This window comes from Nuphar pumila, chromosome 11 (genome assembly GCF_984573655.1).
Source record: "Nuphar pumila chromosome 11, dmNupPumi1.hap1.1, whole genome shotgun sequence".
Taxonomy (NCBI): domain Eukaryota; kingdom Viridiplantae; phylum Streptophyta; class Magnoliopsida; order Nymphaeales; family Nymphaeaceae; genus Nuphar; species Nuphar pumila.
The window spans coordinates 118,376,022-118,661,703 of NC_143259.1; the positions used below are offsets into that span (position 1 = coordinate 118,376,022).

At 38.5% G+C, this 285,682-nt stretch overlaps 5 protein-coding genes and 1 pseudogene across 14 annotated transcripts; 3 read left to right on the plus strand and 3 right to left on the minus strand.

Annotated features, from left to right (window-relative positions):
* The first annotated feature begins 8,603 nt into the window (after positions 1-8,603).
* On the plus strand, positions 8,604-15,273 carry LOC149823111 (N6-mAMP deaminase-like). Its single transcript, XM_089981425.1, has 11 exons — positions 8,604-8,712; positions 10,289-10,359; positions 11,597-11,688; positions 11,761-11,820; positions 11,920-12,153; positions 12,683-12,759; positions 12,835-12,904; positions 12,993-13,106; positions 13,208-13,274; positions 13,492-13,596; positions 14,884-15,273. The coding sequence occupies exons 1-11, from the start codon at positions 8,609-8,611 to the stop codon at positions 15,000-15,002; spliced, it is 1,113 nt and encodes a 370-aa protein (XP_089837551.1). The 5' UTR covers positions 8,604-8,608; the 3' UTR covers positions 15,003-15,273.
* A 7,021-nt stretch (positions 15,274-22,294) lies between these two features.
* On the plus strand, positions 22,295-70,090 carry LOC149823112 (syntaxin-22-like). Of its 2 annotated transcripts, none has more exons than XM_089980557.1 (7): positions 22,295-22,705; positions 36,657-36,744; positions 67,018-67,157; positions 68,035-68,109; positions 69,250-69,407; positions 69,483-69,583; positions 69,674-70,090. In XM_089980557.1, exons 1-7 carry the CDS (start codon positions 22,518-22,520, stop codon positions 69,737-69,739), a joined length of 816 nt encoding a protein of 271 aa, XP_089836683.1. In that variant the 5' UTR covers positions 22,295-22,517; the 3' UTR covers positions 69,740-70,090. The 2 variants fall into 2 exon arrangements, with proteins under 2 accessions (XP_089836683.1, XP_089836682.1); XM_089980556.1 differs by having other exon boundaries at positions 22,296-22,705; positions 36,657-36,750.
* A 13,115-nt stretch (positions 70,091-83,205) lies between these two features.
* Positions 83,206-89,365, plus strand: LOC149823113 (TORTIFOLIA1-like protein 1). Its single transcript, XM_089981426.1, has 6 exons — positions 83,206-84,070; positions 84,776-84,967; positions 85,190-85,295; positions 85,386-86,077; positions 86,515-87,399; positions 89,010-89,365. Exons 1-6 carry the CDS (start codon positions 83,327-83,329, stop codon positions 89,202-89,204), a joined length of 2,814 nt encoding a protein of 937 aa, XP_089837552.1. The 5' UTR covers positions 83,206-83,326; the 3' UTR covers positions 89,205-89,365.
* A 518-nt stretch (positions 89,366-89,883) lies between these two features.
* LOC149823114 (DNA polymerase I A, chloroplastic-like) lies at positions 89,884-203,824 on the minus strand. 8 transcript variants are annotated; one of them, XR_016425884.1, is made up of 13 exons: positions 203,377-203,824; positions 200,769-202,230; positions 200,438-200,626; positions 196,242-196,918; positions 193,199-193,652; positions 173,761-173,856; positions 125,162-125,254; positions 124,864-125,058; positions 118,961-119,053; positions 96,946-97,158; positions 96,762-96,851; positions 90,250-90,717; positions 89,884-90,138 (listed from the first exon to the last, which is right to left on the minus strand). XR_016425884.1 is itself a non-coding variant. In XM_089980562.1 (13 exons), the coding sequence occupies exons 1-13, from the start codon at positions 203,526-203,528 to the stop codon at positions 90,556-90,558; spliced, it is 3,729 nt and encodes a 1,242-aa protein (XP_089836688.1). In that variant the 5' UTR covers positions 203,529-203,824; the 3' UTR covers positions 89,884-90,555. The 8 variants fall into 8 exon arrangements, 6 of the variants coding, with proteins under 6 accessions (XP_089836688.1, XP_089836686.1, XP_089836689.1 ...); XR_016425885.1 differs by having other exon boundaries at positions 89,884-90,164; XM_089980562.1 differs by having other exon boundaries at positions 89,884-90,717; positions 193,199-193,380; positions 193,528-193,652.
* A 38,216-nt stretch (positions 203,825-242,040) lies between these two features.
* LOC149823115 (tobamovirus multiplication protein 1-like) lies at positions 242,041-267,144 on the minus strand. Of its 2 annotated transcripts, XM_089980566.1 has the most exons (11): positions 266,748-267,144; positions 258,436-258,526; positions 258,298-258,350; positions 257,258-257,350; positions 256,607-256,678; positions 256,179-256,251; positions 255,615-255,660; positions 255,408-255,471; positions 242,902-242,955; positions 242,636-242,713; positions 242,041-242,551 (listed from the first exon to the last, which is right to left on the minus strand). In XM_089980566.1, the coding sequence occupies exons 1-11, from the start codon at positions 266,919-266,921 to the stop codon at positions 242,459-242,461; spliced, it is 891 nt and encodes a 296-aa protein (XP_089836692.1). In that variant the 5' UTR covers positions 266,922-267,144; the 3' UTR covers positions 242,041-242,458. The 2 variants fall into 2 exon arrangements, with proteins under 2 accessions (XP_089836692.1, XP_089836693.1); XM_089980567.1 differs by lacking the exon at positions 242,902-242,955 and having other exon boundaries at positions 266,748-267,062.
* A 16,858-nt stretch (positions 267,145-284,002) lies between these two features.
* Positions 284,003-285,205, minus strand: LOC149823116 (pentatricopeptide repeat-containing protein At1g11630, mitochondrial pseudogene; annotated as a pseudogene).
* Positions 285,206-285,682: the final 477 nt, after the last annotated feature.

Genomic DNA, 285,682 nt, shown 5'->3' on the forward strand with positions numbered 1-285,682 from the left:
TTGTCACAGCCTCATTATCCAAACATCGTAATACCAATAAGAGGTATTTGTCCAAAAGTATGGTCATACATCCTTAAAGGTACGACTAAGATGAGAAGGTAAACATTTAATATGTTCCAATTCATTTAGTTCAAACTTGACATGCATTACTCTTTGAGCATTTGGCCTATGGAGGTGAACAACATTATTTTCACTTATTTCAACAGTGTGCTCATTACACACTTTGAGGTGCTTAACGACCTCAAATATTTCTTATCGTAATGTATATACCGTACATGTCCAAAGGTCCGACCACGATAGTAGGCCATGAGTCTCTCGAAGGATAACCCAACACAATGTTTTGTATGACATAAAAGCAATAATATACTTGGCATACTCAATCACTATGAAATAGGAAATCTTAAACAAGACTTGTGATCATCGTGTATCCAATCATTCTTTTTGAGTATCCGACTCGGGGTATAAATAGTTGCATATAATAACTCATAGATGGAACACAAGCTTTATAAACAGGATTTGTGCTCGAGGAGTCGGGCCTTGCACAAAGAAGATCCTCTTCTCGAGCTTGTAGTGCCTGTATGCAATTTCGCACCTTTTTGAAAGTTATAAAATATGATACGCGTACCTACACGCCCTGTGAGGCTTGCCTGAGGGCGACAACTAGAACCGAAATATAATAGCAAATCTAATCACATGCAGTGCAACGACAACAAGAAGCAAGTGAAGAAAATTAATGATAAAAACTAACTGCAAAACTTAATAAGCATGCAAAATATGTCGACTATAGGAAACATGCAAAATATGTCGACTATAGGAAGCATATGATTTCAGGGATATAAAGAAAAACAAGGAACAGTAAATCACGAGTCATATAAGTATCATCTGTCATTATCTCAATTTTCTAAATCTTTATTTAATTCATCCAAAGTCCCTATGCGACTTTTTCCTACCTCGAAAGGTTGTGTGCGCTTACGAGTGTAGATGATGTAGGGCTCGAGTCGCAGGGCACGAGCGGGATCCATTGCGTAAATCTGCAAAAGTGTAAAAACTTAGAAAGCTATAGTCATTCTAAAGAACAGAAAGGGACATGGGTATAGCCTTTGCCAGTCTATCAATAATTAGCGAAGGAACAGAGGTGCAACCCCTGCCCACCACTCTGTTGGTAACCCTAAGAAGGGGGCAGTGGCAGGGCACATAAAGCGGTAGGGGGCGGTAAGCGGCAGGGGACCCAACCCTTGCCGATCCGCAAGGGAGACAGAAGGCTACAGTGGCTAAGTCCCCTGTTGACCTACTGTTATCGCAAACAGGGGCAGGGGCTTGGCCCCTGTCGACCTGCCGAAAAGGCAGAAAAATGGCAGAGCTCGACCCCTACCATCTCGTTGACGTATACAGGAGGCGGCAAGGACTGAGCTCCTATCGATCTACCTGAAAATGCACAGTGGCAGGGGCTTGGCTCCTGCTGACCTGAAAAGGCGGCAATGACTCACTCCCTGGCGACCTACCGCATGAAAGAAGGTGTCAGTGGTGGTAGGGGCATCGCCCCTGCCTGTCGACCGGTCAAGGGGAACCAAGGGGTCTCGACCCCCCCCCCCCCTCTTGTCCGTCAATAGGAAAAGAGCAAGGGGTGTTGGCCCCCTATCTGTCGATCGATGAAGGAGACAGGGGGCATCGACCCCCCTGTCTGGCAGAAAAAATCAAAGAACAAGGGATACCAACCCCTTGTTCGATGCCCAGAACAAAGGGACAGGGGCGTCGGTCCCCTGTCAGGGAATCAGAACAAGGGCAGGGGGAACAAAGAGAAAGGGAGGGCACGATAGGGCCACCTGCCGGCCCTACGACAAACAAAGGGAGCAGAGGAAGGCATGTCCGGGGGTCGCCAGCCTCCTATCAACCTCCTGACAAACGCAGAGAGACAGAGGAGGCGCGATAGGGGGTGTCAGCCTCTCGGCGTACGTAGAGAGAGAAGGGAAGAAGGGGGAGGGCGCGACAGGAGGCCGTTGGCCTCTGGTCGGCTCTCTGGCATCCAAAGATAGAGAGAAAGGGCGCGACAAGGGGTCGTCGACCTCCCAGTGAACCCAGAGAAAGAAGAAGAAGGAGAAACAAAACAAGAAGAAGATGAAGACATAAGAGATAGAGAGAAGGGGTGTTGGGATTTACCAGATAGGAGCGAGGTCGTCGACAATGGGCGGGCTCTGACGAGGTTGAGGGAGCAGCAGACGTTGGTCGGGGCTGCCTGCTGGTGTACGCAGAGGGAAGGAGAGGGAGGCAAAGTCGAGAGGGAGGAGGAGGGAGGTGCAGGTCATGAGGACCCTCCTTCTCCTCTGTGCTTAAAGGGAACGGGGATGTCGAATAGGGAAACCTTAAAGGGTTTCACATTTTATATTGGGGATGAGGGGAAACACAACTGTGAGGGGGGGGGGGGAATAGGGTTTTTTTTTAAAAAATCCTCTCCCCCAACGTGTTTTTGATCCTAACGGGCTCGGGTCAGGTCTGGATCCGACCCGGATCCGTTTTTTTTTTTTAAAAAATTATGCGTTTTACATCCTACCCCTCTTAAAAGAATTTTGTCCATGAAATTTCATTGAATGACTCAACGTAGAGATCATAGTCTAAGTTAATTAGTATTGATGAAGATGCACAACATGTGTGTGTGATCTCAAACACATGCTTTTAAAGAGATCAGGACAACTCATAATGAGTTCCTGAGAAAGGTTTCAGTTGAACAAAATATATGTGTGATTTTCTTAGTAAACTTTTGTTTCTTGAATGGGGTCTCTGTATTTTATCATAATTAGGTTATTGTTTGTTCTCCTTGCTATTTCTAATAGACTTTTCATCCGAAATAACCTTAACTTATTCTAATTTCTCAAGTCTTTATGCGGCCACCTGTCATGACTTCGCTTAATGTGTCATTCTCAGAATGACTCTATCTTTCCTAAAAAGACTCAAGCATAACCTCATATCAAGATCTAAGATCAATAAGTATCTGATTCTTTAATCGCGCTACAAAAGAAAGCTAAATATATAAATTCATAACTAGTTATCTCAATCAACCTTAGAAGATCATCACAACTCACCATAACATTTTAAGTAATCAAAATTCACAAGATCCACGCCGGATAACCTGGTCTGGGAAATGTACGACCTTAGAAGAAATTTATGTCATAGATGGTTTACCTGGTCTTGGACAATATACTTCCTGACAGAAATTTACCATCTTTGTGACTACCCGCTCTTGGACAGTGTAATTCCTTACAGAAATTTACCGCTCTAGCCGGATTACCTGATCTTGATCATACATACCCTCATAGAGAATCCTTTGGGGGCAGGTCCTCAATAAGTATCATATTCAGTGATACATACATCAATACAATTGATCACTCTCAGGGTCGGTAGCCATCAATATGGGCGCAAGCATGTATATCATTAATATGCATCACATCACTTCATATGGTTCTCAAATCATAAAAATTACACATTTCACCAATAAGGTTTCATGAATCATAGTTCACTATTAAACTTAAACATTTATCACATGCATTCAATATTTCACAGCATGTAGCATTTAAATCACATCATACAAAAGCGTAATATCATTCACATTATATCATTGCCACAAGGAATATTGCATGTCAAAAATTAAACCTCAAAGCAAGCATAACCAAAGTATGAGTTTTATGCATACGTGAACATACATATTTCATAATATGAAGCAACTAAACCTCAACATACGCAACTCCTAGGTATTTCTAGAGTTATGCACGTAGGATTAAAGTTTATATATCTCTAAGATATTCAGATCATTGAATCATCTTCATAAGCATTCATAATTTTTACATCAAATCACATTCGATTATATTCAGTGTGAAAACATACACACATACCTCTTAAGTAATTTAGTTAGACATTCATGATATTCATCAATCATTTTATACATGTATGATATACTTACTCAGACAATCATAATGTGATAATTTGCAATAAAACTATGTAGGTGTGATATATCATTCACCTGATAAGGAAAATCTAATTATTTGTAGGCGGGGGGTGCCATTCACCTAAATGCTAATATAAGCATCATAATCATAAGAATCTCGGGGGCATAAAATTCATTCGTGATTTCATTTATAAACTTTTGTTTGACAAAATCTGTACTGAAAAACAAAAAGTCTTAACCTAAGACTATCATAGTATCTATTCGCTAATTTTCTACCTAACCTGTCATGGTAAAATAAACACGGTCCACCACTTCTCGTTATGGCTATCATTCGGTCAATCATTCAGACAAAACAAAGATATTACTTTTAGTTTATGCATGCAAATCAAACACAAAAGACTTACAACGCGATGGGATGCTCGATGGTCAAGATTCACCTCTTTCTTAATTGCTCTGATACCAAGTTGTAACGCTCCAAAATTTTAACTTGTAAATTTTGAAATCATTTAGAAAAAACCTTTCAAATTTCAAGGTTTGGTTTTAAAGACTTCAACGAAAGCAATTTCTTTTTAGAAAGGAAAACAAGTTGACATTTCTGGGTATGTTAGCTTACAAACCAACCTTATCTATAAAGAATAGCCAGGATGCCAGCAGAAAGAGGGTGATCTCGAGTCATGTTGCATCGCGCCATTGGCCGTATATAAAGTCCTACTTGCCACCTGCCCATGAAATGAGTCAGTTTCATAACAAACTAGTAGGTGCACAAATAGACAATGTAGAATAAAATAAAGTAAGACATTCATGAGACAAGCAGTCTATTTCATTAAAAGCAGTAATTAAAATATATAATTAAAATGTGAGAAAGTACACCTATTTTAGCAGGTGCAACATATGCAAATATCCATTGTACTGAAAGAGATATTCTTTACAAGATATAAACAACATCGTAAGTAGTATGAATCTCAATAATCTACAATTATTGTGAATAAGATATTCTTTGAGTTCTGATATTAATTAGCCTATGGGTACGCACAAACGCGAAACGTAGAAATAGCTGAGACCGATCTATGAGTTTATTATGTCAAGTATTTTTCAATAACTCGAATGATTGACTGAGTCCGCTCCTAAGGGGACGATCAATGACCAAAAGAGTAAATCCCCAAAGGCATTCGTGGTCCATAGATGCATCCAACTTCTGCAGAACTACTTGGGAGTTACCACTTAGGATAATTTATGGTAATCCCAATTCTCCTAACTCTGACTGGAGAAGTCGAGTCTTTTGCTCGTGAGGTGATTGTTAACAACCTATCCATCAAAATTTTTCTACCATCCATCATCTCCCTTGATGAATCGTGAAGGTCGAATGGGCACAACGAAGGTTTCTTAACCGCCGCCCCATTCTATATGATTTGGTCTACTAGACCCACTCGAGCATGTTGCCTGTGAAGGCGAATTGTCACCATTTATATGATCTCAGCATTGTGTTATATGCACGCTTCGAGGTTGTCACAACCTCATTATCCAAACATCGTAACACCATTGTGAGGTACTTGTCCAGAAGTATGGTCATACCTACCTAAAGGTATGACTACGATGAGAGGGTAAACATTTAATATGTTGTAATTCATTTAGTTCAAACTTGACATGCATTGCTCTTTGAACATTTGGCCTATGGAGGCGAACATCATTATTTTCACTTATTTCAACAACGTGCTCATTATATACTTCGAGGTGCTCAACGACCTCACATACTTCTTATCGTAATGTATATACCGTACATGTCCAAAGGACCGACTATGATAGTAGGTCACAGGTCTCTCGAAGGATAACCCAACATAGTGTTTTATATGACATAAAAGCAATAATATACTTGGCATACTCAATCACTACGAAATAGGAAATCTTAAACAAGACTTAGGATCACCATGAATCCAATCATTCTTTTTGAGTAACCGACTCACGGTATAAATAGTTGCATCTAACAACACACAGATGAAACACAAGCTTTATAAACAGGATTTGTGCTCAAGGAGTTGGGCCTTGCACTAAGAGGATCCTCTCCTCGAGCTTGTAGTGCATGTATGTAATTGTGCACCTTTCTGAAAGTCACAAAATGTGGTACACGTACGTGCACGCCCCACGAGATTTGCCTGAGGGCGACAACTAGAACATAAATGTAATAGCAAATCTAATCACATGTGGTGCAACGATAACGAGAAGCAAGTGAAGGAAATTAACGACAGGAACTAACTGCAGAACTAAATAAGCATGCAAAATATGTCGGCTATAGGAAACATATGATTTCAGGGATATAAAGACAAGCAAAGAATAGTAAATCACAAGTCATATATGTATCATTTGTCATTATCTCAATTTCTTAAATCTTTATTTAATTCATCCAAAGTCCTCGTGTGACTTTCTCCTACCTCGAGAGGTTCATCACTGTGTGCGCCTACGAGTGTAGATGATGTAGGGCTTGAGTCGTCGGGCACGAGCGGGAGCCGTTGCATAAATCTGCAAAAGTGTGAAAACTTAGAAAGTTATGGTCATTCTAAAGAAGAGAAAGGGACAGGGGTACAACCCCTGTCAGCCTATCAATAATTAGCGAAGGGACAGGGGTGCAACCACTGCCCGCCACTCTGCTGGTAACCCTAACAAGGGGCCAGTCGTAGGGCACAGAAAGCTGCAGGGGGCGGTAAGTGACAGGGGACCCAACCCTTGCCAATCCATAAGGGAGACAGAAGGCTGCAAGGGCTAAGTCCTCTACCTGTCTTATGTTATCGTAAACAGGGGCAGGGGCTTGGCCCCTACCAACCTGTCGAAAAGGCAGAAAAATGGCAGGGCTCGGCCCATGCCATCTCGCTGATGTATACAGGAGGCGGCAGGGGCTGAGCCACTATCGATCCACCTGAAAATTCAAAGTGGCAGGGGCTCGGCCCCTGCCAACCTGAAAAGGCGACAAGGACTCGGCTCCTATCGACCTACTGCATGAAAGAAGGTGGCATAGGCATCACCCTTGCCTGCCGATCGGTCAAGGGGAACCAGTGGGAAAAATAAAAAAACAGGGGGTTCCAATCCCCTATCCGATGCTCAAAACAAAGGGACAAGGGCGTCAGTCCCCTGTTAGGGGATCAAAACAAGGGCAGGGAAAACAGAGAATAAGGGAGGGCACGACAGGGGCCGTCGGCCACCTGCCGACCCTTCGACAAACAGAGGGAGCAGGGGGAAGGCATGGCAGGGGCCCGTCGGCCTCCCGAAGAAACGCAGAGAGACAGACGAGGCACAATAGGGGGCCACCGGCCTTCTGCCGGCTCTCCGACATCCAAAGAGAGAGAGAGGGGGCGCAACAGGGGTTCATTGGTCTCCCAGCGAACCCAGAGAAAGAAGAAGTAGAAGAAGGAGAAACATAAAAAGAAGAAGATGAAGGCACAGGAGAAAGAGAGAGGGGGTGTCGGGATTTACCAAAGGGGAGCAAGGCCGCCGCCACTGGGCGGGCTCCGACGAGGTTGAGGGAGGAGTGGACGTCGACCGGGGCTGCATGCCGATGTACGCAGGGGGAAGGAGAGGGAGGTGGAGACGAGAGGGAGGAGGAGGGAGGTGCAGGTCGTGAGCCTCCCTCCCCTCTGCGCTTCTTAATGGGAACGGGGGTGTCGAACAGGAAGGGTTTCCCGTTTTGTAATGGGGACGAGGGGAAACACAACTTCGGGGGGGAGTGGTTTTTTAAAAAAAAAATGTGGCCCCCTGCATGTTTTAACCCTAATAGGCCCTGGTCGGGTTTGGATCCGATCCAGATTTGATTTTTTTTTTTTAAATTTAGTGGGTTTTATACCTTTAATCTATAAGGACGTGCACTGCTCATGGATGGATGGATGCTTTCTTATTGTGATCGAGAATACTTAGAATACATGTTTTCCAAAATGAATGACAAACAATTGAGATGCCTACAAACTGTTGGGCACAAATGTGCATGCAAAGGAGAACCGTCATATGGTCCTCTCTTAGCTCTCTCGCACGAAGTAGCTTCGTCATACTGGTTAATAAAGGTTTGCTGTTGACATTACCACAATGATGACAGGGAAAGTTTGGTTTTGTGGGATTCTAAATCAAATTTTGATTTGGAGTCGTATGAATCATGGTGAAGAAACTGCACCTGGCAGGAAGACCTGATCGTGCTGGCTCAGCCTGCTATATCTACGGTCGTCATGCCGGCAGCATAACCCCCCCCCCCCCCCCCCCCCCACACACACACACACACACACGCACGGGGCCTATGCCATGCGCTGGCTTGCGCATAGAGACAGCGTCCATGAGAATCAAACCTTGACTGCTCGTCTAGCAGCCAAGGCCCCACCCCACTACGCCAACCCCCCCTTGAGGCAATCATGTGGAGCTTGCTAATGAAATCAACCCGAGATTAGATTTGGACGCTAAGCTCGGACTCAAGCTTGACTTTGGTATTCCGTACCAAACCCACTACTGGCTCAGTTTGACTCTTTTTTGGAGAGGCATAAGGATTGACACGGGCATAAAATTACAAGGATTAACGTGATGAATAACAAATATTAATTAATAACAAATAATGATGGGGATAAGATAATGAAGAGGGGTGTCGGCTCCATAAATAGAAATGAGAGGCTTCAAATTTTCCCAAAGACCGCTCTCTGGTTGAAGATGGGGGAAGAAAGCGGGCTTGTCGATATGGAATGGTGCATTGCACAACCGAAGATCGAGCTCCACGCTCACCTTAACGGATCCGTTCGGGATTCTACCCTACTGTAAGACTCTCTCTCTCTCTCTCTCTTTTGTGGTCGTCTTATGATCTTATCTTGTATTGGCTAGTTGGTATTTCTTCTTGGGGCTTCGATTAGATATTCATTAAAAAATATTGGGTTTAAGAGTTTCCCATGGAGGTCTTTAAGTCATTCTCCGACACCACCACCACCACCATCATCAAGCCTTGTCCCATCTGCATGTCTTGCGTTTTCGGGTTGTGTTTCTCGCCGTTTTTTCTTTCTACATGAAAATGGCACTATGCCCCTATGCGCTTGTCGTCCCTTCGTGTCGTCTCTCTTGCTACCTCCTTCCAAGTCTCAGTTGGACTTCCTGGTTTTTTTGTTTTCTTCTTCTTCTTCTTTCTTCTTCTTCTAGCTCTCAACAACATCAAGATCGCCCCCTTCACACAGATTGCTGTTTCAAGCAAAATGGATAATTCCAGATTTTTAGTGCATGTCTTTTTCTACCGAAATGATGTTTGGTTGATACCCCATTTGCATCTACTTATCGCCTTCATCCTGGACGAAATTATCTCACATGCTGAGTGGGACATATCATGCGAGTAAAACCGCTCTTCTTTCAAGTGACAGAATTGCCTTATGTTCTGGATAAATCTTAAATTTTTAATTTTTGTAGAGCACTGGAGCTACCATACGCTGATTTCATGCTTAACTAGATATTGAGAAGGATTTTTTCCATGGAAAAGTTTGAATGGTAAAGTAGTTTGTTCATAAATCAATTTGGGGGAATTGCAAGTTGGTCGAAGTAAACTCAAAAAAGCTTTACAGAGTTTGGAACAAGCTCCAAAAGCTTGGATGAGTTTCGGACCATTCATCACATGTTGGACCAAACGTGTTTGTAGGACATAAGCATTACAAAAAAAAGATCAACAAATATGTGCTTCAGTACTAGCAATTAGCTTCTTGTTAAATCCATTTTATGAATTAATTAAGCAAAAACAGAAGATTTAGCATGAAGGGAAGAAAGATGTAGGAAAGTTCATTTATGGTCATTGATGAATAATGCTTCACAATTTCGTGTTACAGAGAAGCTATATTAGAAAAAACGTGGGTTTAGGATCAATAAACTCAGAATCAGTTATTCCCTTTCGCTACTTTGAGATTGGGTATCAGCATATGCTTTCATTCTTGTGCATCATATATGCAAGCATAATGGCACCATCTATATCTACTGGATGTCATTGCATGCTCTTGCACATGAGTTTCCTGAACTGTGACTAATTAATCCCTTGCCAATGTGTTTATGGTGCTCGTGTGATCTTGACAAGTTTATTTGAAAATTATGAACCATTTGCCATATTAAGCTTTCTTGTAATCAACTTGTAACGTTACAGCAGATCCCCTTGAAGGACTTATTTTTTCAGTTTTTATTTCTTCTTAAGGAAATATATGTTATGAGTTCTGATACTTTGACAGAGATATTGGTGGACGTTCAAACTGTTCATTTAAAAAAAACATTTTACTGGACTTTTTTTTCTCATTTGGATTCATAAATCTATTGTGCAACTCCTCTTGGTTTACATGTTTCACTATGGCTGACCATAGTTTTCCCTTTCAGGGAGCTTGCAAAAGACTTGGGGGAAAAAGGCGTTTTATTTTTTCCTGATGTGGAGCATGTAATCAAGAAATGTATGTTTTGTCATGTTCTTAGCCTTTCTATAGTCTTTATTGCAGATATCTCAAGAAAAGATTGTTCAAGGGATGTTCCTTAATCATTTCATTTTAAATCAAGAAGAATGAAAGAAATTGGGAAGACAAAATCCACTGATGGATGATAAACCATCTTAATAATCTATATGGTCTCACAAAATAAACTCATCAAGAAGAGAAAAGAAAGCAAAAAAAGTAGCTTATACTTTTTTGCTAACACTAAAAACTAGCACCATTGTGGCTATAGTTAATGACTTTTATGATATACTTGATTAAGGAGAAAGGGCCTTTGAAATAAAATTTCTAAACTATGCTGTAGCAAACTTGAATTCCCTTCAACCTGGTCTCCCACTTCCCCATGTTTACATGTTGGTTGTTGTTCTGGTCAATCTTGAAGATTATCTAATTAATGTTTTCTATATTCACTTTCACGTAGCATATTAAAAATTTACTAATAAGAGATCTGTTAGTTCACCATAAAAATTAAATCACGTGAAAACCTTAAGAACTTAGACAAATTAGTGAAATAAATAAAAAGTGGAGGATTCATGCTAAAAATGTGACACATGAATTCTGCAAGTCTTCAATATTACAAATCCTTTTGCTTGTTGTTTGGGTCTTCTGCCACAATGAGAATGATATGTTTGAAAATCAAAGAAAGTTGCTTGCTATGAAGGAAGTGAGATTTCCTTCAAAACCTTAAACATGAAAATGCATTTGCATGTACACACACACACATGCATCTGTGCTCATTTTTTCCCTTTCTTTTGGCATTGTGGACTTCAGGAATAGGTCCTAACTTTTTTTTATCTTTTTGATATGTTTAGAATAGCTTTTTATCTATAGCCGCTTTTATGATCTGATGCTGTATTTTGACAAATGTATGTCTGTAAATACCTCTAAAATGTGTACGCCTCTCCAATGGAGTATAAATCATGCCATGAGCACAAACCTCAAGATGGTTAGACAAAGGATTTTAGAACCATGAATGCCAATGTAGGATGTATCTGTATCATGGATCATTTACAATGTCGATCTTATGTAAAACTATACAAGGAAAATTTGTATGACGTTATGATGTAGGTTATGTAGTGGTCAGAGTGTTGGCAAGTACTTTGGTGACGGATCTAGATGAAAGTGTTCTTTATGGACAGGATCTCTTTCTCTTTGCGTGGAAATTTGATGATAATTTTGTCTTGGCACTCTCTTTTTGTAGGTGATCGCTCTCTTGCTGAGTGCTTCAAATTGTTTGATTTGATCCACAAAATTACAACCAATCATGCTACTGTCTCGAGAATCACCAAAGAGGTACAACTCGTCACTTGTAGAAGTAACAACTTAATTTGAATTGTCATCATCTGGCTTCATCTTTTAAAGCAGGTGGTTGAAGATTTTGCTGCTGATAATGTTGTTTACTTGGAATTACGTACAACTCCTAAGGTATTTAATATCAAGCAAAAAAACTCTCATTCCTTAGTGTAAATTCATTTGCGAACAGAAGCATGTAGTGAATGAAATATTTGTTCTCAACATTCTCAGAAGAATGAAATGCTAGGGATGAATAAAAGCTCTTATATGGAAGCAGTAATGGATGGTTTGAGGGCTGTTGAGACAGTAGAAGTTTTATCTCTTCCTTCATGTGGAAACCTAGAGATGTCTGAACTGTCAACCACCATGAATGATGCATTTGAAGGAAAAAAAAAGAGGGCAATATTTGTTCGCCTTCTTCTTAGCATCGACCGACGTGAGAGCACTGCTTCAGCCATGGAGACGGTATGTTTGAGGACTTAGCCTGTAGGATACTTTTGTAGGTTCTGTTAAGTTCTATGAGAATATGATTTATGTGGCTTCTGTCTAGAGCAAGTTTATGTTGGTTAGTAATGTTAAAAATGGATTTCATATGGCCCACAGGGCTCCACCTTCCTGGCTTAGGGGCCCCATGGTTTGTCACCTGACATAAGATGACTATGGTTTGAAACCAAGGTGTCCACTCTCTTGCCACAAGGTTGAATCTGGGTGTACTCCCTGGTGCACTGGGGGAACCTCAAGGGTTTTACCAACCAGAGGCCTGCCAAAATGCGGGGTTTTCCCCCTTGTCCTAGCCAAAAAAATAAAGGATTTAATATGTTAATGTACTTATTCTGAATCACTAGCTTCACTACATTGTTAGAAAAGAAGGCTACCACCTGTTTACTGCCTTCAGTTTTTTCCTTGTGAACTGAAGTAGATGGTCCTTGTGAAGGGTAGCAAAGATGGTTTTCTCTGACCTGCAATGCCTGCCGTATATTTTGACTATCAATAGGTCCAGCTGGCGTTGGAAATGAGAAATCAGGGTGTAGTTGGTATTGATCTTTCTGGCAATCCTGTGGTTGGAGACTGGTATTTAGCTCTTTTTGTGTCTTTTATTGAGATTTTTTCTTTTCAGTTGATGATTCTGATTATTTTTCTTTGCAGGTTAACCTTCTTGCCAACATTAAGTTGGGCTAAGGAACAAGGCCTTCCTATCACTCTCCACTGTGGAGAGGTGTGTTGTATTGTTGGATATCTGTTGTTTAGATTGCAGCATGTTGCTCATTACTAACATATTTACTTTTATAACCTAGTACATATAGGTACCTAATCCAAAGGAAATAAAATCAATGCTGGAGTTTTGCCCCCAAAGGATAGGCCATGCCTGTTGTTTGGAAGGTGAAGAATGGACAAAGTTGAAGTCACTAAACATTCCGGTGCACCATTCTTTCTTCCATGAACATACTAAATCTATGCTTCATTGAGTACTTCCCTTTCAATTTTTTATCAATTTGACCTCAATATTTATCTGGTGCAGGTTGAAATCTGCTTGACATCTAATGTTCGGACCAATTCTGTTTCTTCCATACATGATCACCATTTTGGTTTGTTCTTATCCTTCCGTCTCAAAGATGTTATTTGGTAGCAAACATTAGGGAGATGTCTTAAACATATCTCTTGATATAAAATTATTTTAACTTTTGTTACATAGTAATGAGAGATGTCCATGACTGTCGAAGTTAATTCTATGTAGTATTGACAAAAATGTTATTGAAGGAAAGATGCTGTTTATTTATGTTGTGCACATAACATGTTATGCAGATGATTTATTTCGTGCCAACCACCCTCTGGTTCTTTGCACTGATGATGCTGGGATTTTTTTGACCAGTCTCTCTCGCGAGTATTATCTTGCTGCATCAACATTTGGTATGTTGCCATAGATGATGCTACTCACTGTCAGAAACATATAGTAGCATGACATTTTTTAATAAATTTTTTATATGTATGGATATTTCTCAGAAACAGGAACAGTTTTTCTGAATTTCAGATATCAACATTTTCTTTCACTTTTTCTATTAAAATTTCGTAATCATTTTGCATTAAAGATCTTTCTCCAGATCGTTTTTAGCACAGATTGTTGAATGGAAATTAACACTGATTCGTTTTTAGCTGACATGGGTTTCAATGATACATGTGATTCAATCTGACTCATGGGAGATTGGATGAGTCCATGTGGTCAGGCCAGATTTTCCATCATTTAGATGAGTAGCAGAAGAAAAAAAAGAACAATTTACCTTCCAATTTCTCATATACTTCAAAATTTTGCAGCATTAACAATTTTAGTGGTATATTGAAATGGCCTGTTAGATTGCTAGGATTATATTTCTGTCTTACTGAAAGCTTTTTATTTTGAATTTGAATTTGTATTTTTGTAAACTTTTGTTCTTCAATTTCCTTTAGTCTCAATTTCTCTTATTTTTTCTTTATTTTTTCTTATTTCCTAATTTTGGTGAATTTCTGGGTTTCTTCAGGGAGTTTCCTCAACTATCTTCTGGAACTATTTTGTAATTGAATTATGTCTGCCCTTAAGAGACCTAATCTGATTCATGATGAATGGAAAGTAACCGTGCTTTTTTGGTCCGAGCTGAGCGGATTTGGTTTGCTCCCAAACCAAACAATCTTGTAACTATGGTTTGAGTCCATGATGACTCGGGTGGTTGGTCCAGATAAGTGACTACTTAGTTGTTGAGTCTGTGCATCTTGATGGTCTAGTTTGGTTAGGTTGCTAAACCAACAGGATGATGATGATTTTATTAGCAAATCAATCAACTGCTGATTTTGGTGGATTTTCTGGTTCTGGTAGCCCATGGCATTGACGCTTGGCTTGGCTAGAGGGAGCAAGTTTTTAGATTTTCCTGTTGTGGTTACCAGGTTTGGTTTGGAATCTTTGGACAGAAGCCACTAGGATGATTCTAGGACCAACCTTATATGGTTCTTCCCTGAGTTGCCCATATAGGATTTGTCCATGAATTGGGTGGAGGATCGTGAGCTCTGAGGGGCTTCTCCTGTACCAATACATGCAATCTATAAAACCAAGTATCTGGAGTGGACTTTCCACAAGTCGGGCACACTAGTCATAATAAATCTTAATTTTGAAAGTATTGCTTTGAACTTTTATGATTCATCAATAAACACTGCTCTTTCTTTGTGCAGGTCTTAGTAGAGCTCAGATGTTTGAACTATCGAGAAACGCTATCAAACATGTGTTTGCAGATGATGGCGTGAAGGCAATCTTAAGTGAGATCTTTGATTCTGCTCAAAGAAAAATCTAGGCGTAGAAGATGAAGCGCAACTGCAATTGAGGCCTGCAATGCATGAACAAATTTTCCATGCAAACAAATGCCCAAGCTGGCCTTTAAGTTCTTGGCAAAGATGGGGAAGGCCTTTATTTTTTAATCCCCTTATCCAGTCTGAAGAAAATGTTGTTTTCCATTCTTCTATTTCATTCAAGACAATTGAGAACCTTGAATCTTTGTGGCCATGATCTTATGTGAATTTTTGCAATTTAATCATTATCGCACAGACCTGTTCTTGTCCTGTCTATATAAGTTCTTGTATCGTGCTCAGACCAGGCCAATGTATTAATGAAGTCTCTTTTTTCAATTAGCATGGACAAACCACCATTGTGGTTTCTGGTTTGGACATCCCATTACGAGCTGAGAGGTGTCACGTTGACCGTGGATTGGAGTTGGTATGTAGTGTAAAACTCCATTAGTACTCCCCCTTGCCTATCGGAGATGGTTTTCCATTTGACTTGGGCCTTGCGGCTAAAGGATGCATCCCTCAGATATTGAATTCTCAACCTCTTTCAACTTAATGCTTTAAGCTGACCCACATAGCCAGGTGTGTGCAACCCTTGCGGGCGTATTAACAAAGTCCATTGACCAGTGCCTTTTATGGTTGGCCTTTGATTACTAGATACCTTATGCGACAAACAGCTCATTGCATTATCAAGGAGGGATTTTTACCTTGGAAGAAAATTCGGTTACCTGTGTAGATTTGGGTGACATTAAGGGCCATATTACGATCATGCAAACACGAGTATCTGATCTTCCTGCTTTTCCATTGGCATTTGAAGTAAATTTGGTTGCCTGTGTGTAGATTTGGATGACATGAAGGGCCATGTTGTGATCATGCAAACACGAATGTGTTGTGTGATCTTCCAAGTTTTCCGTTCACGTTGAAGTTCTCATTTTTACACTGATACGCAATCGAATGCAGATTGGTGCATGGAGAGACAGAATTATAATCTGCACAGGAAAGTATGGCCTCATCCCCAGCCTGGTGAAGGCTTTTCTGGACTCTGGTGCAAAAGCAGTAGTCTCGCCATCAGAAGAACCGACAGAGGCACAGTCAGCTGTATTTCTTGATGGTCGGGTTGGCTCAGGAGATATGAATGATTTAGAGAATGGGCGGTTTGTGATTGGCGAAGAAGACGCTGAAGAAGAAGCGGAGCCATCAAGCCCTGTGCGCGATTGGGAAGATAGCGATCTTGAGAAAGGTGAACAGCCCACGAATGATTGTGACGAGGAAGAAAACGATCTGTCGCAGTTTGTATTCACATTTTATGACGCTCTGTTCCGAGAAGGTGCGACTGTAGATGTAGCACTGCAACGAACTCTCAAGCTACTGCCCAAACTGCGGTAACTCCCAAGTATGTCCTAGTTGTAGAAATAATAATAATTACTAACAACAACTACAACTACGCCTTCATCCCAAAACAATTGGGGTCAGCGATATGAACCAAAAAAGAAATTCATTTTGGGTCTTCCACATAAATCCTTTTCCTCCAATCATTTCTATCCAATGCCATGTCCTCGGTGAGGTTCAAAGCATTCATATCATTTCCTATTATCTCCATCCAAGTCTTCCTAGGCCTACCCCGACCTCTTTTAACTAATATAGTTTCCCATTTCTCCAACCTTCTAACTGGAGCATCATTAGGCCTTCGCCGAATATGTCCAAACCACCGTAAACGATTCTCTCGCATCTTATTTTCAATGGGTGCAACACCTACCTTCTTACGTATCTCCTCGTTCCGAATCTTATCTTTTATTGTATTTCCACACATCCATCTAAGCATCAACATCTCAGCTACACTCATTTTTTGAATATGATGTCTCTTGGCAGCCCAACATTCCGTAGCATATAGTAAAGCGGGTCTAATAGTCGTCCTATAAAACTTTCCCTTCAACCGCAATGGTATTCTACGATCGCACAACACTCCAGTTGCACTTTTCCATTTCATCCACCCAACCTTTATCCTATGATTTACATCTCCATCAATTTCTCCATACTTATGAATGATGGATCCCAAATATTTGAAATAATCATTCACCGGTATTTCTTGCTCACCAAGCTTCACTACACTCCCATCACTACTTCGTTGCTTACTAAACCGACATTCCATATATTCAATCTTACTCTTACTCAACTTAAAACCTCTAGCTTCCAATGTCTGTCTCCATAATTCTAACTTAGCATTAACCCCAGCTCTAGACTCATCAATCAAAACAATATCATCAGCAAACAACATACACCACGGTACATTTTCTTGAATTGATCTCGTAAGCTCATCCATCACTATCGCAAATAGGAAAGGGCTTAAAGCAGATCCTTGATGTAACCCAACCGTTATCGGAAAATTGGTTGTCACTCCTCCACAAGTGCGGACATTGGTTACTACTCCATACATATCTTTAATTATACTAATGTACTTGAGAGAAACACCTTTCTTCATCATTGTCCACCAGAGAACGTCCCTAGGTACTCTATCGTATGCCTTCTCTAAATCAATAAAAACCATATGCAAATCTTTGTTCCTCTCTCTATAGCTTTCAATAAGTTGTCTAAGAAGATGTATAGCTTCCATAGTTGATCTTCCAGGCATAAAACCAAATTGATTCTCCGATATCATGACAACCTTCCTCAACCTAGACTCAATCACCCTCTCCCAAAGTTTCATAGTATGACTCATGAGTTTTATACCACGATAGTTTGTGCAATCTTGTATATCACCCTTATTCTTATATAAAGGCACCAAAGTACTCTTCCTTCACTCATTAGGCATCTTATTTGTTCACCAAATTAAGTTAAAAAGATTTGTCAATCATTCTAAACCTTTCTCTCCCAAGCATTTCCAAGCCTCGATAGGTATACCATCTGGGCCAATTGCCCTTCTTGATTTCATTTTCTTCAAAGCCTCTGCAATTTTTTTCTTTTGAATCTTGCGCATGAAGTCACGATTTATCTCATGAAAAGGAATGGAGAAGTCTCCAAGATCTTGAGCATAACTATCATTAAATAGCTTATCAAAATAATCTTTCCATCTCTCCTTAATCTCCTCATCTTTGACTAAAACCCTTTGTATTTCATCTTTGATACATCTAACCATACCCCAATCCTTCGATTTCCTATCTCTCATCTTTGCAAGCCTATAAATATCCTTCTCGCCTTCTTTGGTATCCAACTTGTCATAAACCTCCTTATATACCTTAGCCCTCGCGTTTCGAACAACTTTTTTAGTTTCCTTCTTTGCTAACATATACTTCTCCAAATTCTCATTATCACGACTCTTACTTAGATTTCTATAACACTCTCTTTTAACCTTAATAGCTAATTTGACATCCTCGTTCCACCATGATGTATCCTTACCTAGTGGTGCACCGCCTTTAGACTCACCCAATACCTCCTTAGCCACTTTTCTCATGCCACCTGCTATCTTATTCCACATTGATTCTGAATCCTCCTCGAGACACCAATCAACTTCTTTAACTACCTGCTCTACAAACATTCCTTGTTTAGCTCCTTTCAGTGCCCACCACTTAATTCTAGGATCTATCCTATGTCTATCCCTTTTGCGGCATTGTCTAATTCTAAGATCTAAAATTAAGACTCTATGTTGTGTAGCTACACTTTCTCCCGGTATAACCTTACAATCGATGCAACAACCCCTATCTCTCTTTCTAAGTAGGAAAAAATCTATCTGACTCGTATTAACCCCACTTTTAAATGTTACTAGGTGAGACTCCCTCTTCCTAAACCAAGTGTTAGCTAAGATCATATCATAGGACAAACAAAAATCTAAAATCCTTTCTCCGCTTTCATTTCTTTCTCCTATACCATAGCCTCCGTAGATACTCTCAAATCCATCCCTAGTAATGCCTACATGTCCATTAAGGTCACCGCCGATGAAAAGCTTTTCTCCATAAGATATCCCTTGTACTACTTCATCTAAATCTTCCCAAAATTGATGCTTAATGGAATAATCTAAACCTACTTAGGTGCATAAACACTAATAATATTAATAATATCTGTACCTAATACTAATTTAATAAGTAAAATTCTATCACCTTTCCTACGGACCTTAACTACATAATCTATAAACTGACGACTCATAACAATCCCTATTCCATTCCTATTCCTATTTATTCATATATACCAAATCTTATATCCCCAAGGTTCTATCACTTTTGCTTTCTCACCTACCCATTTGATCTCTTGAAGACATAAAATATCAATCTTTCTCCTACACATAACATCTACTAACTCTACCAACTTACCAGTTAAAGACCCTATGTTCCAAGTGGCTGACCTAATTTTATGGTCTTGGACTAACTTCTTTACCCCCACCCGTCCAACAAAGTGAGGGAACCCTTGCCTATTTGACACCACACTCGGGCACCGGTGTGACGCGTCGCTTCTGGGCGACGACCTAGCAACCCTTGCCCATTTATCACTGCCTCCGGGCCTAGAGAGTACAGCGCGTCGCTCAGTAGGGAACACCTCAACGAAATTCTCATATTGGTTCATTTTCATAGGGTATGACAAAGTTTTTATGCTAGCTGTCACAGACCTACCGCAACCCTCCTCCTTTATCCGGGCTTGGGACCGGCAGTGTATAGGCGGAGTTAAATAATAATAATTACTAAATTAAAGAAAAAAGAAAAAATAGTATGCGAAAGAAAAAGAAAGTAAAAAATAAATATGATTTATATATTTGTCAAAAAGCAATCAAAATTTTGGTTATACACACCTCGATCAGATTTGTATAAACACTCATAAATAAAATAAATTGTGGGGAAGTTTGATGGTGCCCCTTTCTCACGAGCAACATTGTTGGACATTGAATGCTTGCGGCGGCAGATCACATTGCACACGCCCCCACAGCTGCATACTCACTCAAAAAGTTTGCAATGTGATTGCACCTGATCCGCCCTTGACAAAATCGGTAGCTTGGAGCTATCCGGTCTGATTGGTCATGATTTATGCAAGGATCATGTTGTGTTGATTCTTTACCGGAGATGGTTCGTTGCACAATCTACCGACCCAAGAACAGCCTGGACAAGTTACATCATGGAATGAAACACGAATATCACTAGTGGCAGATCACCTGATGCGCTTCTGCTTTCCAAAAAGCGTCCCTGATAGACTTGGACCCAGCAAAACTCCAAGACAAATCACCATGTCTGCACTGGCATTGTGGGGCCCAGCTTAGCTGCACTTTCACATGTCGGAGTCGGTGGTGCCCATTGGTCCAGGAGTTTTCGATCCCCAGTTGCCCACAGACGTGCTGAATGATATAGTCGCCCTGTGCCATGTGGCTTCTCATCTGCGTTGCCCTGGTATTATTGGCTCATGGTTTAAGGGGGGTTGGTGCAGGATGACTAATCAGACAGACAGGACCGTTTACTGTTTTTAATCTTTTAACTTAACTACAACATAGTAGATGAAGAAAAAACAAGAAAAGTCACGAGATTTATGTGGTTGGGCACGGAAGAAGCCTATGTCTCTCGCTAAAAATAAAAAATAAAAATTCACTAGCAAAATATGAAGAAATACAAAAAAATTATGGTAACTAGAATATGTAAATCGTTACATTATATAAACTGGTATGCACAGAGAATTTTATAGGTTTTTTTTATTTTTAAATTTTATTATACGATTATAAGAAAGATCTTTTAATGTTTGAAAATCAATGGCTTATAATTTTTGTAAATATTCAAGCATATAAAACCACGTTTCATGATCTGATTTCGATGATCCAATAGTCAATTTCAAGCAAATGAATCATGTCAAAAGCATAGCATAGCATCTAAAGGGTTTCATTTGCAAAAACACTATAAAAATATCGCTTCATACTAATTTACATATTTTAGTTTCCCCAAAAACTAAATATAGATTTTAAAGAATACCTTTTTCAGTTTTTCTGAAAAAATTAAACTGATACTTACGAGAGAGAGAGAGGTGTTGGAACAAGAGTCTTTCTAGTCTGAACCTAAAACATTGTGCCACTGGAAAAGAAAGAAGATTTTTTTTTAGCAAAACGGGACCTTTTAGTAGTAAAACGTTTCATTATCATATCTCTCTCTCTGCCACGCAGACAACGAACAGAGATTTACAAAAAAATAGTAATGTACACGAAGCCGGTTGAGTTATTATTTACTTTATTAACATTTAGCAACTTGCTTATATGTTAAATTATTGATTTGTTTAATAAAAGACCGTAAGATATGTCGACTTAACCCAGTATTATTTAAAATGCCATTCACATAAAACAGGTGGTTAAATGTAGTGACTCGATTTTTTCGCAAATCTGCCTTTTGGGAATTGGGACCATAGTGACAAATATCGCGATAATATCCCAAGAAATTGCCTGAAAGGTTAAAACGGTAATTTCTCACGAGATTTTCAAAATCTCTCAAAATTTATGAAAAAACATAAATACCGTGATTTAAACATGATATTTACGTTTTAAACAGCTATTTATCGTGACAAAAACATGTATTTTTATTTTTAAATAATTTATATTAATATTTTCTTAAAAAAATACATTTTATATTTTTTAATTTATTTTTTTATTGCCAAGATTTTGCCAAAAAAATGCGAGATTTCTGAAAAAATTTCAATTTCTCACGAGTTTTTGAAAAACGAGAAATTGCCGTTTAAAACTTTTGTCACTATGATTGGGACAGTACAAAACGAGCAGATCAGTTCCGTAGGGGCGCTCAGCTACCAGCCAACCGGTTAGTCTACACTTGCCCAAAGCCACCGTTGGATCGTTGGCCATTTTATCCAAACCCATTCTCACAAGTACCAATTAACAATCGATGGTTCACATGGATTGGATTTGTTTGGCTTCTGACTCAGATCCTACACCTTATTTATGGATACAGATTCCTAAAATAAGATCCAAATGTGTAGTCGGGTCAGAGTTAATTTTCTTAATTGGATTATTTCACATTCAAATCGGATATAGATCTTCATTATTTTATGTCAGAACCATGCTCAGGTTTGGATCCGATCCATCTGCACCTTTTTACCAGTAGAGAAAAGCTTGTTTGCAGCCTTAATTGTTTTCAGTGATAATAGTTACAACATCACACATATTCCGGATCTGGATTCAAACTTCACTTTATTGGATGTCATTCAAATTCGGTCTCCGGCCCATAACCAATCCGTTTGCACCATAATTAACGTGGCGGGCAATGCATTACAAAAGGTTGTCCACCGGATATCGAATTTGAGAAGCAAAAGAGACTAAAACCGTCATTGCGCCTTCCCTTCCGATCCGCCTTCGAAACAGCCTGGAATTGCTTTTCCCCTCTGCCCTAAATTGCTAAATTCTTATCTCTCTCTCTCGATTGATTCGGTTGGGCAGGTGCAATTCCCGTGGGAATTCGAAGGCTTGGTAGGTTTTCCGCGGGAGAAAGAAGTAAGAAATTCCTTTCTCTCCTCTTCTGGGAGTTCCTGAGGGGGGGTGGGAAATTCGTTGAGTTTTGGCGACGATGAGCTTCCAGGATCTGGAATCTGGGCGGCCGTTGCCTTTCCGGCGTGATGTGGCGAACGGGAAGCAGGATCCTTCTCAGGCGGTGGTCGCCGGAGTATTTCAGATAAACACAGCCGTCTCCACCTTTCAGCGCCTCGTCAACACCCTCGGCACCCCAAAGGACACGCCTGAGCTCCGTGAGAAACTGTGAGTTTATTCTCGATTCAATCCCTTATATCCCTTATTCTTCTTCCTGCTTCTGGTTTCCTAATCCCTGGTAAAAGTTTCATCTTTTGGGCTCTTGCATGCCCAATTCCTTTTTTTTTTTACGGGATCAGGGATGGGGGTTTGCGTGCAGAATTGAGTGCAACTATGTTTTTTGGCCCCCTTTTTTGGTGGAATTAGGGAGGGCCGCTTTTTCTTGAACTCTCTGCATTTTTTCCTCATTGATTTATGATCTTTTTGGGGTTATTTTAAGAGGAGGTGTAATGACCCCCCCCCCCCCCCCCGGGGCCTCTCGAGCCCGGGTTGGTGGACGTTAGTTCCCTGAGAAAAAATAATCAATAATCTAAAAAAAAGCTCAAAACCATGTCAAAAAGTTTATTTATTTATTTTTCTATTTAATAATTGTATCGTAACTATCCAAAGACAAAAGCAGAATAAAAAGTTAAGGTGAACCATACTTTTGCAGAGTCGCACTTCTTGAACCAACAGTTGTAACAAAAAGAAAGGGTGAGTCTATAACCCACTAAGGTTTTATTTATAAATAGATACGATCGTTACAACTATAGTGATATCTAAGCTCCTAGTCTTAGTTTAGTTTGCTACTTATGTAAATATTTTATTTATTAGTTTTACTCATATTTTATCGTATCTCTATTATCATTCTCAAATACATCTTCTACTCTAATCGGTTATTCTAGACATAACCTTCTCGAATATAGCAACCTATATAGACAACGCAGAGTCTACGATGTTGGCCAGACATATGAATCACTCACAATAACGTAGTCCAAACCGACTTAAACTATGAACACTGGTACTGCAGCTGCTCACCGATTGCATGCTGAGATCTTAAGAGCTCAATCAGTAGCTAGCCGAAGAGTCAGTGTGGCTATACCTGCCCCCAAAGTATCTTAAGGAGCTATACCTGCTCCCAAGGTGATTCAAGGAGCTATACCTGCCCCCAAGGTTTTGTGGTTTATGCTACATCCTACATGTGTTTAGTGACAATGTTTTAACCTCTAAGGGTTACCTAGGAACGTTTGAGATATTCTCAAATTACTCACGAGGCACACACATCAACATTGCCCTAGACCATGCCTCCTAGTAGAGTTCTTCATCATATTCTGTGTGATCATCCTATACACCACTTTCTCTCACTATTCATATCTTGAAGTCAGCACGTTATACAATCATCAATGTATATCCACTAACTACTTTTTAACACGTGTTCACATGTCTGAACTGTTAAGGTTGACAACCCAACAACAACAACAACAACTACGCCTTCATCCTAAAACAATTGGGGTCGGCGATATGAACCAACAAAGAAAATCATTCTGGGTTTTTTTCTCCTCCAATCATTTCTATCCAATGCATTCATATCCTTTCCTATCATCTCCATCCAAGTCTTCCTAGGCCTACCCCGACCTCTTTTAACTAATATATTTTCCCATTTCTCCATCCTTCTAACTGGAGCATCATTAGGCCTTCGCCGAATATGACCAAACCACCGTAAACGATTCTCTCTCATCTTATTTTCAATGGGTGCAACGCCTACCTTCTTACGTATCTCCTCATTCGAATCTTATCTTTTATTGTATTTCCACACATCCATCTAAGCATACGCATCTCAGCTACACTCATTTTTTAAATATGATGTCTCTTGGCAGCCCAACATTCCGTACTATATAGTAAAGCGAGCCTAATAGTTGTCCTATAAAACTTTCCCTTCAACCGCAATGGCATTCTACAATCGCACAACACTCCAGTTGCACTCTTCCATTTCATCCACCCAACCTTTATCCTATGATTTACATCTCCATCAATTTCTCCATACTTTTGAATGATAGATCCCAAATATTTGAAAGAATCATCCACCGGTATTTCGTGTTCACCAAGCTTCACTACACTCCCATCACTACTTCGTTGCTTACTAAATCGACATTCTATGTATTTTGTCTTACTCTTACTCAACTTAAAACCTCTTGCTTCCAATGTCTGTCTCCATAATTCTAACTTAGCATTAACCCCAGCTCTAGACTCATCAATCAAAACAATATCATCAGCAAACAACATACACCACGGCACATTTTCTTGAATTGATCTCGTAAGCTCATCCATCACTATAGTAAATAGGAAAGGGCTTAAAGCAAATCCTTGATGTAACCCAACCATTATAGGAAAATTGGTTGTCACCCCTCCACAAGTGCGGACATTGGTTACTACTCCTTCATACATATCCTTAATTATACTAATGTACAACCCACTATAGATTAATTCATGACACTTACAATGCCCTTTCCAAGCCTTAAACGTGACATTCTTCAATGTAATACTCAGGGTTACCGGAAGCGCCAATATAGTAGGGGAAGCGCGCTTCCCTGATACGCGTTTCGGAAGTGCGAAACATGGTGCTTTTGAAATGCATGGGGAAGCACATCCCATTAAAGGGGTGCACATACCTTTTTAATGGGGTGCGTGTACCCCTTCAATGGGGTGCGCACACCCCATTAAAGGTGTACGAAGGGGCAATTTTACAGATTTATCTTTTTTTTTTAAACTTTTTTTCCAAAAAAATTAAAAGAATGAGTTTTTTTAAAAGGGCAAAAAAGAGATTTTGAAAAACCCGTGAAAACAAAACCCGTGAAAACAAAACCCGAAAGGGCTTTAGAGTTTTTTCATGCAGCTCAATCCGAGTCTCCTCCCTTCTTCTCTCCAGACACAGGACCAATGGGGCTTGTTGTACTTCTCCTTGCAGAATCCTCATTCATATGCTTCGCTAGAGAAGGGCCTACACGTCTCCTGCTTGTGAGCTTCTTGACTGATATGATGTTCCTTGACGAGTCCTCATACTGCAACATGAGTAGAGTGATTACTAAAAGACTGTTATAGGGACTCGACAAACCAGGTGTCGCACCCGCGTCGACACGATGCGGGTGCGCGTGCAGGTGCGACACCTGGTGCGGTTAACGCACCAAGGGTCATTTATGTCCAATTTTTAGATTTTTTTTTCGTCCGATGAAATATGCTGCAGAGGGGAGGATTAGGGCAAATTTTTTTGCCCTAATCCACCCTTCCTCTCCTCCTGAAGCCGACGCCGATCGGCCTTCGCCTAACCTCACCGCTGATGACGACCGCTTCGTCGGACCTCTCTTCCTCAAATACGCTCTCTCCTCTCTGACTCCCTCTGCTCTCCTCCTCTCCTCTATGACTCCTTCTACTCTCCTCTTCGAACCCTCCCCTGCACAAAGTGGGAGGATAGGGAGGGGCTCGGCCCCTCCCCTGCACACAGAGAGCGCAGGGAGGGGGCTCTGCCCTTCCCCTGCACAAAGAGGGAGGACAGGGAGGGGGCTCGACCCCTTTCCTGCACACAGAGAGCGCAGGGAGGGGCTCGGTGTTAATGTTGTTAACTGTTAAAACTTTAAACTTAAAATATATATTTTTGCCGCAACCCCGCACCCAAGTTTTTTGAAAGTGTCGCACCCTCTCACCCGCACCCGCACCCGCACCCACACCCGCACCCGCACCCATGTGATATAGCTAAAAGATTGCATTTCCTTATTCACATTCTCATAGGTTTGCACATTCGTCATAAGAAGCTTACTATTTATTAAGAAAAACAACGTTTTTATAACTTTTCACGGGTTCTTCCATAATACAACCCGTTACTACGAACACTAGGCCACCACATGCCTTTATTACAAGATTTAAACAAAAACATCATTAAAAAAAACACTATGGTGTAGGGGTACTAGGGGTGTAAATAGGGTCTTCTTCTTCCTCAGAGTTTGAACCCTAACTGATGTTGACACTGTCATGCTGTTAAAAGCACGTAGGTACGCGTTCCTATTCATATGCCCCCGCCTCTTCTCTATAAGGTCATTCCTCGAAGAGGTTGTGCAGATTCTCTTATTTGTTCCTTTTCTATGACATTAGTGCCCTTGTCTTGTTGCACCATCGACCTTTGAACACCCTCGTGACAAGATGCATCAGGTTGCTTTTGACTTCTCCCGCTACTAGTAGGTGTAGCATTGCTGGGCCTGAACCTATTTTGGCCGAAGCAAGGCCTGTCACAACCCGAACAACATGCTGCAGCTCCCTTACCACCTCGATTTACTAGTGAACCTCTCCTGACGTGCCTGAAAGGAGGACGTCCTCGTGACTCTATCGATTCTTTAACAGGTGGTTGGGGTGGTGCTACCCCTTCCTCTCATTCATTGTGCCCCCAGTTGTTGATTGTGTCTGAAATTGGGGTTATAGAAGGAACAAGAGGTATCATATTCTCCATTGCCCTAGTGATGTCTAGCATGACCGTCACGAAGAGCGAAAAGACAACAATCATTTGATATGTCTGGATCACTTCGGGATGCCTCTGCCTTCCTGAGCTCCTACTACCTTTATGGTCGCTCTCATTACCACTATCACTGTTAGCGTCCATTTCTGCTCACATGAGGCACTTATAAGTTTAGGACTTACATGGACCTTCCTATGACTCTTGCCACTTATTCATTTGGATGTTTGTAATTATCATTCTTTTAGGACCTTCAAATTATTTCAAATCCAAACAAAATTCTTCTTTCAAAATTCAACTTTTTCAAAAAGAACCCGATCCAGGGCCTCTCGAGCCCGGGTTCGTGGACGTTAGTTCTCATAGGAAAAATACTCAATAATCTCAAAAACAGCTCAAAACCAATCTAAAAAACAACTCAAAACCATGACAATTTTTTTTTTCATTTAATAATTGAAGGTCTATACATCCATTTACAATATCATAACCATCCAAAGACAAAAGCATAATAAAAAGTAAAGGTGAACCATACTTTTGATGTGGCAGAGTCGCAATCCGATACTAGGTCTTGTGAGTGAACAATTCCTGAACCTATAGTTGTAACCAAAAGAAGGGGTGAGTCTACAATCCAATAAGATTCTATTTACAAATAGACACGACCATTGCAACTGTAGTGAGCTTTAAGCTCCTAGTCTTAGTTTAGTTTGCTACTTATGCACACATGTTATTTATTAATTTTACTCCTATTTTATCGTATATCTATTATCATTCTCAAATACATCTTCTACTCTAATCGGTTATTCCGGACATAGCCTTCTCAAGCGTAGCAACCCATGTAGACAACGCAGAGCCTACAATGTTGGCCAGACATATGAACCACTCACAAAAACGTAGTCCGAACCGGTCCATACTATGGACACAGATGCTGCAGATGCTCGCCGATTACATGTCGAGATCTCAAGAGCTCAATTGGTACCTAGCCGAAGAGTCAGGGTGGCTATACCTGCCTCCAAAGTATTTCAAGGAGTTATAACCAGTGTTGTGAGAGGCGTACGCCTCAGTACCTGAAGCGTACGCCTCAGAGGCGAGGCGCATGCTCAAGGTACTGAGGCGTTGCTGTGATGCGCCCCTCATCAACCTCCGACCAGTTGTAACCACCGACCACCGGAGTTGCTGTGCTGCAGCTGCTGCTTAGTCTTCTCCGACCACCGGACGACCGGCATATCCCTCGCTTCCGTACCAGCTGGGCGCGTGGTCCTTCTCTTACTGCCTCCCCTCCCACCGCTTCACTTCCATACCAGTTGTGAGAGGCGTACGCCTCAGAGGCGAAGTGCAGGCTCAACGCCTCGCTTCGCCTCATCGCATTTAACAACCTTGGTTATAACTGCCCTTAAGGTGATTCAAGAAGTTATATCTACCCCCAAGGTTTTGCGGTTCATGCTACATCCTACATGTGTCTAGTAGGCAATGTTTTAACCTCTAAGGGTTAACTAGGAACATATGAGATATTCTCAAGTTACTCACGAGGCACACACGTCAACATTGTCCTAGACCATGCCTCCTAATAGAGTTCCCCATCATGTTCCGTGTGGTCATCCTATACACCACTTTCTCTCACTATTCACATCTTGAAGTCAGTACGTTATACAATCATCAATGTATAGCCACTAACTACTTTTTAACACGTGTTCACATGTTTGAACCGTTAAGGATGACAATCCTGTACAGATTAATTCACGACACTTACAATGTCCCTCACAAAGCATAAACGCGACATTCTTCAAGGTAATACCTAACCTGAGACTCTGAAACTCTATCCTCAATTCTCACATAATACATCAATCTCTTACGTGCAATCATGTTATGTCACATTTATGTCATAAATCAGGAAATATGCATGATCAAGTTTAAGCATCACACTTGAACTTTATAGATTTTTAAGCATGCAAAATAGTGTCTATTCACAATCAACAAAACTAGCATATTTAAAGCACTTAGAACCACATTGAAAGATGCCTAAACTTGCTAGCATATGTTTTAGTCAACTAAGGAGGAATTTGTGAATGTTCACTTACCTGGAACACTTAAATTTCAATTCTTAGTCTCACGCAACCTTTGATCTGAAATCAATAAATACCTCGTATCATTGTCAAAATTATCAAAATACCCTTAAACTTAACCATCAAACTCTGATTTCATTCTTTCAGAGTTTGTCCTCACATCCCCTACTAATGGATTCTATTCAAGCAGTAGAATCCAAGAATCACCTGAATCCGACTTTTCCAACTTATACCTTGTTTACTATGTATGCATACCAAAGGCAAATTGGTCTTTTTTTTTTGCTCTTTCGACCATTCTTAGCAACCTCTATGTCATCTTTACATTATGTTATTTTAAGATCCACCTCCATACTAAAAATGAGTCACTTAGGTCCTCAACTCAATTCCGATTTGGATCCTGGATTCAGTATTCTCATTCCAAACCCACTCGCAATAGTTTGTCTAGATCTAAATTGGGTCGTCTGATCGGATCCGACTTGGCATGACCGAGTTGGTCCGTGCATTTCATCGATCTGACTTGGTTGAGTCGCTTAATGAATTGTCACAGGCTCGACTCGGTCTGATCATAGACTGAGTCGGTTCGTCAAACATTGCAGACCCAACTTGGTCGTCCAGTCCGAACCGGTCTGCCGAAGGTGTACAGACCCCGACTTGGTCTGGACGGACCGAGTCAGTCTTCCACACGTCGCAGACATGACTCATCCCAGACGAGTCGGTATGCACACATTCGAATGCTTGACTTGGTCTGGGCACACCCAGACTGAGCCTACTTGGTCAGGCTGACCAGGCTCAGTATGGTTCGTCTGGACCGAGTCTGTTGGCCGATTCGGTCTGCAGAAGTGCAGACTGAGTTTGTTGGACAACTCGGTCTGCAGAATCGCAGACCGAGTCTGCCTCATACAAAACCCTTGACAGTTTCGGCAATGCCGGTTGCTGGACTGTCGTTAGGTCCATTGAAAAGGGCAACAGTTCTGGCAACCGCACTGTTGCAAAACTTCTGCAGTCCCCTACAAGCGGGATGGCACCACTGCCGATTGTTTTATAAGGAGTCAAGGTCTCTTAGGTCATCTGGATGGAACCGCTTCAGCCCCATTGGAATTCATTGCGCGAGAAGAGAAGGATGATAAAGGGGCAATCTCAATTGTGTATGTCAAAAATGCAGAATACCTTAACTGGGAAAAGAAAGATCAGTCAATGGTCGCGTATGTTACCTCTATACTCTCTCAAGAGGTACTTATTGCAATTCCTGACAATTGCACAACCATGCAACTTTGGGAGAGACTGGTTCAGATATATTCACAAGTTTCTCAAGTAAGAATGTTTTTTCTCAAGAGAAAATTTGAGCTACTGAGAAAAGACTCCATGACTATCATGGAATATCTAAACAAGATGAAGACCATTACAAATCAACTTGCGGTTATAGGATGTGTTGTGAGCGACAATGATATGGTGCAACAAACCTTGAGTGGATTGGGATCAGAATATAACATGATTGTTACTTTATTATTGTGTTTGCCTACTCTTCCCACCTTTGATAAGCTTCGGGCTAAATTAATTCTGTATGAAATGACCCTAAAGGCTTTTCTAAGGATAATCATACTCATACGAATACTTGGTCTTTGCTACAGGAATGACTTATGGTCGAGGACAAGGGCAAAATGGACACGGGGGACGTGGATTACTTCCTTCACCCACCGTTACTCAGGGATCAAGATCCATTCCCACATGCTTCTTTTGCAACAAAAGGGGGCATATCAAGGCGAATTGTTGGCATAATCCTAAAAATAAAGGAAAGTCCCATTAGGCAACATCCAAAAGGAAGACCAGCAGCACCACAAACAGTGGAGATTAAAGAGTTGTTAATATCTGCCTTGTCGGGATTGAATCTAAAGCAAAATGAACAAGGAACTTGGTTCGTTGACTATGGGTCCGCAACTCACGTGACAGGTGATGCAGGTAAACTTTTCAAACCTATTCCTTATTTTGAAAAAAATAAGATTGTCACTGGAGATGGATCTTCCCACCTTGTTACTCACATTGGAAAGTCTATCATCCCCCTGCCACATTCTACTCTTAAACTCTCCAATGTCCTTTATGCTCCCAATATCAAGAAAAATATTGTCTCTGTTTCTAAACTTGTTGATGATAATCATGTTTCAGTTGAATTTACTCCTTTCTCTGTATAGGTCAAGGACGAGGAAAACATTCGCTGAAGGAAAGAGACAAGTCAATATGTATGTCTTTCAAGAAGACCTATGTCATTCGGCCTGTCCTGCTCACCCGGATTTGAAGTCTTCATTAGAGTTATGTCTTTCTGAAAATGTTCTTAGTATTTCTGAACGTAATAAGCCTTCTCTATGGCACGGTCGTTTAGGACATTGTGGGAGTCATTTTATTGAGAAACTTGTTTCTAATAATCTCATTCCAAAAGAAAGTCTCAATGTGGAAGAGAGAAGCCAAAAGTGTTCCATATGTCTTTTATGCAAGAGTCATGTATTACCTTTTCGTTCCATTAATAAGAGAGCTTCAAAGCCTTTTGAGGTAATATGTTCTGATGTATGGGGGCATGCTTCGGTCATCTTTGGATCCGGAAGCAAGTACTATCTAATTTTTGTTGACAGTTACTCTCGATACACCTGGATATACTTCATGAAAAATAAGTCTAAAGTTTTCCTTTTGTTTCAGAACTTCCTCTATGTAGTAAAAAATCAATTCTTCGAGTCCATTCAATTTTTTCAATGTGATGGAGGAAGGGAGTTCACATCTAGTGACTCCATTTCTTTTCTTCAAAATAATGGGATATAAAGAAGAGTGTCATGCCCACACACCACAACAGAATGGGATTGTTGAGCGTAAACATAGGCATATTGTTGAAAGTGCGATGAGTATGCGTTATGACAATCATCTTCCCATCAATCTGTGGACAGAAGCTTTGCATTCTGCTGTATATGTGATAAATAGACTTCCCATGGTTGTTTTAGAAAACAAATCTCCTTATCACTGCCTTTTTGGAATTCATCCAAATTATCATGACTTATGTGTTTTTGGATGTGTTTGTTATGTGCATATTGATCAGTCTTTGAGAAACAAGTTTCAGGATAAGGCTCAGAAGTGTAGATTTGTGGGATATGTGGATGACTACAAAGGATACAGATGTTATGATCCTATTAGCAGACACATCAAAATCTCGAGAAATGTTGTTTTTGACGAGCTGAACTTCAATCATAAAATTGACACAGGTGACATGTCCTCTACCTCAGTTGAAGTTTATTACCCTTGGCTAAATTCAAAGCTCTTTGATAATTCAAATGAAGAATGTCATTCGGACTGTGTGCAACATGAAGAAGAGAGTCCAAAGATCGTTGGTATATCGGAATCACAGAGCTGTGAAGCAACACCACCATTGGAATCGGGAAGGTGTAAGGGCATTTCCTACACCAGACAAAAAACGGCTGCTTCAGGACTCCTAAATCGGGCTCAAGAGGCTGCACCTACCTCCTCACACACCCTTGACGTCAGGAGGTTCAGTCGCATGCGGCATCCTATTGATAGGTGGGTTAGCTACAACAATTTCTCCATGGATTTTCAACTTTTTTTGACTGCTCTCAACAAGGAGGATGAACCTATTATGTACTACCAGGCAATCACTTCTAAGAAATGGGTAGAAGCCATGAATGATGAAATGCAAGCCTTGCATGAATGTGGAACCTGGGAAATTGTTCCCAGACTGCCTGACAGAAATGTGGTAGGATGCAAATGGGTCTACAAAATAAAATATAAACCAGATGGGACCATTGGACGATACAAGGCAAGACTCGTAGCAAAGGGTTTCACACAAGAAGCAGGCCAAGACTATGATGATACTTTTAGTCCAATGGTGAGAATGGGAACGATTCGAATCATTCTTTCCTTAGCTGTTGAACATGGGTGGACACTGAGTCAGCTTAATGTTAATAATGCATTTTTGCATGGAGATTTGAAGGAGAAAGTTTATATGGAACAACCACCTGGATATTATGAGGAAGATTGTAAGACAAATGTATGCAAACTAAAAAGGGCTATCTATGGTCTAAAGCAAGCATCTCGCTCTTTGTTTGACAACTTCTCTCTTGAGATTCAAAAGCATGGCTTTGCTCACTCCCTACTAGATCACTTATTGTTCATCTTTAGAGGGCAAAATGTGATCACCTTATTGCTAATTTATGTTGATGACATTGTCATCACCGAGGATCATATCAAAGAAGTAAAGAAACTACTGAGTCAGATATTCAAAATGAAAGACCTTGGAGCCCTGCGTTATTTTCTTGGAGTTGAAGTTGATAGCCGAGCTGATAGGTTGACTCTCACCCAACACAAGTATACGATGAATGTTCTAACCAAAGCAGGTATGAAGGATTGTAAACGTCTAGAGACTCCAAGTATTCTTCACCAAAAACTGAGTGCCCATGATGGAGACTTGTGTGAGGATCTCACCAGGTACCGCAGCCTAATAGGGATGTTACAATATCTCACATTCACTCGACCTGATATTGTTTATTCAGTCAATCAGGTGTCCCAGTTCATGCATGAACCGCGTACTGGGCATATGGAAGATGCTAAAAGGATACTCAGATATATGAAACGAACAGTTGAGGATGGATTGATATATTCTCCAAAACCATCTGGCAAGGACATGCGCGAGATTACTGTATATTGTGATGCAGACTGGGCAGGGGATCCAGATGAACGAAGGTCTACATCAGGATATTGCATCTTCATTGGAAGAAACTTAGTATCCTGGAGCAGTAGAAAACAAAAGGTCATTGCTAGATCAAGTACTGAGGCTGAGTACAGATTCATGGTTGCCGCTACTGCTGAAGTCACATGGGTCAGGCATTTGCTAACTGAAGTGGGAGAAGTGATATCTCGGTCTGTCTTGCTATGCGACAATCAAAGTGCTCTCAACATGTCATTCAATCCGGTTCATCATAGTCGTGCCAAGTACATTGAGATAGATCAACATTTTGTGAGACAAAAGGTTGAAGAAAAGGAGATCGAGCTCGAATTTGTTAACACTGAAAGACAAGTTGAAGACATATTCACAAAAGGCTTGACCAAGGATCGTTTTTGGACACTTAAAGGCAAGTTGTTCATGGTTCAAAACTATGATCAACCTGAGGGAAGCTGAAAAAGTCTATTTGTCTATGTATTCTTTACTTGTATTTGTTATTTTGTATTCCGGGTCTGGATAATATATCAGACCCGATCCATACCGTAAACAAAGAATATATATACACGTTTTAGGTCACGATTTCATTATTGGAAATCGTGACAACCGCAACTCCTTTCTCTTTCATCTCTCTTTTCACGTATGATAGATCCTAGTGAATCCTAGTGAAATCTAACACCATGTTCATATCTGATGCTTAAGAATGGTTGCCATCATATTGCTTTTCCCAGAGCTACTCTATCTCGGAGAAAAGGTAGCTGATACCTATCCTGATGCTGGTTTTTTCCACCATTTTGATGGAAGGGTCTGCACCAGTGTTATTAAAAACGTGCCTCAAGGCGCAAAAAGCTCACCTCGCCTCAAGGCGAGGGCCTTTGTGCCTTGAGGCACAACATAAAAGTGCAAATGCCCTGAGGCGTACGCCTCATGTGCTTTGAGGCGTACGCCTCAAGGTGAGGCGTACACACCTAAAATTTTTAGTCAAATGGGGGTCAAAGCCCCCATTTGACCAAAAATTATGGTTAAATATTAGGGGCCCCGACCCTAATTAGGGTCGGGGGCTCTCATTTTGTCAGCCTCGTCTCTCACTCACTCTCTCCCACCTCTCGCTCGTCTTGGTCTCTCACTCACTCTCTCCAACTTCTCGCTCGTCTCCCACATCTCTACAAAGCCCCCATTTATTGCTCTTTCTCGACAAATACAAGAGAGAAAGGAAAAAAATAATTTATACAAGGCAAGGGCGACAACCCTAAACCTAAACAAATCGGTTTTGATCCATAAGAAACCGGGTCTCAAACATAAGCCCCCCCCCCCCCAAAAAAAATTCTTCTGAGGGGCGTTGCCCCTTTAAGACCCCTGCATCGGGGGGGAGCCCCCGGACCCCCATTACTGCAAGAGAAAAAACTCTGAATCAGGCTCCATAACTCATCAGGTACTGATACTTCAATCGTCATCGGCCAGACCAGTTTTGGATTTGACCAATCAAACCCAATCCATTACCTATTTTGATCCATTTTAAGGTGCATAAAGGGTTGTTTTTATTCATTATTGTATGGTGCTTGATACGCACGAACACACATGCATGTATACCTATTTTTTCTCAAACAAAAAAAATACACACATCCACACATACACACACATAGCTGTGTTGTACCCCTATACCCAATACTTTTGTAAATTCTGATGTTGTACCCTATGTGCTCACACCTGCATCCATACCCATAGCTGTACCTATGTGAGTTTATAGATTCAACGAGATTTCATTAGAAAAAAGTGAACAAGAAGCTCTTTGCAGCTTGAATCAACCTTTATCTATTATTTCATATTAATAGATGAATTTTAGCCCTTATGTTGACAAGCTACTTTTAGTGAATGCTAGTGGCAAAAAGTCAACACACTACATTTGAATAATAAAGTTACCCAATTTTTTAATTGTTTGATATTAAGTTTTTTTATTGAATATTCTTATATGTTAGCGTATATCTGTGCTTTACTCTCATTTTGAAGAGTTTTGGACAAATATATTAACGCTTGGTTGTTAATGCTAACATGCATTTTCTAATTATGACATGATGTTGTTAATGCTAATATGCATTTCGTTGTTAATTTTTTATTGAATGAATGCTCATATTTTATTTCTTAGATACTTACTTAGATCAACTTGTTGCATTAATGTTACTTTTACATGTTAATCTCATGTTCTGTCAATATTTATTTGAGATTTTTTATTTCTTGTTGGTTGTTGCTTCATCAATAAAGCATTATTTATTTATAATTTTAGATATTTTTTAGAGTTTTTTAAAGTTTTCATTTTTTTTTTGAGGCTTATGCTTTACGCCTTGAGGCTTACGCCTCGCCTCAGATTTTGGTGGAGCGCCTCGCTACGCCTACGCTTTTCACAACACTGGTCTGCACTGTCTCATCATACTTTCCCTACCACAAGAAAAAATTGGCATTTCAGGGAGATAATTAGATCTGGTCACTGTTTTGTCTTATTCATTACTGTTCTGAATTCACATAAGTCTATCATTCATTTTTGCTTCTTTATTAGTGGTTACTGATTTTGAATAAAAAGTTTGTTCTGGGGAATAACATTGCATGTCCATTGGATTTAAGATGGCTTCTTTCTTACTGATTTTGCATGTTCATTGGGTGTAGGTTGCTTGGTCTTTTGGTTTCTTAGGGTCAGTCTATAAGGGTCAAAAGTAGGATTTACAATTTATACATGTGCTACTTTGATAACGCTTTTATGACTATCTGGAATCTGATGATGTTACTTCAGTAAATGCCACTGTTTTTCGTACTGGATCTGGAAAGTGAGAATGTTATCTGGTTCTTGCTGATGATTATTCATATGAATTGTCCCTTCTTTTGCAGGCATAAAACTCGACAACACATTGGGCAGTTGGTTAAAGAAACATCTGCAAAGCTTAAAGCGGCTAGTGAAACTGATCAGCATGCTGAAGTTAGTGTGAGTATTAATGATATATATCTTCATGTTTACCGTGTTGCTTCAGAACCATCTAGGGCAGGATCCTACCTTTTCTTATTTCTTCAAACTAATTCTGGATACAAGCTATGAGTTACACTAACAGTACTAGTGCTGGCTTTCTTTCATCCATATATTGCACTTCTCTATTTGGCCCACATGTATTTGCTATGGGTCTATTGATTCTCCAAATAATCTTGTTCAATAAATAATACTGAAAGGTACAAGAAAATTAAAGGAGAAATAAGGACTCGAACTAACATGAGTTGTGTGTTTTCAAGTCGCCCAAGCTGCTAGGAGTCCCAAAATGAAGCCTTATGCTTTCTTAAAGTTGGATTTTTCTTTTTCCTCTCAAGTGGTCCTTGTTAGATGCATAGAAGACTTTGCAGAACACCTCTTATCATTTTGTAGGATTCAATGCATTACAAATTTTTTTCTACATTTTAAAATCTGTGATACCATATCATGACATGCAAATTGGACTTGTTTGGTGCGTGACAGAATACGAAGTTTACATTAGTAGGCCATACTATCTTGGATGACATTAATAGCATATACTGATGTCTGATGGTTTACATTCTCTGTCAAGCTTTGCTTGTTTCAAAGCTCAAGCTTGGTCTTAACAATATTAGCCAATTTCTAACAAGCTAGTCCAGTGTTGGGTCAAGCTTAGCTTTGTTCAACATAGCATGCTCGAATAATAGAGAAGTATTCACTCAGCTAAAACCTGACTTCTCTGCCCACATGCCTGATGACTTGGAGCAGTCTCACAAGATTTTATGAATGTTCAAATGTTCTCCCATGTCGTTTAGAGCTTATTGCATGTGTTCAAAATCTATAGTCCCCATGCTTGTTTGTTGATCAAGCTGCCAAGATCTGTCACCTGAGTGTGGGTGCGGGTATGGAGGGTACGACACGACAATTCAAAAAAATGTGGGTACAGGGACACGTCTATATATATATATCACATAAGTACAAAATAAATTCAAAGAATCAAATTCCATTATTCCAACAAGGCAATAACATAAATTAATTTAACAACCAACTAAACTACTAACATGCTAACAACTTTATTCAAAGAATCAAAATTCAAGTAAGAACTAAGAAACAACAAGCTACAACTAACAAATTAACAATTGAAGAAACAAGTTATAACAAGCTAATAACAATTTCAAATAATAGTATCGCCGGAATGTCACTGGAGGTGAGATCCTTTAAGTGTCCTTGCTGTTGCTGAGAGAGAGATAGAGAGAAGAGGGAAACGAGAGAGAGAGAGTATTGGATGGGGCAGGACCAAAATGGCTCACCCCTTTGACCTTGATTTGACCAAAGCTGATTTTAAGAAAAAAAATTGGGTCTGCGCTGGACTCAATCCGACCCGTGGCATACCCGCACTGCACCAGTATCCGCCCCCGTGTTGACATGGGTACGCCGACTGTTTTGGCGTGTCCCAATTATATATGCCAAGATATAAGTTTGCTAACCTATTGGTAACCCCTTTCTGTAATTCATTCTCCAAATCGTTCAATAAGTGGTAATGCATATTTTCCTATGTTACTGGATAACCACATGCTTGACCTGACAAGCATTCTAGGATGGCATTTGTAATAACTTTGTTTTGCGGTGCACTTTGTATGCATCTGTGTGTGTGTGGTTGTGGTTTTTCCTTCTCAAAGTAATAATCATTGCTTATCTTTGCCAAATTCCCCTCTTTGTGTTTTGTTCAGGTTTTTTCCTTCTTACATAATTCTTTGGTTATTTTTATTTCTGTATATCTTCTCTAGTATCTCTAGGTCTTCAATTCCTTTAATCAAACAATTAATTTGCAATTTTTTTAATCTAACATTTTTTGCATGCCACTGGAAATTTAGCATACCCTATGTCACATGGGTGCGGGTGTTAAAATATGTAATCCAAACTTGTTACTTCGTATATATATTTTACATATATAAGGTAATACATATACATATATATAATATATGTATATGTATCTACCTATTATATATGTAAAATATATATATAATTCTATCTTTAGTCTTAGGGGTAGTTTAGTCTTTTTTACACATATTCTTTTTCGAATATGTCTTGTAATTTCTTTTCCCATTTTTATTTTTTCTTTTTCTTTCAATAAATGCTTTGTACCTACCTTGGGAGGGGCCCAACACACTAGTCGTTGGACCCCTCCAACGGTCACATTTGTGACCGTTGGAGGGGCTCCAACGACTATGTGGAGCCCCTTCCAAGGTCTCCTTTAGCCCTATAAATATGGGCTCTCTCCATTGTATTTGTAAGAGAGTGTTGGGATTGATTGCCCAACCATTTTAGTGTTTATGAAACTTATGAGTGCATTTGCACATTTGTAATTTCGTATTTTGTGCTTTTGGTGCACAAGTGTTCCAAGTGTTCTTGGTGTGTGTATGTTCACACATTTATATCGTTCCTTTGACTTTAGTATCTTGTTGAAGATACTTTTACAGCGGGTGCGACACGAGTGCGGCGCAATTTCAAAAATTTTGGACACGGGGACTCGACTATATATATATATAACAATAATTCTAGTAAACAATTAAAATTAAGGTAAACACATCTATGGGTCATGGTTAAAGGAAAAAAAACTTGAAACTATGACCTTGTGAAATGGTCCATAATCTGTAGTGCTGGTCCAATTTTTGAAATGACCCCTTTACTATAGCATTCACATCTTTGTGATCTGTTTAGTTTTGACATTTAAATGTTTAAACTTTATACGTTAACAGTTGCACTGATTGTGCAATGCAGTCTGTGACTGTGCACAGTCACAGACCGTGCAGTTACAGTTGTACAGTCTGTGACTGTGCAACTGCATTGCACAATCTGGTTATATATTTAAAAAAAATATATATATATATATATAAAATGATTTTTTTGTTTTTTGTCCTAAAAATGGACATTTTTGGACTCAGTCAAAGTTGACCGAGTCCAAAATGTGGACAGACTTGGCCTCGACTCGTTGACCGAGTCCGACTCGGCGTTGACCGAGTTCGGGCTGAGTCCGAAGCCGCACCCATCTCGGGGCGTGTCGACTCGGGTGCGGCGCCTCCCTAGCCGAGCCCGTGTGACATAGAGCATACCATGTTTCCTTATTGTCATTCACATGTTCTTCTGGTGGTATGATAAGCTGAAGGTCATATTGTTAAGTTGTACATGTATATATATGTATTTTCATACATATATATTTGGTTTATACTTTATATTATACATATATATATTATTTTTAATAATGTAATAGGTAATACCCTTTAGGGGTATTTTTGTTATTTTACTCTTGTAATAGGGACTTTTCATTAGGAACAATTTTTCCTTTTTGTCTTTTGCTCTTTTGACCATAGAGTCATTGGGGGCTCTCCAACGGTGATAAATATGACTATTGGCAGCTCCCAACGACTCTATTGGGAGCTCCCATATAGTCTTTCTCTTGTAATGTGTATAAATAAGGAGATTTGTTCTCCCATACTCCTTAATGCTTCTCTTAAGCATTCATGCTCAATAATATTAATATTTTTTATATTTTATGTTCTCTTTAGTTCTTTAATGTCTTGAATGCACTTAGTGCTTGTGTTGTGCCTTTGTACTCTTGTATTGTCCCTTAGTTGGACTTATGTATGTTCATGTGCACTTTGTGTTTATGATCTTGTAAGCCCTTAGAGGCCCTCATTTTGTATTTTTGCATATTTCATTACATGGTATCAAAGCCAATAAATCTTTTTTGGCATTTTGCCTATTTTGGTTCTTGGGATTCTTTGGTTCTAGTTTGTGCTTCGTGAATGATTCGTGATCGTTGTGTGGCTTGGATTCAAAGAAAATCTTGACTCGATCTGTATCTTGTATCTTTAAGTGTTTCTTGTGTTATCTATCTCATGCATTATGCAAGAAAAAGCACACATTTTTCTTATCTTTGAAAATTATTTGTTATTTTTATTAAAAACTAAAATTTTTAAATGTTGCTTTTTAAAATTATCGTTGGATTTATTTTCATAAGGTTTATAATAGTTGTTTGATCTTATGAAATTTTATGTGTATGCTTTTATGAGATCTAGTTTGAATCTTAGTTTTTACTAAACTTGTTTTATTTGATATGTATTCATATGATCTAGTATTCTTGAGCATGTATTGTTGGCATTTAGATGCTTTATTTAAACAATTTGTGGTTATAAATATCAAATCATGTTTGTATTTATTATTGAACATTGTTTTGTTTCTTTTTGAAAATTTGTCTCATATTTTTAAAATAATTTGAAATGGTGTTGTGTGTTTTTCACAAGTATGATCTTATAAAATTGTGCTTAACTTGAGTTTAATTTTTCTCTCTTTACTCTTTGTGTTCTTATGTGAAACTTAAAATAACTTTTGAAGTATTAAAAATTATGATTTAGCTTATGAATAAATAATTTTTATTATTGGTATTTGATCATTGTTCACTTGTGATTGCCTTAAATGATGAATGAGATTGTCTATTCATGCATAAGGTATTGAGTATGATTTCTTATGGAAGTCATTCACTTTAATAAATGTCTCTTGTTGGTTCGTTTGTGGACCTTATGATTGTGTTATTTTCTTTAGTCTCATGGCTCTTTATTGAATATTATCTTACATGTTTTGTATGAAATTTAAATATTATGTTTTTATTACATACTTAATTTTTAATAAAATATTAAGTTGAGCATTATGAGAAACTTCTTTATGTTTGCCCTTTGCTATGTCACACGGACTCGGCTCCAAGGTCGCCGCACCCGCGTCGACACGCACCGACACGGGTGCGGACACGGGTGCGGACACGGGTGCGGCTCGGACTCGGTCAACCCGACCCTGGGTGCGGTCAACGCACCCAGGGTCATTTTGGTCCATTTTTTGGAAATTTTTTTTTTTGAATTTTTTTTTAAATTTTCTGGGCTACAGCTGTAAGGAAAAAAACCCATCACAACTAAAAAACCTGTACACTTTCAAGTTTTAAGTACAGAATGGGCACAACTCAAGTTTTTGTGGTTTTTTCCTGTTTGAAGAAAGTGAATTATTACAGTGTATGAAGAAAGTGCCCAAAAGTGAATTATTCCTGTATGAAGAAAGTGTACAGAATGCCTTCACAACTCATCACCTGTCCCCTAATGGGCACAACTTTGACCGAGTCTTATATATATATATATATATATTTTATTTTTTTTTAATATATATATAGCCGAGTCCCCGTGTCCAAAATTTTTGAAATTGCGCCGCACCCGTGTCGCACCCGCACCCGCACCCGCACCCGCACCCGCACCCACACCCATGTGACATAGCCTTTGTTGGTGTTATAGGCGTTTTCCTCATGATTCACTTTAATACTTGTCCATTATTAATGGACGTGCTTGTCCAATTAGATCTTTGGCGGACATGTGTATTCTTGATTAAAGACTCTTTATTCATTGCATACTTATTATTTAAAAATTATTAATTTTTATATTGTACCCTTTTTTGTATATACACTTGGTGCCTTAATCTATCACTTGCATACATGCTTAAATGTGTTTTTATGCATATCTTATGTGATTCTTCGTAGTTTTTGTATAAGATATGTGACTTTAAGTTATTAAGATTATTGCATATACATGAGTTTTTGATCCCTTTGTGAGTATCCATGATTGGTTGTTCTTGTGTATGCACTTGGTTTTCTATATGGTCTTTTAAGCATCTCTATATATATATGTTTTGGCCCTCTTTAATATTATATGCCATTGTTGTCTCATAGTAAACTTGTAATCTAGATTGAACTATCTCTCTACATAGCTTGCTTATATTGACTATACATATGATTGCATCAATTGTCATCTTGTTATGCACATGACTGCACTATATTCATTCTAAGTTTTCATATACTTTTATTGAATTTGATTTGAAAACTTTGTCTTTTTAGTTCGGTTCTTATATATGAACTCACTTATTTGAAAATTGATTTTAGTGAGTATTTATAGCCTTATGGCATTTTTTTTATCCATCACAGATTTTTTATATGTTGCATCTTTTGTTTTTTGCCTTATTGTTATTGGGTCAGAGTTAGCCGTTGAGGTGAGCTATTTGTGCACCTCAAGTCATCTTATTAATTTGTAATTATCAAAATTTATGGGTGTCATGTTGACACATGTTTTAAATCTAATTGATGGATGATTGGTCTCTAGATCCATGTTGCTTTTGTTGAACCGGAGTGGTTTGTTAGGGTGAGTAGTGTGCTCGATTTTGTCAGTTTAGATTGTTGGCTTATAGTTTGGTTCTAACTGACATTTGTTTGATCTCTGGTTTTGTAAGTATTGTATCACTCATTTGGATATTTTGTCATTTGTATTATAGATGCTTATAATTATGTTTATCTGTAATGACTATCTATTTTTTAAAGACATGGTGTTTCAAAAGGTTGTTATATTTAATATTTTTGCCTTGATTTGTAAATCTTTTCCTTATCTTCTTGATGACATTAGTTTATTTTCATTACAAACTCTCTTCATGTGTTTCCTTCTATTATGCCTCTGATTTAAGTGTCATTTTATGTAGACTAGAGATGTTTTTCATTATGGTGAGTTATATTCATCCATTGGTTATTTGCACTTTTTGTGTATTTGTTTTGCCTATATGTGGCATTATGATTGTGCTCTTGTTATTCACACTTTTTGTATGTTTTGTTGCCCATATGTGACATTGTGATTATGCTTTTGTTCTAGTAGTTGATACACTTGTTTAAGTGTCATTTTATGTAGACAATAGATATTGTTGGTTATTCACACTTTTTATGTGTGTTGTAGCCCATTAGTGATATTGTAATTATGTTTTTGTGCTAGTAGCTGATACATTTGATTTTTGAGGTTTGGGGGTTTAGTAAGGTGATTGATTGTGGTGGTCGAACTATTGTTGAGGTTTACAAAATATCACTCTTTGATATTTGTGAGATTTTTAAAATCTCTCCATTAACATTTTAAACTTTTTCTACTTGTTTTTCCTTGTATGAAAAATGTTCATTGATAAATTTTCATGCATTTCATTGATAACATATATATGTTTTAAAATTGTTATTTGGTCCTTTGTACTTAAACTCAGTGATTTATGAGATTGCTCTCATTCATTATTATTTGTATTAAATATATTGCATATATATATGTTTCAAATTGAGTATCTTGTTCACATTATTGCATGCATAAAATTAATTAACTCCTCTTTTCTTGAGGGTTCTTTCTTGAAGTGTTATACTTTATATGCATGTTGTTTTAGTAAAAATTGATAATTTGTTATATTTGGAGAGTTTTTCTAAAAATTTGGGATATTATTAATACATGATTGTTTATCTCTTCTTGATAATTGATATGTTCTTTGGTGATTAAATTCTCTTATGATCAATATTTATGTTTTCTTAAAAAATATGTTGATTTTGTATTTATGATGTTTGAATTTGATTTCATAAAAATTTCTCTTTTGAAGTATGCTTTTATCTTTCTTAATGATTGTCTAAATGTTTTCAAAATTTATTACTACTTTGTTTGAATTTTTTTTTACTTGAGTATTATTTTTGTTCAAAATATATATATTTGTTTTGAAACTTCATAACTATTTGGTTAAAATACCTTCTTTTGTGTAGTTGGGACCTTTGCTTTGTTTTCTCTATAGGTTCTTAAAGATGCGATGAATTGAAAAAATAATATTTTTGATCCATCATGAAGATGGAGATAGCTGATGAAGGAATTTGGGGATGATCATCAATGAAGACATTTAAAGACTTGTATTTGCACAATTTTGTGATATGTCATAAAGATAGAGATTTTTATTGAAGACACTTAAGACTTGGATCCTTTCCATTGATTTTTTTTGTATTTCTCAACTTCCGATGTATCACACCGTAAGTTTGAGGGAGGGTGTTAAGTTATATATATATTGTTTTTAATAATGTAATAGGTAATATCCTCTAGGGGTATTTCTCAGATTTTGAATCTCCAGGTCCTTCCATGCGTGAGAGCTGAAAACAGAGAGAGAGAGAAAGGGAGGGAGAGAGAAGTTGGGAGAAACCGATGCCCTATTGTCATAGGGTCGGCTGTTGTGTATATTCCTTTATATTAACATGTGATTACAAAATTAGGGTACTAAAATACCCTCATTACAATAACTTATATTACATAATGCCATTAATGAAGAAGTGGATGTCACGGGTCTGGATCTTCAGATCCATGACCCGTAACCAGAGAAAACACTTCTTTTCACCCTCCCTCAAGTTGTGCATGATCTTGAATCATGAACAACTTGCCTTTTAACGTCCAAAATCTATCTTTTGTCAATCATTTTGTAAATATATCCGCCACTTGATCTGTAGTTCGAACAAATTCAGGCTCAATCTCTTTCTCTTCTACCTTTTGTCTCACAAAATGCTGGTCTATTTCAATATGTTTGGCACGACTGTGATGGATTGGATTAAAGGACATACTAATGGCACTCTGGTTGTCACACAAAAGAAGTGATCGAGATATCGATTCTCCGACTTCTGTCAGTAGATGTCTAACCCAAGTAGCCTCAGCAGTGGCGGTTGCCATTGACCTGTATTCAGCCTCTGTACTGGATTTGGCAACAACCTTTTGTTTCTTACTATTCCAAGAAACCAAATTCATCCCAACAAATACACAATAGCCGGATACTGATCTACGTTCATCTGGATCTCCCGCCCAGTCCGCATCAGAATAAATAGTGATCTCATGTGCATTTTGCCCATTTGTCTTTCGCTTATATATGAGACCATCCCCAACCGTTCCCTTCAGATATCGTAGTATCCGTTTAACTGCTTCCATATGCCCTTCACATGGTGCATGCATAAACTGAGAAACCTGATTCACCGAGTAGACTATATCAGGGCGAGAAAAAGTGAGGTATTGTAACATACCCACTATGCTACGGTACTGTGTGAGATTATCAAATGGATCTCCGTCTTGAGAGCTAAGCCTTTGATGAAGAACGCTAGGAGTGCTCAAGGGTGTTAAAATGTAAAACTGTACATATATGTATATATAATAATATTATATTATATATATATATACATTTTTCATTTCTTTCTTTTCTGTAATTTTTTTCCTTTATTTTTTATTTTTTGTCTTTATGTCATCTAGTTCAGTTTGAACTAGAATGACTGTTGCTAGTCAAGTCCTGTCTAGACTTGACTAGCAATAGAGCTGTATTATAGAAACCTCAACAAAATGGACTGGCAGAACGAAAACATCGCCATATTATAGAAACCACTAGGACTTTATTAATAGCAAATCAAGTCCCGAAAGACTTTTGGGCAGAAGCTGCCTTAACTGCCACATATCTCATTAATAGGATGCCATCTTCGTTACAAAATATCACTCCCATTGAAAAACTTATGAATATTTCTCCAGACTACTCTAGACTAAGAATATTTGGGTGCAAATGTTTCATATTTACTGACAAAAATGATAAACTTTCCCCTCGTGCGATTCCCTGTGCCTTTTTAGGATATGCTGAAAACCAGAAAGGTTATAGATGTTTTGACTTCAAAAATAATAAACTATATGTGTCTAGAAATGTTTCCTTTCTTGAAAAGGAGAGCTTCTTTGATTTTAGAAAATTAAAAGACGTCACTGAGTACTCCTTTTTGCTAGATCTAACATCAACATCTAATGAATATGACCTTGACTGTAACTTTGATGATGATCAAAGAATTATTGATCTTAATGTTGAAAATGAAGAAGTTCATAGAGATACTAGTATTCAATATTCCAGGCGACAAGAGTCTAATCCTCCATGTGCACTTGAGAAATATTCTAACATTCCAACTAGACAATCAACCCGAATCTCGAGGCCTCCAGGAAAGTTTGTATCATACGAGTCTTTCTCACCCACATATAGGGCAGTTATTGCATTAATTCACTCATATGAAGAACCATCCACATATTTTCAAGCAAAAAATGATATCAAATGGATAGAAGCCATGAAAGCTGAATTAGATGCACTTGAAAAGGCTTCTACATGGAATATTCAAGATCTTCCTCCAGGGAAGAAAACTATAGGATGTCGATGGGTTTATAAAATTAAAACCAAGAGTGATGGTACTCTTGAAAGATATAAAGCCCGTTTAGTAGCCAAAGGTTATGCCCAAGAATATGGGATTGATTATGAAGAAACCTTTGCTCCGGTGGCTCGTATGACTACTGTCCGAACCTTAATTGCCTTAGCTTCTATCAAAAAATGGTCTATTTTTCAAATGGATGTCAAAAATGCTTTTTTAAATGGAAAGCTAGTTGAAGAAGTATATATGGAACCCCCTCCTGGTCTAAGTATTCCTAAGGGTAAAGTCCTCCGCTTAGAAAAAGCTCTTTATGGACTTAAACAAGCACCAAAAGCTTGGTATGATAGGTTTAGTCGTGTTATGATTGATATTGGTTTTCAATTCTGTTTAACTGACACTGCTTTGTTTATTAAGAATTCTGATGCAGGGATCATTGTGCTTCTTCTCTATGTGGATGATATGATCATCACCGGAAGCGATAAACAGGGAGTTGAAACAATCAAAACACTTCTTAAATCTCATTTTGAAATGACTGATTTGGGCTTGTTGAGATATTTTTTAGGCATTGAAGTTGCTTATTCTCCTAGAGGATATTTATTATCTCAGACTAAATTTGCTTTTGATATTGTTTTCAGGTCTGGTATTACTGATGATAAGAAAGTCGACACTCCAGAAGTTGTTAATGTTAAAATGAAGATTGATGATGGAGAACTTCTTGCAGACCCTACTCCTTACATACAGCTTGTCGGGGCACTTTCCTATCTATCCATTACCAGACCAGATATAGCACATGCTGTTCATACAGCAAGTCAATTTCAACATGCTCCTACTTCTGTTCATATGGGAGCAGTCATGCGTATTATCAGATACATCAAGTCCTCTCTTTCACGAGGACTTTTCTTATCTTCCTCCTCTTCTCTTGATTTAATTGCATATACTGATGCTGATTGGGGAGGTGATCCCAATAACAAACACTCAACCACTGGCTTTTGTGTCTTTTTAGGGGAATCATTAATCTCGTGGAGGTGTAAAAAGCAGCAGAAGGTATCTCTCTCATCCACCGAAGCTGAATACAGAGCCATGGCAACCACGACCATGGAAGTAGTTTGGCTCCGACGACTGCTTGCTGACATGGGAGTTGAAGCAACAAAGGCTTCACAAATGTGTTGTGACAACAAAAGTGCGATCTACATTGCCAGTAACAGAACATTCCACGAACGCACCAAACACATCGAAATGGATTGTCACTACGTCAGAGAGGAATATCTACACGGGATAATTGATCTGCCATATGTCACTTCAGAATATCAGTTAGCAGACTTCTTTACAAAGCCTCTCGCTGCTCCCCGATTTCACTTTCTCTTAGACAAACTTTTGCTCATTGTACCGTAAGTTTGAGGGGGAGTGTTAAAATGTAAAACTGTACATATATGTATATATAATAATATTATATTATATATATATATATACATTTTTCATTTCTTTCTTTTATGTAATTTTTTTCCTTTATTTTTTATTTTTTGTCTTTATGTCATCTAGTTCAGTTTGAACTAGAATGACTGTTGCTAGTCAAGTCCTGTCCAGACTTGACTAGCAATAGAGCTGTTGGACTGTGCCCAACAGCTCTATTGAGTCCTCTTTCAGCTGTGTATATAAAGGGGTGCAGCCCCTCTTGTATTTTACTCCAATGCTTCTTAAGCAATTGGTTTTTCATATCAATAAAAAATACATTTTTATTTTTATTTTGTTTCCAGTTATACCCTTTTTAAGGGTTATGCTTTAGTGTCATTCTTGACACTTGTTCTTGTTAATCTAAGCTCGTGTTTCGAAGATCCCCATTTCATTTCAAAGGGCTTGCGGTCTTTCGTACCCGCTTTATTGAGAACATCAATGGTATACTTATGTTGAGTGAGAGTCATTTCTTCAGAGGTACTGTCGACTTCAACTCCAAGAAAGTACCGTAGTTTGCCAAGGTCCTTCATTTTGAACCTTTGATTCAAGAGATGTTTGACTTCTTTAATGTGCTCATTGGAATTGCCAGTGATGATGATATCATCCACATATATCAACAACAGAGTAATTGTGTCTTGGTTCTTAAATATAAATAAGGAGTGGTCAAGAAGAGATTTCTTAAAACCATATTTTTGTATTTCAAGAGAAAAGCTGTCAAACCAAGATCGAGATGCCTGCTTCAATCCATATATCTCCCTTTTTAGTCTGCAGACATATTTTGTAGGATTACCTTCTGCGTAACCAGTGGGTTGTTCCATGTAAACTTCTTCTCTCAAATCTCCATGAAGAAAAGCATTCTTCACATCAAGTTGGCTAATAGTCCATTGGTGTTCAATAGCTAAAGAAAGTATGACTCTGATTGTCCCCATCCTCACCACTGGACTAAAACTTTCATCATAATCCTGTCCTTGCTCCTGTGTAAAACCTTTGGCTACAAGTCTCGCCTTATATCGCTCTATAGTCCCATCTGGTTTATACTTTATTTTGTACACCCATTTCGAACCAACAACGTTTCTGTTAGGTGGTCTTGATACGACATCCCACGTACCACATTCATGTAGAGCTTTCATCTCCTCATTCATTGCTTCAATCCATCTTCTGGAATTTGATGCTTGAGAGAACGTTGTGGGTTCATCTTCTTTATTCAAGGCTGTTAGAAAGAGTTGAAAATCTAATGAGAAATTTTCATAACTGACCCACCTTTCAATTGGATGGCGAGAACGTGTAGATCTTCTAGTATCAACGATGTTGGATGTGTCCATGTCTGAATCAACTATGGTGGGTGACTCTCTTTCTCGTCGAGTGTAGACAAGGCCTTTATACCTTCCTGGATTCAAAGTTGGGTCTGTATTTTCATGAGCAATCATCCTATCAGTAGACATAAGTTTCTTATCCTTTTGAGTGCAATTTAAGCAAGCATCACTAGCTCCTGAGAGAAGTTCATAATTCAACCAAGGATAATAAGCCTCAACTTTAGGTTTTGATTTTGAAGAACTAGTACATCGACAATCAAAATTCAATTCATCGAAGATGACATTTCTTGATATTTTGATGCGCTTGCTCACCGGATCATAGCACATGTACCCTTTATAGTCATCAGCATAACCCACAGACCTGCACTTCAAAGCCTTGTCCTGAAACTTATGTCTCCTTGAACTGTCAACATGAACATAGCATAAACAACCAAACACATGCAAATCATAGTAGTTGGGGTGTATACCAAAAAAAGACAAGTAAGAAGACTTGTTTTCCAAAATAGTCATGGGCAACGATTTATCACATGAACTGCAGAATGAAAAGCCTCTGTCCATAAAGTGATCGGAAGATTACTGTCATGCATCATGCTCATCGCACTCTCAACAATATGGCGATGCTTCCTTTCAGCAATCCCATTTTGCTGAGGTGTGTGTGGGCAAGACACATTTTTCCTTATCCCGTTACTTTGAAGAAAGTTAGTAAAGTCAATGGAAGAGAATTCACCTCCTCCGTCACATTGAAAACTTAGGATGTTTTCAGAAAATTGGTTTTTGACAAAGGAATGAAAGTTACGGAACAACTTGAAAGTCTCAGATTTATGTTTCATGAAAAATATCCAAGAATAGCGAGAATAACTGTCAACAAATAAAAGATAATATCTAGTTCAAGATATGGAAGCAACTGGAGCAGGCCCCCAAACATCAGAACAGAAAATCTCAAAAGGTCTTGAAGCTCTTTTATTGATAGAATGAAATGGTAAAACATGACTCCTACATAAGAGACAACTAGAACATTTGTTGTCATTGACATTTATTCCTAGACTTGACTTGGGAATGAGGTTGTTTGAAACAAGCTTTTCAATGAAACTACTACTGCAGTGACCTAGACGACCATGCCAAAGGTTTGACTTATTGATTTCAAAGACACTAAAAACGCAGGTAGGATTTTCAGAAGGCAACAATGATTGGAGCTTCAAGTTTGGGTCTACAGAGCTAATATGTGCTGAAGGATCTTCTTGAAAAACCTACATATTGCCTTGCCGTTTTCCTCTAGCGAACGTCTCCTTCGTGCAGAGATCCTTAACAAGAACAGAAGAGGGAGTAAATTCAACTGAGGCTTTGATATCATCAACAAGTTTAGAAACTGAAACAATGTTTTTCTTGATATTAGGAGCATAAAGAACCTTTGAAAGGTTGATGGAAGATTCGGGCAAGGGTATAATGGAGTTTCCAATATGCAAGACAGAGTGGTGTGATCCATCTCCAGTAACTATACTACTACCAATGTAAGGAACAAGTTTTAGGAGCTTACTTGCATCACCAGTAACGTGAGTCGTTGCGCCAGAGTCCACATACCAAGTACCTTGCTCATTTTGTTTCAGATTCAATTCTGCTAAGGCTGACAACAACAACTCTTTTACTTCTCCGTTGGTCCTTGTACTGTCTGTGCCTCTTTTTGCTTCAATTTGTGTTGATTTTCCTTTATTTAGGAGATTGAACCAACAGTTAGCTTTGATATGCCCCTTTTTATTACACAGAAAGCAGGTAGGAATTGGCCTCTGTCTTTGTGGATTGGTATATGAGTTGGGTGTAGGCAATAATCCACGACCTCCATGACCACTTCTCCCTTGTGCTCCCTTTCCCTTGATATCATAGCTTTCTCATCCTCGTGCATAAGTAACCCCTGTAGCAAGAACTTCTTGTGCCCCAGTATGCATAGATGATTCTTCAGAAAATCCCTTTAGATTCATCTCATATTGTAACAATTTTGCGCGCAGATCTTCAAAGTTGGGCAGCTCAGGTAAACATAACAGGGAAGTGACAATCATATGATAGTCGTGTCCCAATCCACTGAGGGTTTGCTGTACCAAATCTTTATCAGAAACTGTACTTCCAACAACTGCTAGCTGATATGTGATAACCTTTATTTTGTTCAAATATTCCATGATGGTCATGGAATCCTTTCTTAACATTTGAAATTCTTTTTTAAGAAACATAATCCTGGCCTGAGAAACCTGTGAGTATGTCTGAACAAGTCTGTTCCAAAGTTGCATGGCAGTGCAGTCATCTGGAATGGCTACAAGAACCTCTTGTGACAGTGTTGATGTAATATAAGCAACTAGCGCTTGGTCTCTTTTCATCCAAGCCACAAATTCAGGATTTCTAACATATACTGTAGTAGATTCCCCTTTGCTGTCCCTTTCTTCTCGTGATATGAATGTCAGAAATATCAGAAATACCAACCTGCAAGGGTTAGAGATGAGGTAAAGAAGGAGAAGAGAGAGAAGAGTAGTTGGCGGCAATAGGGTTTTCCCTTTTTACTTATTATTTATAAGTGATACAATACAGGGTATAACTTTACACATGTAATAAAAACTAATTACAATCATGCCACCGCTCACGCATCACAAGGTGGATCGGGTCAGATCCATGATCCAAACTAACATCCTCCCTCAAGTTGAGTATGGTCTTTGATCATGCTCAACTTGTCTTTGAGTGCCCAAAACTGATGAGTGGATAATCCCTTGGTAAAAATGTCAGCAACTTGCATATCTGACCTAACATATGCAGGTTCAATTTCTTTTTCTTCCACCTTTTGTCTAACAAAGTGTTGATCGATTTCGATATGCTTCGTGCGACAATGAAGAATGGGATTGAAGGCAATATTAATAGCACTCTGATTATCACAAAGAAGCAGAGGACGAGATCGGTTCTTGTAATTCTTGCAGTAGGTGTCTCACCCACGTAACATCGGCTGTTCCTGCTGCCATTGCACGATACTCGGCTTCAGTACTAGATCGCGCCATTGCCTTTTGCTTCTTGCTACTCCATGTTACAACATTATTGCTGATAAGGATGCAATACCCTGAAACTGATCTGCGCTCATCAGGATCACCAGCCCAGTCCGCGTCTGTGTAGGTGAATAGTTGATGTCCTGACGTATAAGCTGTGTCTTTGTTATACATCAAACCATCTCCAATCGTACCCTTTAAATACCAAAGGATTCTTTTTACTGCTTCCATATGTGCATCTGTAGAAGCATGCATAAACTGAGAGGCCTGATTGACAGAATATGCTATGTCAGGCTTAGTGAATGTTAAGTATTGTAACATCCCTACAACTCTGCGATACAAAGTAGGATCATGATAAGTAGTGCCTTCTTTAGCACTTAACTTATGATTTAGAAGGCAAGGTGTGCTAATTGGTTTACAATTCTCCATCCCTGTAGCGAGTAAAATATCAATAGTGTACTTATGTTGGCTCAATGTAATAGTCTCATGTCGACTATCAACTTCCACACCCAAAAAATATCGCAAGGGACCCAAGTCTTTCATCTTGAATTTAGCCATCAGCATAGACTTAACCCAAGATATGTGATCCTCATCACTCCCAGTAATAATGATATCATCAACATATATAAGCACCCAAACAATAGCTGAACCACTTTTGAAGATGAACAATGAATGGTCTAGAACACTTTTATTGAACCCATGATGCTGGATCTCTGTGGAAAAACTTTCAAACCATCCAGGTGGCTGCTCCATGTAAACTTCTTCCTTTAGTTCACCATGCAGAAAAGCATTTTTAACATCAAGTTGACTGAGTGACCATCCATGTTGTAACGCCAATGCAATGACAATCCTGACTGTGCCCAGTTTTACTACTGGGCTGAACGTTTCATCGTAGTCCTGCCCATATTGCTGTGTGAAGCCTCGTGCAACCAGACGAGCCTTATAGCGCTCAACACTGCCATCCGGTTTGTGCTTGATCTTGTACACCCATTTGGATCCTACAACATTCTTGTTATCTGGCCTTGGCACAATTTCCCATGTATTGCATTCATGCAATGCTTCCGAAAGACATCGCCATATTATAGAAACCACTAGGACTTTATTAATAGCAAATCAAGTCCTGAAAGACTTTTGGGCAGAAGCTGCCTTAACTGCCACATATCTCATTAATAGGATGCCATCTTCGTTACAAAATATCACTCCCATTGAAAAACTTATGAATATTTCTCCAGACTACTCTAGACTAAGAATATTTGGGTGCAAATGTTTCATATTTACTGACAAAAATGATAAACTTTCCTCTCGTGCGATTCCCTGTGCCTTTTTAGGATATGCTGAAAACCAGAAAGGTTATAGATGTTTTGACTTCAAAAATAATAAACTATATGTGTCTAGAAATGTTTCCTTTCTTGAAAAGGAGAGCTTCTTTGATTTTAGAAAATTAAAAGACGTCACTGAGTACTCCTTTTTGCTAGATCTAACATCAACATCTAATGAATATGACCTTGACTGTAACTTTGATGATGATCAAAGAATTATTGATCTTAATGTTGAAAATGAAGAAGTTCATAGAGATACTAGTATTCAATATTCCAGGCGACAAGAGTCTAATCCTCCATGTGCACTTGAGAAATATTCTAACATTCCAACTAGACAATCAACCCGAATCTCGAGGCCTCCAGGAAAGTTTGTATCATACGAGTCTTTCTCACCCACATATAGGGCAGTTATTGCATTAATTCACTCATATGAAGAACCATCCACATATTTTCAAGCAAAAAATGATATCAAATGGATAGAAGCCATGAAAGCTGAATTAGATGCACTTGAAAAGGCTTCTACATGGAATATTCAAGATCTTCCTCCAGGGAAGAAAACTATAGGATGTCGATGGGTTTATAAAATTAAAACCAAGAGTGATGGTACTCTTGAAAGATATAAAGCCCGTTTAGTAGCCAAAGGTTATGCCCAAGAATATGGGATTGATTATGAAGAAACCTTTGCTCCGGTGGCTCGTATGACTACTGTCCGAACCTTAATTGCCTTAGCTTCTATCAAAAAATGGTCTATTTTTCAAATGGATGTCAAAAATGCTTTTTTAAATGGAAAGCTAGTTGAAGAAGTATATATGGAACCCCCTCCTGGTCTAAGTATTCCTAAGGGTAAAGTCCTCCGCTTAGAAAAAGCTCTTTATGGACTTAAACAAGCACCAAAAGCTTGGTATGATAGGTTTAGTCGTGTTATGATTGATATTGGTTTTCAATTCTGTTTAACTGACACTGCTTTGTTTATTAAGAATTCTGATGCAGGGATCATTGTGCTTCTTCTCTATGTGGATGATATGATCATCACCGGAAGCGATAAACAGGGAGTTGAAACAATCAAAACACTTCTTAAATCTCATTTTGAAATGACTGATTTGGGCTTGTTGAGATATTTTTTAGGCATTGAAGTTGCTTATTCTCCTAGAGGATATTTATTATCTCAGACTAAATTTGCTTTTGATATTGTTTTCAGGTCTGGTATTACTGATGATAAGAAAGTCGACACTCCAGAAGTTGTTAATGTTAAAATGAAGATTGATGATGGAGAACTTCTTGCAGACCCTACTCCTTACATACAGCTTGTCGGGGCACTTTCCTATCTATCCATTACCAGACCAGATATAGCACATGCTGTTCATACAGCAAGTCAATTTCAACATGCTCCTACTTCTGTTCATATGGGAGCAGTCATGCGTATTATCAGATACATCAAGTCCTCTCTTTCACGAGGACTTTTCTTATCTTCCTCCTCTTCTCTTGATTTAATTGCATATACTGATGCTGATTGGGGAGGTGATCCCAATAACAAACACTCAACCACTGGCTTTTGTGTCTTTTTAGGGGAATCATTAATCTCGTGGAGGTGTAAAAAGCAGCAGAAGGTATCTCTCTCATCCACCGAAGCTGAATACAGAGCCATGGCAACCACGACCATGGAAGTAGTTTGGCTCCGACGACTGCTTGCTGACATGGGAGTTGAAGCAACAAAGGCTTCACAAATGTGTTGTGACAACAAAAGTGCAATCTACATTGCCAGTAACAGAACATTCCACGAACGCACCAAACACATCGAAATGGATTGTCACTACGTCAGAGAGGAATATCTACACGGGATAATTGATCTGCCATATGTCACTTCAGAATATCAGTTAGCAGACTTCTTTACAAAGCCTCTCGCTGCTCCCCGATTTCACTTTCTCTTAGACAAACTTTTGCTCATTGTACCGTAAGTTTGAGGGGGAGTGTTAAAATGTAAAACTGTACATATATGTATATATAATAATATTATATTATATATATATACATTTTTCATTTCTTTCTTTTATGTAATTTTTTTCCTTTATTTTTTATTTTTTGTCTTTATGTCATCTAGTTCAGTTTGAACTAGAATGACTGTTGCTAGTCAAGTCCTGTCCAGACTTGACTAGCAATAGAGCTGTTGGACTGTGCCCAACAGCTCTATTGAGTCCTCTTTCAGCTGTGTATATAAAGGGGTGCAGCCCCTCTTGTATTTTACTCCAATGCTTCTTAAGCAATTGGTTTTTCATATCAATAAAAAATACATTTTTATTTTTATTTTGTTTCCAGTTATACCCTTTTTAAGGGTTATGCTTTAGTGTCATTCTTGACACTTGCTCTTGTTAATCTAAGCTCGTGTTTCGAAGATCCCCATTTCATTTCAAAGGGCTTGCGGTCTTTCGTACCCGCTTTATTGAGAACATCAATGGTATACTTATGTTGAGTGAGAGTCATTTCTTCAGAGGTACTGTCGACTTCAACTCCAAGAAAGTACCGTAGTTTGCCAAGGTCCTTCATTTTGAACCTTTGATTCAAGAGATGTTTGACTTCTTTAATGTGCTCATTGGAATTGCCAGTGATGATGATATCATCCACATATATCAACAACAGAGTAATTGTGTCTTGGTTCTTAAATATAAATAAGGAGTGGTCAAGAAGAGATTTCTTAAAACCATATTTTTGTATTTCAAGAGAAAAGCTGTCAAACCAAGATCGAGATGCCTGCTTCAATCCATATATCTCCCTTTTTAGTCTGCAGACATATTTTGTAGGATTACCTTCTGCGTAACCAGTGGGTTGTTCCATGTAAACTTCTTCTCTCAAATCTCCATGAAGAAAAGCATTCTTCACATCAAGTTGGCTAATAGTCCATTGGTGTTCAATAGCTAAAGAAAGTATGACTCTGATTGTGCCCATCCTCACCACTGGACTAAAACTTTCATCATAATCCTGTCCTTGCTCCTGTGTAAAACCTTTGGCTACAAGTCTCGCCTTATATCGCTCTATAGTCCCATCTGGTTTATACTTTATTTTGTACACCCATTTCGAACCAACAACGTTTCTGTTAGGTGGTCTTGATACGACATCCCACGTACCACATTCATGTAGAGCTTTCATCTCCTCATTCATTGCTTCAATCCATCTTCTGGAATTTGATGCTTGAGAGAACGTTGTGGGTTCATCTTCTTTATTCAAGGCTGTTAGAAAGAGTTGAAAATCTAATGAGAAATTTTCATAACTGACCCACCTTTCAATTGGATGGCGAGAACGTGTAGATCTTCTAGTATCAACGATGTTGGATGTGTCCATGTCTGAATCAACTATGGTGGGTGACTCTCTTTCTCGTCGAGTGTAGACAAGGCCTTTATACCTTCCTGGATTCAAAGTTGGGTCTGTATTTTCATGAGCAATCATCCTATCAGTAGACATAAGTTTCTTATCCTTTTGAGTGCAATTTAAGCAAGCATCACTAGCTCCTGAGAGAAGTTCATAATTCAACCAAGGATAATAAGCCTCAACTTTAGGTTTTGATTTTGAAGAACTAGTACATCGACAATCAAAATTCAATTCATCGAAGATGACATTTCTTGATATTTTGATGCGCTTGCTCACCGGATCATAGCACATGTACCCTTTATAGTCATCAGCATAACCCACAGACCTGCACTTCAAAGCCTTGTCCTGAAACTTATGTCTCCTTGAACTGTCAACATGAACATAGCATAAACAACCAAACACATGCAAATCATAGTAGTTGGGGTGTATACCAAAAAAAGACAAGTAAGAAGACTTGTTTTCCAAAATAGTCATGGGCAACGATTTATCACATGAACTGCAGAATGAAAAGCCTCTGTCCATAAAGTGATCGGAAGATTACTGTCATGCATCATGCTCATCGCACTCTCAACAATATGGCGATGCTTCCTTTCAGCAATCCCATTCTGCTGAGGTGTGTGTGGGCAAGACACATTTTTCCTTATCCCGTTACTTTGAAGAAAGTTAGTAAAGTCAATGGAAGAGAATTCACCTCCTCCGTCACATTGAAAACTTAGGATGTTTTCAGAAAATTGGTTTTTGACAAAGGAATGAAAGTTACGGAACAACTTGAAAGTCTCAGATTTATGTTTCATGAAAAATATCCAAGAATAGCGAGAATAACTGTCAACAAATAAAAGATAATATCTAGTTCAAGATATGGAAGCAACTGGAGCAGGCCCCCAAACATCAGAACAGAAAATCTCAAAAGGTCTTGAAGCTCTTTTATTGATAGAATGAAATGGTAAAACATGACTCCTACATAAGAGACAACTAGAACATTTGTTGTCATTGACATTTATTCCTAGACTTGACTTGGGAATGAGGTTGTTTGAAACAAGCTTTTCAATGAAACTACTACTGCAGTGACCTAGACGACCATGCCAAAGGTTTGACTTATTGATTTCAAAGACACTAAAAACGCAGGTAGGATTTTCAGAAGGCAACAATGATTGGAGCTTCAAGTTTGGGTCTACAGAGCTAATATGTGCTGAAGGATCTTCTTGAAAAACCTACATATTGCCTTGCCGTTTTCCTCTAGCGAACGTCTCCTTCGTGCAGAGATCCTTAACAAGAACAGAAGAGGGAGTAAATTCAACTGAGGCTTTGATATCATCAACAAGTTTAGAAACTGAAACAATGTTTTTCTTGATATTAGGAGCATAAAGAACCTTTGAAAGGTTGATGGAAGATTCGGGCAAGGGTATAATGGAGTTTCCAATATGCAAGACAGAGTGGTGTGATCCATCTCCAGTAACTATACTACTACCAATGTAAGGAACAAGTTTTAGGAGCTTACTTGCATCACCAGTAACGTGAGTCGTTGCGCCAGAGTCCACATACCAAGTACCTTGCTCATTTTGTTTCAGATTCAATTCTGCTAAGGCTGACAACAACAACTCTTTTACTTCTCCGTTGGTCCTTGTACTGTCTGTGCCTCTTTTTGCTTCAATTTGTGTTGATTTTCCTTTATTTAGGAGATTGAACCAACAGTTAGCTTTGATATGCCCCTTTTTATTACACAGAAAGCAGGTAGGAATTGGCCTCTGTCTTTGTGGATTGGTATATGAGTTGGGTGTAGGCAATAATCCACGACCTCCATGACCACTTCTCCCTTGTGCTCCCTTTCCCTTGATATCATAGCTTTCTCATCCTCGTGCATAAGTAACCCCTGTAGCAAGAACTTCTTGTGCCCCAGTATGCATAGATGATTCTTCAGAAAATCCCTTTAGATTCATCTCATATTGTAACAATTTTGCGCGCAGATCTTCAAAGTTGGGCAGCTCAGGTAAACATAACAGGGAAGTGACAATCATATGATAGTCGTGTCCCAATCCACTGAGGGTTTGCTGTACCAAATCTTTATCAGAAACTGTACTTCCAACAACTGCTAGCTGATATGTGATAACCTTTATTTTGTTCAAATATTCCATGATGGTCATGGAATCCTTTCTTAACATTTGAAATTCTTTTTTAAGAAACATAATCCTGGCCTGAGAAACCTGTGAGTATGTCTGAACAAGTCTGTTCCAAAGTTGCATGGCAGTGCAGTCATCTGGAATGGCTACAAGAACCTCTTGTGACAGTGTTGATGTAATATAAGCAACTAGCGCTTGGTCTCTTTTCATCCAAGCCACAAATTCAGGATTTCTAACATATACTGTAGTAGATTCCCCTTTGCTGTCCCTTTCTTCTCGTGATATGAATGTCAGAAATATCAGAAATACCAACCTGCAAGGGTTAGAGATGAGGTAAAGAAGGAGAAGAGAGAGAAGAGTAGTTGGCGGCAATAGGGTTTTCCCTTTTTACTTATTATTTATAAGTGATACAATACAGGGTATAACTTTACACATGTAATAAAAACTAATTACAATCATGCCACCGCTCACGCATCACAAGGTGGATCGGGTCAGATCCATGATCCAAACTAACATCCTCCCTCAAGTTGAGTATGGTCTTTGATCATGCTCAACTTGTCTTTGAGTGCCCAAAACTGATGAGTGGATAATCCCTTGGTAAAAATGTCAGCAACTTGCATATCTGACCTAACATATGCAGGTTCAATTTCTTTTTCTTCCACCTTTTGTCTAACAAAGTGTTGATCGATTTCGATATGCTTCGTGCGACAATGAAGAATGGGATTGAAGGCAATATTAATAGCACTCTGATTATCACAAAGAAGCAGAGGACGAGATCGGTTCTTGTAATTCTTGCAGTAGGTGTCTCACCCACGTAACATCGGCTGTTCCTGCTGCCATTGCACGATACTCGGCTTCAGTACTAGATCGCGCCATTGCCTTTTGCTTCTTGCTACTCCATGTTACAACATTATTGCTGATAAGGATGCAATACCCTGAAACTGATCTGCGCTCATCAGGATCACCAGCCCAGTCCGCGTCTGTGTAGGTGAATAGTTGATGTCCTGACGTATAAGCTGTGTCTTTGTTATACATCAAACCATCTCCAATCGTACCCTTTAAATACCAAAGGATTCTTTTTACTGCTTCCATATGTGCATCTGTAGAAGCATGCATAAACTGAGAGGCCTGATTGACAGAATATGCTATGTCAGGCTTAGTGAATGTTAAGTATTGTAACATCCCTACAACTCTGCGATACAAAGTAGGATCATGATAAGTAGTGCCTTCTTTAGCACTTAACTTATGATTTAGAAGGCAAGGTGTGCTAATTGGTTTACAATTCTCCATCCCTGTAGCGAGTAAAATATCAATAGTGTACTTATGTTGGCTCAATGTAATAGTCTCATGTCGACTATCAACTTCCACACCCAAAAAATATCGCAAGGGACCCAAGTCTTTCATCTTGAATTTAGCCATCAGCATAGACTTAACCCAAGATATGTGATCCTCATCACTCCCAGTAATAATGATATCATCAACATATATAAGCACCCAAACAATAGCTGAACCACTTTTGAAGATGAACAATGAATGGTCTAGAACACTTTTATTGAACCCATGATGCTGGATCTCTGTGGAAAAACTTTCAAACCATCCAGGTGGCTGCTCCATGTAAACTTCTTCCTTTAGTTCACCATGCAGAAAAGCATTTTTAACATCAAGTTGACTGAGTGACCATCCATGTTGTAACGCCAATGCAATGACAATCCTGACTGTGCCCAGTTTTACTACTGGGCTGAACGTTTCATCGTAGTCCTGCCCATATTGCTGTGTGAAGCCTCGTGCAACCAGACGAGCCTTATAGCGCTCAACACTGCCATCCGGTTTGTGCTTGATCTTGTACACCCATTTGGATCCTACAACATTCTTGTTATCTGGCCTTGGCACAATTTCCCATGTATTGCATTCATGCAATGCTTCCATTTCTTCATCCATCGCCTCTACCCAGGCACGGGAATGGACAACCTCATGAAAAGAGAAAGGTTTTGTTTCTTTGGAAACTCTGGTTAGAAATGTTTGAAAATCCAAAGAGAAATTTTTATAACTTACCCAACGATCTATAGGATGTCTAACCCGAGTGGAACGTCGTAGAGGAGTCTCATCATTGACTGGGTGAGTTCTACGAGAATAAACAAGACCAGAAAAACGTGAGGATGTTGTTGTAGGAGGAATGTCTTCCATATGTGGTTCCACATCGAAAGTATAGGGTTCATTGTCTGTCAATGAAGATGAATCCTCATAAGGCAACGAGTCATATAAAAGTGAGTCACTGAGCCAAGGATCATAACTGTCCTGTGTATCTGTGGAAGATGAACCCAGAGTGTCAAAATTTTCATCATCAAAAACAACATTTCTAGATACCCGAATTTTGCCTGTATGAGGATCATAACACCTGTATCCTTTATAGTCATCTGCATACCCAAGAAACTTGCACTGTACAGCTCTGTCTTGAAACTTATTTCTCAATGAATGATCAATATGAACATAACATACACAACCAAAAGGATGTAGTTCTTCATATGATGGATGACAATTATAAAGAATAAAATACGGAGAATTATCTTCAAGGATGGTCATGGGCAACCTGTTGATAACGTAAACAGCTGTATGGAAAACCTCGGTCCAAAGGGAAAAAGGAATGCCCATAGTATGCATCATGCTCAAGGCTGTTTCAACAATATGCCTGTGCTTTCTCTCAGCAACTCCATTTTGCTGAGGGGTATGAGGGCAAGAAATGTTACGTGTAATGCCATGCTCCTTCAAATATTCACTAAAATCATGGGATATGTATTCTCCCCCCCCCCCCATCACACTGGAAATATACAACATTGGTATTGAATTGGTTTTGGACTAGTGCATGAAACTGTTTGAACAACTTGAAAACCTCATGTTTGTTTTTCATGAAGTAAATCCAACTAAAACGAGTGTAGGAGTCAAGAAAGAGTACATAGTATCGAGATCCAGAAAGAGAGGCAGTGGGTGCAGGACCCCAAACATCTGAGCATATAATCTCGAAAGGCTTTGTTGCTCTTTTATTGATACTATGAAAAGGAAGTACATGACTATTGCATAAGTGACAACTTGGACATTTTGACTCTAAACTGACTACGGGTATTAAACCTTTAACAGACAACTTGTCAAGAAAAACTTGACTACAATGACCCAAACGAAGATGCCATAAGTCTGGCTTATTAAGTTTCAAGACTCTAGTTGAAGAACTATGATCTGTAGATCGACTCAAAAATGTTGGAAAGGAAGAAGCTGAAGAAGCCACGGCTACGGAAGACGACGTCTTCAAAGGCACATATGATTCTTCAAAGACGTACATGTTCCCGCGCGTCTTCTTGGTGTGAAGGTCCTTAAGATAAACAAAAGAAGGAGTAAATTCAATGGAAGAATTTGTTTCATCAACTAATTTTGACACATATAGGATATTCTTTTGAATAGCAGGTGTGAGTAAGACATTTGACAAGGGTAATTGAGATTCAGGCAAAGAAAGGGAGATATTTCCAGTGTGAGAGATGGGGTGGTGAGATCCATCTCCTATGACTATAGTGCCATTTCCCGTGTAAGGAGTCAAGTGAGAAAATTTACCTGCATCAGAAGTAACGTGTGCTGCTGCCCCTGAATCAATATACCATATACCTTCCTCATTTTGGCGCAAGTTCATCTGATTGAAAGTAGTCATAAGGATATTTTGTACGTCCTGTGGAAGAACCTGTCCCTGAGGAGTACGGGCAAACTGATGAGTTGCCTTCTGCCCTGGCCTACTATCTGGCCTCCCTGATTTGTTCCGGTTCTGAGGATTGTACCAGCAGTTTGCTTTAACATGTCCCCGCTTGTTGCATAGAAAACAAGTAGGAACACGTCCTCCTCGTGGTACACTGCTTGAACCAATACCTCCTCCACCTGGTGTAGGCAGTAATCCTCCTTTGTTCATAGGTGTTCCATTGGAACGAGGGGGAGTAAATAAAACTCCTGTTTGAATAGGGGTATGTGTCATCATCACAGGATGAGCATCATCTGACGCGTGTTCCTGATTTAAACTGACCTCATATTGCAAAGGCTTAGATTGAAGATCATCAAAACATGGAAGGACTGAGACAACTTGGAGTGCCGTGCAAAACATGCGATATTCAGGTCCAAGACTACCTAATACCTGTTGTACCATATCCTTATCTGATACAGGACTTCCAATGGCAGCTAACTGATCTGTAATCACTCTGACATCCCCCATGAACTCTGTAATGGATTTGTTTTTTTTTTTTCGCATGGATTGGAATTTCCACTTGAGTTGCAAAGCCCGAGATTCGGAAACCTGAGAAAAAGAATGAGCTAGTCCATTCCACAACTCGGCAGCAGATTGGTCATCAGAAATAGTTTGTAAAACACGATCAGAAAGTGTGGAGGTTATGTAAGCAACTAATGTCTGATCCCGTTGTACCCATATGTCATAAGCCGGATTGGTAGTTCGGAGTTGACTCACCTTCCCATCTTCACCTGTTATTTCTTGCATGATATGTGTAGGTGGGGCGGGTGATCGCCCATCTAGATGCCCATAAAGACCATGACTGCGAATAAAAGGCACAATTTGACGTTTCCAAAGCAAATAGTTATCATGGGATAACTTGTGGGTCATGAGGTGAGTAAGAAAACTAGGGTTCAATTTGGAATCCATGGATTATATGAAGAATGAGAGGCCAAACTGTACTTAACAGTGTATTAAGGGGAAGAAAAACAGCAATACTGTGTGCTGAAAATGATGTCAGCACACACGTTGCACAAAAAAATAGTGACGTGCAAACCAGAAAATATTAAATGCTGACTGTACTTAACAGTGTATTGAGGAAAAAGAACAATGCTGTGCTGAAAAATAATCTCCACACACACGTTACTAAAAAAAAAAATAGCAATGCTGTGTGCACAGAGAAATAGCAATGCTGTGTAACGTGTGAACCAGGAAAATATTGGAAAAGAAAAGGAATCGAAAGAGAAATAAGGATGTGCAAAACTGGAATGCGTGAAATCAGATTAAGAAAAAGAGAAACTGGAGAAATCTGATTAAGGAAAAGAGACAGAGGAAAAAACAGAAATAGAGCCTACGTCCTTTCACGTGCTGGTCCTTATAGGCCTTCCATATGATCGATTTCCGTGCCTGTGCTCTGATACCATGTCAGAAATATCAGAAATACCAACTTGCAAGGGTTAGAGATGAGGTAAAGGAGAAGAGAGAGAAGAGTAGTCGGCGGCAATAGGGTTTTCCCTTTTTACTTATTATTTATAAGTGATACAATACAAGGTATAACTTTACACAGGTAATAAAAACTAATTACAATCATGCCACCGCTCACGCATCACGAGGTGGATCGGGTCGGATCCATGATCCAAACTAACAATGAACTCAGGAGGAACTTGGATAGATCCATCCAGATCTCCAGAAAGATCCCGACTCCTAATGAAAGGTATGATTTGCCTCTTCCAAGTCAAGAAGTTACCATTATTTAATTTTTCAGACACGAGTTGGCTGAGGAAACTTGAAGAAAGAACTGACTGGCTAGGAAGTGAATCCATGTTTCACAGAATTAAGAATGTGTTCAGATCAATGGCTATCAGATTGCAGAAACTAATTCAGATTACTGATATGAAACAAAAATTGAATGTCAATCGGATTTCTGATTTGTATATGAAAAGGAATATCGGATATGAAAATCCAAAAAAAATGTGAATATGAATTTCTGTATCGGCTTGATCAGATCTGATCAAGGATGCAGCTGAATCAAAATAGGGCCCTGCGTGATTAGATCATGTTGCTATCAAGAGCGATAAACTGGGTATGCTATCAATGAAAATGTAGGGATGAAGAAAAGGTATTTTCAACAAGGGATTTGGGTTGAAAATCTGGGCTGGGTCGAAAATCTGGGCTAAGTCACTCAGTCCTCTCTGAGTTGACTTAGATTAGGTAAAGAGATGGTTTGATCAGATCTGATTAACGTCAGATCTGATCAAGTTCAAGAGACAGAAAGAAAACTGTGGGGAAACCAAGGTTCGGCCACCACCGAAGGAAAAGAAAAATAAAAAGGAACGGAAAGAAAACTATGGGGAGAAGAAGTCAGATCTGATTATCGTCAGATCTGATTGAGAAGCAAAGAATGGGATGGGTCAGTCGTGTCCCAAAAAAAAATATCAGATGAAATAAGAGGACTGAAGAAGAATGTTTTCTTGACTTAGAAGAGGAAATCGAGAAGGGATAGATCTATCAGACGTACCTTTGAGATCGATTCCAGTTTCAACTGAAGCGTGGCTCTGATACCATGTCAGATTTTGAATCTCCAGGTCCTTCCACGCGTGAGAGATGAAAACAGAGAGAGAGAGAGAAAGGGAGAGAGAAGTTGGGAGAAACCGATGCCCTATTGTCATAGGGTCGGCTGCTGTGTATATTCCTTTATATTAACATGTGATTACAAAATTAGGGTACTAAAATACCCTCATTACAATAACTTATATTACATAATGTCATTAATGAAGAAGTGGATGTCACGGGTCTGGATCTTCAGATCCATGACCCGTAACCAGAGAAAACACTTCTTTTCAGTATTTTCATCATTTTACTCTTGTAATATGAACTGTTCATTAGGAATATTTTTTCTCTTTTTTTATTAATTTTCTTTTTTGTCTGTTGCCCTTTTAAACAACAACTCTATGGTCTTTTGACCATAGAGTCATTTGGGGGCTCTCCAACGGTCATAAATATAACCGTCGGGAGCTCCCAACGACTCTATTGGGAGCTCCCATATGGTCTCTCTCTTATAATGTGTATAAACTATGTCACAGGGATTCGGCTAGCAGCGTTGACCGCACCCAGGGTCATTTCGGTCCATTTTTTGGATTTTTTTTTAATTTGCCCTATGAAATGTGCTGCAGAATTTAAAAAAAAATCTTGGGGGGGGGGGGCGCTGCCCCCCTATAACCCTCCACCATGGGCGCCCCCCCTGGACCCCCGCCCGCTGACCGCACAGCAGGACCCGCGCCGGGGGGAACTCCCGGACCCCCCTTCTCTCTCTCTCTCTATATATATATATATTTACATTTTTGCCCCTGCCGCACCCAAGTTTTTTGAAAGTGCCGCACCCGCACCCATGTGACATAGTGTATAAATTAGAGGATTTGTTCTCCCACATTCCTTGATGCTTCTCTTAAGCATTCATGCCCAATAATATTAATATTTTTTATATTTTGTGTTCTTATCTTTAGTTCTTTAATGTCTTGAATGTACCTAGTGCTTGTCTTGTGCTTTTGTGCTCTTGCATCGTCCCTTAGTTGCACTTTGTGTTTATGATCTTGTAATCCCTTAGAGGTCCTTATTTTGTATTTTCGCATATTTCCTTACACATATCAACATCATATTTATTTTTCTATGGTTATGTGGTTTTCTTCATTTGCTCATGACCTCCTATGTTATAGATTAAGGTTATTAATTTAAGGAACCCACTAGCTAGTCAATATTTTTCACAGCATAAGCTTCTTATTTAATTTGAAAAACATCTTTATTCAAGTGCATTTTGTATGGATCATATGGTAAGGAGATCACTTTCCACACGCTAAATGCAGGCTAACAAAAAGATCGCTGATGCAAAGCTTGCAAAAGATTTCCAAACAATTTTGAAGGAATTTCAGAAGGCTCAAAGGCTTGCGGCTGAGAGAGAAACTGCATATACCCCCTTTGTTCCCCAAGCTGTTCTACCTTCAAGGTAATCACAGTGCATTTTCCTCGGAGTATGCTGGAAACTGGTGGCCACTGGTCTGTGGTTAGCTGCAATTCTGCAATTTGGTCATTGAGGGTCAAAAAGGCTACTAGGCCTGCTTTAGTTAGCTTTTCAGGATGGCCTATGTGTCTGGATACCCTTTTTTTTTTCTTTTGGGGGTGGGAGGTTGTGAATATCTGAACATGACTCTTGCTGTGGTTCCCATTTCGCTAAAAATATATATATATATATATATATATATATATATATATATATATATATATATGTAGATATCACATAATTCAGATGCCACTGAGATTTATGAACTTAGGAGGATGGTCATAGTTTCCAGGCTGCCAAAGTAATTGGTTTTTACTTGGGGGCATGTTTGTGTGGCCCCAAATAAGAATCCTTCTCTCACGTTTGGGGTTACACTTATGTGATTCCAAATCAGTGTCCACCCTGTGATTTGGAATCACATGATTTCAATTCACATGAGATGGAATCACATGATTTTGAATCACATGAAGCCCTTTGTATTTGGGGTCACATGAGGTTGAAAGGGACTTGAAAGTCTTGCACTGTATTAACTTCATTTTCAATCAGCATGTGTTTCTTTTCCTTTTGTATATAAACATATGGACCCTTTGTTTTCAATTGGCAACCATGCAAGTGGAGTTCAAAATTAGCCATCAGACATTCTTCCTCACCAGGAAAGGGTCCATGCAACAGAAGATAATGATATGATCATACAAATTGTTTGTGCTTGTATATGTCATCTAGATGCCTTCCTCTGCTCTGTCGCTCACTAGGCTTTGATTATTCATGTCCATTTATTAGTTAAAAATATGCTGATACTCTGCCATTTTTCAAATTTCTGCAGTTTTATAGCCAGTGAGCTAGATATAAGTCCAGATAAATCTCCTGAACAACGTGCTCTTCTTGTTGAGTCCAGAAGGTGAAATTTACTGGTTCCCCTGTTATTACTAGATATTGTTCTTCATAGTTATCATTCTTGTATTAATATTGTTGCAGTTTAAAGAGTTGCAACAATTTAGTTATTGATAAAATGTTTTCAACCTTACAAATGAGGGTTCTTGTATCATTATTACTGTTGTTTCTGCTTTCCTTGATCATATTCTATTTAGTCTTTTTTTTTTCATGAGGAATAGGGAAACCACCCCCGGGATGCGCTGGCTATGCCTGCCGTACTTATGGTCACTGCCTCGACTGTGTAAACCTGTGGTGCACCCCTTGCCCCCAGGGAGTTTGCCTTGCTTCGGCATAAGCAAGGGGCATGATACCCTTACTCTTTATAATGCAAGGGGCTGACTTCTGTGAGAATGGAACCTTGACCACCCACCTAGTAGCCAAGGCCCCCTCCCACTATGCCACCCAGCATAACTTTTTACCATTTTAACTCACTGACCAGGCTTATTAGTAGATGCCAGCTGTGATACAAGTATGAAAGTTTAATCACATATTGCCATATGTTCCCTCTGCCAAAATTACATTGGCTAATTTAATGAGCAAATAATTTGTTAAGTCAGTACATTTTTTTCCTTTTCTCGAGTGTCTTCTGCTGCTTCCCCCGGTAAATGGTGATCTGTACATTGTTTCTTATTTTTTCTCCATTGCTGACAAGGTATTGTTGATTACTTGGGAATTCATCAATGAGACTTCAGTCAAATTTTATTATCTAGTTAAATCCATGACTTGCTTCAAATTCTTGATTAGCTGATATAAACTAAACGATTCACCAATTTTGTATAATTGAGTAAGGGAAAATGTATATGACGCAAATTAGTAGATTTGAGGGCTGTGAATTTTGACCCTTTTGTTAACATAATTTGCGGGAGTGGCTAAATCATGATTTTTTACTTCTGAAAATGAGTTGGAATTTCCAGATGTTGAGTCGATCAATCAGGAATTTATGTTGATGGTGACATTTGTCGGGAAATCTTTTAAGCAAGAAATGTTCATTTTTGCCATATAGTAGAAGCTAAATCAGTTTGCTTTTATTTAGTCTGGTATTGGAAGGGCCATAGAATTTCTTTCCCAAATGTTCTTATTCGCTATTGCTCGTTTTCCTTCCTAGATACGAGGTCCTGTTACTTGACAATGAGGTTGCATTTAATGAGGCAATCATTGAGGAACGGGAGCAGGGGATTCAAGAGATCCAGCAGCAAATTGGTGAAGTTAATGAAATTTTTAAAGACCTAGCTGTGCTTGTTCATGAACAAGGAGCTATGATCGGTTTGTTTTTCCAACTGCAGATTGTTCTGTAAATCACCTCGTGAAATAACACTAATAATTTTTTCCTACTTGCAGATGATATTGATTCCAACATCGAGAGTTCCTATGCAGCTACCGCACAAGGGAAAACTCAATTAGCAAAAGCAGCAAAAACTCAAAGATCAAATTCATCACTGGTAAATGACGTGTTAAATATATTTTGACATTCTTTAATTAGGGAAACACAATTAAATATCCTGATGACGGTGATGTTTTCTCCCCTGCAGACATGCTTGCTACTAGTGATTTTCGGTGTTATCCTTCTTATTGTGATCATAATCATAGCGGCATAGCTGGCAATCTAGTTTCCTTCTGGTTCTCGAGTAAAAAAAAAAATTCTTGAGAGGGAATGCTTGAGCTCCTATCCAAACGGGTGTGGGATGTCGGGATCTCAACTCGGGTTTTTTATGTATCAAGTTGTTGCTAGTGATATATGAATACTTTGGTCATTTGGCATGTATAATCTCATCCTCCGTTGCATGTTCTGGGGACCTGCTTCTGTTTTTTTCTCCTCTCCTTTCCGTTGGTGTGAATTCTGGGGGAAAGTGGATGGTTTTGGTTTGGTGGGGCCTCCGAATCAGCATGTATCTAATGACTGTTAATGGTTATCTTTTAGCAATAAAATCAAATTCTAATTCTTTCGATCTCCTGCTTTGTGGTCGAATTGTGAACTAGTCCATGTCTTCAGAAATTGAAATTTCATGCATTCAACTTGGCACGTCTTTTGTGTTGGGCGTTCCCTTAATTTTACTGCATTGTCTTTGGTGTTTACTGGATTTCCCAAGTAAGGCCACCTGGGGAAGGCTTTAACCAAGAAAGGAGGAGGAACACGTTTAGCAAGTCATTCAGGAAAAGTGAGGGCCAAATTGAGTTATGGTGTGCATTTTTCACCTTAGAGCATGGCCTCATTTTGTTAGCCGATTTCGGACAAAATCTACCTGCAACAACTTGTTAAATTCAAACTAATGTTTAGTTCAAATATTATTATTATTGTTATTTTTTATCGCCATGCTGGGGTCAGGCAGATCGCTACCTGCAGACAGGAAATGGAATACTGTTGCGGAATAGCTTGATTTGACTCGGACAAATCATCTCTGCTGAATCCATGAAGTTCGCTACATACAGTTTGAGAACCTCTCTTTGGAGCACAAGGATGAACGGGGGGCTTAATTGCTGGATTTGAGCAAAGATGTCTGCTAGGGGCATGATTATCATTGTTTGAATTTTGATTGGTGGCCTTAATGGCGGCCCTTTACCAACCTTGAATCCAAAAAAAAGTAAAAAAGGTTCCCACAATTGACAGACATTGTTGGGAACAAAACTATCAGGACTGAGGATTCTTGCCATGTGGTGTAAGGAACTGGTAGGTCCTCATTACGACAAACACTCGCCTGCAAGGAAGACGTCAAATCATCGACAGGGACGCTCCACCAAAGCACCGCGAAGCCTTGCAACCAAGGCAAGCTTCCATGTGTCCGTGTGATGCCGGTTCTGTGGTAGATCACAGATCAAGAAAAGAATGATTATTATTCCGGTGTTGAATCAACAACAAGATCTCCTTGGTCAAGTTCACCCACCCATGTTTCTCCTAGTTTCTAATTTCACCATGACAGGAGCAGTTAGTGCACCTCACCTTGTGTTGAGACGTTGCAAGTTGGAATCCCTATAGTATAGTTGTATAATTGATAAGGATCTGCCTAACCCCAGATTTCTCTGTCGAGAAAAAAAAAAAACGTGAACCACAACCTGGACCCACCATAACCTGGGCTTACTTTACTGCCTGAGTGCGACATGAACCAAGTTTTGGCTTCCTTTTGTCTTAGGAGCACGCCTTTCATAATAAATTGCTCCACCCACAAGATGTAATACCATGCCCCAAAGAAACACGAGGAGTTGGTAACAGCAATGACTTATGTTACAAACTTTTTTTTTTTGACAAAGAAAGCTATGGTTAGGCAGACCCCACCAGTTATACAACTCATACTATTGGGTTTTGAACTTGCAACGTCCCAACACAAGGTTACGTGCACTAACTTATCCTACCAAGCAAGTGGAGCCCCGTTGGTAAAAACTTACGAGGACATGGAGTGCACCATTCTTGTGTAATTTTTCTTTAGGAATGGTATATAAGAGGAAACTACATGGAGTATCCCTGTGCCGTAGGCCATGACTTATCATGCCTTGGGCAAAGAATGCCCCATTCAATAAAAAATTGTGAAGCAAATTTCTCTTTTTGGTTAGTTATAGCATCGATACTCCATATAATTGCAAGTGAACCCTCCGAATATTGATTAAACCCGTCCGAACGATTCTTCGGTGGGCCATCTGGTGGCTGAAAATGCTTCGTCGGTGACAAGTCTATATATTAAGAAACATATGAATGCTTGGAGTATACTAAAATTAATATAGAAGGCATGGCCACGCATTACATTGCCTTTATCCAATTTCCCATTATTTTTTGGTCAATATATTATCATCAACACATTTTAAAATTTCATAGCATCGGTTTAGTTGGAAAACACTATGGAGGGCATTGTCTACAAAACATATTTAATTTAGCGGTACTTTTGAAAAACCAATTGATCTTTTTTCAAACAATTCGCTTGGTAAACATTGGTGATACTATGCCCAAGTTGAACGAATTACAATGGAACTTTACAATTTATAAGTAGTGAGAAAAGTTGAACAACTTTGAGCATGTTTGCAATGCCCTGTGATACCTGGATCATGTGATTATAAATCACAATCACCGTACTTTGTCAAGGTTAGTGGAACACGAAAAAATAGAAATTGTGATTGCCAACTGTGACCATATGATCTACTTTCTCAGATTCTACTCTCTCGGCTTCTACTTTCTCACCTATGACCAAAACAAACATGTCTTTCATGTTCACACACACATAACCATCCAGAAAGTTTTAAATGAATGCAAACACCAAAAATACTATGAGAACATCATCACCACCATTCAACGAATCTCATCACTTTGCAAAATCTAATTCTACCCACTTACACTCCAAAGGTGACATGTCCATGTTTTTCTTTATGAAGAATAATATAAAATAAATAAATATCTTTCATGAAATTTTCCGATAGTTTCTAGTATACATCACCAGAGTTAGCCAATCACCATTGCTCACCAAACAATTCTCCTCTCTTGCATATTGTTACCCCCAACAAAACTTAGAACTATAAAAAGCTTGCGTGAAGGCTTTACAAGGCAATCTGCAAGGATGGCAGCAGATAATCCTGTAGCAATAGGCACCAGGGGCGCCACAGCCTCCCTGATCTTGCAGGAAATTGAGTACTTGAAGAACCTACAACTCGGTTGCAGTGAGAATTTGCCAAGGACTCTGCCTCAGTCTGCAGAACCCACATCAGAGAGTACTTCGAGATTTGTGCCAAAAAAATCCTAAGAAAAAGAAGATCCAAGATGTGCTCTTCGGTTGAAGTTGCTCATAATAATACTCAGCTAGAAGGCCTACCCATATTTGATTATAGAAATGTAACAACCCTGATCTGGGACCTTTCAAGTCTGGGTCCGTAGGTATTACTTCTCAGACAAAAGAATTCAAAGTGAACACAAAAGAACGAAGACATCAATTTTTTGGAGACTTTTAGTCCCATTATGAAACCCACCACCATCCACATTGTTCTTGCTCTTGCAGTCTCGTCAGATTGGTTGATACACCAATTGGACTTTAATAATGCCTTTTTAAATGGTCTCCTTTCTGAAGATGTTTATATGGCACAACCTCCAGATTTTGAAGACTTTTTTTCTTCATCATGTATGCAAGTTGGATCGAGCCTTGTACGGTCTCAAGCAGGCTCCACGTACCTGGTACTAGCGTCTTAGCTCTTATCTTCAACCTCGCGGGTTTTGCATCCCTTTTTCTGATGCTTTGTTATTTATCTTTCAAGACAGTGGTTAGGTTAGGTGATTTATTTACTGGTTTATGTTGATGATATCATAATCATCGACAGTTCCACCGTTGCCATTAAGCAATTGATTCAGTGCCTTAGTTTTGCTTTTTTCATCAAAGATCTTGGTCGCTTAAATTATTTTTGGGGCATTGAAGTCCACTATGCTTCATCAAGGTTTTTTCTCTGCCAACACAGCTATGCACTTACTCTACTTTGTCATGCATCTATGGCTGATGTGAATCTGATATCTACTCCTCTGAGTGCCTCTACTTGGCTATCTAAAGATGATACCCCTCTTTTTCATGACTCCACTCTATATCGGAGCACATCGTGGGTGGTCTTCAATACCTCACTATCACATGACCTGGCATTGCCTTTGTATGGTCTTCAATACCTCACTATCACATGACCTGACATTGCCTTTGTGTTCAACAAAGTTTGTCAATTTATGCAACTACAGTTACCCATTAGTCTACCGTCAAACGCATCCTTCGTTATATCAAGGATACCATTCACCATGGCTTGTTCTTCTCTCTAGCTCAACGCCTTCTCTGATGCTGACTGGGTTGGTAGCCTTAAAGATCGTAAGTCTACAAGTGGTTTTGTTGTCTTTTTGGGCTTTAATTTGGTTTCATGGTCTTCTTGCAAGCAACAGACCGTAGCCCGATCCAGTACTGAAGCCGAATACAAGTTTCTCGCTTGTGTTGCGTCTGATCTTCTTTGGCTCAAGTCTCTTCTCACTGAGCTTGGCTTTGCTCCTTCTTCTCCACCCATTCTTTGGTGTGATAATATTAGAGCTTTATATCTCGAAGCGAATCTAATTTTCCAAGATCGTACAAAACATGTTGAAATTGATTTTCATTTTGTTCATGTGCAAAAGGGTCATCTTCAAGTTCAGTTTATCACCTTCCCTGATAAGTTGGGTGACAGTCTCATTAAACTTTTTTTTTTTTTTAGGTTTGTTTTTATTCATGACAAGCTCAATGTCGTTGACCCCACGTTGAGCTCACAGATAACGCTTACATGACTTTCTCTATAACGCCCCAAAAATTTTAACTTATAAATTTTGAAAACATTTAGAGAAAATCTTTCAAATTTTAGGGTTTGGTTTTAAAGACTTCAGTGGAAGCAAATTTTTTTTATAAAAGGAAAACAAGTTGATAATTCTGGGCACGTTAGCTTACAAACCAACCTTATTCACAAAAAATAGCTTGAACGCCAATAGAAAGAGGGTGATCTCGAGTCATGTTTCATCGCGCCATCGACCGTTTGTAAAGTTCTACTTCCCACATGCCCATGAAATGACTCAGTTTCATAACAAACAGGTAGGTACACAAATAGATAATATAGAATAAATAAAATAAGACATCACAAGATAAGTAGTTTATTTTATTGAAAACAGTAGTAGCATTTGTAATTGCAAGAAATTAAATCTGACTAACATATGCAAAGAACATCTAAACTGAAGAAAAGAGACAACACAAGATGTAAGTAACATTATGTGTAGTTAACTAGCACGGTTAGCTAATTAATACAAGTAAAGAACTACATAAGTAGTTTAACTAACAAGTGTAATGCCACAATAGGCATGAATAATTGAACTAGCAATGAGAACGGGTTAATTTATGTTTCGCTATTAGCTAGCCTTGCGGGTACACAAAAGGCAGGAATCATAGAAACAAATGAGACTAGTTCGGGGGTCTATTATGTCATATATTTTCAATACCCTGAATAGCTAGTTGAGTCCACTCCTAAGGGGACGGTCAGTGACCGAAAGAGAATTTCCTAAAGGCCACTTGTTCCAATGGATGCATCCAACTTCTCCAGAAGTGTTAAGCTAACTTTTGTAGCCCATTTTCTCTAACTCCGATGACAGGGAAAACTGAGTCTCTTGCCCGTAACTATCATTAATGGCCTGTTCATCAGAGTTTTATACCTTTTTGCCCTCTCTTTTGACGAGAGTCAACAGTTCGAATGGGTGCATCAGGTGTTAGTTAACTAAAGACTCATTCTGTATGCTTTTTCCTCTCAACCAACTCAAGCATCTTGCCTGTGAAGGCGAATCATCACCATTTATGTAATATCAAGATTGTGTTATTTGCATATTTCGAGGTTGCCACAACCCCATCATCCAATCATCGTAACACAAACCAGATGTACCTATCCAAATGTACGATCATACATATCTAAAGGTATGACTATGATGAAAGGGTAACATCCAATATATTGTAATTCATTTAGTTCAAACTTAACATGCATTGCTCTTTGAGCATTTGGCTTGTAGAGGTGAACAACATCATCTTTATTTATTTCAACATAGTGCTTATTGCACAACTCGAGGTGCTCAACGACCTCTCATACTACTCATTGTAGTAAACATACCATACATGTCCAAAAAAAAGGTCCAACGATGACAATAAGTCATGGGTTTCTCAAAGGATAACCCCACACAGTGTTTCGTATGACTTAAAAGCAATAATATACTTGGCATGCTCAAACAAGTCTTGTGATCGCCGTGAATCCAATCATTCTTTCCGAGTAACGGACTCAGGGTACAAATAGTTGCATCTAGCAACACACAAGCATTATAGACAGGATTTGTGCTCGAGGAGTCAGGCCTTGCACAAAAAAGATCCTCTTCTCGAGCTTGTAGTGCCTATATGCAATTTCGTACCTTTTCGAAAGGCACAAAATATGGTACGCACACTTGCATGCCCTGCGAAACTTTGCCTGAGGGTGGCAACAGAAATATAATAGCAAATCTAATCACATGCGGTGTAACGGCAATAAGAAGCAAGTGAAGAAAAATAATGACAGGAACTAACTGCAGAACTAACTTAACATGCACAATATGTCAGTTACAGGAAGTATATGATTTCAGAGATATAAAGACAAACAAGAAACAGTAAATCATGAGTCATATAAGTATCATATGTTATTATCTCAATTTCCTAAATCTTTATTTAATTCATCCAAAATCCTCATGCGACTGTCCCCTACCTCGAGAGGTTGTGTTGCTATGAGCGCCTAGGAGTGTAGGTGATGCGAGGCTCGGGCCACAGAGCACAAATGGAATCCATCATGAGAACTGCAAAAGTGTGAACGCTAAGTATGCTATAATCATAATAAAGAACAAAAATGGGCAATGGTACGGTCTGCCCTGTCGACGAAGCGTATGAGCGGCAGGGGCCGAGGTCCCTGTCATACAAAATCTAACGAGTGGTAGGGGCCAAGCCCCCTCCTTATCGGAAAATATCATACGGTAGGGGCCCAAGGCCCCTGCCTAACAAACCTCGAATGGCAGGGGTTGAGGCTCCTACCTGACGAAACTAGATGAACGGCAGGGGCCAAGGCCCCTGCCTGACAGACTTCAAATGGCAAAGGCCTCGACCCCTTCCAAACCGGCTTCAAATGGCAGGGGCCTTGGCCCCTGCCTAACAAATAGCAAATGGCAGGTGCCTCAACCCCTGCTTGGAAATATCACGATCGGCAGGGGTCGAGGCCCCTGCCTGGACAAAATGAATAGTAGGGGCCAAGGCTTCTGCTGATGGACATCGAATGGCAGGGGGGGGGGGGGTTACCCAACAAAAACAATGAAAAAGAGGGAGGGAGAGCATGGCAGGGGTCATCGGCCTCCTGCCAGCCTTTCGACGACGTAGAGAAAAAGAGGGAAAAGGAGCAGCAAGGGTCGTCGACCTCCTGCCATCCTTTCGACAACGCAGATAAAAAGAGGGGGAAGGAGCAGCAGGGGGCTGCCAACCTCCTATCGGCCTTTTGGCAAAGCCATGACGAGGGAGAATATGCGGCAGGGGGTCGTCGGTCCCATGCCAACCTTTCGGTAGGCACAGAGGGAGTGGGAGGGAACGATAGGGGTTGTCGGCCTTCTGCTGTGCCTCCGACAATAGAGGAGATCGAAGAAGGAGGGGGGGAAGAAGACAGGGAGAGGGGGAAAGCACGACAGGGAGCCACTGGCCTCCTATTAGCCCTCCAACAGCTAGAAAAAGAAGAAAAAGAAGAAAAAGAAAAGAAGAGGAAGACAGAAGAAGAGCATACCTGGAAGAGGGGCCCGACATCGTCGATCGACGCTATCAACCAACGTCGTCGGTGTTGTCGCAGAGAGAGAGAGAGAGAGAGAGAGAGAGAGAGAGAGAGAGAGAGAGAGAGAGAGAGAGAGAGCACAATTGGGACAGGGACAAAAGGTGAGGGTGAGGATGAGCAAGGGAGAGGGGGCTGCGAGGTAAAGGCCTCCCCTCCCCTTGCGTGTTTTTAAAGAATGGGGGAGGTGAGAAAAATGGGAAACCCTCAAAGGGTTTCCCTTTTTTGTAAGGGAGGAGGTATGCAGCGATGTGGGGGAGAGAGTTTTAAAAGAAACCCTTAGCCCTGCGAGTTTTAACCCTAACGGGTTACCGAATTCATATTCATCCTGGGTCTAAATGGTTTTTTTAAGTGGGTTTTACATCTTACCCCCTCTTAAAAGAATTTTGTATGCAAAATTTCATTGAATGACTCTTCAGAGAGATCGTAGTCTGAGTTAATCGGTATTGAGGAAGATGCACAACATGTGTGTGTGTGTGATCCCAAACATGTATGATTTTAAAGTGATCAGGATAACTCATAATGAGTTCCTGAGAAAGGTTTCAGTTGAACAAAATATGCGTGATTTTTTTAATAAATTGTTTTTTCTTGAATGGGGTCTCTGTATTTTATCATAATCAAGTTATTGTTTATTGTCCTTGATATTTTTAACAGACTCTTTGTTCGTAATAACCTTAACTTATTCTCATTTCTTAAGGCCTTGTGCGACCAACTGTCATGATTTCGCTTAAGGTGTCATTCTCAGAATGACCCCATCTTTCCTTAGAAAACCCAAGCATAACCTCATATCAAGATCTAAGATAAATAAGGATTTGATTCTCTATAAACCTTAGAAGATCAAATCTATAAATTCATAACTAGCTATCTCAATCAACCTTAGAAGATCATCACAACTCACCATAAATTTTTATATAATCAAAATTCACAAGATCCACGTTGGATCACCTGGTCTGGGAAATGTACGACCTCACAAGAAATTTTTGCCCTAGATGGTTTACCTAATCTTAGACAATACACTTCCTCACAGAAATTTACCGTCTTTGCGGCTACCCGCTCTTGGACAGTGTACTTCTTTACAGAGATTTATTGTTGTAGCTGGATTACCTGATCTTGATCATACATACCCTCACAGAGAATCCTTTGGGGACAGGTCTTCAAAAGGTACCAGATTTAGTGATGCATGCATTAATACAATTGATCATTATTGGGTCAGTAGCCACCAATATGGGCACAAGCATGTATACCATCAATATGCATCACATCACTTTATATGGTCCTCAAATCATAAAAATCACATATTTCACCAATAAGGTTCCATGAATCATAATTCACTATTAAACTTAAACATTTATTGCATGCATTCAATATTTCATATCACATGGCATTTAAATTACATCATACAAAAGCATAATATCCTACACATTATATCATTGCCACAAGAAATATTACATGTCGAAAATTAAACCTTGAAGCATGCATAACCAAAGTATGAGTTCTATGCATACGTGAACATACATATTTCATAATATGAAGCAACTAAACCTCAACATATGCAACTCCTACGTAGTTTGAGTTATGCATGTAAGATTCAAGTTTATATACCTCTAAGACATTCAGATCATTGCATCATCTTCATAAGCATTCACAATTCTTGCATCAAATCATATTCGATTATATTCAACATGAAAACACATGCACATACCTCCTAAGTAATTTAGTTAGACATTCATGATACGCATCAATCATGCTATACAGGTACTCAGACAATCATAATGTGACCATTTGCAATAAAACTATATAGGTGTGATATATCATCCACCTAATAAGTCAAAATTAATCATTTGTAGGTGTGAGATGTCATTCACCTTAATGCTAATATAAGCATCACAATCATAAGAATCTCGGAGACACAAAATTCATACATGATTTCATTGATAAACTTTTGCATGACAAAATCTGTATTGAAAAACAAAAAGTCTTAACCCAAGACTATAAGATTGTTAATTTTCTACCTAATCTGTCATGGTGAAAATAGACACGGTCTGCCACTTCTCGTTATGGCTACCATTTGGTCAAGCAGACAGACAAAACAAGGATATTACTTTTAGTTTAAGCATGCAAATCAAACACAAAAGACTTACAACGTAATGCGATACTCGACGGTCCAGATTCATCTCTTTCTTAACTGCTCTGATACCAAGTTGTAACGCCCTAAAAATTTTAACTTGTAAATTTAAAAAAAAAAATAGAAAAAACTTTTCAAATTTCAGGGTTTAGTTTTAAAGACTTCAGCGGAAACAATTTCTTTTTAGAAAGAAAAACAAGTTGACAACTTTAGGCACGTTAGCTTACAAACCAACCTTATTCACAAAGAATAGTCAGGACGCCAGCAGAAAGAGGGTGATCTCGAGCCATGTTGCATCGCACCATCGGCCGTCTGTAAAGTCTTACTTGCCACCTGCTCATGAAATGGGTCAGTTTCATAACAAATTGGTATGCGCACAAATAGACAATATAGAATAAATAAAGTAGGACATCACATGAAAAATAATTTATTTTATTGAAAGCAGTACTAGTATTTGTAATTACGAGAAATTAAATCTGAGCAACATATACAAAGAACACCTAAACTGAAGGAAAGAGACAACACAAGATGTAAGCAACATTATGTGCAGTTAACTAGCACAGTCAGCTAATTAATACAAGTAAACAACTACATAAATAGTTTAACTAACAAGTGTAATGTCACAACAGGCATGAACAATTAAACTCGCAATGAGAACGGGTTAATTTATGTTTCGATATTAGCTGGTCTTGCGGGTACACAAAAGGCACAAATCATAGAAACAAATGAGACTAGTTCGGGGGTCTATTATGTCATGTATTTTCAATACCCTGAATAGCTAGTTGAGTCCGCTCTTAAGGGGATGGTCGGTGATCGAAAGAGAATTTCCTAAAGGCCACTTGTTTCAATGGATGCATCCAACTTCTGCAGAAATGTTAAGCTAACTTTTGTAGCCCATTTTCCCTAACTCTGATGATAGGAAAAGCAGAGTCTTTTGCCCGTAACTATCATTAATGGCCTGTTCATCAGAGTTTTATACTTTTTCGTCCTCTCTTTTGACGGGAGTCAGCAGTTCAAATGAGTGCATCAGGTGTTAGTTAACTAAAGACCCATTTTGCATGCTCTGGTCTCTCAACCAACTCAAGCATCTTGTCTGTGAAGGTGAATCATCACCATTTATGTGATCTCAACATTGTGTTATTTACACATTTCGAGATTGCCACAACCCCATCATCCAATCATCGTAACACAAACCAGACATACTTGTCCAAAGGTACGATCGTACATGTCCAAATGTACGACTACAATGAAAAGGTAACATTTAATATGTTGTAATTCATTTAGTTCAAACTTGACATGAATTACTCTTTGAGCATCTGGCTTGTAGATGCGAACATCATTATCTTTATTTATTTCAACAGAGTGTTTATTTCACAGCTCAAGGTGCTCAACAACCTCTCATACTACTCATTATAGTAAACATATTATATCTGTTAAAAAAAAGGTCCAATAATGACAGTAAGTCATGGGTTTCTCGAAGAATAACCCCACACAGTGTTTCATATGACTTAAAAACAGTAATATACTTGGCATGCTCAAACACTACGAAATAGAAAATCTCAAACAAGTCTTGGGATTGCCATGGATCCGATCATTCTTTTCGGGTAACCGACTCAGGGTACAAATAGTTGCATCTAGCAATGCACAAGCATTATAGATAGGATTTGTGCTCGAGGAGTCGGGCCTTGCATAAAGAAAATCCTCTTCTCGAGCTTGTAGTGTTTGTACGCAATTTCACACCTTTCCAAAAGACATAAAATATGGTATGCGCATCTGCACGCCCCACGAGGCTTGCCTGAGGGCGGCAACAGAAATGTAATAGCAAATCTAATCGCATGCGGTGCAGCGACAACAAGAAACAAGTGAAGAAAAATAATGACAAGAACTAACTGCAGAACTAATTAAGCATGCACAATATGTCGGTTACATGAAGCATATGATTTCAGGGATATAAGGACAAGCAAGGAACAATAAATCATGAGTCATATAAGTATCATCTGTCATTATCTCAATTTTCTAAATCTTTATTTAATTCATCCAAAATCCTCGTGCGACTATCTCCTACCTCAGGAAGTTACGTCGCTGTGAGCGCTTACGAGTGTAGGTGATGCGGGGCTCAAGACGCGGAGCACGAATGGGATCAGTCGTGAGATCTGCAAAAGTGTGAACGCTAAGTATGTTATAATCATAATAAAGAACAAAATGGGGCAGTGGTAGGGCTTGCCCTGTCGACGAAGCCCATGAGCGGTAGGGGCCCTGCTTATCGGAAAATATCGAACGACAGGGGCCCAAGGCCACTGCATGACAAACCTAGAATGGTAGGGGCTGAGGCTTCTGCCTGACGAAACTAGATGAACGATAGAGGCCAAGGCCCCTACCTGGCAGACTTCAATTGGCAAGGGCCTCGGCCCCTGCCAGACCGACTTCAAATGGCAGGGGCCTCAGCCCCTGCCTAACAAACAGCAAATGGCAGGGGCCCTGGCCCCTGCCTAACCGACTACAAATTGCAGGGGCCTTGGCCCCTGCTTGACAATATCACAATCGATAGGGGCCGAGGCTCATGCCTGCCTGCATGAACAAAACGAACGGCAGAGGCCAAGGCCCCTACTGATGGACATTGAATGGCAGTGGGGGCCCTGCCTAACAAAAACAGTGAAGAAGGGAGAGGGAGAGCATGGCAAGGGCCGTCGACCTCCTGCCAACCTTCCAACAGCGCAACAAAAAAGAGGAGAAGGAGCAGCAGGGGCGCCAGTCTTCCGACAAAGCCAAGACAAGGGGGAATGTGCGGCAAGGGACCATCAGTCCCCTACCGACCTTCTGGTTGGCACAGAGGGAGCGGGAGGGGTTGTCGACTTCCTGTTGTGCCTCCGACAATAGAGGAGATCGAAGGAGGGGGGAAAAGAAGACAAAGAGAGGGGGAGGGCACGACAGGGAGCCACCGGCCTTCCGTCGGCCTCTGGCAGCCAGAAAAAGAAGAAAAGAAGAGGAAGACAGAAGAACATACCTAGAAGAGGGGGTCAGCGTCGTCGATCGGCGATGTCGACCGGCGTCATCGGTGCTTCCGCACCCCGGGAGCGAGAGAGAGAGAGAGAGAGAGAGAGAGAGAGAGAGAGCACGATCCAGAGGGGGGTGGGAGGTGAGGGTGAGGGTGAGGATGAGCAGGGGAGAGGGGGCTGCAAAGTAAAGGTCTCCTCTCCCCTTGCGTGTTTTTAAAGCACGGGGGAGGTGATCCAAACACCCCTTTTTTGTAAGGGAGGAGGTATGCAGCGGCGCCGGTCGAATTCAGATCGACCATGGGTCCAAATGTTTTTTTTAAGTGGGTTTTACATTCTCATGAAACAAAAAAATGATAAAGGTGTTCATAGAATCCGGCTCAATCATGATCCAACTGCTCATTTGTTAATTTGATAAAATCTGATTATCAAAAACTATAATTGATAAACCGATGTTACCGTTTTTTATAGAATTATCAACAACAATAATTCATGTGTGTTATAGAAGTGTATTCTAAACGTTGTAAATCTCAAACTTTGTTATTCCATATATTATAAAACTCTCTTATGATTATAAATAAAGTGCTCGACCTCTCGGTGAATGAGAGAGTCAAAAATCGAGCTTTCCATCCTCAAAAATCTCTCCTTCTGTCCTCAAATCCATCCTTTCCTCTTCAACATATCAACCATTTCCCCCTCAAACTTCCTGCAAACTCCGTACCCAACAAAAAGAGAGCTGTAAAATGCCTGCTCCAACCATCAACACCACTCCTCCTCCTCCTCCCAACAACACCATCAAGCCCTCTTCTAAGCCCAAACCCTCCAACCCCTCTTCCTCCTCATCCTCGGCATCTTCGCGAGCCTCCCCTCTCTCCTCCCACCTCCAAATGGTCGAACTCAAGAACCGGATCCTCACCTCCCTCAGCAAGCTCTCCGATCGCGACACCTACCAGATCGCCGCCGACGACCTAGACAAGATCTCCCAAACACTCTCCCTCGACTCCATTCCCATGTTCCTCAATTGCCTCTACGACGCTGCCGACTCCCAACAGAAGCCCATCGTCCACAAGCAATCCATCAAGCTCCTCGCCAGCCTCTCCCTCTCCCACCCGGATTCCCTCTCATCCCACCTCCCCAAGATCATCGCCCACATTGTCAAGAGGCTAAAAGACCACGAATCGGGCGTCCATGAGGCCTGTCAATCCGCGGTTGGGGTCTTGGCTGAGCAGTACCTCAAGGAAGGTGAGAAGCACAATGGTGGGTTGGTGGTGGGGCTGATGGTCAAGCCGTTCCTTGAGGCATTGAGTGAGCAGAACAAGACTGTGCAAGCCGGATCTGCAATGTGCCTGGGGAGATTGGTCGAGTGTGCGAGCGATCCGCCTGTTGCTGCGTTCCAAAAGCTATGCCCCAGGGTGTGCAAGTTCCTGGGCAATCCGAATTTCTTGGCCAAAGCGGCCTTGCTGTCTCTCGTCTCGAGCCTTGCCCAAGTATGGCCGCCCCAACCGTTTCTTCTTCTTCTTTGATCTCATTTGATTTGGTTTTGTTTGAATCGTTTGGATTCACATTTTTCTCATTGTTGGTGTCGATGTTGGTGCCAGCATTTTTTGTGATCATTGATTGCCCAACAAGAAAACTTGGAGAAATCAAGATGTTGGTTAATGAACGTAGATTAATGTCATGATGGTTTTATTTTTTCGATAGGGTAAGCTGGGGGTTACCCCCCTAGGAAGCATTACTAATGCCATGATGGTTGCTGAAGTATTTCTCTTTTTTTTTCTTCGTTAAAAAATTTTATCGGTTTTGGATATTTCTCTTATGTGTTTGTGCATTCCCTTGATCAATTGGGAGAAGAACAAAAACATGACAAACCAAACCCAAACCAAACCAAACCAAACCCTGTAGTGAGCCCATGTATGCATTCACTTGTTAGAATAGAACAAGCACCTTTGGTGCTACACTGGACAAGCTGTCTAACATGTTTATTCAAACCATTTATCGACTTAAATCTTATACTAGATTCAGGTCCCTTTTCTGTGAGTTGGATCTCGCAATGTCAATTTGTTCTCAGCTTCTTCTAACAGTATGTGAACTGATGGAAACACATGCTTTTAATAAGTCTGAGAGATTTTATAGATGTATAGTAGAAAGAGTGGGGGGAACTGATAAACTAGTTAATAAGCAATCTTTTGTAGGTGGGGGCAATAGCACCACAAAGTATGCCAGTACTCATGCAATGTATTCATGAATGTCTTGAGAGTAGCGATTGGGCCACACGCAAGGCAGCGGCTGATGTTCTGTCTCATCTGGCATCTCATTCAAGCCATTTGATTAGCGATGGAGGGGCCTCAACCATCACTGCATTGGAAGCTTATCGTTTTGATAAGGTACTTTTGTGGTTTCGTGCTTCACATTTCATATCTCTGGCCTTTTTTTTGTATGAAACTGAAACTGCTCAAGTTCAGTTTATCCAAAGAATAAGCTAATAAACACCAATTCAAACGCTTTGTATGTACAAACTTGAAATTTGTTTTCTAATCACTTTTGGACTGCAAAATGTGCCAAATGGCTGAACTTCTGAAATATCAATCTGCGCCATATTGTGGCAGGTGAAACCTGTTCGAGATAGCATGACAGAGGCATTACAACTATGGAAAAATGTTACAGGAAAAGAAGCAGATGGAAACCCAGAAGAAACGAAAACAGTGCCTCAGGGTGAGTGCATTTCATGTTGTTGACTACGTTTGATTTACTTCATGTCATTTCTTTGACCTTTGCAATTTTAAATTTTTAATGGGATTTCAGAAGGCAAGAAGCGAGAGTCAAATGCACTTTTAGAAAAGCCGGATCTTCAAACATCAAGTCCCACTGGTGTGAAGTCAGAGTCCTATGTAAAAGATCCATCCAAGGCTTCTGCTTCTGTTGCTGATTCTCTTTCCAAACCTCAAATGAACACCATGTCCGATAAAAAAGTTGGACCATTTAAGAAGAAGCCACCAATATTGAATGATAAAGAACTGAATCCAGAATTCTTCCAAAAACTGGAATCAAGGGGCCCAGGTGATTTTCCTGTGGAGGTGGTGGTACCTCGGAAATGTCTTCAGTCATCTCAGTCACAAATCGAAGAAGGATCACAGGACAATACTGCTAATAATTTGGTTAGTGAGGGAAATACTATGATGCAATGCAGCAACCTGAGTGACTGTAGTAATGGTGATAGCACAAGGGCATATAATAAGGGACAAGTAGCTGAGGATGTACCCCGTGATAGGTGGTCAGAGCAAAGAACTTTTAGGGGAAAGGATTTGAGGTTGAAAGATTTGGATTACAATGATAAGATCGAAAACAATCAGAAAGAGTTGTTTGGCTCTCGAATTGGTTTATCTAGAAGTGATGGTCTCTCGGACAATCCCATGGGTAAAGGAAACTGGTTGGGAATACAGAGGCAGTTGGCACAACTGGAACGGCAACAGGCACATATCATGAATATGTTGCAGGTATATAAACACTTCGAAGTTCATTCTCATTCATGGGAAGATTTTTTGACAACTATTGGGGGCATATGTTTATAAAGAAGAGTTCACAATTTGTTGTCAACTAGATTTGGGCATTGTCCATGGCTTGAAGTTAGATCATAGAGAACCTTATTATGCCTTCTTATTTAAGAAATTTCTTTGAATATAATTGCATTTTTTCAACTGTGTTTAGGTTGTTTTGTTTATCTCAACCTTTTGCCATTTGGTAAATGTTGGCATCACGTATTTTCTTTTATCTTCAACTCATGTTTTTGATAAAATTTTCTTCGGTTCAGTTAAAAAAAAATCATCCTTCTGATGATATTATTGTATGTGTCTTCTGTTTTGTACCAAATAATACAGTTCTATAGATAAAGCTTGAATAAAATTTGGTGTTTCTTGTTATTATTTAATTGCAGGATTTCATGGGCTGTTCCCATGATAGTATGGTGACTCTGGAAAAAAGGGTGCATGGCCTTGAGAGAGTTGTTGAAGAGATGGTTCGTGATCTGGCACTTGCACCTGGTAGGAGGGGAAATAACTTGATTCTGGGGCTTGAAGGATCCTCCATTAGGCCTTTAGGTAATTACAATGGACATTCTGATTATGCTGGTTCCAAAATGGGTAGGAATGGTGACGGGCGGATGTTTTCAGATAGGTTTCCTTCTGATTGTAATGTGCTTGGAGCATGGGGAAGAGATCCATCATGGCGATCAGATGCAACTGACGCATGGGATTCTTTTGCTTATGGAAGTCCAAGAAGTGGACACCTTACATCTAAAAGAGCTATAAATAGTGCTACAAGTGATGGGAGATTGTCCAGAACTGAAGACAATGTTGATCAGATTGGTGGCAGGAGAGGGTGGGACAAGGGTCCTGAAACCATCAGGCTTGGTGAGGGGCCTTCAGCACGGAGTGTATGGCAGGCTTCAAAGGATGAGGCTACACTGGAGGCAATCCGCATAGCTGGGGAAGATGGTGGGATCTCTCAAACATCGTCACGGGTGGCCATCCCTGAATTAACTGCTGAAGCCCTAACAAATGATAACTCGGAGCAGGAAAGGAGGCCAATTTGGGGAACGTGGAGCCAGGCTGTGGATTCACTTCATGCAGGTGATGTGGATTCTGCATATGCAGATGTCCTGTCTACAGGTGATGACCTGCTTCTTGTGAAGCTGATGGACATATCTGGTCCAGTTATGGACCAGCTTTCTAGTGAAATTGCAAGCGAGGTTTTGCATGCACTTGCACAGTTTCTTCAAGAACAAAGCTTACTTGATATTGGTTTGTCATGGATCCGGCAGGTAATTGTTTCCTTATGCCCCATTGCTGTTTTGATGCAGAAGCAACTGAACTATGGAAATTTGCAATATTTCACAGTTCTCATAAGTTAAATTTATGTCTGCACTACTAGTGTGCAATGTTAACTGATTTTGTTTGTGTATTTTATGCTAGTTCATGTGTTTCTCAGCATGGTAATCATTCCTATTGGGATATAGGCTATCTTGTTTTGGCTATCATTCATTATCATGATCATTCAATTTTGTATCAATATGTCCATGTTTTATCTAATTATACAATTTGTATTGCATAATGTTATGAATCTTAATTTCATATGCACACTTCACCAACTAAAATTGCATTATACTATTTTTCTTTTTATTAAATAGATCCAGTCCACCAATCATGATTGAATGCAGGGCTGCTAAGTTTGCTTGGTCTCAATTGGGGATTAATCCAACTCTCTTCTATCCCCAATCGATGACTGACCTAGCCTTTAAAGGAAACCTCTGATGGTTTTCCGCAAGGAAACCCCATGTTACCGGGCCCAGCCATTTCCATGAGCATAGAGAAAAAAGACTCAAGTGTTCAACTGGACCCCTGGCAGGAGAGGTGAGGAAGAACCCTGGGATGTTCTCAGTATTCACATGCAATGAAATCACCTCTGAGTTGTCAATCTTGTCAGCAAGCGATCCAATATGCCAACCAATACTTAAAATGCGGTGGTGCTAAGTTTGCTTTGGTCTCAATAGCACTGATGTTCTCAGTTTTTCCACTGCATTGAAATCGTCTCAGTTGTCTTGTGTCATCCAGTGGTCCAAGCATATATTACTTCCTGACAGTTTTTATTCTTAGGCCTGCCTGTGTTAGCAGTTGAGATGCGGTGGCCCATGGTTCTGCAGGAAAGGTAGACTTGCATCAGCTCTTTTATGGCAGAAATATGCTCAACCTTGCACTTCCACATCTTGGAAATTTTGTCCAACTAACTTTTCTTCGTTATAGTTCTTTTTCTTTTTTGTGGTGAATACTTCCAATGACATGAGGAAATGCAGAGAACTTATTGCTTCTCTAAAACATTAAAAGGCGGATGGTATGGATATTGGGAGGTACATTGTATGCCTGCATGTTGTCATTGTGATAGCTGTTCTAAACTTCTAATATATATTTCCTTGTTCCTTTCTTTGTCTGTGTTTGAGGTCTCCACAGGCAAAACCAATAGTGACTCATGTCTTTCTGAGGGCACGCGGAATGGAGCAATTAAGTCGGCCCTGCTTGTGGGTCTAAAATGCTTTTGGCTCTCGTTAATATCTGGGTGTATCAGAGGCCTGGCAAAAGGGTGGGGTAGAAAGGGCCTCCAGATTAGTTAATCAAGCATCCTTATTGCCATTTTCAATAAAATGTTTGAATATTTTCCTTTTTATGTTATCCATGACAAACATTTTGGTTACAAGTGCGTACTTTCATGACCATGTTTTTTTTCTGCTGCACATACTTGATCTAACTTGAGAATTCATGTGAATACCTACTCGAACAGTGGTAGTCAGCTGGGGATTTGGGTCTTTAATAGCAAGTGTACAACTTCTCAGATCTAAATGGTACTGTTTGATTAATATAGCATGACTTTTCTATGCAGTTGGTGGATTTAGTGGTGGAAAATGGAGGAGATTTCTTGGGCATATCTTTTGAGTGCAAGAAAGCAATATTGTTGAGTTTACATGAAGCATCAACGTTGGACCTACCCGATGATTGGGAGGGAGCCTCAGCAGATGAATTGATTCTGCAGCTAGCATCAGCCTGGCGGATCAACGTACAGCCGCTTAAGAAATAGCAGATCAGTTCTTTGCCAATGGGTCTAATGTAAATCTTTTGGTGCTTTTGTGCTTCTCCTTTTGGGGACGGAGAGTGGGTTTCCTCTTAGAGGCAAATTGTATTTTATATGTAATTTTGCATAAAAAGTATGAAATAAATGCAATTCACCCGTTAATGAGATTTATGAATTATATGGTTTTATTAGTTAACTTAAAGAACTTTTGATAAAGTTCAATGAGTTCAAATTTGGATTTCTGAGCAGCAGCATAGAGTAGCTGGTCCTAGAGATGGATGCATTGAGCATAATTGATTATGTATATACAAGTTCTCACGAGCTTTATTCTAAGAAATTCTTCTTTTGGATAAGCAAAAGCACCAGCAAATGCTAACCTTGAAATGTTGTAAATGGAAGAAAATTGGGTAGACATGGTAAGGCTTTCTAAGATTAATGCTTTGATTCAATCGATGTTACTGAGCAATTCCATGCTTAACTTCGTTCAATACTGCAGTCTCTTCAACATTCAACTTTGTCCAAAACTGCACTCATATGCCAAAAAGGACTGTAAGAGTGCAGTCAGACGCACCAGACTTGCTCACTTGGTCACAAGTTATGCTGCCTCGTTGGCTTGAACTTTGAGCAATCGATACCAAGAGATGATTCAAGACTCCATGGATCGCAACTTAAAATGCAAGAATTGTTTTAAAGAGTAAATGCAGGCTTACTTTTAACGTAGCATTAAGGAAACTAGTTAGTAAAACAGTTACGCACTGAGTGCAAATGATCATTTTAATTTAAACAAACATCCACCTGCTGACACGTATGGAATGTCCGGCTATGTAGGAATTGAACAAAAAAAAAGAGAGATGATAGTCACGACTTTACACGGGAGACAGCTTCAAAATCGTTTGTCCTCTTTTTTTCCAACATGGCTCTGCAATCATCAATCACTTTCCTAGTTTATGCCAAGCAGAGCATAATCTGCAAGGATGACAATCAATTTCTTGGAAACTAAAAGAAAGATAATTTACATGAAAGACAAATGGGAGAACAAAAACTGTTTTACCGAGGCTTAAGGTTCTAGAGTATCTCCAAATGCCGCTCTTTGCACACACTATATGATATGCGTGCTCCCATGCCTTGAGCTACATGGCAAAATACTTTACGCTTCTGTTAGCAGTCCTCTCCAAAGCTCTTCACTCTGACCTCAATGCACTGCCCCAAAGGCATCAGCGTAAAAAATCTTTCCCAACACAATCAAATTAACACAAAGGGCGCAAGTCTCATCAATGGCGGCTTTCCACAGAATCTTCGGCACAAGGATATGGTCTTCATAGACCCACATGGAGTAACCAAAACAGTTCAATACAGCTTACTTGGCGGCATACCAGTTCAGTGCACACTTAGCATCAACCACCAGGTCAACCCTCAGAAAATTGGTGCCATAGAAAGGTTTGGACATGCACTCGACCACTATTCCTTTGGCAAGCTCTGCTGTTCCGCTAGGCCCTTCCAGTATCACTTCATCATGTATCTACACCGAAATGAACTTTTATAACTCATTTTTGGTTTTCTCGCTTTCAAGTGGTCATAACTGATAAAAAAAAACATTAAAAAAATGAACGTCATAGAAGAATGATATCATTCACTCAGTGGGACGGATCGGTCCAACAATCAGTCCTATACCAAGTGAGAGATCAGCCTAGAATCTCTCTCTCTCTCTCTGACCACTTTCAGCCTTGTGTGGAAGAAAGCGGTACGAGTGGAACTGCTCTTGTTGCAATTTGAAAGTTGCAAGTGTAGTGCAATGTTTAAAAACTCACCAAGTCAACTCGGTGACTCAGTTGACACGGCTCAACTCGCCCATTCACCTGGTCAAAAAACTTGTTTGACCAGGTTTCCCACAAGACTCGGCCGAGTCAGCTGAGTTCTCATATGACTCAGCCTAAGTCATGTATTCGTACATTACTTATGTATTTATTTATATTGTATGGGTTACAATGTAAATATTTTGCATAATGTATATGTAAATATACTGATGTAACTATATATATATATACATAAAAGTCTTGGGTATGCAAACAGTATCAATTAGTTGAAACGAGCAAATATAGTATTGCTCATGTTTTTCTAAGTGAATCTAACCTTATAGTTATGGTCTACATGGTCTGTCTGGTGGGTAACGACTTTTAAATCACTGGAATCTGATGTGTATGGGATTTATTGGTGATTCAAAAATCATCGACCAGAGATGCACCAATAACTTAAAGAAAAATATTTTTATGTCGAAAATACATGATCCAAGGGTCAATTTCTAACAATACTATGTTGAATACGTGTAAAACAACTTGCATATGAGTTTTCACCTATGTCACATGGGTGCAGGTGCGGGTGCAACATGGGTGCGGCGCAATTTCAAAAATTTTGGACACGGGGACTCGGCTATATATATATATATATATATATATATATATATATATATATATATATATATATATATATATATATATATATATATATATATAACAATAATTCTATTAAACAATTAAAATTAAGGTAAACACATCTATGGGCCATGGTTAAAGGAAAAAAAACAAACTATGACCTTGTGAAATGGTCCATAATCTGTACTGGTCCAATTTTTTAAATGACCCCTTTACTATAGCATTCACATCTTTGTGATTTGTTCAGTTTTGACATTCAAATGTTTAAACTTTATACGTTAACAGTTGCACAGACTGCATAATGCAGTCTGTGACTGCATAGTCACAGACTGTGCAATGCAGTGACTGTGTAGTTGCAATTGCACAGTCACAGACTGTGCAACTGCATTGCAGAGTCTGGTTATATATATATATTTTTAAAAAGATATATAAAAAATATTTTTTTTTGTTTTTTATCCTAAAAATGGACATTTTTGGACTCGGTCAAAGTTGACCGAGTCCAAAATGTGGACGGACTCGGCCTCGACTCGTTGACCGAGTCTGACTCGGTGTTGACCGAGTCTGACTCAGCGTTGACCGAGTCTGACTCGGCGTTGACCGAGTCCGGGTCGAGTCTGAAGCCGCACTCGTGTCGGGGGGTGTCGACTCGGGTGCGGCGCCTCCCTAGCCGAGTCCATGTGACATAGGTTTTCACTCATTGATATTGTAAGCACATCCCCACCACATATATATATATATATATATATATAGGGTAATACATCCATAATAAATAAAATATGCTAAATGGGTTTTTCGGCTTTTCCGTTATTTTTTTCACCGTTTTGACCCCATAAATGTGTTGGGCATGGTCAATTTACTAAGAATCCACACCTGGATCATGTGTTTTAGATGAAAAAAATGATACTTGGAGCCTCGAAAATTTACAAAGACTTTGGACAGTTGATTTTTCGAACCTTATAAAAACTCACCCATGCATCAGAATCGAACACTTCAAGAGTTGATCCTTATAAAATCAAGTACTTAGATCACATCTATACGGTCAATTAAAAAAACAAAAAATGAAAAAACCATTTAGCACGGATATATATATATATGAGAAGGGTTGATTCAATACATTAAAAAGTTAACATCACTTGGCTGAGTCATCGAGTTGACTTGCTGAGTCATGAGTCAGGTCCCGAGTCATTGGCTTTTAAAACATTGGTGTAGTACAGCCCTTGCCCCTTGCCAGGTAGCACCACCAAAAAATAATTCGCCTCCATGCCATTACTTGAAAAAGGAAAAAAAAAGTAAAACTTTTTGTTGGTCTCTTGGGTTTTTTTTCGCATTTTCTATGACAACAATGAAAAGCTTAAGCAATACAAGCCATTCTGGCAATGGTAGTGGACAGGCCAGCCTTGCTGGAGGCAAGTCTCATCCATTCCCTTGAACTTTTGGATGAAAATGGCAAAAAGAACCATCTTGGTTTTTATTACAAATGAGCACACCAATTGTTAAGACGTGTGGAATGGATCGGATCATTAGGATCCAAGATCCACACACGGGGTGTTATGTTTTAACTTGTAAAATTCCTTGACATATTTACCCTTTATTATAATATTGTTGTAACCCCTAATGAGGGGCATATATGTCCAATGTCAAAGTATAAGATGCTATAAAACAAGAGGGCACGACTTTCAAGGAGTGCAGCCTCTATTCTTAGAAGAAAAGTTTCCCTCTTCTCTCAAGTCCTCTTTCTCTCTTGGATGATTGAGTAGGGTTTTGATACACATTGATGCTCTAATTTTTACATGATTCACTAGATTAGGATACTACATGAGTGACAAGAATGCAGTGGATCAAAATGGGTAATATAAAGTCAAATTTAAATAGGACTGGTTGCAAAAGGCTTCAGGCAGGAATATGAGTTGGACCATGACGAAACTTTCAATCCGGTGGTCAAAATGGGAAGCATCAAAGTAGTGTTATCTCTTGCCTTGCAACATGAATGAGTTTTAAATCAACTAGATGTTAAAAACAAGGTTGTAAGTATTATATTGTTACTCGTATCGTATCATAAATTTTTAATAAAAATTCATTTTTTTTAGCAAAGTTCTAAAAAAATCATATAACATGAAACAATGATGAATTGCACAAAATACAATCATAAAATCACATATGAAGCATTTGTCTCTGTGAGCCGCATAAGACATCATCAAACATCAACTAATATAGAATCTTAGATAATATTGCATGCATATCTCACAAGAATAATGCAAATTATTAAATATCTTGCAATTAAGAACATGCCACAAGACTCATACTTTCATATTACATTAAACAAAAATATTATGACAATAGTTGCACTCGATTTTTAATCGGTTTTCACTCATTACTTGAGTGCGCCATTGTCATGCCGAATCATTTCATGTCATCTTTGTTGGAGTGTGCATCCTGATTTCTACCTTGATATAAATCTTTAATTTTCGAGAATTCAACTTTGTAATTTTATTCATAATAAAGATTTTTTTACCTTAATCCATTTTCTTGAGTGAAAAAATGGTAGAAATGCACTTTTTTTTACCTTAACCCACTTCTTTGGATGAAAAAACGGTGGAAATGCACTTTTTTTACCTTAACACACTTCTTTGTGTGAAAAAACGATGAAAATGCACTTCTAATGGCCTCTAGACAAATGGAGAAGTCGGCCCTCAAAAGGTATTTAAAACTCAAAATTTTTTTTTTTTTACTTTTGGCCTTTTTAAAATGTGTCGAAGGTCTATCATACAGTAAACCCTGTATCCTATGTCACAGGGACTCTCCAACTAGGTGTCGCACCCGCGTCACACCCGCACCCGATGCGATCAACCTGATCCTGGGTGCAGTCAACGCACCTAGGGTCATTTATGTCCAACTTTTGGACTTTATATATATAATTTTTTATATTTTTGCCGCACCCCCGCACCCGCACCCATATGGCATAGCCTGTATCATACGATATGACATGATACATGAGTGTATCACACGATGCACCTGATACGGGTACAATACACACTCGTATCGCAATACAAGTGTATGATATCGCAAAACCCAAAAGTAATTATATGTATCGTACGGTATCGTACGACAACACTGGTTAAAAATGTGTTCTTACATAGGGATTTGAAAGAAGAGGTATATATGGAGCAACCTCAAGGATATTGTAAATAAGATACTCAAAAATATATTTGCATATTGAAAAGGTTGATATATGGACTGAAACAAACATCAAGGTTGTGATTCAAAAGATTCTCAATTGAGGTCCAAAAGTGTGGAATCAAACGATCAGCCCTAGATCATTATCTCTTCTTATTCAGAGACAAAGAATGTATCACCATCATCCTCATATATGTAGATGGCATTTTTTTCGATAGAGAAAGTTGGGGTTAGGCAGACCCCTACCAGTTATACAACCATACCATGGGGTTTGAACTTGCAATGTCCCAACACAAAGTGACATGCACTAACTGCTCTTGCCATACAAGCGAAGGCCCCGTTGGTAGACAGCCAAACAAAAAACTGGAAGTTCAGAAATTCATATTACTCGCTCATAAAAAACACAATAATGGTCAAGGCATGCACCTCATTAGCCTTAAGGCACGCCTCATTCAGTGTGGTCAAATGGAAGTCAAAACCCCCAATTGACTAGTTTCTTTGATTAAAATAAAAAAAAAGGTAAGATGTAAGAGGGTGGTCGGTTCCCTATTTCCCCTTTTCCTCTTCTTTCTTCCTTCTGTAGGTGACCATTGGATATGGTGATTCCTAAAATCATCGGCGGCACAAAAAATCTTCCTCTCTCTCTCCTTTTCTTTTTTGTTTTTTTCCCCTTCTACTTATCCTTCTTTTTTCATTCATAGTTTCTTCTTCTTCTCCTCCTCCTCCTCCTCTTCTTCTTCTTCTTCTTTTCCTTCTTTTTCTTTTCTTTTCTTTTTTCTCTTCTTCTTTTTCTTTATTTTTCTTTGTTTGTTTCTTCTTCTTCTTCCTTTCTGCCCATTCTTTTTTCTCTTGTTTTCTGTTTTTTTCTTTCTTGTTCCTTTCCGCCCCTTCTTTTTTTCTTCCCTTTCTTCTTTTCTTTTGTTTTCTTCCCTTTTCTTTTTTTCTTCCCTTCTTATTTTCCTTCCTTTTTGTTTCTTTCTTCATCTTCTTTTATGTTTGTTTTTTTTGTTTTGTTTTTTCTTCTTCCTCTTTTTCTTTTCTGCTCTTCATGGTAGCATGTTTTCTCATATCTTTTTCAATATTTTTTTCATTTTTTCGTTCGTCAATAAAGGCAGTCCAGATGTTTATTTTCTTTTCTTATAGCATGTTGTCCTCTATACAGAGCTATTTAGCTCTGTTTTTTGTATGTATGAAAATTGTATGTGAATTGCTGAAATGTTTTGATTTTTAGTTAGTTACAGCTAGAATAATTGTTTAATGATGTAAACTAAAGCCCTTAAAAATTTGATCATGTTGTCTGATTCTTTGTTGTTTCCCTCTAGTAAATTTGTAATTTAAGTTTTGTTAATTCCCTTGTCAATCTAAGGTTTGAAATTCATTTAGTGTCTTTTTTTGGGGGTAAAAATTTAGTGCCTTTTTCCATTGCTAATTTCCTATGGTATACGTATCTGAATTTGCTGCTCCTGTACAATGGTTTTCCAACATAGTACATTAAGGATATAAAAATTATAAAGAAAAATGCACCTTTTTGTTGGCCCATATGTAGAATGTTGACAGTTGAAATTCATTTTGTGATTTATTTTAAATCCTCCAATCAATGTTCAATTATTCATTATTGGTTCACAAATAATTTATTGCTTATTGTTTATTGTTTATTTTTTGTTTTTTGTTTTTTATTTTAGATTTTTTTTAATACTTTTTGTGAAGCTTACGCTATACGCCTCGCTTCATGAGCAGATCCTACACCTTGCTACGCTTTAATGCTATTAACAACATTGGAGCAAACCCATACAGCTCCCATCTAATTGAGTGCCAAATGACATGGGAAAGCATTATATTTTATGGCCTCCATGATATAGCCAAGTCACACACACACACACACAAATATGAAATAAAGCAACTAGGAATTGGAATAGAAAACCAACCAAAAAAGGGTGTGAAAGAACATCTAAGACTTTACCTGCAGTATTAACTTCCATCCCAGCTCTTTCAAGGTTGAATTCTTGGATATTTCAAGCATTGCACACATAGCAACATCTGCTGCACTTCCCTAATTAAGTTACAAGACAAGATAGTAAAGAATGAATACTTGATGAAATTAAACATTTATGAACATATTGGAAGTAAAGTGCAGAAGAAACAACCTGCACTGGAGTATTGATAGCAGCACGTTCAATGTGCGATCGAAGAGCACTACTAGCATGAGCCAAAGAAGGGAAATGACGGGCCCTCCCAAGCAACGTATGAACGCAGTGCTTTTCGTGAGCTTCTGCTTTGCGCTCTTCTTGCCAATGAAGTACCTCCTGTCTTTCATTGTACCAAAGCTTTACGGTTTCTTTTGCCTCCTTAAGCGAAACCTGATTAAACAAAAATTGAGTTGGAAGACAAAATGGTTTGTCAATTGCATTTCGAGAATTATACACATTGAAAATTCACTCACAAGACAATATTCACAATTCACAATAAAAAATCAATGGTCTGCATGAGCTCACATTTATTTTTTCTTTCTACATAGGAATGGGAAGAATGAAGTTTACGCTCGCATGACCACACACATGGGGGGGTGTTAATGGTATGGTGCTATGGTTCCACCCAGAGTTACCGGAAGCGCCTAGGCAAAAGGGGAAGCGCGCTTCCCCGAAGCGCGCTTCGGAAGCGCGAAACGTCGCGCTTCCGAAGCGTGAGGGGAAGCGTCCCCCTTTTTTGGGAAGCGCGCTTCCCTTTTATGGGAAGCGCGTCCCCCTTTTATGGGAAACACGCTTCCCATAAATGGGAAGCGCGCTTACCCCACGCTTCCCCCACGTTTCCCCCACGCTTCCCCCACGCTTCCCCCTCGCTTCCCCCTCGCTTCCCCATTTTTTCATTTTTCGCTTCCCCTCGCTTCCGGTTCGCTTCCTAGGTCGCTTCCGGTTCGCTTCCTAGGTCGTTTCCGAGACGGTTCGGAATTTTCTTCTAAGTGGTCCCACGCTTCCCCGCTTCCTAAATTTTTTAAAGTGCCTCGCTTCCCGCTCCCGCTTCCCGTATCGCTTCCCGCTCCCGCTTCCTCGACTGGTAACTCTGGTTCCACCTGCACCCATCTAACATGCCTTCTTGATTGAAGAGCCAAGCCAATGCAAAAAGCAAAAAAAAAAAAATGTGCGAAGAACATTTTCTTCTCTGCCCTTTCCTCTCCAGAGATCAACAGTCCACAATGTACTTAAATCTCATGACTTGAAAAATCATATTTTTATGTCCAAAAAAACATTATCCAAGGTGTGATTCCCATCAAACATACTTTATTGCATGCATCCATGGTATCTGATTGAGAAGATACAGCCTGCACCCAACAGTTTTAGCTAGGTGGGTGTAAAGAAAATAAATAAAAAATAAAATACACAAAACAGTCACGGAGTGGCATGGAATCCAAGACAAAATAAAGAAAAATAACAATCTCATAAAAAATAGATGAAATCCAAATGCCTTATCACAATGCATTTGGCTAAACACAATGAGCATAGCCAAAAGAAGAAATAAAAAAATACACAACACACTATTTACATCCATCATCTCTCAACCGTACAACAAAAGAATGATCAATATAAAGTGAAAAACATGACTAGTGTTGCGGAAGAAATGAAAGCACCGAACCCTAGGTAGAGAGAGATAGAGGGTAAGAGAGAGAGAGACGAGAGACGAGAGACGAGAGAGAGAGACGGCTGCAAGTAATAGAACATCTTAATTGTTATTAGGGCTTCTCTCTATATTAAATAGAGAGAGGCTGAAAAGAGTAGTTACATTTAAGCCTACTATAAAATAAAAAATTCAAATAACCTCTAATATATAAAACGACTTAACTTAAAACCACCTATTTACTTAAAACCACCTATTCTCAACACTCCCCCTCAAGCTGGAGCATAGATATCAATCATGCTCAGCTTGTCACAACATTTTGAGAAATTTGATCTAGCAAGAGGTTTTGTAAACATATCTGCAACTTGGTCTTCAGACTTTAGGTATTTGGTAGTGATATGACCAGCTTGAACCATATCTCTTACATAGTGGCAATCAACCTCAATGTGCTTTGTTCTCTCATGAAATACAAGATTGTTCGCTATATATGTTGCCGCTTTATTATCACACATCATGGTCATGGGAGAAGAAACTTTCACCTGAAGATCATTAAGAATAGTACGAACCCATATCAATTCAGCAGCTGTTTGGGCCATAGCCCGATATTCAGATTCTGCATTTGACCTAGAAACAACATTTTGTTTCTTACTTTTCCAAGAGATCAAGTTGTCTCCCAGAAACACACAGAAACCTGTGGTAGATTTTCTATCCACTACAGATCCTGCATAGTCAGCATCAGAACAGGCCACTATCTCCAGATTTCCATTTTTTCTGAACAATAACCCCTTTCCAGGAGAAGATTTTAGGTATCTGAGAATCATAATAGCTGCATTCCAGTGTACCTCAGTTGGTTTGTCCATAATCTGACTAACTTTGCTTACAGCTAAAGCAATATCCGGCCTAGTCACAGTTACATACAGTAGATTCCCTACTAGGGAACGATAGCTCTTGCTATCAACCAGTTTTGACCCTTCTTCAAACAACTGAACTTTATGGTCCATGGGAATATTTGCTGGTTTAGCTCCCAACATTCTTGTTTCCTTTAATAAGTCAAGAACATACTTCCGTTGAGACAAAACCATCCCTTCACGGCTCCTGGCAACTTCTATACCCAGAAAATACCTGAGTGAACCAAGGTCTTTTTTAACAAAGTGTTTTTGAAGATGAGCCTTTGTGGCTTCAATAGCTTTCACATCATTTCCTGTAAGAATGATGTCATCCACATATACCACCATAACAACTATGTCAGAGCTAGTTTTCTTTATAAAAAGTGTATGATCTGCTGCTGATCTATTAAAGCCAAAACATGACATCACTTCAAACAATTTTTGAAATCATGCACGAGGACTTTGTTTCAGGCCATAAATCGCCTTTCTCAATCTACACACCTTATGACACTCCCCCTCAACCTCGAATCCTGGAGGTTGTTGCATGTAAACGGTCTCAGATAGATCCCCATATAGAAATGCATTTTCACATCTAATTGGTACAAGCTCCAACCATGCTGAACAGCTACTGAGAGAACAAGACGGATGGTACCCATCCGTGCAACAGGAGAAAAAGTTTCAAAGAAGTCAATTCCATATGTCTGAGTATACCCTTTCGCGACTAATCTAGCCTTGTACCTTTCAATAGAACCATCAGCTTTGTACTTTATTGTATATACCCATTTACATCCAACAATGTCAGCACCTGCTGGGGAATCGACTAGATCCCAGGTATGCTGAGATACTAAAGCTGTCATTTCTTCTTGCATAGCCTGCTTCCAGCGAGTATCAAGTTCGGCCTGTTGATAGTTCAGAGGAATAGTTTCAACAGATAAGGCTGAAATAAAAGACTTCATCTGATGTTCAATTCTGGCATGGGAGACAAAATGAGATATGGGATATAAGGTACATTGTCTTGTCCCCTTTCGTAGAGCAATAGGCATGTTATCACCATCCTGAAGATCACGATTGTCAGTAGAACTTACCTCAGGAGAAGAAGAAGATGAAGGCTCTTGCGGAAGTGGAGCTCTACGCACATATACCAATGGAGGATTATTAAATCTGGAGGAGGATAAAGTTTGGTTCGGTAATGAGGGCACAAATTCCAAAGGAAAATGAGGTATAGGTAATGGAAAAGACTCAGCTGGATCAACCTGCAGCGGGGAACCAGAAATAGAGTAATATGGAGAGGATTCCAGGAAAGATACATCCGCACTGACATACTCTCGGCGAGAAATGGGATCATAACATCGATAGCCCTTTTGATTTTTTGGATAACCGATAAATATACATTTTGTAGCTTGAGCGGCTAATTTATCATGGTCAGGGCCAAGTTTGTGTACAAAACAAACACATCCAAATATTTTTGGTGATAAGGAAAAAAGTGGAGCATTAGGTTTTAGGATATGTAATGGAATGTGATCACCCACAGAAGACGAAGGCATGCGGTTGATCAGATAGCAAGCAGTGGTAATCGCATCACCCCAATATAATGCAGGAACATTGGATTGAATCATAATGGTCCTGGCAACATCAAGTAGGTGCCGATGTTTTCGCTCAGCCACCCCATTTTGTTGATATGAATAGGCACAGGAAGTTTGGGGTTGGATGCCATGATCTTGGTAAAATTGTAACAGACCTTTTGATTTAAACTCGAGAGCATTATCAGTGCGAATAATCTTGACAATAGAGTCAAACTGAGTTCTTATTTCAAGAATTAGGGATTTAATAATACTTGGAACTTCAGATCATTCTTTTATTAAAAATACCCATAACAACTTAGAGAAATCATCAACAATAACAAAATAATAACGACACTGAGTCCTAGTAAGAATCTTACTAGGACCCCATACATCTGCATGAAGAAGTTCAAAAACTTTATTACTAGACCGACTCTGACTCGAAGGAAACGAACTTCGATGATGCTTGCCCAATTGACATGCTTCACACTGAAGCGATGTGGTGGAAGGAATCTGAGGAAAGACCGACCGAAGCTTTGACAATGAGGGATGACCAAGACGACGATGCCACTGAATAGGACTAAATGAATGTTCCACTGCAGCATGAACAATAACCATTGGATGATGTAGGTAGTAAATTCCATTTTCTTCATAGCCTCCACCAATCTTCTTCCCCGTCAGCAAATCCTGAAAATGACAACCCATTGGATCAAATATTACTCTACAGTTTTGTTCTTTTATAAGGCAACTAGCAGAGAGTAAACTTTGAGGAAATTTTGGAGCATGAAGAGCATTTTTCAACTGTAATGAGGAGGATATAGAAATATTTCCCTGACCGACAACCGGAGAGGAGCTCCCATCGGCTAAGGAGACTCCAATCTGAGCCTTGATATCCTTTAGATCTGAAAAAACACGTGAATTTCCACACAAATGTCTGGATGCACCAGAGTCAATAACCCACTTACTATTAGTCGGATGAAGATGATTTCCGGTTGAATATGCAACACCGGCTACAGGAGGAATGAAACTCAAAGGTCGAAGAGCTATCAGCTCATCATATTCCGCACGACTAAGGGTGATACTACTTTCATTGTCAGCGATATTCTTTTGTACATTTGTTGTCTCGGTAGTAGTCACATTTGCTTTAGGAGAATATAACTTTGATGAAGAAGAGGTTGGCCGACCATGCTTATCCCAGCAGTGATCTTCTAAATGTCCAGATTTTCCACAGAATGTGCATTAAAGCTTTCCTCTGCCTCCCATACCACGTCCACGACCTCGTCCTCTGATATTCTGAATATTTCCATGCCCATAACCGGATGAGACAACAAGGGCAGATGATTGAGTCACAGGCTGAGATTGTGGAAGAGAGATCGCTAGTCTACTCAGACGATTGTATGCATCAGCAAGAGTAGGAACATCTGATCCAGTCAACATTTGAACTTTTGCAACAGAAAAATCTGAAGAGAGACCGGTAAGAAAACGAGCAACCATGGTTTGTTCTTGATGATCCTTCTGCTTCGAGCAACACAGAGGCCTGTGAGCATTAAGTCTTTCAAACGCAGCTTTGACAGAGGCATAGTACTGGGCTAAGGTCTGATCTCCCTGCTGCAAATTATATATCGCCTGTTCGACTTGTAGGACACGACTTACATTCGTTTCTTGTGAGTATGTATCACGAAGATTGTCCCACATTAGTTTGGCTGTATTATAGTAAATCAATCAATCTGCAATATGGGGTTCGACACTATTCATGATCCATGACATAACTATGTCATTATCTTCATCCCAAGTAACATATTTTCCCAATTTTTCAGTGGATCCATCTTCCAACAAAATATGTTTTCGACGATGGCCAGATACCGACATCATAAACGTTCTGGACCATCTGGCATAGTTGGTTTCATTCAATCTTACAGAAGACCCGTACGAAAAAGGATTGGCAAATGCTTTATATTCTCCAATATGTTCCAATTTGGAATCACATTTTGAAGTTTCAGCCATACTAAAAAAATATACTTTTGTTTCAGCAGGGACAAATTTCAATAACTTGTGTTCCACTCACACAACAACCCAACAGCTGTTAAAAAAAACAAGCCAACGACAACAAGGTACAGTAGGCCACAAGAAGAGTATTTTCCCGGTACAGCAGGGAGTCAAGCCTGCAATTTCTACTACAGTAGTGGACAACAGCCCACACACATGAATATTGAACAACTGCACACACATATGAGTCAATCACGCATCAACCAGAACCGACGACCAGCATCTATCCTCCACACAGACTCCCTCGACAACAACAAAACTGATAATTTTCATCACAGTAGATAAAACAAACTTGTTGTTTCCACTGATCACGACAGCAAAAAAAATAAAGATAGATGTTATAGTCACGCCAGCAGTGCAATTACGACAGTAAATAGATTAACGATAGCCTGAAGAATCACAACAATCACGACAACCATGACAATCACGACAGCATGTTGTAAATCACGACTGCTAACAAACAGGAAGTTCATTTCTTCAAAGGACAAACAACCATACGAAGGTAATCAAATCACGACAGGGGCACGATAGCCATACGAAGGTAAACAATGTTATCAGCTGCTAAATCCAAAAAAAATCAGCAGATCTCGATCAAGAGAAGGGGGTTACGGCTGCCAGACCTGAAGATCACTCCCACGTTGGTCATTAGATCTGGGCCAGATCTGTCATCAGATCTAAAAATAAATAAATCCACACTTGGTTTTGTTATTAGGGCTTCTCTCTATATTAAATAGAGAGAGACTGAAAAGAGTAGTTACATTTAAGCCTACTATAAAATAAAAAATTCAAATAACCTCTAATATATAAAACGACTTAACTTAAAACCACCTATTTACTTAAAACCACCTATTCTCAACAACTAGTTTGACTCAATGTTATTAAAAATGTGCCTCAAGGCGCAAAATGTGTGCCTTGCCTCAAGGCGAGGGCCTTTGTGCCTTGAGGCGCAGTCATGAAGGGTAAAAGCATCAAGGCGTACGCCTCATACGCCTTGAGGCGAGGTGCGCCTCATCGTGAGGCACACACTCCTCATGTTGTTGGTCAAATGAGGGTCAAAGCCCTCATTTGACCAACATTAAAATGTTACCCCCAACCCTAATGAGGGTCGGGGGCCCTAATTTGTCTCTCGCAGCCCCTCTCTCTCGTCTCTCACAGTTTCTCCCTCTCTCTCTCTCGTCTCTCGCAGCCCCTCTCTCTCTCATCTCTCACAGTCTCTCACCTCACGTCTCGGTCTCTCCCACCTCTCTCTCTCGTCTTTCGCAGTCCCTCTCTCTGTCGTCTCTCGCAGTCCCTCTCTCTCGTCTCTCACAGTTTCGCCCTTCTCAGCCTCCTCCTTTACGCTGGAAGCAGCCGTGATGCCGACAGCCCTTGCCAAACTCCAGGTAACCCCGACCCCCTTCATTGTCTTCATTTTCCTTCGTGTCTGCCTCCCTCTCTTCAATCTCTTCATCGAGCAAGGGCACGACCCTTGCCGTGCGATTTATTCCGGCAGGCAGGGCCCTTGGCCCCTGCCGATTGTGGTCTCTATCAGGCAGTGGCCAAGGCCCCTGCCATTTATTGTTTTAAGCAGGGACCCGCGCTGGGGGGGAGCCCCCGGACCCCCCTTCCTGCAAGGGCAAAAACTATGAATCAGGCTCAACAACTCATCATGTTGGTCCTACATTTGGTGTCCCTGTCAACTGCAAGCGAGGATCTTTAGCAGTCTGTCATGTGTTATGCTCCTTTTGATCTTGTAATTGTAAATGTTAACACTCTCATTTTGAAGAGTTTTGGACAAATATATTAACATTTGGTTGTTAATGCTAACATTCATTTTTTAATTATGACATGATGTTAATGGTAATATGCATTTCGTTGTTAATGTTATTTTTTATTGAATGAATGCTCTTATTTTATTTCTTAGATACTTACAGAGATCAAGTTGTTGCATTAATGTTACTTTTACATGTTAATCTCGTATTTTTTCAGTATTTATTTGAGATTTTTTATTTCTTGTTGGTTGTTGCTTCATCAATAAAACATTTTTTATTTATTTATAATTTTAGATATTTTTATATTTTTTTAAGTTAATTTTTCTTGTTGGTGTGATTTCAGTCCATGTTGGCATTTGTGTCCTTATCCTAGTCGCTGCAATGTATGCCCATGATTGGCTTCTTCCACTCATTTCAAGTGTCATTTTATGTAGACAAGAGATGTATTGTGTTTTAGCCCATGGTTGGCTTGATACTCTTGTTCTAGTAGCTAAACATACTTGTTTTTTAGTGTCTTTTTACGTAGACAAGAGATTTTTTGGTCCATGATGGCATGCATTCTCTTGTTCTTGTCGTTGATACACTCATTTCAAGTATTATTACATGTAGACAAGATGTATTTTTACACACCTTTGTGTGTCTTTTGGCCTTTAATGGCATTATGGTTATGTTCTTGTTCTAAATAGCTTATACACTTGATTTGTAGGTTTTTGAGGACTAATGAGGTATTTGCTTGTAGTGGATGAACTACTATTGAAAATTACAAAATTTCATTCATAACTTGTGTTTTTAGATACAAGTGAATCATATCTATGATATGTTTTTAAATCAAATTGATATTTTAGCATTTAATCTATATATTAAGTGCTTACAGTTTTTCGGCCACTTTTGTATTTGATATGCAAAATGAGTCTTTTGTCTCAAATGATATTCATTCTTGAATCTTGGGTGGATGTTTTAATATACTTAGTCAAATTATGCTTCTTATATATGACATTTGATTGACATATATCTTCTCCCTAAAGATGTGAAAAACTCTATTGTTGATCTATGTGTGTTAAATATACATTTATAAAGCCCCTCTTATTGAAGCTCATATTCGTCAAACCTTTTGAACATTTGTATCCGTGTTCATTTTGACTAAAGTATGTTTGGAGCATGTTCATTAATGATTTCTTTAAGTGTTAATTCATTTTATGATAATATATGCATATGCTCATTATGGCCTTTTAGGCCCTCATTCAATAAAGCATATGTAGCTTATGCCTCTTCGTAGGCTTATTGTGGTGTCCCTTAGTGGACCATTTTGTTATTCCCCATTATGGGGTTGTGTTTGTCCAATGTTGGACCCCCCCACCTACTTGGTGGCGCCTCAGCTCCTGCTTCCCCAGGGGTACAACAGGTGTTTCGGCTCCGCAGTCGCCCTTTCGATCCTGTCTCTAGGGATACAGGATCTTGGGCTCCGGGGAAGCTGCGGAGCGGAGGGATTAATTTATTAATTCCGAAGTGGAAGCAACGAGCAATCGCTGACTCGGGGGCTCGAACCCCTTCGTCAGCTTGCTTTGCTTTTAATTTTAAACCTAAAAGAAAAGAAAAGCAAGCTTGCTGTCTGTATCGCTTATCTGCGGATAAGCTTGTTGTTGCCCGCAGATCTAACGATCTGCTCGTTTAACTCCTGTAGCTGCTCCCTCCTTTAGAACCTAATCGAAGGCTACGCGCCTTGCGCTCAAAAGGCCCTTATGCGCCTATTTGAGCTCCAGTCGCTTCACCTTCTCTTATGGGAAAAAAGGACATGAAATGAACAACCAAAGTCTCCTCCATACAGAGGAGGTGAGATGGAGGGAGCAGTGCCCTCGTCCTAACGGGTACTTGCATAGTTGTTGATTGAGTTAGTGTTACTTAACCTCCCGGTTATATAACATCTAGAACTTCAAGTGAGCTACTATTGTTGTTGGAGCGGGAGTCACTTAGTACCATCTTTGTTTAGCTTACATTCTCATTCATAACCTAAGTGACTCCCTTACACATGTATTGTATTGCTTTTGGTGAGATAGTATGGGTGACGTCCCATACTCTCTCACTTAGGTAAGGGTTAGCTTCCCTTAAGGAAGCGATTTCTACTACTAAGCGTTCGGGAGTCTGGACCCAGCCTCCCTCTCTTAGCACAGAAGCTACATAGATTAAAGCTTTACCGCTCGTTCGCTTTGCTCACTCACTCTATCGGTCGCTTTGCTCCCTCAATTGTTACCTTCTTTATCGGTCGCTTCGCTCCCTTACTCTTGTAGTTACAAAAAGAATAAGACAACAACTCTTGTAAACAACAACGGTCGCTTCGCTCCCTTACTTTGTTAGTTGTTTTCTTGCTAACAAAAACAACAAGCAGCGGAGGCGTTGATTTATTAACCCCGAAGCAGCGAGCTAGCAGCGGAGGGATTGATTTCTTAATCCCGAAGCGGAAGATAAGCCTTCTTAATCGCTGACTCAGGGATGGCACCTTCGTCAGCTTGCATTGTTGCTCGGTCGCTTCGCTCCCTAACTTCTTTTCTTTTTTATCCCAGGGACGAAAACCAAAGACATCGGTCGCTTCGCTCCCTAACAACTTTTATTTTTAGTCAAGGGTAAAAACAAAAGAAAAGATTGGTCGCTTCGCTCCCTAACAACTTGAGTTTTTTAGTCAAGGGTTAAAACCCAAGAAAAGATTGGTCGCTTCGCTCCCGAACTGATTGAGTTTTTTATCAAGGGAAAAACTAAAGAGATTAAATCCGTCGCTTTGCTCCCTAACTCGAAGGTAGCTTTTTTAGGCAATGGTTTTTATCATGGATAAGCACTGAAATCCGCATGCTTAAAATGGTAAATCCTGGAATTAGGATGTGCGGACTGCAACTAGGTTTCACCCCTAGCAAATAATTTGAGCTGAAAAAGGGTGCATCTATGTCCAGGCAGAACCATTGATAACTGCGGAACGAGAAGGCAGTGCCTGACTCAAGAAAATCTTAGGGATGCCTAGCCCTAGAGAAGTATAGTCGGCCGTGTACGGTGAGAAGTTTAGTTCTTTTGTAAGGCAACAAACAGAGAGTAAACTCTGAGGAAAGTTGGGAGCATGAAGAACATTTTTCAATTGTAAGGTAGAAGATATAGAAATATTTCCTTGACCAACAACTGGTGAGGAACTCCCATCGGCTAATGAGACTCCTCGATGAACAATAATATCCTTTAGATCTGAAAAGACAAGTGAATTTTCACACAAATGTTTGGATGCACCAGAGTCAATAATCCACTTACTATCATTCAGATGAAGATGATTCCCTGTTGAGTAGACAACACCGGCTACAGGAGAGGAGGAGCTCGAAGGGCGAAGAGCTATCAGCTTATCATATTCTGCTCGACTAAGGGTAATACTGTCACTTGCAGAGGTATTATCATTTGCTTTTGGAGCATTTGACTTTGATGAAGAAGAGGTTGGCCGACCATGCTTATCCCAACAATGATCTTTTAAATGTCCAGATTTTCCACAAAATGTATATTGAAGTTTTCATCTGCCTCCCATACCTCTGCCACGATCTCGTCCTCTGATATTCTGAATATTTTCACGCCCATAACCAGATGAGACAGCTAGAGCAGATGACTGGGACACAGGCTGAGATTGTGGAAGAGAGATCGCAAGTCTACTCCGACGATTGTATGCAATCCAGTCAACATTTGGACTTTTGCCAAAGAGAATTCTGAAGATAAACCTGTGAGAAACCGAGCAATCATAGTCTGTTATTGATGATCCTTTTGCTTCGAACAACAAAGAGGCATGTGAGCATTGAGTCTTTAAAACGCAGCTTTGACGGAGGCATAGTACTGGGCCAAGGTCTGATCTCCCTGCTGCAAATTATATATCTCCTGTTCGACTTGCAGGATAAGACTCACATTAGTCTCTTGTGAGTACGTATCTCGAATATTGTCCCACATCTGTTTGGCTGTATTATAGTAAATTAGATCGTCTGCAATATGGGGTTCGACACTATTCATGATCCATGACATAACGATGTCATTATCTTCGTCCCAAGTAACGTATTTTCCCACTTTTTCATTGGGTTCATTTTCCAACAAAATATGTTTTCTACGATATCCAAATACCGACATCATAAAAGTTCTGCACCACCTGGCATAGTTAGTTTCATTCAATCTCACAGAAGAACCATACGAGAAGGGATTTGCAAAAGCCTTATACTCCCCAGTATATTCATTTTTGGAATCACATTTCGAAGTTTCACCCATACTGAATATTTGATGTTATTTCAGCTGCCAAAACAAAATCCAGATTCACTCACTTGAACTGCGTGTTTTATAATCACACGTCAACCAAGTCCACGACTACACAAAGGTTGCCACACCAGAAATAAATTCACGACAAGCTACAATCGACAAAAAAAGCAGCGTGTTTCACAATCATGCATCAGCCAATACCACGACCGCACCTGACTATTCAACCCACGTCAGACACAATGGGAAAAACAGCTAAGAAATATAGATCAGCGTCCAACATGACAACTTGTTCATGGTCTGATTTTAGCACCTGCACTCAACAAATGAATCCCACGACACGAAAAAAAAATTCCACAAAACAGGGAATCACGCATGTTGCTTCCACGGCACACAGATTACCCCTACTGAAAAAAACTTCCACGAAAACAGGAATCACAACTGTTGTTTCCCCGACACAGAAATTAACAAAACAGGGAATCATGCATGCTGCTTCCACGGCACACAGGTTACGCCTGCTAAAAAAAACTTCCACGAAAACAAGGAATCACGCCTGCTCTTTTGTAACTCCCAGCTGCAATCGATCTGCAGATCTGATTACAGATCTGTGTCATGACGTTAGTCAGACATCAAATTTGTGATCAGATCTATGCAATTAGATAAAAAAAATAACCACACCTGTTTACGATTTGGTGTAGAACGATCACGTTTTCAGGCTCCCGAGATCCACTGCTCTGATACCATGTGGCGACTTGAATAAGGAGCACCAAAGCTAAGGCAAACGAGAGGAGAGGAGAGAAAAAGAGAGAGAGAGAGAGGTCGGCTGAGAGAGAACTCGTTAATATTGATTAGGGCTAATCTCTATGTTAAATAGAGAGAGGCCAATGTAAAAATTTACATACAAGTCCCTCATTAAACAAGAAATATCAAAAAACCTATAGTTTAAAGAAAACTTAAAACCACTTAATCTCAACAACTGCCAGCTATGATCGCTGCAAAAAATTTCCTCTTTTCCTTTATTTTTTTAGGGAAAAGAAGAAAAAACCTAACAAGGTCTCACTCGACCTTTTGAAAAAGATTTTGAAAATTTACTCGCCTCTATTTTAAAAAATTTGCGAGAAATTGAGAGACAGGACTCGCTTGTCGGTACGAGGTTCAGCCGTTCCTAGCACCTTTACCAGTGGTAATTGAACCAAGGATCGAATGTATGCCTTTGCTTTGCCTAAATTTATCTAAGTGATTATTCTACGTCCTAAATGCACATGGAATCATACTTGTGCTATGAGAATGAAGAAATATATGCTTTGAGGAATTGCTTGGTTTGAAAGTGTTGAAATTATTTCAGAGTTTAAATTTCCAAGTGAATTTCGAAACTAATTTCAGAAAATATTCAGAAATCGTTGTGAATATGTTTTAGAAATTTTGAAATCTCTTTGAAGTGAACCTGCAAATGAACCGAAAGGAACTTGGATAGAATGATTGGATGATTTAGAGAACTGAATAATTATCCAGAATAAACTTTAAAAATAACTTGAATTGTTTTGGAAAAATGTTTTGAATTGGAAATTTGAATTCGGGGATTGAAGCTAAAGTTTGCTTTGGAATTTCGAATTTGAAAGATTAAACTTAAAATAAAAAATTAAAGTAGAGATTGAAAAATCAATTCTGCTTTGAAGTTTAAGATTTGAATTTGAAAGTGGAAATGAAAATTTATTTTGAAACTTGGATTTGAGAGTTTGAAATTGAGATTTAGAATGGAAGTTGAACTTTGAATTTGAAATCAGAATTGAAATCGAAGCTTGGAATTTAACTTGAATTTTAAACTTGAAATCAGAATTACAGCTTGAACTTTGAATTAGAATTGGAATTTAAAATTGAACTTTGAAATAAGAGTTGAAATTGAAGTTTGAATTGAAAATTGAAATCGAAATCGAATTTTGAGTATAAAATTGAAATTAGAATAAAAACTTAATGTTGAATTGAAAATCAAAATTGAATCTGAAATTGATCTTAAACTTTGAATTTGTTTTGAAAATTGGAAATTCAAAATTGAATTTGGAATCGAAATTGAAAATTTGAAATGTAATTTGAAGTTAATTTTGAAATCTGAAATAAAAAATTTAGAATTGAAAATGGAATTAAATTTGAAAATGAAATTAAAAATTGATAATCAGAATTGAAATGGAATTTAGAATTCAAAATTCAAATTCAAGGTTGAATTTAAAATTTGGAAATTTAATTTTAAATGAAAAGGAATTTGAAATTGAAATAGAATTTGAATTAGAAATTGGAATTTAGAATTTTCAAAAATCAATTTTGAAAATAAATTCAAATAAATTTCGATAATTACTTGGAAATTTGAAAATAATTTGAATAATTTAAACGAAAAATATAAAACAATGAGGTAATTTTATCTTAAATGACGAATGCAAAAAGAATTTATTTGACATTAGAATTAAAATCAAAATTCATTCTTTAATAGAATTAAAAATAAGATTAAATTTTAATATATTCATGACTATGGTCACAAAGATATTCTAATTTAATCTTTATTTAAATTTCAATAAAGAATAAAATGATTTTTTGTGCCTTTATAGAATTAAAACAAGATTAAATTTTCATATATTCATGACTATGGCCACAAATATATTTTGATTTAATCTTTATTTTGAATTCTAATAAAGGAAGAAAATGTTTTTTTGAAAATATGATAATTTTGAAATTGACTTAAGAGTGTAAGTCGATTTTTGTATTTTAACAAAGAATAATAATTCTAAGTATTATTCATATTCCGACTACGGCGGTAAATAGAAACTTTACTTAGTTTTATTTACCCTTTATTAAATGGTGCAGGTGCTTATTCGGGGTGTTCATAGTGAATTAAAAAAAAATAAAAGAAAAATGCAACAATCAATTATGAGAATTTAAAATTAATCTATATGCTCATTCATTCTAAACTAAGCATAAAAATAAAAATTCTTATTAATCTCAGTATTACAACCTTTGAATCAACACAACAATTGAAAAAAGAAATAATAAAGAAAATAAAATACCTGCAAAATTGAACAAACATATTAGTAATAAATGTAGGCTTAATTAGTTTTTCCTTCAATATTGGAAAATTGAAGGAAATTAACCAAAATAAGCCTTTTAAGCTCCAAAATAATGAAAGAATTAAACAAAATAAGGTAAATGACATGTAAAAATGCTCAAAATCATTATGAAGACTCTGGACTTACCTTAAAAACCATTTAAGATTGAAGATTTTTTAGAAATCATGGAAGAAAAAATTGAATTTAAGGCCTTTTGTCAAATAAAACAGGAATTTGCAGAAGTAAAATTCCACAAAAAACCAGCCAGAGTGTTTTGGCTGAAATGAAGACAAAAAGAGCTCAAATTGATCCCAAGGATTCATGGCACAACAGAGAAAATATTTCTTTTTTACAGATTGTGCAAACTCTCTTTGGATCTCTAGATATTAATCAAGCATTAAGGCTTAAGTTTCAGAAAACAAAAATTTGAGAAAAGTGAGCAGGCTTCTGTAATTTGGATGTTTCAGAGGCCATACGAATTCAAATTGTACCGAATTTGTGGAAGAAGTTTCCTAACATGATTAGGAAACTTTCCCAAGTTACAGAATGGGAAAATCAGTTTTGGTTTAGAAATGGTGACTTCAAAAAGTCACTACTCTATTTCAGAAAATAAACTTGTTACAGAACCTGAAGTTCTGTAACCAGTTCCGGTTTTTAAAAGAATCGAAATAGCAAAATGAGTATAAAAATTTATAAAAAATTGACAGGAATAAACTAGACACGAAAAGGAAGAAAACCCTTTTTACAGATCTAAAAAATGATCTCCCGTTGGGGAGATACGACTAGCAAAATGGGCTAAAACCTGAGTAACCCAAATGATACAGAATGACAGGGTTCTGTTTTTCGACCAAAACCAGACATGAAATGGTCATAAAAATCGCTGAAAATTGGCAGAAATAAACTAGATTCAATCACAAAGACATTGCTTTTTACAGATCGAAAATACGATCTCCGGTTAGGGAGATACGCCTCAGGCAAGTTGGTCCTGATTCGAGTAGCGATTTACGCAAATCGCATAATGATTTGCTGAGGACACTGTAAATCGCAATAGCGATTTACTGAAGGCACTGTAAATCGCAATAGCAATTTACTGGAAAAAAAACTATAAACCGCACAGCGATTTCCTGAAAGACACTGTAAATCGCAATAGCGATTTGCTGAAGGAGACTACAAATCGCAATGGTGAATGGCCGAAGGACACCGCAAATCGAATGGCGATTGGTCGAAGGACACCGCAAATCGAACGGCGATTTGCTGAAGGACACTACAAATCGAACAACGATTTGCTGAAGGATGTTGCAAATCGAATGACGATTTGCTGAAGAATTCGATTTGCTGAATGACACTATAAATCGAACAACGATTTGCTGAAGGATGTTGCAAATCGAATGACGATTTGCTGAAGAAGACTAATAGTTATAATATGGGGCCAGAATCAAAATACATACAGAATCAGAATACAAGGTTCCGGTATTTAATCAAAATAAAATAGAAATTGACTATAGAAATTTCTAAAAATTGACAGAGATAAACTAGACATATAAATGAAGAGAATCCTTTTTACATATTTAAAAAATGACCTCCCGTTGAGGAGATATGATTCTGACAAAACGGATCAAAATCTGAACTGTTAAAACAACACAGAGTGATAAGATTGTAGTTTCCGACCAAAAACAGGTATGAAAACACCATAAAATTTGTTGAAATTTGGCATGAACATACTAGATTTAATCCTAGACACTCCACTTTTTACGAATCGGAGAGATCATCTCCGATTAGGAAGATATCATTCCGGCAAGTCGGTCCTGATTCTGCTAAAATCCTGACGGTGCAGAATAACAGGCTCCGAATTCTGATTTTTAAAGTGAGTCCAACGAACTCAGAATGATCTGATTTTTTGTGGAGATCCCGAAAACATATGCATAAAGTTACAGTAAAAAATTCAGATCAAAATGAGCTCTAATTACTGGTGAATTAACAGGTCTAAAACGCACCAGGATTGAAAATGCAATCTAAAGGCAACTGAACATGATAAAAGCAAATTATGCATGCGTGGATGCTCAAACGTGAGATCTAATGTTTTAGATCATGAATGAATGCATGGATGATGAAAATTTAAGATAAAATGCATTCGTAAACATAATCAAAGTACTGGAGCATAAATTGAGATTCATTTGGCCGATCGAATATGAGATTTGATCTATAGAAGATCAAATCTCATAATCCTAATGGCTAAAACAAAATTGCATGAATCAAATCGCGAATTGAATGGATCAAAAAGCATAGAATTAAAACTAATACAGAAATGAAGTAAATCTACATTGCTACTTATGAAATTAGAAAGAAATTGAAAGAAGAGAGGAGGGGAGCGATACTTAGAAATTTTAAAAAAATGGAAAAACTAATTGAAAGAAGGGAAGAGAGCTCACCTTGGTTGAGCTTCCTCCTACCTCACTTCAGCCACCACCAGGAAATTACAGTAAAGATGAGAAGGAGAGGAGAATTCAAGATGATCGACCCCTCCCTTTTGGCTTCTATTTATAGCCTAAGGTGGGGGTAGTTTAGGCATTAAAAGTTTGAAAATTGGCTAGCGCAAAACTGATTTGGCAAGGCCTCTAGAAGGCTCTTGCCACATGGCATTCAAAGGGGGGGTCGACCTCCCCATATGGGCATTTTAAAAATTCTGAGATGGGTAAAGTGGGTATTTTGCTAAAATACTGACACATGGCACCATCTCCAAGTGTGTGAACATGTGGGGTTTTAAAAACAAAAGGGGAACTTAAAATCAAGTGAAAATGAGGTTTTAAAAGCTACAACAAATTTTAAAATGAAAATCCACTTTAAATTTTGAAAAATGACAAGTGGCGCCTTTACAAAAGAGAATTTTTTTCCTTTTTTATACCAAATACTAAAATGAAAGGTTTTGAAAATAAAAAATGAAAACAAAGGGAAATTTAGAAATAATGGATCTCATTTGGATATGAGAACCATTTTTATTTTTTTTGAAATTTAAAATTGAATTGACACTGAATCCATATTGAATTTTGAAAGACTTTGCCAAAAACATTGGATTTGGATTTTGAAATTCAAAGATTGTTTTGAAATAAAGATTGGATTTTGAATTTAAAATTCAAGAATTGATTTATGATAAAAAATGGATTTTATATTTGGATCTGGATCCATTTTGATATTTTAAAATCCAACTTGAATTATAAACTGGATCCAGGGTATTTTTCAAAAGATTTTCACCAAATGCTGGATTTTGAAAATCCAAGAATTGATTTTGAAATTAGGATAAAAATTGGATTTTAAATTTGGATCTGGATCCAGTTTGAAAAAAAATCTAAATCAAGGTTTTAAAATGGATCCAGTTTTGAAATATCGATTTTGAAATGAGGAAAATACTGGATTTATTTTTGGAATAAGAGGATTAGTTTTGAATCTTAAAAAAGATCTGGATTCGAGGTTTTTGAATAGAAATTGAATCTGGATCTCAATTGACGGTAAAAATGAAGAAAATTGACCCAAAATTGCCATCGAACCCTGAATATGGATTTCTAAAAATTAAAATGAAAAACCCAAATTCATGATAAAAAATGGGATTTGGATTTGGATTAGGCTTAGAGAATGGACTTGGAAAATTTGGGGTGTTTACACTGCCCATGGAAATTTTAAAGGACAAGTCTTCATACTTTACTCTATTTGGAAAACATCCTTATTATAATGAATTGCGCACTTTTGGTTGTGTTTGTATGTACATATTGACAAGTCTAAGGAATAAATTTTAAGATAAAGCAATGAAATGCAGGTTTGTTGGATATGTGAATGATTATAAAGGATACAAATGTTATGATCCGGCGTATCAAGATTTCCAAAAATGTTGTTTTTGATAAACAAAATTTTGAGAGCACGGCATTGTCTCAAGAGTAGAACTCATCTCGAAATGTTGAAGTTTATGATCCCTGGATGAGTGCAAAATTGTTTGAAAGTGAAAGGGAGTCTTGTCAACCATTTTTGTGAAGAATTAAGCTCAAGTAGACAAAATCTCGAACCTCCACATTCTTCAGAAAATGAAATGCCTAGAAAATTTCAAAGATTCTCTCGTCAAATTTATGTTAAAAGAGAAAGAGATCATGTCACGGACAATGTCGAGCAAAGTATGAGTCAGCCTTCATTAAGAAGATCAAAAAGGATACATCATCGTATTCAAAGGTGGGTTAGCTTTGATAACTTTTTCATGGATTTTCAGTTGTTTGTCTCAAGTCGAGAAACATGATGAACCAGTCAACTTCTATCAAGCCATTAAATCCCATAAATGGATAGATACTATGAATGAAGAGATGGAAGCTCTACATGAATGCCAAACCTAGGAAATTGGTCCTAGGCCCAAGAAGAAAAACGTTGCTGGGAGCAAGTGGGTTTATAAGATTAAATATAAGCTTGATGGATGTATTGAGAGATATAAAGTGAGACTTGTGGCACGAGGTTTTACAAAAGAGTATGGGCAAGATTATTATGAGACTTTCAGTCCTGTGGTTAAAATGAGAACAATACGGATTGTTATATCTTTGGCAATTGATTATGGATGGCAGCTGAGTCAATTAGATGTAAAAAATGTTTTTACATGGAGATATGAAGGAAAAAGTTTTGATGAAACAACGCCCTAGATATGTTAAAGGAGATCCCAAGGATTATGTGTGCAAACTGAAAAGAGCACTTTATGGGTTAAAGCAAGCTTCTTGCTCTTGGTTTGAGATTTTTTCTCTCAAAATTCAAAATTATAGTTTTCACAGATGCTCTCTAGACCATTTCCTGTTCATTTTCAAGAATAAAGATGTTACTACCTTATTACTTATATATGTTGATGACATAATTCTTAAAGGCAATTCAGACAGTCATATACAGACATTAAAGAAATTGTTGGACAGAAGAGAAGATGTTTTAACTCTTACTCAACATAAATACACTCTTGAACTTTTGAGCAAGGTAGGAATGACAAATTGTAAACACTTAAACACACCTAGTGTTTTGCATCAAAGGCTAAGCTCTAACAATGGAGACTTATATAATGATCTAACTAAATATCGCAGCATTGTTGGGATGCTTCAGTATCTTACCTTCACCAGACCAGACATTGTCTATTATGTTAATCAGGTATCTCAATTTATGCACGAGCTAAAAACTGGTCATGTTGATTCTGTAGAGAGAATTTTAATATTTTTAAAAGGAACCGTTGGAGATAATTTTATTTATCAAAGAAACTGGCTTGACAATAAGGGTCACAAAATCAGCACTTATACAGATGCAGATTGGGCAGGAGATCTAGATGAGAGAAGATCTATTTCTGGATATTGTATATTCATTGAAAGAAATTTGGTGTCATGAAGTAGCAGAAAGCAAAGAGCTATTGCTAGGTTCAGTACTGAAGCAGAATACAGGTTTATGGCAGCTGGGACTGTTGAAGCTACATGGATCAGACATCTTCTAGCTGATCTAAGAAAAGAAGTTTCTCAATCATTTTTGTTGTGTGATAATCAGAGTACCATTAACATTGCTTATAATTCAATAGAGCATGGTCGCACAAAACATATTGAGATAGATCAACACTTCATCAAACAAAGGTTGAAGACAAGGAGATTGAGCCTCACAAGTTGTTGATATATTCACTAAAGGCCTAACAAAGCAACAATTTTGGTTCTTAAAGAACAAGTTGTCCATGGTTCAAGACCATGCACAACTTGAGGGAGGGTGATAAAACGTGATTAGATGTCCTGGATCTGGATTGGATCCAGATTTAGGACGTCAGATCACGCATTCTGTTTTATTTCATGTAATGGCATCTTTTGTAATTTGTTTGTATTTTAAACCTAATTTATATTAAGGTGCATATAATACAATTAGGGTGTGCCTATTGTTTGTGGCTGTCGTTTTTTAGCATCTCCCTCTCTCCCTCTCTCTCTCCTCCTGCAGAAAGGTAGCTGTGATGTTTTCTATACATCTGATTTTTGTTTTTCTTACACCAATGACTAGCTAGCCAAAAGATTGAAATAACCTTAAAGGGCATATAAATTACAAAAAATGAAAAATAAGAAAACAAAAAATCCTAATATACAGTCTAAAATATATAAAAAAAAATACATACATATATATATCATAGTCATAAATATCGGTATTGGCTATATCTCAGCAAGGCTATTTCTCACGAAATTATAGGTTTGGTGATAAGTTTCAAGAAAATTTCAGAGGATTAAAAAAATAAAATATATAAAAAAGTAAGATAATTGATAGTATCCCGCTATTATCACAAGAATATTGTGATATTCTCATGATAATATTGCAATATTTTAAAAATATTGTGCTGTTTTACCTATAATATCATTTGCTGAAAATACAGTGATAATATCAGGAAATTTTGAAAATATCGTTGATAGTTTTGACTGATATATATATAGATATATATATACCCAAAAGAGCATATAATTATATGTATATACATAAACAATATATATATACAAAAACATAAAAAATGGAACATATAATTTAACAGTACTATCCTTATTATTGATGTGAACTGAGATAGAGACCGAGGTAACAGGTGTTGAAGATGGGGTTTAAAACAATCAAGGCACATTTACCTTCAATAATCTTCAATCCTGGTCGCGTAGAAAAGATTTTCAATATAAGCTAGGTATGACCAAGCAAGGTGAAGAACCTTACTAGCCTCATGAGAAAAGAAGAAGAAAAAAAGTATAATTAAGCCTGATTTGAGGTGTCAATTTACACCGGGTCCAATTTATATCTTAAGAAAAAAGAGGAGAAAAGTAAAGATCATCTTGTCTAGCTTGCATATATTGACCATCTCATGGATCCAGAATATTCAAGATCAAAATCAGTTGCAACCTTATAAAGAGACATTTTTATGCCATGCAGTTGATAACAGTGAAAATAACAAATGTATGTATACCTTCCAATCCCGAGCAAGCCCCACTGGAGTCTTTCCATAGGCAATAGAAAAGTTGAGCATCTTCGCTTTCCTTCTTTCTGAGGCAAAGGCATCCTTAATATGAAATATTCAGAATTAGTTGCTGCATAGTCAAGCCAGATAATTAACATATCTCACCCATTCATTTTTTAAGCTCAAAATCTTTTTATATTCTTGCAAGATTGATGTTCTGTCATCAAAATAAAATCCAAGCAAGGAAATATCCATCAAATTTTCAGGGTGCCAAACTAAAAGCTAGACAACTCAGAAGAATCAAGTAGATCAATTATGCATCCAAAGCAGTGACACTACCACGAGTTTTTGGGTCCTAATTCTGTTAAAATGTAAAACTGTACATATATGTATATATAATAATATTATATTATTATATATATATAAATACATTTTTAATTTCTTTCTTTTCTGTATTTTTTTTTTCCTTTATTTTTATTTTTTGTCTTTATGTCATCTAGTTCAGTTTGAACTAGAATGACTGTTGCTAGTCAAGTCCTGTCCAGACTTGACTAGCAATAGAGCTGTTGGACTGACACAGTCCAACAGCTCTTAATAGAGCTGTTGGACTGTGCCCAACAGCTCTATTGAGTCCTCTTTCAGCTGTGTATATAAAGGGGTGCAGCCCCTCTCGTATTTTACTCCAATGCTTCTTAAGCAATTGGTTTTTCATATCAATAAAGAATACATTTTTATTTTTATTTTGTTTCCAGTTATACCCTTTTTAAGGGTTATGCTTTAGTGTCATTCTTGACACTTGCTCTTGTTAATCAAAGCTCGTGTTTCGAAGATCCCCATTTCATTTCATGGTATCAGAGCCGCGGAAGTACTAAATCTTGAGGAAAAGCTGCCTCGGTTTCCGTGCCCATTTGCAAAAGTGTTCGCCACTTGAAGAGAAGTGTTTTATCACTTCATTGGAGAAGATTTCACATCTTGTTGTATTTTTTTTCTTTCTTTCTCATTTTCCTTCTTGTTTCTCTTCTATCCCTATTCTTTCTCTCCTTGTAATCGATGGATGACAATGATAAAGTCACCATCATGCCTATGAAACTAAGCGATACGAACTATGTAACATGGGCTTCAATCATGAAGCACCATATATGGGGAAAAGGCTTATGGGGGATTGTGGATGGTTCCGATTCGGAACCTAAGCTATCTCTTACTAAAAAGGAGGGAGATAAAGACGTCCCTCTATCGGAAGAAGAGAAAATCAAGGCTATTGCCTCATACTAGAAGAAATGGAAAGAATGGAGAATATCTCATGCGAAGATAATGTCATGGCTTATCAATAGCGTTGACATTAAAAAATGCTCAAGTCTTGCCAAATTTGATCATGCCGATAAGGCATGGGAATACCTTAAGAATATGTATTCCCTTAAAGATATTGCACACGTGTGCAACCTCCAAGAAAAAGTTCGAATGATGACACAAGGAGACAAAACTATTCGTGAATATTACAATGGGTTGTCCGAACTTTGGGAAGAACTTTCCCTTTTAGAACCAAAGTGGCATTGTGCCGAAGACATCGAGCTTCGTCAGAAACAAGTCGATGCCGAACATTTTTACCAGTTTATCACTGGATTAAGGCCGGAATTTGAAACCACTAAATCGGCCCTACTTCACCGGGGAAAAATTCCTTCTATTGTTGAAACTATTGAAGAGTTAACAATGGAAGAAAATCGTCTCCGGAAAGGTTCTTTAAAAATTGAAGATGATTCCGTTTTAGCCGTGTCTAGACCAGGGAATCATGTTCGATCATATAGGCCTCCTCACTTTAACCGACAAAATGGTGACTATGATAAGAAGAAAGTTATTTGTCATCACTGTCATGAACCGGGACACTACAGGCCACAATGTCCCAAACTTAAGGAGCTGAGAGAAAAAAGAGCTGCAATTGCTGGATCGGAGCCTAAAGATCAGGATGCACCAGTTTCCCTGGCCCAACTAATGGAGATCCTTCAGCCTCTCATCAAAGGTGCCTCTTCCTCATCTGAAGCTTCAACCGGCGCAGCAGCCTCATCTTTTTCTGATTTAGGTAAAATTTCTTGGCTTCTTAACTCTGGTGCATCTTTTCATATGACCCCAAATAATCAAAGTCTATCCAAATGTGTTAAAAATAAAACAAGTGTGTCAAAGGTCTTTACTGCTGATGGGACTTCTCTTGAAATAGAAGGAATAGGAGATTTTGAAAAAATTTATAAAACAAAAAATTTTTTTATTCCAGAAATTAGACATGTTCCCAAATTAAATTTAAATCTTTTATCTGTATCTCAAATTTCTGATTATGGGTGTAATATTTCTTTTTCTTCTCATGGTTGTTGGGTACAGGATCGCCAGTCAGGCAAGCTGATTGGGGAAGGCCATAGAGAAGGAGGACTCTATTACATGGATTTTTTGGAAATGCCGAAGAAAGCTTTTTGTTATAATATTCAAAAAATAGAGTTGGAACTGTGGCATAAGAGACTTGGTCACCCACATATAGCCAAAATCCAACATTTTCCAAATCTAGGGAAATTTTGTAACTCTGAATCATTTGATTGTAAAGATTGTATTCTCGGCAAAATGAAAAGATTACCATTTCAGAACAGAACCTTTTTCTCTTCAAGACCACTTGAATTAATACACTCGGATGTTTGGGGTCCTGCACCAGTAATTTCTAAAGGAGGATTTGTTTACTATGTTATTTTTGTCGATGATTTCTCCCGACATACGTGGATGTACTTTCTCAAACATAAGTCTGAAGTATTTTCATACTTTCAAACTTTTCATAATATGGTTAAAAACAAATTTCAAAATGATATTACTATTTTTCGCACAGATTCAGGGGGAGAGTTTTTATCCACAGATTTTCAAAATTATCTTAAATTGCATGGCATCACACATCAAAGATCTTGTCCTTATACACCTCAACAAAATGGACTGGCAGAACGAAAACATCGCCATATTATAGAAACCACTAGAACTTTATTAATAGCAAATCAAGTCCCTAAAGACTTTTGGGCAGAAGCTGCCTTAACTGCCACCTATCTCATTAATAGGATGCCATCTTCTTCGTTACAAAATATCACTCCCATTGAAAAACTTATGAACATTTCTCCAGACTACTCTAGATTAAGAATATTTGGGTGCAAATGTTTCATATTTACTGACAAAAATGATAAACTTTCCCCTCGTGCGATTCCCTGTGCCTTTTTAGGATATGCTGAAAACCAGAAAGGTTATAGATGTTTTGACTTCAAAAATAATAAACTATATGTGTCTAAAAATGTTTCCTTTCTTGAAAAGGAGAGCTTCTTTGATTTTAGAAAATTAAAAGACGTCACTGAGTACTCCTTTTTGCTAGATCTAACATCAACATCTGATGAATATGACCTTGATTGTAACTTTGATGATGATCCAAGAATTATTGATCTTAATGTTGAAAATGAAGAAGTTCATAGAGATACTAGTATTCAATATTCCAGGCGACAAGAGTCTAATACTCCATGTGCACTTGAGAAATATTCTAACATTCCAACTAGACAATCATCCCGAATCTCGAGGCCTCCAGAAAAGTTTGTATCATACGAGTCTTTCTCACCCACATATAGGGCAGTTATTGCATTAATTCACTCATATGAAGAACCATCCACATATTTTCAAGCAAAAAATGATATCAAATGGATAGAAGCCATGAAAGCTGAATTAGATGCACTTGAAAAGGCTTCTACATGGAATATTCAAGATCTTCCTCCAGGGAAGAAAACTATAGGATGTCGATGGGTTTATAAAATTAAAACCAAGAGTGATGGTACTCTTGAAAGATATAAAGCCCGTTTAGTAGCCAAAGGTTATGCCCAAGAATATGGGATTGATTATGAAGAAACCTTTGCTCTGGTGGCTCGTATGACTATTGTCCGAACCTTAATTGCCTTAGCTTCTATCAAAAAATGGTCTATTTTTCAAATGGATGTCAAAAATGCTTTTTTAAATGGAAAGCTAGTTGAAGAAGTATATATGGAACCCCCTCCTGGTCTAAGTATTCCTAAGGGTAAAATCCTTCGCTTAGAAAAAGCTCTTTATGGACTTAAACAAGCACCAAAAGCTTGGTATGATAGGTTTAGTCGTGTTATGATTGATATTGGTTTTCAATTCTGTTTAACTGACACTGCTTTGTTTATTAAGAATTCTGATGCAGGGATCATTGTGCTTCTTCTCTATGTGGATGATATGATCATCACCGGAAGCGATAAACAGGGAGTTGAAACAATCAAAACACTTCTTAAATCTCATTTTGAAATGACTGATTTGGGCTTGTTGAAATATTTTTTAGGCATTGAAGTTGCTTATTCTCCTAGAGGATATTTATTATCTCAGACTAAATTTGCTTTTGATATTGTTTTCAGGTCTGGTATTACTGATGATAAGAAAGTTGACACTCCAGAAATTGTTAATGTTAAAATGAAGATTGATGATGGAGAACTTCTTGCAGACCCTACTCCTTACATACAGCTTGTCGGGGCACTTTCCTATCTATCCATTACCAGACCAGATATAGCACATGCTGTTCATACAGCAAGTCAATTTCAACATGCTCCTACTTCTGTTCATATGGGAGCAGTCATGCGTATTATCAGATACATCAAGTCCTCTCTTTCACGAGGACTTTTCTTATCTTCCTCCTCTTCTCTTGATTTAATTGCATATACTGATGCTGATTGGGGAGGTGATCCCAATAACAGACACTCAACCACTGGCTTTTGTGTCTTTTTAGGGGAATCATTAATCTCGTGGAGGTGTAAAAAGCAGCATAAGGTATCTCTCTCATCCACCGAAGCTGAATACAGAGCCATGGCAACCACGACCATGGAAGTAGTTTGGCTCCGACGACTGCTTGCGGACATGGGAGTTGAAGCAACAAAGGCTTCACAAATGTGTTGTGACAACAAAAGTGCGATCTACATTGCCAGTAACAGAACATTCCACGAACGCACCAAACACATCGAAATGGATTGTCACTACGTCAGAGAGGAATATCTACACGGGATAATTGATCTGCCATATGTCACTTCAGAATATCAGTTAGCAGACCTCTTTACAAAGCCTCTCGCTGCTCCCCGATTTCACTTTCTCTTAGACAAACTTTCGCTCATTGTACCGTAAGTTTGAGGGGGAGTGTTAAAATGTAAAACTGTACATATATGTATATATAATAATATTATATTATTATATATATATAAATACATTTTTAATTTCTTTCTTTTCTGTATTTTTTTTCCTTTATTTTTATTTTTTGTCTTTATGTCATCTAGTTCAGTTTGAACTAGAATGACTGTTGCTAGTCAAGTCCTGTCCAGACTTGACTAGCAATAGAGCTGTTGGACTGACACAGTCCAACAGCTCTTAATAGAGCTGTTGGACTGTGCCCAACAGCTCTATTGAGTCCTCTTTCAGCTGTGTATATAAAGGGGTGCAGCCCCTCTTGTATTTTACTCCAATGCTTCTTAAGCAATTGGTTTTTCATATCAATAAAGAATACATTTTTATTTTTATTTTGTTTCCAGTTATACCCTTTTTAAGGGTTATGCTTTAGTGTCATTCTTGACACTTGCTCTTGTTAATCAAAGCTCGTGTTTCAAAGATCCCCATTTCATTTCAAATTCATGTGTCCTTACTGAATTAGCATTAAAAAACAGAATTGAGCCAACACATTTCCTCTGTCATTTGGATGTGAGGTTTGAAGGAAAAAAAGGAAATATAGTTTGAAGAGGGCCTTCCACAAAGAAAATAAGCATAGGAATTACAATGTTGTTCAAGTTGCAGAATCAAGTTTAGAAACTTTTAACATACATATTAGAATGAGGAATTATCAATTTTATAAAGGGAGAATTTACCTTCAAAAGAGGAACAGGAGGTTTATCTTCACCAGGTTTTGGAGACCATTCAAGCAGAACTCTCTTTTTTTCAACAGCTTCTCGTATATGAGGATACATATTCATTGCTGTCCTAGAATGGAAATCTCCACCAGCTTTGAAGGCATCTAGCATACTCTTGCAGTTTGAAAGATGGGCTAAAATCCTCAACTCCAGCTACACAAAAAAATGTAATTCATGTAACTGTCAGAATAGAAATGTGAAAATACAAACAGCTAGCAAACGAACACCACTATCACGGAAACTTGAGTCACAACACCTGCCCATAATCAGCAACGATAAGAGAGTTTCCAGATTCCGCTATAAATGCTTGTCGAATTTTATACCGATCCTTCTCCAAAGCAGGCTGGTTCTGATGTATGATGGGAGTAGTTGTCAGACGCATGAGAAATCATCTATATGTGTACATAATGCACTAAGTAAAAGACGTGCATCAGACAGAGATACAAAAATCAAGATGCAGCAATCAGTGTTAACATTTGACACGATTTTTTAATTGTGAGCATGCAAGTATAGCTCAGCAACAAACTGTTTGAATTTGGAAGGAGCAACATCTCTTGAAATATTGCAATTTAGGCACATCAGCCTATTCCATTCATGGGACTTTCACTACACAGTAGCTCAAAAAACCTTGTGTCCATATACAAGATCAAGCATGCATAGACTGATAATTAAATTGATTTTTTGCTAAGGCACCAAAAAGTCATGGAACTTTCAGTGGTGGAAGGGTTTTAAAAGTAGCTAGCTATGACATGTTTGCGTCTCAGGGGAGAAAACGACATTTGGCAAGATTCCCATGTCTGCAACAATGGTTAGAACTGCAAACCGAACATGCCCATCTGTAATGGAAAGTCAAACACTCAAACCAAGCCAAAAGAGTTGCATGGATGGTCTCCTGTAGGAATGTGTTATGGCTGAAAAACCATCAAGCTCAAGGATTCCAGAGGCTTTAGGTCACTGAATGAATATTTGAGACCACCTCTTATTAGTTATCCTCTTTTCAAGTTGTTTTTCAACCTTGAATTGACAAAATGGCGTAATAAGCTTAGAAATAGAGATATCAGATGCCCACAATTGTGCTTATGTAATTGACCCATAAGTGGTCATTGTGATTGTGTATGTCCATAAGTGACATTTTTGTATTTCGTTACATGGTATCAGAGCCTAGATGCTCTTTTGATGTTATTGAGACATTCAAGAGACTCATGGAAGATCGAGAAGATCGGATAGAGCCTCAGGAAGCGTGCCCATAGCCTTACTTGAAGATTGATGCTCGTGGGGCTGATTTTTAAGGAGTAGAGTTCATCCTAACAAATTTGTGGAGAATTGACCTACAAATCTTCTTGATTCTATATCTTTTTATTTTTTGTTTCTAATGAAAGTCATGCTCAGGATCTTGGAGACTTTTTCATTCCTTTTCATGAGATGAATCGTGACTTCATGCGCAAGATTCAAAAGAAAGAAATTGTAGGGGCTTTGAAGAAAATGAAATCAAGAAGGGCAGTTGGCCCAGATGGTATACCTATCGAGGCTTGGAAATGCTTGGGAGAGAAAGGTTTAGAATGGTTGACAAATCTTTCAACAAGATTTGGCGGACAAATAAGATGCCTAATGAGGGGAGGAAGAGTACTTTGATACCTCTATATAAGAATAAGGGTGATATACAAGATTGCACAAACTATCGTGGTATAAAACTCATGAGTCATGCTATGAAACTTTGGGAGAGGGTGATTGAGTCTAGGTTGAGGAAGATTGTCATGATATCGGAGAATCAATTTGGTTTTATGCCTGGAAGATCAACTATGGAAGCTATACATCTTCTTAGACAACTTATTGAGAGAAATAGAGAGAGGAACAAAGATTTGCATATGGTTTTTATTGATTTGGAGAAGGCTTACGATAGAGTACCTAGGGACGTTCTCTGGTGGACAATGATGAAAAAAGGTGTTTCTCTCAAGTATATTAGTATAATTAAAGATATGTATGAAGGAGTAGTAACCAATGTCCGCACTTGTGGAGGGGTGACAACCAATTTTCCTATAATGGTTGGGTTACATCAAGGATTTGCTTTAAGCCCTTTCCTATTTACTATAGTGATGGATGAGCTTACGAGATCAATTCAAGAAAATGTGTCGTGGTGTATGTTGTTTGCTGATGATATTGTTTTGATTGATGAGTCTAGAGCTGGGGTTAATGCTAAGTTAGAATTATGGAGACAGACATTGGAAGCAAGAGGTTTGAAGTTGAGTAAGAGTAAGACAAAATACATGGAATGTCGATTTAGTAAGCAACGAAGTAGTGATGGGAGTGTAGTGAAGCTTGGTGAGCAAGAAATACCGGTGGATGATTCTTTCAGATATTTGGGATCTATCATTCAAAAGTATGGAGAAATTGATGGAGATGTAAATCATAGGATAAAGGTTCGGTGGATGAAATGGAAGAGTGCAACTGGAGTGTTGTGCGATCATAGAATGTCATTGCGGTTGAAGGGAAAGTTATATAGGACGACTATTAGACCCGCTTTACTATATAGTACGGAATGTTGGGCTGCCAAGAGACATCATATTCAAAAACTGAGTGTAGCTGAGATGCGTATGCTGAGATGGATGTGTGGAAATACAATAAAAGATAAGATTCGGAACGAGGAGATACGTAAGAAGGTAGGCGTTGCACCCATTGAAAATAAGATGAGAGAGAATCATTTACGGTGGTTTGGACATATTCGACGAAGGTCTAATGATGCTCCAGTTAGAAGGATGGAGAAATGGGAAAATATATTAGTTAAAAGAGGTCGGGGTAGGCCTAGGAAGACATGGATGGAGGTGATAGGAAAGGATATGAATGCTTTGAACCTCACCGAGGACATGGCATTGGATAGAAATGAATGGAGGAGAAGGATTCATGTGGAAGACCCAGAATGATTTTCTTTGTTGGTTCATATCGCTGACCCCAATTGTTTTGGGATGAAGGCGTAGTTGTTGTTTTGTTTGTTTGTTGTATCCTCTCTAAAGATGGCCGATAAGGAATTGGTGACGGTGGTCCCTATTAAGTTTGATGGAAATAACTATAATGTATGGGTCACCGCCATCAAAAGAATCCTAATCGAAAAAGGCTTGTGGGAATATGTTGTTGATTCCTCGATGGAACCACAAGATATTCTCACAAAGTCTATTAGCGAAAAGGATGGAACTACTAAAGAAGAGATCCTTAAAGGAGAAGAGAAAGAAAAACTTTCTTAAATTATAAGAAATCTATGAAAGAATGGGAGATTGGACATGCAAAAGGTCCTCTCATTTATGGGAAGCATGAGTGAGAACACATGTGAGACCATATTAGAATTTGAAACAGTCGATGAAGCTTGGCTCTTCATTAAACAAACTTATACTTAAACTGATGTTGCATATAGATGGGAGTTGCAAGACAAAATTCACACTTGCAAACAAGAAGAAAAGAATATAAGAGAGTATTATGAGACTCAAAAAGTTGTGGGATCAAATGGCAAAAATGAAACTCATTTGGGAAACCCCAAAAGATGCCCAATAAACAAAGAAAGAAATTGTGAATGAACAATTTTTGCAATTTATGAGAGGTCTATGACCTGAATTTGAACAAATGAGGAGTAACATCCTCCATAGAAAGCAAGAAGAACTTTCATCTATTCATGAAGTTTTTGCTAAGTTTGCATGGAAGAAACGACGTTAAAATCTCAAACCAAATCAAAGGAATCCAAGGACAATGTTCGAGCTGTTTCAACACCAGGTGTTAATTCTCATACATATAAGCCTCCCCACTTCTACAAAAATATCAATTTTGGAAAACCTTGGTCTTATGAAGGAAAAGGAGATGGAAAGAAGAAACTTATTTGTTACAATTGTGGAGAAACAGAACATATCAAACCATATTGTCAAGAATTTAAAGCTAAAGAACAAAATAAAATCGCTTTGGTTGGTGCTTCCCAAGTTGACAAAGAGAGTTCAAGTAAATCCATAGGGAATATGTCGCTACCTCAATTGATGGAAGCCTTGCAACCTCTTCTTAAAAGTTCCTCCACAACTAGTGTTGTCGTCTATACCACCTGGTATGACTCATTGGCTCTTAGATTTTGGTGCTTCATTTCATGACTTATAATAGTTCCAAGCTTACTGACCATAGTATTGATTCAAGTAAGAAGAATATTTTTACTGCGAGTGGCACCTCTTGTGAAGTTAAAGGAATTGAAATTTTTGAAAAATCTTTAAATTTTTGTATTCCAAAAATAAGAATTATTTTAAAAATTAATTTAAACTTACTTTCAGTTTCTCAAATCACTTATCAAGGTTGTAGTGTCTCCCTCACATCTAACCAATGCTTAATACAGGATCTCCAGTTAAAGAAGCCGATTAGGAAAGGCCATAGACAAAGCGATCTCTGCTACATGGATCAGTTAATTATTCAAAAGAAATCAATTTGTCTCAATCTACAAAAATTAGATTTGATTTTGTGGCATCAAAGACTAGGACATCCTAGTATTGCTAAACTATCAAATGTAACTCATTTGAGAAATTTTTATAATGAGAAAATTCAATGTATGGATTGTATACTTGCAAAGATGAAATTCATTCCTTATCAAGAGGGGACCTTTTTTGCTTCCTAACCACTTGAATTAATACACTTTGATGTTTGGGGTCTGGCTCCAGTAAAATCTAAAGGTGGATACGTATATTATGTTATCTTTGTGGATGACTATTCTCATTATACAGGGATTTACTTTCTTAGGCACAAAAATGAAGTATTTGAAAACTTCAAAAAAAATCACAAATTAGTTACAAATCTGTTCAAAACAAATATATCTATTTTTTTATTCTGATTCAGGGAGAGAATACATGTCAAACGATTTCAAAAGTTATTTAGAATCCAATGGAATCTTACACCAAAGGTCTTATGCAAACACATCCCAATAAAATGGATTAGCCGAACGAAAACATAGGCATATAGTACAAACTACGAGGACCTTACTCATCTCCAAAGGTGTTCCAAAACATTTTTGGGTTGAGGCAGCTCTTACCGCAGTGTATTGTCAAAACTTCAAAATATAACTCCATATGAAAATGTTATCTTTTTAGAAAAAGAAAAGTTTTTTTGATAAAAATGTGCCTAAGAGAGAAGATGAATATATATTCTTAGAATTGAATTCTAAGAAGGGAATCAAATTGATGATAATCAAATACATACTCATTGTGGTGGACATCAGCCCAAGAAACTAGAAATATTAGGCAATCTGAAAGACAACATAGAGAACCTGATTGATTCGTGACATGAATCCTTTGCCCCCTCAATACAGAGTCTGTCTAGCAAAAATTTTCTCTTACTCTGAACCAATCTCATACAATCAAGCTAAAAACTATTCAGAATGGCAGAATCCAATGTGTGAAGAAATAAGAGCATTAGAAAAATCTAAAACGTGGCAATTGACTGTTGGGAAGAAATCACTAGGATATAGATGGGCCTTTAAGGTAAAAACTAAGAATGATGAAACATTGGAAAAACATAAAGCCAGACTAGTAGCCAAAGGGTACGCACTGATAAAATATAAAATATATATAATAATAATGATATTCATATTATTATATATATATATATATTTTATGTAATTTTATTTTTTATGTATTTTTCTATTTTTTCTTTTTATTTTTTTAGTGTCTAGTTAATAGAACTAGACAACTCTATCTAGTTAAGTTTCACTTGGAACTTAACTAGTAAGATAACTGTTGGACTAGTTCAACGGTTACATTTATAACCGTTGAACTAGTCCAACGATTACAAGGAGAGCTCCTTAAGAACTCTCCTTTTCTCACTTGTATATAAAGGGGTGCATCCCCTATTGTAAAATGCACTTAATGCTTCTTAAGCATTTTATCATTTTTCAATAAAGATTATTTTCTATTTCTTTTTATTATACCCTTTTTAAGGGTTATGTTCAAGTGTCTCTCTAGACACTCTCTCTTGCAAATCTAAGTACTTTTGTGGAAGATCATCACTTCATTTCATGGTATCAGAGCAAGGTTAATCCTATATCGTGAAGATTTTTTGCCTTGTTTTCTGTGCCAAGATTGCAAAGGTGTTTCATCACCTTGGTTGAGGCTCTTAAAGTTCTTTTTGAAGAAAGGAAGATTCGTTGCAACAAAATATTAAGTTTGCTTTCTCTTACTCTCCCTTTTCTTCTCTCTTTGTCTTATTTTTTATCTTTCTCAATCTCTTTATCACCCTTGTATGAGATGGATGATCATGATAAAATCACCATCATACCCATGAAACTAAATGACACAAATTATGTAATGTGGGCTTCGATAATGAAGCACCACATATGGGGAAAGGGGCTTTGGGGAATAATAGATGGTTCCGATTCGGAACCTAAACTAGTCCTCACCAAAATGGAAGGTGATAAAAAGGTTCTCCTAACCGAATGAGAGAAAAGCAAAGCTTTGGCCAACTATGAAAAGAGTTGGAAGGAATGGCGGATAGGGCATGCAAAAATCATGTCATGGCTAATCAATAGCGTTGACATCAAAAAATGCTCTAGTCTTGCTAAGTTTGAGCATACCGACAAGGCTTGGGAATACCTCAAAAATATGTATTCCCTCAAAGATAATGCACATGTGTGCAATCTTCAAGAAAAAGTTAGGACTGTGACCCAAAGTGACAAAACCATACAAGAGTATTACAATGAATTGTCTGAACTTTGGGAAGAATTGGCCTTTTTGGAGCCAAAATGGCATTGTCCCGAGGACATTGAGCTCCGTCAAAGGCAACTTGATATGGAGCATTTTTACTAATTTGTAAATGGTTTAAGACCGAAATTCGAGTCGACTAAATCGACTCTTCTTCATCGGGGAAAAGTTTCCTCTATTGTCGATACTATAGAAGAACTGACTATGGAGGAAAACAGAATCAAGAAGTGTAATATTGTGTATTTTCACACTTAGCCATTTTTAGATTTTCAAAATTTTCGCTAACTATAGAAAGAAAATCGTTTGATTCTCGATTTTAGGCCAATGCTTTGGAATCTGGGCTTGGCCCAGGTCTCATTGTCAAAGCCTAAACGAGCCAATCAAAATGTGAGAAAAAGTTTTATTGTTTACATTTAAATTCAAGTGAAATTTAGGTTATTTTCAGGCAAATTTCAGAAGCGAAATTCGAGTTGTACATCGTTAAATGCGTCTCAAAATTCTGAGTGTAACAATATTTTATTTTCCTTGGTTCGGACTACGGTTGACCCGAAAATCTCATTTTTTTTAAAATTTAGCAGTTTTTCGGTTCAGATTTAGATCGGACCGGATCTGATGGATTTGATCCAAATTAATATGGATTTGGACTCTATCCAAGACCCATATTAATCTGGATTTGATCCAACTCAAGACCCATTTGGATTCTTTAGATGGATTTGGATCTTGAATCCGAATCCAGATCTGAATCCATGCCCAACGATTTTTCCAACTTTAAATGCATTAGAAACCTTTAAATTGGAGTTAATTAATGTTAAAAAGCCTCTGAAGTTAATTTGATAATTTTTTGAAGCTTCTGGAAATTTATTTATTATTTAATATTAAATAATTAATTAATTAATGTAATTCCGAAAATTTAATTTGACAATTGTTTAGGACTCTAAGTAGAGCCCTTAAACCCATATAAAATCACTTTAGAAGTGTTCTAGTTCAATAATATGATTTTTGCAAGTTTTTAGGTATTTATTTATTATTAATTAATTAATTAATTAATTTTAATTAATTCTGAGATTTATTTTTAGAGAGTTTAGGACTCTTTATAGAGCCCTTGTTCATGCCTTAGAAACTTTAAGAAAGATTTTTTTTTTAAATACTCAAATTTGAAAAGTCAATACTTGGAGAGTTTCAAAATTTTCGGAACTCTAAGAGAGAAGAGAGTTTCAGCTGGGGCTGCACCCTCTTCTCCAGTCCATCTAGAGCTCTATAAATACATCAAAAAGAAAGAAAGGAAGAAAGAGAAGGAAAAAGAGAAGAAGAGAGAGAAAAAGAGAGAAAGAGAGAGGAGAGGAAGAGGAAGAGGGAGGTTCCCTCTTCGATCATCCATCGTTTTCTACCATTGTTTTTGTTTCTTTTTCGATCTACAACAAATGTACAGGTCTTTCTTTTGTCTCGGATGAGAAAGAGCCTAAATAAGCTTTAGGCAATGTTTTTATAGGGAACCATGGATCTTGATTTTTCATAGTTTAATCCAAGAGGATCGATGTAGGAAGGCTTAGAATATATGATATTTGTTTTTCTGTGATTTTCTGCATGTTTTTACGTTTTCCCCTATACATACATATATAAATATACATATAGAAGCATGTATATTTATGTATGTATATATTTTTGCCTTGTATGAACACTTTAGACAGAACTGGACAGTTTTGTCCCATGCTTTTAGCGGGCAGATCTGGCTAGATTTGAGCCCATGTCCGTTCTGGACAGATTTGTCCCCCGAATAGGTCTATATTGATGGACAGATGGACATGGTGTTGTGGTTTTTTAAACTGAACCAGATCTATGAAAATAAAATTGTGCATATTCAGTTAAAATAAAAAAATTGGATTTTTGGATGATTTTTGTTCGGAACAGGACGGACAGTTGTCCAGTCTCAGCCTAGACAGTCAGCTGGGACAGGACAGTCTGTTGTCCAGTACCAGACAGCTGTCCAGATTGGTGTTGGACCGCTGTTCAAGTGAAAAAAAGGAAAAAATTATTATTATTTTTATTACACATACATGTATAAATATATAAAATATATATTTATATATACGTGTAAATATATGTGATGAGAGTGTGTCCCAGCTGATTCAGTCGGTTGGGGCTGACACGCAGTTAATATATATATATATATATATATATATATATATATATATATATATATATATATATATATATATATATATATATATATATATATATATAATGGGCTTTTTTTTAGTTGTGTGCTTTCAATTTTTCCTGTCATAACTACTTTCAAAGGCTACATCACCACATATTTTTGTATTCATATATTTCTGTGTGTGCTTACTTCCATGTTAATAAGGAAATTGTGTTTTGATTTTGGTTTATATTAAAATAGTGTATCAGGTTGCATGTTTCATGGCAAAGCATGTTATGCGAAAACTGAATGTAAAGACCTGCACAAGCACGTATACTTGGTTTTAAATTTGTCAATACTTGCCAATTTGACTGTGAAACCTGTGGATGCATACTTGCTCGACTAAGAATCTGTATATGTAGATAAATCTGCATGTGAAACTGCCTGTGCATGCATACTTAAATGTTTACTATGCATATGCATGCATACCGATAAAATGTTGTTCACTATTTATGATTTCTTTTCTCTGTTTTTTGAGTCTTGACTGGCTCGGTCGAGCAGGCCACGATCCTGCCAGGCCAGCTATTCTACTGGTTGGTGCAGGCCTGATAGACCCTGCCAGGCCAGCCATTTTGGCTGGACTGAAGTCTGGTGTAGTCCAGACCTAGCCGACTCACCAGCTGGGCTGGTACTTTGAAAAAAAAAATATGTTTTAGAGAGGGGGCTGGCTGTCAGCCCAGCCGAACCCGGTTCAGCTGGCTTCACCTGCCAGGCCCTGTCAGGCCACCTAGCCCAGCCAAGCAGTCGGTTGGGCAGGCACTCAATTTTTATTTTATTTTATGTATATAAATGCAAGGTCCTAATATATATATATATATATATATATATATATATATATATATATGATGCTTGCATAACACATGATACACATTGTCATGTGTTTGAAAATGTATTCTTCTTTTGAAAAGATTGTGAAGCTTGTCTGAAAAATATTCAAATTTCAGCCCATGCACCGGAAGTTGTTTTCATAACCAATATATGCTCAATTGAATTGCGAATTTGACACTTGACCAATTTTCCGGTTTAGGCCTATTGTTTGGCACCTAACTGAGCTGGAATAAATTCAATTATGCATGTGAATTTCCAAATTTACTATCCGCATTATGTTTAGCCCTATGCATGCCAAAGAACGATACTGTATACATGCCTAGACTTGTTATGTCATGCATGTTCGTGATATTAATGCATAGTTGTTCCCTATGCATGAACATACCTGAAATGAATATGGTTTGTGTGCACATAACTGCAGGAGTGTTCACATATTTTAAATTGAACTGGTTCATAAATGAAAGTACGTATTTGGCATGGTGATGTGAATACATGCATTGGAATGATGAACTAGTGCATTTGAATATTGTTGTTTCATGCACATCTCTGAATTGACATACATGATTGTGCATTGAAAAGCATGTGATATGAAATGAATGTATTGGTATATTCCTAATGATTTTTGCATATGAATGCATGAGTGATCAAAGTGGATCATCAAGGGCTGGGAGATGCCTTGAACCGGTGTGTTCATTGCTTTACTGCTTATGCATTGCAAAGAACATATTTGATATTGTGGTTTTAATTGCACTGTTCTATTATTGTCACGGGTGATAGACCATGAAGAGTTGGACATGCTGATTTGCGAGTTTATGTTTGCACGTTGATTTGCAAGTTTATGAAATTGGTACTAACAACAAGATAAGAAAGATAACAGTGTAATTAACGTTCCCTTGATGTTCCTTCTGCAAAAAAGTAATTTTGGGATTAGCGGTTCGGGGACCGTGAAGATATTAAAACTCTGTGTGCGTTGTTGTTACCCCTGAACCGATATTGAGGTTCTTCTCCTGACCACGGTTTTAAAGAGAGACCGTCACTTTGTCAGGGGTGGTGTGTAGACACAGCTGTTGTTTTGGTAAACCAAGAAAGTAGCACTTGTGGATGTTGATGTCCCTGGTGTCCCGACATTAGATGTTGATTTCTAATGTTCCGATCAGTGTTATTAAAACTATGTCGTGCCTCAAGGTGAGGGTTTTTATGCCTTGAGGCGCAGGTATAAAGCATAAAAGCCTCGAGAAGTACGCCTTGAGGCATACGCCTTATATGCCTTGAGGCGTACGCCTTATATGCCTTGAGGCGTACGTCTTATACGCCTTTTGAGGCATACGCCTCGGGGCAAAATGTGCCCCAATGTGAGGCGTATATGCCTTATTTGTTTGGTCAAATAAGGGTCAAAGCCCTCATTTGACCAAAACTTAGATGTGATAAAATCAGGGCCCCGACCCTAATTAGGTGATAAAATCAGGGGCCCCACCCTAATTTTTTATTTTGTCACTCATCTCTCTCTCGTCTTTCGCAGTCTCTCTCTCGGTCCCTCACTCGTCTCTCGCGGTCTCTCTCTCACAGTCCCTCACTCGTCTCTCTCTCGTCTCCCACCTCTCGTCTCAGTCTCTCCCACCTCTCTTCGTCTCGTCTATCAACCTAACCCGAGCTTGGGTTTCAAAAGAAGAAGAAGAAGAGGTACATGTTTTATATATTTTTATATATATTTTTATATATATTTTTTTCTGTTATTTTTTTGTGCAAAATTTCAGTTTGCAGTTCGGTTGAGTTCTAATCTCCTTTAGCGTTAAATTTTGGGCTGGTATACAATGTGAAATTACTTGTTTTGTCTTGAATAACTCTGTCATCTTCCTGCCCCAAATCGAGGAAATATATAATGCCTCAGAATAAAAACACATTTATAAGGCTTTAAAAAGAGCCAAATCTTCAGCTATCTATTGTCATCAACCAATAATAATCGCTAAGAATTATGGGTGATCAACTATAGAGCATCAAATGACAAATAAAGATAAATGAATACGAACTAAATGTAACAATTCCTTTACTGTTCAATTGTTAGAGTTTCTTTTAGAAAAAGTTTCCAATGAAATATCAAGTTTAATTTTTAATTGTAAATCATTAGTATTAAGACGCAGCTTGTAGAAGAATTACAAAGACTTCCATCAAAGATTTCTAGAGAAATTTACTTTTCATACAAGTGCACTTTTTTAAATACCATGACAATATTTTCTTTCAAGATAATCTTAGTGGCAGAGGTAGTATGATGTGTTCTTTTTATGGTTTCAATAGCTCAGGCATTTTTTCCGAGAACATGAATTCAGCAGCATTAGTAATAAAGTTGGTGGGTCGAAGCACCCTATTAGAAATCTTTAATTTTGCATTCACTGCTCACATATTATAGGTTCACATCGTGTGATGATCAGATAGTTACACAATTACAGGATTTCAAGTTCACTCGAAAACAGAGCTATTCAAGACTAACTTTTTTGTTCATTTAAAAGTTTAAGCACCATGCTTTTTGAATTGTTTCGCAAGTACAATATCGAGATTGTATAAATCTTGTATGGCTTGAAAATTTTTATTATTTTTGTAGTAGAGATTAGGAGAAAAGAAGTTGTATACTCTTAGTTTTCAAGTTATATGTGTTAAATCTTATTGAATATGAACATGAATTCATTGGATTACATAAAGCATTGTCTTAGTTTTTTTTAACTCTGAGTTTTTGTAAATTTTTGTGTTAATATATATTTTCTTATATGCACTTTTGCAATTGAACAATGGGAAAAGGTGTAGGATCGGTTCCTAGAGCTAAAGTTTCAAATCTCACTAAAGATCCCAAACTCGTAGGAGATGTAATTTGCAGTTAATGTCATAAAGAGACTACAAGAGGCATTTATAGGTTAAAGCATCACTTAGCTGACACAAAACATAGTGTAAGTATGTGTGAAGCAGTTCCACCTGACGTGAAAAGGTTTTTTCAGAATCATCTAAGGGATCAGAAGCAAAAGAAACAAGAAGAGAAACAAAACAAGTTCGAAATCGGGAAAAGTGTATTTTGGATAATCAAGAGTCGATAATGTGAATAAAGAAACCAGTGGATCATGTAGTGATGCAAAAACAAGCACATGTGGTCCCATAGACCTCTTTGTGAATAAAAAAGCACGACAAGCCACAATAAACACTGCTTTCAAAAGGGATGAAAGAAAAAACGTATGACGTGCCACTGGTAGGTTTTTCTATTCAAATGCCCTATCATTTAATCTTTGCAATAGTTTATATTTTGGTGCAATAGTAGAAGCTATTGCAAATTATGGGCGAGGGTTCAAACTGTCTTATCACGAGATGAGAACGTGGATTTTGAAGAACGAGGTAGATTGTACTCATGAAATTTTAAAAAAGTTCAAAAAAGAATGGCTAAAAGTTGGTTTCACCATTATGAGAGATGGTTGGACAAATAGAAAATGAAGAAACTTAATTAATTTTCTTGTGAACAGCTCATCTGGGACAGTATTTTTGAAGTCCATTGACATCAGTGACATGGAAAAAACTAGTGCAAATTTGTGTAAGTTGTTTGAAGAAGTTGTTAAAGAAGTTGGTGAAAGCAATGTAGTGCAATTCATTACAGATAATGCATCAAATTATGTGGTAGCTGGGAATATGTTAACAGTAGAAAAAACATGTTTTGAACATCATGTGCGGCGCATTGCTTGGATCTGATGTTAAAAGATATTAAGAAGATATCAAGTTTTAAAGATACAGTGAAAAAAGCAAAAAAAAATACAAGATATATTTATAGTCATACATGGGTATTAAATTTGATGAGAAAGTTTACAAAAAAGAAAGAACTTCTACGTCAAGTTGTCACTTGTTTTGCCAGAGCATATCTCATGCTTCATACTATTGGATGTTATAACAAAAGAGTTGAAGTCGATGTTCTTGTCTTCAAATTTTAGATCACCTAATTATTATAAAAAATCTGATGCTAAGAACATTTCTTATATTATTCTTAATTATCATAAGTTTTGAGCTGCTATATCATATGCAATTAAAGCTACATTGTCTCTCGTGAAAGTATTGCGATTAGTGGATGCAGCTATGGGATTTTTGTACGAGATAATGGATAGAGCAAAAGAGAAAATTGCTTCAAACCTTGATAAGGTTGAAAAAAAATATAAAGCTATTTGGGATATCATTGATAGATGATGAGACTTGCAACTTCATAAGCCTTTGCATGCAGCTGCCTATTATTTAAATCATCATTTTCATTATGCTGACAACTTCAACCCGGATGGAGAAGTTACGAGTGGCTTTTATGATTGTATTGAAAAATTGGTTACTAATGCAAATGTTTGGTTGAAAATTACAACACAAATCGATGCATTTAAAAATGCAAAGGGGTTGTTTCATAGAGAGACCAGTTACAACAAGAAAATTAAAAAGTCCTGGTAAGTTTGTAATTATGTTGTTATTTGTTAATATTTTCTTTATGTTTTTATTAATTATGACATTCTTAATGTTTTTATCAATTCTTTAATGTTTTATTTGAATACAGTTTATTGGTGGAGTTCATTTAGAAAAGAAAATCCTGAATTGATGAATTTTGCAATTCAAATTTTAAGTTTGATGTGCAGTGCATCGGGCTGTGAGAGGAATTTGAGTACTTTCTCATTGGTTTGTGACTTTGTATTTTATTTTTGAAACATATTTTTATAATTGATTACAAATGATTTGTAATTATAGGTGCATTCAAAACGAAGGAATAGCCTAGAACAAGAGAAGATAAATGCATTAGTTTTTGTAATGTACAATATGAAATTAAGAGAGAAATATGAGGACTACCAAAGACCCTATATGTCTAGATCATATAGGTTCAAACGAAGAGTGGATTATGGAGAAGGAAGATCCAATGTTGCCTAGTGATCCCAATTGGTTGGATGATTCATGGTTGAATCCGAACTTCGACATAAATGCCATTGAGCATGTGTCTATTGAAAAAATCACTTCACCTCATGATTCACAAAGTGGTTCTAGGCAAAATAGGTCTTCAAGAGATCGAGGTAAAGCTATATTGCTTTTACCTTGCTATAAATGTAAATGTATTTTTTTAATTATATAAATAAGTATTTAATACATGATTTTTTATTGAAGAAAAAAGAAAAGCAAAAAAAGTGACCGAGGATGTGGAGAAAAAAAGTGCAGAAAATGAAGATTAAGGAGAACCTATTTATGTGGATTCCTCAAATAATGACATTGAAGACTTAGATATTGATGATGACGAGACACAAGAAGAGCCTAGGCCCTGATTCATATCATAGGGCTATGACCATTTATATGTTTTTTTAGATCTTTCATTTGCAATTGTGAATATTAACACTCTCATTTTGAAGAGTTTTGGACAAATATATTAACATTTGGTTGTTAATGCTAACATGCATTTTCTAATTATGACATGATGTTGTTAATGCTAATATGCATTTTGTTGTTAATGTTAATTTTTTAGTGAATGAATGCTCATATTTTATTTCTTAGATACTTACGTAGATCAAGTTGTTGCATTAATGTTACTTTATATGTTAATCTCATATTTTTTCAATATTTATTTGAGATTTTTATTTCTTGTTGGTTGTTACTTCATTAATAAAGCATTTTTTATTTATTTATAATTTTATATATTTTTTATAGTTTTTTAAAGTTTTAAAAAAAATGAGGCTTACGCTTTACGCCTCGCTACGCCTCAACACTTTTCACAACACTGGTTCTGATGGATGGTGTTGTTTCATGATATCAATCGAGGGCCAAGTTTGGAACTCAGTAATAAAATACAATTTGTGTGCTAAGTTACTCTAGGAACCCTACTTGACCTCGAGAATTCAGACTCGTTTGGAGTATCCGCGGGCAACGGTAATTAAAAAGAGAAACTTAAATTGTGTACATTTAATAGGGACATACATATGAAAAGAAAACTCTAATAAAAGATAAAAATTTATTCATACATTGCACTGAAATCATGCGTATTTCTGTTATGCATTAGATCATACATATTTATTTGTTCCCTTAATTATGATATATTGGTGATGCATGATGTTTGTTCCTTAATGCAAGTTAAATGTCTTTATTGCTTAATTTGTGGTCTCTGTTATTTACTAAATTGTTTCATCATGCTTAATAATTGTTCTCTATTTCATGAATAGTTAATTGAGTTATAAATTTGTCATAATGGCATCCCTCTAAAATATTGCATGAATCTTATTTATGTTCTTTTTACTTATTTGTTTCATTAGAGGGATTCATACACAAAATTCTTTGTATTCTGACACCCTACTTTTGTGTTTTTTTTCAGCCTCAGATGCCTACTGAGGTGACTTGCTTTTAAAAAGAGCTACGAGAGAACTACACGACTGTCTGGCAGATTCTTTTGGACAACGTGGCTCTTCTTTTTTTTTATTTACGTTTTATTTGCTTATGTCCCAGACTCTATCATTTTAATAAATAAAGTTTGGTTTGGTTTGGTTTGGTTTGGTATGAAAGATGAGTATAAGATCCCTTGTGGTGATGGTTGTATTTAAGTGTAAGGCCTTGGGTTTCTGGGAAAACTTCCACAATTGATAAAAAAATTTGTCACTTTTTCATAGGTACGAGTTGGGGTCGTTACAAGAAGAATACCCCAAAATCCGAAGATGATTCCGTTCTAGCGGTATCTAGACCGGGTAATCATGTACGTTCGTATAGATCACCTCACTTTAACCGACAAAGTGGTGACTATGACAAGAAAATGGTTATTTGCCCTCATTGTCATGAACCAAGACACTATAGGCCTCACTGTCCTAAGCTTAAAGAACTAAGAGAAAAAAGAATTGTGAATGCTGGATCGGAGCCCAAAGATCAAGATGCATCAGTTTCTATGGCCCAGCTAATGAAAATTCTCCAACCTCTCGTCAAAGGAGCCTCCTCTTCATCTGAAGCTTCGACTGGGGCAGTTGCTTATCTTTTTCCGATCTAGGTAACTTTTCTTGGTTGTTTGACTCTGATGTTTCATTCCCTATAACTCCAAATGATAAAAGTTTATCTAATTGTGTTAAAAATAAAACAAGTGTGTCAAAAGTATTTAAAGCTGAAGGAACTTTTCTACAAATAGAAGGAATAGGAAATTTTAAAAATATTCATAAAACTGAGAAATTTTTTATCCCAGAAGTTAGATATATTCCCAAATTAAATTTAAATCTCTTATCCGTTTCTCAAATATCTGACCATGGTTGTAATATTTCCTTTTCTTTTCATGGTTGTTGAATACAGGATCGCCCGTCAGGAAAGCTGATTGAGGAAGGCTCAGGAGGTGATGCAGAGCCGGTTGAATCGCGTAACCCTGGCACGGCCAGGGAACCCGACCCATCACAAGGAATAGACGATCGGATCCAGCAGCAGAAACCGATCACAGATGAGGGGACCCGATGCAGGGATGTAATATGCACCTATTCCAGAAGAGGGAAGACTCGGTTCCAAATGGAAACGGTCTCGGGTCCAGATCCGGACCCAAGACCCGGATTCGGTGATCAGCTTTAAAAACCCTGTCTAGGGTTACGTGAGGCAGTTTTTGGAATTGAAGAATAACCGCAGTTTCTTTTAAGCAGCATTCTCTTTTTTTCAGTCATTTCTCTTTGCTTCCCTGTTATTGTCAGTATTTGTCTTTACCTTTCATTTTATTCAGTACTTTGTTCATTGTTATTGAGATTGAAATAAAAAGGAATCCAGCCTCGTCGTCGTGGTTGGGCATTGTTACTCCAGCCTGTTCGGTGCACAATCGTGTGGGTACTATGTCACATGGGTGCGGGTGCGGGTGCGCGTGCGACACGGGTGCGGCGCAATTCCAAAAAATTTGGACACGGGGACTCGGCTATATATATATATATATATATATATTAAAAAATATATATTATAAATATATATATTTTAAATATTATAATTATATATATAACAATAAATTAACACATAAAGATTGTAAATTTTAAAGCCAAAAAAAAGCAATTCTTAACAACACAAACTTACCAAAATATAACACATAAAGAAGCTTGTGAGTGTGATAAACAACAAAACTTATCATAAATCTGCCTCATCGTCTGAATTAGAAGGAAGAACAGGATCGTGGTAGTCCATGTTGAGAGTATGTAAATTATGTTCTCCCTCCAAGTCAAAATCTTCTGGATTTACATCTCAATTCTTGGATGGTCCACAACTGCATCAAAAAATCACTATATTAGTATCTAACTTAAAACTTTGAATACAAATATGAAATATTTAAATACAAACTTTGAATACAAAGAAAAAAAAGTACCTATACTCTTCTTTGGTGCGGCGAGAAATTAATCGTAGATTTGAGTGAACATATACCAAATCATCTGCTCTTTTACTAGTGAGTTTGTTTCTTTTAATGTTGTGAATTTGAGCATATGTACTCCAATTTCTTTCACAACAAGATGATGTAGTAGGTTGAGATAACAACTTCATTGCAAGACGTTGCAGATTTGGTGTCTCTGATCCATATGTTGCCCACCAATTAAGGGGATCTTCCTCGTCCCTTACCACAAGTGCTGCTAAAAAATCAAATCTTCCAGTAGAAAACTTGCCAAACTCACTATTTACAACCTTAAACATGTGAGGATCATTAAAAACTCTTCCCAAATATATCATTCTATTTCTTGATATCTCAGGATCTTCATTTGGAGAAACACGACCAACACCTGCTGTCAACCATTTTTTTGCATAGTATTTTGGATTGAGAGAGTGTGTCATGCAATGCAAAGGTGTATTGCTTTTATCCCATCTTCTCACTAAAACTGAATGTACATGATTGTAAAATTCTGAATCATCAAGTGCAATATCTTTCTTCTCATGTTTAAAAATGATACTTTGAACTTTTTCAATCATATTGTCCCACATTTCATAAATTCTATGAAGCATGGGTACATCTCTGTCAACTTCTCTCAGCATTTCCCAAATAGGCTCTGTAAATTCAACAAAATATGTAATTTTATCCCACCAAAAATCATCACAGATGCATTTTTTGATAGCTTGAGCCTTGACATCATCTTCAGTACGGTAAAAATCCCAATCTTGATCAGCCACCATCATCATCAATGCATTCTTGAGTTGCTTAATTCTTTTTATCATAACAATTAGAGAAGCAAAACGAGTTTCAGCAACTTTCAGTAACTTGAGATCAGAATGCCTATTAAATATAGAAAGGGCATGATGATGGTTTACAACAAAATTTCTAATATTTCGAACATCATGCTCTATTTCCTCAATCCATAAGCACATTTCATGTGCATGTGCATCATCTTTTGATGGATTGCATATACTCTTAAGTGCCAAATTTAAACTGTGTGCTGCACAAGGAGTCCAAAAAATATGTGAATATGTATCTTCACTTGCCAAATTCATTTCTGCACGACTGCAAACTGGAGCATTGTCAGTAATGATTTACACCACACTTTCTTCACCCACTTCTTTTATCACTTCAACAAATAATCTCTTTAAATATTCAGCATCTTTATACTCTCCAGATGCATCAACAGTCTTCAAAAAGATTGGCCCATTTAGTGAGTAAGCAATGAAGTTTATCAGTGGTCGCCTTTGTATATCAGTCCACCCATCAGAAACAATCGACACTCCATGTCGTTTCCATGCAAATTTTTGGGTCTCTAGCAAGTCTTCAATTCTATTTTTTTCCTCTGCAAGAATGACTGTTCTTAGTTTTTCTAAACTAGGAGGCACATAACCACTCAAATTGCAATTAGCCAAAGATGTAATCATATCTTTCCAGTATGGACTTCTAGCTACATTAAAAGGAATTGAGCTTGAGTAAAAGAATCGACCAATCTTTTTATCAATTTCTGCTCTTGCCATGTTTTTGAATGACGCTTGTATTGTTTTATTGCTTTCCATCTTTCTTTTCTTTAAAAGCAGTAGGAAAAGACAAATTAATCGAATCGCTTTTCATCTCTGCAATTTTCTTCTTTTCAGCTTCCTCTTGTTCTTTTTTTAATTGCTTTAACATGTCTTTGTCAACCCCAGAACATGCCCTAATTCCTTGACCACGAATATGCAAAAGATGTGCTTTCACACGCGTATAAGAACCTGTGAAAACAGTCTTACATAGATTACAATGAAACTGCACATTCCCACCACCACCACTACTAGCTTTTATCCCTTTTGTCACAAGCCTCCAAAGTGGTTGAGAAACATCTAATTCAGGGTTAGAACTTGAACCAAATGTATTGACACTACCGCTAGAACTCGCCATTATATCTGAAAAGTGAAAACTGAAAAGAAAATAATTAAATAAGTAAATAAAATAAAGTTAATAAAATAGGGAATATTGGAGGGGCCGAGCCCCTCTTCTGCGAGCAGAGGGTGCAGGGAGGGGAGCCGAGCCCCTCCTCTGTGAGCAGAGGGTGCAGGGAGGGGCCGAGCCCCTCCCCTGCGAGCAGAGGGTGCAGGGAGGGGGGTCGAGCCCCTCTTCTGCGTGCAAAGGGTGCAGGGAGAGGGGCCGAGCCCCTCCTCTGCCAGCAGAGGGTGCAGGGAGGGGCCGAGCCCCTCCCCTGCGAGCAGAGGGTGCAGGGAGGGGCCGAGCCCCTCCCCTGCGAGCAGAGGGTGCAGGGAGGGGGGCCGAGCCCCTCCTCTGCGAGCAGAGGGTGCAGGGAGGGGCCGAGCCCCTCCCCTGCGAGCAGAGGGTGCAGGAAGGGGGGCCGAGCCCCTCTTCTGCGTGCAAAGGGTGCAGGGAGGGGGGTCGAGCCCCTCTTCTGCGTGCAAATGGTGCAGGGAGAGGGGCCGAGCCCCTCCTCTGCCAGCAGAGGGTGCAGGGAGGGGCCGAGCCCCTCCCCTGCGAGCAGAGGGTGCAGGAAGGGGGGCCGAGACCCTCTTCTGCGTGCAAAGGGTGCAGGGAGGGGGGCCGAGCCCCTCCTCTGCCAGCAGAGGGTGCAGGGAGGGGCCGAGCCCCTCCTCTGCGAGCAGAGGGTGCAGGGAGGGGCCGAGCCCCTCCCCTGCGAGCAGAGGGTGCAGGGAGGGGGGCCGAGCCCCTCCTCTGCGAGCAGAGGGTGCAGGGAGGGAGGCTACGAGCAGGGTCGACATACCTGACGGAGGGGGAGACGGTGGCTGCCTGTCGCCGGAGTTCGGATCGCCGGCGTGGTTGCAGAAGAAAGCTGCAGGGGCTGAGGGGGAGAGGCAAAATCGAGAGGGTAATCCCCTCTCCCTGTTGATAAACCCCTTTTAGGGTTCGGCTGCCAAAAAAATTTGGATCTGGGTCGGGTTTGGACCCGACCCGACCCGCATCCAAAACAAAATTTAAAACTCGAACTGGACAATTTTGGACTCGGTCAAAGTTGACCGAGTCCAAAATGTGGTCGGACTCGTCCCGGACTCGTTGACCGAGTCCGACTCGGAGTTGACCGAGTCCGGGCCGAGTCCAAAGCCGCACCCGAGTCCGCACCCGAGTCCGTGCGTGTCGACGTGGGTGCGGCAACCCTTTAGCCGAGTCTGTGTGACATAGCCTAAAACCCCAAATCGGTGATTTGGGGGTTTCGGATCTTTCCAGGTGGGGTGTTTTCCTTTGTTTTTGGCTGGATTGTATATATGTTATCTCCTAAACTTAGTTCAGATTTAATATAGCTATTTTATTTGGGTGGATGTCAATATCTGAACCTACGATTCCTTCTCTAAAATTTTTGTCAGACTTACAGTACAACTTGCGTTTTTCTTTTCTAAATCAAATCAGTCTTGTTCGATCTGAAAAGAAAAAAAAAGTAAATAATATTCACACAAGTTCTGTTATGTACCAAGCCTAGGTAATTTTTGGGTTTCTACTTGAAGCTGATATGTTGGGTCTCCACTTATTCAAGATTTACATGAATCTAATGTTCATGTGAATCAAATAGTTAATGAGAATCTGATATGTAACAAAGGCGAAATATTTTTGCTAGCATAAACGTGATTTTAAATTACTGATTTGATTAAGCATTGATTAAATGTGTTGTTGAGAGTTGGAACACGCATATGCTTTCCTGTGTGTGTCGACATATACCACACTCAAACCTGTCATCTTTTTCTGTGTGAACAGGAACCACACATAAATCTGTATTTTTCTGTGCGCGAGATTGTCAAAAGAAAATTAGGTTTAGCGTGTTGTTTTGAGAAATATATAGACGCACAAGTTCAGATGCATGTGATTAGTTAAAATATATATATATATATATGGTTTTGATTCTTTGACCTAGAGTTTGATAAGTTTTAACAGTAATACTGACCGATTTTGGGGCTGACAGATTCAAGGTAGATTCTTGAGTCAGCCAATATATATATATATATATATATATATATATATATATATATATATATATATATATCAGTATATAAACATATGAGTATAAACACTGGATCAGATTTCGAAGGAGGTTTGAACATATTGAAATTTATTTATGATGTCCCAAATGTTAACTTCTTTTGGAACCACAAAATTTACCAGTCTTGAATAATCAACTAACACTAAATTGAATGATTGTTGCAATTTGTTTTGTTGTAGATATTTAATTCAATCTGATTCTAAAAGGAAATTAAATTTCTGGCATGTACAAGAAATCTGTTTGGAAACCCAATTGGAATCTGAATTTTTGTTGCCTCTAACTTTGTTTAGAAAGTGGTAAAACCGATCTGTCTTGGACAGTCAACTAAATCTAAGGATAGTAGATGTTGAATTTGAATGATTATAAAAGTTTTGTGTTTTCAGTTGTCATGGTAAAATTGATATGCTTAGTTCAATGTGCATTCCTTTATTTGCTATGAAATGTGGCATGGTGAACACAAAACTTGAATATCTATGTGTGCCTTATGTTGACTGAAATTTTGCAATATCTTATTAAATTGTATAGTGATTGTGTGTGCGGACCACTCATAGGAAGCATGTGTTGCTCATGAAATAGCAAATTGTAAATGCATGTGCATATATGGGATCGAAGTCTATTGGCCTGTATAATCATGCATAAATATTCTCATATACTTATGAAACTATGGATGAATGCATGCGTGTTAAGTGATTACATGAAAGCAAGTACACATGAATGGTTACACATGCATATGACTGCGAAAGCTCATGCACATTGTTAAAATGGTATGAATGAATGTGCATGTGGAATTATGTTGGTATGATTGCATACATTGCAAGTTGTTATGATTTTTGCATACGATGCATCGATGGCCTAAATGGACCATCATCGGCCTGGAGAGCCGTGGGTTTGGTTTGTTTTCACATATGTTTTTAACTGCATCACTTGAACCACATAAGAGGGTTTGGCACATTACTACATTGTTCTAGTGGTTTATACGGGCTGGAGTCCCGAATGGGTCCCCGCAAGGGAGGATGCGGGTTTTCACTTTACTTTTGCATATGGTGTTGGAAACTTAAAGAATTAACTTTAATAAAAATATAATGAATAAGAACAGTGTAATATACATTCTGGGATATCTCATCTGGAGTATGAGAATATTAGATATCTGGTCTTGGGGAGACTTTGAGGATACAAAAACTCTGTGTGCTGTAAGTTTGGTCCCCTGAACCCGATATTGAGGTTCTTTCTCCTGGCCACGGTTTTAGGAAGAGTCCGTCACTTTACCCGGGAGTGGTGTGTTTGACACAGCTGTTGTTATGGTACCAAGGAAGTGGCACTTGTGGGCGTGGGGTGTCCCTTGTGTCCCCGACATTAGATGTGGAGGTCTAATGTTCCGATGGATGGTGCTGTTTCCTGATATCGGTCGAGGGCTAAGTTGAAACCCAGTAATAAAATACAAATTGTGTGTTAAGCTACCCTGGGAACCTACTTGACCTCGGGGTTTGTACTTGTTTGGTGTATCCGCGGGCAACGGTAATTAAAAAGAGGAACTTAAAGTTGCGTGCATCTAATAGGGCATGCATATGGAAAGATGGAACTTAAATGAAAGATAACAGAAGAAATCATGCATTGCACATAATCATGCATGTTTGAATCATTATCTATATCATGACATGAGTTGGTGGTAGCATAGGATTTACTTATTGAAATCATGCTGCAAGATTTGGAAATTTAGTTCTTGATATATGATACTGATTTATTGTTCTTGATTTGTGAGCATATGTAATTGTTGGTAGGTATGGATATTTGAATGTTGCAAATTTTATATCTGCACTCACAGAAATCACTGCATGAAATCTTATCCATGTTTTTTCTCTCACCTGTTTCTTTAGAAGTAGTTGTGCTCAGAATTTCGGTTCTGACACCCTACTTTGTTGGTTTTTCATAGGATATAGTGAACAGTGAAGTTGGACATGCATCAGGGGATGGATGAGAGTCATACTTGAGCCTGACAGCTTCAACAGAGGACAGAGTGGCTCTTTCTTAAATTTTTCTTGCTTCTTTCTAGTTGTCGCTTTATTTTCAGTTGAATAAAACCTTGTCTTTGAAATTTTCTTACTCATTAATAAAAGAGTTTTAGTTGGTTGATATGGATGATGATTGCAACTTCGTTTGTGGTGGTTGGGCTATCCAATGGAAAGTGGAACTGTGAGGACCCTAGATCTCTCGGAAGGTTTCCGCAACTCTTAGAAAAAAAAAATATTCCGCATTTTTAAAGGGTATGGATTGGGGTCGTTACACCATCAGATACAAGATTTTCAACGAAACCCCAACTACAATGTCCCAAACGACTATGCCAAATATCTGGCTTATTACAATGAGATGAATTAAAAACTTTCAATGAAGGGGAAAACAAAGACTCTGAAGACGAAAACACTGAAGATTGCTTGGACGACTTCAACTGGAGGACTGGGACTGAAGGCGAAGACACTGAAGGAATCTCCTTGAAGACGTACATGTTTCCTTGTCTCTCCCCCTTAGCGAACGTCTCCTTCGTTCGTAGATCCTTAACATAAACAGAAGAGGGAGTAAATTCGACGGAAGAATTCATATCGTCAACAAGTTTAGCTACAAAAACAATGTTCTTTTTAATATTAGGAGCAATAAGGACATTGGACAAGTGAAGGGAGGACTTTGACATAGGGATATGTGCATTGCCAGTATGACTAATAGAGTGATAAGTTTCATCTCCCGTAACTATACTACCTTTTTCAAAATAAGGCAATAAGTGAGATAACTTACCTGCATTACCCGTAACATGTGTGGCGGCACCTGAATCAACATACCATTCGCCTTGTTCATTTTGCTTGATCGTCATCTGTGACAATGCTGACAACAAAAGTTGTTGCACATCTGTGGAAGAGGATGGCACTTTTGTGTCCACAGTAGTAGCTGATTTATTCTCAATTTTGTTCATTTTACCTCTATTCTGTAGATTGAACCAACAATCAGCTTTTACATGTCCTCTTTTGTTACATAAGAAACAAGTGGGCACTCTTCTCTGATTCCCTGTATTAAAACCCCTGAAATATTAGGTGTAGGCAAGATACCACGTCCTCCCTGCCCAAAACGTCTGCGACCTCTGCCTCCTTGATGCCCTCCATTCCCTCGTCCAAAACCAATAAAAGTGTCCATGGCCAAAACTGAATGAGGACGAGCTGATTCATTTCCTTCTGCCCGTTTCATAATCATCTCATGCTGGAGAAGTTTCGCTTGAAGGTCGTCAAAAGTGGGCAAGTGAGGAAGGCATGATAAAGTTGTGGTAAACATGTCAAAATCAGGACCCCATCCATTGAGAAGTTGTTGAACTTTATCTTTATCTGCAATAGCACTTCCAATAACCGCCAATTGATCAGTAATACTCTTCAAGCGGCCTATGTATTCCATGACTGTCATGGAGCCTTTCTTCAAACTTTGAAATTCATTTTTTAAGTACATGACTCGGGCTTCTGATATCTGAGAGTATGTCTGAGACAACTTACTCCACAGATCCGCCGCAGTGCAATCATCTGAAAGAGTAACCAACACTTCTTGAGAGAGTGTTGACGTAATATAAGCAACCAAAGACTGATCCCGCTTTCTCCAAGCTGTATACTCTGGATTCTTAATAGAAATGGTAATTGTGTCACCCTTCTCATCCTTGGTTTCCTGCAAAATAAGCCGTGGTGGTATAGGAACTAAACCATCCAGATGTTCATCGAGATCCTGACTCCATATAAAAGGGAGGATTTGCCTCTTCCAAGTCAAAAAATTAGAATGAGTAAGTTTTTCTGTAACGAGCTGACTCAAGAAATTTGCAAAGGGACCAGATGACGATGAGTAATCCATATCAATGGGACAACGAATAAGCAAACAAAACGAATGGATAGAAACAAAGAGGTTTGAGATCACTTAATTAATCAGGAGAACTTCAACAAGACATGTACCTGTGCTACGAATATCTGGAAATAACTTTTTTTTTTGCAGATTCAGAATCGAGATTGTAAATTGTTACAATCGGACTATAAGCGTTGCACATGGGACACCAAAAAAAAAATTTTTTTAGAACCAAAGAATGAATAAACATTGACAGACGTTAAGAGTGGAAATCAAAGACTGATGACTGACAGTCGTCGATGGCTGCAGTCGTTGATGGCTGCAGTCGTTGATGACTGACAGTCATTGAACAAGAATAATAAAAAAATTGCAGACAAACCTGCTTATGAGTAGCAAACGATGGGATATCACGTTAAGAATCGAGAATAAGAGACGAGTTGCAGAGAAAGATTGGATTACTCAAAGAGGAGAATAAGAGACGAGTTAAGAGACGAACCTCTTACCGGAGAGGAGAATAGAAAAGGAAGGAAGAGGAGCCAAATAAACTTGTTTCTTTAGATCTCGCTGAACACGGCTGTTTCTTCAGATCTCGCTGAACACTGCCTCTAATAGGATTCTGCAACCCTTGAGCTCTGATACCATATCAGTTTTCGTATGAAGGGTTCAGCTTATGCACAGGAAAGTAGAGAGAGAAAGAGAGAGAGAGATGCATAATTGGCTGGGGCGGCACACACATTAGGGCTCGACCTCCAAACCCTAGGATATATAAAATAAACAGGTATACAATGATCCTTGTAATATCAGAGATATTACAAAGATGCCATTAATGAAGCCAATTTGACATGTGTTTCATTTAACATGCCATGCGTATGGATCTGGATCCAGATCCATACGCAGTGTATATTTTAACACACGCTCCCAGCCCATTCTCAGGCCAAGGGGATTGATCCCCTGTGGAGCAATCCGGACCCCTTAGGGTCTGATCAAGAACCTTTATTAAATGGGTCCGAACCCGATTACCGAGGACCACCCTTTGGGTTTTCGGGAACGGGTCTGGGTCCAACAACCCCATACCCAGCCTACCCGGTTGGATTCGGTTCGCAGTTCACTACGAATCCGGCCCAACCCGTTATCTTTGAACCCCAAAATTGATCCTATCGCGACCCAGACTTGTATCGGACCTGGACGGAGCTCCAGCTAGATTTTGAGTCGGGTCAAAACCAAACCCATCATCATATGGATCGTGGATCGAGTTCAAACCAAGCCTTTTACCCTCACAACTCGATCCACGATCCAACCTATCCAAATCTAGGTCTGATAAATAGTCTAGGATTAGGCCTAACCCATATCCAGTCGGGCGAATCATCTCAGTCTTATCCCAACTCGATACCCGAACTCCAACCAACCCATTAACCCCTTACCAATCGAAAACCTGATACCTCACCCTATCGGACAACACTGTCATAACCCAAACCCGTATTACACTGCTCCTACCCATTTAGAACCCGACAGCCACCAGACCCACCCACCTTACCCTGGACCTCCTGTCATCTCGGTGCCCCAACGCCGGCCGCAGATGGCTCCCGTCCACGGGCAAGCCAGACCGAGGCAGAATCAACAGGGAGTGGCGAGACCTGAGCGCCAACCACCCATCAGTGGAGTTCGTCAGCACCAGCATCCAGGCAAGCAGTATCGCACAAAGGGGCGATGAAGCAGTATGGCACGACGACGCTTTCTGGAACGAGTATCCTGCAGGAATGGTGGAGCCTCGACAGCAGAGGGCACCAGAGCACCCCTCCACTTACGGAGTGAAGTTGGATCTTCCGAAGTTTGCGGGGCGATTCGACGCGGAGCAGTTCTTCGACTGGTCTTATGTCGTGCAGTTCTTCTTCGATTACCACACTGTCGTGTCTCTCTAGCGTCTACTCGGTTGAGAGGCCTAGCACAGACATGGTGAATAGAGCTGCAGCGGTCGAGAGAGCGACAAGGACTAGAGCGCGTACAGTCGTGGGATTAGATGCAGAGATTAATGCAGTCAAAATTCGTGCCTTCAGATCACGCCGAGAGGGCCTATAAAAAGTATCGGACCCTGCGTCAAGGCACCCGAACTGTGACGGAATACACTGCTGAGTTCCATCGTCTTTCCCTATGTGTGCAGGTTGCGAAAACTGCCCGCCAGCAAGTCACGAGGTACATTTCTGGTCTTTGTCATGCTATTTCTGATGATTTTAATTGTATCACAGTTGAGACATTGGATCGGACAAGCGGTTATGCCATGAATGTCGAGGAAAAGTTGCAAAGGAGGCAGGAATATAGGACCTCCCGTAGTGAACCATCCAGTCGACTTAAGTCGAGTTTCCCAACCAGGGGAGCAAGCTCCCCTAGTGACTCAAAGACTAGAGCAGACTTTGGCAAACCTGACCAGTCAAGACCAGCCTTCCATACCCGGTCGAAAGCCAAACCTAGTGAGTCGACCATTCGTTATTTTAGGTGTCAAGAGTTAGGACATGTCGCGTCTAAGTGTCCAACTGTGAGCAAGAACGCCCATCTTGTTAAAGGTAGTGTGGAGTCAGCATCTGAGACTGAGAGTGAGTCATTGGTTGATGACGAGGATGAGAGGGAAGTCATAGAGTTCGACGGTAACGTCGAAAATTTGTTGTCCATCCGTCACGTGTTAACCGCACCTCGAGAATCGGCCCCATCGAAATGGTTAAGAAATAACATTTTTAGGACCTGGTGCAACTGTGAGGGTCACGCGTGTGATGTTATCATTGATACCGGGGCCTGCGAGAACATGGTGTCTGAGCGTCGTGTCTACCTTGAAACTCAACACCGAGAAACGGTCTCAACCCTATAAGATGGCGTGGTTCAAGAAGGGGAACGAGGTCCCCATCACCCAGCGGTGTTTAGTCCGATTTTCCATGGGGGAACACTACCACGATGAGGTGTGGTGTGATGTAGCCCCTATGCACGAGTGCCACATCCTTTTGGGACGTCCCTGGCAGTTTGATCGCAAGACAACTCACGATGGCCGCAAGAACACCCACTCTTTTATCTTTAACGGCCATAAGACAGTCCTTCTCCCTATCAAGGAGACCGGTTTTCCCACTGTGGATAAACATGAGCGATTCCCCAAGCTCGCGGGCCTCTCTTACCGATCTTTCATGAACCAATGTCAGGAAGATGGCTATTGTTATGCCCTAGTGGCTAAACCGTCAATGAGTACGTCTCTATCCGTTCCCGCGGACGTTGCCCCTCTGATTGAGGAGTTTATCGACATTATGCCAGATGACCTGCCTAATGGGTTGCCTTCGATGAGAGTGGTCCAGCACGCCATTGATTTTGTGTTGGGATCGAGTCTTCCCAACCTCCCCGCATATCGCATGAACCCCTCTGAGCATGCCGAGTTGCTTAGGCAGGTTCAGGAGTTACTGCAAAAGGGTTTTATTCGTGAGAGTGTGAGCCCTTGCGCAGTACCCGCCTTACTCACCCCTAAGAAAGATGGGTCCATACGCATGTGCGTTGACAGTCATGCGATCAATCGCATCACGGTTAAATATCATTTTCCCATCCCTCGCTTGGACGATATGTTTGATATGTTGTCTGGTGCCTCCATTTTCTCCAAAATAGATTTAAAAAGTGGGTATCACCAGATTCGTATCCGGGAAGGGGATGAGTGGAAGACGGCATTCAAGACACGTGATGGGTTGTATGAGTGGTTATTCATGCCCTTTGGGTTATCTAATGTCCCAAGTACTTTCATGAATATGATGACCCAAGTGTTGCGTCCGTGTATCGAAAAGTTTGTTGTTGTTTATTTTGATGATATTTTGATTTATAGTTCGTTTTTGTCAGATCATTTGAGCCACCTGCGTCAGGTTTTAGAAATTTTAAGAGAAAAATTGTATGTCAAATGCAAAAAAGTGTGAGTTCATGACGTCAAGTGTCGTGTTCCTAGGTTTTATAGTATCTTCTGATGGAGTTAAAGCAGATCCTGCGAAAGTTCGTGCGATCGTACACTGGCCTACCCCAACGACTATCAGAGAGGTCCGTAGTTTCCACGGGTTAGCCACTTTCTACCGTCGTTTTGTGCGAAATTTCAGTACCCTCATGGCCCCTATCATAGAATGCCTAAAAGGTACTAGTTTTCATTGGACGCCTGCCGTGGAAAAAGCCTTTACGATCATCAAAGAGAGAATGACTAGTGCTCAGTCTTGGCTCTCCCTGATTTCAATGCAGTCTTTGAGGTAGAGTGTGATGCGTCTAAAATGGGAATTGGCGCTGTCTTGAGTCAGAACCGCCAACCTGTGGCCTTCTTTAGCGAGAAGCTGACTCAAGCCAGGTGTCAGTATTCCACTTATGATGTTGAGTTTTATGCCGTCGTACAAGCCCTTCGTTATTGGAGGCATTATCTCATTTATAAGGAGTTTGTCTTGTACACGGATCATGAGGCATTGAAATACCTGAACAGTCAGAAGAAGCTTAGTGCTCGTCATGCCAAGTGGGTCGGCTTCTTGCAAGAGTACACATTCACAATTCGTCATCAGTCGGGTACTCTGAACAAGGTGGTTGATGCCCTTAGTAGAAAAAACAGTCTTTTGATGACTATGTCAGTGCAGGTCATTGGGTACGAGGAGTACAAGGAGTTATACCCGACGGATCCTAATTTCCAGCAAGTTTGGGAAGGGTGCCTCTCCTCAGAACGCACCATAGACCACCGTTTTAGTATTCATAATGGTTACCTCTTTCGTGGGAACAAGTTATGTGTGTCTGATTTCTCTCTTAGACTTCAGTTGATTTCCGAATTACATGAGGGAGGGTTAGTTGGGCATTTTGGACATGATAAGACGTTCGCTCTATTAGATAAACGATACTTTTAGCCCAAAATGCGCAAAGATGTTGTCAAGTTCGTTCAAGGTTGTCATGTGTGTCAAGTGTCTAAGGGTCGTCGTCAGAATAGTGGATTGTATACCCCGTTACCCATCCCTGAGAGACCATGGGAACATGTGTCCATGGATTTTATCGTGGGTCTTCCCAGAACCCCACGTCGTTTTGATTCAATTTTAGTCGTTGTTGACCGATTCTCCAAAATGGCTATTTTTGTACCGTGTAAGCAAACCACCGACACTTCATTAGTAGTTTTCTATTACTTCAAGGACGTCGCCCGCTGCCATGGTTTACCCCACACGATCACCTCCGATCGTGACACGCATTTTATGAGCCATTTTTGAAAATCCTTGTGGACCTTATTGAAGACCAAGCTTCAGTTCAGTAGTGCGTACCACCCACAAACCGATGGTCAAACCGAAGTTGTGAACCGCACCTTAAGAAACTTGTTATGGAGTTTAGTAGGGGAAAATGTCAAAACATGGGACCTAGTCTTGCCTCAAGCCGAGTTTGCATATAACAACTCCATCAATGGATCCACGGGCAAATCTCATTTCCAAGTTGTTTATGGTCGGTCGCCCACTCATGTCGTAGATCTAGCTCCAGTGTCCAGTCTCCCAGCCGCCGACGCCTTTGATGTCGTTGAATACATGTGTGATATATATAGGCAAGTCAAAGCCAAACTCGTTGAGAGTTATGAAGCGTACAAAGCTTTCGCCGACCAAGGTCGTCGCGACATCCAGTTTCAAGTCGGTCAATTAGTTTGGGTTTATCTACGTCCAGAGTGTTTCTTAGTTGGTACTTATAGTAAACTGAGCCCTAAGAAATATGACCCCTTCAAGGTCCTCCGGCGATTGGGTTTGAATGCCTACCTCCTTGAACTGCCCGACGCTTGGAACATTTCTCTGGTTTTCAATGTGTCTGATCTATATGCTTATTGTGGGGACAACAAGTCATCAAAGTCGACTTCTTCCCAACCAGGGGAGAATGATGCAGAGCAGGTTGAACCGCGTGACCCTTGCACGGCCAGGGAACCCGACCCATCACAAGGAATAGACGATCGGATCCAACAGCATGATCCGATCACAGGTGAGGGGACCCGATGCAGGGATGTAATACGCACCTATTCCAGAAGAGGGAAGACTCGGTTCCAAATAGAAACGACCTTGGGTCCTGATCCAAACCCAAGACCCAGATCTGGTGATCAGCTTTAAAAACCCTGTCTAGGGTTGCATGAGGCAGTTTTTGGAATTGAAGAATAACCGCAGTTTCTTTTGAGCAGCATTCTCTTTTTTTAGTCATTTTTCTTTGTTTCCCTGTTACTGTCATACCTTTCATTGTATTCAGTACTTTGTTCATTGTTATTGAGATTGAAATAAAAAGGAATCCAGCCTCGCCGTCGTGGTTGGGCATTGTTACTCCAGCCTGTTCGGTGCACAATGGTGTGGGTATTACCTTTCACAGCCACCATCTGCAAACGTGAGGGTTGAAGACTGCATCACATGATTGTGCCTTCACTACCTCCGGCAAAACGCGTGAAGGCTGCATCAGGAGAACTCTATTACATGGATTTTTTGGAAATGTCGAAGAATGCTTTTTGTTATAACATTCAAAAAATCGAGTTGGAGTTGTGGCACAAAAGACTTGGTCATCTACATATAGCCAAAATCCAAGATTTTCCAAATCTAGAGAAATTTTGTAATTCTGAAAAATTTACTTGTAAAGATTGTATTCTTGGCAAAATGAAAAGATTACCATTTCAGAACAGAACTTTTGTTTCTTCAAGACTACTTGAATTAGTACACTCGGATGTTTGGGGTCCTGCACCAATAATTTCTAAAGGTGGATTTGCCTAATATGTTATCTTTGTCAATGATTTTTTCAGACATACTTGGATTTATTTTCTTAAACATAAGTCTGAAGTATTTTCATACTTTCAGACATTTCATAATATAGTTAAAAATAAGTTTCAAAATGTTATTTTCATTTTTCACACAGATTCAGGAGAAGAATTTTTGGACATCAAAGATCTTGCTCATACACACCTCAACAAAATGGGCTGGCAAAACATAAACATCGTCATATTATGGAAACCACTAGGACTTTATTAATAGCAAATAAAGTCCCAAAAGATTTTTGGGCAGAAGTTGCCTTAACTGCCACCTATCTGATTAATCGAATGCCATCCTCTTTGCAAAATACAACTCCAATCGAAAAACTTATGAATCTTTCTCCATATTACTCTAAACTAAGAGTATTTGGATGCAAGTGTTTTATATCTACGAATAAAAATGATAAACTTTCTCTTCGTGTGATTCTTTGTGTCGTTTTAGGATATGCAGAAAATCAAAAAGGTTATAGGTGTTTTGACTTCAAGAATGATAGATTATATGTATCAAGAAATGTCTCGTTTTTAGAAAAAGAGAGTTTCTTTGATTTTGAAATAACAAAACAAAGGAAGTTACTGAGTACCCCTTTTTGTTAGATCTAACATCAAAATCTGATGAATATGATTTTGATTATAGCATTGATAATGATCAAGGTAATATTGATCTTGATCATAATGTTGACAATGAAGAAGTCCATAGAGACACTAGTATACAATATTTCAGACGAAAAGAGCCTAATCTTCCATGTGCACTTAAAAGATATTCTGACATTCCAACTAGAAGGTCATCCCGAGTCTCGAGGCCTTCGGGAAAATTTGAGTCATACGAATCCTTCTCACCTACATATAGGGCAGTCATTGCATTAATTCACTTATAAGAGGAACCATCTTTATACTTTCAAGCCAGAAATGATATCAAATGGATAGAAGCCATGTACTATTCAAGACCTTCTTCTAGGCAAGAAACCTATAGGATGTCGATGGGTTTATAAGGTTAAAACCAAGAGTGATGGCACTATTGAAAGATATAAAGCCCGATTAGTGGCCAAAGGTTATGCCCAAGAATATGACAATGATTATGAAGAAACCTTTGCCCATGTTGCTCGTATGATAACAGTCAGAACCTTAATTGCCTCAGGAAATGGTCCATATTTCAAATGGATGTCAAAAATGCATTTCTTAACGGAAACCTACTTGAAAAAGTGTACATGGAAGCCCCTCCAGGTCTTAGTATTCCTAAGGGTAAAACTCTTCGCTTAGAAAAAACTCTTTATAGCCTTAAACAAGCACCAAAAGCTTAGTATGATAGGTTTAGTAGTGTTATGGAATTCTGATGCAGGAATTATTGTGCTTCTTCTATATATGGATGATATAATCATCACCGGAAGCGATAAACAGGGAGTTCAAAACATCAAAACACTTCTCAAATCTCACTTTAAAATGGTTGATTTAGGTTTATTGAGATACTTTTTAGGCATTGAAGTCGCTTATTCTCCTAAGGGATATTTGTTATGTCAGACTAAATTTGCTTTTGACATTGTTTCCAGACCTGGAATTACAGATGATAAGAAAGTAAACACTCCAGCAGTTGTCAATGTTAAAATGAAGATTGATGATGGAGAACTTTTTGAAGACTTTACTCATTACAGACAGCTTGTTGGAGCACTTTCCTATCTATCCATTACTAGACCAGACATAGCACATGTTCACACAGCAAGCCAGTTTCAACATGCTCCCACCTCTGTTCACATGGGAGCAGTCATGCGTATTATCAGATACATTGAGTCCTCTCTTTCACGAGGACTTTTCATATCTTCCTCTTCCTCCCTTTATTTAATTGTATATACTTAAGCAACAACGAAGCCAAATACCGAGCCATGGCAACCACGACCAAGGAAGTAGTTTGGCTCTTACGTCTACTTGCTGACATGGGGGCTAAAACAACAAAAGTTTCACGAATGTGAAGTGACAACAAGAGTGTGATCTACATTGCAAGCAACAGAACATTCCACGAATGCACCAAACACATTGAAATGGATTGTCACTACGTCAAAGAGAAATATCTATATGGGACAATTGATCTGCCATATATTACTTCAGAATATCAGTTAGCAGACTTCTTTACAAAGCCTCTCGTTGCTCCTAAATTTCACTTCCTCTTAGACAAACTTTCACTTATTGTACCATAAGTTTGAGGGAGAGTGTTAAAATGTAAAATATATATATATATAATATATAATGATATTCATATTATTATATATATATGTAATTTTATCTTTCATATTTTTGTATTTTCTATTTTTTCTTTTTAGTTTTTTAGTGTATAGTTCTAATAGAACTAGACAACTCTATCTAGTTAAGTTCCACTTGAAACTTAACTAGTAAGATAATCGTTGGACTAGTCCAACGGTTACAAGGAGAGCTCCTTAAGAGCTCTCCTTTTCTCACTTGTATATAAAGGGGTGCATCTCCTCTTGTAAAATGCACTTAATGCTTCTTAAGCATTTTATCATTTTCCAATAAAGATTATTTTCTATTTCTTTTTATTATACCCTTTTTTAAGGGTTATGTTCAAGTGTCTCTCTAGACACTCTCTCTTGCGAATCTAAGTACTTTTGTGGAAGATCACTTTATTTCACCCACAAGAATATGATATAGATTATTATAAGACCTTTGCCCCCGTTGCGAGAATGACTGCAGTTAGAACACTTATAGTTGTGGTTGCTATTAGGAAATTGCTCATTTATCAAATGGATGTCAAAAATGTCTTTCATAATGGAGAATTAAAAGAAGTTTATATGGATCCACCACCTGGGTATGATGTTCCGAATGGAAAGGTTTTTCATCTTAAAAAGGTCCTATATGATCTCGAACAAACAAACACCGAATGTCTGGTATAATCGCTTTAAATCTATTATGACTAAACTTGGATATTATTTATGCTGTACTAACACGGCTTTATTTGTAAAGAAATTTGCTGAAGGTATTGTAATTTTGCTCTTTTATGTTGATGTGATGGCAGGATCATAACAGGAAGAGACAAATATGGAGTAAATCATATTAAGCATGTACTCAAACAGAATTGATTTAGGTTTTCTCAGATTTTTTTGGGGGATTAAAGTAGCTTATTCTCTCTGAGGATATTTGTTAACTCAATCTAAATTTGTTACTGAGATTATTGACAGGTTTGGACTCACTAACAAGAAGAAAGTGGATACGCAGGAAGTTATCAACTCAAAGAACTCCATATCAACATATGATTGGTGTTTTGACATACTTGACTATAACCAAACCAGACATATCCCATGCAATACACACTGCCAGTCAATTTCAGCACTCTCCTACCTCAGTTCATATGAGTGTTATGTGTATTATTAGATATTTAAGAAATTTTGTTAATCAAGAATTATTATTATTATTATTATCATCATCATCTACTCTTAATTTAATTGCATATTCTGACTCCGACAGGGGCGGAGATCCTAATAATCAATGCTCCACCACTGGCTTCTTTGTTTTTGTAGGAGACTCACCGGTGCCTTGAAAATATAAAAAGTAACAAAGGTGTCTCTGTCGTCCACAGAAGCCGAGTATTAAGCTATAGCCACCACAACATCAAAGATTGTCTGGTTAAGGAGCTTACTAGAAGACATGGGAGAGAAGAATTTATGAAGAAAACCATTTTGTTGCCATATGTTATGTCTGAATATCAGCTTGCGGACTTCTTCACTAAAGCACTTCCTTCTCTTAGATTTCATTTTTTGTTAGGCAAACTTTCGGTGATCACACCGTAAGTTTGAAGGGAAGTGTCAGTGTAATAGGGGTAAGGGGTATTTTGGTCATTGTACATATCTATAATAGGAGTAGTTTCTTTTTTATTTGTTTGTTCTTTTATTTTTTACTTTAATTAAAAATATCAAATAGGCCATGAGCTAAGTGGTAAATAACCATAGAACCATTGGGATCTCCCCAACAACTACATTTCTAGCCACTGGGGAGACCCCAACAGCTATATGGCTCTCCCTCTTGTATATATAAGGGTTGAAACCCCTCCTCAAAATATGTTTTTTCTTAGAGCATTTCTAAAATACAAATCCTATATTTTTATATTTGTTGTGTGCCCTTAAGTGACTCATTTGTATGGATTTGTGCTTATGTAATTGACCCATAAGTGGTCATTGTGATTGTGTATGTCCATAAGTGACATTTTGTATTTCATTTCAGGGTGCACTCCCTGGTGGGAAGGGGGGGACCTCAAGGATTTTACCAACCAGAAGCCTGCCAATGTGCCACCAGTTGATTGGGGGTTTTCCCTTGGCTTAGCCAAAAAATAAATAAAACAGATATATCATGTAGGTATTAGAATATGGATCGGATATGGATCTATTGAAGGATCCATATCACGTGGATATTTACCTATTTTGATTACTAATGCAGAGCAGTTTTGTCCATGCAAAAGAAGTTGTAACCCTATTAAACTTAACAGTGTTTTAATGCAGCCGAAAAAGATTAGAGTGGATGTTGATTCTTAACAGGTACCCGAGTTATCTTTCTTCTATTTCTCTTCTCATTTCTCAATCCTTGCAGCAGTTTTCTCATGGTATCAGAGCATCGACCCCTCTGGGAATAAAAAGGGCCTTCATTGGAACCAAGAAAAGTTGTGTAACTTTTCTCGTCAAAGTTGTGTTCCCCAACTTCTTGTCTTCCATTTTGTCTCACGCAAAGGCTGCTGACTGAATAAAGCTGCGCTTTTGTCTTGGTCTTCTAGCCATCAAGTTTATCTCATCTGAATAAAGTTGCACCCTTGTCAACCATCAGATTTGCTGACGTGAAGCTATTTTCCTCTTTCTTGATTCTCCGTTATTCTGTCGTGACTAGTGACATAATCTCCTTTGTGTGTCGGGCCCTACCACAAAACCGTTCTCTATCATAAGTTTACAAATGGACAATTCAGTCAACTCGGGGCTTTCCTCCAATTTTCTTGGGCAGCTGGTTTCTGAAAAATTGAATACCAATAATTATTTGACTTGGAAACGTCAAATCACTCCTTTCATCAGAAGCCAAGATCTTTCAGGCCACTTGGATGGCTCTACTCCAATGCCTCTAGAATTTATTCCACAAGAAGCAAAAGAAGATGGAAACTTACCAAACATTGTTCGTGATCCTACTTTTGTTACTTGGATGAAGCGTCTTGTCGCGTACATTACTTACACACTGACACAAAAAGTACTAGTTTCTATTCCTGATAATTGTACAACTAAAAAATTGTGGGAGAATCTAGCTCAGACTTATGCTCAAATATCAGAGGCTAAGGTGTTGTTCCTCAAGCGCGATTTCCAACTTTTAAAAAAAGGACAATGACTATTATTGAGTTCTTAAATCAAGTCAAAAGCATCACAGATCAACTAGCCATTGTTGGATATCCAGTGTCCGATAAAGAAAAAGTGCAGCAGACCCTGAATGCCTTGGGATCAGAGTATCATGTCCTTGTGACTTCCTTACTGTGCTTGCCTATGTTACCTAGTTTTGAAGATTTGCGTGCTAAACTGTTCCAGTATGAGATGTCCTTGAAAAGCATTTCTGATGCTTCAACAGGGCAATCATCTATGTATGATGTTCTTGCCACCGGGATGACTGCTGATACGTGGGTTGCTACCTACACCAAATGCCACTCCCAGTCTAACAAGGAATGTTCCCACATGTTACCAGTGCAACAAACGTGGTCACATCAAAGCCAATTGTTGGTTCAATCCTCAGAATCCTCAAAATCGCAATAGAATACAAAACAATAGAAATGTTGCTTCATCAGGATCTGTGGGTACCTTTCGTGTCAGTGATGATGCTAAGGATCTTCTCTTGTCGGCTATGGCTAACTTGAACCTGAAGCAGAATGATGATAGAATATGGTATGTCGACTCTCGGGCAGCTACACATGTCACTGGCAATGCAGGTAAGTTCTCTACCTTGATCCCTTATTTTGGAAAATCTAATACTGTAACTGGAGATGAAACTCACCACTCTATCTCAAACGTAGGCAACGTCTTCATTCCTTTGTCTAAATCTTTATTCATTCCTTTATCTGATGTTGTGCATGCACCAAATATAAAGAAAAATATAGTCTTTATTTCCAAGCTTGTTGATTCTACCAATTCATCTGTTGAATTTACTCCTACTTCTGTCTTTGTCAAGGATCTTCAAATGAAGAAGACGTTCGCTAAAAGAGAGCAACGTGGAAACATGTATATCTTCAATGAAGATCCAGCCTCCAATGTTCTGAAGCCTTCCAACTCCGATCACGTCTCTAGAAGTGTTTTAAGTATATCTCAATATAATAAGCCAGAAATCTGGCATTCTCGTCTTGGTCATTGTAGTCAAGTCTTTATTGAAAAACTAGTGTCCAATGGATTTCTTCCAGAGTCTGTTCCACCTTCATTGAAGAATAAGATGTGTTCCAGTTGTCAGGTTTGCAAAAGTCATGTACTTTCTTTTCATCAAATAAATAAAAGAGCCTCCATGCCTTTTGAGATAATATGTTCTGATGTTTGGGGCCCAGCCCCCAATCCTTCTTCTTCTGGAAGTAAATATTACGGATCTTTTATTGACAGCTTTTCTCGCTTTACCTGGATATTCTTTATGAAACACAAATCAGAGGTTTCCCTTATCTTTTGTCATTTTCATGCCTACGTTAATACCCAATTCTCTCAAAATATTCAAATTCTCCAATGTGATGGGGGTGGTGAGTATTCCTCATAAGAATTTTTAGATTTTTTTCAAGATAATGGGATACATCGTAGAGTTTCTTGCTCATACACTCTACAGCAAAATGGAGTTGCTGAAAGTAAACATAGACATATTGTGGAGAGTGCAATGAGCATGATGCATGACTCTAACGTGCCCATTAGTCTTTGGACAGAAGTTTTTCGTACTGTCACTCATGTGATAAATCGTCTTCCTATGCCTATTCTTGAGAATCAATCTCCTTATTATGTTCTCTTTGGAGTACATCCAGATTATGATGAGTTACGAGTTTTTGGCTGCATGTGTTATGTACATGTTGATAAATTCGTGAAAACCAAATTTTAGGACAAAGCTTCTATATGTCAATTTGTAGGTTATGCAGATGAACACAATGGATACAGGTGCTATGACCTTGCCAACAAGAAGATCAAAATCTCCAGAAATGTTATTTTTGATGAAAATAGTTTTTTGAAAAATAAAGCAGATCATGATTATGAACATATTGACGCATCTGTCAATTGGTATGATCCATGGCTAAGTGCTGAACTCATCTCACATGCTACAGAACATACTATTTTGGCTCCTGAAAACATAAACGATGAGATAGTTTCAGATGAGACATTAGAAACAGAATGTCAGAGATATAGGGGAAATGTCTATACCAGGAGGCCCAGAGAACAAACCGATGTACCTACTGGAGGACAGGTGGCGTTGTCCAATAACAGAGAGGGACCAAAAAGATCAGTCAGGATAAGGCACCCTATTGAGAAATGGGTGAGTTACGATAACTTCTCTATGGATTTTCAGATTTTTCTATCCAAGATTGAAAAACACGAGGAACCACTTGGATTTCGTCAAGCTATTCAATCCAACAAATGGATTGAAGCAATGAATGAGGAGATTGAGGCACTACATGAGTGTTAAACATGGGAGATATTTGGTCGTCTCCCAGATAAAAATGTTGTTGGTTCAAAATGGGTATATAAGATTAAATATAAACCTGATAGTAGCATTGAACGATACAAGGCACATCTTGTTGCCAAAGGTTTCACTCAAGAATACGGTCAAGATTATGATGAGACATTTAGCCCAGTAGTGAAAATGGGAACCATTCGTATTATTCTTGGCCTGGCCATTGAACATGGGTGGACTCTTAGTCAGCTTGATGTTAAAAATGCATTCCTTCATAGGGATTTAAAGGAAGAGGTCTATATGGAGCAACCTCAAGGGTATGCAGAGGGAGACCCAAAAGAATATGTATGCAAATTGAGCAGAGCTTTGTATGACTTAAAGCAAGCCTCCAGGTCATGGTTTGAAAGCTTCTCCTTAGAGATTCAGAACCACGGTTTCCTCCGCTCCCAACTAGATCATTCTCTATTTATATACAGAGATGGCTCCAATATAGTTTTCTTACTTATATATGTTGATGATATCGTGATCACTGATAATGCTCCAGACCATATTCGACGAATTAAAGATTTGCTGAGTATGTGATTCAGGATGAAAGATCTTGGAGAACTGAGATATTTCCTTGGTGTAGAGGTGGACAGACAGGATGAAAAAATGTCATTAACCCAACACAAATACACTCTTGATCTTCTGGCCAAAGCAGGAATGACAGACTGCAAACCTCTGCCTACACCTAGTGTTGTCAGTCAAAAGTTCAGTATTTGTGATGGTGAGTTATACCCCGATGCAAGCAAGTATCGCAGTTTAGTGGGCATGTTACAGTATCTTACTTTTACTAGACCAGACATTATATATTCTGTAAACAAGGTATCTCAATTCGTGCATGAGCCAAAGACTGGTCACATGGATGCTGTCAAACGTATTCTTCGTTACCTAAAAGGCACAGTAGGTGATAGACTCACATATGTACAATCTTCATGGGAGACACCGAAACATGACTGTGGCTTATACAGATGCGGACTGGGCAGGGGACCCAGATGAGAGGAGGTCTGTTTCAGGATACTATGTTCTTATCGGAAGAAATCTAGCCTCATTTAGTAGCAGGAAACAGAAGGTTGTGTCACGATCTAGTAGAGAGGCAGAGTATAGATCTATGGCAGCTACCACAGCAGAAGTGACCTGGATTAGACATTTACTTACAGAGATGAGAGAGAATATCTCAAGTTCGACTCTTATGTGTGATAATAGAAGTGCTATACAAATTGCGTTCAATCCTGTTCATCACAGTCGGACTAAGCATATTGAGATTGACCAGCATTTCATCAGACAAAAGATAGCGGACAAAGAGATTGAACCAGTTTATGTGACTTCAGAAGACCAAGTCGCCAATATGTTCACAAAAGGCCTCACAAGTAATCATTTTTGGTATCTGAAGAACAAGTTGCACATGGTTCAATCCCATGCACAACTTGAGGGAGGGTATTAGAATATGGATCGGATATAGATCCATTGAAGGATCCATATCATGCGTACATTTACGTATTTTGTATTACTAATGCAGGGCAGTTTTGTCCATGCAAAAGAAATTGTAACCCTATTAAACTTAACAGTGCTTTTGTTTCCTTGCGACTTACAGTGTACAGTTGCGCTTAGAGTCTGTTTTGCTTTTGTTGAGTCTGATATAAGCTGCCCCGTTCAGGTGAATCAATACCCCGAAAAAGCAGCCCGTATACTTGAACTATAATGGCCTGCGGCAAAATTGTGAATGAAGTAAATGCGTTGAGCTTTCTTTTATTCACCCTCGTTGTGATTGCTTCTTGTGATTGCAATTTCTCTCCCTCTATTCTCTCTTGCACTCTAATTACAAGCTTCCGTGATCGGCAAGCGAGCTGACTAATAGGCTTGCGGCGGTGAGGAAGGACCGTCGCGCCGCACTGGCCATTGAAGGAAATAGGCCTGTGACAAGTGGTAGCAGAGCTCGTTCTCGTGCTGGGGAAGGGATTCCGGAGTCGGTGTCGACAGACACGCCGACAGACTGCGATTTGTGAGCAAGACATCGTGGCGCCTTATCAAAACTTGTGCAACACCAAAGGCAAGGCAGTTGCTAAAGCTGAGGAAATGGGTTCACCTCGGGGCCAAGAAGAGTTGGTTGCAACTGTTAACAAGCTGGTGGAAGAGGTGATTTCGCATGAAGAAGCGATTTCACGCGCATGTGAATCATTCAATGGACAGAATGATGTGGTGGAGAGCCTGCAAGAGCAGGTAACCTTATTAATGGGGCAGGTCACTTCGTTGACGACTACAGTGGTTGATTTTCAGACTGAAGTAGGGGAGCTTCAGTTAAAGAACCGTAATTTGCAGCGGACGGTGACCCTAAATGGCGGAAATGGTGAGAGGTCATCAAGGATTGATGTGCCAAGACCCGCAAAATTCAATGGTTCTCGTGACAGCAAGGCCATTGAGAACTTCTTGTTCCAAGTAGAAGACTACTTGGATATCCAGAATGTGACCCTCGAAGATCTGAGGATTAAGGTTGCAGCGGCCTTACTTGATGAAGATGCTATCGCTTGGTGAAGGCGGAAGCGCAATGACATGGAGAGGGGTCAATGTGTGATAGACACCTTTGATGACTTCAAAATGGAGTTGCACAACTACTTCATGCCAAGAAATGCGCAGATGCAGGTTTACCGGATGGTTCGTGAGCTCAACACACTGGTTCGTTGCAAGACTATGTCAGAACGTTCCAGAAGCTTATGCTGGAGATACCTAACATGCTAGAAGACAACATGCTCAAGTGGTTCACTGTGGGATTTCAGCCATGGGCACAGTCTGAAGTGGAAATGAGCAACCCTCGTATTTTGGAATATGCATATGCGGCGGCTGAGCGCTTAGTTGATACTCAGTGCAAGCCTTTCACCCCATCAACCAAAGTTGGGAAGAAGCCTGACCACGGAGGCAAGAAGGATGAGCAGCGCAATGAAAAAGGTGAGGCGTCGACACGCCATCAATCCGAAAAGAAACAGAACTTCACAAATTATAACAACAGCAACAAGGGTGTGGTTGTGACATGTTGGTTCTGCGGCGATAGACATATCGTCAGGCAGTGCCCAAAGCGCCTTGTAAAGGACGACGGGCAAATCAATGATGCACAGGAAGAATGTAGCGATACTGAATGCAGTGACACTGAGACCATGCAACCAAGGATGGGGGACATGCGATCGATTAACACAGCTAGAAGTTGCGCAGCTAAGAACATGCAAGTCAGTAAGGAACTTATGTACGTAGAATTCATTATGAATGGAAAGTCTACTTCAGCAACGATAGACTATGGGGTCACACACAACTTTGTCTCGCGGGAAGAGGCAGAGCGGTTGGGCTTGAAAATTGGGTCAAAGCAGAGGACTATCAAAACAGTAAACTCTGAGGCCAAGCCCATCCTTGGTGAAGCAAGAAATGTGGCTAATCAAGTGGGGAGTTGGGTCGACAAAGCCAACTTCTCTGTGGTGCCCCTGGACGATTTCAAGGTGATTCTGGGTATGGAGTTTCTGCGAAGCCAGAATGTTATGATGCTGCCAAAGTTTAATATGTTGACGATCATGGGGTCAGACCTGTTCCACATAGTACAGTGTCTTACGCAGAAAGGCAAGTCTTCAGTGTTATCGACAATGCAACTGAAGAAGGATGTCAAGCATGGAGAGCAGACATTCTTAGTTGCAGTGTGTGCAGATGAAGGGAAGGTAGAAGCAGCAGTGCCGCCAACCCTAGCCCCACTATTGGAGGAGTTTCGGGGGGTGATGCCTCCGGAATTGCCAAAGCGTCTTCCGCCAAGACATGAGGTCGACCACAAGATTGAGCTGACCATGGGAGCGAAGCCTCCCGCAATGGTTCCATACTGTATGGGGTCAGCTGAACTGAAGGAGCTGCGCAGGCAGCTAGACGAGATGTTGGACGCAGGCATTGTTCGTCCATCAAAAGCCCCATTTGGTGCCCCAGTCCTTTTCCAAATGAAACATGATGGCTCTAAACGGTTATGTGTAGATTACCGTGCTCTGAACAAGGTCACAGTGAAGAACAAGTACACATTGTCATTGATAGCGGACTTGTTCGATCAGCTAGGCAGCGCCCGTATCTTTTCCAAGCTAGATCTGTGATCGGGTTACTGGCAGGTGAGGATTGCCGAAGGTGATGAGCCGAAAACAACTTGTGTCACCCGCTATAGTGCTTACGAATTTCTAGTAATGCCATTCAGGTTGACAAATGCTTCAGCCACGTTCACGACTTTAATGAACCAGATCTTCTACCCTTACTTAGACAAGTTTGTGGTAGTCTACCTGGATGATATCGTGATCTACAGCAGCAACATGGAGGAACATGTCGGGCACTTGCGAACAGTGTTTCAGGTGCTGAAAGAGAATGACATTTGTGTCAAACGAGAGAAGTGTCTCTTCGTGCATGAGGAGCTCAACTTCCTTGGCCACGTTATGGGGCGTGGTGTGCTGCGTATAGATTGGCAGAAGATAAGGGTCATCCAGGAATGGGTTTCGCCAAACAAAGTGTCAGAATTGCGGTCATTCCTCGGTTTGGCAAACTATTATCGGCGTTTCATCAAAGGCTATTCCCTCATTGCTGCGCCCCTCACAGATTTGTTAAAGAAGAATCGGGTATGGCTCTGGACAGGAGCGTGCCAAGATGCCTTCGATGGCTTGAAGAAAGCCTTAGTGAGGGAGTCAGTGTTGCGACTGTCTGATCATTCGAGACCCTTTGAAGTCCACACGGATGCCTCAGACTTTGCCATTTCCGGAGTTATTATGCAAGAAGGTCATCCAATCGCATATGAGAGTCGCAAGTTGAAAGATGCAGAGAAACGTTACACTGTGCATGAATGTGAGATGATCGTCATTGTGTATTGCCTCAGGACCTGGCGGCACTACCTTTTGGGTGTTGAGTTCGTCGTCAAGACGGACAATGTGATCACGAGCTATTTTCAGACGCAGAAGAAGTTAACGCCTAAACAAGCTCGATGGCAGATGTTTTTTTTTTTAGTTTGACTTTGCCTTGGAATACAAGGTTGGAAAGACCAATGTTGTGGCGGATGCCTTGAGCCGTAAGGCTGAACTAGCAGTTGTGCGTGCGAAGCCTTCTGAAGTGCACTTAGAGGGCGCATTGTTGAGCCGCATCCGTGAAGGTACGCATCAGGATCCGACCGCACAACACCTTGTTTCTCTGACACAGGCAGGGAAGACTCGGCAATTTTGGCTACATGATGGCCTCCTCGTAACAAAAGGGGGACGCATCTTCGTATCGCGGTGGGGAAGCCTCCGCCGAGAATTGCTTAAGAAGTGCCATGATACACTATGGGTCGGCCATCCTGGTCAGGAGCGGACCTTAGCACTCCTTGAGCGCGACTACTATTGGCCGCACATGAGGGACGCTGTTGAGGGGTATGTGCGAACATGCCTCATCTGCCAGCAAGATAAGAGGACAAACCAGAAGGTTGTCGGTCTCCTTGAGCCTCTACCAATTCCATAACGTCCTTGGGAAAGCATCTCTATGGACTTTATTGTTAGTCTGCCAAAGGTAAAGGGCCTCAGTTCTATTTTGGTCGTGGTGGATCGTTTCTCAAAGTATGCCACCTTCATCCCATCTTCCAAGGAGTGCCCTACAGAGAAGACTGCAGAGTTGTTCGTAAAGCATGTGGTGAAGCACTGGGGCATACCAAAGAGCATTGTGAGTGATCGCGATGCTCGCTTCACGGGCAAGTTCTGGCGTGAAGTATTTCGGCTACTTGGCTCTGATTTGTTGTTTTCAACAAGCTTTCATCCGCAGACAGAGCGCATCAACGGGATACTGGAGCAGTACCTTAGGCACTTTGTTAGTGCCAATCAGAAAAATTGGGTGAAGCTCCTTGATGTGCCACAGTTTTGTTATAATCTGCAGAAGAGCGAATCTTCAGGCCACAGCCTGTTTGAGATAGCCACGGGGCAGCAGCCACTGACCCTGCACACTCTTGCCGCACAAGAAAAGGGAAGGTAATCTTTCGCCTATCAGTTTGTTCGCGACTGGCACGAGCAGAATGAGTTGGCGAAGGCATTCTTACACAAAGCGGCAAAGATAATGAAGAAGTGGGCGGACAAACACCGTCGGCCGGCAGGGTTCCAAGTTGGGGACCAAGTGTTGGTGAAGCTATATCCTGGTCGCACAGGCATCTTCCGCGGGCAGCACCGCAGACTACTCAGAAAGTATGAGGGACCCTTCACCATCACAAAGAAGGTGGGCAAGCTGGCATACAAGCTGGAGTTGCCCCCAGACTTCAAGGTGCACCTGGTGTTCCACGTGTGCAACCTCAAGCAGTTCCATCCAGATGATGGAGACCCAGAACGCAGTGTGCCACAACGCGCTCCCATCATGCAGAGAGCCCCGGCAGCACAATGGGCCGAGAAGCACCTCAGCCAGATCCTTCGCCACAAGGTCAACTACTTGGGGCAAGCGAAGAAATACTTGGTGCAGTGGGAGGAAACAGCGCAACCAACGTGGGAGCCTGCATTTCGAATGAACAGTCGCTACCCAGCTGAAGTCAGGGCTTACCACGAAACAGATAGCGCCGAGGACGGCGCATGATTTGAAGGGGGGAGCATGTTCCGTTGCGACTTACAGTGTACAGTTGCGCTTAGAGTCTGTTTTGCTTTTGTTGAGTCTGATATAAGCTGCCCAGTTCAGGTGAATCAATACCCCGAAGGGGCAACCTGTATACTTGAACTGTAATGGCTTGCGGGCAAAATTGTGAATGAAGTAAATGTGTTGAGCTTTCTTTCGTTTACCCTCGTTGTGATTGCTTCTTGTGATTGCAATTTCTCTCCCTCTATTCTCTCTTGCTCTCTTACACTCTGATTACAAGCTTCTGCGATCGGTAAGCGAGCTGACTAGTAGGCTTGCGGCGGTGAGGAAGGACTGTCGCGCCGCGCTGACCATTAAAGGAAATAGGCCCGTGACAGTTTTAATGCAACCGAAAAAGATTAGAGTGGTTGCCGATTCTTAACAGGTACCCGAGTTATCTTTCTTCTCTTTCTCTTCTCATTTCTCAATCCTTGCAGCAGTTTTCTCAGTAGGGAACTTCAAGAAGCAAAGAGAAATGGAGGCGGAACAGAGGAAAGAAATAGCAAGGCCTTTGAAGGCACTAAAGTTTGAAATATGCCACGTGATTACACTCAAAGCCTACATGAAATTGACATGATCAACGGGCTCTGGATGAGGCGGAGTAAATTCCAAAGGAAATATAGGTTTTACTTTGCTTGCAGGCTAAAATTCACGTTATTGTATACTTCTGCAAGGAGAGGGAATGAGAAAGCAGAACATGGGCCTAGGCACAAGTTAGTTCAAACCTGAAACCAGCCAGGCCAAGAAATGTTGACCACAGGCTCAACCCAGGCTGGCACACTTGAGCTACACACACAAACACGCAAGATCCAAGGGCGATCATCCACATAGAGGAAAAGATACTCAGAGGCACTAATATGCCTATTTCAAGAGAACATAAATAGGGTGTTAACTGCTAACTTCCACAGCCTACACTAACAAGTTAATGTTTTGCCACTGCCAAATTCTCAATTATTATGATAGTTCAATATAACAATTGTCACAACCATAGGCATTAACATAACTTTCTAAGAGAATGGCTGCATTTGTCAGTTGGGTTTCAAGAATACAGGGCATCTAATATGCCCCCTTTAAAAATTCAGTAAATGTTGTTCTCCCTGATGACAAATGCATGAATCTGAGGCCGCTATGCCTTTCAAAAAAAAAATCCTAAGTCACTATGGTATTTCTAAATATGTCATTAATAAAATGAATGGATGACCTGTTAATCTCCAGAAAAGGCCATTGAATTTACTGGCACCTGTCTGTGCGTTACCATGTACAAGACATTTTTAGAAATAGGTAGGTCATATGAAGGCAATAGTGGACTAGATCCAGGTTGTTCAGGCTTGTCATCAGAAGATGCAGTCAGGGCTGTCCTAGCCTGGGCAAGCTACCAGTACCAGCCCAGCACGATTTCCACTCTTACAACTAATGTTTATGCAAATCTATGTCACCTATTTCACTATTTGCTTTCCTTTTTAACTCGATAAGATATCAGTTTTATCTTCTCTCCCTCAAGAGAGAGAGAGAGAGAGAGAGATTCAAGTACAACCAATGCCGATAATCATGATAAAGAATCTTCTCTTTCATTTTTTAAATGCTTAATATCTGGCATCAGAAATAGCTTAAATGTGCAGTAAAAATTGAATAAATCTGCATGAAGAAACACAAAAGACACAGCTGGTCACAAATAGTTGGCAAATAAAATACATATCTGCAAGAACATGAGCAACTGAAAATATTCCTTAAACTTAAACTGATCCACTAAGTTCTTGCTTCATCCAAACTCAAGACAACCTCACGAGTACAAACCTGCAAATTTGGCCGTCTAGAAGATAGCCTTCCTGTCTCAGTATTGATATTTAACGAACAATGTATACGCCCATTTTTTCCCATTATTTCATGTCCCTAGTAAATAAAAGCAAAAGAAAAAAAAATTGACATCAATAAACTTACTGCGATGAAAAGAAGGCCACATACCAAGGGATATGATACTAAAACGAAAACCAGAAGCATAAAGCGACCATCTATGCATGAGTTTTTTATCTTTTTTTCCTTGGGTATAATCAAGCTGGAAATAATCCCAATTGCACTTGAACCTGAGACTCCCAGGTTATGATATCTCATTCAAACACATTTATGTATGAACTCATAGGTAACGTCAGTCAATGATGAAACTGGCCATAAAAACAACGAACTCAACTCAAGACCATGTCGTATTCAAGTCGTCTAACCAAAACAACCAATCATACATTTAAAGTAGCTACATAGATACTAGTGCTAGTTGATTGGCAGCATCAATGGTACTTGAAGAATCAACATATGCACACCATCATTCTTCCAATAAAAGTGCATTCAGGAGGGATAGAACATGGCTTCACCTTCTTTTTTCCCTTCTGGAAGACAGCCCTATAGTGCAAGATCTGCAAACATCCTTACCCACACATTTTTAGAACTTTTAGTTAATTCTCTAACCCGCATTCCAATAAGCAAGGTAGTGATCACTTGATCATGACCCCTGGGACCAAGTCAAGCATGATCACCTTACCTTCCTCAAAGCTTAGAATATACCATGTGTAGTAACTAGTGTGTGAACACATGGCTGTATAAAAAGTGCACAATATTGTGATAGGCATTGTAAAATCTACAATTTAGCCATATATGTTGTAATAGGTATACCATATACACTTTCATATGTAACCAGGACATGTCAAATTGGTTGGCATACCTGTGTCGACACGGGGGTGAGCTATGTAGTCAAAGGCACCGACTAGGCACCTAGTCGGGCTAGTCGAAAGGAAAACTAGGAATCGGTGTGATTCCTAGTTTACCCCAACAAGGGGTACCGATTTTCATGACTAGGCGCAGCTTAATCTGCCCTCACCTAGGCGCGAGGATAGTTACGGTTTTTTATATATTTTATGATAACGGGAGGGGGGGGTTATAAACCTCTCTCTCTCTTCTTCTTCTCCTCTTTGTGTCTCTCTTTCTCTCTCTCCCTTCCTCTACCTCTTTGCCTCATCTCTCCCCCTTCCTCTGACTCTTCTTCTTCTTCTCTCTTTGACTCTATTTCTCTCTCCCCCTTCCCCCGACTCTTCTTTTTCTCTCTCCCCCTTCCCCCGCCTCTTCTTCATCTTCTCTCCCCCTTCCTCTACCTCTTATTATTATTATTCTTTCATCTTTGTCTTTGTCTGCCCCTTCTTCTTCAATCAATTTTCTGATTTGCTGAAAAGGTTAATATGCGAGGTTGTATTGAAGAGTGGTGATTAATCAGATTTTGCTGCTGCTGATTATTTTTTGTTGCTATAAATTTTGTAATTGTTGTAAATTGTAATTGCTCTCTCCCTATTTTTTGCTGCTGCTGATTTTATGACTGTGTGTTGAATTGTTATTACTTATTAGTATCCATGTAATATGTATATGTTTCTTTGATTTTTCTCTAAATTGTGCATTTTTTAACTGTTTTAACTCAGTGAGTTTAGTATTACTCACTATATATATATATATATATATATATATATATATATATATATATATGTATATATATATATATATATATTAGTTATGTGTGTATATGTAAAATATGTAATTGTGTACTTGTTTGATTCTTTTATTGTATAAGTATGTATAGTTGTTAATTACATATCATATACAAATACAATACATATATATAGGAGATTCTTTTATTCTAATATGTTTATGGTTCTTTGTTTGTTTCATTTATATACATTTGATTGTTTTTTATTCTCTTGTTCATTCTTTTAAATTTTGATTTTTTGTGTGATATAATAACCAATAGAGGGGCCATCTTCAGCTAGTGCAAGTGCTTCTACTAGTCCTAATTGTCCAGATGTTTGCAATCAAACACAAATCAGGATGTTTAAGAGGAAGTCAAAGGACCCGACATGGAAGTGGGAATTTTGCAAAAACAAGAACAATCTGAATTCTGTAACATGTAATCTTTGCTTTAAAACATATTCTGGCAGGATATACAGGATTAAGCAACATCTACTTGGCATAGAAGGCAATTGTAAAGCATGTAGCAAAGTAACACCAAAGATAAAAAAAAAGTTTAGGACTATATGAATGCTTCCAAGAGGAAGAATGATGAAAAGAATGAAAGAATCATGATATATGAGGGAAGATCAGTTAATATGGTTGCAAGTGGAGGATAAAAAATAGAATTACAAGCACCCAGTGCAAGTGGTTTTGGCTTGAGACCTCCACATCCTAAAGGACCACTAGATGGATATTTTTGAACCAATTTAGAGAAAAGCAATAAACAGGGATTATTGGGACAAAGCAAACAACGATAAAAAATTGGTATAAAAAGGAAGGAAACGTGTATGTGAGAATATCAATAGGTGGTTTTGCCAAGCCGGGATTGCATTCAATGTAGCAAAATTGCCTAGTTTTTAGACAATGACTGAGGCAATAGGGCAGTTTGGCCCTGTAATGAAGGCACCATCATATCATGAGCTATGAGAGCCATTATTGGAGAAGGAAATAATGAGAACGAATAAATTTTTAACATCATACAAGAAGCATTGGGCTAAATATGGGTGCTCCATAATGTTAGATAGGTGGACCGACACAAAGGAAAGGACACTCATCAATTTTCTTGTTTATTGTCCTTTAGGGATGATGTTTTTTAAGTTGGTAGATGCATCTAAACATGTAAAAGATGCATACTATACAAGTTGTTGTCAAGGCAAGTTCAAGTGATCACAGATAATGCCTCGAATTATGTCAAGGCAAGTAAGATGTTGATGATTAAGTTCACTCATTTGTATTGGACTTCATGTGTTACACATTGCATTGATTTGATGCTAGAGGACATAGGAGAAATACCTTAATTAAAAGGTGTTTTCAAAAAAACAAAGGAATTAGTGGTATATATATATGCTCATGGTCAATCATTGCATCTGATGAGAACGTATATAAAAAAATATGTAATACCATGTATTTTCATACTTAGTCATTTCAATATTTTTTTTTCGAAAATTTGGACAAGTCTAGGAGAAAAATCGTTTGAACCTCGATATTAGACCGATGCTTTTGAGTCTGGACTTGGCTCAGGTCTCATCAACTAGGTCTAAACGAGCCACTTAAAACATGAGAAAAAGGTTAATTTTGATATTTAAATTCAAGCGAAATTCGGGTTATTTTCGGGCAAAATTCAGAATTTGTATTCAAGTTATATATCGTTGGATGCGTCTTGAAATTTTGAGCGTAACGATATTTTATTTTCCTTGATTCGGGCTATGGTTGACCCAAAAATCGCATTTTTTTCAAAAATTGAACAGTTTGTCGGTTTAGATCCGGATTTGGATCTGATGGATTTGATCCAAATTAATATGGATTTAGACTCTATCCAAGACCCATATTAATCTGGATTTGATCCAACTCAAGACCCATTTAAATTTTTTAGATGGATTTGGATCTTGAATTCGAATCCAGATCTGAATCCATGCCCAACTATTTTTTCAACTTTAAATGCATTAGAAACCTTTAAATTGGAGTTAATTAATGTTAAAAAACCTCTTAAGTTAATTTGATAATTTTTTGAAGCTCCTGGAAATTTATTTATTATTTAATATTAATTAATTAATTAATGTAATTCCGAAAATTTAATTCGACAAGTGTTTAGGACTCTAAGTAGAGCCCATAAACCCATATAAAATCACTTTAGAAGTGTTATAGTTCAATAATATGATTTTTGGAAGCTTTTAGGTATTTATTTATTAATAAATTATTAATTAATTTAAATTAATTCTGAGATTTATTTTTACAGAGTTTAGGACTCATTATAGAGCCCTTGTTCATGCCTTAGAAGCTTTAAGAAAGATTTTTTTTAAAAAAATATTCAAATTTAAAAAGTCAACACTTGGAGAGTTTCAAAATTTTCGAAACTCTGAGAAAGAAGAGAGTTTCAACTAGGGTTGCACTCTCTTCTCCAGCCCATCTAGAGCTCTATAAAAAGATCAAAAAAAATGGGAAAGAAAGAGAAAGAAAGAGAGGAAGAGAAAGAATAAGAGGGCTATCTTATTTGATCGTCCGGCATTTTCCACTATTAATCTTGGGTTTTTTTATCTACGGTAAAGGTACGGGTCTTTCTCTTGTTCCGAATGAGAAAGAGAGCATGAATTCGATTTCAATGCGGTGTTTTAGTAGAAATCCATGTGAAAGAGCAAATCTGAATATTTACTCTTTGATCCATGGTTAAAACTAATGTAATTTCACCTCTTTCGAAATATATATATATATATATATATATTGGATGAGCCATCAATCTAGCGTGCTATTGTTCTAAAAGAAGAAAATCTTATATGGCGATTTGTGGGTCGATAGCACAAATTCTGTGTAAAGTTTATTCCAATGCTAAAACAGAAATCGCGATTTTGATCCATGTTAAAACAGCATATTAGGTTGTATGCTCCATGGTAAACTTGTTTCTCTGCACAACCTAACGTAGGAATCATTACAAGCATATGTTGTTGCATGTTCATTCTCTCTTTAGATTCATGAAAAAAAAATCTGAATGTAAAGAATAGAAAATCTGTGCAAGCATGCTTTCTTGACTGAGGATCGGTTTATATTTGAATATCTAAATGAAGGATTTCCTGTACATGCATAATGGGATTTTTTTTTATTTATGTATAAGCATGCCTGATGTTCTGAAATCTTTTTAAGTGTATTTCTGTTGGTTGTCTGGCTCAGTTGGCCTGACAGGCCCAGCCACTCGGCTGGGCTGGTGTTGGCCTGACAGCCCCTGCTAGGTCCAGTCACCCGACAGGGCTGGTGTGCTGTCAGCAACAAATATATATATATATATATATATATAGGATTGTTGGCTGCAGTGGGTGCCTGGCAGCCCAACCAAGCTGGCCTCGGTTGGGGCAGGTCTCCGCCCTGTCAGGTCAGCCTGGCGGTAGGCCTGGTGCAGGCCTGACAGACCTACCAAGCCAGCCACCCGGCTGGTGCAGGCCTGGCAGACCTTCCAGGTCAGCCACCCGGCCTGGGCAGGTGCTTGCTTTAAAAAAAAATGTGGTGTATTTTAAATTTTTAAAGTTTTGTAAGTGTGTATTTTAAATACGTGTTAAAAATACATACAGGTTTCATATGCGACGGTATGCTCAATTTATGCAAAAGTGAGGGTTGAATTAGCCTATGTAACTTGCAGTTATGCTTGTAATATCCAGATTTGCTATTCGTATTATATTCAGCCCTATGCACGTAAAGAATGATATGTTTTACTTTCCTGTACTTGATATTACATTGAATCAAAGCAATATTGCAAGGCTGCATCTTATGCATGTGCATACATTAAATTGTTGTGTTTGGCACGTGCACCACCGCATGGTTGTTCACTTGTTTACTTTGAGAAAGCTTATGAATGGCAGCATGCATTTGACATGAATACATGTATTGAATGAATATTACTATTTCTTGCACATCTTTAAGTTGGCATCAATGAATGTGCATTAAGAAGCATTTAAAAGGAATGCACAGTGGTATGTTATTCATGATTTTTGCATAAGAATGCATAGATGATCAAAATGGATCACCATGGGTTACGTGAGCCCTGAGCATGTGATGCTATTTGCTTGAGATGTTATGCATTGCAGAAATCAAAACTTGATATTATTGTTCTTATTGCACTGTTCTATGTGTCACAGGCTGTGGTCCTGTGAAGAGCTGCGCATGTTAATTTGCGAGCTTGTGTTATTAATTCTCATGTTGAATTGCAAATTTAAAGAGAAGAATTAATAACAAGATAATAAATAAATAAAAAAACAATGCAATCTACGTTTCCTTGATGTCCCTTCCATAGTGTGAGAATCTTAGACATTGCGGTTTTGAAAAAAACGTGAGAATACTAAAACTCCGTGTGCGTTGTTGTTGCCTTGAACCGGATATTGAGGTTCTTTTCATGGTCACGGTTGTATAAATAGTTCGTCACTTTGCCTGAAGGTGGTGTGTAGACACAACTGTTGTTTTGGTATACCAAAAAAGTTGTACTTGTTGATGCTAATGTCACTGGTGTCCCGACATTAGATGTTGATTTCTAATATTCCGATGGATGGTGTTGTTTTCTAATATTGGTCGAAGGCTAAGTTTGGAACCCAGTAATAAAATACAATTGTGTGCTAAGTTATCCTAGGAACCCTACTTGACTTTGAGAATTCTTACCCGTTTTGAATATCCGTAGGCAATGGTAATAAAAAGTAGAACTTAAATGTGTCTGCATCGTAGTAAGGACATGCATGTGAAAGAGGACTTGATTAAAGATAATAATTTATTCATGCATATGCAGTGGGTTTATGCATTAAATCATGCATATTTACTTGTTCCCTTAGTTGTTATATATTGGTGAATGCATGATTATGTTCTGTTATGCATGTTAAATGTTTGTATTGCTTAATTTGTTATCTCTATTATTTATTAAATGTTCTCTTATGCTTAATAATTGTTCCTTATTGCATGAATGATTAATTAATATATGAATTTGTCATAATTGCATCTTTCTAAAATATTGCATGAATCTTATTTATATTCTTTTTATTTGTTTGTTTCAGCAGAGAGATTCATAAACAAAATTCTTTGGATTCTGACACCCTTACTTTTATGTTTTTCGCAACCTCAGATACCCAGTGAGGCGACTTGCTTTTGAGAGGAGCTACGAGGGGGCTACACGTTTGCTTGACGGATTCTTGTGGACAACGTGACTCTTTTTTTTGCTTTATTTACAGTTTATTTACTTATGTTTCAAACTATATGTATTTGAATAAATAAAGTTTGATTTTGTTTGGTACGAAATATAAGTATAAGATCTCTTGTGGTGGTGGTTGTGTTTTAACTTTAAAGCCCCAGGTCTTTGAGAATGTTTTCACACTTGCTTAAAAAAAATTGTCACTTTTTCATGGGTACGAGTTGGGGTCGTTACAAAAGAGCTATATAGGCCAGTATGACGTGTTTTGCCACTAGATTTTTTACTCTTCAAAGCTTGTGTGAATCAAAAAGGAGTTAAGATCTATGGTTCTTGGGGTGGAGTGGCTTAACAGTACTATTGCAACTATTGTTGGTAGGAAGAGATGTTAAAGAATAATCTTGCAAACTAAATTCTAGAAGAGTGTAAGTCAAGCTTGCAAAATAATGGGTCATTTAGTTGAGGTGCTTTGTTTGGTTCCTGATGAAAAGCCAACCATGAGATACATATATGAGAAGATGGATGGTGCAAAAGAGCAAATAAAGGTATATTATAATTTATAAGTTATATTGAAATTATTAAATTAATTTCATTAATTTTGTTTTATACATTGATTTGTAGCTCTTATTCCTTGATAGGTAAACTTGGAGCACAAGGAAACACGATATGGTCTTATTTGGGAGATAGTGGATAGAAGATGGGAGCTACAATTGCATCAATCATTGCATGCAGCTGAGTTATATCTTAATCATATTATGAGTATGAGAATATAGACGCAAATCTTGAAATTAAAGGCGATTATACAAATGCATTGATGCTCTACGAAATGGTTTGGAACGCAGGAATTGCCACAGAGGTCGATGCAATCCATCGGGTGCAAGTAGACCTTGGTTGGGGCCTTGGTCCACGCTAGCGAGCTTGAACACAAGGGTCCAACCACAGAGTTGGTCAAGGGCAAGCCTTGGAGAGAGAGAGAGTGGGTCACGCCCTTAAAAGAGAGAAGAGAGGGTCACGCCCAATAGAGAGAGAGTCAAGATTCTATTTCATTTAGCATGCTTTTTTCAAAAAGGAATATATAACCTATATAGGCTCAAGAGGGGGAGTAACTTCACTTCACAAGTTACAACAAAATGGTAAATGCATCCCTAAATCTAGATAACACCTCCTAGACCCAAGATTAAAATTATGTAACACCTTAGGACCTAGGCTAGTAAAAGACTTTTTTACTTGGCCAAAATTAGCCAAGCTATTTCTAGCTACCCTCTTCCATTCTTAGACCCCTTTACACGTCCATCCATACTTCTAGAAATAGGAAAAGTCATCCCCCAGGTGGGTCCCACCCGCTTCTTGCTTAAACCAAGAGGGGCACCCCACCTGTGGGTCCCACTTGAGCCTTCAATGCAAAGATGAGGTGGCACCCTAGCCATGGGTCTCACTTGACCTACTTCGCTGCTTTGCTGACATGGCATCATGATGATGGGTCCCACAGCTGGATGGAGCTTGGAGCTTAGATCGGGAGCAACACCAATTGGATCTGCTTCAAGTATTTGGTGAATTGGGTTTGGATTTGGGTTAGCAACACATGGATCCATTTCGAGATCTTGGGACAGCAAATGTAGATCGGGTTCCTCCACACTTGGCTTTGCTTCAGATGGTAAAACGAAAGAGAAAAGTATTTGCCAAGTAATTTAGTATTATATTTTTTAATATATTATATAGAAATTATTGATTTATTGTAATTACTTATCTATTTTATATTCTTTTTATTTCATGTAGCCGAGTGGTGGAGTGCTTATGGCATAGGGTGTCCACAGTTGCAAAATTTTGTTATTCGAGTTCTTGGCTTCACTTGTAGTGCTTCTAGTTGTGAGCGTAATTGGAGTACTTTTGAAGGGGTAATCAAAATTTTGAAATTACTTTTGTAAATATTTCCAAATTACATACATATATATATATTAACTTGAAGATTTTTGTGCATGTACATACCAAAAAAATAAACAAATTATTGCATAAAAGGTTAAATGATTTAGTTTTGTGCAATATAATAAAAATTGAGACAAAGATGCGAAGAAAGAATAAGCAAAAGAGACATTGACCGAATCATATTGAGGGGATGATGCATCTCTCACATGGCGCGATGTTGAAAAGGCAATTGGGGCATTGAATGATCAGGAGGGTCTGCTTACTCGTTCTACGAAAGGAAAGAGGAAGAAGAACATAGATTCCCGGAAGGAAAAAGAAAGCCATGGGGGTTGAAGAATAAAAAGAAGAAGCTAGTTCTAAAGAAACTAAAGAAGAAGGGCAATATGTTGAAGACCAAGATGATTCTGATGGTGATGAACTTGCATGTTCATCATCTCATTCTCATGAATAGATTTCTTATTTTCCTTATCATCTTTTGGGATATGTATTGACTACATATGTATTGGAGTATTTGACTCCTTAAACTTGTATTGACTATTTTGGTGGACTTGACTTTTAGGTTTACTTAAGTTATGTGCATTTGTTGCTTTTCTTTTTTAGTTAATTTGTTATGTGTGTTTGTTTATGTAGATGTGACATTGAATTATTATGTTTGTGAATGTGACATTGAATGAATATACATATGTATATTTTATTTGAAGGTTAATTGGTTGTCTTTTATTTTAGATTTATTGATGGAGCATCAACGACGTGGATCTTATTTTAATATCTTTAAGACCTGATATTATGTTTAAATTATGTAACTTGTGCTGATATTGGCAGTTGTTTCCTTTGTTTAATTAAATCATTTGGGCTGATTTTGTAATAATAACAGGTTTACTATGCTTGATGATACCGATATCTTATACTTAAGCATTTGTTGATATTTGCAATTGTTTGCTTGTTTATTCAATTCTTCTTAATGTTAGGGTAGGTTTTGTAATATAACAGGTTTACTATGCAGCTATGCTTCACTATAGTGGTATTTTGTACTTTGTGCATTTGTTGATTAATTTTATATTAGATTCATCCTTGTTGTTAGTCTTAAGAATATTTGGGCAGGTTTTGTAATATAACATGTTTATATGCTTGACGATAGCAATATCTTATGCTTCGTGCATTTGTTGTTCATTAATTTTATGTTGAATACATGTTTGTTGTTAGTTTTAACATTTTATTTTAAGAATTTAGATTATTTTCAAATTATTTGGCATTTGTTGATGGTTGTTTGCTTTGCTTATTCAATTGTTTTTAATATTTGGGCAAGTTTTGTAATGTTCAACGTATTTTTTTGTCTATTGATTATTGTTGAATGATTTTATGTTGCATACATGTTTGTTATGCGGCACTTTAAAAAAACATGGGTGCGGCAAAAAAAATCGGACCTAGGTCAGATTCGGATCTAACCCGAATCCAAGCCCATTCTTATTTAAAGCATGCAGGGTAGGGTTTCTCATTCGAGAAACCCTCCCCCACGCGAAAGCATATCAGGTCATGTTGAACATGAGCGTTTTTGCTCATGCACACATCATGGCCGTTTGTTTGCATTTTGGATGAAAGCCACGTGGTTTGTTGACTTTTTAGCTTTTTAAAATGCAAATCAAATGGCCACGATGTAATGCCCCAAAAGTTCAACTTGAAATAAGGAAATATTTAATGAAATCTTTTCGAAATTCAGAGTTTGTAAAGCGAAAACTTTTAGCAATAGAAGATTTTATTTTAAAAAGAACAAGTCGATTCTTCTGAGCACGTTAGCACAAAATCCCAATGGAACCATTTCTAGCTAAAACAGGTAGTGAACAAAAGGTAGATTTTTCTAATAAACAGTTTAGCATGTACAAAATTTGGGGTCTTCTTCCCCTGAAAGCAAAAAGTATAAAATCCAAAACGAGCAGCCAGGACGCCAACAAGAAGAGAGAGGCCTTGATCATGTTGCACCGCGCCACCGACTGCGAAGAGAGCTTACTCGTCACCTGCACCCATAAAATGGGTCAGTCTCGAAAAAAACTGGTAGGTGTGCAAAAGAACAGAAAGAACAACGACTAATATAAAACATGCTCATAATTGTGCAATCATATGAATCAATAATGAAATTGATTCCACAGACAAAGGGCAAGTACTAGCCACAAGCAGTTATAACAAAATTAATTATAAGTAGTTATAACCAAACTAATCATACAATTACCACAGAGCCAACCCTCTATACCATTAACTATCACAAGTAGTAAAGCAAAGTAGGTAACCAAGCTCAAAAGCAAATAACTATTGTAACTCTACCAAAGTGCAAGTCTAACAGTGGTGTGAACCAATCATATTTCTGTTCCGATTATTAGCTGGTCATTGTGGATACGCACAAGGCACGAAACGTAGAAACAGCCGAGATCAATTCGAGAGTCTATTATGCCATGTATTTTATGCTACCCCGAATGACTGACTAAATCCGCTATTAAGGGGACGGTCAGTGACCAAGAGAGTAAGTCCCCAAAGGCATACAAGGATGCATCTAAGTTCTGCAGAAGTGTCAGGCGACTACCACCTAGGATAATTATGGTAGCCCTTATCCCCTAACTCTGATGACTGGGGAAACCGAGTCATTTGCCCGTAATAGCCATGAATGGTCTGTCCATCGGAGTTGATGTACCATCCATCATCTCTCTTGATGAACCATCTCGAACGAGTACGACGGGGGTTTCTTTAACCGCCGCCCCGTTCTACATGCTCTGGTCCATTAGACCCACTCGAGCATCTTGCCTGTGAAGGCGCTTAGTTTTCATTTTTGGGAATTTCAACAATTGTGCCCTATTGCACATCATGAAGTTTAACAACCTCGCAAACTACACATCGTAATATCGCATAATGTCACTGCCAAAGGACGTGATTACGATAGTAGGCAAGGGTCACTCAAAGGCACCCGAAACAAGTCCAAACATGCAAGCATTCTCAAGAAAAAACAGAATCCCTGTAAGGCATGTTTTTCTCGAGACCAAGGCGTTGGTACCCAATTTCGCATCGCCTAAAAATGAGTGAACCTTGGTACGCATGCACTCGCCTATTGCGAGATCTAACCTGTAAGCAATCATAAGAGGCAGAATCCGTGCTTCCTGTGTGGCCAAAGCTCAAAAGTAGTTAAATAGCAATATACACAGAAGCAAGAAGTACAACAGTAAATCAAAAGCATGAGCATAAATGCAAGCAACAAAAACAGCAACAAAGCCTAAGCGCATAAAGTGCAGGGCAACAACAAGGAAGTGCTGAAATTAAAAGAAGAAAGTAACCAACCAAGGTGCATAAAGTGCAGGATAATAGAAAGGAAAAAGTACAGAAAAGCAAATAGCCATGGCGCATAAAGCGCGGGGCAACAGAAAGGAAATGTGCAGAAATATAAAGAGGACAAGAATCGCGAAACCGCGTCCTTGAGCTGAAAAAGACATCAAATGAAAAGACAGAAATTAAAAGCCTGGGCACATAAAGCGTGGCAGCAACAGAAAGGTAAAGGACAGAAAAAATAAAGGACTAGGATCACGAAATCGCGTCCTTGAGTTAAAAGACATCTCTCTCTCTCTCTCTCTCTCTCTCTCTCTCTCTCTCTCTCTCTCTCTCTCTCTCTCTCTCTCTCTCTCTCTCTCTCTCTCTCGATATATATATATATATAATTGTCCTTTACTTTAGTTATGATTTCTTTATCTTAGTTATGTTCATTCATAGTCTGTTCACGCAGCTTTCTCCTACCTTAAGGGGTTGCGGATTCTCGTACGCCTGCGTACGTAGGTACGAATGTGCTCGGGCCATGGGGCGCGAGAGGGTTCCGTCGTGCAACCTGAAAGTGCAAAGATATTAGTATGCCAAATCAAAACGAGGGACGGGTCCGGTAAGACCTGCAGTGGTATCAGACCCTGATGCAAGGGTAGGCAGGGAGCCCAGCTCCCTCCAGAAAGTCAGCAGAGGCAGCAAGGCAAGGAGCCCGATGGTTCCCTGCCTGCTGGAACAGCAAAGGCCCCCTGCCAAGAACTTGCTGACAGCAGACCGCGAGCCAAGGCGGAGGCAGTGAGCCCTGCTGCCTCCCTACCCAAACGGCAGAGAGGGCTAGGAGCTTAGCCCCCACCTACCAACTCTGCAAATGGCACAGAGGCAGCGGCTCTGCCTCCTGCAAGGAGAGCAGAGACAGGGGCTCGGCCTCTGTCTGCCAGGCAAAACCGAAAGCAGGAAAGAAAGAAGGGGAAGAGGGGCCTGATCCCTCTTCTACCTGGGTAGAAAACAGGGAGGGGCTCGGCCCTCCCTTCCCTGCGACAAGGGGAAACAGGGAAGGCTTAGCCCTTCCCTTGCAAGGATAGGGCGACAGGGAGGGTCCCAACCCTTCCCATTGCGCCCACTAGGGCGAAAGCCGTGAAACGATAGAGACAGGCAGGGGGTGGAACCCGCCCACCTGCCGGTCAAAGGAAAACACAGTGGCAGGGGGCGAAGCTCCCTGCCGGCCAAAGAAAGAGGACATAGGCAGGGGGCTCTATCCCGCCCTGCCTGACAAAAAGAACCACGACAGGGGGCGGAGCCCCTTGTCGACCAAAGAAAAACACAGGCAAGGGCTTCGCCCTCCCTGTCTGACAAGAAGAGATAGCGATAGGGGGGCGGAGCCCCCTGCCTGCCAGAGGAAACAAGGGCAGGGGTCCCACCCCTACCGAAAGGAAACGGCAAGGGGCAGAGTCCCCCTTGCCGGCCAAACGAAAACCTAGGCAGGAAGCAGAGCCCCCTGCCGGAAAGAGCCAGCGACAAGGGGGGTGGATCCCCTACTGGAAGGAGCCCGCGGCAGGGGGGGCGAAGCCCACTACCGACGAGAGCCGACAAGGACCAGCGACAGGAGGCGAACCCCCTGCCGGAATGAACGATTGACAGGGGGGCGGAGCCCCCTGCCGACAAGAACGAAAAGAGAGAAGGGGGGGATCCCCCCCGACCGACAAGAGACAACGGCAGGGAGTGGAGCCCCTTGTTGACCGAACAACGAGAAAAGGAAGGGAGTGAGAGAGGAGATTATCCGAGGAGGAGGTCAACAGTGATGGATGCGACGTCACCAAAAAATGCAGAAGAAAAGAGAGCTCGCTGGCACGGGAGGAGCAGGCGGAGCATCGCCGGGGGGGTCATAGAGGAAAAAGGGGGTGATGGCGACGATCGGAGGGGGTCGGCGGCAGCACGAAAGAGGAAGGAGGTAGGAGGTCGTCGGCACGGTCGTCGGTGGTCGTCGGTCGCAATAGAGAAGAGGGAGAAGGTGGTGGTGCTCGAAGGGGGGGTGGCCGGCGGTTTCGATCGCCGGCGTCTGTTCGATGGATAGGAAGCGTCGAGAGGCGATGAGGAGAGAGAAAGGGGTGAGGGCTTTTGCGCTTCGCCAGAAGGCCTGCGTCTTTTAAAGACGCAGGCTTCTTGATCTTTCGAGAAGCCGGGTCCGAGTCGGGCTCGGGTCCAACTCAATCGGACCGACAACGGCACGTGTCCGACATGATTTTTTTTAAGTGGACTTTACACACGATGTCGGCATGAGCAAAAATGCTCATGTTCAACCCTGATCTACTTCCCCCTCCCCACGTTGCTCACTCTCTATCCTTGCTCGTCTTCTCCCCCCGTCGTAGGCTCCCTCTCTCACATTCGTTTTTCGGTCACCTGACGCCGGCAAGCCCCACGTTCGGCGAGCCACCCGACGTTGGTCCTTCCTGTGCCAGTGATGCGCCCTTCGGCCCCCTTTCAGGTGAGCTCCCTCTCACCTCTCTCTTTCCTCGTTGTCTTCTTCTTCTTCAGGCGAGCCTCCCTCGACGTCGTGATTTTCATTTTTTTTTTACATAGGGTCGGGTTGACCGCACCAGGTGTCGCACCTGCATGCACACCCACGTCGCGTGCGGCACCTGGTTAGTCGAATCCCTATGACATAGTTACTAATTTTAGTAGTTCATTTTTATATTTTTTAATCAAGGTACCGACTAATCTGCCTAGTCCCGCCTAGTCTTTTTAGGGGTCCATCGACTAAGCACCGCCTAGTGCTTTTGACTATAAAGGGGGTGATTACCGAATGTAGTGCAAGTACATTGTGAGTCGGGTCCCATATTGCTTTGGGTCAAGTACAACCCTGACCCAAACCATTTTTTATGTCAGTGAAAGGTAGGGAGGAAGAAGAAGAAAGAGGAAGAGTAGGAAGAAGAAGAAAAGAAAGAGGAGGAAGAAAAAGAAGTAGAAGAGAGAGCATACCGGACCGGAAACCGGGAAAGGGGTTATGAAATACCCCCTTCCCCTTTTAAATTAAAATTTCCATTCTCCCTCCCCCTTTTTTTCAAGCATTATATTTACAAACTTTTTGTAAAAAAATTAATATAAACTTTAATATATATCCACATAGGATCTAGACCCAAACTCTCTCTCTCTCTCTCTCTCTCTCTCTCTCTCTCTCTCTCTCTCTCTCTCTCTCTCTCTCTATATATATATATATATATATATATATATAAACTTTATATATATACACAGCCATACCCTCATTTTTTGAAATTGTCGTGTCGTACCCTCCACACCCATACCCAGGTGACATAGGCAAGTTCTATATGTGGATAACTATCCTTTATACACAATATCCTACATAGTATAACAGTATACCATAAGGAACTCACATAGTATGATATACTATATACTATGATATTATAGAGCATCCTACATAGTAGAATAACTAAACATAACTCGCACAGGCTTTTTTTATTAAAAATAAATGTTTTAAATAAAACAAAGGCATGAAAGGCTACAAAAACGAAATAAACAACTCGCAACATGAGCCTAAAAATACTCTCTTCTCCATTTTGCTTCATAGTGCACATGCACGCACGGGCACACACACACACACACACACACACACAAGCAAAACATAGCTCTACAGGGACTGTTTTAGATGCATTCCCATTGGTGCAATATCCACAATTTAAGCTAACCTTTTCCATCTTGAAAAGGGAAGAAAACATAAGGGATATTACCCAGTAGCTGGGTGTGCCGCTTTAAATAGGTAAGCTTGGTATTAACTCCGCCTGTGTAGTTATACACTGCCGGTCCCAAGCCCGGATAAAGGAGGAGGGTTGCGGTAGGCCTGTGACAGCCAGCATAAAAACTTTGTCATATCCTATGAAAATGAACCAATATGAGAATTTCGTTGGGGCGTTCCCTACTGAGCGACGCGCTGTACTCTCTAGGCCCGGAGGCAGTGATAAATGTGCAAGGGTTGCTAGGTCGTCGCCCAGAAGCGACGCGTCACACCGGCGCCCGGGTGTGGTGTCAAATATGCAAGGGTTCCCTCACTTTGTTGGACGGGTGGGGGTAAAGAAGTTAGTCCAAGACCATAAAATTAGGTTAGCCACTTGGAACATAGGGTCTTTAACTGGTAAGTTGGTAGAGTTAGTGGATGTTATGTGTAGGAGAAAGATTGATATTTTATGTCTTCAAGAGACCAAATGGGTAGGTGAGAAAGCTAAAGTGATAGAACCTTGGGGATATAAGATTTGGTATACAGGAATAAATAGGAATAGGAATGGAGTAGGGATTGTTATGAGTCGTCAGTTTATAGATAATGTAGTTGAGGTCCGTAGGAAGGGTGATAGAATTTTACTTATTAAATTAGTATTAGGTACGGATATTATTAATATTATTAGTGTTTATGCACCTCAAGTAGGTTTAGATGATTCCATTAAGCATCAATTTTGGGAAGATTTAGATGGAGTAGTACAAGAGACATCTTATGGAGAAAAGCTTTTCATCGGCGGTGACCTTAATGGACATGTAGGCATTAGTAGGGATGGATTTGAGAATATCCATGGAGGCTATGGTATAGGAGAAAGAAATGAAAGTGGAGAAAGGATTTTAGATTTTTGTTTGTCCTATGATATGATCTTAGCAAACACTTGGTTTAGGAAGAGGGAGTCTCACCTAGTAACATTTAAAAGTGGGGTTAATACGAGTCAGATAGATTTTTTCCTACTTAGAAAGAGAGATAGGGGTTGTTGCATCGATTGTAAGGTTATACCAGGAGAAAGTGTAGCTACACAACATAGAGTCTTAATTTTAGATCTTAGAATTAGACAATGCCGCAAAAGGGATAGACATAGGATAGATCCTAAAATTAAGTGGTGGGCACTGAAAGGAGCTAAACAAGGAATGTTTGTAGAGCAGGTAGTTAAGGAAGTTGATTGGTGTCTCGAGGAGGATTCAGAATCAATGTGGAATAAGATAGCGGGTGGTATGAGAAAAGTAGCTAAGGAGGTATTGGGTGAGTCTAAAGGCGGTGCACCACTAGGTAAGGATACATCATGGTGAAACGAGGATGTCAAATTAGCTATTAAGGTTAAAAGAGAGTGTTATAGAAATCTAAGTAAGAGTCGTGATAATGAGAATTTGGAAAAGTATATGATAGCAAAGAAGGAAGCTAAAAAAGTTGTTCGAAACGCGAGGGCTAAGGTATATAAGGAGGTTTATGACAAGTTGGATACCAAAGAAGGCGAGAAGGATATTTATAGGCTTGCAAAGATGAGAGATAGGAAATCGAAGGATTTGGGTATGGTTAGATGTATCAAAGATGAAACGCAAAGGGTTTTAGTCAAAGATGAGGAGATTAAGGAGAGATGGAAAGATTATTTTGATAAGCTATTTAATGATAGTCATGCTCAAGATCTTGGAGACTTCTCCATTCCTTTTCATGAGATAAATCGTGACTTCATGCGCAAGATTCAAAAGAAAGAAATTGCAGAGGCTTTGAAGAAAATAAAATCAAGAAGGGCAGTTGGCCCAGATGGTATACCTATCGAGGCTTGGAAATGCTTGGGAGAGAAAGGTTTAGAATGGTTGACAAATCTTTTTAACTTGATTTGGCGAACAAATAAGATGCCTAATGAGTGGAGGAAGAGTACTTTGGTGCCTTTATATAAGAATAAGGGTGATATACAAGATTGCACAAACTATCGTGGTATAAAACTCATGAGTCATACTATGAAACTTTGGGAGAGGGTGATTGAGTCTAGGTTGAGGAAGGTTGTCATGATATCGGAGAATCAATTTGGTTTTATGCCTGGAAGATCAACTATGGAAGCTATACATCTTCTTAGACAACTTATTGAAAGATATAGAGAGAGGAACAAAGATTTGCATATGGTTTTTATTGATTTAGAGAAGGCATACGATAGAGTACCTAGGGACGTTCTCTGGTGGACAATGATGAAGAAAGGTGTTTCTCTCAAGTACATTAGTATAATTAAAGATATGTATGAAGGAGTAGTAACCAATGTCCGCACTTGTGGAGGGGTGACAACCAATTTCCCGATAACGGTTGGGTTACATCAAGGATCTGCTTTAAGCCCTTTCCTATTTGCAATAGTGATGGATGAGCTTACGAGATCAATTCAAGAAAATGTACCGTGGTGTATGTTGTTTGCTGATGATATTGTTTTGATTGATGAGTCTAGAGCTGGGGTTAATGCTAAGTTAGAATTATGGAGACAGACATTGGAAGCTAGAGGTTTTAAGTTGAGTAAGAGTAAGACTGAATATATGGAATGTCGGTTTAGTAAGCAACGAAGTAGTGATGGGAGTGTAGTGAAGCTTGGTGAGCAAGATATACCGGTGAATGATTATTTCAAATATTTGGGATCCATCATTCAAAAGTATGGAGAAATTGATGGAGATGTAAATCATAGGATAAAGGTTGGGTGGATGAAATGGAAAAGTGCTACTGGAGTGCTGTGCGATCGTAGAATGCCATTGCGGTTGAAGGGAAAGTTTTATAGGACGACTATTAGACCCGCTTTACTATATGGTACGGAATGTTGGGCTGCCAAGAGACATCATATTCAAAAAATGAGTGTAGCTGAGATGCGGATGCTTAGATGGATGTGTGGAAATACAATAAAAGATAAGATTCGGAACGAAGAGATACGTAAGAAGGTAGGTGTTGCACCCATTGAAAATAAGATGCGAGAGAATCGTTTACGGTGGTTTGGACATATTCGGCGAAGGCCTAATGATGCTCCAGTTAGAAGGTTGGAGAAATGGGAAAATATATTAGTTAAAAGAGGTCGGGGTAGGCCTAGGAAGACTTGGATGGAGATGATAGGAAAGGATATGAATGCTTTGAACCTCACCGAGGACATGGCGTTGGATAGAAATGATTGGAGGAAAAGGATTCATGTGGAAGACCCAAAATGAATTTCTTTTTTGGTTCATATCGCTGACCCCAATTGTTTTGGGATGAAGGCGTAGTTGTTGTTGTTGTTGTTGTTGGTATTGCTACATGGAAAGAGGTTGAAAACAAGTACTCCAGGAACAAATGATTAATAACCTCACCAACAAGCATAAAATTAGTCAAAAAACAGAAAACCAGCATGAAAAAGTCACAACGTACAATATATCTAACCTTTTAACTTGGCCTATGTCAAGAGCCACTTAAGTACCTATTTATGAATGCCTTGCCTTTAGTTAAAACTTGAATTAGCCATCTATTGCCAAAAATAGAACTAAGAACACTACTGTGATCATGTGTACAAACAAAACTCTAAAAATACATGATGCATTGTAGCTCACCTGTAGGGGCAGAATGAAGTTAGATATTAAGGCATCAATAGAGCTCATCTCACAAAGAGCAGCAATGGCATTGCATGCTTTCTTTCCTTCCCTTCCACGTCCAAATGCATGATATGCTGATCCATAAACAGATTTGTCTCCAGTAACTTTAGCAATTGATTCCACCCCTTGCTCTACATCATCTACTTCAACATTGTCAGATTGATAACCACAGTCATCACCTTTGACGTCATAAAGATCCGCAGAGATATTTCCAGCAAATGCTTTTAAAGCATCACTGCTAACCGAAGGCCATCCAGAAGGTGTATACAACTCTGTATGCATCTCACCCTTAAGACGATGAAGTTCAATATCTCGGTACTTTGGAGCAGCCTTCTTCCCTTGCTCAGGAATATAATCAACATTAGGCACCTTAAAAGTCTTTGTATGTGGAAGACATTCATTTGGATCCTTTCTGTTAATACAAAGGTGTAAAAACATTGAGAAAATCTTGCATAAGAGACCGAAATGGAATATATGCAAATCAGAAAGTTTAAATCCAGAAAGATTGGCTACTTTGCTTGGCCCACTGAACATGATATTAGGGAATGGAATTGGTGGCATGAAATTCTAGCCGAACTTCAGAGTTCAGACTCCTATAGTGGTGGTAAAATCTTCTAGAAAGGATGTGATCCATGCTGTCTCAAAGGCAATGTAAGGCAGAGTGCATAGATGTGCAGTAACTTATAGTGCCTTAGAGTGCTTTTATAAGTTTGATAGGTTTCATTGTCTATGGATTCCCAATTACATTCCAATAGGATCGAATAGGTTATGGGAGGACAAACCACCAGACTGATTGCCTTCTGAAAAACAGTTGTGATTATAATGCATTTTCCTTGTAATCTGGTTGGGGTCTGCCTAACCCCTGCTTGTCAAAACAAAAAAGCTTTAGCTATTAATCCCAAATAGAAAGGGGATGTTTGGCAATTCCCATACCAAGTAGTAAATCAATTTCCTCCCCAATTGTCCCAAAACCAATGGATTAACAAAGCATCAAACTCTAATGCTCAGTTTTTTCCCAGTTTTATGGAAGCATGAATAGGAGAAAATTGGGAAGTAGGGGTAGAAAGGAGAAAACCAACAAGAAATGAGGAAAGAAGCAATTTTTGATTGCCACACAAACCATTTAACAACAAAAAAGGAATTTTAATAAAAGCAGTGTTGACAATACAATGTGATGCACCAAGTGGTAAGTCATCCAATTACTAGCCAAAAAAACTCTACCAAGCAAGGTGTACTTAAGTAATATCATGTAAAGATGTTCATTCAATTTCATGATCCTAAATTGTTTATACAAAAATTGCCATTCTCAAAATGATAAATCAATATTTTAAACAGGTGTTCTTTTATTCAAGGAAAAGTGGGTGATAGATTTCACAATAGCTACCCACTTCCAACACATTTGGCAAAATTGAAGGAAATTAAAGATAAAAAAAAGGAGTTCCCATGGCAAAATGAAATAACATAAACTATTAAAAAGGAAGAAAATTTAGGTTTTAGCTTCAAATGAAAGTCAAGCCATTGTTTTTAACCTGCCTAATATATCCTATATTGACTTTTACTTTTTCAAGTTGATAGTTGGTGCAGTTTCTTTTAACCTTTAAGACATATTTGCAAACCCATGAGAACTTTCTCAGCTCCAAAAGTAGCTGAGAAACATTTCTTCGGGAGAAAGGTTGAGGAAAACTTTCACAGCAAAACTTTCTTGCCTTTGGAAAAGTTTAGTCATTCTTATGAGTTACAATTTGCACATACACAAACCATATGAAAAGCTTACTCACCAGGTAACTACGTCACATGGATGGATACTCCATTTTGACTCCGATTCCAATTTTAGTCATATTGGAAATTTTAAAAAAAAAGGCCATATCCATGTGACATAACCAGGCAATCACTGGTCTACTTTCCCAGGTGAGAAAGATTTTGTAGGTTCATAAATATGTTCTTAGTAGATTTTGGATCACCATCAGCCTAGAAACAGATAGCTACCCACTTCCAACACATTTGGCAAAATTGAAGGAAATCAAAGATAAAAAAAGGAGGTCCCATGGCAAAATGAAATAACATAAACTATTAAAAAGGACGAAAATTTAGGTTTAGGTTCAAATAAAAGCCAAGCCATTGTCTTTAACCTGCCTAATTTATCCATTACTACCATTCTCAAAATGATAAATCAATATTTTAAACAGGTGTTCTTTTATTCAAGGAAAAGTGGGTGATAGATTTCACAATAGCTACCCACTTCCAACACATTTGGCAAAATTAAAGGAAATTAAAGATAAAAAAAAAGGAGTTCCCATGGCAAAATGAAATAGCATAAACTATTAAAAAGGAAGAAAATTTAGGTTTTAGCTTCAAATGAAAGCCAAGCCATTGTTTTTAACCTGCCTAATTTATCCTATATTGACTTTTACTTTTTCAAGTTGATAGTTGGTGCAGTTTCTTTTAACCTTTAAGACATATTTGCAAACCCATGAGAACTTTCTCAGCTCCAAAAGTAGCTGAGAAACATTTCTTCGGGAGAAAGGTTGAGGAAAACTTTCACAGCAAAACTTTCTTGCCTTTGGAAAAGTTTAGTCATTCCCATGAGTTACAATTTGCACATACACAAACCATATGAAAAGCTTACTCACCAGGTAACTATGTCCCATGGGTACTCCATTTTGACTCCCATTCCAATGTTAGTCATATTGGAAATTAAAAAAAAAAAACCATATCCATGTGACATAACCAGGCAATCACTGATCTAATTTCCCAGGTGAGAAAGCTTTTTGTAGGTTCATAAATATGTTCTTAGTAGATTTTGGATCACCATCAACCTAGAAACAGATAGATCACTGCACTAAATAACATAAGAATAGCCTTACTCTGAATCCCACCAAAGACCATTAACGGAAAGAAAGGCATATAAGCATGATACTAGATACATATAAAGTCAGTCAATCAATCAAAAATTTTGGAAAGAAAAAAGAGTTTGTAAAGGTTGCAGAAACACAGTGAACACCTGTTTAAGGTACCACCAAAAAACAGCTGACGCAGTTGAATATCACTGCCAACATTCATGTACAAAGCATCAGGACAATATTTTGATGCCCATCTCCTAAATCTGTCAGCAGCAACTTTCTGCTCAGCAGTTGCTACTTTCTCTAACTCTGAGAGGTACTTTCTATCAACCAACATCCCTTCATATTCCATTTTAACCAAAAGTTCACCAAAAGGACGCCAATATTCTTCATAGAAGTCGTACATTGTTCCTCTTTTAACACCATCAAGCATCCATTGCATTTTCATCAGCTTTTCTTTCAAGCTCCTGAAGAGATTCAGAGTAGCTATTGAATCTCGGGCAGAGTAACAAATCCATGGTATCCGCTCATCCCTTTGAAGGCTTTCAACTGGAGCAACAGACACAATTTTGCCTTCAGATCCATCTTTCCTTAGTTTTCTTCTTCCAAATACGGTTTTCAGGGAAACCTTGCCAGAAAACAATTCATCCGCCTTATGCGAACCATCTCCAGACATCACCTTTGGATCACCTGTAAGTGCTTCAAGGGAATACCCCCCTTCAGTGCGTCGAGAGGAATCCCACAGTCGTGCAAGATGCATTGTATCCGCATGAAACCCAGAAACTTTGATCCCATGGTTCTCCAAAACATGGCGATCGAAGCTATAGTTATGCCAAACCTTCAAAACGAAGGATGAATAAAATAAACATCTAGTTGTGAAATATGGTTATATTCAGTTCAAACATATGAAAGCTAGAGAGCTAGATTCAACATCAACAGGAAACTGTTCTCATGGTTAACTACTATTTCGTTCTCTTTTTCCTTTTTCCCTTCTTGATAGCCAAGATGGGAAATTGGCCCCCACTAGAATTTGAACCTGAGCCCTTTTAGTTAAAGACTAGTGAGATGACCAGCAATACACCAGGAGAAAGGTACACCAATCACTATGAGGTATAATTATATCAGAATCCTAAAGGTTATTTCAGGTTTGGATCATGAAAGGACCAAATTTGCATTTGAATTGGATATACATTTGCATCATCAATTTTTTCTTTTTAGATCCAAATTGAGCTCAAATAAATTTTTGGGGTAATTTGAGATTAAATTCATATCACAATATAATCCGATTACATTTATTAGATTTACACATATATTTTGGATCCACAGTCAACCTTATCTCATTGTATATTATTCACGTCCAAATTTAGTCAATTACACTAGATCCATACGGTTTTATCAACTTTGTACTCGAACGTCAACCCACTTTGTACCCATACTCATTTTATACTTAATATGTTCTTATATCCAACAGAAACGGTTGTGTACAATCTTTACCCAGGCCAACCTGAACATCAATCTGTTTTGTACCCAACCTGATGAATACCCAAACATATTTAAATACCGATTTCAAAATCAATAATATTAATCCAATCACTTTTCTTTAAGATAAATAATTTTTTTAACTAAGAAGAAAATTTTATATTCTAATAGAATTCAAATATTTTGATCTCTAAACTTTTGCATGCTTTAAAATAGTGTTTTTATTGGTTTTTCTATTTATCAGTGTTTATGATGAAATTCATTAATATATATAATCTTTTTAGAGATAATAGTTTACATGATTAAAAATCGGCATGATCCATTTAAACCCCAATCTATGAATGTCCTAAAGGTCTACCATTTAGCATATGCAGAAAAAACCCAAATATACATATACAATTTATTATACCCAAACAAATCCAAACCCATTCTAATTGGGTTGAGGACCTGAGGTTCTTCTTACTCCACCCAACCAGGCCAGGTTGCACCTTCTTTACAATGAGTTCCAGGGCCGTATGCTCCACAAAGTATGCCTGTTGCAACTTGACTGTCTCAGCTCAGCAAACTCCTCAGGCTATGAGTACTCATCCTGCCAGATTTTGGAGGCCCTGGAGTACCATTATGCCATTATGTTTGTCTTATACTGTGAGACATAGCTTGCCCTTTCTTAGGTTTTTTATTTTTATTTTTCCTCCCACCCCCTCTCATTCATTCGACTAGTGCAAAGATCCCAGGCATCAGGATTGTTTACATTTGATAAAGTGTATTTTCAGTTTGCAACATCAGCTTCTACAAGCCAGCCTCAAAGCAATATTAATCTGCTATCACAATATCAGCAGCCTGTATCACAAATACATACACCACCTATATCAAGAGCACAACCCCGGTTGCCATCAGCGGCCCGGAGCGGGCCACTTGTTGCACTATCACTGAAAGCTAGCCATCAGGCTGTAGCATCTTCCACTGTTCCGCTAACATATACATGTTTGTTGTTATCTGTTTCCTTAGGTTTGGGAGGAGAATGCTGCAAAATGACCTCTACCAGATTTGATAATTAAAAATTTTTTTGTTACATGTGAAACAATGCTCGCCGCTTTCAGTTTGGGATGGGTATGTAGAAAAAAAAATTTAAAAAACACCAATGCAAGCTGATTAGTGTGTGTGTGTATATCTATATCTATATATATATATATATATATATATACAGTCACTAGAATATGAGAACTACAGTGTGAACTAGGCATTTCCGTTTTTTTTTTTTTTTGCAAATCTGTCTATGAAGATGAGTTCAGCATGATCCATTTGACATGAATCGTCTGTTGGATCGCTTTTTCGACAAAATACATGATTTTCGGATGCTTGAATATTTACAGAAATTCTGAGCCATCGATTTTCAAGCCATAAAAATCCTACGTATGCATCGCAATCGGACAATTCACGAGCCGATCCATTTAAAACCAAGTATGTAGATCTTATCCGTACAGTCAGATTCAAGAAAAAGGAAACAAAAAATACCCATGAATATCATGGTTCACACTCTAGTTCTCATATTGTAGTCTCTCTCTCTCTCTCTCTCTCTCTCTCTCTCTCTCTCTCTCTCTCTCTATATATATATATATATATATATATATATATATATATATATATATATATATATATACACACACATATATACACACACACATATATATATATATAGAGAGAGAGAGAGAATGCAACTTGACTGGGCCAAATATCCTATGGTTCAACAAATTCCATTTATCTATTTTGCATGTTATTGGAGATGTGCATCAACGTGGCATTCACATAGACACTAAACATATTCTCATGTAATGTGCAAAGCTTATGTTGATTGCCATGCACAATATAGTGTACCATGCTTTGACATGTATGGACGTAACAATAGACCTAGATATCAACGTGATACAAAGATCTACCTTGATCTTACAACAATGAACTTGACAATCCAAAATACTCACCATAGGTCCAGAACATAAAGATCAGTGAGATGTAACCATAGTTGCGAGTTGCGACAGTGTGAAGTGAACACAGGAACTTATGTGGAGTCATACACAGAAAGCAACAATTTTAAAGCTTAAAAAGGTTTGAGAGCAAGAAGCAAAAAGGAAGTGATAAGGAGAAGTTTAAGAAGCAAAAATGGCATTTCTGTGTTAAGTTATGGAGAAGAGAGGAAAGTAAGAAAAAAAATATTTAGTAGATGGATATTATAATCTATAAACCCTTTTATGATGATCTAGTTCACTTCATGTAAAAGAACAATATGAAAACAAACATGCAACTATAAAAATAATAAATTGATAGAATAATTGCTGCAAGAATCTCAATTCCTCAATCTAAACAATCATAATTCTTGAACATGAGGAATCTGGATTCCTTTCCTTAGTGGTTCCTGCTCATTTTTTAATATGGTGGCTTTCCATTTTTGAATCAATCTTCCTAGGAAGCAGGAGCTCCTCTCTGTCTAAGTGTTTCCAATAACAATGAAATTAGCCATATCACTTACTATACACACTCAACTTTTATCTCTACAAGCATTTAGGTACACTACTGACATTTGATTCTTTTCAAGATGCAGATTCAAACTTTTGAGCACCCTAAAGGTTTGACGATAAATCCACTTGGATATGATATACCATCAAAGCATTATGCCAGTAAGTGGCAGATCTAACTGTAGTGAAGGTTTAAGACATGCAACAATTTATTTATTTGTTAGTTTGTCGTTTGTTTATTAAGGTTCTATTTTATATAAGTAAAAATTAGCAGGTCTTTTCTGAAAAATGTGAAAGACCATGAGAGAGGACAAGAGAACTGGATATCCAGCAGTGTGTACAACCAGAATCTTGCAGTATGAAGCTACCTTTTTAATGGAAGGATTTTCGAAGAACGGAACAAATGCCATCAGAACATCTTTACCACCATCAAGAATGTCAACCCATATTGACGTTTTACCATCTCCAAAGTCTGTTCCTTGCCCAGAATGGATACTGAAGCAGATCAGCTCCCCATTGGCTACTGGAGTTTCCTGCTTCACGTTAATTTTTGCAACCTGTAAAAGTATTATCATCAGTAAGTGACACTTAATGCATGATGTTCCATGTTCAGTATTTCTGAATGCTGCTAAAGCATGTTAGCTATAAACTGTTAAAATTTTATATGCTAAAATAACTGAGTGAAGCCACTGTGCATGCCTCTGTATCACATGCATGGACAAGAAGCCTGTACTCCCCAGTTAGCTTTTCAACAACCGCCATCGCAATTGAGACATTATTCACAACAAGGACCTTATCATAGAGACGAGAAAGTCTTATATGATCATCTGAAATATAGCTGCCAAGTTCTTCTCTGGCATTCACATTCGCAGAAGGAGCCCCAACAATATTGCTAATATCAGAAACTTCACCATCTGAAAATTTTTCATTGACACCTTTCTGACTTTTATCAACCCCCTTGCACAGTAAATGTCCATTTGTTGAGATATTCTTTCTTCGTTTTCCAGGAACATGAACTTTGGAAGTCTCAGGCTGCAAAGAGAGATCCAGATGTGCTTCATCCCCTGTATTTTTAGGAGCATCATTTGCAATGCCAGAAAGTTCATTACAGCCTTCACTATCTAAATTCCCAGATGAAGTTCCTAAATCTGAACTCTGATCATCTGCAGTACCACAAAACCCTGAATCCGCCTGGCTACCGACTGCCATAGGAGAAGTTTCTCCACTAATGCTGGAATCAGTTGATCGAACAGGATTCCTCATACCCACAGAATTGTCAATTGTTGAAAGTCCACTGTTTGAAGCATCTCTTTTGATTGCATTAGTTTCAAACAGATTTCCCTTATTTTCCTTTGTCAATTTCTTCCCCAAACACTTTCTCTGGATAACTTCTCTAGCAACACCCCTTGATAGAGAAGACCTATATTGTGTTGTTTTACCTACTTCAATTTTCCTGGGGTCATTTACAGCCATATCAGAATATTCACTCCTTCCATTAGAACTTACTTCCTTGCGTGAAGGTAAAATATGCAGAGCAAGATTGTTCACACAATCATGTGAAGCAACTGCATCACCAACGTTTGCAGGAAACAACTCACCACCTTTCTTGGTCATTGATACAGGGTTCTGATTTAGCCGCAATTCTGTCTTTGGATGGAAAACAGATGGTTCCATCAAAACCTCTCTTGTATTAATATTCCTACATTGCAAAGTCTCCAAAACTTTTAGTTCTTCCTCTATGGTGTCATTGTGTGGTATCTGAATTCTTTGAAGCAATTTTGATGCTCTCAAAATTGCAGTCTCTTGCACCCAGCTGCCTTCGTTACGGTATAAGCCAGTTGAAAGGTGTTCATTTGATTGTGCCCTGGGAGTATGTTTTTTCTCCTCAAGATACCTTGGACTCACCCGGATTACTATCCTGGGAAAATTTTGACTCTGGTAGTAAGAATTTAACTGGGAAAATGTATGAAACTTCCGCAGACCAGACCGGAACCCATATTTTGTACTGTGGGCCATGCCAATAAATTGTGGAGCATTATCAACCACTCCATGACAAACATCCATAATGTTTGCAACTGAACTTCTTCCAGTGTTCAGGGGGCTGAAAGCAGTGGAATCTGAACAAACGCCATCAGCATCTTGGGGAGAACCAACATCCTTCCTACTCGAAACAGTAAAATAAATCAGGTAAACAAATTCTGAATGATTTTATGCTAGAGTACATTATGGGCATTGAGCTATCATTAAGCAGTTCTAAAAAGTTCGACGTATGGCACATGCAGCAAGAAGGCAATGGAGTTTCCAGGAAATCATGACCAGAAAAGAAAATATGGATCCAACATCGGCGATTGCATCCAAGACAACCACAACTTTCTTTGATAAATGTGTTGTTTGGAAAATGAGGCAGACAAAATCTATCCCATGAACAAAATCTTTAACAAAGTTTACACCAATCCCAATTAATATGGCGCTTCACAGATCTCTATAAGACAAAACCCGTTTCTGAAAACACGCACACCAAAAAGGAGAAAGAAAGACATATTTAAACATGAGGTATAAAAATATCGTTACTTTTGACGCAACTTTAAGTCACTTCGCAAATACAATCTAACCAACAAAGAAAAAAAAACCGAGTTTATTCCTCGTAGGGTTTCCGACACCCACATTGATACCTAATTTCCACGCAAGCAAAAGCAAGAAAAAACATATACGCAATTTCGGGTGGAAAAGCAGAAGTAGTAGGAGGAGAACAAGAACAAGAATACCCGTGGACAGAACACAAAACAAGAAAATTGAAAAAAAAAATTGTGTTCGTACATCAATTATCCCACCACAATACTTCCATTCATCTTAAGCAAAAACACTAACAAGACACTCGAATACCCCATTCAGAAAAAAAGGAAAAAATTATTCAACATGAAGAGTATAGAAGTACTTTTCGATTGACCTTATTTTACTCAATCTGGAAACACAATTCACGCAACAGCTAAAACAAAACAGGCTTGTTTCTCATAGGTTTCCAACGACCCATCATTCGTATCAAATTTCCACGCGTTTTCAAGCAAAAGACTAATAACGCGATACTCCCATTCATCCTAGGACTGAAATACGCTATTGGGAACGGAGAAAATGAAGAGGCATAAAACCAAACAAAAGACCAGATTTTTCATCGATTCTCCACCACCCATCTTCCGGAAAGCATTCCTCCAGACATTTCCACGCCGAACACCCATAACGCGATACCAGAAACACCACCTTCAGTTCAAACGGAGAGAGAGGGAGAGAGAGAGAAAGAAAGCAGGTATACCTCTCAGAGCCCTTGCGGGAAAGAAAGTGTGAATAGTAGTAGGAGGAGGGGAAGGAGGAGCGGCGCCGGAAAGTTGGGGAGGAGGCAAAGAAGAAGGAAGGGGCAGGGCGGGTCTTGAGAGGGGCGCCTTGAGCGGTAAACCCCAAGCCCATCGCCTCCGCAACTCTCCACCCAGCTCTGTTCCTCGACGCTGCCGTTGCTCCCCTCCCCCACTTTAAACCCTTCACAAAGTAGTACCCAACGTAGCGAGAGAGGCGGACGGATTGGAGGCACTCGGTAAAAAAAATGAATGCTTTTTTTACTAGCCTTTCATATTTCCCTCCACAGCCATCTCAGACTATGTCTGTAATCCATGCCTCTTTCGGTTCTCTCCCTCCAAAACAGACACAAAAAACCTACCTAAACCCTCCCACCAAAAACCTCACCTTACGTTGAGAGAGAGAGAGAGAGAGCCCTAACTCCTAACCCCTAACCCCTAACCCCTAAGACAAGACAGGCAAATATACCCGTCGTTAATATTTAATACATAAATAACATTGACGTTATCTAATCATGAAATATTCGTTAAAAACCTTTTATTTGTCAGGATGCCCATGTTTGAAAATAACCCCGTAATTTTAAGTGGAAGAGGGATTGGCTTTGATAATTGTTCCCCACCAAATTTTGTTGAGGGTTAATGGCTGCTTAAACTAGAGAAGAGATGCACTGTACTTGGTCCCACCAATTTTTGTCCCAAAGCCCCAACCTTGTGGTGGTGGTAGCTCACCACGTGAGCAATAATATATCACGTAAGGACGTGTTTGAAAACCTCGAAGATCTTTGGATACGAAAACCGTGGAACCAAGGGCACGTTTCGAAGAGAGAAACACTCTTATAAGAAAAAAAAAAATTGGATTACTAGAGTTTTTGATATGAGAAGTTTTGCAAAAGAAAGTTTTTTGCTTGTTTGTGTAGCATGAGAAAAACAGAGTGAGAAAATGTGAAAAAATAAGAGAGAAGATGAGGAAGGTGGTGGTGATGGTGAGATGGTGGGTGGTAGTGGTAGTGGCAGTGGTGGGGAATGTAAAAATAAATTTTTTCTTGGTACTAAATATTCTTCTATGTTTCCTATCAAAAAGTGTCCTTTTTAGAAAAACTCTCTCAATGAAAAATTCTATCACATTTCGAAGGGTCAAAAATTTTGTGGATTTTCCCATTTTGCATTACTTTTCCTACATCTTTCTCTCTTCCAAACATACCCTAAGAATGGACCTTTTTCGGATATGTTTTTCTACCCATTGATTGTTCTCATTGATTTATTGTGGAAAAACCACTACTATGGTTTAGGCATCCCACTTTGGTCGGGAGGTGTCACGTTGATTGTGGACTGGGTCAATGTTTGCAGTATAAAACTCCACGAGTACTCTTCCCTGCCCGCAGGGAGTACTTCCTCTTTTGCTTAGCCCTTGCAGCAAAATTGTGGATGGTGAGGTATCATGCTTGGCGCATCCACACCATTCACTGATTGGCTCATTCTTTGTTTTGTTTTTAAATATATGAAACCTCTTTGCTCATATCCACGTGAAAGAATGGGTCATTAAATGGTTGTGTTTTTGTTTTCCAATTGGAAATGGATCACATGAGCTAATTGTTGGAGTGGGGAGCATGGTATAAATTTCTAATTTTCGCGAATCTAACTTCGTTGTAAGTTAGTGTGGGGTCGAGATCTTCTGCCCGTAAAGTGAGGGTTCGAAAGCGTTAGCCTCAAGGCAAATTTTTTTAATGTAGCTTTGTAATTTTACCCTACACTCCTTGTTACATTCAATAATGCTAGCAGATTCTTTATAAAAAATCATAAACTCCTATTCTTATATAGTATTTCAATCAATAAAGAAGAAGGCTCAATGTGATCGTGGATGTAAGCAATTCTTGTTAAACCACATAAAAATTTTGTTTTTCGTGTGTGATTGTTTTTTTTCGTGTTTTCTTTTTTTATCCATGGGTAGTTTGAAAAGTCATTTCTAACAATTGGTATCAGAGTCTCAGTTTGAAGGAAAGAGTGGGAGAGATGCCGACGAAAGAATAAAAGATGAAGGTTGACATGTTCGATGATAAGGACTTCGATTTTTAGAAGATGCAGATCGAAAACTATCTGTTTTAGAAAAAGTTGCATCAGTCGCTTCTTGAAAGTAAGACGGCGAATATAAGGCATGAAGATTAGGATCTTTTAAATAGATAGGAAAATATTGAGATTTGTTCGATTAACATTGGCCTCAAATGTCATGTTTAACATAAAAAATAAGAAGACCACGACTAGTCTCTTGAAGGCGCTCTCAAATATGTATGAGAAACCATTAATTTTGAGTAAGGTATTTTTAATGCATCATTTATTTAATCTGAAGGGTTTAAGTCTGACAGAAAGAGTCAGTCTAGACCCCAAAATAAGCAAAAGGGACCTAGTAGCTGGAAATATTAGAAGAAAGGGCACTTAAAGAGAAATTATAGGGTGCCCAAAAAATATAATGAATAGTTCGCCAATACAACATCAGAGGAAACTCTCGATGCCCTAATCTTGTGTGTTAACAACCCCATTAAAACTTAGATCTTGGATTTTGGAGCATCATTTCATTTGCCTCACGCAAAACAGGTATGAATAATTATGTTTTTGAAAATTTTAGAAAGGTTTGTCTTTTTTATAATGAATGTTAAGATATTATGAGAAATAGTGATATTCTAATTAAGACTACTAATGGTAATTTATGAAAGTTGCATAGCTTCAGGCATGTTCTAAGTTTAAAGAGAAATCTAATATCCATGAAACATCTTGATGACAAAGGGTATCTTATGACCTTCGAGGGTGGATCTTGAAAATTGTCAATGGTGCTATGGTCGAGGCAAAAGGTGTAAAATCCAGAGAAAAAAAAAGATCTGGACTTGGGTCGGATCCCTCTCGGATCCAAACCTGATCACCCTCTCTCTCTCTCTCTCTCTCTCTCTCTCTCTCTCTCTCTCTCTCTCTCTCTCTCTCTCTCTATTTCTCGCTCTCCCCGACCTCGACACCCAGCTCCCCACCTCCTCTCACCCTCGCCTGATCCTCTCTCCCGCTCTCACCTTTCTTTCGTCTGGCAGACCTTCGGCAAGCTCCCCTCTGGTGAGCTCCTATTTGACGAACCCCCTTGTGACTCCTCTCCGACCCTGAGCTCCCTTGCTTTGGCCTCCTCTCAGGTAACCCCCAACTCCTCTCTTCCCTATGTTGTCTTCTTCTTCTTTGTTTCCCCTTTTCTCTTCTTCGACAGAGTGGTAGGGGCGACGCCCCTCTGCCGTCTGCATTAAGTCGATCGGTAGGAGCTAAAGCCCCTGCCTAACATCTTTCGTCCGCCGGCAGAGGTGATGCCCCCTGTCACCTATATTTAGTCGGTCATCAAGGGTTTTAGCCCCTGCCTTTAGTGTTCTGGCAAGTCGGCAGGGGCGACACCCCCTACCGCCTGTGATAAGGCTTTATGCAGGGGCTTGTTGACCCCTACCTTGCTTTTTCAACAGGTCGGTAGGGACCTTGCCCTTGTCACTTGAGTATTCTCGGCAGGCAGGCACAAAGCCCCTACCCCCTATCCTTCCTCTTTTTGCAATGGAGGGGTCGAGCCCTCTCCCTACTTTCTCAAGATGAAAGGGGAGGGGATTCCCCCCCTCCCTGTTTCTCCTTTTCGCAAGGAAGGGGGATGAGCCCTCTCCCTAGTCTCTCTGCTCTTGTTAGGGCCCGAGGTCAAGTTCGACTCATCAGTCTATCCCACCCTTCACCTTTAGCCGTTGCAAGTTGGGTTGGGCCCAGTTTGACTGTCGAGCCCACTTGCCTCTCCTGCTTTAGCTTTCGAGCTAGTTTCATATATTTATGCTTTACTCTTTTGCAGCTCGCACGACGGATCTCGGTTGTTCCCTGAGACCTGAGCCCTTCATTACATACTCTCGAAGGCAAGCTCAACCCCGAGACTCCTCAAGGTAGGGGAAAGTTGCACAATGGACTTTGGATGAACTGAACTAAGCTAAAATATTTAAAAATAGAAATTAAAGTAATTAAATATATATGCATATATATATATATATATTTATAGAAGTATGCTTTTTAACTCAAGAATGCAGTTTTGCCATACTTGTCATTTCCATTATAGCATTTACTTCATCATCGCGCTTTAGTGCACATGCTACTGCTTTAATGTTATTTACTTTTGCCACCGCGCTTTATTGCAAAGGCTTTCTTGCTTTACGTATTTTTTTAGCTTGATACGCAATTTTGCAGATCAAACATTGCTTTCTGTCAATTACTTTTTGTCATTGCGCTTTAGTGCAGAGGCTTTCTTGCTTTACACATTTATTTAACTTGTACACAGTTTTGCAGATCAAGCATTGCTTTATGTCAATTACTTTCGCTGTCACGCTTTAGTGCACAAGCTATTTGCTTTTCCACATTTACCTGCTTACGCATTTGTTTAGTCGAGGTACTGTTTCGTACCTCATGCATTGCTTTACACAGTTATTTAAGTTGAGGTATGGTTTCGTACCTCAAGTCTTGCTTACGTTTTCAATTCCTGATACAACTATTTGACCAAGGATACACACTCTTGTGCTTAATGCGCATCTTCACACTTTAAGGATTTTTTGCATCCTGTTGTCGCACTGCATTGTACTTGCACTTGCTTAAGTATAGTCTGGAGCGTAACCTATTTCGTTCATTTGTTTAAAATTGACACGAGTCGCACTTATGCATTTTTGTTTCAAAAAGGAATTCCTAAAGTGAATTCGTGTTTCCAAATGCGTGACCTTGTTAAGCAAGTTTTGAAAGACGTTGCAAGATTGTAACTCAGTCTCCTGAATCAGAGTATTTAAGAGATATGCTTTACAACTTCGGTTTCGTGTATTCGATATAACTCGAATGACCCCGATGAGGGGCACAAACTTGTGTTTTGGGGTGGTTCTTTTGAAAAACCCTTATCCCCATTTATCGAGACCAATATCGCGAGGTATACACAACATACAGATACTGTGATAAACGAATGAGAGATCTGTGGCGATCTCGCCTTGTTCGAGTTGCACAATGTTGTACTCACAGTTTGAAAGATAAATCATGTTCAAAATAAGATATGTGGTTCAACATACTCTAATTATGCTATTTTTCAAAAGACGCAGGTTTGTGCCTAAGCGCTAAAATTCTTAATAATCAATCACATATGAATTTTGTTCTATCGAATTGATAACTCAACACTTCTCTTTGAAACTCATTATGAGTTACGTACTGCGATGAGTAGGATGAGAGGTCTATGTTTACCTCGAGCGTGCAATGACACATTGTTGAAATCATAAAATGGTGACTATGTACCTTCATAGGCAAGATACTCAGAGTGAGTCTAATGGACCAGAGCATGTAGAATGAGACAACGGTTAAGAAACCCTTGTCATGTCTATTCACCATGGTTCATCAAGAGGGAGGATGAATGGTACAAAAACTCGAATTGACAAGCCATTAATGGTTATTACGGGCAAAAGACTCAATTTTCTTAGTCATCGGAGTTAAAGAAAATAGGCTACAAAAGTTAGCTTAACACTTCTCCAGAAGTTGGATGCATCGTTTGGAATAAGTGGAACAAGTGGCCTTTGAGGAATCTTCTCTCAGTCACCGACCGTCCCCTTTGAAATGGACGCAGCTAGCTATTCGAGGTATTGAAAAAACATGGCATAATAGACTCCTGAACTAGTCTATGTTGCTTCTACGATTCGTGCCTTGCCCGTACCCGTAGGCCAGTTAATATCGAAGCATGTTATATGTTCTCCCGAAGATGGTTGTTAGCTACAGTGCGTGTTCGAAGGTCCCAATGAGCGCCACATGTAAAAGCTCATGAAGCTTGTATCCCTATGTGTGTCGGCATCACTTAGCATCAGAACACGGTGCGGTTGCAAAGACTTAAGTACCCTTTCCAACCATTCTTGCCATGAAACGATGGTTCAAGAAAAGGACAAAAAAGTCCACCATCTAGAAAATTGAAATGACGATGCGAGATCCTCCATCTAGAAAAGTGAAACGCCGGTTCAAGCTATTATTTCCATGAAACAATGGTTTAAGAAAAGGACCAAAATATCCTCCATTCAAAAAAGGGAAACGACGGCTCGAGATCTTCCATCTAGAAAAGTGAAACGCTGATTCAAGAATGATTTTAACTTTTCAAAGTCCATACATTCTGTTTTTGCCCAAAGAGTAAACTTTTGCACCATCTGCTGTAACAAAAGCTCCCTTTAACGATGCACCCTTTGCCATCGTCTGCTGCCACCGGACCCTCCTTTGCCATTGTTTGTTGCCGCCAGAGCATCCTTTGTCGTCGTTTACGTCGGAGCACCCTTTGCCATCGTCTGCTATCGCCGGAGCACCCTTTGCCATAGTCTGCTGTCGTCGGAGCACCCTTTGTCATCGTTTGCGCAGTGGCAACATCGTTGCCACCATCGGCTGCGTCTACCTTATGGATGTTTATCATCCACTGTCAGATTGCCAAGGTTTCGTTATGCAAACAAATCAATTTATAAATCTAAATGTTAAATCATACAACTGTGTGACCTTCTGGGCGTCGAAAAATAGTTAGCACGATTTGTTCTTATGAAGGCCAAACATTTCAACGATATGTACTTATGAAGGCTAAATTTCTACAATGATTTATACGTTTGAAGCATGAACGATTTATACATTTAAATCAATAGTGATTTGTACGTTCGATGCAACAACAATTTAATGAAACTACCACGATTTGTACTTAAGTTTAATAAATCGTACAACAATGTTTACATATGAAGCCAAATGTTACAATGATATGTACTTATCAAGGTTGCAATTTATGCAATGATTTGTAAGTTTGAAGCAACAACGATTTAGACATTTAAAGCAGTGGTAATGTGTATTTATAAAGTTACATTGATTTATACTTAAGTTTGCTAAATCTTACAATGATGTTTACTTATAAAGCCAAATATTGCAACGATTTGTAATGTTGGTGATTGTTTAACGAATGAGATAATTTGTATCATTATATACTTGGAGAGGTGGTTGTAACATATAATGATACGGTTAAATGTATGTGTTATGCAGGTTAGCAATGTCTAAAGCTCGTCAGACAAAAAATCCCCCGCTGTTCTATGGGATGACTATTAGAGAAGTTATCTGTCAGTCTCATCTATATAAGCGTTATAAAAGGTACCAAAATATAATAAAGACTGAGAATGATAAAGACAATGACAAAGCTTTGGAATTGTATTATGTGAGGATTATCCATCAGATATTGAGGTTGAAAAGCAAAGGAAGAATGAGGAAGAACTAAAGATAAAGAAGAAGAAGGACGACGAAGAGAAGGAAAAGCAAAGGAAGAAGGAGAAGGAGAAGGAGAATGAAAAGCAAAGGCAAAGGCAAAGGCAAAGGCAAAGGCAAAGGAAGAAGGCGAAGAAGAGGGAGCAACAAAGAAAGAAGTAGGAGGAGAATGAAAAGCAAAGGAAGAAAAGGCAAATGAAGGATGAGGAGGAGAGGGAAAGGCAAAAAAAGAATAAGGAGGAGGAGGAGAGTGAAAGGCAATTGAAGAAAAAGAAGGAGGAAGAGAAAGAAAGGCAAATGATGAAGCAAGAATATTTTGAAAAGCAAAGAAGGATAAGGCCAATAAAGGAGGCGGAAGAGAGAGAAAGGCAAAAAAATAATAAAAAAGAGGAAGAGGAGAGAGAAAGAGAATTAAAGAAGGAGGAGGAGGAAGAGAAGGAAAGGCAAATGATGAAGATGAAAGATGAAAGACAAATGAAGAAGTATCAGGATGAGGAAGAGAAGGAAAGGCAAATGAAGGAGGAGGACAAGGAAGAGAAGGAAAGACAAAGGAGGATGAGAAAAATAAGGAAAGATAAAGGAAGAAGCAGGAGGAGGAAGAGAAGAAAAAAGAAAGGAAAAAGCAGAAGGAAGACAAGGAAAGAGAAAGGAAAAAGCAAGAGGAGGAAGAGTAGGAAATGAAAATGAAGGAAGAAATTGGAAAGCAGAGAAGGGAGGCGAAGGAAGAAAGAAGTAGAAAAGCAAAGGGAGACAATAGAGCAACAAGAAAGGCAGAGGATGGAGAGAGGGGATAAAGAGAAGAAAAGTATGACCAAGGTACGTAAATCGATCTTATCTGTCATGATTTATTGTGATAGGTATTATTGTGATATCGATTAATGTGATAGCGATTAATGTGAACGATTTACTGTGATAGATATTATTATGTATAACGGTTACTGTGATAACGATTACTATGTATAGCGATTACTGTGATAGTGTGTGTGCAATAATTATTATTTATAGCGATTACTGTGTACAGTGACGTGTAGAAGTACAAATGTGATTAATTTACAATTGATACGAATAATATGCTATTTTGTTTTACAGGGAGTTCAGAAGAAAAGTAGAGCACCAGGTGAAAATCTCAGAGGATAGTGTCAGTGTCCTGTAGTTTTGTTATGGTATGAACAACTGAATGAATATAAGAAGGATTGATTACGAAATATGTACTTCGGCAGCCTTCTGTACCAACATTATTTTGAAACGTGTTGGAACACCATGACCCACCTAGTAAATAAGTAGAATCATAAGACAAACACATTCTAGTTTGATTCTTTTGAGATCACCATGACCTTAAAAGACGTGACACGAATTACAAGTCTTAAGTGTCATGGAAGTGTTGTCCTATTATGGGATTCAAACTATTACGCAAGGGATAAGTGCACGACCCTTCTAGGAATGTCGATGGAGGACTGAAGTCAATGTATTTTTAGTAAAAGCAATTCCACATTGATGAAAGTTTTTTATTTCTATAATAAATGGGAAGGCTGGTCCGCTACATATGTATATGAAAGAGCTGACCAAGAGTTGCGCAACTTCTTTCTTTATTTTTTTGGACTTACTTTATTTTCTGATTGTTCTAGTTTGAGAATAAGTTACTTGTGGCTGCAGTTTCTGGAAGACTTAGATGAAGTCGACAACTGAGCATGGGGTGCTGCTATGCTCGCACACTTATACAGTCAACTTTACCATGTGAGTAAGGGTACGAAACCATCAGGGGTTTGGCCATTTGTTCAGGTATTTGTTTATTATATATTTAGTACTTGTAGACTAAGTTTGTTGAAGGTTGTAGTGTTACTAATATATTGTTTTTATAGACCTGGCCGTGGGAGCATATTGTCGCGTTGAGTCCTCAGTGTAACCCTCTGATTTGTGGTTTTCCAAAGATCGGTCGGTGGGCTAGAATAAATGTCAAGGAGGATAATACTAAGTTCATTTTAGATGGTCTGCAATTACATGAAATAAATGATTTAAAATTGTTTACAATCATTTCAACATTTATCATTCATTAGTATAAATCGTTGAAATGTTTAGCATTCTTAAGTAATCATCACTGCAGGATTTGGTCTTCATTAGTACAAATCATTATCGTTTTAGCATTTAACTTTCAGTACTATAATCATTGTAATTATTTATATTTTTAAGTAATGATCATTGCAGAATTTTGTATTCCTTCGTACAAATCGTTATCGCTTAAGCATTTCACTTTCTTTACTATAAATTATTGTAATAATTTATATTCTTAAGTAATGATCGTTGCAGGATTTTGTATTCCTTAGTATAAATCGTTATCCCTTGAGCATTAACTTTCGTTAGTGTAAGTCATTGTAATTGTTATCATTCTCAGTAACAATCATTGTAATATATTTAGGACTCTTTAATATAAATAATTTTAATATTTAACATTCATTAGCTTGAGTAATTGTCTATACGTAAACCATAATCTCCAATGTACAGGTTGTGTGGAGACCTCATGGAGATGGGGAGGACGAGGACCAAGAGCTTGTTGCTAAGTCTGCGAGACTGACTGACCATAATATTTGTCTGTTTATCAATTATGAAGCCGAGTTACAATATGATAGTCGAGTTCTCCAACAATTTGGATTGGGACAGTCTATCCCAAAGAAGCTCATGGAAGTGAGAAGGAAGATGAATAGTGGTGGGCCAAAAAATGTGAATTGGCACAAACGCTACAAAAAACAATTGGATAGCTGGAACAAAGGTGGTGTTCGTGTCATAGCGTATGATTATAAAGAACGACAATATAATCCCAACTATTTTAAAAAATATTAGGAACCCATGCACCAAAATCTGGAGATTGAGAATATTGGGAACTCATGGCTCCCTCCTGCCCCCCATCATGTCGCATCCCAGCATTGAAAACACATCCAGCATCTCCCTCCCGCTACAACAACAATTACCTCAGTAACAATACACGATGAAGAGCGAACACAACTTTCAAAAGAGAAGGTAGTCTCTGGCACAAGGTTCAAGATGTTGGAGAGAGAGAATAAGGACCTACATAAACAAATGAGAAATTTGAGGAGATAAATGCGGTCATAATATGATACACTGGTAGAGATGATGACCAATGTTTATAATAAGATCAAGGGAACCAAGAGGCCACCGAGGATAGAGAGTCCACCAAAAAAAAAAGAGATGATTTGTATGTCATAGTCCATCTAAGTCGTCAAGTGCCACTGAATAAACGAAAGCGATTTTTTTATCCCGATAATTATTTGTTGTAATTCTATAATCCTTTCTTGTAATTCTATAATTTTTTTCTAACGTGATATTCTTTAATTGTTTAATTCATTTTTTTAATAAGTGTAACACACAAGTGTCACTGAACAGATCATTGTAATATTCGACCTTCGTAAATAAAAGTGATTACATTTGTTTTTTTATAAGAGATCATGATCTGTACAACCATCCCACCTAAACCCATCAAATAATTGAACCAAATCTATTTGAATATCCTATTGCAATTTTCCTTTACGAGCTTTGTCCTAGCGAACAATACGTTCCATCGCGATTTACATAATGATATTCGAAAATGGTAGAAAAGAAAAATAAACAAATTGACACGATGTTTAGACTTAGTAAAGAACAAATCAAGTTAACTTCCCCGATACAGACGTCATTGTGTATATCGCTCTAGGATATTTTTTGGTATAATGATTCAGATACAATATATGTACAACGATTTATCTTATCGCGATTTATATAATGACTGATAAAAAGCGAAAAGTAGAAAGAAAAAATAAATCAACACGATGTTTATTGGTGAAGTCTAAATCTAGGTAACTTGATAAATACAAATCGAGTTAACTTTAACGATACATTACAACCACATCCATTTACATGAGTATTTAGTTATAATACATCATGACCAATGGTTTGGCTTAGATACAATACATGCCCATCATCATCAACAATAAACCCACATCCAAATAGTGATGTGCTTCGAAACAGACATCATCAATATCATCATCATCATCACCTTCAGTTTACTGAGTGGCCTTCGCTAGTCACTAGGAATGATAGAAGGTAAATCTATCTACCAATGGAGGTCCTTATCTCTTTGCAAGTTTTTTTTCATGAAGTATATTGGGAATAGATAATGGTATGGATCCCAACAGGCAGAGAAGATGTAGCCAGCACGACTAACATATTTGTCATGAAGTATATCAAAGATTAGACAAATATTTTTTCAACTGCAAAGTATGGTTTGCGAACGATGGAGGATCTGACAGTAGGAATAGATCAAATAGATGGTCATCAACACCCCTTGTCTATCATGCATAATATTTGTGCTTGCTCCAGTATGGCGGCAAAGATTGAAGATAATTATGGATGTTATATTCTAAGTAAGCTTTGATATACTTCATGACAAATACGCCACAATTGTATGTGTCATGAATATATCGATGTATCCACAGAAGATAGCCACTATAATCATCATCAAAGATTATATAAATATTTCCTCACAGCATGAAACAACTACAGTATTAGCATCAAACCCTATCCATCAAGCACAAGTAGAAGGAACACAAAAGAATAAAGAAGAAAGAAAAATACAAGGAGAAAGAAGAAGAAGGAAAAGAAGAAGAAGAAGAAGGTGAAGGCGGAGGAGAAAAAAGAAGAAGAAGTTGCGTTGTCGTAAAAAGAAGGAAGATAGGTTAAATAGATTAGGGTTTTAGACCTGGACAATGGGTCGGGTTGGGTCACTCTCCCATCTAAACCCATCACACAAATCGAAACGTTGTTTAGACTAGATAAAGTAAAAATCAAGATAACTTCATAAATACAAATCGATTTACAAATCACCACAATGTTTATTTATAAACTACAAATCTAGGTAACTTAATAAATATAAATCGATTTACAACCAAAATACGTTAAGTTTCATAATTTAAAAATATTTGTCCTATTGTGATTTGCTGTTACGAGCTTTGTCAATGTGAATGATATCTCCTATAACGATTTATATAATGACTGATTCATAAATGGTGGAAAAGAAAAATAATAAACAAATCGAGACGATGTTCAGACTAGATAAAGTAAAATCGAGATAACTTCATAAATACAAATCATTTTACAACTTGATGCTGATTTAAGTAACAGTTGCGAATCGATTTATGCTATCGCGATTTGCATTGACGAGCTTTGTCTATGTGAACGATTTATCTTATCAGGATTTGCATAATTATAGATTCATAAAATTCAGAATAGAAAAATAATAAACAAATCAACACGATATTTAGACTTAGTAAACTATAAATAGAGACGTAGTTATAAATCAATTTCACTGTAACGATAAGTGCTATCACGATTTGCTTGATATGTCCTATCACGTAGACTAGTTTTGTAAAAGGTAGATAAAATGATATATTTTTATTTAATTAATGTGCAATGTAATTAATTTGTGTGCGGTTTTTGAAAATGGGCAGTAGGTGAAATGACATTTCCTTTATATATGAATTACACATCGCACAAGTTCAAGACAGTGTCATTTCGCTTTGCTTCGTGAAAAAGCAAGAGACGAACCAACGTTTCCTTTATAAATGATGTGTTCATGAAACAAACATATAACCTGCTTCGTCGTAAAGAGAGTATCGATGTCGAGGAAGGAGACGATGACAGCTACATGGCCAACGATGGCGACGATGACAGCTACACGACCAACAATGGCGATGAATGAGACGACCACAACTATCCAAACAACGATGGGGATTCATGTGTATATTGTCTAAACTTTGTAATGAGTTTCTTCAACATTTACCTCTTTTATGACATATATTCGATTTGTGTTGTGTACTGTAGAAAGAAATTTTTGACTAAGGCTATCCTTTCAGAGATGAGTGAAGCGAATCTTTCGACAACGCGAAAGACAACTAAGGCCATCCTTTCAGAGATGAGTGAGGTGAATCTTTCGACATCGAGAAAGACAAATACGGCAACTCTCTAAAGGAGGCATAATGTGATGCCAGGATGTGTCAAAATGGACATCGAGCTCTTGCTTCATATCAAGATAGCTAAAAAATATTGCCGAAATGATAAAATTTGTAGTTTATTCAAAGTAATTGAAATGTGCACATCCGTGCAAAAAATATTCCCTCTTCTATCTAGAGTATTGCCTCAAACTGGGCTAGATCTGTAGAATCCAAAATCAAAATCAAATTTATTGTTGTTGAGTTTCTTCAAGAATCTATCCATTTCCTTGATATGAAAAGAAAGGAATTTGTTCTCAGTATCATAAAAGCAATTGATGAAAAGGATATTGATGAATGAATTTCACATGAATAAAGTTGATTCTTGGTAATTTTGGCAGTTTGATATCTGGGGTTTACCCATAATGATCTTTTTGCACTCTTTAGAGACATGAAGATTGAGCTTTCTTGGGATTTGGCGAGAATCTCATCACATCAGCCTTCAACTCGGTGATGTTCTGATTTTTCTTGGAAGGACATGTCACATACTCCTTCATCTTGTAGATGATCTGAGTCTTCTTTGGTCCCAAGAATTATATTAATAATATTGTCTCTCTGATTGAAATCTTTTGCACTATTTTGAGACATGGAAAGTAAGTTCTCTTGAGATTTGGCAAGAATTTCATCACATCAGCTTTCACCTCAACGATGTTTTGATTTTTCTTGAAAGAGCACGTCACATACTCCTTCAACTTGGAGATGATCCGAGTCTTCTTTAGTCCCAAGAATTATATTGATAAAATTGTCTCATTGGATTGAAAATCTTTTATGATAATAGTGATCAAATATCTTTTAGGGATTGATGGGTGGTTCATCGCATCAGTCTTCAACTTGACGATGATTTAAACTTTCTCTAGAAGAACACATCATATACTCCTTCAACTTGAAAATGATCTGAGTCTTCTTTGGCTCTGAGGGTCTAACTCATCCATCCGTCTTTATCTTGACTATGATTGAGAGATCTCTTTTGCATATAATTGATTATAGCTTTACTGATTGAAGAGATATTGAAGTTGAAATTGAGTGATTTTTTTTATATCGCCCAGGATATTTTCACTGCCTTATTACCAGAAGAATAATCTTTAGAAATGTGCCATAGTTATGATTAATATCAGTTCAATTATGACTTTTCAACATCATTGAATTTTTTCTTTGCCGGTCATATCACAGATTTTTCTTCATCCTTTTGGTTGACCAACATAAAAGCTTGAGTTTTATTCTTTCTTCGCAAAAGCTTTGTCCTTTTGGAGGAAATACTGAAGGTAATATGAGGTAAAATTTATGTGCAATAAAAGTTTAAGATCAACAACTATTTTTTTATGACAAATTGGCAAAATATTCTTGAAATCCTTGATGAAAGAAATTACTTGATATCCAATTGACACATCCGTGACTAAATAGTGAACCTTGAAAAAGACTTGGTATTAATAAAAAATCAACTCGAAAGTTGAATTTTGAAAGAGCGACCGATATGAAAACTAGATTTTGGTGAGAGGACCAACACAAAACTGGATTTGATAAAAGAACCAACGAGCAGTTTGGGTTTTGTAAAAGGATAAACACAAAGTTGGATTTTGTAAAAAGACCAACGCAAAGCTGGATTTTGTAAAAGGACCAATGCAAAGTTGGATTTTGTAAAAGGACTAGTGTAAAAGCTGGATTTGGAAGGGCACTACTCGAAAATTGAATTTTTATGGAAGGACCTATGTTGAACTATATTTGGAAGGACCAGTGCTAAACTGGATTTGTAAGGACTAATGCTAAACTGGATTTGTAATGATCAACTCAAAATTTGATTTTATGGAAGGAGCGATGCTAAACTGGATTTGGAAGGACCAGTGCTAATCTGGATTTGTAAGGACCAACTCAAAATTGGATTTTATGGAAGGACCGATGCTAAAACAGATTTGTAAGGACCAGTGATGAACTGGATTTGTAAGGACCAATGCTAAACTGGACTTGTAAGGACCAACTCAAAATTTGGATTTGGAAGGACCGATGCTAAATCGGATTTGGAGGGACCAGTGCTAAACTGGGTTTAGAAGGACCAATGTTAAACTGGGTTTGGAAGGACCAACTCAAAAATTGGATTTTATGGAAGGACCAATGCTAAACCGGATTTAGAATGACCAATTCGAAAATTAGATTTTGAAGAACCAGTGCTAAACTGGATTTGGAAGGACCAATTCGAAAATTGGATTTAGAAGGACAAGTGCTAAACTGGGTTTATCAGAAAGGTTCAAGTTAGAACTCAAATCTTCGAGAGAAAACTAGACGAATTGGATTTGGGAGAAAGTTTGAGTCGGAACTCAGATTTTCTAGACCAATTCTAGAATTTGAAGAAAAGAAAATTGGAGTCAGAACTCGAATCTTCAAAGAAAAACTAGATCAGTGTGGACTAGGTTTGAAAACATTTGACCAATAAAAATCGGATTTAGAAAAAAAACTTAACCCAAAGGTTGATTTTGGCAAGACCAGTGAAAATGGTTTTGATAAAAGACTTGACCCGAAGGTCGAATTTGAAAAAGATTGGTGTTTTGAAAAGTGCTTGTTGATTGTGATGGGAGATTTTCAGTCTTCAGCCTCACGATTACTTGTATAACTGATAAATTTGATGCGAATTGATGCAAATGAATGCAGACAAATGCAAATGAATGCAAATAGATGCAAATGAATGCAAATAAATGTAAATGAATGGTGAAAGATTTTATTTGATCCTGCCTGCATACATGTCGTTTTGAGGTAAAATGAATTTTTGAAAAAATGCCTCAGTGTAATTAGGGAATAAAACATTGAACAGAAGGATAAATAATTAGTATTTGACGAACACTCTCTGAGGGTAACAGACTTCTTGATTGATTCGAGAGACACTCTAAAAGAGGTTACTCCTCGCAAAAAAATATATTGTAGGGAAGGAGAAAGAGCAACAATATATAGAGAAGATGGTGCCAACTATGAGAAAAGTTGATAGTTTTATTGATGCATTGAAGGAAGAATTACAAATCAAGGAAAGAAATGAGACTACATCATCCCTTTAAAACGATAAAAGCAAGAAGGAAGAACATTGACATTGTCACTTTTTTGAATGATCAAGGAAAGGCTCGGTCAAGACGGCTGGTTGATCCTCTTCTTTGTCTGCCACAAGGAGGTTCTTGTCGATGCAATCTTGGATGATGTTCTTTAGAACGAAGCAGTTCTTTGTGTCATGTCCTATTGCGCAATGGAATTTGCAAAATTAATCTTTGGATCTTTCCATAACCATGGGAGGATCAGAGACTCTTGGGAGTTTTGCTAATCTTTTGGCCAATATGTATTCGAGAACCTTTTCATGCGGCTGCTCTAAGGAAGTAAATTTGCGGTCATAACTCCAACCGTCATGCTTTATCTTTTCTTTCTATGGGGATTTATGGTAAGAGCTCAACTTAGAGGGCTTGGAAGAACTTCTCCTTTTGCTTTTGACACTGCTTCCATTGGGCTTGGAATCTCTCGTACTGTTGTTGTTGTTGTGAGTGGTGTTTATGGAGAAGGTGACAGGTGCCTTCTTCTCGACAGGAGCCCTTCTGGGACTGGCTTTAGCTTGTTCAGTCATCATTTTAATCATCATTCTCTTGAACAACTAATAGGTGGCGGGATCGAAGTCATTGCCACTCTACCGACTCTGTCCTCTGGCAGATCATAGAGAATTCATCTTTTCTCCACTGCTGATGTCGATGATGCGCTGATATGGTGCAGTCTTTTTGCCTGATCCGGTCTGAATCACACAACAATGCCAAAGCTCTCTGTGGGACAAATAAGATGATCAGAATGATGAAAAAGTTCTTGAAAGCAATGACTTTGATGAAGAAGGACAAAAAGAAAAAAAATGGATGAAGACTTGAAGTTAGGTTGACAATTTAAGGGATATCCCGTTACCCGGGATTGGGTCATCGCTGGAATCGCGACAATTGCGTTGCCACTCTCGTTGTGAGAGGTAAGCAACTAAGACATGCATTGTTACCTAGGCGAGGTCGTCGACCACGCAGAAAATGCCACTTTTGGAGGAAAGAGATATCTCGACCCACAAAGGATTTTTGGAATAAAATGAGGGAAAAAATAAGGTGGGCGAACAATTTCCACCACAATAAACGAAAGATTCTTGGAAAATATGAGGAAGTAACAAGACTTGAGAAAGACACAATTTTTTGAAAAGTAGCAAGCAAGATCAAAATAAGGCTGAAAGTTCGAGATCCAGCAAAAAGGAAAGAAAATCGCCGGGAGCTTTTTGAAGAAAACAGAGAATTTTTTGAAAAATCATCCAGGGTTTGATAAAAAAATTTGTAAAAAGGGGAAATATAAGAAAGTAAATGAAAAATAGGGAATATTGAAAATCATCCAGTATTTTCATAAAATTGTTGGAAAAAATATGAGAAAATAAAATGAAAATGAGATAAAAAAAGAGAAATAGCTAGAATATATTCAATCACATCTTGTACAAACAAGTATGCGCATACAACATTCCCTAAAAAGCTGACTCTAAATACACAAGTTTGAAATAGCTGTAGGACCCTAACCCTAACTCTAAGGCCAAGATCATCTGTGTCCAATCATGCTATGCCGATATACTCGAACCGAGGTTCGATGCAGGTGGCATAAAAAGAATTTATTCGGTTCCAGGCTCATGTTTTTTAACATTCTTGAGCACCTGCCGATATACTTTGGATTATGGCCCTCAGTATGTGGCAGGGGGGGATCAACCCAAATAGGTGGTTCAATTATGAGGCTTTGTCCCAAACTATGGTTCTGGAAGAAAACCCAGCAACGTGGTGGCCAGGTAAAAGTAGGTGGGATTGTTTTTGAAATATGATTAACATGCAAGAAAACAGAATACTCTAATGACCTAAAAAAGTAGATTTTTTGAAAAATTTATAAGAAACAAGCATTATTTTCAATCAAATCCTAAATTGAGGAGGATTATATTTGACCTAAGTCTAGGTGAGCATGAATAATGCCTCATCAATTGGTTCTACCAAGCCATGCTTAAGTCTACATGAAATCCATGTGAGTTGGGTTTGATTGTAGGCTCCTAGGTTCACAAGATATAAAGTTGACATTGTAGAACACGATTTTGACAAGTTGAATAGAACAAGGCACTAGATTGATCAGGCGAAGACAAGTCCCATCATGATTGCCAAACCTGTTATCATTGCAAAATTTTTACTTTTGCAAGTCAAACTGACATTTGAAAATGATTTTGAAAATAACTCGCCTCCGTTTTAAAATGCAGGATAATTCCGAAGAATGAGACTCGCCTGTCGGTATGAGGTTCAACCGTTCCTGGCGCCATAACCAGGGGTAATTGAACCAAGGATCAATCTGATACTTTGTTTTGCTCGACTTGTCTAAATCGATGTTCTATTTCCTAAATGCACAAAGAATCAGGCATGTGCTATGACTTAGAAAGACTCTGACTTGAAAAACATGATGCATGCTTGAAATACTTTGAAATATTTGGAAAAGATGACATCTTGAAAATCGTGAGCCATGATGAGAGAACATTTTTGAAGAAAAGAAAATTGATTTCTGAGGAAATCCTGAGGTTTTGAGAAAATTGAGTTCTGAGGAAATACAAATGACTTTGAGAAAAGTTGATTTCTGAAATTAAGAAGTTAGTGGAACTTGGAAAATCGATTTTGGGACTTAGAAAAGCATTTGGAAATCCCTTGAAAATCATTTTTAATGAAAAGAAAACCTTAATGTTTCGAGAAAAATCAAATTCTAAAGAAATTTCAGGATAACTTTGAGAAATCGATTTTCTTTAAGTTGGATTCTTGATTTGATCAAAAGAGGGGCATGTAGACTTGTGAAATCCTTTTCATGATGCATTCTAACCTAGATGATGCATGAATGCTATCTTGTGAAAATATTCTTTTTGAAGAATTTTTGAGAAAATTATTTGAAAAAAGGATTTTAGGTGCCTTATAGAACTTCAACGAAGTAAATTCGCCCCATATCCCTGACTATGGCCACATATATGAATTGAGTATAACCCATTTGATTCTAAAAGGGATAAAAATGTTTAGAAAACTTTAAAATACGCAATAGTTTTTGAAGATAGCCTAAGAGTGTAGGCCGATTGTGGCTTAAAAGAAGATGATAAATCTGGGTTTCATTCGTATTCTGACTATAGCCATAAATATGAAACCCATCGAGTTTATCAACTCCTTAGAAGCTAGTGCATGTGCCATTCGTGTAGACCATGGTGAGTTCAAATATGCATGAATCATCATCCACCACACATTGACATTATTAAAAAAAATACACTATATGCAATGCAATCCTATTCTAAGTAGGAAAAGTAAATTCTAATTCTAAATTTATATTTAATTTACCTTATTAATTGAATTGAAATAAAAAAAAATTAAAGAAAATACAATCTTGAATATCCGTCAAAATAGCAAACTTATTAGTAAAAATATGTCAGCTTTTCTAGATTTATCCAGTAATATCTAGAAATTACTGGATTTATCCGGATATAACTTTTTTTTTCATGTTTTCCTGAGATAAATATAATAAAATATGATATAAAATTGAAGAAATAATAAAGATAAATAATTTTGAAATTCAGAATTTAGAGAAAAATAGCAAAATACCCCTAAAAACAAGACTATGGCCTTGAAATGAGGGTTTTCAAAAAAGATTTTGGTAAATCTTTGGATTTAGGACTCAAATAGATTCAGATAAACACCAAATCAGGTGTGAAGCACCCTAGCATGATTATAAACATGATCAAATATTAAAAACATGAAACATTTTATATAAAAAAAACTGAAATATCACAAAAATAGTGATTTTTGCAAGTGTTTTACTCGAATCGGGACTCCGCGCGCACCCTGTTTTCATGATTTAATCAAATAATGTATCAAATGAATTCAAAAATCTGTAAAAATCGACATGAATAGTTTTGATAACCCTAAAATTAAACTTGAATAAAAAAAATATTTTTGACATTATTTTAATATGAAAATTGAATAAAATCCTAAAATACATGATTTTACCCGCGGGCACATACCTGTCACAGTGTCAGACCCGAATCAGGTATTAAATCACAATGGAAATTCATAAAAATTTATAAATAGGTACTAGACAAAAAATAGAGATTTTTCTTTTTACATATTGGAAAAATCATCTCTGGTTAGAGAAATATCATTTCGACAATATATGCTCGATTCTGACGAATATATAATGAGTTGGAATAAATAGATTCCGTTTTAGGTGTAGAGAAACATAGCAAATCAGGTTCAAAAATTACAAAATTTTAGCAGTAAACATCAGATACACAGAGGAAAATTGTCCTTTTTACGGATCATCGACCGGATCTTCGATGAGGGAGATACGATTGACACAAGATGATCTAGGGTTTAGACAATGCATAACAGGCTTTGTGAAACTGATTCTGATTTCTATCAGAGGGAAAATAACAAAAAGATGTCTAAAAATATGAAAACTTTACAGAAAATACTAGACATGATAACTAAGACACTGCAACTTACAAATTGTCGATCGAATCTCCGACGAGGGAGATATCACCTTAGCAAGTTGTTCCCGAATCCACATAGCGATTTCATGGTTTAGAAAGTAAGGTTTGGTTTTCTATTTTTTGACAGGGTTACAGAATCCAAAATAAAACAATTTATTTACAAGAACTCACTGACATGTTCATGGTTTAACCCTAAAAAAATCATATTTTTTTTACAAGAAATCGAGCATGAGATAACGTGGTTCCCAAATGCCCGAAATAAAAAACACGTATTATCTAAAAAACGCATGAACAAACCTAATTTAAACATGCAAGAACCTTAAAAAAAATATAAAATATGCAACGAATCATATTTTAATGCTTGAACATGTAAAATAAGCATTTACATGATAAAATAGACAAAAATAAATAAATAGAGAAAGCATGGTTGGAATTTGATTTAGTCGCTAAAAGAGGGATTCGACCATCAAACCGTCGAATCTCGAACTTTTTTAGGCGGTTGATATAATAAACTCACAACTAACGATTTCAATGGATTAGAAACATGCAATCAGCCATGAGTGATCTATAGATCATCATATTGAATCGTTTTAGGGCTCCCTAAATGATAAAAATAAAAAAGAAACTCATGTATAGGGGCGGCAATGGCTAAAAACCCTAAAAAGAAACAAGAGAAACTAATAAAATAGCAAAGAAAGCTAGAAGAACTCTTACCTTGGAGACTGCTGCAATGGAGAAGATCTTGGGAGGAAGAAGCCACGAATTTTGGGAGAGAGAAAGAGGTGAGAAAAGCCTCCTTGATCCCCCCGAGAGTCCCTATTTATAGGTTTTCAAGGATTAATTAAGGGGAGTCCTAATTGTTTTGAAATTTTCTTAATTAACTTAATTAGGGAAGCAATTTTTTCAGATGGGAATCCAATCCTAACTAACCTCTAATTAGTCAACCCTAACTAAGACTCCTAATCATACCTTAAAACCAGCCCAAATGTGGCACCACCCTGTGGGCCCACATTTGATTTTAAAACTTTAAATAAAACAAAGTTAAAAATATTAGAGTAAAAATGGATTTTTTTAAAGTGAATTTTGACTCTTTTAAACTCCTACCCTAATTAGAACACTGACTAACCCTAAGCTAACCCTAACTCTTTCAAATGTGTCACCACCCAGAGTGGGCCCCACTTGAATTTTCAAAAGCGAATTTTAAAACTTGAAAATGAAAGTTTTCAAAAAGAGGTTTAGAATTTGGAATTGAAATTAAAAGTTTTTGAACCAAATAGAGTTATGACTGGATCAGAACTCTTTCAAATGTGGCGTCAACTGAGTGGGCCCATATCAGAGTTTTGAAAAAGTTAAAATAAAGATTGAAAATGGTTTCAAAATAGAGTCGAAATCACTGAATGAAAATCAAAAGTTTTAAAAATAGAGTCCTAAGCGAACTGAAACTCTAGACTAGAGTCCTAAACCAACTAAAACTCTAAAATTTAGGTTTTTGAAAGCCAAATAAAGAGTTTTTTTTTGAAAGATTTTCTCAAAATAAGTAAAAATTAGTCAAAAAAAACAATCAGGGTTAGAGTCCTAACTCAACCGAAACTCTGAAATAGAGTCCTGAATCAACTGAAACTCTGCGAAATGGACTAATTTCTGAAAAACCAGTGAAGAGAATGAAAATGGAATTAGAAACAAAAATCAGAATGGAGTCTTACCCAGATTAGGACTCTGAGACAGAGTCCTCATCGGACTGAAACTCTAATTTTTTTGGTTTTTCTGAAATTAATTATGAGAGTTTTAGAAAACAGGTGGAAATAGAATAAAATTTGAAATAAGGATTAGAGTCCTAATCCAACTGAAACTCTAAGACAGAGTCGTAATTCAACTGAAACTCTAAAATTTTTGGGTTTGTTTTCGAAAAATAAGTAAAATAAAGGTAACAAATGAAATCATGGTAGAGTTCTGAACCGATTGAGACTCTGGGACAGAATCCTGATTCGACTGTAACTCTAGAATTTTGCTTCTTTTGAAAAACAAATGAAAGGATTTTCGAAAACAAGTAAAAATAGCAACAAGCAGTGAAATCAGAATAGAGTTCTGATTCGACCGAAACTCTGAGGACAAAGTCTTAATTCAGCTGGAACTCTAGAATTTTGCTATTTTTGAAAGATGAATAAAGGAGTTTTTAAAAGGTTTTCTCAGAATTTGATAAAATAAGTTGAAAAATAAAGTTAAGGTCAGAGTCTTGATCAAACTAAGACTCTGAGACAATCCTAATTTGACAAACTTTAAGACAAACAAGGAGGTTTTAGGAGCTTTTCCGCAAAAAACAGATGAAAACTAGGTGTAAACTGAAATCAGAATTAAAGTCCTGATCCAACTGGGACTCTAGGACAGAGTCCTAATTTGACTAAAACCCTTAAAATTTAGAGTTTTTTAGAAAACAAATTAGAGGATTTTAGAAAATATGTAAAAACAAGATAGAAATTGAAGTCAGGTTTAGAGTTCTGATTCGACTAGGACTCTGTTAAAGAATTCTAATTCGACTAGAACTCTGAGAATTTTTGGTTTTCTGAGAAGCAAATGATGAGATTTGAAAAAGAACTTTTGAAAACAAGTGAAAATGAAATAAGAAAATGAAATTAGGATAGAGTCCTGATTCAATTAGGACTCTGAGGCAGAGTCCTAATTTGACTGGAACTCTGAGAAAAAGACCAAATAAGGGGAGTAAACAAGGTATGGACCCACTTCTAACTCAGAATCAATAAATGAAATATTGAAAGGGCTCAAAAACATAAAATGACAGTCCTAGTTCAACTAAAATTCTGAAATAATTGGAATTATGCAAATTTTGAAAGAAATCATTGATTCAGAAGTGACACCACCTAGATGGGTCTCATCTGAGGTTTGAGTGCTGAATCTAAAAAATGAGATAAAATGTAATGAAATGATATGAAATGATGAGAAATAATTAGAAATGATGAGATATGACATGGAATGTCATGTGAAATGCAAACCTTAGATAAAGGATTTCAGGTATTGAGCCCCAATCAACAGTTTTTCCAGTTTAAAAAGTGATAAAATTGGTAAAAATGAACAAAATGATTCAAGAAATAGTTTTTGTCCCTGCAGAGCCAAGAGTGACACTGAAAATTGAGGTTTTAACTAGTTTGAACTGGAATGAATTGAGTTCTAGGATTTCAAATGTCAAATGAACTGACAAGACACTAGCTCAACTAAACTCCTAGACTGAACGATCGAGAAATGATACCGTTTTTTTAGAGAAATGGTGAGAAATGATCACTAGAGTGAAGTGAGTTACAAATAAGAACTGGGTTTAAGCTGGAAAAAAGATCAGTAATACTGACATGAACTAAAACTGAAGCTCAAACACTAGCTCAACTGACTGGACTTAGTAGCTCAATTTCAACTGAAATGGGCTAAAATAAACCCATAGATTGTGGGAAATGGATTTGAACTGGAATTGCGCTACTTGAACTTCTGGTGAGCTCAAATTAGACTCAAGGGAATATGGCCGACTGAATTTGACTGATCTGAGAACAATTGACTGAGATTCAGGTTAAAAATGAGCGATCATTTCTCAAGAAATTAACTCATTTTGGCAGAATGGTCAGAAATGAACATTATATGCTCATCGTGAGCTAGAAATGACTGACATTCTAACTGTTCTGGGCTTAAAATTGAGTTTGGTTGACTCTGACTGACAAGGATCTAAGGTGACCTAGGGGTAAAATGGGAATCTTACTGACAAAATGGGGGTGAAATGGCACCTAAAAGGGGACATACCTAGGGTTAGACTCCTACACTGACCTACAGGATTGGCATCTATGGCAGGGGGTGTCTGTAAGCACACAAGGAAAATTTAGGGTGTTTACAACACCTTTGATATGATTTTTCTTTTCTATTTAGAGTCTTTTCTCATATTTTGAGTGCTTGTATTGATTAAAGGATAGTGTATAAACTTTGTTTTTAGTTCATTAATAAAGTGAGTTTCATTTGGATATTGGATCTCGGATATATCTTGCTCCCTGTGGATCGACCCGACTCACTACAATATTGAAAGTCAGTTTTTAATATTTGATGAACGATTTTTCACCAATGGTTTTTATTGAAAATAATTTTATAAAATTTTCAAACGACAAAAAGTACCATAAAATATGAATGGTTTATTTTTAAAAACTAAGCAAAAGAATAACATTGAAAATAAGAGCTCAAAAAGTAAAAATAAGCATACATTTAGTCATTTGATGTCTTCATATTCCCTAGTAGCTAGACTCAGACACAAGTTAAAGTGTTTGATTCCCATGTCGAGAAGGATAACGAAAAAAATCACTTCTATGTCTAAGTCGATATCTGTGGCCTATTTGGTTCGAGCAAGTAGAGCCTGAGGGGTGTTTATACCTGGTGCCCAAATGCATTTTTTGATGGATCATGTGTATATATATATATGAAATGCATAATTTATGCATGATCAAATTCCTCTATGCTTATCGTTTGCTAGTCCTCGAGCAAACTGACCCTGAATAACAAAACCAAAATCACACTAACAAAGCAAAAACCTAACTCACTTTCGTAGGAATCACAATTGCATTTAGCGTATGCAACATGCCCTTTAAACCCTTGGTTTACCCCAGTGGATGAGTAAGGTCTTATGAGGGTTTGTAGTGATGCTACCCACAAACATCTCTATCATACATACAAAAAATTCTAATTCAAGAAACATGAATATTTCATGCCATTACACTTTCAAAACATATTTAGAGTATTTTACATGCCACTAGAGAATATTTTTTTTTTTTTACTTTTCTAAGAAAAATTACAATCATTTATGCTTTATTCTCAGAAAATCAAATATACACATGTCATTGTTTATTTATCCTCACTTATATGTTTTCTGCACAAGTTTCTCAAAAATTATTCCTAAGCAGTGAACTTTATTTTTATGCTCTTGATTTTTTTTTTCGAGCTTTTTTTTTTGCACTTTTTTTTTCAATTGAGCACTATATCCAATTTACAATTTTCGTGATCCGTGTAACGAGCTTTGGGTCAGTGACTCCCAAGCCAGACAACTTTAGGGCACCAGATACAAAGTATCCCTTGAACTTAGTTGTTTGAGTTACTCGACTTTCAATTTTATAGTTTTACCTATATCTTGCTTCTTGTCATGTGCAATGTCAACATCCCTTGGGCTCTCTATGAAGTTCCAATAACAGGCTTTCAAGTCGATGGCTCCTAAACTAAATGTTTTTAAGAAACTGTTTTAAAATTCAAAATACAGATAAAATCGCATATTTAAATCCTTCCCAGCATTTTTTAGTGTTTCGATTAGTTTATGACTTTTTAGTTTGCAGTTTAATTAGTTTAGGAATTCCAACTAACATTTTCCATTTTGTTTAGAAGTCTAATTTTATGAAACACATTTTTAGAGCAGGGTAGTTTTTAAAATTTTTAAAACTTAGTTGGACTTTATAGAAATTTTAGTTTTAACCTAGATTTGCAATATAAAAATATCTTTTTCAGCAGACGGGGGCATCTTTCCGCTTGGATTTCACTCCAGCCTCCTCTCTCTCTTCCTCCTCCTTTTCGCTCCTAACCGGTTCTCCCTGTTACTCTTCCTCTTTGCCTCCCGTTCTCTTCTTGCTTCTAATCCCTTCTAGTGTCGGTTCTTCTTGTTCCCATTGTCGGAGGTACGTGCAACTAAGAGGAAAGATCACTTTTTCTTCTCAATGCTTCCATCGAAAGCGGATCGTAAGTTTTGCTTCTTCTCTCCCATCTCTTTATTAGTTTTTTTTTCGCATTTAGATTAGATGTACTTTGATTTGTTTCGTTGCATGCATATAAAATAAATTTTTTATTGCATACCTCAAATTTAATTCTTTGCATAGTGCATAGCATCTAGAATAAGTTGATTTTTGCTCTATCATTTGCATATTAGATTAGATATTCATTGCATCTTTCATTATTGGTAGTTTCTAATTTCTTTTATTTGTATTAAGTTCGGTCAGTTAATATCATTAGAATAGAAGTTGTTTCAGTGCTTTTAATCGGTTACACATAGATTATAGCATTATGTTTAGTCCATGAAAATAGAAAGTTAACTATTCACGTCAGGCTGTTGCACATCATTGTCTAGATTAGTTGATCTAATCGTGCGATTAGATCTAATTAGATCTAAGAGTTGTTTTTATGAGAACTCAATCGACCAAGAGAAAATTGATACAGCCAAACTGATTCAGACTTGCACCAAAGACCTGATTAGTTGGCTGAATCAATCTGTCCAGATTTAAGGAAACCATAGTTTGCGTGAATCTGAGCTGTACAGACCCATGCTACATGCAACCAGTCCACACAGTTTGAGAGTATCACAAAACCAGGTGTCTGAATAACTCAGATTGCTATTTCTTTTACATGCAATGTGCAGTAAACTTCTGATTTCATGTGTTTCGTATTTAGCATAGTGGTCGTTATAGTTCAAAGTTGATTTGGTTCATAACTAATTTGTTTTAATGCAACTCATGTTTTGCATAGTCATTAGTTTGTGTCACCAATTACTTTTTTTAGTGTATTTTAGTCCGGCCATGTGAAAAGTGTTTTAGTTAATCTTCCTTGGGTTACAATTAGTTTAGCATATTCTAAGTTGCACTTTCCTTTATTTAATAGTTAATCATTGAGATTAATTTAGCATTAGGCTAATCAACTTTGGTAGAAGCATGTGTTTTTAGTTAATCAATTAAATTAGATTAATTTACCTTATAATTTTAATTGGTAGTTTTTAAGTTCATATTTTTCTTGAATCCAAATTAGTTTGTTTGTTTTAGTTTATTTCAAGATTAGTTAGCTAGTTTTATATTTGTTTCAAGTTAGTTAGTTGGTTACATAGTTTATTATTTAGTTAGTTATTTGTTATATGTTAGTTATTTGTTACAAGTTTGTTATAGTTTGTTAGATTCTTGTTCTTTTTGTTTGAAATATTAGATTTGGTATAGTTTCTTTGCTTTGTTTTGCTTGTTTTGTCTTTTTGTTTTGTAGGGAAGCGGTTGTGCTTGCGATAAACTCTCAAAACGTCCCCTGAAAGTCCCTAAAAGGCCTTTCAGAGAGCCTCCAAAGTACTGCTCATATTAAGATGTGTAAGAAACACAAGCAATGAAGATCAAAGGGACTAAAACTCAAGCAACTTAAGACCCCTTTTTCTTTTCTTTTAGATTAAGTTTATTTATTTCATTAATTTGGGTTTGTAATAAGGCCATTTATTATTCTTTTTGAGCCTTCTGCAATAGGGTGATTCATTGTAATAGCTAGTTACTTTTATTTATTTATTTTTAAAGGTAATAAAGCTTGTCATTCTGTGGAATACAAAGTTTCTTCTCTCATTCTTTGAGTTTGACCAGGATCTTACCCTAGTGTGAGCCAGTTTTTATTATTTGGTGTCTGCCTTTCACAAAATATTTTTTATCAAAAATATCTTTTTAAAAATCTATATTATAAAACTTACACCAATTTGCATTAATAGACTTTCTTCAAACGATTAAATTTTGATATTTATTGATGGTATGCTCAGATTTTCCCATGCAAGCCAATAGTTGTTTAAGCAAATAAAAGAAAGGAAACCTAATCTTTTCTTCTTTCTTGTTCAAGTGGGGTTTTAAAATAAAAACATTTATTTTTGCATAGAGGTTCACGCTGGGTTTGAAATCCATTAAATTTCTGTTTGATAGGTGTCAAAAGGGGGTTTTGGGGGTTCACGCATACCAGTAGGTGGGTTGTTTTGTGTTTTTGTTCTTTTTAGCTTTGCATATATGCTGTTATGCAAACCTGTGCAGATTTTTATCACGCTTTACATATTTTTTTTAGCATGACCAGATTGACGTGTTGAGCATGATCAGATTATCGTTTTGCATAGCTTGTGATCAATGTAAAGTCTGGTCATTTAAATATGTATTTGAGGTTTTACTAGCCTGAACCAGTTTGATTTAATTAAGTTATGATATTTGTTTAGAGCATGAGCAAATTTCTTTTTCCATGCTCAGATTATTGATTATTTTCCCATGCATTAATTTATTTAGTCCAACAGATTTAGATGCATAGTGTTATTGACAGTGTGTGAAATTAATTTAATGTCCAGATTAGTTGTATGTTCAGTGTTGAATAAGTATGTTTAAGTTGATCGCATATTTTAGATTTTGAACCTGATGTGTTTATGCATTGAGATTGTTAAGTGTTTGCACAATTTGGGTTTTGGGTCGATCCCAAGGATCTGTCCAAACCCAAATTTACATTTGGATTGGACTGACCAAGATCAAAGGATTCGATTGATCAGGTTCTTGATAGAGTTGGAGCGAACCAGAGTTTGGTTTGGGAATGGTTTGCATGGGTGTCTCGGACTGAAAATAAAATTATATCCTTGTAAAGGAACTGTTTCAGCCGTGTGGTTTGAAAACTCCTTATTTTGATAAATGTTCAATTAAATCAATAATAGGTTTTAAACTTTAAATATGAATTTTTATTAACTAAAATATGAGTTTGTCTTGTTTAATTAAATCTGGTATTAGAGTTAATAAAATTTGAGTTTTTCTGGATTAATTAAATATGGTTTTAGATTAAGTAAAGACCCGTGTTTTTATTTAACTAGTCAAGTCTGAATTAAATTAAGTAAAAATCTGATTTCTCATTAAGTAATTGGAATCCAAGATTTAAATTGAGCAAATAAGGACCTTTGTTAAAATATATAAATATAAAATTTTAAATTATACAAATCTGTATTTTTGTCAACACGACTTATGTTTGGGATCTTGTCAAATGAATCTAAGTTTTCTTAGATGGGTAAGATCTGGGATTTTGCATATAAATCAAATAACTCTCTGTGTATGATAATTAAAACTTGATGTTTTGATGCATGAATAAAATTTTGATTTTCTTTTCTTGGCTTATAAAGAAAAAAATTATAAACCCGATCTTTGTTAGTCCATAATCCATATGGATTTTAGTGGTTCTTCAAAACTAATGCAATTTGGTTAAAGAATCCAGTTTCTTTTGACCATGAAGTGAACCTGGGTTTTGCTAAGCATGTGAATATGTGTTTATTTTGTCTTAGGTGAATGCACACTTATCTATTTGAATGAACGATAGTTCAATATGTGACTGTGTCTATTTTGAATGACAATCAATTTAGGGTGGCTTTGGTTGAACCACTCCATGTTAGTTGTAAAATCATGAAATGCATTGACATGTTAATTTATAATGATTATGGTTTAATTTTACATGTGGCACAAGTATTACACTATTATAATAGAAGGGGGAAAGGCTCAGTCCGATAATGCATGTTAATTTGTTTATTGTTCTTGTGTGAAGAATCCTTAATAATTTAAGAATGGTACAAGAGACCCAAATAGTGTAATAAAATTTTCTTCCTTGGTTGCCTTTTAAAATGGTGGGATCCTTGGATGACAGTTATGAGAGACCGTGAGGATATTGAACATCGTGTGCATTGTTTACCCCAAGAACCCCATAGGTGGTTCGTGTTTTTAGCCATGGTTATAGAGAACTTCTATCACTTTGCCTAGAGGTGTTGTTGTCTGACTCAGTTGCAGTTATTGGTATACCAAGAAAAGTGACGTCGAAGGGTGATGATGCCCTTGTTGTCCCAACATTAGGTGATGATTCCTAATGTTTCAACTTAGGGTGATAATTTCCAATATTAGTCGAGGAACATGTGTGGGACCCAAAAAATAAAATACAAATTGTGTGTTTAAAATATAACTCTTGACTGCTTTGGGCCTCAAAATTTTTGTCCATTTTTAGTATTTGCAGGTTTTATGCAAGATGAAACTTAAATGTATTGTATTAAGTATGAACATGCATTCAAAAGTAAAGATTAACAATTAGATTAGCAAGTCACTCATGAAAGTTGCATTGATTCATGCATCAACATTGGTTTATGTAATATGTGATTTCTGGTTGCCTAAAATTTAAGCTGGTATATATTGCAAGCCTACTTTAGTTGAAAATTGTGCTTTAAGGTTTTTTTTTAAACTTATGTTTGGTTTGGTGTATGCTTCTTTCCTTATTATTGGATTTTAAGCGAGTCTTATTCCATTTTTAAAAACCTTTTTCAGATGCTAAGACTTGGTCTTAGCTGAGCAAAGTGATGGCGAGAACGGTTTGCTAGAGAGGACGATGACTTATTATTTGGTGGCTAGGATTCTAACTGCTATAGGAGTTGACTATTTTAGAAACTTATTGAATTTAAAATTAGGTTATTAAGTTAGATACATTCAATTTAAATTTATAGATTCAATAAATTTATATTTTGGAATGGATGTTGATTTGGTGGATATGAAATTTGTAATGTGCCTCAGATCCATGGGTTGTCTTTCCGCAGTGACCTAAAAACAAGTATTTGTTTTGAAAAAAAATTACAAATTTTTAGGCTGGAGTTTGAGGCTATTACAATTCTTCTTTTTTGTATTACTTATTGTTGACTGATGATGGGGAGCTAGAATATTTTTATGAAGCAATGCAAGTTAACGATTCTCTTCAGTGGGAGCTAGACATAGAAGAAGAGATGAACTCATGGAATGCAAATCAAACATGAGTTATAACCCAACTTTCAATGAGCAAAACAACACTTCAACAAATGGGTCTATTGAATCAAGGAAGAACTTAATGACAATAATAGATATAAAGTAAGTTTGGTTGTGAAAGGATTCCAACAAAAGGAAGGTATTGACTACACTGAGATTTTCTCTCTTGTTGTTAAATTGATTACAATTAGACTTATATTAAGTAACATTGGAGATAAAAATCTACACTTAGAGTAGTTAAATGCGAAAAGTGTTTTTCTTTATGGTAATTTGGAAGAAGATATTTACATGATGCAACGAGAAAGGTTTACTGTGCAAGGTAAGAAAGAACTTGTATGCAAGCTAAATAAAATCATGTATGGTTTGAAGTAAGCCCCCATATAGTGATATAAGAAGTTTGATGGAGTCATGTGTAACCACTTATTCGTGAGATGTCAAATAAACCATTATTGTTACCATAAAAGGTTGGATGATTACTATATTATTTTGCCCTTGTATGTAGATGATATGCTCATTGCAAGATCTAACATTCAAGAAATTTATAAGTTGAAACAACAATTATCAAAAGAGTTTTCAATGAAGGATTTAAAAGCTGCAAAGAAAATACTTGGGATGAGAATTTCTCAAGATTAAGAAGCTAACTCTTTGAAGTTGTCTCAAGCAGATTATATTAAAAAGATGTTAATAAGGTTTCATATGCAGGATGCAAAACCTATAAATACTCCATTGGCAAGTCATTTCAAATTATCAAAAGAGCAATCACCTAAGTCAAATGAGTATTATGAGTATATGTCCAAAGTTCCATAAACTTCAACAGTTGATACCTTGATGTATGCTATGGTTTGTACCAGACTTGACATGGCACAAACAATGAGCAAGTAAGTGGCATATCTAGGGAAGCAACATTGAAATAGATACTTTGATACTGGAGAAGTACCTCTGACATGGCACTTTGTTTTGACAAAGGTGACATGATTTTGTAAGGTTTTGTTGATGCAGATTTAGGTGGTGATGTTGACAATTGTAAAAATACTACATATTAGCCCTGCTATAAGTTGGGTCTCTTAGTTGCAAAAGATTATGGTTTTCCCCATCACTGAAGTTGAATATGTTGTTGTTACTAAAGAAAATAAAAAGATGATGTGTTTGAGGATTTTTCTAAAAGAATTTGGTAGAAAGTAGAGCATTGATGTCCTTTTCTATGACAGTCAAAGTGCGATTCATCTGAAAAAGAATTCAACATTCCAAGCCAGAACGAAACACATTACAATGAAGTATCACTTTATTCGTGATCTTTTGGCTAATGGGGCACTGTCATTTGAGAAGATATGTGGATCAAAAAACCCAACAAATACGTTAATTAAGATAGTTACTATAGAGAAATCGAGGTTATGCACAAACTTAGTTAGCCTTCATGAATAGTAATTGAAGGTGTCACACTGAGATTCTAAATTGCATGAGTGAAGTTAAAAGATGAGGTTACTGATATGACAATCAGTCTCTAAGTGAGAGATGTTGGAGGAGTGCCAGTAGACTCATTGTAAAACTCATATACTCCTATTTAAAGGAGGCAACCTGGTTCTCATGTAATATCTCAATCAATAAAGAAGAAGAATAATTGTGGACGTGGGCATAGGTAATTCTTGCCGAACCACATAAAATCTTTGTTCTTCGTATGTGGTTGTTTTATCCTTTTATTTTTTTTCTCGTATTTGTTTCTTCGATCCATCGGTAGTTCAAAGAGTCGTTTCAAACACTAATAAGACCAATGCTTGGGTCCAATGTTTTACTTACAACTAACAATGCACATTTTTTTTTTGAGAAAGAAAAAATAAATTTTATTAATGGTATGAAATTAGTCTGCTGAGAGTTTGGGGTTGAGACATGAAAAGAGCGTAGTAGGGCTTGATGTAGAAAATAGAGGGTGGACTTAATCAAGATCCGACTGCCCCACATCTATTACATATCATGAAGTGGATTCGTTCATTTCATTCTTTCCAAACTGTCACAAGGTAGATATCATCCAGCATCTTCATGCAAAGGACCAACACTTGAAACTGGCCAGAGAAGGTGGCCCCAAAATAAGATCCCGAGCAATTGCTGCCAAAAAACTTGTCCCAGAACAAATGTGCAAGTTGTTTCAACATCTGAACTGCACAAGTTGCCAAGGCTTGCCATTTGGATACCCCTTATACACGGATTTTCATGGGTAACAAGTACCAACCAAGCAAATGCATCGCTTAGGTACAAGAGCTTGATAGCTGATCGTTGGAGGCTGAGCGATGCAAAATCGGGCCAGATCTTGCACGAGTAAACCCCAGTAATGGATGAATTGCGGCGATGAGCACAAGGATTCCAAGAACGTGGATGTGGTTGGCAAGTTGAAAAGGAGAGGCGATAGAGGGCAGCCCCGTCGGAGGCCTTTATGCAGTTGAAAAAGTTCCCCGAAAATGCCATGGAAGCTAATGAGATAGCGACCTTAATCCAAGCAACCCATTTGGACCCAAACCCCATATTGTGAAGTGTACCTGAAACAAAAATTCCCATGAAACATTTTCCAAGGCCTTGGTCAAATCTACTTTTAACATAAATGTCGGTTTCTTAGGCCTTGAAATATCAAAGTAGGTTATATGTTCCCCCCCGGAACACGCAGGTGCGTGTTCTCTAGTCTGAATGAGTGCCACATATGTAAGCACGTGGGGCTCATTTCCCCGTGTGTGTTCGCATCACTTAGCATCATAGTCTGGTGCATTTGCAAAGACTTAAGTACCCTTTCCCGCATTAGCGCCATAGAATGATAATTTGAGTAAAGGACAAAATTGTCCTCCCGCCAGAAAGGGTTGAAATCATCATCGTTTTCGTCCTAAGAAGTAAACTCCTATGTTTTAACAAGAGGTCCTCGCAATATGTCGCCCTAAACGTTCTGGATCTCCCTTTGGCAATGCACCATCTGCTGTAACATGAGCTTCGATTGACGACGCACCCTTTGCCGTCGTCTGTTGCCACCAGAGCACCCTTTGTTGCCATCTGCTATCGTTGGAGCACCCTTTGCCGTCATTTGCTGCCGCCAGACCACCCTTTGCCATCGCCGTCGTCTATTATCGCTGGAGCACCCTTTGTCATCGTCTGTCCGTGAGAAATAGTTGAACTACCAGAAAAATCAACATTCTGTCTATTGTTCATCATGATACGAGAGTGCAAACGTCGAACTGAGTAGACAAAGAATAACGATTTATAGCAGAGATAATGATGACAACGTCAAACTGAGTAGAGTAGCTATTTATAATAGAAATCAAATAAGAAAATAATGATTTACAGTAGAAATCAAATAAGAGTGTAACAATTTACAATAGAAATCAGATAAGAGAATAACGATTTAAAATAGAAATCAAATAAGAGAGTAGCGATTTACAATAGAAATCAAATAAGAGAGTAGCGATTTATAATAAAAATCAGATAAGAGAGTAGTGATTTTCAGTAGAAATCAAATCAGAGAGTAGCGTTTTACAGTAAAAATCAGATAAAAAAATAGCGCTTTACAGTAGAAATCAAATCAGAGAGTAACGATTTATAGTAGAAATCAGATAAGAGAGTAACAATTTATAGTAGAAATTAAATCAGAGAGTAGTAATTTACAGTAGAAATCAGATAAGAGAGTAGCCATTTACAGTATAAATCAAATCAGAGAGTAGCGATTTACAATAAAAATCAGATAAGAGAGTAACAATTTACAGTAGAAATCAGATAAGAGAGTAGCGATTTATAGTAGAAATCAAATCAAAGAGTAGCGATTTACAGTAGAAATCAGATCAGAAAGTAGCGATTTAAAGTAGAAATCAAATCAGAGAATAACGATTTACAATAAAAATCTGATTGCTATTCTCTGATTTGATTTCTACTGCAAATCACTACTCTCTGATCTGATTTCTACTGTAAATCGTTACTCTTTGATTTGATTTATACTGTAAATTGCTACTCTCTTATCTGATTTCTACTATAAATTGTTACTCTCTTATCTGATTTTTATTGTAAATCGCTATTATTATATCTAATTTTTATTGTAAATCGCTACTCTTATATCTAATTTTTATTGTAAATCGCTACTCTCTGATTTGATTTATACTGTAAATCGCTACTCTCTGATTTGATTTTTACTGTAAATCACTTTTTTCAACAAAGAAAGAATAAAAAAAATCACGACCGCTCAGAGAGAAATTTTATTGCTTTTTTCAACAATTACAAAAGAGAAAGAGAAGAAAGAATTTATACAAGGCAAGGGCGACAACCCTAAACCTAAACAAGTTGGGTCTGATCCATAAGAAACCGAGTATCAAACATAAGCCCCCAAAAAAAATTCTTTTGGGGGGTGTTGCCCCCCACGACCCCCCGCCCACTGACTGCGCAGTGGAACCCGCGTCGGAGGAACCCTCGGACCCCCTTTTCTATAAGAGAAAAAATTATGAATCAGGCTCCACAACTCATCAGGCAGGAACGAGAAGACGACCATGTGTTGTAACACAAGCTAAAAACAAAGGCGAAACATGCAAATCTATTTACGGGGAGTAGGAGGATATTTTCATCCAACACATATCTATCTTATCGGAGAACATTTTCGTCAAAAACATATCTACCTTTTTTATATGTTATTTTATCATAAAGTCATCATGGGCAACATTGGCATATGAATTATCACAGGTCCCAAGATATTCCTTCATACACACAGGAACACACGTACACGCAGGAACACACGATTTTGTGTTTCGGGGAGAACACACACCACCCTCCCTTGAAATATGGTGAAGGACCTCATTGGCCAGTAATACAAAATCTTGAACTCGTCTACCCGAGATGAATGCACACTGCGATGAATTGATTAGTTTTTGGGCCATTATATTTAAACGGTTTGCGAGTACCTTGGACAAGATTCTCTAGACAGATCCCAAGATAGATGTGGGCCTCAGATCAGATCTCTCTTCCACAACGGGTTTCTTTGGGATAAGAGCCAGTTCAGCCCGGCCAAAAACCCTTAAAAAGATTGCAGTTGATGTAAAATTCATGGCAAAAAAACCCACTGCAAAATCCGTGCTTGTAGCTTCCAATAACCAATCGAAAATGTCCAGAGGAAAGCCACCCAACCCCAGGACCTAAGCTTGGAAATATCCTTAACTGTCGTACGTATCTCCGCGTAGGAGAATGGTGTTTGTAGTGCATCTGCTTCCTCTGAGCTAAAGCGAGAAAAAAAATAGTACGAGAAAGGGAACCACCCGCCAAGAGAAGAAAAATTTTGAAGTAGGAAGTGATCCTGAATAAATACAATTATTGATTTTGAGTTGCTCGAACCTATTGATTGGCTCCCTTTCAGAAGAAGCGAAGAAATGAAAGAATCTCGTGTTTTTATTTCCCACATTCAACCAAGTAATACGCGATCGTTGACGCCATTTCAGTTCATCACGGACCCTCCATTCCTCCATGCAAGAAATCAGCTTGTAAATGCGAGCAGATTGCACTTCATCCATACGTTGGTTGCCAGCTTTAAGAGAATTATTTGTTTCCTGAAGTTCAGCTTCCCATGCAGAGAGAGCTTGGAATTTAGAAGAATTATTAGATGAAAGCCAACTTCTGATGTCTTTCCTTAAACGAATGAGCTTCTTGTTGGCAACCCAAGTTCCGTTGGCAGGTTAGCCCCATGAGAGTCAAATGGCATCACCTAGTGATTGGTCCCGAAGCCATCATTGCTCGAACCTGAAACAACGTTTACCCCAGTCAGCATTAGCCCAGGATAAGATCACTGCCCCATTGTCCGATACAGTTCTTGGTAGGATGAGCCCAGAGATATCATGGAAGACATCCAAGATGTGGTTGGTAAGTAGAACACAATCAAGTCGATCGGAGCGTTTGTTGGAACAGGAATAAGGTTCGCCTCCTAGATGCATATCCACCACACCGTTGGAAGTTGATGAAATCTTCCTCGAGGATGTGAAAGGCCCATATACTGCCGCGAACAATGCATCTAAATCATGGCCTAAGTTTTGAAATTGAATCGCCAGATGGAATTCACGCACGAGATGAACACTTCTTCCGCATTTCAAACAGATCTTTCTACGCTTGAAATTGAGAAAAACCACATCTTTCACACACCCAATCGCCCCCGCGGGCCGCTAGCACGTTTAAGAAGAGTGTGGATCCTCCTATCCTTTCTTGATCGAACTTTGATCCATTGAGCCTCATCACATTGTTGTTTAATGAAAAAGAATGGAAGAGCTAGCGAGTCCTTAATCTTGCAATAAAGGAGAACCTCTCTTGGGATATTCCTGAGAAAAGCCTTCACATCTCAGCCATCCAGAGAACCTGCGTCCAGCCAGTCTTTCAGAGTTCGCGACAATCTCTGGAAGAAATCCTGATCAATAATAGTCTTGCAATTTTTGGACACAGAGCGAGAAGTCAAATCCTCCAGCCTTCTTCCAAGTTCAGATAGAAACATTGTATTGACACTCTTCTGCAGCCCCCACGTTCTACCTTCAACTGGCGGCATCAACCTGCGCCTGAGATAATGAGGTGGAATGTTTTTCGACCGGAAATCAGCTCTCCACCACCCACGTCATTGAAACCACTAAGTATTTTGAACTAGGAAATGTTGACGTAGATACACATTTTTAAGACAGATTTTTTATTTTATTATTGCTAAATATACACAGGTGTTTGATATGGAACCATATGTTGGGAGTGAAGTGGATTTTCGTGGTTATCCTGCTTTTTTTCTTTCTTTTGGGAGACCAAGTTGGACCTTATACGTTTCATGATTTCCATCAACAGAACCTATAAAGGGGAGGAAGCCCAACACTCTTCTTTTCTCACATGGGACCAAAATTTTGTAACATCAACATATCAAAGTGACATGATCACTGGCATGCATCTTGGCAATAATCAACGACGGCGATCCTAAGCAGCCTGATCACTATTTCAGTGGATCTCTAAGCAATTCTATTTTAAAAAAATCAACATTTTACAAGTTTTTTATATTTTCTCATATATTTGAACTACAAATATGCCAAGATTTTTCTGATAAAATTTTCAAGAACAAATATTTTTATTTTATCACAAGATCTTTCCTTACGCTGGAGATGTTACCACCTTTGCGAACTACAATTTTGCTCTGGCAGGTAAAGATTGCATGATTGTTGTAGCTTTAGTCGATTTAATAGACTAATATAGGCCAATGCATCATTTTATATCCAATATAAACATAAGTCGGTCAACAAAATTATACAAGACGACGGTCGCTCAACAGCCAAAAGAAGAGCTCAAAGTCTCACGTGCTTACCAAAATCAATGAATCACACGATAAATACAATTTTTTTCACCCATAAACCCGGTGAGAGAGAGAGAGAGAGAGAGAGAGAGAGAGAGAGAGAGAGAGAGAGAGAGACTCCTACTTGGTTCCGGTACAACTCCTATATGCACCAAAAGGATGCTGAAAGCTGCTGTAACAAAGCATCCTTAAGACCACATGATTGTTCTCTCAATCCACTTCAGATTAAGTGCCCGTTTGGCCTCAAATTCAAACAACCATGATGTTCACTGCACAGTTGTAAATAAAACCTCCCGGAAGGTTTGACAGCTTGATCACTTAATGAATTGGATGGTATTGCCCAGAGATCCTTTTAGGGGGTAACTTCCGAAGGATATAAAGAACAAGTGCAGAAGGCATGACCTCCGTCAACTAATACACGCAAAAATACAAAAAAAAACCCTTCAGTGAAACAGCATAACCCAGATACCGTAGGAGCAAGAGAACACCACCTACCATATAATAAATCAGATTGAGAATTGGATGATCCAAAACATCGAGGGATGCACCAGAATCAAATGCAGACAAAGCAACCTGCAAAACAGTTAATTTCAGGAAGGAGCAGAATTTCAAATGCAGACAAAGCAACCTGCAAAACAGTTAATTTCAGGAAGGAGCAGAATTTCAAATGCACGCTTGATCTTATAAATTTTAATACAAGCACACATTCAGGCACTGATCCACAGTAAAACACCCAAAAGCTTCAAATACCACGAACTCACCACAAAACATCTTATGAGAAAGCAGGTACAGCATATAGCTGTAACGGAACCAACCTGTAGCAAAGAAACAATTTTCATCAATATGCAAAGCATAACATAGCAACCAATCAAATAAGAAAATGCAGATATCAGAGCCATTGTGCAACATGATAAAAACAAACAACTTAGTTATTTATACATGTGCATATTAAGAAGTCGTCAAACCAACTGAACAAGCAACCAATTTGTATTAACTACAGAAAATTTATGAAAGTTCGAATGGTATATGATCCAATAAGCATAAACTGTTTTAAGGCAAAAGGATATGGGTACAGGTTAGGGATGCAAACAGGGCAGATCCAGTATGGGCATTTTATATTTTTGGCTGTTGCGACCCATTTGCATCCCTAGTACAGGTGCAAAGCCAACTGATGCAAGAAAGAAGGAATTGCACATTCATACAGAAACAAGATATGAAAGTAGAAACAAGATATGAAAGTAGAACAGGCTACACCATATTGGAAACTTTAGTTGTCAAACAACAATAACACTATACTACTACCTGGCAAGGGCACAATTTTGCTTTGTCCATGGAAACGAGGCGTTGTATAACATCCAGATAATAACCAAAGTACCTTGTTTTCCAGTTTGCAGAAACTAATGATCCCCTATAGTTCCACATATCAAGAAAACCTCAAAAATTAGGCTAAATGAAGGATAAAAAGGAATTATGTTACATGTCTCCTGAAACAATGTTAATGGTGATGAAGATGAAATTCATCAAACTGGTTTTCCACACCAGATTGTAGTTCAGTAATTTCAAGAATACATAAAAAAATGTGCTCGAAGGGACACCAGTTTCTAGGATCTTTTCCAACACTCTTGCAAACTAATCCGTTGGAACAGTAGTTTCTTGCATCCATTTTGGGAATTTAGTGTGAATCAGGGGCATTCATAATGCAAATTGCTGCTTTAACTTTTGGGTCTGTACTCTGTTTGCTTTCTCATTACCCTTTTGGGCCACCAATGCTCCACACTTTCAAACATCCCAAGCTACTAAAGTTTTATGATCACATTTCATGCATTATCACATCCAAAAGTAGGTCAGTTTCTGTTATTTCAAGAATAAGGATTGACCCTTATCAGTCAAAGAGCTAACAGAAAGGTACTTCATCTCAGTGAAGACAACTGTGTCTGAGCCTGTAATATCGCGTATTTTCACACTTAGTTAAATTTGAGATTTTCAAGAATTTGGCCAAGTCTGGGAGAAAAATCGTTTGAGCTTCGATTTTAGACCGATGTTTTTGAGTCTGGGCTGAGCCCAGGTCTCATCGACAAGATCGAGGCGAGCCAATTGAAGCGTAAGAAAGAGTTTAATTTTCGACTTTTAAATTCAAGCGAAATTTGGGTTATTTTCGGGCGAAATTAAGAATTTAATATTAGTGTAATATGTCGTTGGATGCGTCTTGGAATTCTGAGCGTAACAATATTGTACTTTCCTTGATTCGGGATACGGTTGGCCCGAAAATCGCGTTTTTCTAAAAAATTAGCAGTTTGTCCAAACAGATCCGGAGTTGGATCGAGTTGGATCCAATGCATATGATCCGAATTATTATGGATTTGGATCATAGTTAATACCTACTTAAATATGGATTTAATCCAAATCTTGATCCATTTTCATTTTGGGTATGGGTTTGGATTTTTGGACCAGGATCCGGATCCAAATCCAAGCCCCACGTTTTTCCAGCTTTAAATTAAATATCAAGCTTTAAATTGGATTTTAATAAGGTTAGGGAGCCTTCTATGTTAATTTGACTATTTTTGGAAGTTTTTAGATAATTTTAATTAATTAATATTTAATAACTAATTAATTAAATTATATTAATTAAAAATTTTATTTTAGGGCTGTTTAGGACTTCTTAAAAGAGTCCATATACATGTCGTAGAAGGCTAATGAAAGCTTTAGAAAGAGTTCTAAAAGACTTAGAAAGTTTTAGAAAAAAAAGTCAAGGGAAAATTTTTAAAAAAAGTTTGGAAACTAGGGAGAGTTTTCCATATGGGAGACTCTCCAGCCTTTTTTGAAAAGGGATGGAGAAGGGAGGGCGTCACCCCCTCTCCCTCACTTTATATAAAAAAAGAGAAGGGAAAGAAACGAAAAGAAAGAAAGAGGGGGAGAGAGAGAAGAAAAGAAGGGGAAAGAGAGGAAGTGGGAGGAAGAAGAAGAAGAAGGCCATTCTTCTCCAGCCATGTTAAAATATATGTAATACCTATATATATATATATATAATATAGTTCTCATTCACTACCCGATAAGGGGTAGTTTTGTAATCTCGCCCAATAGGGGCATTTTAGACTTTTTCCTTTTCTTCTTTTTTTTTCCTTTTTCTTTTTCTATTTTTTCCTTTTTCTTTTTTGTCTTTTTTTATTTCTTTTTGTGCATTTAATGCACAGCCATTGGGGGCCCCAACAAAGAGTCGTTGGGCCCCCAACGGTCACAATTGTGACCGTTGGGAGCCCAACGACTCCTTGTTGGGACTCCCAATGGTCCCTCTCTCTTGCTTTTCTCTAACTCTCCCTCACTCCTCTCTTGCCTATAAATAAGTGGGGTCTCCCCCTTTGTAATGTGTGGCTTCTTCAAGCCCTTTTGTGCATTTATAAGATTTTATGCTTTCTAGCCATTATTGGCTTTTGTGTATGTCCTCTTTTGGACTTGTTCTTTGATTTCTATGTGTGAATGTCCATTGTAGGACATACATTTCTTTTCCGCATATTTCATTACATGGTATCAAAGCCTTGGTTGTGCTCTTGATTCATATTGCTAGTTGTCTTGTTTTATCTCTCTTTGTTTGTCCTCCATTCTTGATTATACAATGGAAGGAGAACAAAAGATTGATTTCTCCTTCAAGCTCAATGGTACTAACTACATGATGTGGGCCGCCGCCATGGAGAACAACCTCAAAGGTAAAAAGCTTTGGGGATACGTTATGGGCACCATTAGGGAACCTCAACTTCAACTTACGAAAATTGATGGTGATCAAGAAAAAGCTCTAGAAGGAAATGCTCGCATGAAAGCTATTGAAGATCACCAATCCAAGGTAGAAGATTGAGAAAGTAAGCATGCAAAAATTCTTGCATGGTTCATGAACAACGTGGAGTTAAAGATTTGCGCCAACATTGCTAAATTCCGCCTAGCAAATGAAGCATGGTTCTTTATGAAAGGTATGTATACCCAAAAAGACCTTGCTCGTCAAGTTGGGTTTATGGATCCTCTTCCATGGGGCCGTTTTTTATTTTACTCATCCTTTCATAAATTTTTTAGTATGCTTCTTTTATGCCAAAACATAATTTAATTCTTGTTAAATATCTTGTTATGGTGGTTGTGTTTTGATAATATAGTTTTTTTTTTCATGGAGGGATCACGCTATGTTTTGGTTAGATGTAGGAAGATATAGGTTGAAACAAGGTTGTATGCATGTATATATTTTTTTTGAGGATCCCGAGTATGCATACATTTTTTTTACAAGTAAGCATAATGTTCATGTTACATATTTCTGGATATGCTTATGTTCTGATTTGTTTATATGCATACGTGAAGGTGTTCACGTTTTAACTGTTAAAATGTATACTAAAAAACATTAATGCAAGTATAAATATATATACTTATATACATAGAGATACGTATACATATAACATATGTATACGTATCTCAATATATAAGTATATATATTTATACATTTTTCTCTTTTTACCCGAAAAGGGTATTTTAGTGCTTTTACATTTTGCGCATATTCCATTTGGAATATGCTGTAATTTTCCCTTTATTTTTTAATTCCTTTTATTTTTATTTTTCCCTTTTTGTATTTCCAAAAAGGTGCTTTGGGGGTCTCCCCAATAGAGTCGTTGGGGAGCCCCCAACGGTCACAATTGTGACCGTTGGGAGCTCCCCAACGACTCCTTTGGGGAGCCCCCTCTTGCACCTCTCCTTTCTTGTATAAATAGGGGTGTTCCCCCTTGTTGTAAAACAAGCTTGAGAGTCTCAAGCATTTGCTTTTATTTATGAAATACATGCATTATTGCATGTTTATTATTTATACGTTTTTTGCGTATTTTGTTCAAGTGTTGTGAGAGTGCTTTCGTGCACTTCTTTTATAAAGTATTTGTGCTTATATGCTTATTGTCTCTTCGTAGACAATTTCACATGGTATCAGAGCTCGGTTGGTGATTGAAGATCGTGGGATCCTCCCTTGTTCGAGTGCCTCGAAAACCGTGCCTTCGGATCTTCAGAGATTGAAGTGGTGGATCTTGCTTCTCAAATATTTTAGAAGGATCTTGTGCAAACTAGAAGTTGAAACATTGTATTGGTACGCCTTTTTTTCTCCTTCTCTTTACGCATTAATGGGTGAGAAAGAGTCGCACTTTGCCCTTGGCTTCAAGTTGAATGGGTCCAACTATCATATTTGGGCCGGGAATATGGAGACTTACATAAAAGGAAAAAGATTGTGGGGTTTTGTGCAAGGAACAATTCCGGAACCGGAACCCAAGATAACCGTAATGGACAGAAGTGAAATCAAGATTCTTGAGGGAGAGGAAATGATCAAAGCTCTTGAAGAATACTCCAAGAAGCACGATGAATGGGAAATGAAGAACTTCAAGATTCTTTCTTGGTTCTTCGCATCCGTCGAAACAAAGATTAATGCCAACATTATCAAATTCAAAAAAGCATCGAAAACTTGGCATTATCTCGAGAAAATGTATACATCAAGAGATCTATCCCATAAGTATTACCTTCAAAAGAAGGCCCTCTCCCTTACTCAAGGTGAAATGTCTATTAGGGAATATTTTGCCGATCTTTCCTCTATTTGGGATGAGCTCTCTATGCTTGAACCAAAATGGAGTGGAGAGGCAATTGAACTCCGCCACAAGCAACTTGAAGAAGATCGTTTCTTCAATTTTTTGAATGGGTTGAGACCGGAATTTGAGCAAATAAGGTCATCACTTATATCCTCATTTACTCCTCCCTCTCTTGAAGATTGTCTCACCAAATTAAGTGGTGAGGAGACTCGTATGAGTTTATGTAAACAAGGATCAAGTGTTCTTATGGTTCCTTGTAATCATGAAGAAAACAATTAGGTTAATGCCGTATCAAAACCCAGAAATAATGTAAAGACCTATCGTCCTCCTCATTTCAAATTCCAAAATCAAGGAGGAGATGGTAGACAAAGAGGAAAGAGGGACTATAGCAAGACTATATGTCATTTTTGTAAAGAACCGGGGCATATCAAGCCCGTATGTCCCAAATGGAAGAAGCTTCTCGCTATGGCCACCACCGGTGCACCACAAAAGGAAGAGGCATCATCAAGTGGGTCACTCTCGTTGAACCAAATAATGGAAGCCCTTCAACCTCTTCTCAAGGGAGCTACATCCGGTGCCGCCGTGTCTACTTCTTCCATTCCAGGTAAAGTCTCTTGGCTTTTGGACTCAGGTGCATCTTTTCATATGTCCCCAAACATGTTTTCACTTTCCGATTATTCAAAAAATGTTTCTCCATCCTTTGTTTCTAGTGTGGATGGAACCTCTCTTGAAATTAAAGGAATAGGTAATTTTGAAACTCAAGATTTTTTATTCCAAAAATTAGATTTATACCTAAACTTAACTTAAATCTTCTCTCTGTTTCTCAACTCTCGGACCATGGTTGTGATATTAAATTTTTATGTGATAAATGTTTAATACAGGATCGCCTGTCCGGGAAATTGATTGGGGAAGGCTTTAGAAAAGGCGATTTATACTATATGGAATCTCTTCAAGTTCCAAAATCTTTTTGTAATGTTGCCCGAAACAAAGATATAAATGTGTGGCACAAAAGACTTGGTCATCCTAATATCACCAAGTTATCTTATTTCCATTTTGCAAAGGACCTATGTAAAAGTTCTTTTTCTTGTAATGACTGTATTCTCGGAAAAATGCAAAGTTTACCTTTTGAGCAAAGAACTATGTTCTCATCTAAACCCTTTGAAATTGTTTATTCCGATGTTTGGGGACCCGCACCTGTTGTCTCAAAAGGAGGCTTTTCTTATTATGTTATTTTTGTGGATGATTTCTCTAGATATTCATGGATCTTTTTTCTTAAATTCAAACATGAAGTTTTTTCGTACTTTAGAACCTTCCATTCAATGATCAAGAATCAATTTAACAGTAACATAAAGATTTTTAGAAGTGATTCTGGAGGAGAATATCTCTCCAACCAATTTAAAATATATCTTGAAGATCACAGAATCATTCACCAAAGATCTTGTCCTAAAACCCTTCAACAAAATGGGTTGGCCGAAAGAAAACATAGGCATATCATTGAAACCACTAGAACCCTTCTTATTTCCCAAAGCATCCCTAAAATTTTTTGGGTTGAAGCAACTCTTGCTTCTGTTTATCTGATAAATCGCTTGCCTTCTAGAATATTAGGGAAAATATCCCCTTTTGAGATTTTATATAAACTCGAACCGGATTATAATAGGTTACGAGTCTTCGGGTGTAAGTGTTTCGTACTTACGGATAAGAATGACAAACTTTCTCCCAAGGCTATCCCCTGCGCTTTTCTTGGATATTCTGAAACTCAAAAGGGATTTCGATGTTATGATCTTCGAGAAGATAAGTTATATGTCTCTAGAAATGTAACTTTTTTGGAAAATGAAAGTGGATTTGAAAAAAATGTTTCTCAACAAGAAAATTTTGATTATTCCTTCCTTTTTGACTTATTGTCTAGTAATGATGATACATCTAGTGATGATGATGTATCATCAAACCATGATGAGGACATTGAGGGTGATGTCAAAGAACATAACCAACAAGAAGGTAGGATTTCAAGTGATCCAATAACATACTCACGTAGAAACCAAGACACCTTTAGAAGTGCTATTGATCAATATAGTGAACTTGTTCCTGTTCTCGATCACCGAAGATATGAGAGGAATAGGAGACCTCCCACTCGTTTTGTCTCCTTTGATTCCTTTTCACCCCGATATAGGGCTTGTCTTAATGCCATTTATTCTTATTTTGAACCAAGAAATTTTGAAGAAGCAAAAAAATGTATAGAATGGCAAGAAGCTATGCAAAATGAACTTAATGCTCTTAAAAGGGCTGAAACTTGGGATTTCCAAACTCTACCCATAGGAAAGAAAACTATAGGCTGTCGATGGGTTTTTAAGGTTAAAACTAAGAGCGACGGATCCCTTGAAAGGTATAAGGCTCGCTTAGTTGCAAAAGGGTATGGGCAAGAGTATGAAATTGATTATGAAGAAACTTTTGCTCCTGTAGCCCGAATGGTTACAGTTAGATGTCTTATCACTATTGCATCTATTAAAAATTGGAATATTTTTCAAATGGATGTGAAAAATGCCTTTTTAAATGACGATCTTAATGAAGAAGTGTATATGGATGCTCCACCAGGCATGGAGATCCCTAAAGATAAAGTTCTTCGTCTTCAAAAGACCCTTTATGGTTTGAAACAGGCCCCCAAAGCCTGGTATGACAGATTTACCAGTGTAATGCTGGAAAATGGTTTCTCCTCATGTTATACTGACACTGCTCTATTTACTAGAAAGTCTAAGGCAGGGATTGTAATATTATTACTATATGTTGATGACATGTTAATTACAGGTGATGATGTTCAAGGAGTCAAGGGTATTAAGTCCGTCTTGACTTCAAAATTTGAGATGTCAGACTTGGGTTTTCTGACATATTTTCTTGGAATTGAGGTTGCCTATTCGCAACGTGGTTATTTTTTATCTCAGTCTAAGCTTGCTTGTGAGATTATTGACAGATCAGGAATTTCTGATGACAAAGTATGCGAAACCCCTGAAGTTGTGAGAGCGAAAATAAAGATTGACGACGGTGTTCCTCTAATCGATCCTACTCCTTACAAACAGTTGGTAGGTTCTTTAATGTATCTCAGCATTACTCGACCCGATTTGTCACATGCTATACACATCGCCAGCCAGTTTCAGCATGCTCCTACAACCGTTCATATGAGTGCTGTGCTTCGCATCATCAGATATTTGAAGGGAACGGTGAATAAGGGAGTATTCCTATCCTCTTCTTCTGAATTAAAATTGCTTGCTTATACTGACTCAGATTGGGGAGGTGACCCTAGTAACCGTCACTCCACTACTGGTTTTTGTATTTTCTTAGGAGAATCTTTGATCTCGTGGCGATGTAAAAAGCAATAGAAGGTCTCCTTATCATCCACTGAAGTCGAATACAGAGCCATGGCATCTACCACCATGGAAATAGTATGGATTCGACGTCTTTTGGAAGATATGGGAGTAGTTATCAAAGAACCAACAAAGATATGCTGTGACAATAAAAGTGCAATCTACATTGCCAAGAACCACACATTTCACGAGCGAACAAAGCATATAGAGATGGACTGCCATTATGTCAGGGAAGAATACTTGAAGAAGGTCATTGATCTACCATACGTGACGTCTGAGTATCAACTTGCGGACTTCTTCACAAAAGCTCTTTGTTCGCCTAGATTTCATTTCCTTCTTGACAAACTTACGGTTATTACACCGTAAGTTTGAGGGGGGGTGTTAAAATGTATACTAAAAAACATTATTGTAAGTATAAATATATATACTTATATACATAGAGATACGTATACATATAACATATGTATACGTATCTCTATATATAAGTATATATATTTATACATTTTTCTCTTTTTACCCGAAAAAGGGTATTTTAGTCCTTTTACATTTTGCGCATATTCCATTTGGAATATGCTGTAATTTTTTCCTTTATTTTTATTTTTCCCTTTTTGTATTTCCAAAAAGGTGCTTTGGGGGTCTCCCCAATAGAGTCGTTGAGGAGCCCCCAACGGTCACAATTGTGACCGTTGGGAGCTCCCCAACGACTCCGTTGGGGAGCCCCCTCTTGCACCTCTCCTTTCTTGTATAAATAGGAGTGTTCCTCCTTGTTGTAAAACAAGCTTGAGAGTCTCAAGCATTTGCTTTTATTTATGAAATACATGCATTATTGCATGTTTATTATTTATACGCTTTTGCGTATTTTGTTCAAGTGTTGTGAGAGTGCTTTCGTGCACTTCTTTTATAAAGTATTTGTGCTTGTATGCGTATTGTCTCTTCGTAGACAATTTCATAACATGCAGAGTTGAGTTGTGGATCTTGTAGATACATGTCTGTACAAATCGGAACAAGTTACAACATGTTTTCATTCATGTAACTATCTAGTGGCCATACATAGTTTTAACGAGGAAAAGAGAATATTTTTTTGGGTTTTCACGGTCTGGCCGACAGGCCAGCCGAGTTCGGCTCAGCTGGTCAGGTCTGGCCAGACCTAGCAGTGCCTGGTCGGGCCTGCTGGACTGAGTCCAGCCGGCCGGGCAGGGCCTACTGGGCCGGCTCAGGTGCAGCAGCAAAAAAAAAAAGAAGGGCTTGTGGGCTGTCAGCCATGCCCTGACAGCACACGTACACAGGCCCAGGCTGGGCCGGCTCGGCTAGCCCGGGGGCTGGCAGGGTCTTGCCAGCCGAGCCTGGCAGTTGCCTGGGGTCAGTCTAGACTAAACCCAGCCGACCAGGGTCGGCTGGGCCTGTTTGGAATCCCAGCCGACTAGGTCGGCTGGGTGTAAACCCCTTTAAAAAAAAATGTACATGTGGGTGCTGAAAATTTTTGTTTAAAAAAAAAAGAATAATATACATATGAGCTGTGCATCTTTAAATTTCCAAATTTCACCGTTGTGAGTGTTTCGGTTATGTGCATACTAGAAAGTGATTTCGCATGCTTATGATGAATAAATTTTGCGCGATCAATATTCAAATGCATTGTTATTTACAGAGGTAACTGTAAGTGCTGCAAAAAAAAATAAAAAAATATATAAAGTGGTAAAACATTTTTTTATAGAGTTTTGGGGCAGCACATACACAAGCCCAGATTGGGCCTGTGCATGATCTGCCAGACCCGGCCGATGTGAACTCAGCTGGGCTGTTTTGGCCAGCCTAGGCTGGCAGGGTCCTGCCAAGCCCAGCTGGGTTGAATGAGACCAGACCGAGCCGACCTAGTCGGCTGGGTGATGAGCCAAATATATATATATATATATATATATATATATATATATATATATATATATATATATATATATATATATGCACTCTTAACACTTTATGAATGTTTAAATATGGAATTCGAACTCAAAATGCATGTTAAATCTCAGATGTTATTAAGTGTAGGTATTTTGATTTTAATATACATTAATAATGGGATGTTTTCATTCACATTTATTATCTTTATATGACATGCCTTAGCATTATGGTATTTTCAAGATTTTTTCGGGTGTATGTGCACACATAAAATGAATGTGTTCGATTATGTTATATACTTTTCAGATTTGTTATTTGCATTAGACTGCTTATGATAAAACATTGGTCTCACGCGTGCTAAGCATGAAGTTTATTCTCTTTTGACTGGAGTATGCCATGCTTAATTCAAGTGTTAATGTACGGTTGTCTTCATGTACATGTGCATATTTGAAATGATATGTTGTTGCATGTAATAAATGCATGAGTGCTCACATGTTTGACTCATGAACGAACATGTGCATTAAATGACAGCATGCAGTGAATCTCATGATGTGCATTAAATAAAAGTGTGCACTTGTCATAAGTATATGAATTTGCATAAAAGCATATACAAAAAAAAAATGACCACACTTAAATACTTGCACAAGGATGGTGAACACATGCATATGATTATAGTGGCTCATGCACATTATCGAATTGGTATGAATAATTGTGCATTTAGAAACATGTTAACATCATTGTATATATTGCATATCGTTATGATTTTTGCATATGGTGCATCGATGATCGAAATGAATCATCGTGGGCTTGGTGGGCTTCGAGCTTTGGCTTGCTCCTTCTTTATTTATTTTAAATGCATCGCAAAAATCACATTAATATTTTGCACTATTCTATGCTTTTCTGTAAACGGTGGTCCTGTGATGGTTCTCGCAGAGGAATGTGCGAGCTTGTGCCTTTGTTTGCATGCCAAATTGCAAATTAAATAATGAATTATTAATAATAAATAAAAATAAAAGAACAGTGTAATATACGTTTTGAGATCTCCCGTCGTTAGAATGAGAATCTTAGAGTTTGGTTTTTTTTGGGACCACGATGATACAAAAACTCTGTGTGCGCTATTGTTACCCCTGAACCCAATATTGAAGTTCTTTCTCCTAGCCACGATTTTAGGGAGAGTCCGCCACTTTGCCTAGGGGTGGTGTGTAGACACAGTTGTTGTTTTGGTATACCAAGAAAAGTGACATTTGTAGATGAGTGGTCCTTGGTGTCTCCGACATTAGATGGGTAGTCTAATGTTCCGAAGGCTTTTTCGGTCGAGGGCTAAGTTTGGAACCCAGTAATAAAATATAAACTATGTGCTAAGCTACCCTTTAAACCTAAATTGACCTTAAAATTTTTTACCCGTTTGGTGTATCCGCGGACAACGGTAATTAAAAAGAGAAACCTAAATTGTGTGCATTTAATAGGGACATGCATATGAAAAAAAAATTCTAATAAGAGGTAATAATTTACTCATGCATTGCACTGAAGCCATGCATATTCCTGCTATGCATTAGATCATTCATGTTTACCTGTTTTCTTAACTGTTAAATATTGGTGAATGCATAATGTTGTCCCCTAATAGTGTTAAATTATTACAACAACAACAACTACGCATGTTAAATGATTGTATTGCTTAAATTGTGATCTCTGTTATTTATTAAATGTTTTCTCATGCTTAATAATTGTCTCTATTGCATGAATGCTTAATCGAATTATGAATTTGTCATAATTGTTTATCTTTAAGTTATTGCATGAATTCATATCTGTATTCTTTATGCTCATTTGTTTTATTAAAGAGATTCGTACACAAAATTCCTCGGATTTTTGACACCCTATTTCTGTGATTTTTCGCAGTTGCAAAAGATTAGTGAAGTGACTCACTTCTGGGAGAGCTACGAGTGCTACACGTTTGCTAGACAGCTTCACAGATAGACAACGTGACTTTGCTTTGCTTTACTTTTTATTTACATTTAATTGTTCATGCACTCTAAATTTTCTTATGCTATTGTCTCGAGACTATTTATTACTTAATTAATAAAACTTTTGTTTGCTATTGTGTGGATGATAAATGTAAGATTCTTTGTGGTTGGTTGGTTATCCAATTGTGAGTGAAACTCTAAAGGCTCCGGGTCTCTGAAAATATTTTCATAATGGTTTAAAAAAAAATCATACTTTTTAAGGTGTATGAGTTGGGGTCGTTACAGAGCCCCCATTTTTTCCACACATCAAAAGGTTTCAAGCATTTTTAGGATCACAGATTAATAGATTTCACACATAGTGTCATTATTAGCAATAATCATTTGAGAAGAGCATTAAAATGAGAAGTTTACATGCAACATGAATATCAGATGGCAACATTAGCAGGTCAAAGACTATTGAGGGAAGCATGCATACCTCATGAAGCTTCTTTCGTCGTCCCTTTGATTCAATAGGGAAGCGTCTCAGCATCATAAATAGCCTGCCATAGAAACAGTGCAAGATGAAGCAAGGTGGAACAAAAAAAAGAATTTTACCAATAATAGCAAACCGTTCTCACTTAAAAATTTGGAAAAGAGAACATATCAAGTCTGCGACTCTCGCGGAGAATACAGAATATGTTACCTTCCTCCATAAAGTAGAAAGCCCAGAGCAGCAACAAATGATACGACTGGAAAAGAAAATTTTGAAGTATATATCAGCCAAAAGGTAACCGACAGACGAGCAACAAAAATCTCCAAATATGTATGAATAGAAGCAGAAAAAGAGTAAGAAAACAGCCATTGGAAGCACTCATTACAGCCTGTAATAAAACATGAGGAAAGGAAAGATACTTTTTTCACCATCACATAAGATGAGATAATAGAGTATAAACTCTTAGTTAAAACATCCACCAAGAAATAAAAGGGTAAACTCTTGGTCAAAACGCCCACCAAGTCGACTGGTGCTTAGAGATGACTTGCACGTGTGACAACAGGTCAGAGTCCAACATCTGGGGGCTCAGTCCTTTCAGATTTATTCAGATGCTTGGGTGGTGCTCTCATGCAAGGGCTAGGCAACAAATTCCATCCTTTATTAAAAAACATGGGCCTTGAATGATACTTATTTCCCTAGTCCACTGGACTCATGCAGATGTGTAACTAAATCCATGCTTTTTATACTTTGATATAAACCACAAAGCACACAAACCTGCTATGAACAGCTTCCCAATTGATTCTACAACAGCATTATCATTAATCCAGAGGTATATCCAGATGCAGACCTGATGCAAAGATATTGTCCAATTTAAGCAAGTTAAACAAAAGAACATAGCATAATGAAAAAGACTTGTTTGCAAATCTCAAAAGACCAAATGTTTGATAGGATGATGTCATTTCACTGTTTTATAATAACCATGAAAACTGACATAAAGCAAGGGAATAAACTGTGGCTAGTTCAAATATAAAACCAATTAAGAGACTAGTAACCAGATGTTTGATGTAGGACCTGTAGGTTGATACATTGGCAAAATGAGAGAGAGAGATGATAAATAGCAAAAGGGATTTCTGCATGTATCGTAAAGAAAAAACATGTCTACTTTAAGTTATATGATGAGCTTAGGTCATTAACATGCAAACCTGTATAAAATATATTCCACCATTAATTGACAAATAAACAGCCCGAAGCTTGTCTGTCGGTAGACTTCGTGCCTGTCAGTAATGGAACAAAGTGAGGGGCCAAACAAATATTTAATTTCTTTGGGAAATTCCCTGATTCAGACCACCTTTTACCTGATATTCCAGGTCAAACACCAATCTTTTGTAAATCCAAATCCATACCTAATGTTTTCCACAAAGTGTCACATAAGGACCTCGGGTTGACCTCCCTCAAACAAACTGGTCGGAACTTTCAGAGTTTTGTAAAATCCCTATGTTACCTTAAAACACATGATTGCCTTTTAAACGCATGATGGAACAGTGAAGAAAAAGAAGTGGTCATTTTCAGCATTTTCAAATATTTAACTCTGATTTAAGTGGTTGAGGATAATGATAGGTCACATCAGGTCCTTATTTGACAACTGTCAGAAAAACTTAGCTGTGTATTAAGAAATTCAGAAAGGTCTCTTTCTGTAATTATAGGCAAAAGGTATGTCTCTAAATGGAAATTTCTCCATTTCTTTCCATATGAATGCAGTTAAGTCAGTTGAAATCCCTTCTTACCAGAAAGGAACTAATTAAAAACCATTTCACAACTCGACCATGAAAACAGAAGTCAGATTTTCCTCCCACCTGATGATAGATCTCTGCCCAAAATAGGACAAGCAGTGTGTATGTAGAGAAGAACAAAAGCCCCGGGAGATCAAACAGAACAAAAAGAAAGACCTGTGCTACATAAGCAGTAATAAAAACATCATATGTCAGACATGGTAAAACTAATCAAATGCATTTCTTCAATGGGACTGAACTGACAATTTCTATTAGAAAAAATTGGAGAATCAAGGACTGCTAGATCAGCAAACGATGCAAGCCAAGATTCAGGCGGGAGGAGTGCATGAAACACAACCACATTATTGAAGCTGCAGCAAGAAGAAAAAACATGAGAAGCAAATGTGACACCGATTAGGGTTTCTTTGTCACATTTGTCAAGTATATATGCTACAAAACTTGATCCCTCTGCCTCATAAGACCCAATAATAGAAGAAAATGGCCCAGTACATGATTTTATAAGGCCAGAAACTGGAAAATGGTAAAAAAGATGAAAGTAACCCCCTACAAAAAAAATGACAAAAATGACCTGGCTAGTACGTACATAGTATACACAATGTATGCGCAATATGAATATACACTACAATTTCACACACATGACACATGATCCAAAAAGTTCTATTTTTGACTGACCAGTACTCAGTAACAAGAGAACTCCCCATGAAGATGAAATGCAGCCAGTGCGTGATGCTTACAAAGTTTACTGCACCCAGTTGCACATATAACAAGGAAAGCAAGCACAAGATCATAACCATATGGAAGTTCAATGGGCATGAAACAGACAGAACCTATGATCGCTGATCTCAGAAGCTTTTCCAGATTTAGAGAATGGGGCAATTCCAGATTGTATTGGAGTATATATTGATGCCATAGGTATTTTAGGTTGTTGTATCAGCTCAGAAAATACAAATCAGAGGCAACTAAAGGGTTCTAAAACCATGAAAATAGCAATTTTTTAAGGGCAAACATGAAGGGACAGTCAATGGCTAAAACAGGAATCTAATAGGACAGCCGATGACCAATAGCAACAATAGATGCATTTCCTCTACAGGATATTAACTCACCTTTGGCTTGAACGAAAACACTTGCTTGTGAAATCCAAATAAGATGGCACGGACTACAACAATGCATCGAATAAACAATAAGAGAATGGAAAAAGATATATCAGGAAAGGAAGAAAACAAGGTTTAATTGTAACTTACGTCCATTTACAATGAAGTTCATAAGATGGAAAACCTTCTGAGTAGTCCATCCATATTCTGGCACTCGTAGCTCAATACGAATTAGTTGAATCTGTCAGCCATAACAAAAACTAAGTACAAGAATTTGATTTTAGTTGAAAAAGGACACACTTTTCTGCCATAAATACACAAAACACAGGAGATAAATTAGAAATTAAAAAAACAAAGGGCAAAGAATTGCATTCACAAACTAGCAAATGAACCATTATAGACCCACCATCCAATCCCAAAATAAGAACAAATAAGAAAAGGAAAAATTGATATGAAGCACAAACAGCTTCAGCCATAGAAAACTGGTTATGCATAACTGTAAATATAAAAATAATCAGGAAACTGGGATATATACATAAATAAAATTATATAGGTCTGCTATCATGCATACACACCTGACCCTTTTTTTCCTTTTTTTCTTTTGGCAAAAACAGATGAAAAGAATGACACATGTAGTCTGTAAAATGTGTATGCATCCTCTCACAGTCTGAAGAAACTAGCTAGAGAAAAAGCCCTTCCAATCCCAAATATCCATTTCTTTTCCAAAAATTTGTATGAATATACTTTTTTTATACAGTTTTACATTTTCCCAGAACTACCCTGCAAAAAATAGGCTATCAACTTTTCCAAGTTGAATGTGGAAGACATGTAGGGTACGTTTGGTTTTCTGGCCCATGCACGAATCCTAATAAAATGTGATTTGGAGTCATGTGAATCAGAATTGCAAGTGGCCCCATGTGATTCTGATTCTCGCCCAAATAAGAAAACAACTCATTTGCAAAAGTAAATGAGAGTCGTTTTCTCAAGCCCCATTCTCTCGAGTTTTTTTTTTCTGACATGAGAGAATGGGGCCAATGAGAATCATTTTCTCATTTTATGAGAGTGATTCTCATGTGGTGTAAACAAACGTCCCCTATTGTTCAAAACAAATAATTAATTCTTTTGTTCAGTGTAGCTGAGATGCGGATGCTTAGATGGATGTGTGGAAATACAATAAAAGATAAGATTCGGAACGAAGAGATACGTAAGAAGGTAGGTGTTGCACCCATTGAAAATAAGATGCGAGAGAATCGTTTACGGTGGTTTGGACATATTCGGCGAAGGCCTAATGATGCTCCAGTTAGAAGGTTGGAGAAATGGGAAAATATATTAGTTAAAAGAGGTCGGGGTAGGCCTAGGAAGACTTGGATGGAGATGATAGGAAAGGATATGAATGCTTTGAACCTCACCGAGGACATGGCGTTGGATAGAAATGATTGGAGGAAAAGGATTCATGTGGAAGACCCAAAATGAATTTCTTTTTTGGTTCATATCGCTGACCCCAATTGTTTTGGGATGAAGGCGTAGTTGTTGTTGTTGTTCATTTAACTATTATTTAATTCATAGATCTTTTTTATAACACACACACACGCTTGCCTCTGGACACAAAAATGGAGTATAAATTAGTAAATTATCCATACAGATCCTTCTGTATACTGAGAATTCATAAAGAGTTGCATAAGAAACAATATAGAAGGTTGAGTCTCAACAGCACCCGTAGGAGTTGTTCAGTTGCCAATCAATTAGCACATCCAATATATTGTCGTAGGGCACAATTAAACATTAAAAGGTTTCCATGATTGTAGTCTTTCATAAACCAGCTTTTATAAACAAGAATGAAGAATCCAACCAAAAAGCTCATTAAAGTACACTCATGTCCAGCTTCACGAGTTTGGTGTAAATCACACTGTTAATAAACAATCCAATACAGAGGACTTTTTCTTGCATGTCAAACAAATAATACAGGCTTTAGGATGTTGAACAAAGTTGCCCTTCCTAAATGGCAATGTTCCTTGATCTCTCTGAATGCAATGCCACTAACAAGTATGGTTCAGTGAGCACAACAGATTTCCAATATAATCTGCAGTTGCAGGTCAGTTCCTTACTGAACACCATATGTCACTTTTGCCAAATTCTTCACATTAGTTTTCTGTAGGGACCATTCATGTAGAAAGCACTCTCATGAGTTAGACACCAAAACATTGAAAAACAATAAAAGTAAAATCTCATTCTTCAAAATTCAAAATAAAACTACCTCAATAAATGGCTATAAAGTAGAAACTTACTGCCCATTTAATCCACTGGCTCACAAACTATGTATATTCTCATTTCACTTGTTTTTACTTTAATGCAAAATGAAGCAGACAAGCAGGTTAGTAGGAAGATTCAGCTTTTTTAAAGCCTAAAAAGTTAAGAACATGTTTTCACACTTGCTGCATAATCTAAATGTAGGTACCAATCTCGTTCTAAAGATTTATCAGCAAGAGAAATTCTAACATTAAATTAAAAAGATTCTTTGGAAAATATCAGAAGATATTGGTACTTTAAAAAATATATTTATATATAGGGTTGTACACGAGAGGTACAAAGGAAGATGAAGGGTTGTACATGAGAGACAAAAAAAAGAGGAAGGGTGATACTTTAATTTGATGAGAGAGTAAGCATTATATTTAACGAGAGAGAGAGAGAGAGAGAGAGAGAGAGAGAGAGAGAGAGAGAGAGAGAGAGAGAGAGAGAGAGAGAGAGAAGGAGTAGGCATGGGAAGGTGCATCCAAGAGGCCACCAAATGACAGAGTAGTATTCATTGAGAAGTGCAAAAGAAGCCTACCTGTGTGATGAGTAAAATAAGAGACAGGAGAGGGGGCAATAGGAAGTGTGGTGTGTAAGAAAACAAGTTCCCAAAACAACAAGAGTTGACACTCAAAGAGTTTCACCAAAGCACCAAAGGAATACACAAGCCAAGAATGGGCTTACAAGCAAACACTCACTAAAGAGGCAAAACACATGTAATAAAATAATATTTTATTGATCGATCTATGCAAGAAGGCTTACATTTAAGAGGGAGTTTGACCCCTATTTATACACACATAAGAGTCTCCTAAGAGAGATGTTGGGAGAGGTCCCAACAGCTCCAATAGAGCCGTTGGGCTCTCTTTCACATTTAAGAGGGGGCTTCACCCCTATTTATACACACAAGAGTCTCCTAAGAGAGACGTTGGGCTCTCTCTCCAATGCCTCTCTAGCAAAAAGGTGGCTGAAAAAGTAAAAAAAAAAAAAGCAAAAAGAAATTAACCTAGTTCTACACTAACCCAGTTACTATTTTACTAGTTAGGTACTAACATAACATATATGTTAAAATATAATCTATATATATCTATATGTATATATAGAGAGATACATATACATATATATTATATATATATGTTTATGTATCTATCTATCTATCTATATATATTTAATTCTTGTAATACCCACTAGGGGTAAAACAGTCTTTTCCCTTCTTCACGCATATTCCTTTTGAATATGCTCTTTTCTTTTTTCTGTTTATTTTTTCTATTTCTTTTTATTCTTTTTGTCTTTTAGCAATTGAGAGGCCCACATCATATAGACGTTGGGCACCTCCAACGATCAATAATATGACCGTTGGAGGGGCTCCAACATCTATATGTGGGAGCTCCTCCAAGGGTCCTTAAATGTGTATAAATAGGGGATTTTCCCATTGTAAAGGTTAAGCTTTTTGCAAAGCTCTCTCACTTATTCAATAATAGTTTTCTTTATTTTTATGCCTTTGTGCATTTGTATTATTTTGTGAGTGTTCATCTTGTGCCTTTGTGCACACATTTCATATTGTGAATCTAGTGCTTTTGTGCACATAGTCTCTTTGAATACATTTTCACATGGTATCAAAGCTTGGTCTCTAGAAGAATAGCTCATGTATTTGCGTCATCACGGTGGTTGCCTAAAAAATCGTGCCCATTGTAAAACCCACGGTTTATTTAAAAAAAAAATTATTGTATTGGACCCGGGCCGGGTTGGGTCGGGTCCGGACCCGACCCAACCCCCTTTTCATTAGGGTTTTAATAACCCGACTCAGGAAGAGGATTTTAAGAATCCTCTTCCCGAGCGCCGCCCCCCACCTACGTTTTCGAGTGGATTAGGGAAACCCACCAGGGTTTCCCCATTCATCGCCCCCCTGTGCCCTTTAAGATCAGCGTAGGAGGGCGAGGGGAGGCACGCCTCCCTCTCGCAGCTCATCCCCCCCATCGCACCGGCCCTCTGCTCCTTCCCACGCCGACGCCGATCGACGACACCGGCCATCGTCGTCGGCTTCTTCCCAGGTACATTGTGTCCTCCCTCTTCTCCTCTCTCTCTATCACCTCGCCGGGAGGCCGACAGGCGACGCACGACCCCTGCCGCGCCTCCCACCTCCCCTGCGCCCATCGGAGGCCCGACAGGTGGCCTACGAGCCCCAGTCGTCCCCTTTTTCCTCCATGAGGGTTCGCCGAAGTGCCAGCAGGGGGCCAATGGCCCCTGCGACACCCCCTCGCCCCGATCTCTCTCTCGCTTCGGCAGGGATTTGTCCCCCTGCCATCGTCCTTTCGCCGGACGGCAGGGGCTCGACCCCTGCCGATTCGCTGTCCTCGGCAGGGGTGCGACCCCTGCCGTTTCAGTGATGTCGGCAGGGGCGCGACCCCTGCCACTTTAGTGTTGTCGGTAGGGGCTAGCCCCCTACCGATTCGTTGCTGTCGGCAGGGGCTAGCCCCCTGCCGCTTCAGTGCTGTCGGCAGGGGCGCGACCCCTGCCGCTTCGCTGCCGTCGGCAGGGGTGCGACCCCTGCCGCTTCAGTGCTGTCGGCAGGGGCTAGCCCCCTGCCGCTTCGCTGCTGTTGGCAGGGGCTAGCCCCCTGCCGTTTCGTTGTCGTCGGCAGGGGTGCGACCCCTGCCGCTTCAGTGCTGTCGGCAGGGGTGCGACCCCTGCCGCTTCAATGCTGTCTGCGGGGGGCTCGCCCCCTGCCGCCTCGCTGTTTTTGACTGGAGCCTACTTCTTACCTGATCAAATTTTTTCTTTCATTTAAAACAACTAAGCTTTTTATTTCTTATCTCTCCATATTTATACCCTAATAAAATCTCTCTCTCACACATTTTCCCTCACACAAAGCGCCTTCTTTTTTATGCCTAATTCTCTTTGTTTCTTCCTCTTCTCAATATCTCTCTCCTCATTTATTACACCACACATTTCCCAGTGGCTCCTCCCCCCTCTTTTTCTCTCCCTCTCATTTTACCCACCTCACACTTAAGCTTTATTTTCCTTCTGTATGCATACTAATTCTCTTTGTTTCTTCCTCTTCCCAATATCTCCCTCCCTCATCATATATTACACCACACTTCCTAATGACCCTCTCCTCTCTCTTATTTTACCCAACTCATACGTAAGCTTTTTTTCACTTCTCAATGCATACTACTCTCTCATTTGGTGGCCTCGTGGACGCACCTTCCCATGATACTCCTTTCCTCCCTCTCTCTCTCTCTTAGTCCCCAACCCCCTTTCTCCTGTTAAAATAGCATAGATTATGTCCGTAATGAATTCTTGAGAGGAACTATTGAGTTTTCATATGTCACATCAGAATTTCAGCTTGCAGATTTTTTTACCAAAGCTCTTGTTATTCCTTGTTTCTTGTTTCTTCTCAACAAACTTTTGGTATTTACACCATAAGTTTGAGGGGGGTGTTAAAATAGTATATATATAGCTAGTATTTGTTTTGATAGCTGTTTAATCTTTTCCCCCTTATAATAGACACTATTCATTAGGAACAATTTTCTCATTTTCTTATTTTTTATTTTCTTACTTTTTTGTCTTTTTTATTGAGAGCATGAGCTCTATGGTCATTTGACCATAGAGTCATTGGTGGCTCCCCATCGGATCATAAATATGACTGTTGGGAGCTCCAACGACTCTATTGGGAGCTCCCCAATGGCCTCTCTCTCATGTTGTGTATAAATAGGGGTGTTTGTCTCCCTTCATTTCTTATGCTTTTGCTAAGCATATTATCAACCCTTTCTCTTCCTTTTGTCTCTCTTGTACGACCTTCATCTTCCTATCTCTCTCATGTACAACCATTTATCTTCGGCTCTTCCTACTGTCCCTCTCTCTCTCTCTCATTCTTTGAAATAACATAAAATGTTCCATCTTCATTACTTGTTCTGGTTGGCTCTCTCAGAGTTAGGCCTGCTTCTTCTTCTCCTTTTTAACAGGATTTGAGTCTCTTTTTCAACATGTTTCTCCTTTCATGGCGCTTGTGCAGCATATGGTACAAGTATGGCTTTTGTATGCACTTATCATGTTGCAGTGCCTCTGTGGAAACTCACAGTCAAAGGAGGAAGGACAAGAGGTGCTCAATTTCTGATATTTGGCAAAGAAGTGGTAAAAGCCGAAAGGATAGTCTGTGAGTGGTTCAACACTGTTTCTTTTGTCATTTCTCTCACTTATTTGATTGGCATTCTTTACCTCCTATGTGACCAGGTATATGCGTTTGTCTATGTTTTTTTTTTATCTTTTTTTTATGTTTGAGGGGTCTCTTTTCTGTACCTACGCAATGTAGAAGACATACTTTGGAAAATAGAGGGAGAATGACTAAGTGGTGTGCTACCGTTTTATTTCTTATCTCCCACTTATCAAATAGCCATTTTTTTGTTAATTTGTAACTTTTGAGTGTTTCTTTCTTGGTGGGTCAATAAGGAGTAAAGAAGATGGTCATGGAAGCAGGATGAAGGATGAGAAGGGTTCTACTATATACATATATATATAGTAATAGGTATGTGCTAAATGAAACATGCTAAATGGGGTTTCCTGCTCTTCCAGTGTTTTTTTTCCAGTTCCGAACCGACCCCGTAAATGTGTTGGGCATGGCCGATTTACAAGGAATCCATACCTGGATCACGTGTTTTCGATGAAAAAATGATATTGGGAGCATTGGAAATTTACAAAGATTTTGGACCGTTGATTTTTCAAACGTTATAAAAACCCACCCATGTGTCAGAATAGAACACTTCAAGAGATGATCCCTATAAAATCAAGTATATAGATCACATCTGTACGCTCAGAATTTAAAAATAAAATGAAAAAACCTGAAAAACTCATTTAGCACGTTTCATTTAACATATTCCATTTAGCAGGTATCCATTACTATATATATATGGAAGGGGGATCGTCCAACTAAAGGAAGGTCCAAAATCTACAACTAATGATAATCGAAGAAGTTCCTTCTCTAATGATCAAGTTTTTCATTGATCGGACTTTACATATTGGATTTTTCATTCATTTAGTGAGCAGCATGTTTTGGATTATGATTTTTTTATGTTTATATGTGTTTTTGAAAGCGCTAAAAATCAACCGTCCACAATACTTTGTATTGTATTGTGAGAGATTGATTTTTCACGTTTTGAAAAACATGTTCATATGTGGTGTAAAGTCTTTGAGTAAAGCATATTTCTTACTAAATAAATTATAAAGAACAAATATATGAGATTGATGAGATGCTCAAGCATTGAAGAAGGGGATTTGCCTCATCGACTTTGGTTGTAGATTTTGGACTTTTCTTTGGTTGGACGGTCTCCTTCCTTTATATATATATATATATATATATATATATATATATATATATATATATATATATATATATATATATATATATATATATATATATATGTGGAGAATGAAAACCTCTCCAATGGAAACCCTCCCAAACCCCCTTAATAGATTTTTTTGTGTCTTTTTCAAAATTCTGACCATAGAGATGTGTTCAGCGTGATTGAGTTACTGTATAAATCGACATTTGGATCATAAATTTTGGATAGAAAATATGATATTTGGAGACTCAAAAATTTATGAAAATTGTATGCCATTGATTTTGAAACTTATAAAAACCTATCCATGCATCGGAATCAAATGCTCTAAGAACTGATTCCTATAAAAACAGGCATATAGATCACATCTGTACGGTCAGAATAAAAAAAACACCAAAAATCCAATAAAAAGTTCATTCGGGAGGTTTGGGAGGGTTTTCCATTGGGCAGGTTTTCATTTCCATATATATATATGAACCCTTTTCGTTAGGACCCTCTAAAAATTGTACTTTCAAATATTTTTGCTGTGCACACAAATTCCAAGCACGTACATTTGCGCTCACATTTACACTAAAATACAGGACCCATCCAATTCACACGAATTCTCCATCAAACTCTTTGCTAATCCAGCGAAGAAAAAAAGGAAAACTTTTCCGGCGTTCATTACTCCTCGTTTTCCTCTCTGATTGACAACACAACAATCTAGAGCGGGTAAAATGAAACAAGCAAACACATTGATGAAGTCGAGCTCAGGATTCAGGAAGAGGATAAATCAAGCTAGGAATAACTAAGAGAGGTGGTGAAAGCAGGAATTTAGAGGGAAGGAGAGAGGGATCTGACCAGAGCGACGGAGGAGACAAGCGCGTAGGCGGCACAGAGGAAGTAGAAGATCCCGTCTTGCCACCGCGACGACTCGTTGATCTCCGTCCACCAGTTGGCCACCGATGTGAGCTCCGGCGCCCACCAGCCAGCCATCGGCTGGAGCTCCGTTACGTTCAGGCCGAGCCTCGACATCCCTCGAATCCGGCTCCAAATCGAGGCAAGCCAAAGAAAAGAAAAAAGGAGGCCTCAAAAGGAGAGATTTTCCACACACACACACACTTTCTCTCTGTCTCTCGGTTGCAGGTTGCAGCACGCCTTCACCTCACGGTCCCGCAACACTTCCACCTACGGTTCCAAGTTCCAGGCAAGAAGAAAAGGAGGAGCTCCGCAGCTGGCTTTTCAGAGAGCGCGAAACAAAAGCTATCCTCGAGTCGAGTCCTTTTGGAGGTCAAATTCGGAAATTTGGAATTAGGCTCGCTCCACCTGACGTCTGCGGTATCTTGATTCCATCCACTCCACTCTCCTACAGAAGGGCTTTATTTATTCAGAAGTCCTCCCGGGTCGGGTCGGGTCGGGTCGGGTCGGGTCCGGTGCTACTGTTCTGCAAGCAAGTGTGCACCACTAATACCAACTACCAAAGTCCCCTTCATCACGTGGGCTCTCATCATGGTACGCACCCACACTACCGGCCTTCTTGCAGCTCCTCTTTTTTTTTTTGATAAATTGTAATAATAATAAAAAAAGTAGAAGGTTGGGAGAGGAGGGCGGCTCGCTTGTGATAATAATAATGAAAGCGACCAATTACGGAAGAAGGCCCTTCGTTTTGCTGGAATGACGCTCTGTTGTTCATGTCATGTCACGAGAGACGGGTGTGCGACCGCTGAGTGAAGTGAACTACGCCTCCTCGCGTCTCTCACCTACCTCACCAAGGGCCAATGATGTCATCTCAAGTTCAATAGAGTAAATAAAAGTCTTGGCTCGTAGTATTTGTTCGAGTTTATGTGGGTCCAGTCGTCAGCTGATCAAGTGACGTTACACGTGCTTAGCAGCAGCTCACCATAGGTTAACTGATCAGAGAGAGAGGAGGTAATTGCGTAATTTTCCATCGTTTTCACATTTTCATGATTGAGTCTCTGTCTCTCTCTCTCTCTCTCTCTTATATATACGGGGAAATAAGGGTAATCCTTTTCTGTCCCATTAATGATTGGTGATTAGTGTGAACAACAAGGAATTCTTCCAATTGGATGATGGGTCGAAAAGATTTTGAGTGTGGCATCAGCCTACCGGACTAGGCTCGGACGACGAGCTGCATGAACCTCGAAAGCTCGGCATGCTTTTGAATCACCAACGCACCAATGTTTGGAAAGGTCCCTCGGCCCTATTTGAAGAGGGCTCAATTGTAGCGTCGTGCTGAACTTGGAGGTTTCATACAAGAAACGAAGAGATTTTGTCTGCGCTGATTTGGTGGGAATTGAGCAGCAAAAAACCACAGTCCGTGGACCGCAATTCAAGCTCAATAGAACCATAAAACACCATATATGATATAAAGGTGGAATTCAGGCCAATTTCCAAAGGGGCCCAGCAACCATCTTAATTGACCCTATGAATTTGGCCCATGAAACTCTATGCTGCCTCAACTCCATACGTCACCCCCTTCCTCTTTACCTCTTGGTTCAAATGTGAAGCTTCAGAATTCCGCATTCTTTTCACCACAACCTTTCTTTTTCTTTTTGGTTCAGAATTCTTTTCCTTTTTTTTTTTTTTTTTCAAATGTTAGTTTGGTAAAACTTTCGGAGATTCAACTTCTTACATGATAATTTTCATCAAGTAACTTTATCTTAAATCACTGCCTCAGCATTTGGCTTACTCCCCTTTACATTTTGACTGACACTGTTTTCTACATGATGCTATGACGTTTCAAGAGCTTTCCGTTGCAAAACACAGAGATCCGCTTTGAAGCATAAAAGCGTTCTGCAGCTTTTCTCAACATGCAATTTAAGAGCAGTAGAGAAGAGCAGCCGCAGGCTTGTACAAGAAGGGTTGGACGGTATGAGAATAACCAGAAGGCAGGTTATACTTGAACCTCCATCCCCCTTTGGAAGCCCTCGCTCTGCTGCAGTGCTCATGGAAACTGCTGATTGGCCTTGCCAAGCACGCATCCCAGCGGTTGCTCTCCGGCATCGTCTCTGCCTCTGTGAATATGCCTCTTGAATCTGTTATAAATAAAACAGCTACCTCAGCACCTGCATCAAGTAAATCCATGATAACACAATCATTTATAAACATCTTTGTTTCTTCATACATGTAAATATAACCCTCAAAGCCAGCAACCCGACTTTGGAAATGGCCATGTTCAGATCACCCAAGAGCGCAACTTAGAGTTGGTTAGTGTGAACCGTGCCACAATTGGAGATCAGCACTTGGATGTGAAGTTACCTGAGTTTCTACCTGATCTCAAGACGGTTCTCAGTGTCGTCTTAACTTAAGCTATATAAACATGGTTTCAAAATAAGACAAGACGTGATCTAAAAGTATAATCTCAATATAGACTTGCCTCTAAAATCATGCTTTCTTTTTAAGTATTAATTTAAGAGAATAACTTAAAAGGTGTCAAACTATTTAAAAAAACCCATTTTAAAACATGAGTGATGGAAAGGAAATACTTTATAACTAAATTCTCAATTTGCACAGCTGACCAGAACTATTTTATATACATATTTCCAAATTTCATACAAAATTTGATGAACTATTAATACAATTTACAAAAACAATCCAATGAGGATTTCAATAAAATATAAAAAAGATCTCAAAAACCCAAATAGACCCAAAACAAGTAACAATGATCCCAAAAATAAAAGAGTCCAAGTTCCACTCCAGCGCAACTGAGGCCCTCCGCATCCATCGTCAATGATGTCGCCTACCCATGGATACCTGAAAAGATAAATTGTAGGGGGTGAAACCAACCATCGTCTTATCGAAAACTCGACCACCCATCTCGCAATAGCGAATGGATAGGTCACGGCTCAACCAGACTCCTACCAAGTCTGTGGCTCAACACGAGTCCCAACTCTCGACTCTCTGTGGGATCTGACTCGACTCCACCTCTATCCAAGAGGGAGAACAACATGTATGTATAAACTAAATACATGATCATAGATTATTAATCTTTCTCTTTTGCTTTACATGATGCAATTACTCTTACTTGTTACGATATTAAGTACAATACATTCATGGGAGCACCACTGCTCAGGCGGGTCTAGGCTCACCGGTCTACATAGGAGATATTTTCAAATACTTTAATTTACATCTTTTATTAAGCCCATCACCACATGGTTACACCAACACCAGGAGTGCAAAACCCTTCGTCAAGGTATTCATTTTTTTGAAAAATCATAGTGTATTATTGCTAGCGTACATAGCTGGACTTCCTCTACAAGGAATCTTCATCCATTAAGCCACGGTGGTTGGGGATTGGTTCACCTTCAGTGACCAAGACAGGGTCCAAGAGCCACCATTGTTGACAACTTAGCATCCTACGGGGTTAGTTTTAACTCACTCAGTGAACCTAGTCCATTTATAGGTCACCCCATCTTTCAAGGCATAACCTTAAATATTTGTGTAACTTGTTTAATCTTAATTAACATTCATTATTAATTTAATTCTCACTGTTCTCCTCAGGTACACAGGGTCTTACCCAACAAATTATAACAAGTTCTTAACTTATGATATTGTTAATTTGTTGTGCCAACACTTAGTTGTACACTTGGGGTCATCTTTGCTCTCCTAACAATATCATGTTCAACTAAGCCATTCTGCTAACCACAGGAGGCTCAACCTCAAGTTAGCTCACACCTGGAAAAATTTATTTTCCAAGGTCTAAAACAACTATTAAGGGCAAATTCGTAAAACAAGTATTTTTATGAAACCCACAGCCTGATGTGTAATCCACTTGGACCTACACATCTGCAAGCATCTATCAAGATTATAATTTTAATCTAGTGCTATGTGCGAGACATAATTTCACTATTTTATGAATGTCACTAATGATCCTAATAATTGCATGATGTTCATCCCAACCATATATTTAAATAGTGTATATATACATCAGAGTCATATACCCAACGGAATACCATGCTTAGGTATACTAAATAAAATTCTCAAAACGAGTTCAGAATCTCACTCACATGCATCATACCTTGCATCTCAGCATCATTCGGGTCCCTTCTTGGATCACCAAACTTTAAACTGATGCATTTGTCCAAAAGTTCATCAAGCGTTTAGGGGTCGACTCTCAAGTACAAGGGTCGACTCCTATACATCATAGCTTTTAGTACCAGACCCAAAATGAAAAATACCTAATTAGATAAAAAATTTAAAATATTTATTCTAACAAATTCAAGAGTATGCTATTCCTCAAAATTTTAGAAACCAATCTACAGAGCATCCAAAAAAACTTTATTAAAGAATGCATCAGGTCTGAAAATATTCAAAATTTTAGAAAAGTAGGCACTTTAAAAATTGTAGGAAATCCTTTTTCAGGAGAATATCTCAATATACTAGTTTCCAAAGTTTTCAGAAAACCCTTCTGAAAAATTCTTAAGGTTTGCAACTTTCGTAATTGCAGAAAAGTGTTTCCAAAATCATAGTTTCTCAAAACTTTAAATGAAACATCAAATTTTCAGAAAAAAATAAGCCCTACAGAAATATTTTATTGATTTTAATACTAAATTTTTTTTGAACAATTGTCAAGTTAAAATAGAAAGCTTTTTAAGAAAATTTCAATCTAATCCTATAAGAAAACATCATTTTTCTGATGATGATATAAACAATTTTATTCCCCTTATGCATATACAAAACATCATTCCAGCATACGTAATTTATACAAAATTTGTTTCTAGCATGCATACATGCATTCCATCATATGAATAATCATGCAAAAGTATATAATATGTAAAACATACAAACTTTAGCATGCATAGAATCTTTGGTCATATATTTACAATTCTCTGCATTTTACTAAAACAACTAGCGTGATACACATTCAAATTCAAACATTTTCAAAACTATATTTTTGAATCACGCATCATGTCTACACATGTCGCCACTATGAGACGAGAGATCGAGTTTCCTACATCGAAATGCACAAAGATAACTGAAAAAAGCAAAAAATCATCAAAATACTGGGGGAGATTTTTCTCCAAAATGTGTGGCATGTATAGCATGCTAAGCAAAGATTCAAACAAGGCAATGACAAGAGTGTCTCGATTTTCAAGTTTTATTGACGAAGGTGGCAGAGCAAGCGGGGCAGCGCGAACAGAGCCGAGGTAGGGCTTGATCAAGACTGAACCAAAGTGTGGGAGATTCAGCTCACGCGAACTGAGTCAGGGTTGGGTGAGCTGAGATAGCTAGGCTAAGGGGGATAAACCAGGTGGTCGGGTGCAAAAAGGGAAGGGAGTCAACCACACCTAAATCGAGCCAAGCTTGGGTGCTAGGGCGCAAGGGGGTCGAATCGGATAGGCCTAGGGAATCGGGTGCAAGGAAGGAGCTTGGGTCAGATCTAGGCCTGAGCTCGGCTGGGGTGAAGCCGGGTGGGCTAGGGAATGAGTGGGGTGATGGCCACCACCAAAATGGAAGAGGGGAGAGGGAGAGACTAAAGGGAGAGAGGGGTTGAGTGATCCTAAGGAGAAGGGGAGCCCCGTTTATATAGGGTATGAGAGGGGCAATTAGGAAAAAAAGTGGGTAGTAGGGAGAGAGCCAATTGGCTTAATTTAACACTTGTTAACACCTTTTTTCAAAACCATGGGGGCTGATTGGGGTGGGTAAAATAAATTTGGATCTTGGGTAAGATCCAAATTTAGGTTTAATTAAGGATCCATTCAAACCTAATTTTGGTTTGGTTGGGGTCTAACCTTTAGTTGGATTTTAACTAAGTCCAAAAAATATCCCTATAAAAAGATTTAATTCTAATTAAATCCCTTAAAACAAAAATAACCAAAATGCCATGTATCAAAAGAATGACAACCATGTCTCAAAGGTAGTTGACTGAGTTAGCTATCAAGTTGGATGACTATGGCCCTCAAGTAAAAAATGTTCCAAAAATCAATCAAAAATTACTACTATGCCCCCAAACTTGTCGGAAGAGCTCCAAATTCAAATCAAACTTGATTTCAACAAAATTACTTTCGTTCTCTTCAAATTTTTGATGCGAACGCATCCGTGAACTCAAATAATATAAATTGTGCTTTAAAATTTCCATTATCTGGAATCTATAAAAATTGAGAAAATTACTGAAATATTATCGAATATTACAGTGGACGGGTGAAGTACAGGAAACCATCTCAATAGTCGTGGTTTGTGGAACCCTCTAAAAGAAAGACTACAGAGAATGAATGCAAGACTCAACCAGCATGCAAAAGTTTTATATACTGCATGACTACAAGGTATCGACATGGTGAACAAAAATTAAAAACATTGAAACGATGAGGTTCCATATCCGATAAATCATAAAATGTGCAGCAGCTTGAAAAAGATCTACTAGTCGAAAGACCAAGAACATCATTGTTTTCCCTTCAAGTGGAACAAACACACCATGAATATCTATTTTCCCCAAGGGACATAAGATTAACCACTTTTCCTCAAGAAGACAACCATCCCAGGTACCACACAATCCTATCACAACTGGTGATTTCCATTATAGACATGAGACAAAAATCCCTCTTTTGCATAACCTGTTTAGAAGAGGAATCATTGTTCTTACCAGAAATAAGAAACCATAAATTAGAATTAGGTGATTTGAGATCCTGTATTTTTAACATCACTCAACTAATAATCATATGGCATATTTGTGCATCCAGTCAACGCATCTGAGTTAGCATCCACAAATTCATAGAGAACTATTATGGTAACTATGACATGCTACCAATCCATCCCTTATTGCATCCCAAATGGTCCAAACAACCAATTGAAAACTGCAGACACTCTCTCTAGTCTTTTGAATTAACCTCAATCAGAAAGACACTGACTAGGCTTTAGAAGAACATAAAAAGGATCATATAAGAAAACAACTTGAAAGTAGCATTGGTAAGATTATCTTAGTCAGTTCACCATCTCAAGGCAGCAAGAACCTCACAAGGACATCATGTTTTATCCAACCTAAAACAATAAACCTTAGCAATATGCTTGTTCCCCTGTGACCTATACAGTTGTGTCTAGAGTCTTTTGCTTTGGTTGAGTCATGATATAAGTGTTGAGTCACTTGTAACTTTCTTCTGGCCACCCTTGTACTTTGGTTCAAGTTGATCAATACACTGAAGGGTTAGCGCGTAGATCTGAATTGTAATGCGCATGTAGGAAAAATAGTGAATTAATACAAATGCATTGAGCTTTCTTTGTTTACCCTTGTTGTGATTACCTTCATGTGATTGCAATTTCTCTCCCTCTCTTCTCTTTCGCTCTCTTGCACTCTCTATACTCAAAGCTTTCACAGCGGCAAACGAGCGATCAAAAAGGCTTGCGGCGGTAAGGAAGGACTGTCGTGTTGCACTGGCCTATTAAAGAAATAAGCACGTGACAAGTAGTAGCAAAGCCCATTCTCGAGCTAAGGAAGGGACTCCAGAGTCGGTGTTGAGAGACGCACCGACAAGTAATGCAACTTTTTCAATAAAATATTTTAAAAAATATATTTTCAGTAAAAATGTTTGTGCAAACCGTGCATCAAACAATAAACACTAGTTCATACTAGTGGTAAGTCTGGGTCGAACTCAGGTAACAGAAAAAATACTTTGTATTCCATAGAAAACTAAACTACTCTTTATTGCCTTGAAAAATAAATTTTTTTTAATTAACTAAATAAGAGTACGACCCTCTGCAGAGGGCTTAAACAAATAAAAATAAAGTGCCTTATTATAAACCCAAATTAAATTAAATTAAATTAAATTAAATTAAAACCTAATCTAAAAAGAAAAGAAAAGGTCTTCAGTGCTTGAGCTTCTTGTCCCTTGGTGTTTTAGCTATTTAATAGAGTTGAGGGCTCTTTGAGGGGCTCTTGAGGGCCAGAAGAGCCTTTTGAGGGGACCTCAGAGGGCTCTTCGAGGGTACTTTTGAGGGCTCACTGCACGTCTGAATGCTTCCTTTCAAAAACACAAAAGACAAGACACAAAACAGAGAAAGAAAACTATGAGAAATTCAAGGTTAGTTTCAACTGAAAATCACAAAAACAAGAATTAACTAACATGAAATAAACTCATAATGTGTAACTAACCCTATACTAAAAGACAAACTGACTAACAAATTATGTAACAACCTAACTAAAAGACAAACTGCTTAAGGAGTGTCATGATACACTATGGGCTGGTTATCTAGGCCATGAGCGGACCTTAACACTCTTTGAGCGTGATTACTATCAACCACAGATGAGAGACGATGTGGAGGGGTATGTGTGAACGTGCCTTATCTACCAGCAAGACAAGGGGACCAACTAGAAGACTGTCAACCTCCTTGAGCCTCTATCTATTCTAGAACGTCCTTGGGAGAGCATTTTCATGGACTTCATTGTTAGTCTGTTGAAGGTAGATGACTTCATATTCATCCTGGTGGTGGTGGATCGTTTATCTAAATATGTCATCTTCATCCCAGCTTCGAAAGAGTGCCCTGTAAAGAAGACTGTAGAGTTAGTCGTCAAGCATGTTGTGAAGCATTGGGGTTTACCAAGAAGCATTGCGAGCGATCACGATGCTCGCTTCACGGGCAAATTCTAGCGTGAAGTATTTCGACCACTCGGCTCTGATCTGCTATTTTCAATAAGTTTTCACCCACAGATGGATGGGCAAATAGTGCACATCAATGGACTGTTGAAGCAGTACCTGAGGCACTTTGTTAGTGCCAATCAGAAAGACTGGGTGAAGCGTTTGGACGTGGCCTATTTCTGCTATAATCTTTAGAAGAGTGAGTCTTTAGGCTACAACCCATTCGAGATAGCTATGCGGCAACAATTGCTGACTCAACATACTCTAGCCGCACAAGAGAAGGAAAGGCCATCCTTTGCCTATCAATTTGTTCGAGACTGGTACAAATAGATTGAGCTGGCGAAGGCATTTCTGTACAAGGCGGCTAAGAGAATGAAAAAGTGGGAGGACAAGCATCGTCGGCCTGTTGAGTTCTGTGTTGGAGATCAAGTGTTGGTGAAGCTTTATCCTGATCGCACAGGCATCTTCTGTGGACGACATCGCAAACTGATTAAGAAGTACGAGGGACCATTCACCATCACCAAGAGAGTGGGCAAGCTGGCGTACAAGCTGGACCTGCCCCAGACTTTAAGGTGCATCCGGTGTTTCACGTGTGCAACCCAAAAACATTCTATGCGGACGAGGGGGATCCGAAATGTAGCATGCCACAACACGCTCCTATTCTGCAGAGGGTCTCAACAATACAGCGGGCCGAGAAGCATCTCAGCAAGATCCTTCACTACAAGGTCAACTACTTAGGTGAAGCGAAGAAGTATTTTGTGCAATGGGAGGAGACAGTGGAACCGACGTGGGAGCCAACATTTCGGATGAAGAGCCGCTATCCAAATGAAGTCAGGGTTTACTATAAAACTAATGGCGTCGAGGGCGACACATGATTTGAAGGGAGGAGTCTGTTCTCCTGTGACCTACTTCGTTCAGTTGTGTCTAGAGTATGTTTTGCTTTGGCTGAGTCATGATGTAAGTATTGTGTCACTTGTAACTTTCTCCAGGCCACCCTTGTACTTTGGTTCAGGTTGATCAATACCCTGAAGGGTTAGCTCGTAGATCTGAACTGCAATGTCTTTACGGGCAAAATAGTGAATGAATGCAAATGCATTGAGCTTTCTTTGTTCACCCTCGTTGTGATTACCTTCAAGTGATTGCAATTTTTCTTCCTCTTTTCTCTTTCGCTCTCTTGCACTTTCTATACTCAAAGCTTCCGCAACGGCAAGCGAGCGACCAAAAAAGCTTACGGTGGTAAGGAAAGACCGTTGTGCCACACTGGCCTAAAGAAAAAATTGCCCGTGACAATGCTCAAGCCTCGAGGAAGAGAGAAAAAAAAAGACAGCACTAAAAAAAGAATACACAAAATAACACATTGGTTGGTGTTACCAAGGGAATAGGAAGGGGTAGTAACGGCTGGTTAGAACGAATAAGCTGGGACTCGTTAAGGCCTTGGTAAGGGGAGTTTTGTAAAACGAGATCCTAGGGTTCACATATATACGCTCTCAGTGCTTGCCCTGTAGCAGGCACACTCCACGCCATGCGCCCCTGCGTGCGAGAGGGCAGCTCGCTCTCTCCTTGCGAACCCTCCCGTCACCCTCGGTGGGAGGAATCTGTTGCCCCAATTTGAACAGGAGGCAACAGTTGGCCATCGTCTATAATTCTTAGAGGAGAATACCATCACTTGAAATAAGCATTATTCTGAATGTGTATTTCATAGGTTTACTATCTTATCTAAGATATCTGAAATGAGTCAGTGACGTCACCAAATCATAGCCTCAATCCCGAAAAGGTATTTAATTTAATAGAAAAAGAACTTTACCCTGAGGTGGACAATGAGTCAGGTAGCTTGGCAGGGCCCATGTAACCAACCAGGCCCGGCCTTGTTTCAACGCAGGTTCAATTTACCTTGCTCTAGGAACATCTCGTGGTAGGCAACAGGCAGGCCTCTAAAATGGATGATTTGATCATCCCTTCAGCAAGCTGCAGTGCAGTCAAACCCGTCAACGAGACAGTAGGGGTCGTGGCTCCAAAACCAGCCCAGAAACACCTACAAGCCAGGCCACAGGCAGGCCTGACCACATCCACCCCATCGAACCAGCTTGATATGCAAGCCTCCCAAGCTTAGGTCTAGGTGGCTGGGTACATTTCCTTCCTTAATGGGGTCTGACCCTAGACCTACCTGATTAATAGAATCAGGCTCCCTTGCGGCCTGGAGCTGAATGGAACTATCCCTACTGACTGAGCCTGAATTAATAAAGCCTCAGTCAGTGCCTGGATAAAGCCTGGTTTCTCAAGAGGCCAGAGTTCCAACCCAAAAATCAGCATGAAGTTCACCCTATTCAAACAAGTAGGCTATGTCTCTATGCATGTCACTTGACACCCATTAAGCATAGCAGTTAAAGGAATAACAACAAAGGATACAAAATCATGAAGAATTCATGTTTGTGAAAAGATTCAAACAATGGATACAAACTGAAGGACAAGCACAATGTTTTTTAATTGACTAGAAATACTACCAAGGATGTCAACTCCTGATGTCAGTAGAGAAACAGCAGAAGACAATCACTAAATGAAGCTCTTCAACATGAATAAGCTTTGAAACATCTGATCAAGCAATATGCATATCACATTGTCCCTATGACATCACAATCTTCGAGTAAACCTGATCGTGTTAGACTAACAGAAGAAACAGAGAAAATTATAAGAAATTTAGTCCATATGACCAACTATTCATCCAGAAGATGAAGAAACATGAGCCAATAACAATAAGAATAAAAAAATTCAACAAATTAACATGTCATTACTCAGTAGTAGGGAATGAATTATGAGAAGATTGCCTTAAAAAATGTAATATGTGAGATAACTGCATATCCACTTAGAAATAAAAATACTCTAGCTGCAAGTTGATATGAGAGAACTGGAACCATTGGGAGATAAAAATTATGGCTCAGAATCTCAGATAGTGACAAAATTCTTCAGTCCTATGGTGAAATTGAGAACTCTCCCAACTGTTCATCATCGGTAATTATGTAGAAATAATAAGACATTTCTTTCAGATAGACCATACAGATAAAGTTCACATGGAACAATACCTGAACACTTGAAGGTGATCCAATAAGCATTCATGAAAACATAGAGCAACTAAGCAAGAATAAGAGCACAGTTTCACAGCTCATGTCAAGTCATGGAACAAAAACATATTTGTCCACAGCCATGTCCATAACCATTTATTCATTCATTTTGAAGAGCATGGTTTTGCCTTTCTCTAGGTCGTCATGGCATGCAATAAGGAGAAGTGCATAGAAACGCGTGCAACATATCACTTTGTCATAGTTATTGGAAGCTTCTTAAAATCTTGGAAGGTTGCCTCGGAAGATCGAAACCATATGCTTCTGAGATTTCAGAGAAACCCACTTCCAAAAGACGCTTGCTTCTCCAATAAACTTCTTTGATATTGTACATGCCTAATTCATGTAAACAAATTGTACTTTCCTCTTTCAATATTATGCTTGTATTGTAGAATACTTAGAATAAAGTTGTTGATAAAAACCCTTAAAATTCATTTGAAATAAACAAATTTTTAACTAATTTTTTAATGTCTTATACAATATATATAATAAATGTTGTTGATAAAAACACTTAAAAATTCATTTGATGTAAAGAACACAAATATCAAGTTATTAACTATCTTTTTATATCATATGCACTTGTTTCCATTGTTGTTTCTTACTTGTTTTCCCTTGTTCATAAAGGCTTCAAGTATCATGCATCCAAGCATTTCTTACTCCACACATGGACCTGTTTCTTTAGTAATTATGCACTTCGCATATGAATGTTGAAACGACAGGCAATGCCAGAAGCACACGGTAAGCAAACAGTATAAAGAATCCACTTCCTGATGGGGAAGTTGGAAATTGTTGGAAAACAGAGGTTTACGCCTCCAAGACCAACCATGACAGTATATCAATCAATAAACTAAACACGCGCAGCTCATAAATATGACAAAACGCTCTCTCTGTGGGTATTGAGCAAATTTAAAGATAAAACAACTATGATTTGCTACATTGCTTTTACAGCTGCACCTGCTTAATTTTCTGGATCAATCTTGCAAAGCAAGACCTACTCCACCACACAAGGGGATTCTTTCGAGTTTCATTTTTGTTAAGTGCTAAAATAATTCAAATGGAAAAGAAAGGAAAAAACAAAAAAAGGCATGGGTATGTTTTCTCATTAACCAACAAATCATGAATTCTTCAGGCTGTTGTCCTTATAAGTTTCTGGTGATCACCACCCCCCCCCCCAAAAAAAAAAAAAAAAAAACAGGAACTCAATCTCCCAATAAACAATAATTATAAATTATCAATATCCTAATCCAATAGAGTGTGGAAAAAATAAAAAAAATCTACTAAAACGCTAGTGTATCTTTTAGAAACGCCCAACGCCAATTATTCAGAACCAACCATTGGAAAAAGTTTCAAAATATTGCATATTTATTAAGTTTTTTAGTGATTTATTGTTTCCCACCAAAAGTACTTTTAAAATGTTTAATCTCATATCTAAGAGGGAGAAAAAATTTCTAAGTGGTTTAAACAGGGTGTTTGTTCTCTATCCTTTAATTTGGTAAACCTTGTGCGTTGTGGTGACTTGTGGTTATTGTTGCGCTTTGTGCAAGAAATGCATTGTTCGTGCACATGCATACATTTTGACAGCGCACTTTGCATGCTCGCAGTCTTGACTTTTCATTTTTCGAATGGTTTGGTCGTTTGAAAGACCTAAAAATATATTTATATAGCGTTTACGGGGTATTATTGACTGTTTAGAATCATTTTCATCCAATTTTCAAACCGTTGAATTTATGGCCTTTTAATTTCATTTATTACAAAAATGACTTGTCCCTCTTAAAATATATAAATTTCTTCATTTTTCATCTTTTGGATTATTAGATTTTTTTTATTCTCAAGCTTTCTATTTTTTATTTTTTTATTCTCAATTTGGCTTGCCAAGTTCAAGTGTAAGAGAGGTCACCTTATCTCGCGAAACAGTGACTCACTTGAGGTTCAAGCCAAGTTGTGTTCTATAAATTCAGTGGTAATGAACCTTTTTTTCATCTTCAAAATTTTTGAAGTGGGGTGATTGAAATTCTAAAGATAGTGATCTGGTTTCTTTCATCACCAACATGATCTAGAAACTACAAATTTGAAACCCAAAAGTCAGAATTTGAAGAAACATTCAACAGAAAATAAAAGCTTGTATCTGGATTACCCTCCAAGGCATTATCTTCGGGTCCAATGGAAGAATCGGAGCATACGTCAGACATCACTCCCATTGATCTCTCCCGTCCAAGCAAACCTGTAACCCACCATGAGGCACAAGAACAAACCCAACGCGACTACCTTACCCACCATCCTCTCTCTCTCTCTCTCTCCATCTTTTCCTAGCCGACACTAATCAAAAGGTTTAAATTTTTTAAGGGAGACCGTCACGGTGACACGCAATCCTTTTTGTTTTTTATGACCTTTTCAGCATATCAGCCCCTCCAAATCGGACCCAGAAGGATGAATGGTAATACGCTGATACTTGATAGAGTACCAGTTTAGTCTTCCGAATACACAACTTGAGTGGGGCCAGTTTACCAATGGCTTTTTGGCGTCAACTATGCGAGGCCAGATCCCAGGTCAGTCAATGTCTCTATCAAGCCATGCTACTTGACTTATGGTGTGTCAACTCAGTTAGCAAAGCTTATGACCGTATGCTCATTACTTGGATTCAAACCAAGCTTGATCCAAATATGTCCCACGGTGCCGTGCAGAACACTCAGGGGATGTTTGATTGCATGGACTAACAGTCCTGTCTGAAAATTGCTGGCCGGGCACAGTGGTGTCCTGGACAAGTCGAGTTTTTGTCCCAAGTATTCCGGACACCACTGCTCCAAGGGGAGGGGTAGAACACTGCAGGATGCCGTGTTCTAGGTGTTCTGTGTGTTCAATGTTTGCATCAGGCGTATAAGGTGTAGATAACAGAAACCTGCAGATGCTGCTGTCCATGCAATCAAATGGCCCCCCTAAAAAAACAAACTCGCAGTGAAATAACCAGTGCAACATGGCTCGAGCAAAAAAGAATAAACAGCTACCTCAGCCTAGGTCCGTTACAGAATAGGCCAGGCCTTGGCTTGGTTGGGGCCAGCCCGCCCATGGGAAGAACAACCTGTTGCCCACCCCTAGTTTGCATATCTATCTATATAATTTGTTAGCAGCTCCAGAATCTATGGGTTGTTCCTTGGATGTTAAGCAGGCAGCCGTGTTGGTACCCTGACGAGCTACATGTTTGGTCCTTTATGCCAACATCTTCGCAAACTTCTAACTCCTCATTTTTCTTTTTCTTAAATGATGCAGCAGTGTCAATCTCACTCTCACCCTTCTCTTGCTTAGCTCCACTAGATGAGGTATGATAACTACAACCGTCTCTCACACTAGGCCTTATCGTTAAGTCCCAACATTAGTTCTTACTGTGCCCATATTCAAAGAGACGAGGTCATTCTCGTTGCAGAAGCATGTGTAAATTTCCAAGTGATGGCAATTCTTCTCTTCCCATTATGTACCACTTAACGTGCTCATATTCATTGGCAAATAGGCCTAAAATCCAATTAAAAATCAATTGTTCAGAACATTTGCTTCTACTAGGTTTTGGGTGGCACTTTTGGCACAACCAACCCCTTTATTTTAGATAAAAAGGGAAAGACCCCCATCACTGAACGCACAGTGGCTGGTCTCAGGTAGGTAAAACCCTTGAGGTCCCCTTTACCCACCGGGGAGTACACCCAGCTTCAACCTTGTGGCGTGGGTTTCAAACCAGCCCTATTTCATCATCATAATACAAATAAGCATCGTCTCAACTTTGAAGGGTTTTTTTACACCCGTACACAGACCCGTGATAGCACATTTCAGTTAAGAGATGACAAAGTTCTTTTTTTAGATAGGCCAAGTGATGACAGAAGTTATGTTTAGTGTAAGAATGAGCAACCCAATCTTTAGAGAGTGGAGACCAGAGAAGCAAGCGCAGCTTCGTCCGCTACATGTAATGGCCACCCACTAGATTCCATAACACAATATATCTCAATTGTTACGCATCTTTAGCGATAATGCAAGTGGGGCATACCAAGCCAACAGCAGCAGTTTGAACATCCAATACAACCTTAGTTTCCAATCAATAGTTCTTAACATCTATTCATCTTATCTTGTTTTTCCCATGGCTACATAATCGAATTAGACCCGAATGATTCGAATCCCTAAACTGATCATCCATCTTTTCCACCTGTTTCTCCAACTCAGGTGCAAGTATTCTTGCAACAGATTTTGCCTGGACAAAACCCATCTCATACTGCAATCAAAGGTGTGAAATTCATATAAGTAATGGAGAAAATTGATAATAGCATCGAAATAGTTTGTAAAGATTGGGCACTGCATTGAAACTGGTGAATACCTTGCCATTGGTGCGAGTTTTTTTTTTCATGTTTAACCTGTGGAAGCCCCGTGGGAGGAGACAGTAGCGGATGCAGTAAATGTCAGGGCTAGTACCCTCGACCCCAGGGCCTATGCTTGCTTTGGCTTGTAAAAGGGGCATAATGCCCGCCAGAATCGAATCCCGACTGCCAGCCTAGCAGTTACTATGCAATTGCATCACACAACCTGTTTCCTGCTACCTAAACTCACAATTTGCAACAGACAAGCATCGCAATCTTACATGCCAACTGCACTACCGTTCTTCCAAGTCGTTTTCAATCAAATAAACGCCACAACTATGTTCAGACGATGATGCATTCATGTTTTTTATTAAAAGGCCACTGCTTTCCAAACGAATTGAAGTTTAGATTGGTAGTACGAATCTGTTCGGGAGTCTGGCGACAGTGTATTATGGAGGGTGCGCCCTCCCAACTGGGTCGACTGAACTTGATCCCCTGGTAAAGGGAGGGAACCTTTGTTAATCCCCCCTGCTCTGTAAAGAAATAAGAAGGTTGAGATTCTAAGAAACGAAAATCGTCCATTTGGAACCGAAAAACAGAAAGAAATTCTGAGTCCTTTTTAGGTCCTCGAATATCACCGAAAAATTCCAAAATAAACAGAACTCCCCAGTAATTTTGAATCCCATCCACATGGTAAAGTATAAATGAATTATTCAGCAAACTCCAAGGATTTGTTTCAGTTGGAAGGCGTTCATGCCATAACAACTATCTCTAACTGAGGCCATAAGACATGCAGCATGGACTCTAGGAAAATTTTGCAAGAAAGAAAACAGGAAAGAAGTTTTCCTTGCTTTGATTGTTGACTCCGTAGAACAAAAACTAAGGTGCTGTCCGGACGAGTTATGACGACCATCATTGAGGCATGACCATGCAATACCAACTCCTAGCTATAAAAAGTTCCAGCAATTTTCCAGTAAGAATTTCATCTTCATCCCCTTGGTTCAAATTGAGCTACCAAATTTCCAACTCAAAATTTTTCAGCAGGAAGAAACACAGACCAACAGTTGGTATGCAGTCACCAAATACTATGGCAAGCTTTCCTCCACTTCCTTCCACATGTCTACTTTACCAGGAAACTTCTCTTTTACCTTCGCCATTATCGCCTTTGCCTCTTCAACCTTTTCATTCTTCACAAGCCCATTCACCAACGCCTTCATGGTGGTAAAGTTTGGCACCCAACCATTGTCCATACACTTGTTGCACAGTTCAAGCGCACAACCGAAATCCCCACCTTCACACAAGTAATATGTCAATGTAAAATAGCACTCGCTGCTAGGAGCAGGGTTCTTCTTCTTCCCCATCTCAAAGAAAATATTCTTTGCTTCTTCCAAGTTACCTTCTTTACAGAACCCATAAATCAGATTATAGAACGTATAGACATCTGGCAATATCCCCCTCGATCTCATCCCATCGAATAGTGCTTTCGCCTCTGCTGACTTCCCCAGCTTACAGAGACTCCGAATACGAATGTTGGTCGTCGTCAAGCTCGGATGGCACCCCTTCTCCTTCATTATATCCAGAACTTTCGCAATCTCATCGAATCGCTCCTCTGCGTATAACCCAGCCATCAACGTTCCATACGAGATCTCATTCGGCTTGGCCCTGTTCTTACCCATCTCATCCAGAATCGAGAAAACGGACATTGAATTTCGAGATTCACATAGTGATTTAATGACAGTATTATACGTATCTAAATCCGGTTTGATCGAGAAAGCTTTGGGGAATTCATTAAAGATCCTACCGACCTCTTTGTAGTTCTTGGCGGCAATGGCAGCCGAGAGGAGCGCGTTGAGGGATCTCACAGAGGGGCGGAGACCGAGCTTATCCATCTGCTCGAACGTCCGGATTGACTCGTGAAGCATGTCAGATTTCCCATAGAGGATGATCACCTTGTTGATGAATCTCTCGTCGCGTTGGACAGCGGGCCGATTCTTCTGTTCCTCGAGGAATTTGTGGAGGGTATCGAAGGAGCGGCAGGCGGCGAGCTTCGAGACAGTAATGGAAAGGGAGACGCGGTCGAGGTGGGACTCTGGAGAGAGTGAAGCCGCTCGGGCGATCTCGAGGATGCGATCAGGGTCGGTCTCGGATTTGAGAAGGGCGAGGGCGTTCCGGGACTTCTGTTTGGAGGTGAGGAAGGGAAGGTTTTGGGTGTTGAGGACGGAGGCGGATGAGGCTGAGCTCAGGTGGCGGAGGAAGATGGAGAGGCGGCGAGAAGTAGAGGAAATCATGGTGGTGTGTCTTCTCTTTCCCTATTTTCCTTTACTTTTCCTCTGGAATTTGTTAGGATGGGTGAAGGTAGAACACTTGAAGAGAGAGAGAGAGAGAGAGAGAGAGAGAGAGAGAGAGGAGGTGAAGAAGGAACGAGGGGGGTTTTCTAATGGGGGGCGTCTCTCTTTCTTTTCTGATGAAAGGGTTTAGCTGTCCAAGGAAAACCTGGAGACAGAAAGGGAGAGAGTCCTCGCTACTAGGGTTTTGGAAATGAATTAGGGCTTCAGCATCCGATTTTGTTAAAAGAAGGGATTTTGTGCGCTTGGACTCGGGGCGCCACGGGAACATGGACCGAGCATGGACTTATGCAAAATGACAGGTCCTGGTCCGGTCCACCAAAGACCCGGGGGAAGGATTTACGCTTCCAATTCCAAACCTTGAAGTTCATCTTGCCAGGTTGAAGCAACTCTGAGAAAATTGTAGGCATACTAGGATGG

Excerpts from the sequence above, each read along its gene's own strand:
- LOC149823111 (XM_089981425.1), top strand. The coding sequence starts at position 8,609 with ATGGGGGAAGAAAGCGGGCTTGTCGATATGGAATGGTGCATTGCACAA. Across the intron at positions 8,713-10,288 it reads GTTCGGGATTCTACCCTACT|GGAGCTTGCAAAAGACTTGG; the intron begins GTAAGACTCTCT and ends TTTCCCTTTCAG. Across the intron at positions 13,107-13,207 it reads TGAAGTCACTAAACATTCCG|GTTGAAATCTGCTTGACATC; the intron begins GTGCACCATTCT and ends TATCTGGTGCAG.
- LOC149823112 (XM_089980556.1), top strand. The coding sequence starts at position 22,518 with ATGAGCTTCCAGGATCTGGAATCTGGGCGGCCGTTGCCTTTCCGGCGT. Across the intron at positions 36,751-67,017 it reads ATCAGCATGCTGAAGTTAGT|GCTAACAAAAAGATCGCTGA; the intron begins GTGAGTATTAAT and ends CGCTAAATGCAG. Across the intron at positions 69,584-69,673 it reads AAAGATCAAATTCATCACTG|ACATGCTTGCTACTAGTGAT; the intron begins GTAAATGACGTG and ends TCTCCCCTGCAG.
- LOC149823113 (XM_089981426.1), top strand. The coding sequence starts at position 83,327 with ATGCCTGCTCCAACCATCAACACCACTCCTCCTCCTCCTCCCAACAAC. Across the intron at positions 85,296-85,385 it reads AACGAAAACAGTGCCTCAGG|AAGGCAAGAAGCGAGAGTCA; the intron begins GTGAGTGCATTT and ends ATGGGATTTCAG. Across the intron at positions 87,400-89,009 it reads GTTTGTCATGGATCCGGCAG|TTGGTGGATTTAGTGGTGGA; the intron begins GTAATTGTTTCC and ends TTTTCTATGCAG.
- LOC149823114 (XM_089980560.1), bottom strand. The coding sequence starts at position 203,528 with ATGGGCTTGGGGTTTACCGCTCAAGGCGCCCCTCTCAAGACCCGCCCT. Across the intron at positions 196,919-200,437 it reads AAAATCCTTCCATTAAAAAG|GTTTGGCATAACTATAGCTT; the intron begins GTAGCTTCATAC and ends TTCGTTTTGAAG. Across the intron at positions 125,059-125,161 it reads TCGTTGCTGATTATGGGCAG|CTGGAGTTGAGGATTTTAGC; the intron begins GTGTTGTGACTC and ends TTTTTTGTGTAG.
- LOC149823115 (XM_089980566.1), bottom strand. The coding sequence starts at position 266,921 with ATGTCGAGGCTCGGCCTGAACGTAACGGAGCTCCAGCCGATGGCTGGC. Across the intron at positions 257,351-258,297 it reads TGTTTTCGTTCAAGCCAAAG|GTCTTTCTTTTTGTTCTGTT; the intron begins GTGAGTTAATAT and ends TATGTAGCACAG. Across the intron at positions 242,552-242,635 it reads TCAATCTGATTTATTATATG|TTGACGGAGGTCATGCCTTC; the intron begins GTAGGTGGTGTT and ends TGCGTGTATTAG.